General features: G+C 37.7%; 3 protein-coding genes across 3 annotated transcripts; 2 read left to right on the plus strand and 1 right to left on the minus strand.

Moving 5' to 3' along the window:
- The first annotated feature begins 10,337 nt into the window (after positions 1 to 10,337).
- Positions 10,338 to 47,048, plus strand: smyd2a (SET and MYND domain containing 2a). The gene is made up of 13 exons (XM_088909732.1): positions 10,338 to 10,655; positions 18,144 to 18,207; positions 24,142 to 24,252; positions 29,312 to 29,372; positions 36,974 to 37,098; positions 39,692 to 39,759; positions 40,575 to 40,677; positions 41,172 to 41,282; positions 41,936 to 42,056; positions 42,839 to 43,013; positions 44,717 to 44,825; positions 46,121 to 46,241; positions 46,873 to 47,048. Exons 1-12 carry the CDS (start codon positions 10,480 to 10,482, stop codon positions 46,202 to 46,204), a joined length of 1,308 nt encoding a protein of 435 aa, XP_088765858.1. The 5' UTR covers positions 10,338 to 10,479; the 3' UTR covers positions 46,205 to 46,241; positions 46,873 to 47,048.
- A 1,649-nt stretch (positions 47,049 to 48,697) lies between these two features.
- Positions 48,698 to 153,237, minus strand: LOC148839924 (tyrosine-protein phosphatase non-receptor type 14-like). The gene is made up of 19 exons (XM_088909289.1): positions 152,911 to 153,237; positions 109,254 to 109,578; positions 96,443 to 96,612; positions 85,066 to 85,163; positions 80,847 to 80,914; positions 78,983 to 79,053; positions 77,954 to 78,041; positions 77,073 to 77,161; positions 76,652 to 76,739; positions 70,553 to 70,635; positions 69,796 to 69,853; positions 66,797 to 66,875; positions 63,875 to 65,340; positions 61,363 to 61,503; positions 60,306 to 60,524; positions 54,918 to 55,046; positions 54,422 to 54,656; positions 53,706 to 53,869; positions 48,698 to 52,354 (listed from the first exon to the last, which is right to left on the minus strand). The coding sequence occupies exons 2-19, from the start codon at positions 109,425 to 109,427 to the stop codon at positions 52,226 to 52,228; spliced, it is 3,549 nt and encodes a 1,182-aa protein (XP_088765415.1). The 5' UTR covers positions 109,428 to 109,578; positions 152,911 to 153,237; the 3' UTR covers positions 48,698 to 52,225.
- A 4,640-nt stretch (positions 153,238 to 157,877) lies between these two features.
- cenpf (centromere protein F) lies at positions 157,878 to 179,389 on the plus strand. Its single transcript, XM_088909511.1, has 20 exons — positions 157,878 to 157,917; positions 158,890 to 159,100; positions 159,736 to 159,932; positions 160,730 to 160,845; positions 160,967 to 161,058; positions 161,627 to 161,885; positions 162,554 to 162,756; positions 163,869 to 163,994; positions 164,442 to 164,570; positions 164,989 to 165,111; positions 165,429 to 165,564; positions 166,104 to 169,423; positions 170,844 to 173,081; positions 173,254 to 173,406; positions 173,517 to 173,660; positions 175,459 to 175,620; positions 175,762 to 175,933; positions 176,595 to 177,062; positions 177,528 to 177,706; positions 178,844 to 179,389. Exons 2-20 carry the CDS (start codon positions 158,939 to 158,941, stop codon positions 179,072 to 179,074), a joined length of 8,610 nt encoding a protein of 2,869 aa, XP_088765637.1. The 5' UTR covers positions 157,878 to 157,917; positions 158,890 to 158,938; the 3' UTR covers positions 179,075 to 179,389.
- Positions 179,390 to 288,358: the final 108,969 nt, after the last annotated feature.

Consider the following 288,358-nt stretch of genomic DNA (forward strand, 5'->3'; position numbering starts at 1 on the left):
CATGGTTTGCTGCCTCAGAACCCAGATGGCTTGCCGTCATTGAAGAAACCCAGAATCAATGTCATGCTATGCAAAATGAAGTGTCAGCAGTCACCGTATCTAATGTTTTTTTATACATATACACACAAGGATGTTTACTGTTAGATAATTTTCATTACTATTATCTTATATCTTTGATATGTTTAATCAGGTAAGCTCCATCTTTTAGATTCATTCATAAAGGAGAATTAATGAAGATTTAATTACATTTTAGGCCTAAAAAATGAGAATATGGATCAACCTAGGGGTCACAAACTTTTTCTGTACTGTACCTCTATACGCCTACATATAAAGGTAGTTGGTAAAGGATCTTTAATATGTACAATGCTCTTAGAAGAAATAATTCTTTAGTGCAGCAAGTACAGCAGTACATAAATTGGAAGGGGTTGTGAGAGTCTGCCACAACTGATCTGGTGCAATAGTCAACAAAGTCTGGGTTTTGTACGTACTGCAGAGCTCCTCAGACTGAAATATTACAGCCAATGTCTGGAATTTTATCCAAGAAGAAATAGGCTATAATCTTGCAGGCTGTATCAGTATTACATTTAGACTGAACTGGATTTAATTCTACTCATTAACACTAGTTCAGAGTTGTTGAATCCGTTGCTCATTAGTCCAGTGCGCTAGTTATACAAAAATGTGAGTTTTAACATTAAGTATAGTTCATTTTGTTGCAATCCATCCTTTCAAATTGAAAGCAAAGCAATGAACTGATGCTTTTCCAGTGTAATAAGTAGAACCGAAGTAGAAATGGAAGAAATAAAGTAGTTTTCTGACATAGACTATAAATGGGTATTCATCCTGTTATTTTACAAATCACCAGTATTCCCTAAAGTCTGCTTAAAAAATGTAATGAATCCAGATCTCAGATTTGAATAACATACAGTAAAGTCTAAACATTTGTATATTTAACATTATCAGAATCCATTTTTCACAAGACAAGGTCACTGGGATAGACCAGTCTCCATCATCTCTCTCATGAAGTGATAAAAATTCTATAACTTTTTCCATGAAAATGGCCCCCAAGGGGAAGATCTTAGTGGCGAGAAAAAGAAAAAGCAGGGGGATAAGAAAGTGAGAACTTTCTTCAAATTGAAAAGCTTGATCTTTTCAATCAAGGGATGGATTGTCAAACAGTGAAGTAGCAGGAAGGTACCACATGAACAAGTCAATGACGCACTATATCAAAAAGAAGGAGAAAGCGATTCATTAAGTTGTAGCAGTGAGTACTCCAGCCACAGCAAAAACGATACTTCAAGTGTTCGAGTGTCAAGCAATGCATCCATAGTGATAATGGAAAAGGCATTGAACTTGTGGCAGGAGTATATAAATAGATAAAAAGTGCCTATTGATGAATTGATCATGTGCAAGAAAGCCAAGAGCTCATACAAGTATATTTGGATAGCAATGGGTGGACTAGTGTGGCTGCTGAATTTAATTAGCAAAAGCTGGCTCGCTAAATTCAAGCTATTCTTTCTATAACAACAAGCTGACGGGGTAGGCAGCATCTTCTGATCATGTAGCTGCAGAAGCTGATTAGCTCATCAATGAGTTAGAATATATAAACCAAAACAAGTCTTCAAAGTGGCTGTGGTGGGCTTGTTCTAGATGTAAATGCCCACACAGACATTTAGTAGAGGTCAACACCAGGATTTAAGGAGGGTAAGGATCAAGTGACATTGATTCTGTGTGGTAATGTGGTTGGTGACATGATAACGCCAGGCTTGCAGTACCGGTCTGTGAACCCCAGGTCACTGCACAGCAAGAATAAGAACCTCTTACCCACTTATTGGCAGTCAAATAAGAGAGCTTGGTTGACTACACAATTTTCTGGACATAAGTGCTTTGAACCGGAGGTTAAGAAATATTTTTCTTCCCAGAAAAAGTTCAAGGACCTTCTCATCATTGACAATTCACTGGGCCATGGGTGAACTGCAAATTCACTGGATGAGAATGTAAAGGTCCTTCCTCCCTCCCGACACCACCTCACTCTTATAGCACCTCGACCAGGGTGTAATACACACAGTTCCTTCAAGGCATATTACACTCGGCATAATGTATGTTTCACAAATTTGTAATGCCAAGGATATGGATAACGACCTTGATGTTGAAAGGGCTTTATCATTGCAGACTGCATCATTAACATCAAGAAGGTGTTTGATAAGCTGTAGGCTGAGGTTGTAAATGTTTGTTGGCAACATCTGCGGAGGGACCTTGTTTTGTTTGGTTTCTGTCACCAACAATGATATTAAACATATTGTTAGTGTTGCTCAGCAAGGCAGTGGCAAAGGTTCTGCTGACATGAACAAAACTGCTTGATAGACATGGGATTGAACTACTGTAACACAAGAGGATCTTGAAGATCTTGAGAAAAGTGCTGAAGGATATTAACCTAAGGATGAAGAGGAAATAGACCAGCTGGTTGGGATTTGAGTGTCCCAATATGGAAAACTACTGACAGGTGTGTTCATGGCGTGTGATGCTTCAATAGGGCAGGGTCTTAAGGCTGTTTGGCAAATCAGCCAGGCATTGTTCCCATATCTAGAAATGTCAAAGAAACCACAATGGAAACCAAAACAGCTGCCAATCATGATGTTCTTTAAGAGAGAACCTGCCTGCTTTGTCCCTGTGAACTCCTGCAGATACACCTCAGCCTGTGTCCTCTCCCACAGATACGCTGCAGCCCTTATCATCAGATACGCTGCAGGTGTGACCGTTGCAGTTCCGCGCGGATTCATGCCCTTGCCGCTCCACCCCGCCGGTTCATCCCGCAACACCTGGGGCGTGAACCCGCAACAGGGAACCAGCCAAATGAGCTAAAGGAGACCTCCTTCAACCCAGGCGGCTGAGGTCCCTGCTACGCGCAGGGAGGGCGATGATGTCACCGTGCCCAAACTAGCTCTGCTACACTGGCTGTGCTCTCTATGGCAGCTTCGTAAACAGCCTTGCAGTCACCGCTAACCTCATTTCCTCTGTGGTCTGTTTGCTTTGATTTTGATCCTGATTACCCACCACTAGGTCCCGAAGAAAAGAACCTTCCAGAAGTGCTAGGACACCAATTTATTATGCTGTACAGTACACTTCAACATACTTTTTATTTAAACAGGCTTTTCAATATCCACCTATCCATCCTTTTTTTCTAGCAGCTTTATCCAATATAGGGTTGTGGCGTAGCCGAAGCCTATCCCAATATGCAGCGAGCGCAAGGTGGGATACACCCTGGACCAGACACAAATGCATCACACAAATACCAACAAAGACAACAACACACTCTACACCAGGGCCAGGTTTCCCAGAAGCCAATTAACCAGTAGATCTTTAAACTGTGGGGGGGAAATCTGGAGCACCTGGTGAAAACCCACATGAACACATGAACATTCAAACTCCATTTCAATAGCACCCCAGAAAAGAACGTTCCAGAAACGAACCTAGGGACCCAGCGCTGTGAGGAAGCAATGCTAACCACTGCGCAATCATGTCTCCCTAATGCACAAAGTCTATGCTTTTTCCTAAAAGGGGATTTTTTCCTTACATAATATACTTTTAAAATTAATCACTTCTACATTACCTAATACTTTTTTATTTTTGTACAGAGCATATATAATATTTCCAATTAGGAAGATTTTTAGTCTCCTGTGTGTAGACTTCACCTTTAATTCAGTCTGGCACGTGTGTTCTTTTTTTCCAGACGACAATGGATGTTTTTTTTTTTTCACTTACGGGAAGGTTATTTCACTGTACAGTAAATTACTGTCATTGTCAACTAGTTTCACAAACATGTTAATGTTTATGAATTTATAGGATACACTAAAAATGAACGTAAAACTCAGCTGGGAACAGGAGATCTCTGGAAATAAAGGAAGAAAACAGACTAGAGTTTCACACTCAAACATACCATATAAATAATCATGAATTAAGCATGATCTCATCTTGATTTGGATATGAATAACCAGCTTCAGCAGTGATGACCAAAACAAAATATTGCATACTGTATAAATGAACTTTCCTGTTACAGTATATGGAATTAAGAATATTAGCTAATGTTTTTTTTATTATTAGTATTAATTAATTTAATAATATTATTAAATCAGCACTGCTAACAACTGTGCCACCATGCCTCTCCCAAACATTATCTGTTTCACAAATGGAATAGTATGCATTGTTTGTTTTTATTAAGCCTAGAAAAATTGTTATATGATATGTTTCAATATTCATGTTTTGTTAGCAATAATGCAAACTACAATTGATGACCGCTCAAAATAAGGTGAATGAAGGCAGACTGAAGAATTTAACAAAGCTATAGAAGTGTTTCAGTAGAGTCTTGGGCTGGAAATACATAGGTTTCATGGCGGAGAGATGCAATAGAATCACCTGTACCTCTTTCAGGATGGGTTTATGAGGAGGGTGGATGTAATGGCCAGGGTTGTATTGCCAGCCAGGGCCAGGGTTTTGGCCAGAATTTTTCACATTGCAACTTTGTGTTTGGGCATTAAATATATTTCTTTAGTTTATCATACAACAGGGTAGATTTGCTCAAGATACACTGTTTAAAATCTGTTTAAGCACTTGTGAATACTGGCATGTATACCTTTTACTGAATTCAATGAAAAGCAGAAAAAAAGGCAGTAGAAGTTTTATGACCAAGATTTTATCTATTCTTCTTGGTCTATTTCTGCCAGAATGCAAGTCCCACTGTAATATATTAAGCAGTAATGCATGACACCTTTAAACCAGGGCAGTGCAGATTTGCTGAGTATGTGGAATGAGTGTGGTGTGAACACTCCTTTTAAAGAATCAGCTGCAGAGCAGTTGAACCTTATCTGTCACATTGTAACATTTAGTATATCTACTATTCAAAATATACTTTTCTTCCATTTTTGGTGCTTTTTTTCCTGAATATTTTGACACAATGATACCTGTATGTCTCAACGATTGAAAAGCATCTTCTTGATTACCAAACCTACTGTGCCAGGGCCATTACTGTCAACTTTGATTTTTAAAAATAAAGACCTTTAGTCTTTATCTATCACCCTATAGCCTGTTGCCTGTAGCTCAGCCCTCACTTGGCTCCATCAGTACAGGTTATGCTCTGAGCATAATTTGGTTCCTATAATTCAGAGATTGCTGGTTTGTGTTTTGCGCATGCCATTAGTTGACTGTGACAGGGAACTCATATGGGCACACCGCTGAGTACTGCTGCTTCAAGTTTGGTCAGGGTTTTTCACTTTGCAACTTTGTGTTTGTGCATTGGAGTTTTTGGTATATCAGTGTTAGCTGCATCATGTCCTCTGTCTGTTTCCTTAACTCAGCTGTTTGTTCTGTGGGTTGAGCCATGAAAACAAGCAGATGGCCTATCAGAGTACATTCCAGACGATATTTATGTTGCCACCTCTTTTCTACCGCTAAGAGAATTGATTATAATTAGGGTTTAAAGCAAAAAAGAACATTAGGTCCAAATTATCTAAAAAAAAAGCCATATTGCCACCTACAAATAAATACGATGTTTCTCTTGTGTTTCTGGCAATTGTAAGAATCATTCTAAAAGCAATTTATGCAATAAATTCTTAAAATATGATGTGAGAATTCATTTTTCCATAATTTGCTATATTTGCGAGACAACAACTTTGTCTTGACATTATGTGTAAATAAGAATTTACATTACATTTGAAAGTATAAATTATCCTACATTAATTGCTCCAAAATATTTTTTTTAGTTTCACTATGTTACACCAATATGGAGGAACTGTAGCCAACTAAACCACCTACATGTACAGTAGCAATTTTAAAGATGCTGGAAACCTTCTCCCCTCAACAGGTTCATTGCAGGTTCAAGCAATACACACAATAAAATGACCTCCCAATAACCAAAACACAAAAATCCCCCCCGCATTATTCTGGCACACTGGGTTAAACAAATATTTATTAACAATGATAATATACACTGAACAATGCACAATATAAACGTATAACATACAAGTTTTGCTAGCAAAGCATTGCAGAGGCCTAATGTCCTAACCACTCAGAAAAACTCCAGACTGTTATTAAGTATTCAAACTTTTATATTGCGTCTACAAAGGACAAAATAAGAGAAAGTTGTCTTTCTAAAGAGACAGAATAAAACTTGTGGTTAAATCTCTATTTTTGAAAACTTGGACGTTACAAAATGAATGTGAACCTATCTCCCTATTCTAAAAATGCACCAACTAACCCAGAAAGGCTGCTTTTAACCAAAGGAATCTTTACACAGGAAATTATGAGTTCCCTAAAAACCACAGAATAGCTCTGTTGACAAAGTTCAAATACTGGTGTTTCTGGGTGATCTGGACAAGAACCTCTTGCCTCTAATCTTTTTTTTCTTCCTTCTTTCCTCTGTCCTTGTCTTTTTCTGTACCTGCGTCTTTCATGCGCCTTCCTGGGCTGCTGATTGACACTTAGTCATTTCCCCAAAACTTCATTAACTAAGGTAAACCATGCATTGAAGCTGGAAATGTTGACACTGTCAGTTGTTTTATTTAGGTTCTTTAAGACACTTCATTACAATATTATTATAATATATAATAAGATAATAATATTTACTACGAACAATTATTTGAATGGCTAAACTCGTCAATAAAACATATTTTACAGAGATATTAATGCAGAGAGCATTGATAAGAGTGAATGCTCAAATTGGAGTGATGTACTGTAATTAGTGTAGTACCACAAGAATCTAGGATCTCTGCTCTTTTTAATTAATATCAATGATCTGGATTCAAGAATAATTAGTGAATCAAATCTGCACCAAATTAGAAAGATTGTTAAACCCTGTAAAATCAGCAAATGAATTTCAAACAGATTTAAAAGTGCCTCGTAGATGACATATAATGCAGATTTTGTAAGTACAGAGTATTGCATGCAAGTAGTAATGACAAAATGGGAGCTAGAAGAGGCTGCTTATGAAAAAGACTTAGGTGTTTATGATGACATGACATTTACACCTTCTACACAACGTGGGAGATCAACTAAAAAGACAAACTAAATGCTTGGATATGTGGTTAAAAGTATAGAATTAAATCAAAATATGGTATGGCAGAATTGTATAATACACTTGTAAGGCCACATTTTTTAGTAAAGTATACCTCTATGCCTTATTGTTCATCATGTTTTAGAAAATATACTGTATTGCTACGAAGTTAACCCAGCAGCTCTCTTTAGAATGAAGAGTTAAACACAAACCAGAGGGCACAAATGGGAACTACTGTGTGTAGAAGTGCATTTAAAAAGAAGAAAAGGAGGCACATCTGTAAGCAACAGATTGTGGGAGTCTGAAACAAGCTACAGCATGGTGTTGAAGAGATGCTCTCGTTTCTTTTTCAATAAACACCTGGATGAAAGTGAGCATGTGAACCCCTTACCTGCCAATAATCAGTCCAAAGGTTTACCCAGTACTCCACACCACCTCCATATATATGGGTAGAAATAAAAAAAATGCAAACATAATTTTATATAGCTAAAAGTGTTCAATTCATATCAAAGTATGTTATGTTAAAATAAATATTAGAATGCAAAGGATCAAGTAATAGGTTTATTCCATGCTGAAAAAAAGAAGAAAGAAAACACAACGTTTCGGCCGTGGAGCCTTCTTCAGGTGTGAAGGCTCCACGGCCGAAACGTTGTGTTTTCTTTCTTCTTTTTTTGTTCCTTTGCAGCCTACGCATGCTGACGCAGCTACCCACCTGAACTAAATATTAGAATGTTGTGCCTTATTTTGGTCACCACATTACAAAAAAAAATTATCTGGTATTGGTCTGACATTCCAATTGGTTTCTCCTTGTCTTTGTTGGAAAAGTTGGAGTCTCTAATAAAAACAATTCTTTCTTTTGTACATAAATTCTTTACTTCATTGCTAAATGAATTCTGAATTAATTCATTGCTGAATTATAATCAACATGTGCATCGGGGGGTCTATAGCGCACACCTAACATTATACCTTTAGAATGACTTTTGAACAGTCTGACTTAATTTCAGAAACTCAAGATCCTTCTTGCTTACATTAAATTCCTAAACCTGAATACTCGTTTTAATATAAATTATAGCACTGGACTTCTGTCTTTCCTGCACTCTGGAACAGTGTGTATCCACTAATGTTACTTTCGGCATCATCGGTTTCAGTTAACCATGTTTCTGTGATCTCAATTGTCATATTTACCTGCACAATTGCTTGTCTCAGAATGGAACATGCATAAAGGGACATACCGTGGAGCGTGTGAAAGTGCATTTAAAAATGAGAATAGGAGGCACTTCTTTATGTAATGGGGTGTGGGAGACCGTAACAAGCTATGCAGCCAAGCTCTTAAAGAGATTCTGTATTCTAGCTTCTTTCAATAAACAACTGGATTAAATTTTTGGATCATTTAGTGCTAACTACCTAATAGATTACATGGTTTGAATGCCCTCCTTTCATTTTAAACCTTTTTTTATGTTACTGTACTTTAATTTGTTTAATACCTTTAAAGCCTTTTTGGGTTTTGTTTGATTTGTTACTGCAGTAGAATAGTTATTTGAGAAATGCTATTAAAATATTTAAATTTATACAGTATCCATTTCTAAAAATACAGTATTTGTATAGCAAAGGTCTTCATAGAGTAAAGTAATTTAGTTTATCCCAGGGATGTCTAGTGGTTGTGCTGAAGGGCCATTAACAGTCATTTATAGTAATATTCACAGAAGTTCAAGTGCTACAATTGAACTCGTATTCACAACCATAATAGTTTCATTTACTCATTCAATGAAGTTTTACATGAGCACACAAGAATTATTCACACCCTCTTTCATGTCCACAGTTAGAACAATAAATAGAAAATGATTATGAATGATTAGGTATACCAGCTAAAAAAGGTAATTAAACTTAAATATTCTGAAGGAGGCAATTAATACATGTTCTAATAGGCAGCTTGTTGCATCTGTGGTATTCAAATAAGGTGACTCACTTTTCAATCTTTAATTGCTACATGCAATAATGGGACACCTGCATGGCTGTCTTAGACTTGCACATTGAGACAAATATACTGTGGGAGATCCTACCATGAAGCACAAATAAGAAATCTCAATCTTTGTTAAGGGTTTTGAAACTGTTTCGTGTTTTCTTGAATTAAAGGCGTATTCTACTTCCATTCAGTGGACACATGAGACACTAGGTTACGGCGGACCCTGGGGCTGAATGAAACAAGTCAATTTTATTCAGCAAAATAAGGCATTCCTAAAACTGCAATCCAGTCATTTATAACTTTAAACACCATGAGGGATACATGGAAACAACATACATAATTTCCTTCCTTTCCCTTTCCAAAAGTATTTAGTAAAGTTCTCCTGGAAAGAAAAAAAATCTAATGATATATAAATATCTCCAAATCCCTTCTATTGATATTTGTCCTGCTCAGTAGCAGTAGGGTACACCTAACTATAGAGCACTGAAGTCTTCTCTTCAGAAGAGGTTTACGAATGCCTGCTCTTATCCTTCTTATCTCACAAGGTTGAGCAAAACTGGAGTCTTTAACAACCTGGTTTATGCTGCAATACAGAAATAAAGTTTTTAATAAAGTATTCTACTTCTTTACATGCTGCTTCTATGGCAAGAAGTATGGGGGGCAGGATGCTGCAGTTTATAAAACAGTGTTACAGACAGTAGTGGAATAGCTTTGCAAGTGCTGTGCTGCAGTTATAGCGTTATTGAGCTACTGTAAGCTAGCTGCTGTATGTCACTGCTGCAATATAAGATTTTATTTTTTCAAGTAGTGTGTAGCTGCAGGTCCTATCCTTACCGTTGCTCTTTTTTTTTTGCTGAGTAACAGAATAAAAAACAGAGAACTGTAAAAAAAAACATTTTAGTTCTTGTCAGTTGAAATTGATGATGTCCGTTCACATGTTCATATGGTGTACGAACAGAAGCACACAGATACTGTATAAACATTCCCTGAACAAAGGGTAATGGTGGTAATAACTTTGAACAAATACAGACACACTTAAACAGCAGGTGTTACTGTATACTATAGTTAATTTATTGTCTAGCAAATATACCAAACACATAAACGTAAGAATTATCGCTCAGAATGTTATCCTGTTGTACCGTATATGTCTGACTAACACACAGCAGCGTGGCTTCTTAACCCTGAGGTCTGAAGATCACGTAATACGTCAGTGTATTACCCTGAATCTTAGGTCCTTAAGACCCCACGGAATCCTGCAGCAATGCTGTAGCTGTGTAAGCCATCTGCTGCTACCATTTATGTAGTTCTGGGTGAGAGTGACGCTGCTCCATTAATAGCAAAGGTTTTAATTCACCCAGGCAAAACCTGATCTTTCTTGTAGTAAGGGATCGAATAGAACATTCACTGGGAGTGCTTCCAAAATTATCAGAAAAAGCACGGCAAGACACGATTAGGAAATAACCACGTCAAGAAAATGAAGACAGAGGGCACGCCAGAAGGAATCGAAAGGTTTATTAGTCCTGGCAAAGGCAGGGGACTGAGGGCTTCGAAACAGTTTAAAGTTGGAGATCTTCTTTTTACGTGCCCGGCGTATACTTACGTATTGACAGTCAACGAGAGAGGCAACCACTGTGAATTCTGCTTCGCAAGGTACGTCACTGTCATAACTTTCAGTTAGCAATTAATTTAACATTACTGCGGCGGAGTGCTGAGAAAGACTGCTTGCTGGAAGGAAGTCATCGCAGTAGTTCGTGAGAAAGGCTTCCTGTTGGTCGTAATAGACTTTCAGTAGCTGATTACGAGTATGAATGGGGACCGTAGCAACAGAACGTCATGAAATTCAGTGCACTTAATACAAATAATTCAAAAATAAAACTATATAATTAAAACTACTTTGCTGAGGTCGTTATTTTACTACTCAAGTTCCAGTTTGAACTGTTTTTAGTATTCGTGTGTTGACTTCACAACTTTCAGAAAATCAGCATATTAGAATTAAAGAAGTATTAAGGATAACGTGTTAGGGGTCTGTAGGTATCAGATGACTTTTACAATAACAACGAAGGAAAATGTGCAGTACCCTTAGTCCTGGGGAATGCGCGGACCATGTGGATAATGCACGTACGGTAGTACCTTATAGTTAAGATACTACAAATTATTAATTTGCAGTCTTGTCCTTTTCCAGTAAAAATCTTCTTTCATTTAGATGTGCAACAGCCATATTAATTATCTAAAAAAACAGCTTAATTTTTTTCAGTTTCTGGAATATATCAGTTCACTTCAGCAATTATTATTTTCTAATTCGTTTCTAACTCGCGTGAAGTTTTTGCATTTCTTGCGGTAGAGCAGTAACATCTGTTGCTAACTCAAAAGTTAGTCAAGCAGATTTATGTCCAGCAAACCACTGGACAACGCTGGCACTTGCTTTCCTATGGCACGTTGGGGGAGCCTTAAAATCTGTCAAACAGAATTTGGCGGATATTAAATGGTGACGCATCACACATTTTATTGCCAGGTTTTACACAGGCTTTAACGGGAGGCTTATGGGGTGTTTTATTTGATGTTGCATCTTAATAGCTTATCCTTTTCGGGAGGTATTCTGGAAAGCATAAATAGATTCTTCTTTTGTCTTTAATATAGCATTGACTGTGGAGTCCCTTCTTAAAAGGCACATTTTCGAGTGCTCTGTAGAAAAAAATTCTATATATAGATATAATAAAAGACTGAAATGGGTGTGTTTTAGTACCTTATACTCCACAATTTTTTATCTTTCATGAAAGGCAGCTGTTGTATAGAAATTTGGATATGTGTGGGCTTCTGGGCATGGCTATGGGTTACATCAGTCTGTCCTTCCACTGTCTGTTGGGCGGTTGTCCATGTGAATGATCTGTAAAGGGACTGACAAAAGCACGACATATGAATTTAAGAAAACTACTTTTCTTTGAGACTGAAAGTGTATTGTTGCAAATGAGGGGTTACAATAATTGTGAATTTCAGGAATTGACTGAGCTCTTCAGTCAATAAGTAAAATAATTATTCATAACCCTCAACTTGTAAGTGATTTCTCCAGAATATACCTGAGCGGTTGGTGTAATTAAAGGCATGTGAATTCTCTGGTACAGCTTCAGTGAAAAGACTAATGATCCAGGTACTCTTGGTTAAACAAATGTTTATTAACAAATGACAAGGCAAACACTACGCTGCAGACAACACACAAGGTGCTATATTTACAGTATGCACAAATGAGGTGTTTCAGAGGCCTAACATCCCAATCACCCAGAAAACCTGACAGCTACTAAGCATTGAACTCTTAAATAATGCCCACAGAAGCCACAATAAGAAGTACAGTAAACTCCCTTTTAATAAATATAATGCAACCTCTAGTTAAATGTCTCACTTTGCAAACCCTGATGCCACAAAATAAATGGGAGCCTATTTCCCTATTCTAAAAATGCCCCCACAAGCAGGAAAGATGTTTAGCTTATTCCCAGGAAACCCAAGTTCCCTAAAAACACAGAATCCCAAGCTCACTCTAGCAAGCTTCAAATACTTAGCTACAATCAGGTTTAGTTTGGATGATCATGAAGTAGGGGCTCTCGCCCAGTGCAAGCTTCAAGTTCCATCTCCTCCTGCCTCCTCTCTTGAGGTCTGACCTTGTCCCTCTTCCTTTTCCTCTCTTCTGTGTTTTAATGTGATCTCATATGGTGTGTTTTTGGACTGCTCATTGTCAATAATTTACCCACAGCTTAATTAACTAGGTAACCCAAGGTAAACTTTCCATTTGGTTTTGATCAGGGAACCCCTTACATCTCAGTTTTGAAGCTGGAGATATTTACACTGCTAGATGTTAATAACTTTATCTAAACTCTTAGAGACTCTTCCTAGTCACCTACAGTATAGCTGCAACAGTATTCATGCACATTAAACAGTATTTTAATCTATGATTACTACAAAGAGTGGGCCAGTTGAGTTCCTATCTAGAACAAGGTACTAAGATACTTAAAATGGTTTTCACCAGAAAGTCTTTGTTACTTTTCAGTAAAGTCCCCCTTGAAGTTTCCTAACTTCTTCACTCTATGCTGTCAAAACATAGTCTCTAAGAGGCATTCTCTCTTCCTGATGCAATGAGAGATGTAAAACTGAGGTTCATTCATGATCATTAAAAATCCCAGGGCATTTCTTTAAAAGAATGTACCAGTGTCCTGGTAAATTTCCCCCTTGAAAATTTACCAATCGTGATCTCCTACTAATCTCTATGTATGAATTGGCTTAATTTCTTCATAGCTGATGTGTGGCAAAGGTACTGGTGCAATTTGATTGCCGTTGTATCATCCAGATGGGTGCTACACATTGGTGGTTGTGGAGGGGAGTCCCCACTGCATGTAAAACGCTTTGGATGGAGTGTCCAGAAAAGCGCTATATAGGTGTAAGTAAATATTATTATTAACATACAAAAGTCACCATAAGTGATCATATTAGTAGGGCAGCAGGGCATCCAGACGCAGTTTGAGTTGTTTTCATTGGGTTCATGTCTGTGTTTTACGGTTAGTTATTTGGGGGTTTCAGCATCATACCAAACAGATGTCTTCCAGCTATGAAGAGAAACTACGAAAGACGAAACAGTCTTTCATAGTGTAATAAGCTTATAAATAACCCATGAAGTGAACAGTTGTAATTAATTTACATAATTTTCTATAAATTTGTTTAGTCATGCTTGTAGACTGTGAGATAACTAAATGACTAAATAAACTGCTGAAATCAGGAGGGACTGGCCTATTAATGCTGTCTCTATTCTGTTGCTGGAAGAGGAAGTAGATGCAGTTTTATGTAAGGAGTTAAACCTGACTGCATTGCAGTGGTACCCTGCTCCTTTTCTCCATTGACAGCTATTAGGACTGTAGCCTATTGATACTGCACAGAGCAGCTGTATACCTGTACATGTTTTGCTGAAGGAACTAATACATTTATGCAAAGGAAGTCTCAAAAAATCTTACAAGTACAATTTAGATATGCCTAATTTATGCTTCTTCTAAGTTATTTGAATCTATACACTATGTAGGCTTACGTGAGGGGAATATTTAAAGACCCTTTAACTCTTGTGTTCAAACACAGACAGTTCATGGAGCTCAGCATCATTACAAATGTACTTATACTTCATCACAAATCTTCTACTCTATCTGAGAGTGCACCAAAAATATAGATACGAAAGTGTTAGCTTGTAGTTGCAGGAAAGGTCATATCCCAGCAGTATCTTTGGTAGTACAGTCATGCACAATAAACCAACACATCCCAAATTGTTTTGTCTCCAGTTTTGCCTTTGGATATAATGATCTGAGACATTTGAAGTAGAACATTTCTTTTTTTAATGTTTTGTTGTATCGTTTCACAATTTTTCATGATTCTGCTTTCAGACAATTTTAATTTGCTCATTGCAAACATCATGGCTGGTCGTTCACTGGGTTCTAGATTCCAGAGTAAATGCGTGTCCTCGTTGGTCAGAGTAAAAAGCCATTCTTTTAATTGGTGGCAAGCATTTGGCAATTTCAAACAATTGGCAATTTCAAACTGGTTTAAAATGAGAATATTAATATAATATAATAATTCTAAGTTGAAAATAACAAATAAAATAGCCAACCTGATGTTATATACAGTATCGGTGCACTAGGAAGGTATATCAAAACCTTCTTATTTATGTGAAATCCAAAAGGTTGCTAAACTTGAACCTTGAATTTGCCTTAAAACCCGTGTGAATGGGTATTACACACCAAGTATTACATAAAATTAAATACAAGTATTGAATGTGTAAAATCCGATCTACTAAAAAAACATACGAAGTTTACATTTTATTTGGGGGGGGGAGTGGTGCTGTGGTTTATTTGAGCAGCGCACTTGGCTTACCAGCCCTCTTAACTTTTGTAAGAGGATGGTAAGTTTGAAAAAAATGGCAGTGCCTAGATTCTGGTTAGAATTTCTTGTTTAAGGCTTACTCAGAAATTTGAAGGAGACAAAAAAGCTGCAAGCTGGTCCTTAATATGCATTACGTTTCGGTGGAGAAATGTTATATATGCCTTTAATTAGTGTAAATATCTGTGTTTTGCACACATTTTTTTAGGGAAAGGGAGTGTGTTTGTAAGAAAGCATATCAAACAAATGTGTAAATGCCAACGTAATGTACACAAGAATCCATATTGAAATGCTGTTTCATAGTTATACACCGTAAGATCATCTGCCGGCCTGCAGCCATGATGGTACATAATCTATCATATTCTTTTCACACATTTACATCAAGTCTAGGTTGATAAAAACAATTAAATAATTACATAAACTTTTGAAATTGTTATAAAGACATGGGAATCTGTTTATTAACTAAAGTGTTTTTTAAGTGAATAAAAGAAACCATCAATACAAATTGTATACAATTGAAGTTTTTGACTGAAAGTCTCATGCATTAGGGTGATGGAACCTACAGTGGAGCTACAGTATGTTAGTAATTGAAGAAAACACAGGGTTTCCTTTCAGCTGAATCATTGTGTCACAGACTACTGCTGTGCCCCTTCATCACCTAATTTAAAGTGAAAAAAGCCTTTGACTTTTTGCCTTGATGAATACAAATAATAAATAGCGCCTCAAAAGCAAAGAGAACATAATGATGGCTCGATGCATATCGAGCAGTAGCAATAGCAAAGAGCAATGCGTTTCAAGCACAAAGCTCAGTCATGGGTAGCCTACATGATGAATCCTGTATAATCAGACTAGTTGTTGTGGTGGAATAACATCTGGTAATATTGTTTAGTTAAAACAATAAAATAGTTTGCAAGCTAGTACAATAATCTGTGCACTAGATAGGTGGGAGTGGATGTTACCACCTGGCCTAAGCTTTTTCCAACCCTTTGTTGTATTACAAGGTCCAGAGGACTGAAACAGATGGTCTCACACTGTTGTATATTTTCCTCATTGTCTAGGAAATTGAATGTTTCAAAAATTGCCTTGGAGAGATTTGTTACAATGTTCCTGGGAAATAGCAGTACTTTTGAAACAGCAGTTTAGATGTTTGCTAAAACTAAATCCCTTTGGCCAATTTATACTTTAATTCACTGTTTTCTTTTTCTGAAAGGAATGCAGTCTCATACAATACCAATACCCATAAACTTGCCGTATTTTGTCATTGACATGGCAGCTTTATAGTGTGAACTTCTCACATTGCTCAAGACACATACCTAGGGATTTCCTGGAGCTGTGCTTTAAGAGATCTTGTCCATGCAGCTCACCTTTTTCTTCCTAAAGTTTTTCTTGCCTTTTCTAATCTTGATTTACCCCCTTCCCCATTAAGGGATATTTTAAACAGTGCAGACTGATAGAAACACTTTTGAGTGGGAGGGAAAGTGATGACATGCCAACACACTCTCTCTCTCCACTCACCACGAGGATCTCTCTGTTTATATTTCATGTACTTCACTAATATATTTTCAGCAGTAAAATGTAAAAATTGTCATGGGCTGAAAAACTGTAACTCGACTCGATCTTCAAATTATCTAAATGCTTTCCAATAAGAATCATCTATGTGAGACTATGAAAGAGACTGCTGATATTTAGACCTACTGTACATAACTTGCATGCAACCTACATTAAATTAAAAAATGTGACAGTGAGACGCTCTGATATTTTTAAGGTGGAGTGCTGAAAATGTGTTCAGTCCAGCTTTACTGACACAATGTCTATGCCACTGACTGCAAGCCATCTGAAAATTTTAGAAGTTTACTGTGGAAAATCTATCCAGGTATTTTTCATTTTTAGTTTTTCTGTGCATTCTTATAGTTTTATCATGCCTAGTATGTGCTTTACTGCAATGTGCTATGGAAATACCTTGGTATGCTCTAGAAAATTCAGCAAATATTCCTTAGCTGTATATTCAGAAAACAAATAATGGGGAAATTATTGTTTTACTTTTTATTTGTTTTATATTTAATATTAATGAATGTGAGAGTTGAGGCTCAAAATATGATTTTTCTTGACAATAGATGATTTTTAAATGGTTCATCTGCCCTCAGAGTTCTGATTCGAGATGCACTGAGGAAGACTAGCAGCCCATCTGAAACACAAATGTGAACACAAAGAGGAAGCACAAATATATTAAGGTTTTATGAATAATACCACTAACTGTGGTCAACCCTAAATTGACTTATAAAATGAGCAACCAAAAGAAATGTGTTACCTGACAAACATATCACTAGAAAAATAAATGTCGGAGGTTAAACTTGCCAGCAACAGAGCCAAATCCTCTTTAGTGACGAATCAAGGTTTTTCATGGATTACCGCAGTGGATGTCCTTGAGTGTGGTGCAGATGCCTTGAATTATAATTCTAAATGTTGTGTGCAAGAGACTTAAGAGATTTTCAGGTGTGATGGATCAAGCTGGGGTGTCTAATCTCTACAGAATTGCATTCATAGTGGTTGGTGGCCTCTTGACTGTATGGTGCTACAGTATGTTGATCAGGCCCTGGAACTTCACCTGCTTCCCTTTTAAACCACTTTTGACATTACAGATTCATTTAAATTCTAGTGTCACTGCTTACCTCCTGTATCCCGCACGACCTGCACCACAAGTTGAATTTGGGGTTGTAAGCAGTTGTTCTTCATTTCTGTCATACTGTATGAGTTTGTATCCCTCCAGGATCCTCGATCTCATACTGTACATTATTCCGCCTTTCTGGGGAAGGCTGACCAGACTTCTTCCCTCTGTGTATCTTCCCTGGGTTTTCATCCAACACTCACAATTATCGATTATTTTGAGACTGCACACTCTTGCAACGGACATGAAATCTGGACACAATTTATACTACATTGCAGACCATTCACTACCTCTTTTTCCTTAGCTCTCGAGACACCTCTCATATCGGAGTATGGTTTACAGTATTTATTCCAACATCCTACCTTTCTCATCCTATCCTACGCAAAGAAGTACCCTAGATACTGAAATATTCATTCTGATGCACTTCTTCTATATGTCTTATTCGGCTACTTTTGGCTTTTATCTGAGTTATCTGTTGGAGTACTTGTTACAACTAGAAATTTCATTTTAAATGTCTATAGCATAGTGTTCTTTTGATTTTAAGATATTTTGTTTATTTTTATGCTCTGCAGGAAAGAAGGCTTGTCCAAGTGTGGGAAGTGTAAACAAGCGTTCTACTGTAATGTTGACTGTCAGGTAAGGAGAACAACATTCAGCTCACAATATGATAAATGTTGTTAAGATTAATTTAACCACCTAGGTTAACTATTGAAAGGTATTGAGTCCAAGCCATTTAATTGCTGATGTAGCACTGCAGTAGTTATGGTGCTTTACTCTGACTTGTCCTAGTTCTATATATTTCTTTCTTGCTGTAAATAAAGATTCAGCTCAGTCTGGAGAACAATTTAGTCTTGTCAAAATGGTGGTCTATAAAAGGCATTTGTTCATCTTGAGGAATTGATGAATATTGTCAAATACGTTTTGAATGGACTGTTCAGTGAAATATACTGCATTTCCTTTGATGTGTGCATAACCAATTTTATTTTGCCAAGACAGCTCAATCTTATGAATAAGTCTTGTTGAAAACACACATAGAAAAAGTAAGCCCAAAATACCTCTTCATGATCAATAGTGAAATTCGTGGACACTAATGGAAGATAATTGGAAATGCATTTACAATAGACTGTTTAAATCTTTTATACAAAGAACAAGTTACCTACAGGTAGTGGACTCTTAAAGATAATGCCAATGTAAGTCAGTTTTCTCCCACAGTCCAAATACATACAGATAATTGGCTTCTGTAAAATTGGCCCTGGCGTGAGTGTGTGTGTGTTTATGTCTGTGCCCTGCAAAGGACTGGCGACCTATCCAGGGTGTATCATTCCTTGCTATCTGTTGCTTGCCAGGTAAGTCTCCAGCTTCCCCTGTGACCCTGTACTGGATAAATGACGTAGAAAATAGACAGATGTGGCAGTGCTCTTTGATGAGAAAGTCAGTAATCTCAAACCTGGAAATTAAGCATTCTCTCACACTCTGTCTTAAGCATTATTTCAGAATATCCCATAAGTGTTTGACTGGGTTCAGATCAGAGACAGCTGTGGCACATGGATAACATCAGTGTCACGTTCATCAAACTGTTGAGCTCTGCAGATGGGTGCATTGTCATCCTAGACCTTTCCAGCAGGAAAGAAATGCTGCAAAATGGAGTGAAGATAATTACTATGTACAATTAAATAGTAATTAGAATTGACCAAGCTTTCTGAGGGAATGAATGCCTCCAAACCATGCCAGGAAAATGCACCCAGCAGCGTTACGGAACTAGCAGAACTCTTAATCGTTGGAACTAAAAACCCTGAACTGTAGAGTTCTTTAGACATGTACCCACACATGTCCCATTTGTCAAGAACATGTTTAAAGGTCATTCATTTGGCTGTATCACATTTCCCCACTGCTCAATATTCCATTGCCCCCGCTCCTTGCATGACGGGACTCAGAAGTGTGCATAGCCAGGAGTGATGAGCTGCTTGTGCAGTTCAGTCTGACCGCGGTATCCCACTCTGTGGAATTCTCTGTAGACCCTTTTAATTAAACTGATGCAGGTACTTTTAAATCAAACAGCAATTACTCACCTGTTTCACTTTGCACTTTGAATTCATGCACAGATGTTTTGGCTGCTCTTGCCCTTTTTGCTAATGATTCAATATCCTTCGCTGGGAGTTCCATGCTGACATGTCCTCAGAAACCTTTTCTTGTGAAACATCAGCAAGTTGAGCTGTCTTGGTCACAGAGTCACTGGTTCTCCTCTTGATGTACTTAGATAATTATACACATTCTAATCTATTCATAATTTGTATACATAATTTTAGACTTAGCATGATGGAATGTTATTTGCTAAATAAATATATGTGCCACACTTCTATGGAAGCCTCACTTTCAATCTGATTGGTGTGCCTCATTTACCCAAATGAGGTTTCCCTTTTTTTGTTGAAGGCGATACCAGTATTTCAATTGAGAAATGTCTGGATGGCATCCTCCTCAGATCAATTAACTACTGATAACCAACTAAGCCAAATGGACCGAATGGCCTCCTCTTATTTGCCATCTTTCTTATTTTTGTGATACTCTTTCAACTGGGTGGATGTTATTTAGGGTTACCAGATGAAATTTACATTATAGAGCAATGTTATTTAGACAGAAACTGCATTCTCAAGCTGATAAAATTTGCTAGCAATCCAGTGCTACTGCAACATCTTCACTAGTGATAAGACATGTATTCATAATTCAAATACCTTGGGTAGATTATAAATGCTTGTGTAGTGGTTTAAGACAAGGATTTCAGTACAGTACAATCCTACAGGACAGTTCAGTACAGTACAAGAATATAAGAGAGATCTGATAAAGTTGTCAGTGATGTTATTTATTTAGACACGTTAATTTTATTAAAGTTATTCCATTCACGCACTTTGTGTTATGAATCTCTACTGAAGGTCTGAAGTAGTGGTCCGTGGGTCAAAAGAAGAGTCCTAGAGCTGGAATGGGAAAGTAACAGGAACAAACATAGTTAGTTCAAAGCTGAAGAGACACCGCGAAGGCACGAGGGAAAAACTTAAAGCTGAGGTCCAGTAAATCAATCCAGGCGCATAGCTGAGTGAAACGTGAGGGAGAACATCGGTGATTGTGTGAAATTAATTACACAAAAAACTAGACTGCAGTCTTCTGGTTTGTCATGGAATAATAGGGTTATTAAATTACACAAAAAACAGGGATTTTTTCTTATAAGTTTGATTTCGTTGTTGAATTTTGGGTGCTCTTGGAAAACTTTGACTTAATCGTTGTCCTACCTGTTTTGCAAATACCGTGCCACCTCATCAGTCTCACTGTGTTTGACACTACACTTAACACAGTAACCAAATAAGTAATGAAATTAACCAAAACCCAATAAGTGTTCCTTTCATTTCTAATCAGATTGGATCAGGCCTATATGGTCAGTTTATCCAATTTTATAACAAACTGATAGGTTTAATGATAATAGCATATTGATAAATAGACACAAAGTTAGCATTACAAAGATTTTTAGCAGTACATTCTGGCCTGAATACTTTAAATATTATGTGCTTATATTAATGCTATATATGTATTTATAAATTGAAAAAAATGAACGTACTAAAAATGAGCCTTTATATAGACTGAGTAAAGATTTAGAGTGACAATATATTGTCTTTGCTCTAGTACATTAATATATGGGTTTACTTTCATAAGGAATTTTATGGCTCTTTTATAAGGTCTTTTATATTCTATAAAGAAATATATTTCTTTCTAACTGATGAGAGCTTGTGTGCTTCAATTTGTCAGTATGCCAATACCTAAAGTAATAAATGTGGCAGCCAAGACAGCGCATGTAACCCAGACTCATGAAAGGCTTATCAGTGTCTCTGTTTTTAAATTGAGCTATAGCCAGCTTGCTCTCGCAGTTGCTATGACAATCCATAGTCCTCCATGTGATGGGCGAACTACTGTTTACTCGCCAAGATGAAGGATTTATAATTTAAAAATAATTATTCTATTTTCAGTTCTTAGAGCGATGCTGTCAATTAAGTAAGCATCCTTTACTTTTGGTCTCTTAAACTGAAACTGAACATACTGAAAGTCTAAAGAAACATAGTACTTAACAACTGTAACAGATTCACAAGATTATCAGGAAAATGACTGCAAATCTTTCTGTAGCCAAGTGCACTGACATTTTATTGAACAGACACAACGCGCAAGTTCATTCTGCTGATTAACGTTTGTTATCAACAGGGTTGATCAACAGGAGGTCTGCTGTGAAAATCACAGGTTGGCAGCTTGTGTGGCTTTCATTTTAAGCCACACAAACAGTATTTCAGTGACATGCTTGGTTGTAGGTGCTGTCTGTGGGATTCTGTCCCATCCCTCTCATAGAGCTTGAACAAGCTGTACTGGTTTGTTGGGCAAGGGCTGACTGAGCCCTAGCTAATCCAAAAACATGTTCCTTGCAAAGAAGAGGATGTGATTATGCTGTATCCAGTGCATGCCTGACTCACCAGACTTTAGCTCCATTGAACATTTTTGTGATCACGTGAGACAACGTGTCATAGGGTATAGAGACCAGCGAACAGGCACAGGAATATTAAGGATGAATGAGAGGAATGGTGCAGAACCCCACAAGACAGAGTTTGCAACCTGGTGCAACATGTGCAAAGTGTTGATCAGCCCTTTTGATGAAATCATTAGCATAATGCATTTACCAACTTTGTGTGATGTTCAATGAGTTATCAGTACATTGTGAATTTGTTGTAGTTATAAGCGATCTGTTTCTTCTGCTCAGTATATCTGCATAAATAATATGGTTAATATATCTCTGTTTCCCCTATTTAAAAATGCACAGGGAAAGTTTAAACAGTAATTAGTGAAGTTCTGTAGTCTGTGCTTATTGTTGTATAATTCAGCCAAGCCTTGATGAATTTTCATTTTCCTCTCTTGGATTTGCTAGATAATGTGCTGCTTTTTAAAATTTAATTTTAATGTTTATTAATGTTGTGTTGGGCCAAAAGCTCTGTAGTACTACAGACTAGAAGAATCAAATTACAGAGGAACAAGTAATAGGTTTATTCCATGCTGGAAAGAGAACACAACATTTCGGCCTTGGAGCCTTCTTCAGGTGTGAGAAAGACAGGGCAGTAAGCAAAGGTAATGTAGCGGGAGAACAAAAGCTGGGAGAGAGGAGGAGCGAGGGGCGGGAGCAGGGGACAGAAAGAGAGGCCAATCAGGAAGTGTGAAGTCAGGATAAGTGAAGTGAGGTGTGAAATGAAACCTTCAATGAATAGAGAGAATATAGAAGAAAAGTAGTCTGTCGTTAAGAGAAGGGGGAAGGTGTGATCCTAGCTGCAGGATAATTTTAGTTTCTGTAGTCTTTCTGATGTATGAGTTCGGAAAACTGTCTTTGAGAACACAGACGATTAGAGTGGTCATGGCCGTCAGAGGTGAAATGAGAAACAATGGGCTTGGAGAGATCTTTAATCTTCACAGTCCTAACATGTTCTCTGAAGTGGTCTCCGAGTCTCCTTCCTGTTTCTCCAATGTACTGTAGATGACTGGGCATTTACTGCAAGAGATACAGTAAATAAGGTTGTTGGAAGTACAAGATGCCATCTGGGTGATCCGGAATTGTCCTCAGGGGCCTTGAATGAGTGTGGTGTTAGATGTGTACCTGCAGGTGATACAGCAAGCTCTGTTGCAAGGGAAAGTGCCTGGTGTGGATGATTGCTGTGGGCTGTCAAGGGAACTGTGTACAAGAAGGTTACGCAGATTAGGTGGTCGGCGATATGAGATGATGGGGCAGTCAGAAAAGAGGGCCCCAATGGAGGGATCATCCTGTAGGATGGAAAAGTTGTCATTAATAGTCCTGGGGATGGAATAAACCTATCACTTGTTCCTTTGCAGCCTACGCATGTTGACGCAGCTAACCACCTCACCCACTCAAATTACAGAGGGTGACAATGTAATTTAATTTAATTTGATGTTATATTGAGGAGAACATTTAATATAATTTTACCTTTGAGAACGTTTAACCTTGATAAACATGGTAAATAATAATAATAAAAGAATGATATATGGTATAGTACTGCAACTCAGTTCTGTAAGAACAAGTTACCTGTTTGGTTAATTTAAAAAACAAATTCGCTTTACCTTGTGGGCTTCATCGAGAATCTTATCATTGATGCACAACTTTTTTCATTTAAGATTGAGTTGTTTTCACAGTGACTGTACTATTAATGTGTGTTATTGCCACATCCTACTGACCTGTGAAGACTAAAATTCCACATTTATCTATGAAATAAATAATACAGAAAATGCCATTATATATAAGAAAACAGTGAGCATTACCTGGTCCATTGGCCATATTAAATAAATGGTAACACTGATTGTAAAGCAATAGCATCAATAGAAAAAACAAATTGGAGTACTTTAAAAAAAAATAAAACCCAATTGGAAAGCAGAAGGCTCAAGCAGGTACAAAATGCTTTGTGACTGGTTCTTGCGAGTGTTACATCAGTGGTAAACCTGAAATCAAGTCTTAATTTCTGGACTGTTCTTTCCTTTGTTTTCCAGAAAGGGGACTGGCCAATGCACAAGCTGGAGTGCTCGTCCATGTGTGCTTTCGGAGAGAACTGGAATCCATCAGAGACTGTCAGGCTTACTGCCAGGATCATTGCCAAGCAGGTGAGCAGGAGAGATAGAGGCAAGCTGGGGGAGGGTGGGCTGGAGATTGAAGAAGGCATAGAGGAGGCTGTCAGCCCCAAGGCTGTCCTGTCATCATTACCAGACAATGCAAGTGAGGGCAAGTCATGCCAGTCTGAGAAAATTACACTGCTCTGTGTAATTTCAGCCTTTCAAAGACGCCTTTTGAACATTGCATCTTTTTACTGGAGGCAGGATGTTCGTGAAGCAGGCATCAGAGTGCTAATCAACATGAGCAACAAATTGTCATAATTTAAATGTTAATTACAAAAGAATGTGTTTGGATCAGTCTAACAAAACAGCAAAACAGAACCAAGATGTCAGCAATCCCCTGTGAAACATGATTGAGCCATATTCTTTCAGTTGAGTACCATACTGTATTTCGCAGATCCCAAAATATATTTTCATCAGACTTTTTATAGATTAACTTAAGTCAATCAAAATCCATGTTTTCCCAAACATTGAGTCAGAACAGTAATAGTAGATTTCATTTTTGAAGAAAGGGTTGTTTTAGTACAATCCAATAAGCATTATAAGGCACCACAGGGATTATGTAATGAAAAGAACAACAGGTTACTAGAATAGAGGTCACTTGAGGGTTGAAACATCTTACACAATTCTTTTTAAAAACCTTTTTGTCTCCCATTTCTGTTTTTTGCTTATTTTAACTTGACCATTGTGCCGCATTTAACTCAGTTTCTTTTGAAAGTGTTTCTAGTGTAAGGAGATCTCAACAAGATGATCCAGTGTAGGACTTGAATACAGCTATGCCAGCCTTATTCAATTACTCAATTACAGAGCTGTTTGTAGCAAAGCCCTGGAGCAGAATCTCTTGGAAAGTTTCTATGTTGAGATCTTGAATATAACTGGATTGATGATAGTCTTAATTGACATGTGTTTGTTTCTACATTATAGACTCCACTATAAAAAATCTTTTTACACTGTAGTAAGTTATTAAAATATCCTCCATGATACATATTCTATTTATATGTTTTCAAGTATATACAAAGTTTCAGATTAATGAATGAACTTTAATAAATGTCTGAGATTTGAAGGGTATCTTAAAACAGGAACATCATAATAAATTGGTAATGTTTGTTCAGTTAAATAAATGATCATGGAGTAATTTTTCTAGGCTATTTTATGTGTTATATTGTTTGCAGTTTGTTTGGATTTATGATTATTGCACTTTAAGCAGTGTGCGTTAATTTATCTCTATTAACTATGCTGTAGCAAAAATAGCAGGGCATTGCTTAATGTAGATACACAGAGACCTGCAACACTTGCTCAGATCAGTAAGTTTGTGACACATTAGTTACTGGGAAATTAAAAAAAGTATGAAAGGCTGGACATTGCATGGACATAAGGGGTTACACATGAATTTGCGATCAGAACCACTTTACCTTTATCTCTGGTAGAAAAAAAACACTGAAATGGTTGCATTCTTTCTCTGTTTCAGAGCTTCATACAGTTTTTTTAGATTAGTTTCTCTAAGTACATTTTGTCAAAAGTAATTTGCATACTTTTATTTCATTATGCTGAATATTCATAATGTTTCCTTTCCTGAGTATGCATACTACCTAAAGTAATATTGCTCAATAAATGCTGCCAAGGCATTTATTCTTTTGCTCTCTTAAGTGGTTGCACACAGAACTTGAACTTTTTCCATGCATCATGGTGAGAGATGAGTTTTCCACAGAGAGTCTTGTAAATCCTTGTACGTATGTGGGTGGGAGTGGTGGTTGGGGGATAGAAATGTTTTACATTATATGTAAATCTATGAAGTTTCATGAAAGGCTTATGTTTTCACCCGTGCAGTTAAAAGCAAGCCCTTGTCAATATGGAACAGTTTGAAAAACAAATCAAAGTCAGTAACATTTTAGCAATGCAGCTAAACCAAGAACAAACATCATTAAAAATTGTTGTGATTGTGACGTTCAGATCAGTTTCATCTCAAAACATGAGACTGCTTTGGAGTTAGACTGCTGTAACTAGGGGAGCAACCAGGCATTACAAGCGCAACAGGAGCTCCTCATCCATGATAAACAACTTTCATCCACGATGGTGACGGGCAGTTAAATTGTAACAGTTCTGTTGCAGTTGGAGTTGAAATGGGAGAAAATGACAAAAAAAATGACAACAGAGAAACACTGTTTAAACCCAAAAAGATGGATATGATCTTCTCATATCTGAAAAAATCTATATCTCTGGATGTAAAACCAAATTCTGCATTTGGTAATGTTGTTGCCTGCCCTCCCTCTGCATTTAGAGTAATGATGTTCACTTATTAGCTGCTGGTAATGTTGGAACCAATAATTCTAGCATAATTTTTACAATACCTGGGATGGATGCCTTTATTATTGATGAGAAGGGACATAGTTTTCTAGATAATGTGTTTGTCACAGGTATATTCAGTTTTATAGAGCTACAGGTTATCTCATCTTTTAGCAGTTTGTTAGTCTCTAAACAGTAGTGTTAGTAAATTCAAAATTGAGAAATCAGAGAAGTCCAATACCCTTCTTTTCTCTTTTTTTAAGACTTTTAGATTCAGACTTTCTCAAGAGTCATTGAAAGTGTAGCAATCTGAGTGAGAGCTTTTTGGCAACACAAAAATGGGTGCCAGGTATATGTCCGTTAGGTGGCATTAAAATCTTCTCTTTAGTCAGCAAATGAGCTGCTGAATGAGCTGCTAGTTTAAAATTGTTTTAAGGTACATGATGAAGATGATGTTCATTGTTATAACCTTTAAGCTTTTTTATGTGTTTATGACCTTATTCCAAAACAACACTAGATGTAAGTGATATAAGATTGCTTGCCCTATAAACTTTCCTGCTGAGGTCTGTTTCTTAAGAAAACTAATTTACTATCTTTGTTTTGTGGTACTGAAATAAATAGCATGTGTGTTGAAACACCTGGAAAACTGCATTATGAAGCCGAGGGAGTATTGCTAGTTCTCTTGTTTAATCATCTGTGAACCTCTGTCTGATAAAGATGAGGCAGTTGTGACAAACTGTGTCTAACCACAGTTCCGTTTTGTTATGTAGACGACAGCGCATGTGGAGGCTGACTTGACATATCGAAACTCAATTTGAATTCAGTCCCAGCCAGAAATGAACCTGAGGTGAAATAATAAAGCCCTGTGGAGAAGCTGTTTCAAATTAACAGCTGCAAACGCGTTAATGAGAGCTACATGGCCAGGAAAAAAGAAGAAAGTTGATTGTAAGGATTTGTTTGAGCATTTACAGTTTAGAATTTAGGTTTTATAGAGCATTGATTTGAGGAGAAATCAATCCAGCGTGAGTTAACAATAGGACTAAAATTACTGTAATCATCCGTCATGTACGTTACATGTTCTCCTGCTAAAGGTGTCAAATTAAAGAGTGTTAAAGAGTTAGCTGCATTCAAGGATACGGTTTGATTCCTTACGTTCTTTTATGTGTCAAAGTCATCTCATGTGTTTTCTAGTTAGGTTGGAGTAACCAGGTTGCATTTCTTGAGATACAGTGCCCTACAACGTTTGGGACAATGAAGTCTAAACTATAATTTTCAGTCTGACCTATAATAATAATAATAATAATAATAATAATAATAATAATAATAATAATGAAAACATTTCTAGAAATACAATTTTATACCACAACTATTTAATTTTTGACAAAATCGGTTAATTTCTGCAGTTCTTCCTTTACCAGAATATGGAAAGTTAAAATTGTGGAGAATGACTACCAACACATCAGTAAAGCATTGTGGGAGTAATGTGGCCTGGGCCTGCAGGAACTGGCTCACTCAGTGATGTAACTAATTGTAGCATCAGCAGAATGAATTCTGAAGTTCACAGAAACATTTTTTCTGCTTACGTAGAAGAAAATGCTTCCTTTCTTGTTGTGCAGCACTTCACCATTGTCACCATGACAATGACTCAACACATGCGGCCAGTGCAACCAAAGAGTTAAAAAATGAAAAATCATATTGAGCATTCAGTTTACTCAGGAAAAATTTGAAGTTGAAATTGGAATTTATGGGCACCCATAAATGTGCAAAAACTCAAATTGTTGAAGTAAACTCTGGAAATTTATTTGAAGTGATTGTGTCCCAATCCTTATGATGACTTGATATCACTGTGTTGAACACAACATATGTATTTGTTCTCATGTAATCAAATGTGCATAGAATTGCCCAAAAACTGATTATCACATGATTCAAATATATATACATAAAATAAGAGGATATCAAATCAATATCTAAATCCTAAATCATGACACTAGCAAATGCTTTCTTTGTTTTTTGAACCACATTCTTCTCAAGAAAAACAAATTGCTTGACCATAAAGTTAAAGTAAGAGTTTTGAATTTGCTGTCTCTGTGTGTTTGGGCACTGTATAATTAATCAATTTAGATTTTTTTTGCAATCTGTACCTCATTAATACATTAGCTTTGAACTACATTTAAAGAACTTATAACTTTGTAAGAAAACTAGCTGGTTAATAGATAGATATCCACACTGCTACGCCTGGGAAGAGCTGGAACCATGCAGTGTCCAGTGAAGCATTTCACGCCGCATAAAGTACAAGAAACACACTGGGTATTATCAGTGGATACAGGCAGACAGAGACAAGATGTGTATTTGTTTTGACTGGGAATGCATGCAAAGGCCCAGGTTTGTTTTGCTTGTTCCCCAGGTGTGGCTGAATGCAGGTAGAAATGAAAAGCCACTGAATATGAATAGAGGTGAAGAAACTGGCTCTTTAAAAAAAGAACTTAACATAAAGAATATTGAAAATGTTTTGAGTGCCATATTCCAAACGCACACAAAGAGTAGATGAAACACTCAAACCAGTAATGTTGGAACTGTAGAGCTCAATCTGCACTGCAACAAAGAACACTGTTGTTGGTTGAGCTACTTGGTACTGCAAAACCTGTAAGAAAGAGGATATTAAATACATTTTTTATCTTTATCACATTGTGTCTTTTCCAAGGAGATGTCCTGTTTTGAATGTGTCACTTCATGGTGAGACAGTCAGGTTTTTGTTTGTTTTTGACAGAAAATACAGACAGAAAAAACTGCATCGGAGAAGTTGTTATCCGTTAAGGAGTTCGAATCACGTAAGTATGACATTAGAGTTACAGTACTTGATTGGACAGAAAACAACGCAAACAAGTTCGAAGAATGTTTTTTCCCCAAAAGCTGTAGTTGAGAAACTTTGGCATAATGGATTACAAACACTGAATTACAGTAAGTAATGTAATTAACTAATTACTATATGCTGGTAAGATCACCACTCTCTTCTATATATCCTTGTAAGGAATTTTAAAATGAAATAATGAAATGAATGTGAAAAAAACTCATGCTTAATCATATGACTAGCTTCAACTTACAAGTTTGAAATCAATCGCCTATTGTAAGGTGACACTAACAGAAATTCTGACATCCACATTCCCCGTGCAAAAGATGAGGAAGAGATTTCTTGAATATAGTAGGCTAGGACCAGCTGTCGAGACAGCTGTTGCATAGAACATATTGGCCTTTTGCATGGTGTGTTCTGTGCCCTTTATCAGGTGTTGTGGAGTGAAATGGTAAGAAAAGCATTGCACTTAAACAGTAGGAAATATGGAACTCGTATTAATCAGTTGGCTTGGTTTCAGAACCAAACCCTGACCTTTTCAGGTCAAAATTTAGATAGATAAAATTGAACTTTTTTATGTGCACAAAAGAGGTGGCACAGTGGTGAAATTGTTAGCATTGCTGCCTCTCAGCACTGGATCTTTGGGTTCAATTCCTGGTGTGGTTCTGCGTGTTCTCCCAGTTTTCATTCTTTTCTCTTGTTCCCTCCCACAGTCTAAAGACATACTCAGGTCAGTTGGCTTCTGTTAAAACTGGCCCTGGTGTGAGTATGTGTGTTTCACCCAGGGTGTATCCTGCTGCTGAGATAACTCCGGCTTGTATAAACGTTTTATCAGTTTTGGAGACATAAAATTAACTAAAAGAATTTTGCCTTTCATAGCCTTACACCATACAGAATAATGTTACATGAACTGTAAAACATAATAAATTACTTTGACTACAAGAAATATTATATATTGTCAAACAGCACTATAGCATTGCAGTTTTATGTACAGTTTAGCAGTATACATTTTAAGGGTATCTGTAGGTCAAATATATCAAATTGAAAACTAAGAATTATAGCAGTACAGAGCACTTTATTTTAGACTGGTGTAGAATATAGTAGTTCAATTAATAGGTAATAATGCTTTGCCTGTAGAAGAAAGGTGAAGCAGAATATACATCACATAATTCACAAGCTTAATTATTAAGATCTATCCCTTTAATAGCCCCTTATTCTTCTTAAAGGTCACGTCAACCTGAAATAACCAAAGCTGAGTCTTCACTGTACATGACTCAGTGCATTAGAGGGATAACAGTTATTATGTTAGGCACAAATATACAGTACAAGCATACAAGAAATTTAGCTGTGTGTTTACAAGACATGTAATTAGGTTAGGAGGTAATATTATTTATGTGGCACAATCATAGGTGTTCAACAGGGTTTTTAAGTGGTGAGATTCTGCAGCTTAAATGCATTAAATGTCAGTGATAAAAAGCTAAAGATGCATTTAATCTATAAAGCATAAAAGGTTATGCGATAATCATTTAGAAAATCTGGTCACACTTATGATTCATGGGCCTTTAATTGTGTCCTGACAGTCTGTACTATAGTGTAGCCTACTGTTATATTTACAGAAAAAGTTTAAACGTTTTTGTGTAAATTGCACACAGGCATAAACCCTTGATCTTCTTTGTTAATACAACCTTATTGAGATGCTAAACTAATGACTTGAATATACACAATTGTTGCATAGCTTCATAGCAAGGGTGGAAAGACAGTCCAGATGGAGAAGCAGCCTAACCAAGTTACCATTTGTTTGGGTGTAAATGTTTATTTTTTAGTCCTTTAAAGCAAATAATATTTCTTTTGTAATGCTATTACATTAATTAAGCATAATTAATTTTCTCATGAAAGAGCCTGTGCTTCACATTATGAGCCACTATTCTGATGTCAGTGTCTTTATATAAGGTTTTGTCTGCATCGTAGATGGAATGACAGAAATTTAATTTTGTCATGGAAGATAAACTGATGTGGAGGCTCTTCATCATTCCAGTGTTCCATTTGTTTGCCCAGGTTGTAAACGTGTGGAAAGTTCATGTCTATTACTTCTTAACAGGCTAGTTCACTTCCTTTCATATGCAAGATTGCAGGAATTGTCAAGTTGTACATGATTCTGCTTTATGGCTTTACACAGGTGAGAATTAAATGTAGATAGCAGCTTCACAACACACACTTTCAGAGCTGTGTATATTTCGAAGCATTAGAATTTTCACAGGACCTTACAGGAATGCCTTGGATCAATTGAATGAGTGATACGTCTCTCTATGACATCACTGTGAATTTGCTGGCTCCTGTCAATTTACAGAAGTCACTTTTCACCTGGCTGACTAATCCTAGCCCTACATTGGTGGTGTTACACATGCAGAAGCCCGGAAAATTCCAGTCACAGTTGACTGAATCCCTGAATTTTTAAGGCCCTGTACGATTTACTGAAGAATTCAAAACAACACTTCTCAATGTGCAATTTCAAGATGTCAAACCTCCAGTCAAACTGCCATGAAAAAGAACAAAGTTAGCAAAACATCAATAATCAGTGCTTAAAAGTAAAGTATAACTCTGCAATACACCAATGGGAATGCTGTGCTGTTTTGCTAATGAGAAATAAATGACAAAGCCCAAAACGCAGAAGGTTTTGATCTGACAGAATATTAGACTGTTAATGTCTCTCGCCTTAAGAACGAGTTACATCAGCAGTTTAAAACGTGACAGCCAACAGCATCTAGTAATATTCTTGGTAAAAATGACACACTTTTGTTTTTCAACCCCAAACGTTTGTGCCTTTGACATTAGATTGACAACTGAATGTTGCATCATGTTTGTTATTTTGGTGATGTTTATTGTATGTCTTCTAATTTAGGTGGCATCTTTATTTCTTTGATTTCAGTAATTGTCAGTAGTTTAGAGAACTCCGGTAGGAATTTATGCTGACAAGATCAAATATATAACAGACTTCTTATCATGTACAGGCCCACAGATTATCTATTCACTCTCTGGAAATGATGCCAAGTCCACACTTGGATGGCTCTGAAAGCAGTTTTCTCTCCACTTCCCCATAGGGCAACACAAATGAAGCTCTTCAAAGCCGATTCGCTAATCGCACCTTTTTGTGATGTGTGCTCTTGGCAGGAGTGAGTAGTGTTCTTTCTGGGTTTCTCGCCATGCCACCTGGTGCTTTTAAGTTGTTACTTTGGTTTTTGAAAATGATCCATTTGGCATCACAGGAACTCTTTATATTTTAAATGGAGAAAAAAAGGGAAAAAGGCTTTAGAAATGTATTTGTATTCAGCACTTTCCTTATCTGTAAGATGGCTGGGCACGTGCTGTTTTGTCATTGGCAAAGGTGGTAGTCTCTGGCTAGGCTGCACTTTTTTGTGTAAAAGATGTACACAATAAAAGGTTATTTTCAGTTGCTATACCAGCTAACTTTGTTTTTCCCTTGATATAGATTCCAGAAGCGCTAATGTGTTTTTTTAATATAACGTTTTTTTGACTGAAAAGGCCTCTCACCAGAGACTTTCTCTGCCTTCAGTGCAAAAGCGTGAAAATTGATCTGATGCATTTTAAAAGTGCAGGTTAGTAAATGTAAGAAAGTTTAGTAGTACCAAATTTGTTTTTTGTTTCAAATGGTAAATTATCAAGTATATCAAAGGCCATGAGCAATAATGAATGAGGGGTGGAGCAGTGGCACTGTGGCTAAGGATCTGCGCTTGTGGCTGGAAGGTTGCTGGTTCAAATCCCGTGGCTGGATTGTTTCACACCCAGTTGTAGCACTGGGTCAGATTTGGAATTTTATGTGGAATACCTTGTGGACAGAGAATAGGAAAAAATTTACTAAAATAGTAAATAGTCTTCCCTGCCAAGTGGTTCAACACTTTTATTGAAATGGCTGGTCGAAATTTTAGATTCACTTAAATACTTAACAACCAAATGAGCAAGATGGGGTCAATGACACCCTGTCGTTCGCAGACCTTTCTGATGCTCTAACGTTCTTCTGTTTTTTCTCACTACTGTGTAACGGAGCAAATTGAGCAAATGTTTGAAAGCTTCTTACAAAACCTGTAAGGTCAGCATCATAGGAGAAGTCCATGTGCTGGACTTTGTGGGAGCAACTGGTAACTGGTTCTGCCTAAACTCATAGTAGAACACCAAAGGTAACTGCATTTATCTGACAAGAGAAAAGTTTAAGGCTTTGACAGCTTGGCTACATACTGTTATAGCAGGTTGTTCCAGGGCGTTTTCAACTTGTACCCTCATCTACTTTTTCTACTGTTGACTCAGATTAAGGTGGTTTCAGTTATTGATGTTTGTAAAATATAGTAAACCCGATTAGTAAGAAAGCTATAATTTCGTCCATTCTTTTTCTAACTGCTTCTTCCAATTCAACGTCAAGGGAGAGCCGAAGCCTATCCTGCCAAGCAAGATTAAGATTACTTTATTAGCCATATACAATTTCTTGCATTGGGAATTTGTCTTTCGCATACCCCAGCTTGCTCTGCATGAGACACAGACACACAGACAGATGAGAAAAGCTTGGGGTCCTCTGCTGGCCACGGTATTTGAACCGGCAACCTTCCAGCCACAGGCGCAGATCCTTAGCCTCAGAGCCACCGCTCCGCCCCAATGGGCACAAGGCAGGGTAGATGCTGAACGGGGAGCCAGTCCATCGCAGGGCATACATAGACAAACACTAGCACACACTCTCGCCAGGTCCAATTTTACAGAAGCCGGTTAACCTACCAGTATTTTTTGTACAGTGCGAGAAAACTGGAGCACCTGGAGGAAACCCATGCAAACATGGGGTGAATATGCACTTAGATAGTACCCCAGGTCCAGAATTAAACCCAGGGCCTTGACGTTGCAAGGCAGCAATGCTAATCACTGTGTCATTGTGCCTCCCAAAAGCTATAGTTATTGAAAATTAGTGATTTTTGATTTTTATGTATAACACTAACAGTTTTGCAGCAAAGCCTAATAAAGACTATCCATGACTGTCATGTGGAGTAAATTAAACTTAAATGTGCAGCTATTCTAGAAATAGACATTCTTTAGAGGATGATGACACATCAGTGAAAACATTACCGCAATATGAGCCAAATGGCCTTCTCTCATTCTTAATCTTTCACAAGAACAAAAAAAAAACATTTATAAATGAGAAACTGTCTATCTCACTCATTTTGTTTCCTTAGTTCTGAATGATCTGAGAGTCTCATCCAGACATTTTCTGAAAGGATCCAGGGTCTTAGCTTCAAGAACATAGCTGGGTAGCTTTTTCCAGACTGCAGTTACCCCTTGTATAAAATTATCAATTGGATTTACTTTTGTTGCAGTATTCTTTTTCAGTACTAAAAAGTTCAGTTATTTTATTGTATCACTGTACGACATTCTAGAACGCCCAGAAATATATTTTGATTTTAGAGCAGCAATATATCTTTGTGCCATGATGACAAAGATTGTGCACAATATTCTTAATAATGTCTTACAAATGCATTATAGAATTTTAATATAAAATTATTGCTCAAATTAAATTCTAACTTTTAACTATATATCATAATATTTTTTCCTGTTTATTACTTCCCCACATTGCTTGCAAGATGAAAATGATGCCTACATAAATACCTTTTTCTCTTATGTAGCCTCTTAAAGCTCAGCGTTTCCTGTTTTAGATCTGTAGTGTAGTTTTTTTTGCCTGCATGTAGACGAGTATGGGGAGGTACATTAAATATTATCTGTCAGATGTTTGCACAGTCCTGAATTGGTCCAAGTCTTCCGCAGTGTTTAGTAATCCTTCTATTTTGGTATCATCTTGTAACACTATATAAAACCAATAAGGCATAATGGGAAAGACTGGAACGATGGGAAATACTGTATATATAGGTTCAGTATTCTTGAAAAGTCAAATTTAGATATAAAATGAATAGAGGCATGCCTTGAATACAGGCACTTATTCACTTATTATATATTATATTAGTATATAAACATTGAACATTTTCGCCAGGTCATATACTGTAAATACGTAGTCTATCAGTAGTTCAGTCAGTTGGTCCCCCTCCCCACTTCCCCCAAAATAAAAACAAGAGAAACATAGTCCAGGTAGGGACAGTTTTAAAATTATCCTACAGTATATTTATTCTACTTCTTCCAATTATTTAGTCCCACAAAACCATTGAGTTTCTTTTAGTTCTAGCCTCTTCCCTCTTCCTGCATTATTTTAGCAAAGCATTCTCATAAATGAGCCGAGTCATGAATAACAAAACTTATTTAGAAGGCATATGTTCTAGTGAGACTTAATAAATTAATATTAAAAATTTTAGCAGTTACCAAGTACTCACTCATTTTCTTTAGGACAATACTCTGCCAACTGTGCTGAGCCTTATGCACAGTAGATGCTTTCTTTTCTGTGTTCTGCTCATTTCTCATTCTGGTGATCTCACTATTAATAAAGAGCATGCTGTACCAGCTTATAACAAAGCCAGTGATTGTACACCAACTCACCGTATACTGACTTGTCAGCCAAGGTGACATATAGAGTAGAATACTGAGAATTCAAGTAGAAGCTGGGAAAATAATTTGGATTGTATATATGTGGCAATTGCTACTACCTATGAACATGAATATCGTCCTAATTATACAAGATTCTAGACCATTGACATCAATTAGGAAGAGTAGTGGTCCTAATATAGATCCTTGGGTACTCCACTAATTACAGTAAATCCCCAAATTTGAACATAACCCATTTTACCCAGTACCATCTGTTTCCTATCCATCAACCAATTCCTAATCATTTTAAGTACACGCTTTACATGGTTTGCCTACCACCTGCAATTTTAGAATGAGATTTTAATGAATAATGTTTTTAAAAGCTATAAAATAAAAAAATTAAAATACCATATCATATGCTCTGTTTATATCATTTGTTGCCATTGCTTGCTTAGGTAAATCTGTTTCATCAGTAAAGTAAGATGTATTTTTTTTTTAAATCCATGGTCACAATCCCTTAGGAATTTACTAACTTCTAGTTTATTTTGGATTGTTTTTTCCAGAACCTTTAATGTAATATGAATAAGACCTGTTGTCTATAATTACGTGGTTTGGCTTTGTCACCCCTTTTATGGATGCCAAATTTGCAATTTCCTGGTCAGTGGGTATTACCCCTGTCTCGAGAGATGGCTGCGAGAGTTCTGTTAATGGCATATAAATAACATCTCTTGTTTCCTTAATTACAGCTGGCTGATTACCATCAGGTTCTGGCAATTTATCTTAAGTGCTTTAAGTAACAGTAGCACCTACAGTATGCTTCTTGTGTGCTAATTATATTCATTATATACTTTTTATTTATTTAGCCTTAGGCATGTTCTCTATTTCTTCCTTTGTAAACACCTGAATACAATAGTAATGTAATACATTAACCATGTCCCATTATAAATAAAATACATAAAGACTTTATCTTTATTTTACTAGTGTATATACAGTAATGTCAAAGTCCAAAGAATGTTTATTCCTTGCATGTATTTTTGCTACACAAGTCTCTGTGCTCTGCAGATCTGGACAAGTTGGACAATGAGAAGATGGAGATGATTCAGACTGACATTGCTGCTCTCCATCATTTCTATTCCAAACACTTGGAATACTCTGACAATGCCTCTCTTACGGTGCTTTTTGCACAGGTAAGAAAAAGTATCCATGTCTTCATCCAGCAAAGTATCTGTTGTGTTTTAATTCTAGAGACTGTAAATACAGTGTATGTGAATTTGTTTCAGTTCCGCTGAATAATACCATTTTCTGCTTCTTTAGCCCATACTTTAAAACTTTCAACTGTCAATACTGTCAATTGATTGCTTTTTGTCAAAATTAATTCATGTGACGTGTCTTAATAATGAGGTATAAGGTTCTCTGTGAAAACTTTTCCCCTGATATTGCCCTTCCAACTGCCTGTAAAGTGATGTGTCCTGTTTTCTTTGACACATCACATGCTTTATGACCTAGTTACAGACTACAATTTAGGAGTAACAATTTTAAGAGTACCATTCTTGATCACATGTAAGTTGTTAGCAACAGTGGAAAATATTTGCGTCGAGTTCTTGCTTAATCTAAAACACATTTTACAGTATATCCAGCAAGTTCTTTTTAAATGAATTCGGGCTATTATGAATCTTAGGTTTGCCACCTGAGTCCTAACAAAGCTTTTCTGCACTGTGGAAAATTAAAGATGTAGAGATCTTTAGACAGACCTTGTGCTTATCACAAAGAAGATAATGCATGCACTCTTGAATTTAGAGAAAGTCACATACTGTACTTACCCAGAGAAAAGGGTCAGTCTTCAAGACATTCAGCACATACTTTCCGCTGTTTTTGGCCAACAGGAAAAGCTGGCTTGTATCATCTACAAAAAAAAGACTGGATTTCTAGGAAATTGTAATGAAGAATAGAGGATATTGCTTTTGAAATAGAGATAAGACAGAATGAAAACATTCTACTAATGCTTTCAATAGTTCAGCCTAAAGAATTCTGCCTGAGAGGAAGAATAGTCAAACAATCAAGAGGGCAGGAACATCTTAGTGCAAAATGTGAGCCACTTTTTTTGGACTTTCATTATTTATGACAAATTACTTAGTTACTTTCTGCGCAATGCTATTAAGATTACAGAATGATATTTTTTCAACAGGCCAATCTAGTCTGTAAAGTTTTATGTTATTGTGTTTTTTGGGTCTTTTTTAATTTGGGATGTGAATAAATCTAGAGACCCTGTATGTTCTGTATGTAGGACAATAACTATGAGTCATGTTTGATGTATTCAGGCATGTCAGTCTTTTTTTTGTTATAAAATTAAGTAATTAAAAAATGTCTCTCTGCTGTCACAGCACGGTGGTGTACCTTCAGACGGGTGTGCAGCAGGTTGCATACCAGAAATAAATAAAAAAATGATTAAATAATTAAAGTGTCATGTTACACATTCTGTGTACATATACGAGACAGGGCCAAAGCTCTGAGACTGTTCACATGGGAATCATGTGGGATGCAGGTTAAGATTTTCAATGTTGACATTCATTAAAACGGTGAAAATCTAAGTTTCAAGTTGTCGAGCAAGAGATATGTGCTACACTGTTATTGCTTCCTGCCATAATAAGGTAACTAAGGTCTATGAAGTAGAATTGGTTAATGGTTGAAATGTTTAGAATATACTGTAAATAATGATGTGTCTAATAGGCAAGTAATGTGTGTGTGGGAGGTGGGCACTGTGCCACAAAACGTTTATATTTATGTAAGTGTAAGGATGGAAAAGGTTGAAAGACACTGCCCTGAGTATTTACAAAGACCACTTACAATGCTGACTTGTTTTTTCCACACTATCAGCTGCTATGCTGTCTTCTCAACACTTAAGATCCGCATGTGCAGATAAAGGATATTAACATTGCCCATCCCTTTCGCCAGTTGTGAAACATTACCAGTCTGCTCTGTTCTGTGCATTCTGCTTGTTTGTGCAGTCATTTGACTGGTTGGTTAGGGAGATTCTATTCACAACCACCTGCAGTTGGAGGTTTTTCCATTTGCCTTCAATTGCTCACAAAGCAATCGCAGAGCAAAGGCGCTGTGGAAACGTGAAAGTCATTAGTCTTCATCACTCCTCTTATAAAGGCACTTGGGCTTTGTGCTGTCCCTCCTGGTTGGAACATTCCTATCCTTAGCCGTCTCTCCCTCACAGGGGGTTCGATTTATCTCTGGGAATCAGCTGTGCTGGCTTGGAAGTGCTGCCAGTTGGTGTTACAGAAATGTTTTCTGCCATAAAAGGTCTTACATTCTGTACTTGTAGTAACCAGTTGGTGTTCAAACTCTCCGTGACTTTTTCATAGTCCCTCACCATTCAAAAGAAACATTTCTGGTGTTTTTTTTTTATAATTTGCAGTAATCATATCAATGCTAATACATGCTAAGACAATGGTAAAAAAAATGAATGTGCAGAAAATTACTGTTTTATTACATTACCAGTTGAAGCAGGCAAGTTAATACATTTTCTAAACACTTAAAAGCCTTAAGGCACAAACTAAATCTTGTCCATTAAAAGCAATTGTTTTACATTTACAGTATAAGGCGATACATTTATAGGGATATGACTGCTTGCTTAATTTGTTTAATATTTTCCATTTAAATGGTAGAAGATCAATTAAAACAGTCAATTGTAACTGTCACTTAAAGTGAAAAATGAAACATTTGCTATATACATAAAATTATTCTGCTCATTACATCTAATTTTACTTGTAGGTCAACTGCAATGGATTCACAATAGAAGATGAAGAACTTTCCCATTTGGGCTCTGCTGTCTTCCCAGAGTAAGTAAGAGTAATCGGCAAACCTCCATCTCAAACTCCTGTCTGTGTCTGGATAAAATCTTGCGGTGGTGCAAATGTATTAAGTAGAATTTAATAAATAAAAAATTGAAGTGACCATCACATTATGTATGAGATGTACTAGACAAGCACTTAACTTGAATTGTGAAGACTCTTTATTTTAACATTTTATCAAACTAATGGTTTTGCATATATTTTTTCTAAAACCATTGAATCCCTGAACAATATTAAAAAAAGGATTCCATTCCTTGTGGCTTTATGTTTTTCTTCCTAACACTAATATTCATAATGGCAGTATTTCAATATTTTCTGTTTATACTGGACCTGTGCGTGTTGGGATTCCTTACTCGCCTTTATAGTTGTGTGTTTCTTAGATAAAATACAGGCTTATCAGACATGAAAACATGTTAAAACCTATGCTTTAGTTAAAACTTTATATTAGTTTTAAAGTATATTAATGACTTAAATTACATACAAAAATAAAATATTTGGGTATAGCAATTAAAATGGATTTTTGTGTTTTTTCATTGTACAGTGCGTCAACACATGAAATGAAGAGCCATTATGTAACTTAATGTGATTATTGTTATACTTTACTGTTATTTGTAGAACAAATCATGCAAAGAAAGAAGCAGCTTGGTGAACGTGAAAGGAGGACTTTCAAGCGACTTCACTGCTTCATAGTTATTACTACATTAGAAAATGCTGAAAGGGCTACTTCAGTCGTTCTGTTGTTGTTTCAGCTGTCTGAAAGTGATTCCATGAAATATATTGACTTGAAAATTTTCTTTCTCCAGTGTTGCTCTTATGAACCACACCTGCTGCCCAAATGTCATTGTCACTTACAGAGGGACGGTGGCTGAGGTTCGTGCCGTCCAGGAAATCAACCCAGGCGATGAGGTGAGAATCACAAGACTACTAATTAGTCGAAAAAGTAATTCTTTTTTGCTGGTGCTTTTTAAACTTTAAAACCAATTAGTTAACCAAAATCAGGTGCCTTTAAATAGTTTCTGCAAGATGCCACCCTTGAAATGTGCCTACAACTAGTAGTTTCCGCGAGTGTAATATGATCAGTGCGGATTCGTCCATTGACTGTCTTCCAGGACGAAGGTGATGCCATCTCATATAATCTCCAGTTGCACATGGTAAAACATTGTAATGGTAGGAAAATGACAGCTAACATCAACTGTGATAGTAGTTGCAGAACATTGAAATGTATGATACTGATGATCCTGACAATAACAGAATCAGATGCCTAGAAATATATTGAGGGAGAATTCAATGGGTGTAGAAGTTTTTCATCAGAAGCTTGTTTGTATATGGATGGAAATGGACTATTAAAGGTGACTGTAGCTGTCGTCTTGTAAGCTCAGTTGTTTTCTTTTGTCTTTTAGGTGTTTACCAGCTATATTGACCTACTGTATCCGACAGAAGACAGGAATGACAGGTTGAGGGATTCCTACTTCTTTACCTGTGACTGCAAAGAATGCACCACCAAGTCTAAAGTAAGCCTTTCCTGAAGATTTCCTTTTGGCCAGTTTTAGATTTATCAGCAAAATGTACTTGTCAGAATAACACTGCAGTGGTCTGTAAAAGTAGGTTATCTACAGTGTTCCTTTTGTTGCTTAGTATCTAACATTAATCCAGAATGCTAAGGGCACAAAATGTGAAAGTGGGAGAGGAGGTACAGAAAGTTTAGCAGGAGGGGGAATTGACCAACTGTTTACAAGTTTTTTAAAAAGTAGAAAATTGCTTTGTCTAGTTCCTTTGTACAATATTGTCTACATTTTATTAAATCCTAGGAATCTTAATTCTCCAGTTCTCCTGTGATGATATCTTTGAGAAAAGGTTTTACAAAATAACAATACATTTGGTAGGGCCTTTGAATAGGGTAGCAATGAATGAGAGGTTGAGGGAGGTTCTCTGCTACATAAATATTTTATCTCTACCTAATGAGATTGATAAACCTCCTTGGAAAATAAAACTCAAGCAGCTGGAGGTAGATTCAAAAAGATGGTGGTGTATCATTTGCTTTTAGAACATTTTATTTAATAATTGAATACTCTAAGAGTCATCCAGACTATTCTAGTTTGGAATAAAAATCTAAACTGGGACAGATATGTTAACAAACTCCTCCTTCTGATCAATTTATGAACAGGATAAGGCAAAAATGGAAATCCGAAAGCTGAGTGACCCCCCAAAACCAGAGACAGTCAGAGACATGGTGAAGTATGCCAGAAACGTCATTGAAGAGTTCAGAAGAGCCAAACACTATAAAAATATCCTTTCCTTTATGTGCACTTCACCTAGCATCTGTGCATTCTAGGCTTCAAATTTCTTTTCAGGTCAATGAATTGTCCACAATTACTGACTTTTTTGGGGGGGGCATGGGTCGTAGTTATGGCAGTCATTAGCATTCCCCTAGAAGTGTTTCCACAGATTCGGTACCCCAGTTCCCACAGCAGCAGAAGAATTGGAAACTCGAAGGCAAGATGAATTCCCTGTCACAGCTGATTAAATTAAACCAGCCCAGCTGAAATTAGGCAATGAGATGAGGCACCTGACTTAGTTTCTGCTTCAACAGAAAAAGAAATAAAGAGCAGCAGTGTGTATATAACAAGTTCCATTTAAAACTGTAAATTGGGCTTATGCTAAAGATTTCTTTTCTGCAGAAAAATCTTTCACCTTAATAAGCTCATAAAATGTATTTCTCTGGGAAATACTGTAGTTCACGTGATTTATGATTCAAAGCACAAGGATCTCATACAATTTGAGAAATTCAGTAGGATTTCTAACGAGATAAGTAATTTCTAAAAGTGTTACAAACTAAAAGCAAAACAAAAGAGCCTCCGTTTCTCAAAGGTGGATTCTGTTAGACCTGTAAAATGTGCTTGTAGCTGCACTTCTTTAGTTGGATAAGCAAGACTTGTTGAAAAATTGCAGGTGTTTGGTTTCTTTTCTGAAATGATCCTCTGCAGAATATCTTCCTTCATATGTAATGGAACTTCTACAGTAACCAGTGTTTTTCTAGAGATGGGATGGTTCCTTAACCAAATAGCACCCCCTAGTGAGCTTCTGGAGATCTGCGAGCTGAGTCTGGATAAGATGGGGGCAGTGTTTGAGGACACCAATGTGTACATGCTGCACATGATGTATCAGGCCATGGGGGTCTGTCTCTACATGCAGGACTGGGATGGGGCATTGCGTTATGGAGAGAAAATAATCAAGCCCTACAGGTGATTTCCATTTGCATAATCTGGCATCAGAGTTGTGTCATTTCATTATTTCATTATTATTTTAGTTTTTTAAAATGATGTCATGAAAAACAACATTACTCATCCAAACTCGCCATGAAAAGGTAAAGGAATCCTGATGCAGTCTTTATTTCTAGCTACACTTTTTACTTCTATTTAGTTTTGTTCTTAATGTTCTTAATGCTGAACCAGTTGTCATCTGTCATACAGTGTCTTTCAAAAGCATTGGGACAGCAAAGTCAAATTGTTTTTTTGCTTTGCTGTCAAGCCATTTGTATTTGTGATCCTGAGATTATGAATGATAAGTACAATATAACATACATTATAAGAAATGCGCAGCTTGCGTACATATTGGTACCAATTCATTTAAGAATATTTCGGAGAATGAAATTCTGTTTTTGGTTAAATATGCCGAACACGTCAATAGTCGCATGAATTGTGTGACCCACTGAGTTTACAAAACACTGAGTAATTATTTAAGAATTTCTTCAGTGTGTAAGGTGCATCCTCGGTTAGATTAAGATCACTTTAAGACCTCAACAAATACGTATGGAAGCATTTTCTTCTCCATATGCAGACAAATGTTTCTATAAACATCAGAATTCATACTGCTGCAGCCATCATTAGTTAAATCATTAGAAAGAGGAGTGAGCCAGTTCCAGAGGTGACAAAGCTTGCCCAACTTGACATTTCCTCCACCATAACTCGTGGATGAGGTGGTATTCTTTAGAGAATCTGTATTTCCTTTTTTTCGTCACACTTTTCTCTTGGAATTAATTTATTCTTCCAGATCTCTCCTGGCTCCGCTTTGTACTTCTGTGCAAATTCGAATCTATTATTTCTGTTCTTGGTGCTGATGAGAGGTTTATATCTTGCAGTAGAGATAGTTCTTGTAAATCTGCGGCCTCATTCTTATGCAAACTGTGGATTGTGATATCTTCACCCCTGTACTCTAGAAATCATCGACAATTTTGCTCACAGTGATTTCTGGATTTTCTGTGAAAGCTCTGCAGTTTTACAGAAAAAGTATCAGATGTTTTTTTTTTCTTGGCCAACTTGGTCTTGACTGATTGTTAATTATAGCTGCCTTTAGTATTTTCCAAGTAGTTGATTTGGGTAAGCCCAGTTTCTGTGCTATGGGTCCAATACAGTTTTTCTTTTCTTTGAGGTCTTTTCTTAACCAAAATGGTTTTACATTTTGATTTTCTATTATGGCCTCTGAAGGCCGAACTAAAGCAAGAGAAATTGATAGCACTTCACTACACAGGAAACACTTGTCAGCCAATCGTTCCAGTACTTTTGCTCCTCCAAAATGAAATGGCTTAACTCTTTTAAATTATTTTAATTGACTTTAGTAAAAATTAATACTTCAGAGGTGTGCTTATCATTGTTTGTTGCACGAGAAATGATGGTAAGAGGTTAAATCGCAGACTTAACTGTGCCAGTGCTTTTGCAGGACATTGTAATTATAATACAGTACTGTAAATAATATATACTGATACATGCATGTTCTCTAATAACAAGAATAAATGTACAAAGACAGCAAAATGACTGGTACATACTCTTTAGTACTGTGACTGCTTTCTTGAGCCCACTGGAACACTGCAGCCACCATGTGTGTCAGCTAGCGTGGAGTGAACTTGAACCTGCAGTGATGATTCCTAATTCTGTGTGGTTTGTTCCAGCTTGCACTACCCGGCTTACTCTCTCAATGTGGCCTCTATGTGGCTGAAGCTGGGCCGATTGTATATAGGACTGGAGAAAAAGTCTCTTGGAGTGAAAGCCCTGAAGAAGGTGACTTTTGTCTGTTCTTGTCTGTCCTTCTAAAAGTTTGTTTCAACGGGTCATTTGTGTTAATGATTTTAATTAACTTAATTCTATACGCTTTTTGTTGAAATGTAAAGATTTAGATTACATTTAGAGAAGTAACTCTACATAATTTGTCTAGCTTCAAATGTGAAACATACAAAATAAAAAAAAGACTTGTAATTGGTAGCGTTGCTGGTTTAATTGGTACTTTCATGGAGTTACTGTATTTATTTAGTTTTAGCAGTTACTGTTATTTTTTTACTTACTGATACCATTTTATCTCAGTTGGATAACACAGCAGTTTTATTAAATACAGCTTAAAATTAATACTAAATTTATCATTGTTTTTATGTTGTTGTGAAAAGCCTTTGTAGCATTTAATAATTTTATTATTTTAACATTTCTTTTAAAGTTAAAAAAGGTCAATTTCTGGTTACCAGGAAAGAGCAACTTTCCTTTCTAGTAACCATTGAAAGATATAAAAATAATAAAATTAGTCAGACAAGTAATATAGAAGAAGCAAAGTTTGTTTTGGTTTTTGTAGACTTAAATGAAACATTAAAAAGTTACTTAAAAGCTTATTCATGGGTGATTTTACATGACTATTTTGTACATTCTTCTGTTTACAATGTTTTATGTCACAAGACTATCAAATTCATATAGTATAATCGGTATTTGTGAAAAAGTATATATTTTTTATAAGTATAGTCCAGTCATGCTTATTTTAAAAATGACCACATGAAGTGTTTTCTGTATAATCGCCAGCGAAGAAGTTCTGTTGTTTGAGATCACTTTAAATTTCAGTCCAGTTAATATGCAAGTAATGTTCTGAAGTCAAAATGTAGGCCAGCCTCAGAACTTATTTCATTATTTATGTCTTGTACCTCAAGATAAATTACCTGCCCAACAGAGTGGAATAAAAATCTTATTCCATTTTTAAGGCAGACCCATCTAAAAATAAATGTAGTCACATTGCTTTTTGTTGGGAAAAATAGACAAGTACACACTACTGAACTATTATTACAATTGTTAAAGCCGAATATGATACAACTTTTTGTTACTTGTGGTCCCTGTGGACTTTCCTCTTTCATGTTAGTCCCCTAATTTTTAGTTATTGGTTTCATTCAACCAGAATATTGGGAATATACCTGAAGTTAGTTGGAACTTAACCAAATAATCATTTCAGCAGATATTTCCTCATACCCAATCAAAAAATAAAGCTGTTTAAAATATTTAATATGTTTTAATCTGCGATTGTGTCATCTGGTTTGATTTTCCAGGCAATAGCAATAATGGATGTGGCCCATGGAAAAGACCATCATTACATTGCAGAGATCAAGAAGGAGATTGCAGATCAAGCTTAAATTCCCAAACTATAGGAATATTTGTAATTATGGCCTGGTAAAGTAACTTCTTTCCTCTTGGTGGTGACTTTTAATGGAAAAACGAATTCTGTTGATTCTCTCTTGTTCTGTTCTGCCATTCTTCTACTGGCTTGGTTCTGACTTGAATAAGTGCGTCAGCAACTGTTTTAAATTAAAGTAAATGTTCAAATAATAAAGTCCATAATTTAAGAACAGGCTATGCTTCAATATTTTCCAGTCAATCATATTGATAATATCCTTTAAGTCATCAACCTTTAAGTTGATGAAATTGGATGACTGTCGACTTGGAAAGCAAGACAGATTGCAGGTCACAGCTTTGTACAGTCCTTTCTTATGGGACACTTATGGTCCCTTATGGGACACTGCAAATTTTATTGTCTGTGTATTTTAAATTATTATAAATAAAGCAATATCATTAGTCTTTTGTTAAGCTAGAAAAAAATGAATTTCAAACCCTAGGTCAAGTCTATTTTATCAATTACTTTGTGGAAGGAAAACTGAGTAACTTTTTGCATCCAACTCTTTAATTTATTTTTTGGTCCTTCTAAAAAGACACTACACACTGATGCCAATGTTTTCTGAGTGTGCACCGTTGGACATGATATGCTGTTTAACATTACTCAGTTCTTCCTCCTTATCTTTCACAGATGGAAAATGGTTAACAATGACAGGCAAGAACCTTTTCAAGACTGCTGTCAATATATTTATTCAGCCTGATACTTGGCATGAAGGTTATACAAATGCATTTTTCTCTTTTTCTGTTTGTTGTTTTGCATCTGTCATGCATCTCCACTACAGTAATAAAAACTGAGAATGACAGAAATGGGGTTGGGTTTTTTTTTCCACGTGATAAACTGGTTGTAGTTCCAAAGTTAAAGTAAATTTGCCTTGTATCTCTAGATAATGCATACAGCAAATGACTAGCTTTAGCATTACAGATAAAAAGCATCTTTAACAGTTGGGGGCGGGCAAGTGGTGAAAATTAAACCTCTTTGAATTTATCTTGGTTTGTGAAATAACCCAGGGACCAAGAATATTCTGACAAAGGACTAAACCATTCCCAGACCTGCAATAAGAGAGCACGGAAAGTTCATGTGTACAAAGGTATTTCTTGTCTGGATGCATTTCCTTCATTCAGACGCGTGAGAATGATGAAAAAGACTTTTGGAAGAAAACATCCCTAAAGGCACCAAGGTGCACTGATTCAGAAGAGCAGTGCTGATGAGTGGGGCCTGACATTTGAAACATGATCACATGCTAGATCCTGCGCGCAGGAGCCCCATATCATTTTACTTGTATACAGTACATCCTACATATTAACACAATGTCTGGAAGCTACACAGGAACTTAATTTTGGTTAATTACAATGTCAATTAAAAAAAATAAAATAAATTCAGTTCTCCCTTCACCGAGGATTTGGATCTTTGTAGTTTTGTCCCAGATATTCTAGTTTGTGGGAACAGATTGAAATGTATCATTATTGGGTACAGTTTTATAAAATGAATAGGAAATTGTGATTAACAAAAATGTCTTGATCCCACTGTTATTATGAAGATCCCCATTTTTGCGGGGTTTTTTTTTTGCCAGCATCACTCACTTTACTGTGTGAAAATTTTATTGTCTGTGTATTTTAAATTATTATAACTAAAGCAATAGCATTAGTCTTTTGATAAGCTAGAAAAACATTTAATTTCGAACCTTAGGTCTTCAAGTCTTTATAATGAATTACTTTGTGAAGGGAAAACGAAGTAACTTTTTTGCATCAAACCCTTTCATTTATTTTTGGTCCTTCTAAAGAAATGCTGCAAACTTTGACCAGTGTCAGTATTTCTTCCTTGTATTAAATTGACTGTATCGGTGGTACATGAAAGCAATCCATAAAATAAGACAACAGTGGTGTCTAGAATTTCCCATAGTTTTCATAGTGCTTTGATTTTACATGCAATGTGATGTTATTCAGTAGTTTAGGAATGGGAAGGAAACAGGAAAACATTTTGGAGTGGTGGTGTCAGGATTCTGGAGCACCTGTCCTGAGGATTGTGGGATGAATTCCCAGGTCAGGAAACTGCTTCCATACTGGTTGAGCAAGGTAGTCTACCCAGTTTGGTCCAGCAAACCTAACTGTGAATGGATACCAAGGTGTTAAAAGGTAATTGTAAGCCTGCAAGTTACTTTGCATAAAATCAAATAAATTAATAAGGAGCACAAAATGTTTTGCAATAATAATGATGGCACTTAATGCATCTCATCAACTGTAGAAATTACATGTGAATTCCAATACACTTTGAAAGTAGATTGCAGCCACATTACCAACAATTACAAACACCAGAACTGACAAATATAACAAAAGTTTAATATCATAAAACATTTAAGTATTGCAAGAGAGTATAACAGTTAAATTGTGCTCCTTATTTTCTGATTTGAATTTATATTCAAACAAATTAATACCCCAGTCAAAAAATGTTCAAATAGTTTTTCAAGTGATTTTTAATCTTATACTGCATATAGAGACAGACAATATGTAAATTGATATACTATAAATGTAAATTTAGTATATACATTTACATATATTGTATATGTAAAAATGTATTGAAAATAATGCTTTATTGCATAAAAAGGAGGAATGACAGCATTTTTACATTGAGGAAAATTTACTGCCGCTATGAAGCATATATTAAACAACTGTACAAAATTAGGAAAGGTTGTAAGAAATGTGATGTATTACATTAAAAAAATTAAAACTGGAATGCATTTCAGAAAATACTGTCACAAAGTGCACAAATACTGTCATAAATAACTGGAAAGCACAAGCTTATATACTGATTTGAGTACATATACATTAAGAATATAAAAGGCATGCATAGTTTAAAAGGTTTTTTTACAGTATTAAGAAGTACCATGTCAAAAACTTTAATGAAAATTCCATTATGTCCAAAATGTAATTAATACAAGGGTGTTTCTCACTCCTCTTGCATCACACTTCCCTGGAAAAATGTTGTATATTATACATTTTCTAAATTCTTTTTCAGATTACAACTATTAGGTTGTAACAGATATTAGGCACTTTTTTTCTGATGTAAGACAAGTCGTCATTGTCATTTTAGAGACACTAACAATAGTAATTGCTTTCTAAACATAATAACCTGTCTGCTTTTTAAATCTACCAAAAGATCAGTTAATGGAATACAAAAGTAGATGATTTCAGGCAACGGTGACAATGAATTCAAATACCCTCTGCATCCAGTAAAAATGTATTAACACTAAGTTGGATCTTGCATTACTGTTGCTAAGAGTGAATGTTGCTCAAAATGACAGTTTTGAAAAATGTAAAAAAAATATTTCAAATCATTAATACATTTTATGGTAAAATAATTTACAACAGATTTCAATGTAAGCACCTGTTTTAAAATATGCAGATCTGCACACGTGTGAGAAACGTCTTTTTCACATTGCTTATATGTGAAAAGCATGCAAGCCTTGAATGCTTTCCTTGTAAATTAAACAGGGTGTGACAAAACGAATTATACAGGATTAGAACAGTGTTTTTATAGTATTTCAGTTTGTGAATTATAAGCCTGTGACAGGGACTATCAAGTTCAAGGTGTCAGTTTTGCCAAATAATAGGCAAAATCCAATTTTTTTTTTAATTAGATTCCCCAAAGTACTAAATAATGTTTGTAAATCAGTCCACCGAACAGAAAATGGAATGACCTGCACAGAAAACCAACTAAAATGATTAACTGAATCAAATGAATGGGACTGAAATAAACCTGCAAAAAGGAAATCTACAATGTATCTGACATCTAGGAAATTCTTTTAAGATTCCACCTGTTTGAAATGATCTACTTTTAAAAGTGCTTGCAATTCAACAAACATGTGAATGGCAACCCAGTTTTTCTTCTCAGTCTTTTGTGGAAGGATCATCAGTGTCCAGTCCCTTTTGTATTCAATTGCCTACTAGTATATTTTGAACTAATACATAACTTTCAAATAATACTACTAAATTTAACACTTTAATTAAGAATTATGTCTCTGGGTCTGATTTCTGTGGGTGAAAATATTTTTAATCCAGTAATGATGGGGTAAACATTTGGTCAACAGTGAGAAACAAGGACCCATGATGTTTCCTAGGAATAAAACCAATACTGCTGTACAATTCTGACTGCTTTGCTTCAAAAATACAAAAGTGCTGAACCACGGGGAAGAAACTTAGACTTGCACAGGTCTTGACTGCATTTTCCCACTTTTAATAAATTGAAATGTACACTCAAATTTTAGAAAATGAAATTGCTGAGTATTGAGACAATGCATAGGCATGGCTTCAAAGGGAGTTATGGCTGTGGGCAGTCATGTGACAGCATAATTACAACTACAATTTCCTCTGTACTTATCTCTCAAATACGAACATTTTCTAAACTCAAGCTATCTACTAATATGTGTGGATTTTAAAATAGATTGTAAAACTTAGAAAAAAATACTAATTCTAAACTAAAAAAAGAAACACTGTATTTTTGTAGCTTTTTTCCCCATTATGTATAAAACACATCCCAAATTCTTTAAGATAAAAATGTTTACAAAGTTGTGAAAAACAAACGGCCATAACAGCTATATATACACTCGTATCTCTTACATTTGCACACAAAGCTATGCTGGAGGTGAAAAGTTTGTCTCTTTACTCTTACAGTAAGGTCAGTAATTCAAAAAATATCTTTAATGTTACTTTTCACTGTCTCTTATAAAATAAATTATAAAAATACACTAGAAAAAATTAAATGTCTTTGACAGTTACTATGTTAATATTTTGTAACTACCTGCTTTATTTCCCAAAGAAAAACGCAAGAGAATTTAGACAAAAAATCAGCTAGCATTTCTGATGCTGCACAGTTAACTGTAATTGCACATTGCTTAACTCAGGAAAATGCCAAAAAATGACTAGAATGATGGTGTCTACTGACCTCTGCTGTCCAGAAGTAATATTTGAGTTTCATTATATTTTAGTATTGTCTTCAGTATTATTCACTCAACATCTCCTTTTCTTTTTTTCTGTCCCAGTAAACAGTTTGTTTGATCTTACAGCATGTGATCAACCAGTATATTTAGAATATAAATATACAGTCGATAGTTTTACTTTTTAAGATGGTCCTGGTACAAAGAGCAACTAATCAAGAGAACCATGCCATCATGATACAAGGGATAGCATATTTTTCATTTATTGCAGTCTACATTAGCAACGTTTAAGAATATATTAGCTAAAGGAAAATTTCTTTACAAAGTCCCAATGCATCAAAATATACTGTGTTGTGATAAAAATGGAGCAGATATAGAGTAGATTATAAGAATAAGTGTTCTAGAACATATGATCTTCACTAATTAGTGTTTCAAATAGGTAAACCATCCTGAATAGCAGACAAATGAGTGCATCACAAAGAGCACTAGTAGGTTTGCAATCATTGAACAATTTCTCATGTGAAACAGTACGACACCTAGGCCATCTCATGCATTTTGAAGTTAACAATCATGAAACATTTTGCCAAAAAAACAAAACTTTTACATTTATGCAGTGAATTAAAAGGGAGTGCCATGATGTCAGTATGCCTTCTTCAAAAATGATACTTCTCTAAAACTAAGAACATATGTTCAGAAGCATATCCATGATGTCCATGTAATTAATGCAACACATAATGGAAGAGTGAGGGTGGGGATGTTCACTGTAGGCATTTTATTCTTTTCCTTATGTCAATGGTAACTGACGTCACAAAAGCAAAATGTTTTTTTTATATCAGGCTGAATAGAACCTACAAGAATGTGTTGTATTTAAAAATAAAACAAAAAAAATACAATGATTTTTCAAATGCAGACTTTATCCTGACTGAATTTGTTTGTTCAAAGCTGCTTTTCAGATAAGGTTTATAAACAATTATACTTTTGTCTCTCTCAAGGGCGCAAGTAGCTGAGATATTCCAACAGTAGCGCAGCAAACTCCACCTAGTTTTAATCCGGTTATATAAGCCTGGAGTTTCTGAGGAACTGAATGAGAACCTGGTAAACAAACTGGTACTGTGAAATTGTCTGGACCATCAGCATTCGCTGCTGCCTGAGCTTCCCAAGCATCATGGGAACATCCACTTTCTGCAGGAAAGAGAGAAAATCTCATTTTAATGAGGGAACCCACCTGTTACAAAAACACAATTCCAATGTACTTTTTAAACCATTTTCACAATTATGTTTTTTTCAGTCACAGAGCCCCTGCCACATGAAAATGAGTGATAAAAAATACAGGTGGAGTCTAAGGTTTTCACACAACACTCATACCCATGATATTGATACTGTGTAAGTATGTTACGTAGGTGCTGCATGTTGCACAAGACTGAGCTTAAGATACAGCAGGGTGCTCTATTGTGGGTTTGGTATTGTACTACATGAACATTACCTGTTTCTGCACTGCTCATTTTATTAAGGACTCTGTATTTTTCAAATTCTTGGTACCAGTCACTGAGTAAAGTTATATAGAGCAACATTGTTAAAGTATACTGAGCATCAAAAGAAACATTATGTGTGTATATTTTAGTCATGTATAAGGACTTTGGATAGGGATTGAATGTTTATGGTATTAATTGATCATTCAATTGACTAGCCATGGAACAGTTGAGTGACTATTACATTTCATTAGTGAGTGTGTAGATTGAGCACAGCTTACGAGGTGAATTAAAATGTTGAATTTTGAGCCTGGAGAAAACCCAGAACAAAGAACAGGTTGTAACTGTTGCACAAAGAACAGAGTTTGTACCTGTTCTTATGTTTTAAATCAAGGAAAACAGAAAGAAACCAACATGCCCTGTATATCAAGAGAATCATGCCTTCATGCCATTGGTATGTTGGAGTTACTAAGTTACTTTAGGAAGATTCGGCTACAGGGGAGCCAAGTCCCTATTTGTGGTGAGTCAAGATTTTAAGCGGACTACCCTGATGGATATTTGCCAAGTGTGTCGCACAAATGTACAAAATGATAAACCAGTCAATTGGGAGACCCAAGTATGATGCTCTAGGCAGGAGCATCAACTTGCTTCAAAACTCCACTTGTAGTGATTGATCCACCTGAATGCAAAGTGTGTCAATACATCAACTGGAGTGAGAACAATGATCATCATGCTGGTCTTGTAAGGATGGCTTTTTTGCAAGATCAGAAAGTGACAGCCATGCTGTGCACTTTTCGCCAGACTTCTGCCATTTACGGTGTGAGATGAGATGACATGTGGCATCTCGGGCTCAGAGACCAGTAAATGTTCTATTTAATCACAATTTCAGGCAATGATTCCTGCTTTAAGTCTGTGCTTTTAAATGTTTGTGCAACTCAACTAAGGGATGGCAGAACCACAGTCGTGGATAACTTTTTCCATGTAAAGGAGAACACGTTTAACATCATCAGAAGTCCAAATCAACCACCTGAATGCTACGTGAAACAACATCCAGAAGCACTCACCTGATTATGTTCCAAGCAGCTGATCATGAGCTCTGTCAGGATGACCACTCCGGTTCTGCCCACTCCTGCACTGCAATGCACCACGATGGGAGGGTTGAGACTCTTTGAGGTATCCAGCATACTGTTGGTATGACGACGGACAGACTGGATCTCCTCCAGGTAGGCTTTGAATAACAAATGAGAAATAACATTTTTGTCTTGGTCATGGTATATAATTTACTACAATTTTTTTTTAAAACCTTAAAGTAGAAATGTATACATATAAGGACACTGGTTTCTTTGATACCTTACTTGACATTGGGTTTTTGTCCCAACAAAGCTGTGAAAAAAGTCACCTTTGTAGCTGTACCAGATTTGTATACATTTTGCCTTAAGCCAGTCTGAGTGATTTACTTGCATTTACTTGTTCAGTTACCCAGCTACCATTAATAGTGTGGGGTAGACAGCTAAAACATTAAAAGATAAAAATAAGAAAAAATATCACAGAGACAGCTGTTACATTGGCCTTTGCAATATCCATTAATTTTATTTTTCTTTGCATTCCATACAAGCCATGCATTATTTGGTTTTTGAAATCAGTGGTTTGAACTTTTAAAGGAATGGTGAGTATGATAGCGTTAAACCAAGCATTTTTCATATCAAGCACATGTGTACTAAAAAAATAAAATACAACTGTTCTGGAAAAGAGAGAAGAAAAACAAAAAGATAAATCTTACATAGGAATCCTTGCACATCTTCAGGAGACCCATGGTCTGGCCAGTCAGTGTACTGCAGCTGCCACACGGTCCTCTCTTGCCCAGACAAAAGATGCTTGACCTTTAAACCTGTAGTTGCATAGCAACCAGAATCTGTGCGGAACTTAGTCGTCACTTTAAACTTGCCATATGTGGCAGAGTTGTGTTTAGATCCCAGTTTAGGCCAGTACCGGTGGCTCTTTGGTCTTCCACCCTCCTGAAATTCCAAACACAAGCAAACGATTAAATCTTTTGCCATAACTTCTTGAAGTTATAGAGTTACAGTTATAGTTCAACAGAAAACAGTAAGTTCTTTCACATAACAACTGTTTTTTTTTCAATTGTAAGATTAAAACAGATTTTGTAGTTTAAAACAGGAAACATTACATTTTAGGGATGTTCCACGAGTCTTTTGGGATGTTCCCAAAGGCTCAATTCTTTCCTTCCCGTAATTTAAATATTCTCTGAACTCACGTACCTCTTCTGCAGTTACCATGGCAATGACATTTACTCCCTGCTCCCAGACCATCTGCCAGAAATCTTGGCATGTGCCGGGCAATGGCCCCTGTGTGGCAATGTAATGCCACTCCTCTCCACTGATGGTCACCTGGGAAAATAAAAACATTATGTCAGCAATTCCATAGCCAATAACGCCCAGATTCTCCCTACCTCTACTGGCTTCACTTGCCATCTTGGTTGCTCCAGGCAGCTCAACATATTTAGGCAATGTTTTTATAACTTCTTAAAAACCCAAGGAATAATCCAACTAATAGATTTACTTTGCTGTATTTTCACTGTTATATGTAAGACACTGATTACAGAATCTCTAACAATCTTAGTATCACATTAAAGCTTGAATTGCACCACTGCATTCCACTTAAGATATATCTTAGTTCATAGTATAGCTGTCAATTACTCCAAAAGATGCATGTATTTAGTTTTTCAAATGCAACGCAACCTTCTCCCATTTGCTGCACGAAGTAAAGAAGACTAGCAGCTTTACAGCACAAGTGTGGCGAGTTGACTTGTTCCATGGAGTACACTGTGCCATGGCAAAGCAGTGTCTTGACAAGGCCACCCATGAATCTCCGCGCTGTGGCTGAATGAAGACAGCTACAAGCGCCTGCCGTTAACCATACATCACGCTGTGTGAGTGGGTGGATCTTGCCAGTCAACACCAGGCGGCATCCTGGCACCTCCATAAAGAGATTACAAACCTCTTTACAAAGACAGCCAGAGGCAATGTGCTGTGCTGTTTGCCATCTGAGAATCAGGCATCAGCTACTGATCTGTTATCTGAACTGCAGGATTAGAAAAACAAAAATAGGAGAAAAAAGCGACCTCCCACTGTACAATCTTGGCTTCACTTCAAAGTAACCATCTGTTTATTTTTACTTTTCCATTTTATTCCAGATATTACAAAAATGTCCCTCAACAGGGCTCCTCATTTGAAGTGTAAATAGTTTATGGTGCCTTTTTATTTTTAAATCATCAACAACTGCATTATTATTAAGCTTGATTAGCCAAAGGGACTTATATTCTGTATCCATTACCGCTGTGTCTTTTACCAAAGCAATCTGAGTGAAGTGCCTTGCTCGGGAACAGCAACAGCAGCCCACCTAGTCTTGGGAGCCAGAGTTGTACACTTCAGTTCAGTAAGTCCACTCCACTTAAGAGTCCTAACCCCTACTTCACAAATACCTAACCAGTCACAGCTTCTAACATAGTTCTAAAACACTATTTTGGCTCAAATAAAAGGTCTTTAAATTACAATTATCACAATATTCCTCTTGCTAGCTTCTAAATTACAGCTTTAAAAAGACTAATGAATCCTCAGAAATAAAAAGGCACGGTAATACACAGTCACTACTAAGAGTAAGGAAGGGAAAGTTCCCAAATGGATCAATCAAGAAATGTGCTTATTAAATGTATACACAGGTTGCCAATATTTCTTAATTCTAGCTATCTTTTGATCTTGTAAATATAAAAATTGTAATATTATAAGATGTAAATAAACTTAAAAAATGACTTACATGTTAAAAACAGTATAATTCGATACAATGGTTTTCATTACTGCTCTATCGGCAACACTCCAGCACCTAGATTTATATTGCAAAACGCAAAGCAAGGAAGATGCTATTCCAGGGGAATACTGCTTAAGTTGCTTACACAAAGATGAGTTCATGCAGAGAGGTGGCTGTGTAACAGAAGAGGGATATATTTGTTTTCTGCATTAGAAATTAGAGGTTTATTCAAGATCCTGATTAGCGAGCCCTAATTCTGCAAATTTAGAAAACAGGAAGGCTTATTACCCCAGAAATATAAAATCGAATTTATGAAACAATTTACGAAATCTTTACCTTGTTTTACCATTTTAGTAAAGGATGCTGCAAGAACACTTGATTCATAATAGTACACAGCTGGCAAACAGACTTCATCATGAGGAAAGGAGCATACAGATGCAGCCACTCAGAACACGTTAATTCTTATTACTGCATTGGCAGTACTGCGGAGTGGCATGGTGTGAGAGTCACTGGCCAAAGATGACTGATAGGTGACACTTGAGGTGCGTTAGATGTTCGTGAAATGATCACTTCATTTAATGTTTCACTACCATGCATCTTTAAATCCACTTAATATGGAATATTAATATGGAATTAATTAACTAAAGGGAAATTTTGGTAATTTAAAATAAAAGCAGCAGAAGTATGATGTCTCTGAATGTCATAAACGATCATTTCTGAATATAAATATATTATACTTAATTTACATACAGTAGCTGGCAGCTAAAAATAAGGTATTTCACCATCATAAATATTTTATGCATCAAAGTCTTTAATTCGGTCACTTACTGTGTTTATTTTGGAAAAGTTTTGCCATGCTCGTTCTAACTACATAGAGTTTATATACTTTAGAAAATGTTAAAACATTATAGCTTTTTATATCAATACTTGCTGTTGTTATTGTAAAAAAAGTTTTATTACTTTTTTAAAATCCACTCAATAGGGAATATTAATATGTAATAATGTAACTAAAAATAAATATTGGTAGCTAAAAATAAACATAACCTAAGTATAATGTCTCTGAACATCATTAACAATATTAATGTACAAATAATAATAAAAAGTAATACACATGTATAGCAGGTAGTGGTAGCAAAGAATAAATAATAAGGTAAACAAAAGTATTCCACCGCATCAATGTCTTCAGGACAGTTACTTGCTGTGGAAATTTTGGGATGGTGATAATGTGCTCCTTTGACTACATCCGTTCATCAAACACCAGTCAGAATGATGCAGTGGTGGCTTGGTGGTAGAAGTCTGTGCTATCATGTGATGAGTCTTGGTTTGATTCCAGCCAAAACTCAAGTTTAAAAACCCTTTTTAACAAATTGACCCTTGGACATAGACTTTTTCCCAAACAATAAATCAATATATAAACTATATTCACATTTCTGATAACTGTATACATCACAGTATGTCATAGTATGTCAAATATTACAAGAATGAACCTCCAGGGTGCTCAGAAAGAGCAAGGGAATTTAAAGATGTCCTTAAACATAAATCACAATTGTGTTTTTTACATGTATACAGCATTTATTTTAAATCTAAATTTTATTGACTCTATGTATACTTTTAAATGATAAAATTTAAAACCTTTTTTTCTAAATATTAACTTAGAAGTTGATATAATTATATCAGTTATATATTATATTTGTGGATTTTATAATTATTTGGCTCATCAGAGTTGTTAGAAAAAGCTGTTGAAAAATACGCGAGAAAAACAAATTTGCACTTGGGGTGCCACATACGATATGTCATCTTAACTTTTCTGATGTAGCGCTGGAGGATTGTAGACTGGCATATAGCATTGTCTCCTTGCAGTAGGGTGTTGGCTTCCATTTTCACTCTTCATCTTAAATATATTTTCCCAATAGTCACAGATACATCTTTAACTTAGGAACTCTAATTCCTGTTAACAGCTTCCTGGCATCATCTGTGTCTCCTTGTTACTAATGCACCTCACCTAAGCTATAGAATGCAACAAATTCAAAGTTCAAACGACTACTCAAAAGTCTTGTTAAAATCTGGCCTTTTAAATACAAAGATTTTAAAGTCACTATGTCTAATATTTGTCTACTTAAAATCTTAAATAAACTCTTATGTAGAAGTCTAATTCATATTTATACTACATTGATATTTTTATTAATTTTATGTCACAGTATGTTAAATATTCACTTTACATTCACAATCTCTGAAGCCCATAGTGGTGCTGGGGATGTATCAGATGTTAATAATAATAACAATAACAATAATAATAAGCCTAAGGAACTGTGCATCTGGCTTTCAATAATGTTGAATGTTTTATGTACAGTATGTAAATGTCCAATAATACTGTAAGTATATATTATGTAAAATATACTGAATACAGTATAAACTGTACAGTACATAGACTGTAGGTATGTACTGGAAATGTCTGGAAATATTGTGATATTTGTGTATGCTTTTGGCAACACATTCATTTTTCCTTCAAAAAATGAAGAAAAAACAGTCTTTTTTCATAATAGTAGTTTGAAAGATCTACGTGCTCTCCACAGCATAACAGGTACCGGCTGCAAAAATGCTACATTATACAGCACATTGTTTGTGCAATTAAAGGTATTCTAACAACATTTTTTTATTGTGAGATGGTATGGTCTCTTTCCTTTAAAGTGTATGTACTGAAGGTTTAAATTGTCGTTAATGTGAATTGAAGACGAAAACAAAGACTACAATTCCAGACATGCCACACACATTAATCACATGAAGTCGTATTCACAAATATTCCACAACAAAAGCGTACATTGAACTGAAGGCATACTGTATACAGTAAACACTGTTTGATACTTATGGTTTTAAAACCACTACAGTAAAATTTGTGTGAAATATTGTTATGTCCCAGTGTGATTCGTGTGTGTTTGTTTTGTTTCTATGTTCAACACTTCCTGACTGTGGTTGTTCTCCCTCCCCATAGGTTCAATATTTCATCCACTTTGCCATAATACGTCATTCGTAATCAGCTTCTCAATCAATCAGAACTCAACTTCTTCGGTATTTAACTTGGAGGTTTTCAGAACGTATGGGGCCTTTCGCTCAATTTCGGTTCTGCTCGGTTCAGCTTTGGCTTCGGTCTCGTCTCGCTTACGTTTTGCTTCGGCTTCGTCTTACTTCGTTTTCACTCATTTCGCTTCTTGTGTGTTTCCATATAGCTTTGGCTTTGTTGGTTTGTGTTCATCTCCTCCTTGTGCTTTTGTTTGTGTGTATTATCCTTTATTCACCATTAACTTGCCAAACGTGTTATATCAACCTCTGTGCTCTTTTGTACCCTATTCCTTGTGTCTACACTCATTTCCCCTTATTTGTATTCGTAGCTCACTTGTTTATCTATTTGTGTGAACTTTTGTGTAAGGGTTAGTTAAGGTTGCCGGATACATTGTGCACATGTAGTTTGTCTTTGTATTAGAAACACTAGTTTAGTATGGGTGAGTGCCTTTTTTCTTTGTATGGTTTTGGGTAGTCAGTTTGGGTATTTGAAGATGCCTAAGACCAGGTGTTTTCAGGTTTTGTTTTGTAGTTAGGTCAGCTTGAGCAACAACTCATATTTCCTTTTCCCGAATTTGTGTTTTCCTTTACCCCCATACCAGTCACCTATCTTTCTTGTTCTAAATGTTTATGTTCTTAAGTCAGTTTTATAAAACTGTATTTTTTCTTTACAGTTGCCTATCAATTGTATCCAAATGTCCATTCTTTTCTGAGGATGTAATGTATTTTTTACATAATGTATTTCTAACTTTTACTGTACATTCTAAGACTTCAACTAAACACACCTTAATGTGAGAGGCATTGATGTAGCCAGTGTTGTTTTCTTTGGTTGGCACCAGCTCAACCCGGTTCTCTTCATATGGCACCACATCCCTGAAGCGATTACGCTCTACATTTTCTGGTAAGATTGCTGTGGTGATGACGCAGTCCGCTTTCTTCTTTGGGATCTGCTCATATTCTGTGAAAACTCTGTCCTCTTCCAACTTCCTTTCCAGGATCTTACACTACAGGGGAGAGCAAAAGAAAGCATGTCAGAGAGAGAACAATCTTGGTTCTCAATGTCAGCTCTTTCGAATGCAGTTAAAACCTTTAAACAACATATCACCTTGGAGCCCAAAGCAAAGGTAGCAAAATATTTACAACACAGGAGGCCCATCACTTCTGAGACAAAGTGCATTTTCCTTCAAAAACACTTCTGAAACACATCATGGGTGTTTGACCAAAACCTGCCTCTAAAGAGACACAAATCATCAGGATTTTGTTTCACCCAATCCCCTAATATTATTAGTAATAATTCAATTGACTGGGTTATTGGGTTTAATTGGTCATATGATGTCATGAGTTAGTAACCATGGATCCAAAGCACTGAGCAGGGTTGTGGATCTCCAAAAAGAGGCTATTCTTCTTACAACTTTATGCTCAGTGTTGCAAGAACAGCATTTTAAAACCTTAAAAGGGAGATGTAAGATGTTAGCCTACAAGATTGATGTGTTAGTATATCAAAACTTATAATGTCTGTAATTTTAAGCTTAACCTGCAGTTGCAAGCAAGACTTCTTTGTTTAACATTCCATGTTGCTTAGAGCACTTTTGAAACATTGCTGAGTTTTCATTCCACTTCTACAGAAAAGGATCAAGAAGCCAAAACCTAATGCCAGGGCAAATATATAAATATTAGCTCATGGTTCCAAAACCTCAGCAGAAATTCCTCTTAGACACAGGAGGGGCAAGGATTATTAATTTTTCAAACTAAATGTAGTTATTTGAAAAACAAAGTTTATACAGACATAAAATACAGTCACTAACCCTTTAACTTGCCAAAATTGATAACACAAGACCTTACCCTTTCATCTGTTGTTACTTTGGAAGAATCGTCTTGCTGGTTCTCAGGCACTGGCATCCTTGAAACATACAGACCATTCAGTGCTGCCATCATTAAAGGTCTCTTCAGAGAATCCATTGCCATCTTCTGCTTTTCCAAAGTCTTTTGGAAAGACAACACACTTCAGCAATAATTAATTATGTCCAATGAGCAATAAAATACATTTTTTTATTCTCTTAAAATGTGACTGCTACAACAACATAGCGCAGACAGTCTTAGCTTACTAAGCAAACACAAATGATAGACCTTCTTTTCCAACAACCTCATATGAGGAGGTAAGAGCATAAAACACAGGTTTTACTTCTGCAAAAACTGCTATGACCTACTTATTCACAGCAGATGGGATTACAGAAAGTAATCTCTGCTAATTTTAAGCACCTTTCTAAAAGCTGCCAAAATGAGATTGTTCAATACTGATGCTGACACCATTAGTTAGTGGATAAAAACTAACAAACATCCTGATCTGCTGCAAATAAAAGGAAGTTAAAGCTCAAATTATTTTGCTTCTTATGTCTCCAAAAAATAAACTTTAGAGTTTAGCTTTTAGATGAATTCTTCATTAGCAGAAAATTTCACTTTGAATGTTTGAAAATTCTCAAAAAACATGTTGTAGGTTACTTTATTGAGGATGTTTGTCTTCAGAAATGGCTCTAGCCTAAAGTAACTGTGAAGATACCATTTATTCGTGAAGGTCAACTGGCATGGGAAATTATTGTTTAGCTAACTGGAAAGAGAAGTGGAACAAATTTGTATTAAAGGAAAATGTTGTAAGATGTGTGATGTGTGATTTAAGAATAAAGAAGTCTTTACATCTTTACAATGCTGATTTATACAGTATCTCACATAAATTGTAAATATATCATAAAAAAACAAAATGGTTTGTATAAGGACTTTATTTGCCTTCCTTCACTACTATTGAAGAATCTTATATATTGTATGTGGATGCAAGTTATACAAATTTGTTATAAGGGGATTGAAGATCAAACATTTACTGACAGATACACAGGGTGTAGGCCACTGTTCTCTGAATTTATGACAAAATAACATTTTTATATTTAATTAGTTTTATGTGTTTTGTAACTGAAGTTGCATGTCATGCCACCATAAATTCAGTAGACTATTATACACATAATGTTTTCCATGTGTACCTTTTATATTGCTGAAAATTCCATTAAAGCAGATCTAAAAGGAAATTTTTATGTTACATATCAGTGCTGCTATTTAGATAAAAACTCTTTTTGTGCTTAACCCATTACTTTCTGTACTTACACGGTGAGCAAGCAAGAGACAATGCACTTTTAAAATGTATATATAACTTTGTATTTAATTTGTTTTCATGTATTACTTTATCATTTATGCATTTTTTATAGACACACGGCAGTCAGGGTGTCAGGGCAGTCACATGGTGACTCTTGATAAAACTAAAATAAACACACACTGTTTCCTCTTTTCCTGGGTGCATTTGAATAAATGAGATTATGAATTTATTCAGGTGTACCCACAATTTTAATAGCTAGGATATATATACAAATTACATAACAAAAGAGCTAAAGGCTAAGACTAATGTGACTGGTGGTCAGTATGACTGTGCTGACTGCCACAAGCCTCAATTTAAGGAATGCTAAATTCCCCAAACATCCTACCTAATCTATAGGTTTAGCAGAGATTAGCATTAATCCAGGACAACCTAATGTTACCCTAGGCGTTGTAGTCCAAGATTACTGATACTCAGAATCTGTGAAACCATGGGGAAATTAAAAGGGCTAGCTTTTCTCTTTTTAATTGAATTCGGAAAATATCAATATGCAATTAAATAGTGCAAGACTTTTTAAAAAATGGGAAAAAAATATAACTTTATATTTAATGGTCTGGCTCTGTATATTAAAATGTTTTTTTAAATGGGGGGGGCAACTAATTTTTATTTAGTACTAAAATGTCACTCATAAAAACTTGCACAATAAATTCTATTAAAAAAACGATTATATTAACATTATTATAGACTCAGAAAAGGCTTAATTAGAATAGAGATGCTTACAAAACGTCTCATAAAAAGGGGCAGTTTACTTTGAAACACAATACAGATGCAAAATAGAACTGTTTCAAAATCTGTCTTAATATACATTGGACCTAGTTCACATTTTGACAGGAAACATCTCAATTTTGTTGACAGACCTGGCCCCTATAACACTGCAAGGGAGCATACACTGTTGCTGACAATGTTGTTTCTAAAATACCAGATCCTAGGACAAGAGAATGCCACTAAAGTTCATTTAGAAACTACACCATAATGTGTGATTTACTACATATTTATTTATATATACACATGTATTAACAGTTTGCAAAGTATTTAATATAGTACTTTTCTGGAGCCAGATGCTTTTCTCTTTCCCAGTTAAGTATAGCTGACCAGGTCTAAAATCAAAAATTTCAAAACAAGTGCCATTAGTGAAAAACAAATAAAAAGGTTACATACCCGCTGCATGATTTCTCTTTCCACAATGCTGTCTTCAATAGAGAACATTTCTGACACGGGCCTCTCCTTGACCGGCTCCTTCTTGACGCGCTCTTTCACACTTGTCAAGTCAGGCTCTGAAATCGATGGTCCAAGCAGGGAGCCACTGACAGCGATCTGCTCACTGCGAGAGTGGGGGCTGACCTGACTCTGACCAGCTTTCATCATTCGCATTCTTGCTGCCTCTTCTGTACCCTGGTTTCTCTCATGCCTCAGAGTTCCATTACTGACTGTCTTCCTAGGACCTGGGTATTCAGGGGGAGGCTTATTAGGAATTTTAGCCAAAGCTGCCTGCAGCTGGGCACTGATGTCTTCATTGAGCCCTGGGATCTGAACATCATAATCTGGGGTTTCCTCCTCTTCCTCTTCACTTTCACTGCTGTGTATCAACATGGTGGCGTTGGACAAGGTCTTCTTGTGCTGATACTGTGCAGTTGCTTCTTGGGCCTTCTGAATTGACTCTTTGGGCTGGACCTGTTCCCTCAATGTGTTCCTCCGGGGCAAAGGGGCATTGAGCGTCTTCAAGGCCATGGCCTCCATACCACGTACCATGCTGCTGATGACTTCTAGGCTGTGGCGCTTATTTACTGAGGGATGGTGCTTGACAGCTGTGAGGGGTTCACTCACCTCCTGCAGGGACTGGTGCACTACAGGGGAGCTGTCGGGCTGGAAGGTTTTGACAGATAGCTGCACCTTGCGGGTGACCAGTTCAGGGCTACTTCCACTGATGTACTTGTGGCGATGGCTGGCCAGGTCTGGGGTACTGGTGGCCGGGCGGAAGCGAGGATAAGGGGGTGGAGGTCTTGAAAAGTGGTTTCTCAGCATGTGGGCTGTGCTATAGCCCTGAGTGCCCTGCTGCTTCATGTTTGCAAGCTCAGGTGTACTCACAGTATGGGATATGGCACTAGCAGCTGCCTGACTAGCTGCTGAGTTGCTGGGGTTCACATGAGCTGAGGGAGCAACTGGTTTGCTGTAACTGACCTGTGGGCCATAAGGACTCGGGTACTGCCTCTCCCTCATCTCTGGTTGGCTGTATACCATGCCTTCGGGTTGCCTGTATGCAAAGGTGTTGCTGATGTTGAGGTTTCTGAGGGACTGGCTATGGTCCATGTGGACAATCCCTCTCTTCTGTCGCATCACGGCTTCATACTCGGGGGTTGGGCGGTAGGAGGGTGCAATAATGGCACTATGTCTGTGGCTGGGAATGTAGTCCTGTCTCATGATATCACTGCCAGGAATGCTGAGATTGGAAGACATTGGAGAAGCCTGAATGAAAGTCTGGGAATGGTTGAGAGAGTTCATGCTGGGGGTACTGTACACACTGCCATTGGGAACAGTCCCATTCATGAAGGCATAGTCAACTGGACACCTATCGAGACTCGTCTGGGATTTGTAGTAGGGGTTAATATCTTCATGGAATATGCTGTCTGTTACAAAGAAAGGACAGAACAAGTAAATTATTCACTTTGTAATCTGGTACCACTATATCTCTGGAATGTTTAATTATTTTAATTGTAGTAAATTTCCTACTGGCATTTTGAGGTTTCTGTGTTCATTGACATGTTCATATTTCATTAACAGTGTTAAAGAAACCCTCTATAAACTGTAATGTAAAGTATTCATGTTATCTGCCAGAATGTATTTAATAAATTAGTATAGTTGTCTAAAACAAGAACACTCCCTTTTGGTATTCAACATTTGCTTTAGGCCTGTAATTAAACAAATCATAAAACAATATTCAGCAGACATTTGAAGAATCACAGTATCCTCGCATTAACACTGGAAATTTTCAAATAGACCAAGGAATTTATAGTTTCTTCATGAAGAACAGTTTCAATGTATCCTTTCTAAAATAACAGATTAATTTACATTTCTATTATGCTGGATGAACCAGAAAAAAACGCTTAGTGCAATCTGTATCTTCCTTTCAAAACTCCAGAGATTTCACGTAAATCTATTAAGCAGAAGTAAAACAAAAATCTATTATCGTCTCTTTCAAAACAGTTGTATATCTAGCTGCCCTTCTCCTGAACTCTCTAAGGCCTTACTGCCTTCTTTATAGTACAGCAAAATGTTGCAAAATGTATTTGGAAGGGCATTTTATCCCTAGCAAATAATTATAATAAGTAGTATATACTTAAGCAACTTGTAAAATAAATTCAACCCTAAATAAGAATTATTCTCTTCCAATGATTTGCAAAACTTTGTTCAAAGCAGATTTCTGGTGCTCCTGACTTAGTGGAAAAGAAATTATGCTCTTTGTTTCCTATGTCATATCAAATATGGTATTGTAAACTACATTTAACTATCACTTTGTTTAAGGTAATTCAAAAAATAAATTATTGCTCTCTTTGAATCTGGATCACTGAATGATGTGATTTTTTGTGATTTCTGAACATCAGTGCACTGACCTCCTGCCCTTTATAAAAACCATACTCTGTTCTTTACTGATTACATAAACAAAATAGTAGAGAAATATTTTGAAATCATCACATTTCCATTTTAACACACTGTGGTGTGTTGTGTTACTCTTGCTGTATTTTTGCTAAAAATCGAATTTAGTAATGCTTTAATCCAATGATAACGATATACTATTTGTTGTTTTTTGTTGCTGTTTTGCTGGGGGAATTGTAGTTTAAAACTTGTATTAAATTAAATTGTATTAAATTCTTTATTCTTAAGGTCTGCTAGGTGGAAAAAGCAGATTCAAAGGCATTAAGGTTTGGGTGGCCAAGAGCTATTCCCTTTTTGATATATGGAATACTGATCATAAAATACAAAAAAAAAGTTTCTACCAAAAAAATCTTTACTAAACTGTTCAAATAAAATTGATTAATGAAGGCTGGCTGATGTGGATGCCTCAGACAAAGGGACAAAAGGTACCTTGTGAAGTTCGTGTTTCTTGATAGTGTTCTCCATATTGGGTATGCATTGGCTGCAGGATATATGACTGAGGTCTTTGCTGAAAGACAAAAGCAAAGTGCTGAATAAAAGAGAACTCTCTCATGGAGATTTTATTAACAGGGACTAGATTAAAATGGGAATGTAATATTGATTTTTATCTCCAGCTAGTGCTTGTAATTCAACAGTGGTAATTTCAGCCACCGAAGATTCCAGTTTACCTGGTTTTGTTTCACTTCACTTGCCATAATTACAATATATGCAAAGTTTTTAAAGTTTTCAGTCTTAAATTAGTTATCAACTTAATTAAAATTAAAATCTAAATTAACAAATAGTGCTGAACATGAAGGAATGTCTTACCCATCATTTTGAATAATATCAATATTCCTGAAAAGATATAATTTTTTATCCCATTTGACTACAATGTCTGTTAGCAGATTTTTACTAGATGCTACTGATACAAGATGATGAGAATTGTCTATTAGCACAGAGACAATTACAAATTAATTCTTTGTAACTTGAAAGAGTCAGGAACATATTCTATTTTGAAGCTACTGCATTCTGTCTTCTAATTATTTTTAATTAGAAAAAAAGTCAAGTAACTCAAAAGGTTATGATGTAGGTAATAATAAAATAAAGGCTTTAAAAGTAAATAAGTCAAATTAGATCACAGCCAGCAGCCATATCACCCTGCAACTCACAACTGGAACCCGCTGAAGTTAAGCAGGTGAGAGCCTGGTCAGTACCTGGAAGGGAGACCTGCAGGGAAAAACTAAGGTTGCTGCTGGAAGAGGTGTTAGTGGGGCCAGCAGGGGGCGCTCACCCTGCGGTCCATGTGGGTCCAGTATAGTGATGAGGATACTGTACAGTAAAAAGGCATTGTCTTTCGGATGAGACCTAAAACTGAGGTCCTGACTGTCTGTGGTCATTAAAATTCCCAGGGCGTTTCTGGAAAATAGTAGGGGTGTAACCCCAAATTTCCTGCCCAAATTTCGAAATGGCCCTTACTAATCATGGCCTCCTAATAATCCCTATCTCTGAATTGGCTTCATTACTCTGTTCTCCTCCCCACAAATAGCTGGTGTGTGGTGAGTGTACTGGCAACATCCAGGTGGAGCTGCATATTGGTGGTGGTGGAGGGGAGTCCCCATTACCTGTAAAGCGCTTTAAGTGGAGTGTCCAGAAAAGTGCTATATAATTGTTAGCAATTATTATTATTTAGTAAAATATAACAATAGTTAAAAGAGAACCTCCAGGTTTAGGAATCAACACAATTAAGAGTTTTGATTTCAACCTACAACGTGGTCTATTAAGGGTTCAAGTATTTAATGGAACGCTCAGGTAGAACAAAAATCAGCTGAACCAGGAACGGAAACCAAAGCCTAATCCCACACACTTATACAGCGGGGGCTGTGTTGTTGCAGTGCACCATTTTATCACTTTTTTAGCTCATGACACATGTCCTTTTCATAGTCCATATTTGCCAATTATTTGTTGAAAACATGAAGTATAGAAGTAAGGTAGAAGCATGCACATGGGTGCTTTGCTAATGGTATTAATGGTATTTTGCTACGGTATATAAACTACAGATAAATCTCCATGATACTTAGATTTTGCAACTGATATCTGTTGAAGAAATTATTTTATTAAATAATTAAAAATATGATATCTAAAGAATAAACAACATTAATGTATGGTGCATCTAAGACTGGTGTCTTAGGAAAAATAATTATCTGCATTCAGCTGACATTTTAGAAATATAATAGTTTTATCCAAAGATAATTAATTGCTACACTGCTTCCATTTTATTTTTATATTATGGTAGTTTGACACATTTCTCTAGAAACTGCAATATAAAGAACGCTGCTTGCATTGCATAAACAAGGTGTCATATACAGTAAACATGACACTATAAAACATACTAAACATGGTACAGTATTCTAGTCATTGTTTACAAGGTAAATACACAGTTTAAACAAGAGTAGCTGTAACAGTCCAAACATAATATTGTTGGAACAGTGAGTTCTGTCAAAAAATGTCTATTAATTTGGTTTGCTGGTACTGAATATCATTTCAGAATACAATACTCATAATCCACCATCTCCTGCCTATGAATCTCAATCCCCTTGTTTTAACAGGGTAGAACTACATGTTTTTAAGTACTTACTTTAACTATCCATTTCCCGAATCGGCCATGCTAACAGAATACTTCAGAGGATTGCAGAACAAAAAAAGCAAATAAAAGCTTTCTGTGCATGCCCAAGGCAAAGGAAACTGCAACAAATGTTGCCATTTTCATTTTTATTATTCACCAGGGACTGTATTGTATTTGGTAGAGCTGAAGGCTAACAAACTGTAAAAAAAGAATGCATCTCACAAAATACCTACACACCCATTTATTTTTACAGCCTTGTTTCCTACATTAGCATAGCCAATTATTTATTTCTTAATTTCTCTCATTTTATAAACATATCAGTGTCAAAGGCATAGCTTATCACTCTTTATACACACAGCATATAGAGCGCATCTTCTTAGTGTATTAAGAAATGCTTGGAAAACAAATAACTGCACTACAGGAATGACACCATAAAAACTGAAAGTCCAATCTATGTGAGAGATGTGTAGAAGAATGAAATGCTAGACAGGACAAAGTCTATCTAGCAAGTGGAGGACATTTTTTCAGAAATGTAAATAAAATTAACCTTTTGATATAGAAAATGACGCCTAATATTCGTGGGTTCCTGTATGAAATCCTTATATGCTCTTTCCCCCGTCCTCAACTCCTAAATGTACTTAGACCTGCCTACAACAAACTAGTGCCCCCCACCTACACTATGGATTGTAGTTTCTTCCCCACCTTACTATGTGGATTGAGACTTTTGCACACAAGCATGAACATTACAGAGATTTTTTGTAATGTTTTGTAATGTTTGTAATGTTGTAATGTTTTTGTAAAAATCAACTTTGGCTTAGTGACGTACCAGTGAGGAACGGCTCCACGTTGGTCTTCTCCTTATTGGTGCAGGTGAATTGGACTGTCTGTGGAAACAAAATGCAGGCCAGTTGATTAAGAATTTATTACAACCTTTTCAAAACTTTAAGCAACAAGTAAAAGAAGACAACTAATTTATTTCAATATGCTCAGGCGATTTGTGTGGAGGGACACAGAATCACTTCTTTGATTTGGTTAATTATAGCACTCAATGAATTTACAGAAGAATCTGTTTTGTTTGTATGGGTGGCACTTTCTTCAACACACACATCTCCATGCATTGAGATTTATCTTTCTGAATGAGGTTTTAAAAGCAAATCATGTTTTGTTGTAGAAAAGAAAATAAACAAGAAATAACGCGCAAAGACATTAGTCCATTATCTATTGAAAGCTAGTGTGTACTGTTGTGAAAGCACTGAGAAACTGTGAGGAAAGTTAAAAAGGGACAGCTGGTGCAAACATAAGTATCTTCTCATTATAGCCTATCAGAGAAATATAAAGTGCACAGCTGGTATCCACTAAGCTATCTTTTATCAAACATAGCAAAGAAGTAGTTTGTCTTATCCAGGAAATATAATTTTAGTTTATATAACAGATTGTACTTGAAGGACCCTTCAATTGGACATGAGTCCAATAAATGTTATGTAATTAATAACATGCTTTTGTTTGTTTTACAAAAAAAAGGACAACAGGTATTGTTACAGAAAAGCAAAGGTAAAATTTTGAACAGTTTTAAATTCACTTACTCTGTACAAATTTTGTTCTGTTTGTAGAATTTGTGTCTGGCAGCGAACAATCTTGAAATGTATTTGGCCATTTCCATATCATCCTGAAAAACATAAGGTGAAAATAAATCTTCATTTCTCAAGCATAAATACAGTATACCTGGAAAATCTTCCCTGTTCTTCTGTAGTTGCAGCAGTAAAAATCGTAATCTTTTTCAAGCCAGCCATTCATTTATCACAAAGTTGCTTCTGGGACAATTAAGAGACGTAGTATTTTACAGGATTAAACACTCTCACCACACTGTATCTTAATCTCATAAGATCTCAGAAGCAAAGCAAGTCTGGGACTAGTTTGCATTATGATAGGACAGGTTGTTGTGTCAAGTGGTGCTGGTCCACTCCTCTGAGCCAACATTTTAGTGTACCGGTGTAGAGACTAGAGACACCATGCTGTAGAAGGTGTTGTCCTTTGGATAAGTCATAGGAACATGGTACAATATTTTGACTACCAGTCATTAAACATCCCATGTTTGAAAGATTAGAGGGTGTTAACTTCAGTGTTCTAGCTAAACTCTGCTCTGGGATTCAAAATCCCTGCCCACCTGAAATACTAGAGTTTTGGGGATGAAAGCTCTCTATCAATGTAATTCAGAATAATTACATTAAGTGTATAAAATGAGGGAGACACAGTGGAACAGTGGTTAGCATTGTTGTCTCACAGCACTGGGGCCTTGGATTCAAAACCTGAGGTGCTATCGCAACAGATCTGCAACAGACTGCTGTCCTGTCCAGGGTGTATCCTGCCTTGCGCCCAGTGCTTCACGGGACAGGCTCTGGGCCACCATGATAACAAATTGGATAAGTGGTAACTGAAAGTGTGCTGAAGATATGATTGAAATGACCATGCTTGACACGGTACTTCACATATCCTTTACCTTTAACCCAACATCTGTTTTTTTTATTTCTGATGCTGTTTCTGTGCCTCAAACTTCAGCAAACATGTATTTCTACAGAGACAGCTCCAGGAAAATGTTTAAAAAAATGTGGCAGAGATAAACATGCACACTGTGCTTCACTAATAAATTGTAAATACTGTACAGTCCGTGACTCTTTTAGGAAATATTTGGCAGATGTCAGCACAGGTCTCAATTCAAAGCTTTATATGAAGACAAACTACAGTACTTCTTCAAAATGGAATGCAATGAGCAACAGGAAAATATTAGCCTGGAGGTGAAGATCTCAGGGTTTGTTTACACTTGCAAAACACAACAAGAGGTCTTGGGAGGAACAATGTAAAGTAAAATGAAGTGCTGCATAATTAGATCTGAGGGCAGACAGCTTCCTAAAGGACAGTGCTTTAAGTGATCCCATATTAATATTTTAATCTATTGTTAATGTAACTTTTAAAAGTGACCAGTAAACTAAAAACAAAATACATATTACACTGTGAATGTTTTTCAATAATCAATTTATTGCTGTACTAGCCTATATAATTAACAGACCAATAAGCAGGTAAAAAGCATTTATAAAATAGTAGCTACTTGACATGATATACAATCATGCAAAATGAACAGCATTGCAAATTACCAGCCTCAGCAACAATAAAAGATGCACAAAATTATAAAATAAGTTTATCATATAAAATATTTTTAAGGGATTTCATTGTTCATAATATCTTACTGAGACTGTTCATGGTCATTTCTCCAAACACTATCATCATTATATGTATATTTTTTACCTGTAAATTCTTACAAGTATAAGAATATTTTCGACCTATGAATATGAGAAGAGTTAAAAATGGGGAGGCCATTTGGCTTCAATAGTTAATTGATACAAGGATCTCATCCAGACATTTCTTGAAAGGAGCCAAGGTATTGGCTTCAACAACATTGCTATGTAAAGTAGTTCCATACTCACACAATCCTTTGGGGAAAAGAAGCAAATCCATGTATTTTTTTACTTGTGTCCTTTGGTTCATGTTTCACTGTTCATTTTAAAGGAATCTGCTGGGTACACTTGGAGGATTCTGAATTTGTATCTGGTACCCTTATAGTCTTTGTCCAAGACTAAAACAGTCCAAATCCTTTAGACGGTCAGTGAAGAAAATTCCCTTAAACCCTAGAATGTATCTGGACTGATTTCAGATGGGTAATATATTTTCTATAACATACTTCACATTGCTTTGTAGATGTAAGTGATGAGTCAACGTAAATAACTAGCACAAACATTCTGTAAGTAGCCTCTTATATGTCAGCATTTCCCATTATATAACATTTATAGTTTTGTATCAGCAAGCAATACCCTGCAATTGTCTACATTAAATATCATTTGCCAGGAGTGCGACCATTCAAATTGCAAAATCTTTTAAAATTTAATTTGCAGCTTCTATAGTGTTTGCTAATTCTCCTAATTTGGCATCATCTAAATCTTGACAAGTGTATTAACTATACTAGAACCCACAACATTAATATATAAGAAAGAGCAGTGGTCCTAGTACAGTTTTCCTGAATTCATACTATCTGCAGTCTGAGATTTACTCTTATGATGAACGTTATCAAAAGTCTTCTGAAAATCTAAATACTCTATATGCCCTGAACAAGTTGGTCAGTATCTAAATTCATGTTGAGTATTGACAAAGATATATCCATAAAAGTAATCCTCTAGTTCTAATAATTGCTACTTTAACTGTATATTTCAAGTCAGACTTATTGGTTTATAATTGCCTGAATCGGTTTTTGCATCCTTTTCACATTAGGGGTTATTGATCAAGAGAGACACGGTCATATGCCTTCTCCAAATCCACAAAACATATGGATTGACTTTATTAACATACTCCCACGCACCCTCAAGTAACTGCGCCAGGGAGAAGAGTTGGTCCACTGCTTTACGGCCAGGACGGAATCCACATTGTTCCTCCTGGATCTGAGACTCAACTACCAGGCGGAGTCTCCTTTCCAGTACCCTGGCATTGGCTTTCCCAGGAAGGCTGAGGAGTGTGATGCCCCTATAGTTGGAACACACCCTCAGCTCCCCCTTCTTAAATATAGGGACCACCACCCCAGTTTGCCAGTCCAAGGGTACTTTACCCGCCTTCCATGCAACATTGAAGAGGTGCGTTAGCCACACCACCCAAACAGTGTCCAGTGCTTCCAACATCTCTGGTCTGATCTCATCCACCCCAGCAGCTTTACCACTACGGAGTCCTCGGACCACCATAGCGAGTTCGGCCACAGTGATGGGCTCCCCCACATCAGGTATGTCTGTCACTGCCTCCTAATAGGAGGGCATGTCCACCGGGTTGAGGAGTTCCTGAAAGTGTTCCTTCCACCACTCAACAATGTCCCCAGAAGAGGTCAGTACTTCCCCATTCCTGCTTAGCACAGCCTGGGCAAGGAGGGCCTTCCTGAGACGCTGAACGGTTTGCCAGAACAACCCGGAGGCCATCCAATAGTCTTTCTCCATGGCCTCTCCAAACTTCTCCCAAACTCCAAACTTATATGACCATATGACCGTGTCTCTCGGTATGTGATGTGGGAGGTGCTGCAGGAATATGGGGTATCGGGACCGCGTTTGTGTGCTATTCGGTCCCTATATGAATGCAGTGAGTGCTGTGTCCGAATTCTTGGCATTAAGTCGAATTCATTCACTGTGGGCATTGGACTCCTGTTTGTGCTGTTCATGGACAGGATATCAAGGCACAGCCGAGGATGTGAGGGTGTCCGGTTGGGGGGACTAAGAATGGCATCATGCTATTTACAGATGATGATGTTCTTTCGGCATCATCTGACTGTGACCTTCGGCGTGCACTTGAGCGATTCGCTGCCGAGTGTGAAGCGCCTGGGATGAGACCAGCACCTCCAAGACTGAGGTCATGGTTCTCTCCCAGAAAAGAGTTGATTGCTCTCTCCAGGTGAGGGCGGAACAGCTGCCCTTAGTGGAGGAGTTTAGGTATCTCGAGATCTTGTTCACGCATGACGGAAGAGGGGAGCATTAGATCGACAAGCCAATCGGGGCAGCGTCAGCTGCTATGCAGGCACTGTACCAGTCTGTGGTGGTGAAGTGGGAGCTGAGTTTGGAGACAAAGCTCTCAGTTTACCGGTCGATCTACATTCCTGTCCTCACCTATGGTCATGAGCTGTGGGTACAGACTGAAAGAATGAGATTGCGGATACACGTGGCACAAGTGAGGTTTCTCAGCAAGGATGCTGGGCTGACTCCCCATGACAGAGTGAGGGGCTCGGCAATCTGAGAGAGCCTCAGAGTAGAGCCGCTGCTCCTCCAGATCGAGAGGAGCCAGTTGAGGTTGTTTGGGCATCTCATTAGGATGCCCCCCAGTCTGCTTCCACTGGAGCTGTTCAGGGCACGTCCCACTGGGCGGAGACCCCGTGGCAGACCCAGGACGTGCTGGAGGGATTATATCTCTCAGCTTTCTTGAGAGCATCTGGGATCCCCCAGGAGGAGCTGTAATCTGTTGCTGGGGACAGGGAAGTCTGGGCTGATCTACTCGGCTTGCTGCAACCGCGACCCTCACCAGGAAAAGAGGAGTGAAAATGGATGGATGGATGGTTGGTTATTGGTCACCGTCTTCTGAATAACACCTCATTTGCTTGAGAACAATTAGAAAGATACCTGAGGATATACAGTATTAACCTTGAGTGATTCTAGAAGCTGAAAAATGTACAGATAGTACTCAGAAATTTCCTTCTCATTGTCAAGACGTTTTTTTGCAAAGGATATATTTTACTTTATCCTTTCTAGGTTTTTGTTTTTTTTAAGATGGTAAAAAAGTGAGGTAAGGTTTCTGCTTTTACATACTTTCCATAAAATGCAGGGAAAATTTAATACAATTAAAAGAACACAATCTTCATTTACACAATACAGATTTCCTCTTTCCTTGATAATAAAATGTGAATGCAGTGTAGTTTAAAACCTGTCCATATTAAAGCTTGTAGGGTTTATATTCATTTTAGAGAGTAGATGTTCAGAAAATCTAGCAACATTACTTCCAGCATCTCCTCCCTTGGATGTTTGGCTGTGACATTTCTGTTTAATTGAACTAAATAATTGATTTAACAGGAACCTAAACAAGTCCTGAGGAAAACTGCAGATTCAAAGAGACATATTCATTTTGGCATCTCTCACAGTAGAAGATAGATGTCTTCCATGATCATCTTACTTTTGGGCCAGAGATGACTGATCTCTGACATAATTTGGGCAAGCATTTCTAAGCACTGTCGTGGATTATTGATCTAGTCCCTCACATGGTGTCAATTGTTCCTGCTTTTCCAACTCATGTTGTCTAATAAGAGAAGATACCTATGATACATGTTACACTGCAGTACCATGGTTGTTTTTCACCATTGGATCTTTGTGATCTAGGGCAGACTTGTGTCATAAAAGGGTGTTCTTTTTCTCCCATTTAGTGTTTTAAACCCTAACAGCATTCTTTTAATCTAAATAGTATTCTTTGAATCAGACAAATGTCCAGAGCATTCTTAGGAGCAGTTATGTTTAACTACTGTTTAAGTTCTGATTGTGCTGAATATGAGCAGCTGTATGCAAGTCTACAAACTTATAAGAGAAAGGGGAACAAGAAATTATCTTAACAGCTGCACCGGAAAAATGGTCAAAATGTGATTGAATAACTCTTTCCTATGTTTTGTACATTGGAAATACACATAATTATTTTTGCATTAGGTGTGATTTATTGATTACAAAAAAATTACAAGTTCTAATCATTTAGCACATTATGACAAAGGCAAATGTAACCACTCCTGTTCCGTAGGGATGGCATCCATCAAATTATGCAGGTAATAAAACATCTACAGAGATTTTAATGCTGGAAATATAGGAAAAATAAACTAAGTAAATGACTGATTCAAATAAAATTAAGAGTTTAGGGAGGATAGAAAACCCATAAGAGACTCACTCAGATTCTAAAGTCAATATTTTTTATGATTTAGCAGGTGGTAGAAAGTTTACCTGAATATTTCAAAAAGTGAAAGATATTTCATGGAACAAAGCAGCATATATACTCCTCACTTTTTACATTTTCCCATGATATAACCTTGGAGTAGCTAAGCATGGATTAAAATTGCTCTTTGTAGTCATAACACTTACTGTGTGAAAAAGGACAGTCTCCTCTTTGTTTGTTAGCTCTATGGTAATTGCTGACTTGTTGTGTGTCATATTGCCAATGTCATTCCATCTGCAAACAGAAGATAACACATTCTTTGCATTCCACCAGCACTTTACATTTCACCCATGGTAATACCTCTCATAGAACTGTTAATTAATAACTATGAATGACTTGATAAGGTCATCTGTGTAATCTATCAATGTTTACAGTTTGTATGCACCTTGGTGCAAAAGTAATAATAATTCAATAATTCAAAGGACATTACCAAATACAAACAGAAGAGAATGTACTCTTATCTTCATTTTTTTTTTAGAAATAAGTATGTAACATTCGGCAGCAAAGGTATAAATTAAAAAATATCCTTAAATAATTGAAAATGCTTTTGTGAATCTTTGATTTTACCTATATACAATGGTTGATCTTCCATTTCTGTGTTTGACAAACACCCCCATAAAAGAAACTCCAAGATAAATGTCACTGGCAAAGTTATCCTGGAAAAGAAAATATACAGTAGTCCATCATGTATTAAGACATTAAGCATTGACCAAAGTGTTTGTATTACACTAGCAACACCCACAATGGTAGGCTGATGAAAAAGGGTATGCCTTTAAATACTAGCAAGCATTAAAAAATAGTTTGTCTGGTTTAATTAACTCAACCAACATATCAGCAATTGCCTATTCCTTGTAAATGTTGGCACCTGTTAAGGATGATTCATTAGACTTCATTAGACTGGGGGAGAGGACCAATGGACTCCATTTACATGACAGAGAGCGGTCACAAGAAACTTAAACTCACCTGGGCTCAATTTGGAATATCCTACCAAAAGTGAGTACTTGTCTAGATTTGATATTTCAGTAATTACATTTTAATTACACATAAAAACATTTGTTCCACTTTGGCATAGAGTAACTTTGTGCAGCTCATTGACAAAACATCCCATAGAAAAGTATTTCTATTTGAGTTTGTAGCATAAATTGAGAAAAAATCCAAAGGTGGTGAATGCTATCTGAAAGCACTGTAAAAAGATCCCTTTGTCATTTCCAGTTCTGCTTCTGTACCTATAAATATCACAGATGTAAACTGGTATCGAAAATATTATCAATAACACAACAGCAAAAGAAGTGCAGCAAGGGTACATAGTAAAGACATGTGCCTATAAGGGTAGTCTACAAGCCTTTTTGAGGATCCTATTTTATTTCTGAGGCTGCATGTGGGAACTCAGACATCAGCTTAAGAACCACAGCTTTTTATCAACAGTATGTAAAAAATGAACAAAGTACCTTAGCAGTAAAGCTTTCTTGCCCAAAACCTTCAAGCCTCTCCACTTCTTTAATATACAGGAGCTCTGCTTCTGCAGGTGGCATTCGGCTAAAGCAGAAACAAAGAGGTAAAAAAGAGCAACTGCTGATCATTAAGACACAGCAGCGAAAGAAAAACCTATTTGTAATTGCTGTTGTTCTTTCTTGATGGAGAACCATTTTTCAGGAGTAGTATGATATTAATAAAAGTACAAAAGCCTTTGTTACTGTAAGATCATTTCTGTATCTTTCAGAACTGGAGCGATGTATGTAGCAAAGGAGGTATTTTTATTTGCGCCACCCTGCTTCCTAATTTATATCAATGATTCTGGCATAGCTTGTAAGCACATTTTCAGATGAAACCATCTAAAGGCTTTGTGGAACATGCTACCCAACCCATGGTGTTGAAGCCGATATACCCAGACTCCATTCAAGAAAGATATGGATGAGCTACAGTACTAGAATCAATCAGCTACTTACTACAGACTAGATGGGCCGAATGGCCAGCATTCTTTCATAACTGTTATGTTGCTCAACAGAGTATGCAAATATAGAAGAAAAAAAATAAATTTCAGGTTGTGTATGGAACATTTTTAGCATGTTATTAAAATTTTGCATTTAACAGTGCCCACCTGATTGTCCTACACTAAACATCAGAATCTGACATCTAAGATAATCCCTTTTTTAGCCTTATCTAAGATAAGCTCTAGTTAAGCTCCTCAAGGGTAATGAGAGAAGCTGTAAGATTATGCCACTTCTTCAGTCTAAGTCTCATTTCTAGATCAGAGGATCAAACATGCAAAATGGTATGTATGATTTTCTCTTGTTTGCACTCATGTAAAATATGCAAGTATTTATAGAAAGAAACAAGGCAGAGGCAATCCCTCATATTTTGTATCTCAAATATCCATCCATTTCACATCTGAAAATAAAAATATCATGTTTTTTATTAGAAGATTGCACAGAATATTCTGCCACAGAATGAAATTGAATTCCTTCACATGGGCCTACCAGTGACTCTTGTGTTCTTCAGCAACTTTCTGAGTCAGCTCTTCTAATACTTCTTCATCTTGGGTCCATTTCTGAAATTAACAAAATGTACTGTCGGAATGCATGGCACCCTTTAGAAGCCCAAAACAAACATAATACAAAACTCAAGATTGTAATACATAGAACTATAACCTCCGATTACAAATGTGCTGTACTACGGTACTCCAGAAAAATAATTTTAAACCTCAGATTAAAAGTTTTTGACAGTGCAGAAGGACTCATGTGCCTTGAGAAAACAGCCTTTTGGCAGAGGTTTTGCTTCTGTCCCCCTCCCTCATACTGCAGGGCCTCCTTGTTATATTTGTTTCTGTCAGACAAGTATGCAGCAGTTCTGGTGAGATAATAAGAGAAGGCAGAATACGTGCCTTCGGGCAGCCACACACCTGTGAGGGTCTGTCTCGACTCAGTCGAGCATTCAAGGTGAAGAACTGACATTCTTGCAAGTTACAGTGGGTGCAAATCAAACCTTTCCCTAACCTCTCTGTTTTTATACCTTCTTAGCATGACAAAAAGTCATAAAATGCTTGAGCCCTGTTGACACAGCCTAGAGGTGTTTCTCTTAAAAAAATGAAAGGTGTGACAAGGTTCAGCCACTCTCAGGAGAGACAGGTTTTCTTTAAATCGCTTAATTTGCCATTTGCTTGATTGCAGGTATGCTTCTTGGGGCTCTAATACCCTTCATAACAGAAGTGGAAAGATTGACTAGGAACGTTTCAACCAGTAGCACTGGAGGATAGACATATGTTCTTGCTAATGATTATTCAAGTACCTTGGGATCTTTGTTTTCTGTGTTTATTTTCAAATTACCTATGTTCCTCCTTACCTTTAAATGGTAATTAACAGTTATTCAGTCTTCACTAGATCTCAATCTATCAGGAAGCATCAATGTTCTTTCTCAATTTAGAATGATTGGCTAATTATTACATACAATGATTTTAAATGCTGTACTTGCACTTATTCTATATATGCATCTATATTCTGTTTGAACTTATTCAGGCAAAAATAAACTGGCACCAACAGAAAATCCACTCTGGGCTTAATTGTGAAACTGCAAAACTAATGTGCAAGTTAAATGGGCTCTATGTTATTAGCAATTAATGTTACCTGTAAACTCCTTGAGGGACTTATTAGGTAAAAAACTCAGCAGCTGTCTGTGGTTTTAATTGAAAATCACAATAACGCATTGTATTTGAAGGCTGTTTTTACTTTATTTTGTAAGTTACCCAGATAAGTACATCAGGTAAATGAATAATTAAGTAACAAAATAACCTCTGAAAGGCCAAGTGAACATGTTAACACCAGAAACACATTTTATGCAAGATTGATGTGAGTGTGAAGGGTCAAAACTGAAAATACAAACATATTACTAGAACGAAATAGAAGCAACAGTAAGGTCGCCATTTGCGAACTTATGATGCATGCATTTTACACTGCACATTTTCTCTATGTGCAACCACTCGTTTGAATCAAAGTATTCATAATTTCATTTGCAATTGTGATAATCGAATTATACAATAATATTTTGATTGACACCATAATCCAAAACATCTTATAGTTTTGCCAATTTTTATGCATCTTATTTAACCTCTTGTTTAGATTTGATAAAAAGATACAGTACTAATCTGTTTTTATGGTTTGAGGATAACTATACACTGGATCTCTATACTACAGTACATTATGCAATTATGGTTTAAACAGTGTTTATCTATACCTATCTATATCTATGTATTTATGAAGATAAACAGTTTTTCCTTAAGAAAGTATTTCCTTGTGAATTAAGTCAAACTTGACATTATGGACACAATAGCTAATTAATTATCCTTACCACTGGAAAGAGCACATACTCCCTGAGGAAATCCTGGGACTGGAAATGGTTGAAGTCTCCAAAATCAGCTGGAGAAAAATGAATGTTTCAAAAATGAGAGGTAAGGACTGTTGAAACAATAATTATCAATTATCATAATCATAATCACTTACAAATGATTCACATGTGTAGCTTCCACCATGGACTTGCAGGCATACTTTATTCTGACTTATATCATCAGTGAATAGGCAGGTGTGAACGCCACTTTGTAAATAATAAAAAATTAAATGTAAGCCTGTCTGCTTGTTAGTAGCTAAGTGATCCATGAAAAGCCAGAGTATTGACTTCAACAACATTTCTGGGCAGCCTATTCCAGACTCCCACAACCCTTTACTGTTGTGTAAAATCTAGTGTTGTAGTCAAGACCACCTAGTCTGAGTCTAGCCCGGGACCACAGGGGGTCGAGTCCGAGACAAGACCGAGTCTGGGAAGAGGTTAGTGGGGGTGAGTCCAAGACAAGACCTAAGTAATGTGTGTGTAACTCAAGACCCATTCGCAAATAGTTATATAATGCCATCATCATGAATGTGCCTAATGTAAAGTGTTAGCACAAACATTCTAAACAGTAACAAAACTGGCAATCAGCTCATATATCAAGTATAACTCATTAAATTATTGGCCTAGGCTCATGTTGGTTTAAACAATATGACCAGTTCAGTATAGTAGGTGAAATGAATGGAAAATCTTCCCCTTGGTCTCAGTTATTGAGGTTTTGAAAATTTTGCACTCTGCAGTATGTCTTTTTTTCAGTGTCTTTTTGCTGATGAAATCTTTGTGGTTCACATACAGAATGGAATTATTGACGATGTAGATGACATTTTTGGCATAGTGATGTGTAGTCTACTGTACAGACAACATCCCGTAAAAAAGTGGTGCCTTGGACAATGGACAATCATTGGTTATTACTGGATGCATATGACGCAATCATAATGTTAATCTAGTGGCAGAAATACATTTATAAGAGGGAGCAGCGAAATAGGCTACAACAGATGTACATGTGTTCTATTTTTTTAAACTGGTCTCGGGAAAAAATCAGATTCCACCCTTGTCCGAGACCGTGACAAGACGGAGTGCAAACGTACCCAAGTCCATGACAAAACCAAGACCATAAAAATATGGTCTCAAGAGTACTACAACACTAGTAAAACCAGTATCTCCTTTTTTCACTTTTAAAGCACTTACACAATTGCCACTTGTGTCCTCTGGTTCGCGTTTCACTGTTGACTCTAAAGAAGTCCATTGGGTTGCTTTTGCAGCTGCCATTGAGGTTTTTGCATACTTGACTCAGGGCCACTTGTGCTCTGCTCTGTTCAAGGCTAAGACGCATCAGTTCTTTTAGCCTGTTAGTGAAGGACATTCCTTTGAGCCAGGAAATGGTTCTGATCCCCCTCTTGTTGATTGATTCCCAGGGAATAATATATATATATATTTGTGAAGTGGTGACTGAACCTGTACATCTCCTAGAATCTCCAGATTATTATATTAACTGGTAAGGGTGGACCCATCTTCCGACTAGACCAGATTTTCAAAAACGCTATGCCCCAGTAATGAGACTTGGGAACCTGCATTGTACAATGTGCTATACTTTGTATAGACATTAAACCAAGGTCCAAACTAAAGAGCCCATAACTGCTATCCACCTTGGCATTGCAGAAGGCTTTATGTGGACAGTGCGCTACATAAGCTATTCATTACTGATAAGCATTAAGTGGGTTCATCTCAAAGTAAAGAGAAATCATACTGCAAAACACCTTATTCACTAAAAACATCTTAAAATACATTCTTAAACAAATAGGTTGTGGGAGTATGGGACAAGCTGCCCTATAAAGATGTTGAAGCGGATTGCCTAACTTCCCTCATGACAGTTGGATAAGACCCTTGTATCGATTACCTATTGAAAAAATACATTTTCAATGTAGTACCACATCACTGAACCAAGTAATTATAGACCAATGCATCTGACTTCTATTGCATGAACAGCAACACAAGGACCAAAGAACACAAATGGAAACTAAGGAACTTGTAACTTATGAGTCAAAGTATCAAAGATAAGAGATCTATTCTTTATTTTTACATTAAAAATTAAATTGAAGCTTGAAAGGTGAGATCATTCTTCTTTCTTTTATACAATCATAGGTCCCCTACAAAAAATGCTGTCACCTCTCTTAAAGGATACAGTTAACTTTAAAACAAAAGTCAGGAGAGAAAGTGATCACCAAAAACATTTACTGCTAAACTTTTACTTGAAAGATACCTTTACAGCAGATAGGGTATAATTTACATTAATGATTTCTTAAGCGTATATATTTTAATACTACTCAGTTTTGCTCAGCCTTAACAGAAACTCAAACTCTGTCACTGAGCAGAGATTCTTGTGGCTGGTATCAGTTTGTACAGTCTCTCTAAATCTTCTTTCCATGAAGCTCTCCTGGCAGTTGCTCCAATGTCAGCTGGGTCCCTTAAGAAATGGTGATGTCATTTTTTGCAGGGAACTGATTAACCCCTGAGCTCTTAACTATAAAGTCAGACTTGGCTTGAACTAAACTGCACAGAAGATGCGTTTCCATAGTTAATTCGCTGGATACAATTCAATCTTGCTTTGTGCAACCAAAAGGACAGACTTTTCTCCACATATTTACTGACGTTATACAGATAATTGCTTTGTGAAATACCTCTCTATTTGGTTAATATGATTTCACTACTTGTTTAGTGCTTTGTATATGCTGTTTAGATTTGTTCATATGATAACGAGCTATTTTGAGGCAAACTACCACTTGATATTTTCTGCTGGTGTCCTTTTTTAATGTATGGACAGGTTGTGATGTGTCATGGGGCAGTCATACACAAGTACAAAATTTAACATGGGGTCGTAGGGGAGTTATAGTTCCGATTTACAAATTTTACACCTTGTGAATGGTTTTCATTATCAGTTAAGTGTAAAGCCAGGAATGACAGTACAAATTTCAATCTCTTTTAAATTTTTTTTTTAATCCAAAAATATTTTTTTGTACTCATTATCCTCATAGATGGGAGGAACTTTCTTTTGTTGAATTCCAAGACTGTTTTTGGCTCTCTTCCCTTCAGTACATACATGATACCACTTGACCAGATCATCCAACACCATTGAACGTCTTATGTTACAATGATGACACTCTGATTTACAAGCAGACTGAGGCAGACAGAAATCTAGGTTTGACTGCTCTTACATGCTGCTTATCAGATATTAAAATGACAACCTCATGTTTGAAATATTATAATGGTGTCCTGCTTGGACCTGTGTAACTGTGCCTTTCCTTTTTCCAAGCTTGTCAAGATAGGACTCATGCAATGAACTGCTTGCTGGTGCTTCTAAGCAGGCCACCTACAGACCTCAGTATGGTTAAATCTTGGCTGATAGACTCTTACAGATCCATGCTTCACATGAATATCATTTCTGTTCAAGCCTCCTTGAACTGACTCACAGTGTCACATAAATTCAAAATCCTTCTCCTGAAGTACAAAGTGCTAATCAGTCAGTGTGCTTCTCACCTCAAAAGTTTGCTGAACTATACAGAGATACAGTATTCTGTTCTCTTTTTATAGCTCTGCACTTTAAATTCAGGCTTGCCACATTTCACAATGAGAAGACACCATGCACTAGGTGATGGTCGTTTTTATTGAAATGTGCTTAAATGTGCCGAGTTAAATACTCTACCTGAGGCCATACAAACATCCCCGTCTCTATCTTCAAAAAACGTTTGAAAATACATGTGAAACAGCACTTCAGGTAAGGTTTCCTAACTTGTAATACAGAAATGCTTTCTTTCCGTCTCAACATGTTCGTCCTAACCATATACTGTTGATTTGTTACCTCTACTGTGAAGCACTTTGAGATGTCTTCAAACGAAAGGGTCTACATAAAATATTTTATCAAGATAATTACTCCCCAATCGGTCTAAATGATAGACAATAAGAAAAACTTTAAAGTTTAACATAGATGCAGAATATAAAAAACCTTTGATGAGTCAGTATTTTTTCCAAATACAAAGCAGTTACATGCAAATTTTTAAATACATTATTGGTTTTCAATTTTCAATTTATTACAATCTATTCAAAGTACAGCAAAGCTCTGACCAACTAGACAACAATTAGAGTGGCTTATCTTGCAATTAATTTATGAAGATATATCCTTAAAACTTACCTTGTACTGCTAAACCAGCCAGTCTAATACCTTGCTCAACCGTACACTGAAGTCGTCCATCAAGAACTTCCTTTTTAACTTGGAGGTAATACTGATACCTAAAGATAAAAAGCAAAATGATTCCAAGTATTGCTTTGAAAACTTTGGCACATACATTTCAAATGGCTAGAGGTATAATTAAAGACTTTATCAATAATTATGTAGTTGTGAGTGATGAAAAAATATATTTATTATTTTTATGTTCAGACATGTATAGTATGCTTCTATCTTTAAGTGTTAATAATAAACACTAGTCTAGTTTAATATGAGTTAAACATTAATTTTCGGTATAACAAATTAAGCCTGCTTAAATGGTTATGGTTACTCATCATTTTGTGAGCACAGTGACATTTCTATTCAATGCACATGCAAACAGTTGCAAAAACCAGCAAACTTTACTGTTTAGATTAAGCCTGACCTGATTTTCTTTTTGCTGATATAAGAAGTTTCTGTTTAGATGAAAAGTGTTTAATATCCACATTAACTAGAGTTATTCTTTAATTATTTTATTCCATTATTTTCACTGTACTGTCATCCATCCATTTTCTAACTGCTATGGGCATAAGGCAGGATACACGTCCTGGCTGGAAAACCAGTCCATTGCAAGGCACCGGAAAGAACAGACACAGACAAAACGTGTTTCCAAATAACCTGCTAGTATGTTTTTGTACTGTGGGATGAAAACAGAGCACCCAGAGAAACCCCATGCGAACATGGGGAGAACAGACAAACTCCAGGCACATAGCATTAGTATTGTAGGCAGCAAACTTATTCTATTTATCAATTACGTACATCTTTCTAAATATACAGTCATTGGATTCCCACATCCACGTTTTGAAATATTTTCCTGAGCCAGCTCATATTCTTGCATATGTTTTTGGATTTCATGGAAATGTAGTGGTTTTCAGAGAAAATTCCAAATAACTCAATGGGAAAGAGCAGAATTTATACAAGAAGTCAACACATCTTTTTACAAGGGTCTATTTGTGCGAGATCTCCTTCAAGGAATACAATTACTGGCACTACTATTCATTAGTTGGGAGCCGAATTCTTTTGAAGGAGTGGCTGCATGGCCTTCACTGTCTTTAGAAGAATAGAGCTTCTAAAATTAAAACTGCTAAATAAACAATTCTGTGCAACTGCCTTTGTTTGGAGAGCTCATTCTGTAAACCCACTGTAAATAACGAATTAGATCTTTCAATTTAATGTTGCCAAATGGAAATAGAGTATAACTAGCCTGAAAAATTGAAAGTTAAAAACAAAATGCGCGCGTGGGGCAGGGGGATCATTGTTACTAAACAAGTGTTCTTAGTCAGAGCAGCCTTAATAGCATATTTTAAAAAAAGATCTGTCTTGTGGAGGAGGGAGGGGACTGCAGCTTGAAAATCATACAATGCTACTTACTAGCTTGAAACAAAATAACGACCTATGTTTTTTTTATCCTTCTATCCCCATCTCTTCACAGTATTTAAATTTAAACTTCTTAAGTGTACTTCCTATTCACTGTGAATTTTCATATGCTTAGAAAAATATACTATTTAAAAAATAATAAAACATTTCTATGATGCACAAAAGCTAGGTTTTAGTATAAAATAGTATTGCTGGTCTAGTGGTAATGACAAGCATCTAAATACAGAACTCTTAATATAAAACTATTTACAAATGCAAGAACTGAAGTAACAGGTACACTGTACTTAAAGTAGTGTTATCTCAGCATTTTAAGGCTGTATCTGAGGACTGGAGCAAATCTTCAGTGTGTGCCTGTTTAAAAACTCAACAGTAATACGTTTTAGCAAACCTATATCAAATGTTAGAATGAAAACACTTATACTTGCTCACTGATACTAATGCACTTAAGCAGGATCCGCGCACACACTATATTCACTTAAAATATCGTAGTTCCATATTTCTTGCAACCATACCCATACCCTACTTATTACATTAGTACCTATATTGGAACTTCTAAAAAGTTTAGAAAGTGTGGAATGTTTTTTTAATCATGTGATTAATCATTTAATCACAATTACACAGATGGCCCATAAATTGTGACCTATTTATCATTACCCTTTTTTATCAACTCAAAACATCTTGGCACAGGATTTTTACTACATTATCTGTATTAATTTTTTAAAAACTTGAAGCCAACTTAAAATATATACATTCCTTATTGAAAATAAAGTCTCAAAACAATGTCTTTAAGACCAGGTCGAAAATAACAAATACCTCAGTCTGAAGAGGTTGTGAAATTCCAAGCTGATAAAAAGCTGATAAGTAATGGAGATAAGACCCATGACAGTCCCAGTTGGAAAACATGGAAGAATTACAAACTCACTTAAGTATCTGTCTCTTTACATAGAACTTATTTGTACTCATCTGATTACTACATGAAGGTATGACTGCTTGCATACACATGAGAACAGCACCGCTCTTGCTAACATGTACCTGAAGCTCAAAAACACTCACCAATGTCAATGAAATACACTGATATTGCCTATCACTAAATTTGATTAAAAATCGATCTCTTAACATTCAAAGGAAAGAGGCTGAACAGTAAATGAGGGAAAATATGCAATGTTCAGTGACAAAGTTAAAAATCACAAGAACCCTGTCTTCCTTGATCACGTTGGATTTCCTTCCTGGTAGCACTTTTTCCCACAAAGGTCTAGAGATCAGGCTCTGATGATTGTAACACTACACATTGTAAGGTCAGGTGACAATTCTGAATGAATTTAGAATTATCTGTGAAAGTGTGGCTGGCAGACCTTGGGACTACCTCCAAGATAATCCTTAGTTACATAACTAGAGCAAAGACATAATGCCTATAACAGTCTAAACCATTTCATGTTTAAGTGACATAATAAAAGCAACAAGCAAAAAAATATATATTTTTCAGATGTTTTAAATTGGGCTCCTGTAATGTACAAATAAAAGTTAGTTTAAGTAGGTATACATATGCATCATTATTCAGCTACACAGACAACTAGAAACTGCTCCTTAGGGGCAGAAATACTGGTTACAATATACTGTATATATCTATACCTCTATAGCAGTGGTTCTTAACATAGGGTGCACACACTCCCTGGAGGCATGAGATGTCTTTTCTGGGGGTTTCAGACATGTCTTATAATTTTTTAGAAGATAAATCTTCAAAAACACAAATTAATCACAGGCACATCAATACGACTACTTTGTTTAATCAAACTCTCATATTTTAAGGTAATAATTAATAATAATAAGTCCTTATATATTACTTGTATAGCATTTTTCTGGACACTCCACTCAAAACAAGTTACAGGTAATGGGGACTCCCCTCCACCACCACCAATGTGCAGCCCCCACTTGGATGATGTGTTATGATGAGTGATGAAGCCAATTCATACATGGGGATTATTAGGAGGCCATGATTGGTATATGCCCATGGGGAATTTGGTCAGGATGGCGGCATTACACCCCTACTCTTCTTGAGAAATGCCCTGGGATTTTTAATGACCACAGAGACCTCAGTTTTACGTCTCATCCGAAAGACGGCGCCTTTTTATAGTACAATGTCCCCATCACTACACTGGGGCATTAGGACCCACACAGACCACAGGGTGAGCACCTCCTGGTGGCCCCACTAACACCTCTTCCAGCAGAAACCTTAGTTTTCCCAGGAGGTCTCCCATCCAGGTACTAGCCAGGTTCAAACCTGCTTAGCTTCAGTCGGTTGCCAGATGTGGGTTGCAGGGTGATATGGCTGCTGGTTAAGGTAAACTTAAAAGTGTGTCATTTTTCATGTATTCATAATTTTACTGCAAAATTCAAATAAATACAGTATATCATTCTAACTCTTTAATTCAATTGTTATGATATATTTTACATTTAAAGAACTGACTTACTTCAACATTTTTTTAATGAATTGATCATATTTTGAGTACCAAAGGGGTGCAGGCTGCAGTAAAGGTCAACAATCACAGCAATATGTCATAGCACATGTAAAAGAAGCAAAGTGAATATCCAGCACATCAAACAGTATCAATACACCCGCGCAGCTAATGCAGAAATTTCTTATTTTTGTGAGTCAGTGCTCCTCCTCTGCACGATTGTCAGACAGGGTATCACACAACTGAGACACTAGTGTTAGAATTAGAATTAATTACATACCAGGACAATCACCCAGTGGTGTCTATATTGGTTGCGCTTTGTGCATCGGACAAAGTTCACCACAGAGGTTTAAATGAACTGTACTGAAAACCACAACCCACAAAAATGCAGTGCTGATGAATCACTGGTTTTTAAATCTGAGTAAATGAAGAAAACAAATGAAATGACACAGGGCCAAAAAACCTCAAGGATTTGAAGACGCATTTTATCATGAAAATGTATACTTAGCATGAAAAGAAACTTGGTCGTCTATTTGTGGTTGTTTATAGAAAATAGATATGAGTTTTGGATATGGATTGAATGTTTTGTGGTGTCATTTTTATGATTCACCAATACACCCTGCTAATCCTTCATGCCATTGGTATGTTGGTGGCAGGACTAAATAAGCCCACCTTTGCTCACTGTCTGGGGTGTTCACAGTCAACAGGTTTCAAAAAAGACATTACAGACACAGTCAGACAAATATAAGCCATGTCCTGGGAGATCACAGGTCAGGATACTTTGTCAATATTAACACATCATCACATTTCCTCTCTGTGATCATTTTTAAAAGCCCAGTTCCACTGCAGCAGACAGTCTTGGCTACTAATGACAGCCTCATTGAATGCACTACATTAATCAAGTCTTGGGATCAGACTCACTGTGATTTCTTACCATAAGGTATAAGGAAAGGCTTATGTTTTTACCATTTTATTTTGAAATGAGGTAGTGTAAATCCATAATTTTGCTGTGGAAGGAAATTTCTATATAGGTAAATAATAAATACAATTGTTCACTCTAAAATCTCTCCTGTTGGGTTAGCAAACATCCCATCTGCTTTGAACTTCATATAGACGGACATCATAATTAAAACTGCAGTGCCACGAGGATTTTGGATCATAGCTTTTACTAGCGCTGCCAAGGACAATATTTTTTCCCCATAATTTCTCTGATAATTCTCTGACCTTCTCCGTTGTACTGCGTTTCTTCTGTGTTCACCCTCCTTTAATATTCAGTGGCAAAAAAGTTGATTTCTAGTAACTCTAATAATCTTTTCACAGATGTGTGCAACTACAAGATGAATAGAAACTACTAGATAATTAAATGTACAACATGTATTTTAAACACAGGATACCAGACAAAAATTGTAAGAACCAACGTAATATCAGAGGGCATTAGGCCACCACATTCAGCCAGTAAGGACCTGTATGTGCCGTAACAGAGAGTGTAGCAGTGCTGCTTAAAATACACATCTCTATACCCGTGTAGTTCATGAAGGAGAAGGCGCATAACCATCACATCATACAGTATCAATATACCCATGAAATGTGTCTGGAACTCAGCTGAAGGGTTGCAGAAAGTCAAATCAAATAACACCTGGCCAATGAAGGTGGAAATCACAGTCTCGGGCATCATTCCAGAATATCCCATAAAAGCTTGAGCCCGAATACGGTGACTAAGGCCAAGAAATAACATTGGTGTTACTACTCATACGATAACCAGCTTTTCAGCAACAGTTAGCAACAACATAGGATGTAGTTTGGCGATATTTATGAGGTGAAAGAATTATGTTTTGACAATATGTTGCACATGTGGATCAAACATCAAGCCTGAACCAAATATTACCCTCAGGTTTTTCAAGTTTGACTGAAGCTCAAGTACAGTACCATCCACAGACAGGGCTATTGCATTGATTTTATAAAAGTTGATGGGGTGCTAATAAGCATTACCAGTCTTGTCACAGTTTAGATGAAGGAGGTTTTGAGTCATCCGTGTTTTTTTCAGAGATGCAATTAGAGAGAACACAGAGAGCCACATCAGTGTCAAGTTTGGTTTGACCATAGATTTGAGTATCATTGGCACAGAAATGATTATTTCGGCCATGTTATTTTAAACGTTGACCAAATGGGAACATGTAAATGCTGAAAATACCAGTACCGAGCCCTGAGGAACACCAAACTTAGTAAGTCCAATTTTGGAGCTAAATCCGCCAAGGGGGAGACAGTGACAGCGATCAGTGAGGTACTGTAAGACTTGAACCATTTAAGAGCAGTGTCAGAAACTTCAAACAGTCTCAAGGTGAGTAAGTTTTGCCTTAGTTCCCTCAGAGATCCATTACCTTGGACACCACTGATCATAAAACATCATTAATAAACAGTGATCTTGCCAAATGACCCACAACAATTACCCTTATTTTAAAGATACCACCTTTTTCTCTTGTAGCCATGCTAAACATAATTATAAGCAACCTGGCCTGTCCAACATGACCCTAAGCATGATATTTGCTTAATGAATGCATGAGCCACACCTGTGTGGACCCCTTTGTTTTCAATGTACACTGTGCCTCTTATTCACTCAAATGTTTCTATTTTTTGGTGGACTGCCTATATTCTCAGCGCATTAATTAAACTGAAGATTGTATATTCAGAAATATTTTTGCGGTTATGCTGTTGACATATTTGGTACTTAACATAAGTGTGCATTTTCTTTTCTAAATCAGGTTTTTGATGCAGTTAATGGTAAGCATATATTGGTGAGACAGTATTTTATCTCCCACAATTCACACCTTTATATTTGAGATAAGAGTTAGCCATGTGTTGTTCAGAATTGTTTGGCTGCCTCAATCACATTAAGGGGGATCAAACTGTACAAATCCAGGATGTTTCTAAGCCAGTGTCTTAATTCTTGTGTTCTCACTTTGTTTTCACATATTCAGACAGCACACAGACCACAGCCTACATGTTCGCACATGCACCTTTGGTCTTGTTCGGGCCTGCAATGAGGCACATTGCTTACTTGAAATACTTTTAACAATAGTATCTCATACAGATTTTAAAGAGGAAAAAAACAGTAAAAGGAAATTCCAAAGGCCAGCAAACTGTGGTCTTAAACTGTCGTGAAAAAGGGAAGTATTATTCAATTAATATGATAAAGCTAATATAGTACATTTATCATGTAAAATTAGAAAGAGAAGAAACAACAATAACAAAAAAGAAAGGCTAATGAAAAACGTTGAAACCTGACACGTATATTTTCCCCTTCCTTTAGAAGATGAATTGATTAGTAAATGACAGAGATATACAGATATATAAATTACCAGGTAAACTGTATTTATAATAGCAGGACATACTATAATTTTACTTGTTTTATAAAGGGGAATTCAATTTTCTAACCCATAAAATGATACAGGTATGTGATCCAGGTTAATTCTAGTAAATACCCTATAGCCATAGGATTCATGATTAACTAAGTGAATGGCATTTCATTTTAAACACAGCTAACATTCACTAGAAATACAAAGACAAGTACACATTAATCTAATAAACATTATCTTTAAACGTGAAAACCAAAAACTGAACATATAACTTGCTTTTTACAATTTTTTAGTCAAAACTATACATCACTCTACATAGGTACAGAGCCTTGCAACAGTAGTCAGACCCTTTCAACAGTTTTCACATTTTGTTGAAAGGTTGCCATGACACGTGAAGTAGCAATACATATTTACTATATATAAACCTAATCTACCCATTCAAAACAAAACAAGAAATATATGAACTTGAGTCCTATCATTAAAGTTAAAAATGTATGTCGTAAAATGGGACATCATAAGAAAGACCTTATTACTTTTGAGAGAAATGATTTACTGTATGCAACTTAGAAATTTAATGCAGTTTTATTACGACAGAAGCTTAATTGGGGTAACGTGTTTTATTTTTTATGCATTTTTAATTGTGGGGCAAAAAAATCCTTTTGTACATTGTCATTTTTTAATACAAATTTGACTTAAGATTTGAATATTTTTAGGCAAGAATATTAAAATTTCATAAACTTAATTTTTTTGCAAACTATTTTCTTCTTATAGTCCAAAGGAATTTAACAAAATTACATTTAAAAATTAAATTGCAAAGCTCGTAAATTTAAAAATAGTATCTTGTTTAATTTTTTTTTCTACAATGTGGATGAACTAATCTGTATGAATGGTCTCAAAAAGGCTGTATTCATACTTGTGTTTTAACACATTCCAATTTACTATCTAGCCTCTTGCATCTGCATATGCACCATAAAACAGAATAGAAACAATATCTTTTCAACTGCAGGAAAATCATTTTGATAAAGAGAGCTATGGCATTATAATCAAAAGGTTTTTCTTTATTATTTAACAGTGTGTACATTTCATAAATGTTTTATAAATGATCATTTGTCAAATTGCTACTGTACATAGCCCTGTGGTTCATATTGCAATAAACATCACTGAACTATTAAAAAGATAATTGCCTTTGGCTATATAAACAAATTATTTAACAAGGAAGGAAGCATAGTTCAAAAGAATTTCAAAATATTCATTACTTTAGTTATCTGTCACTTTGTTTCCTAGGATACATGTGTAATAAAGCAATAAGCTCATCTTAAGACACTAAGAACTGTACATAAACAGCTCTACAATATGTTGAGGACATTTGTCCTTTTGGGATATTTGGAACAGTATTGTGTACTCATCTCCACTTGTGGAGTGTTTACAAGTGTGAAATCAACACTATAGCAAGGACAAAGATGTAAATGAATCACACACACTTGAATTAACTTCAAAGGAAATGTGTTTGACCTAGTTTCCCCCAGACTTGTGAACAAATCAACCCAACACTTTAAACTGCCTCTTTTTTGCAAGTTAACCAGGTGTCAAAATGCTTTTCTACTTCAAGATGGACCTCTGCTCTACATTTAAAAACTTACAAAAAATGAGAGGACAGGAAAGGCTGGTAAATTTATCTTTACGCCTGGAAATCAAAAGGTTTAACCTTATTTTAAGTATCAGTGTATAAAACAACAAGCACAAGGCAGTTCTCCCTAAGTTTTTACACTTCGTCATAACTAAACCACAGGGTGCAGAATTCATTTACATGTGTACTGTTTTCATGCAAGGTGAAGTTTTTTTAGTTTTTTTTTAAATTGAGAGTCTTTAGGCATCGATTGTTTTAATAATTTTTTGAAATAGGAAATCTAACAAAACACCAAAAACTTCCTTAAAATCAGAAATTGTATTTCTTCTCTTTACCAGTATCATAAAAATGAGTCTAAATCTACTGCTAATGGTTGTTCTCAACAGTAACAAGCTTTTCCTACCACAGGAACAAGTAATAGGTTTATTCCATGCTGAAAAAAAGAAGAAAGAAAACACAACGTTTCGGCCGTGGAGCCTTCTTCAGGTGTAAAGGCTCCACGGCAAAAACGTTGTGTTTTCTTTCTTCTTTTTTTCAGCATGGAATAAACCTATTACTTGTTCCTTTGCAGCCTACACATGCTGACGCAGCTACCCACCTGAACTACTTTTCCTACCACAGCTACTCTGATCTTTATCCTAGTTTTTTTTGGAGGATTTGAGTTTTTTTGGAGTGAAAAGGTATTGTCTCAGAGTAGCTGATGCCACAGACTGGCACTGGGGGGTGTCAAAGATAAGACAGAGAAACAGGCCTTTAACACTTCAGCACACAGGAATTGTGCATCTTCCTACGCTGCAACTGATGCCAAAATTCTTTTGAGATTTCCAACCGCACAAGGGCCTCAACACAAACGCTTCTTTTAAACTTCCACAGCGCTCATGATTGTCCTCCTACCCAAGCGCAACTTTTAACTTCATACACTCGGGCTGAGGAAGCAATTCCTGGAATTTTTGCCAGCCTGCACCTGAGAACCTGTGTGGGTTTAGATTTATGTGGAAGGTTTCATGTAATGCAAATGTTCACTGTCTGGTTTAAGATTTTTTTAAACTTTTTAACTTACATGTTTACTCAAAGCAAAAATGACAAATATTTCAACAAGCATGTACAAGCTCATCATATCATAAAGATATGTTTGACAGCAAAAGTAAAAGACTTATTTTATTCTTTCAACTTTCACTCCATATTTAAAAATGATAAAATGCTGTATGCACTCGTGTAGTGATAAAGTCTTTCAAGGTCTGTTCACAAAAGGAAAACTAGAACTAGTTCTAATACTTAAGTATTTTTATCTATTGTCTTTATACTTCTTATTATAGTCATACAACACATGAATTTGGATTTCCTTTCAAAAGAACCCACACTAATATTAACGTGACCTGCCAAAAGTAAATAAACAGATGCTCTTCTGTAAGAACAATCTCAGAGTACTACCACAAATGTTTTCAAAAAATATTTCTATAACGATAACAGAAGTCCCCCATATTACAAACTGTTGTAGTAAAAGCAGATTTTCCACTATGCAATTTTCTTGATGAAAACTAGCCAAGAATCTCAAAAAACACCATTGCACTTGATCTTTTGAGAAGCATTACTCTTTTAGCTTTGCTGTTAATGCTTTATTGTTGACCTACATATCTGTTTCAGCAAAGAGGTGACCCTCAATGAAGTGTGAAGGCCCTGGATCACCGGTCCTGCCGAAAAACAGTGGCAATGATGGCATACTCTAGAAACTCAACATGAGTCTTTTAAATACACTAGAGATCTCATTAAGCAACGTCAACTCCCAACCACATTAACTCACAGTCTTCAATATCCTGTTCCCATAGAATCTTAATATTTTTCACAATAAAGTAGAATCGCTAAATTTCCAGAGCAAGGTTAATCTCCATCTCCAGTCTCCTGTCTTTATTAATAAAGTACCGATAGCATTGATTATACACTGAACAAAAAGACACATGATTTTTAAAAAACAAATTGACAAACACAGGTACCAATGGCATACAAGAATATTAAGAAATGACAGTTCACTTGCTTGTAGAAAACAGTCTAAAAGGTAATGATTGTGAATATACATAAAAAACCTGATGATTTTAAACAATTCCCCTTCCCACCCCCACACAAAAACCATGTTAAAAGGACAGCAGCCTTTTTAAAAAAATCTATAAAACACAACTAAATTTCCCATTTCAAAAAAAGGATTTATAAAAGCCAAATCATATCCTGATTTGTTTTAATTATAATTTTAAGAAACATCAGAAAGCGAGAATCATATCTTGCTCAGGTGCAAAAAGCTTTGAACATTACCTTGCTGGTGGACACATACTCCACATTCTAGGAATTAACTAAAGCAGCATATTTCAAAATAGAAAGTTTTTTTCCATCTCACTTAAAAACAGCAGTGTTAAGAAACATAACTCCTCCTCTCTGAACTCATGTTGCTGTACATCTGCCATTGTTTATGCCTTGATGATAAAAGCAATTAATTGCCAACGCACCTTGTGACCTCCTGCTCGAGTCTGGAGACATTTGGCACGTAAAACATCACACCAAAGAAAAGAAGAGGCTCATTGCCAAATTTGTCCAGCTGCTTCTTGAGGGCTTTCTCCAGCTCCACCCATCTTTGGAGCTGTGATTTACTGTGGAACCACAAGCCAAAATAGTGTGTCTGAAAAAGCAAAGCAAAAAAAGGACAGATCAAAATCATTTGCTCAGCCCAAGGTGGGGGAGGGGTTTAAAAACAAAGACACTTGCTGTGTTTTCAACTAGAGCAGCAGAAACCACCCAAGTATGGTTTATTCTGTTTCTGTCAAAACAAAAAGGTAAATTATCACAGTTCAAATGCAACTTAGACATGAAAATGTCCTCTAGATAGTGCAATGCCTTATAAATAAATGTTTTGGATATAACAGAGGTTTCATTCCAACATTTTAGAGGGAAGGTAACCTCTGACCCATGACCTCATGCCACTGACAATTTTCTGTTTAGTGCCAGTGTTTGCACATCCTTCCACTCATGTCCTCAGTCAGGGTGTCTGGGGTTATGATTCTCTGAAACCCAAAAATGAGAATCCCCTCATACTGAATCATGCAAATGTATCAGGTTGATGGGCGTTGTCTACATCTCCTGAATGAATATGTTGGCCTTCTAGATATTTTCAAATATTTTATCTTGAACATTTATATAAATAGGCTGTATATATAAAATAAACAGGGTAACAAAAATAGATACGTGATACTTCCATGTGTCTTTTACCTTCTATAATGGCAAAATTAGCATCAGGAATTTCTGGGGAAGAAGGGAGAAATCCTGAGGCTACGCCTCCTTAAAATGTCCTGGAATGTCATCATCACACTAAACAGCTATTGGTAGCTGCTCTGGTAAGCAATACTTTGTGAACCGTATTTCACTGCATTACAGTGTGGCAAAAAATCCCATATAACATATCTCACTTCTGGTGCTCAACCGTCATTAAACATACATTTCATTATTGCATAACTGGCACTGCATTTTCGAATTCACGAGAACATGTACAAGCTTTTGATGAGGCTAAAATAAACAAAATCAATCTCTCAGATTTCGCTTCAAGGTCACTTTCAAACTCTGTACTCCAAGGAGTTGAACATTTCACTTGTGACTTTGGTGGAATAAGAGCCTTGAGTGAAATTAATATGGTAGGTCAGTACGTTTTAGCCAAGTGTCACATCCAATGGATTTCAAGTCATTCTCCGCAGCACATGTGGCAAGCTAAAACCAAATAAGCTGTTACAAAAAAAAATCAAAACACTGTTACGGTTTTTAACCGAGATTTAAAATAAACACATACTGTAGGTCGCTGATATTCTGCTGCAGGCAGCATGGCCACACACACCTCAGGAATCAGGTAACTCAGTCGGAGTTACTAGAAAATGGTCAATATTTGTTTATTTTAAATTGATTTAAATCAATTTCCTTATTGAAGTCAATTTAAAATAAACAAATATTGACCATTTTCTAGTTGCTTTGAGCTCGTCCGAAGAAACTATTGGCATTTTCTTTCTGTTAAGGGTCTCCCTTTGCTCTTAATCCTTTAATAAGAAGTAACATGGTTCATCATCCTCCTTCTCTACTTTTCCGGTATAGTGATCTGCTTTATAAGATACAATCCAAATTCTAACTTATTTATAGAGTAATAGAAAGTACTAAATGTATTCCAGTTTCTCCAACCTTAGATCATCTGATCTGATCAGTAAATGGTATTTACTGCATCTACTACCACCATCTTACAATTTGTGTTACCGGTAGGCACAACAGCAGAATAAATAAAAAGAATGTACAAGTCTTGTTTCCAATGCTTATATGTATATTAGCACCACTAAATAGCCACAGACAACAAGAGGATAGAGCAATGGCTGTTAACCTAGGAGGTAAGAACTTAGCTGAGCCCGTCACTTCTTCGCTTCACTTAAGAGGTACGCCTAGTAAAACACTTTGTAACCCAAAAATCTGGAACCAAAAAAAATTGGAACCCAAACAAACAACTTCCCAATTACATAAATTATGCTGAGCAAGTGTTGCCAGAATTCAAGTTAAGACTACAGTGGAATATATTTCACTTCCTCTTATACATTTAATTATCTTGTCAATGTGATGGGGTGAGACCTAAAACAATGTTGAACTTTAGTAAAGGATAATCTCATGTTCTCCCAGTGATTTATTTAAGATACATTTCTTTTAGTATTCTTGCTTTATGTATCAAACCTCACTATCCACTATCTAAAATCACTACTAAAAATACTTTTTGTTTCCTAAGGAGAAATGTTAATGCAAACCATTCATTGTTTAGCATTCATTTTTTTGCCTTTTCTGGTTTCTGAAAGTGTGGTAAAAGTATCTTTTCTCACCTTTAGATTACAAAACTGATTAAATTTTAAATTGAGAGGATGCTGCCTGACAATTCTTGTGGTCTTCTTAATCTGTTTAAGTCAGAAAGCAATCAAAGGATAGATTTTGTCATAATGCAAAGTTTCAACCCCACAGCAAATGCTAAACATTTAACATTTGCTCTCTGCATTCATTCCATTTGATTTTATGAGTATTTGCAATTAGATTTCAATGTTATCCGAGATTCACATTGGTCCTAATGATGTATAACAGAAGTCTGAGTGAACAAATAAAGTCTGGTGCTTGTTTCAGTTATTTCATAAACATCCAATGTCCCTGTTTCAAAAAGTTAACAGTTAGATTCAGCAACTGGTTGTTCCACCTTTAGCTGCAATAATTGCAATAAAACACTTCCTGTAATTGGCTATCAGTCTCTCGCATTGCTCTGTAGCATTTTTGGACCATTTTTCCATGAACAACTGCTTCAACCCAATAACATTTGAGGATTTTCTAGGATGAACTACTTATTTTAGGTCCAGCCACAACATTACTATGGGGTTAATGACGACAAGTCACCCTGAGGTCTTGAGCCAGCATAGCATCCCCAAACCATGACCCTACCACCACCATGTTCCACTGCTGATATGAGGTTCTTACTGTGGAATGCAGCATTTCATTTTCACAAGACATAACAGCACCCATTTAACACATCTGTCCATAGAGCATTCCTCCTGAAGTCTGGAGTATTATCCAGGTGCTTTTTGTCAAATTTGAGAGGAGCATCAATGTTCTTCTTAGTAAGCAATGATTTCCACTTTGCTGCTCTCACTCGAATCCCATTTTTTCTGTTTGCTTTTCTGGTGGTGGAGGTTTGAACAGTGACTTTAGCTACATTGAGAAAAAGACCAACAGATTACTGAATGGTGTTGTTGGGTTTCTTGAGACTTCTTGGTCTAATTTAACACTGCGTTCTGGAGAGTGATTTTGGCAGGACGGTCACCCTTAAGATTCACTGTTAATAATTTCTCTAACTGTAGGTCAGTGGAGCCCCCGAGCTTTACAAGTAGATTTATAGCCTTTTGCAGACTGCAACAATGCATCAATGGCTTTTTTTAAGGTCTTCTGAAATATCTTTTGAGAGTGGCATGAAGCGCCTCTAGTTTGTGTGTGGCGAGAACTTCTTGTGACAATGAAAGTCAAAGTTTGTGAGTTTTACATAGATCAGGGCTGGCCCTGATTGTTTTATAAAATATTCACACAGCTGGATCTAGTTATCCCATTAATTTAATTGATTAAACTGAGATGGTGTTAACTTTTTCACACAGGGAATTTGGATGTTGGATGACTTTATGTAATAAATTAAACAAGCACCAGACTTTGCTGTTATATGTCCACACAGGTTCCCTTTATACTGTACATCACTAGGATTCAAATGAATCTCTGATAATATTCAGTGGTGAAAATACACAAAAAAATCAGAAAATCTGAAAGGGGGGAAATATTTTTTTTCACAGAACTATACTCCCTAGCTTTGTTTCAGAGGGAAGCTGTAAGAGTAAGCTGTAATTGCCTGTGATGCTACAGTAAAATAACAGCAAAGGTGTCATTTAGCTTTTAAGAATGAAGCAGCTCACATATTCCATGAAATAAAAATCTGTATTAAACAGATGAGGCCTCAAGTTATCTAGCTCATTTCGTTATGAACTGTAAAGTTCTCAGTCAAAGCAAAAACTAAAAGCTTGTGTACTTATGTGTTCACCACACACCCTCAGAAGTGCCTCTCCATGGCAAGTAAAAAAAAACATAAGCTCTGAGGTCAAAAGCACACAAGTTAACTTTTGTTCATCACAATGTGAAACAAATCACAATTTTAAATAAGTGAAAAGGATCAGATCTATGTTAAAATATGTAATATCTGGAGTGAACATTTCACATTGGGTCAAATGTACAGCCCCTAACAAAATAATTAGACAGAAATACCAACTATGAAATGGAAACGCAACACTTCACACATGGTTGCTTTTGAATGAACACCCAGAAGTGTCCTGGAATGTTAACCGGCACAGACTAACTACTATTGTTTTAATTGTATTAATTATATTGGATGAATTTATGACACCATACAAGGATATGTAAAGAAGTAGACAGAATTAAGTAAATTAATAATAATAATCATCTAAAGCAGGGATGAGCTATAACGCACTCTGAATGATACACACTGCAAATAATGTCGAGAAGGGAGAATTATTAGTACATTCATGAATTTTGAAGGCAAGAATGTGTGCACATTAGGGCTGTGCTTACCTTTTAGATTTTCTCATAACTGTGAGGAATTTAAAAAGAACTTCAGTAGCTTGTCAAAACAGATTGTTACAGACTGTTGCCAATACATATATGCATTGATCACCTAATAATGTTCAAAATGTTGAAAACAGGTTCAGGGAAGATGACAAATATCTGAAACAGCAAAATAAGGTAGCAAATCTCCCCCAATCCTCACCATAATCATTATTTACTTCTGCAAACAGGTTAGGTAGTGATACAATAAATGGACTCATTGTAAAATGAAGTCCCAAAGTGAAAAGTGAAATATGTATATTCAGTCAACTAGACCAGTGGTTCTCAAACTGTGGTACACCAGATGACCTTGGTAATTTGTTGTGTGCAATGAAAAATTGGGAATTAAAAATTAAAAAAATAAAAATTATGTAAATTTTTCATCTGTAATTTACTTAATCAGTTTCAAAAAGCTTGAGACGGGTTTTCATATTTTCTATTTTAATAAAATTAGTTTATGTGTCAAATACGCAGCCTACATGCTTAGCTACATCGATACAGCAAGCTAATACTTGAGTGTTCATACTCCTCTCGAGCTTTCAGAGACACAGCTTAGCACCACATTCACCAACAGAACAAATGATCGAAAATTAACCCCTTGCAAAAATCAAGTATTATGTCAGGGCTGAAAGGAATAGACGCAAAGAGTACTGATAGATCATGCACACCTGTTGAGAACTAGGAAGATTATACATCGGCCACTGAAACTAGCTCTGCTACTAAACCTGACACAGACTGGCACTGGCACTGCTAGTGTTAGCAAGCGTCGGAAAACGGCTACAAGGTGGTACGATCCAAATTATCTAAGTGCTCAGTCCTGTTTTCATTATACGTGTCTGAGAGTGAGTGCGCACACTCATGTTGGTCACTAGCCAGCAGCCATATCACTCTGCAACTCATAACTGGCAACCCACTGAAGCTAAGCAGGTGTGAGCCTGGTCAGTACCTGGATGGGAGACCTCCTGGGAAAAACTAAGGTTGCTGCTGGAAGAGGTGTTAGTGGGGCCAGCAGGGAGGCGCTCACCCTGCGGTCCATGTGGGTCCTAATGCCCTACTATAGTGACGGGGACACTATACTGTAAACAGGTGCTATCCTTCAGATGAGATGTAAAACTGAGGTCCTGACTCTCTGTGGTCATTAAAAATCACAGGGTGCTTCTCGAAAAGAGTAGGGGTGTAACCCTGGTGTCCTGGCCAAATTTCCCATTAGCCCTTACCAATCCTAATAATCCCCATCTATGAATTGGCTTCATTACTCTGCTCTCCTCCCCACTGATAGCCAATGTGCAGTGGCTGCTGTCGCATCATTCAGATGGATGCTGCACATTGGTGGTGGTGGAGGGGAGTCCCCATTACCTGTAAAGCGCTTTGAGTGGAGTGTCCAGAAAAGCGCTATATAAATGTAAGCCATTATGAATTATTATTTTATTATTATTATTAAGATTTTTTCTGCTTCCTATGAGAAGATGACTTGAAGGTGGTACTTGGATGCTTTGGTTTGATCAGGGTGGTACTTGGTCCAAAAAGATTGAGAACCACTGAACTAGACTGTTACTCCCCTCTTTGGAATCACTAAATGTGGAGGTACCCCTTCATGACTTATTATGCAAAGCTAAGGATTGGATTTTACTGTTTCACTGCACAAAATATTAAAATCAGTAATCAGTAATTCCTGAAAAAAACAAACGGACGGGTGAAAAACTAATAAAATACTTTGAGAAATGCCTAATTGCGTTTAGAAAAGCCTACAGACACTATCCAAAAAAATGTGTTCCTCACCTACAGTATTCTTTTTAAAATACATATAGATGTGCATTCATCTTCCTTCCATCCATTTTATAACCGCTTTATTCAGTAGAGAGGTGCGAGGAAGCCTATCCCAGAAAACAGCAGTGCAAGAGAAGGTGGTTATCTATTAACAGTTCGAATAGTTACCAGTTACAGTCACAGTGACTCAACCAGGTAAAGGTGTTCACCCAACCACAGACTAAGTTCCATAATCCAGGCAATGCGGGTTTGAGCCTAGGTCATGTAACTAGCCAACTGTGACTGGGATTTCCCAATGCCTAATTAAGGTTAGCATCACTGTCCTAAAGTCAGATGCCGGCAAACACCAAGATTATGTAGTGCTTTCAGGTTTACAGTGCTGTTGATGAGGCACAAACATCTCCTCCAACCACCTGCATGGGGAGGAGTAATCTGTGAAATCTTAAAAGAGTGAGTGGCTCCATGTCGGGTGGGTCGGAGGATTATATTTTCGTTCCACCCCCACCTCTGTGCTCAGTAAGACGAGATGTAAAAAAGTACAAAATGCTATTCCAAATTGGGTCGGTTTGAAACTTAAAAACATGGTGTTTCTAACCTTTTTTCCAAAAAAAATAGGACTAGTTTAAAAGAAGGGAAACCAACATGAACATTGAAATGCAAGTCACATAGATTTCCGCATCAGCTCATGTGATTTAAAAATATCAGCTGCATATCCAGCCGAGGGTAAGGGCCTTCTCTTGTGTTGGCCTTGTGAGGTTTTCCTGATTCATTTCTCTAGCTGTTTCATGTGCTCTTCAGCTTGCCAAGTTTAACTTTTGGTCTTGCTTGACCTGGCAACAAAGGGTGCTTGTGCTTTGTAAAAATGCCAGGGAGCGACAGCCATGGAATAGGAATCTACAGCTCTGCTTAATGGAACTGATGATTGTGCTGAGTCTCCAGAGAAAGAGAGAACTGAAAAATAAAACTGAAGAACTAGAGCAGACTAGCAAAGTTTACTTAGGCATCTTAGCAATAAGAAAGTAAGAAAGCAAGTAAGAAAAATGCTAAAACGTGTGTGCCATCGCTTTTCTATAATAAATGATAAAAACCAACTGCAACAAATGTTTACTGTGGGCTTTAGAATGGAATTGTATTTACTGTGAATCCATTTTATCAAGAAAAGAAGTCAGTTTGATTTACAAAACAGAACAGATCTATGCTTGCACTCATGATCATGAACACTACTATTACTACTATTATCCAACTGATGTTCACAGAATACGCAGATTGAATATGCACTAGCTGTTTTGAAAGTCAAATACATGTACAGTATGTCACTAGGCACTAATCATTTGAATAAACTGATACAATTGAATAAAGAAATGAAAACTGAAAAAAATGTAACTATACTTCATATCCCTCTCTCAAATAAAAACATACTAAAGTAAAATAAAACCTTTTTGTTTCAAGTATTAAAGTATTAGTTCAGCATTTCATAGTATTCAGTGAAGGATACCTGGAGATCAATACATGTTTATATTCTGGTCACAGAGAAGGCAACTACAGATTACACCTGCTCTGTCTGAATCTTAAAGTCATAGACATGCAGGATTCAAAAACCTCAATGTCTAAAATTGATAGAAACACCAGAAATCAATGCTGTTTCAGCTGTTTGTAGTTCCTTTTGAGAACAATCAAACAGCCAAGTCATAGCAGAAGAATTACAAATGAGATTAGACCATGGTAGCTTGTTTTCTTTGAAGTAACTAAATGATCCAAGAATCCCATCCAAACTTTTCTTGAAGAAAGGTATCTGCTTGAACTTTTGACTCCCACAATTATTTATGCAATAAGTGTCCCCTGTTCTCTTTTTTAATTAACTTCTTTCTAGTTAAGACTAGTGTTCTCCAATTAACAATATTATGAATTTATTTTTTATGTTCCCTTTTTTGTAGGAGGAATATAATTTATGCTGTAAATTCAAATAATAAGAACCAAGCTGTCTATAAATAACAGAAGACTGAATAATAAGGAGATGACGACATGACTGCTGAATTTATTATTTTCAGTCTCTAATACTTATGGTCTACCAGTGAAAAATCAAATTATGTGTAAAAAAACATCTAGAACAATTTGACATGGTTCTTTTAACTAGGTTCTGAAATTTGTGAAACACACTCACACTGGCATGTATACATAAATTAATCTCTTCAGTATGGAACAAACGAGGCCTCAAACTGTGTGCACTGAGGTTTTCAGAAATCCTAAAACCAACTGGCAGTACTTTAAAAAATTACTGTAAACCTAAATGATCAGAGAACATAAATGTAAATTAAAGATGAACTTCAGTCTAGTTTTTAAAAGGGAAGATATGGGCATGTGGAAAAAATACCAAATTATGCTTTGGGTGTTCCAGGATGCTTTAAAATCTCAAAGACATTCAAGGATTATTAAACTACTAATAACTAGAAAAGCAAAGCAGGCTGAAGGACATTCTCTCATCTGTTACCTTCTTGTGTTTGGCTTTGATGATCTTAAGAGTTTTTCCCATAAGGTGTGGTATTTAAAGTTCAAGCAAAGAACAGAAAACAACCAAATATAAACAGAAATTAAAGTCAATTTATGAAAATAGGCTTTTTCCGTCAGACATTTGCAATTTAAACTACATATTATAGTGCTCCTAGTATTCATTAAAATCACTGCAAAAACCAATGTATTTCTTTACTATTATAACAAATGTGGTAGAACAAAAAAGGACACACGGCCAAAATACCACAAAAATGTGAATTCTTTGTTTCATGAGAAATAAATGCATATAACCACAGTATACAGCATGGTAATATTTTTGTTTTGGCTGCTATTGCCTATGGTCCTCTTACAAGGTCAGACAACGTGGTAAATGAATACACCAAGAGGCTGATCTAATGTCTGACCATCTCACACTACCAGGCAGATTAGGCAGGCCTCTGAGGTCAGTGGGAGCAAGGAGATGCCCTAGTGGGTAACAAACCACATTTATTTATTACATTGCTGATGAGTGGTAAATGTCACAACATGGTATCAGTAAACAGACCTCCTTCGAATATAGTCATCACAACCACACTTGAACTGCCTCCCATTTCAACAAGAGACAATATATCCTAAATAGCACATACAGAAATGGCTCCAAAACGAGGAGAATCTAGGGCACTGACAGAAGAACATGGTAATATCACCACAAGGCTGACTAATTAAGTGACAAAAAAATTCAACAATCTATTTGATCTCATTAGTAAAAATAGTTTGAGGAGCTCACATCCTGCAGTAAACAATTTTAACATATTATTGTTAATGTGGTCATGGGAATTTCATTACAATCTGCTCTGCAGCTCTGTGAAGTTTTATTTTTAAAAGTGAATGGCTGAAAATAGTTGTCCATTTTGAGAACATTCTGAGTACCCCTGGTATAAAGCACACTCAAAAGGGTTGGGCTCGGGGTTACGCGTGGTTTGAGAGATGTCCACTGGAAACCCCAGTTCTAACCAAGAGACCAACACCAATTCATTTCAGATGAACAGCGTTATTAGTTAAATATGCCGCTTCGAAACCTGACGAGGGATACTTTTAAAACCCCACGTATTACAATATGAAGTTCACTTTGATCTTTGTAATTTAGCGTAGCGCAACTACAGTAAACCTACAAAAAAAGCAACCAAAGGGCTTTTTTACTGTGGTTGTAAAATAAAAATAACCAAATAAAAAGCAGCAATAATGAGAATACCTCACATGCAGACCAGTTTGAGTCGGCTTTTTGAAGGCTGAATTTCAAAAGGGTGGGATTCTCTCACACCCTGACTTACCTCTTCAAAATAAAAGTATTTTGTTTTACTCATTATCCTTTGACAAAAAATACTACTGATAAAAGTTGGGAACAAATTTATAAACATGAGAATATTCAAATTCAGTTAAATTATAGCAATACAGTATTATATTATTTTAGGTGGTGTAGCACTTCAAATAGAAAATTCACATAATAAGAAAGCATTTTAAGCCCATTTCTTCTTTACTTCTCCTGTAATGAAATGTTACAACAATATTTTCAATACCTTAGTTGTGTAATATAACAAAAAGAATTATAAATCTGAAGAAAAAACTTCAAATAATAAGAAAAATACACTTATACTGTTCCATTTTCATTAATGACTAAGACGACTATGTTATGTTTGTGTTTTTTGTCATGTACAGTAGCAAGTGATGAACATTGCTGTAGCTTAAGGGTATTGACTATTTTTTTTCATTTGCAAGCATAATGCTAAACTACTAATAACAGATCTTGCAAATGTATTCATTCTAGAAAAGTCACAATGAAGATGTTCTTGTGCCAGTAAAGTTTTCTACAAATCTACAGACACCTTCTCTTGAAAAAGCAAAGCAGCTTTCCATTACTATGAAATACAGACATCTACAGTATAAATTTTAGAATGTATTTTATTACTGCTTTCCAATTTTAAGCTTGATTTAAGCTTGATTGTTTTTAAAATGTCTTTATCATAACTTTCTAATGTACTAATGTACTGTAAATAATGGAAAATCAGCAAACAATTTAATTTAGAATTTAATATGAATTACTATAACAGAAACTGTATATGTTAATGGGGTAACCGAGCACACAGATTAAATTCTGACTCTTGAAAGTAGGGCTGGGCGATATGGCCAAAAACATTATCGCGATAAAAAAATTAATATCAGTCGATATCGATAATTATCACGATAAATGTCAAATCATTATTTCTTTCAAGTTTGAAGGCAGATTTTTTCTCCTGAGTGAAAGTTGAAGAAACCAGACAGTTAATTGGTAAATTAAACAACTTTTTATTTTAAGAACACAACAATCACTTGCCAAACAGCAGAAACATTAAACAAATCTGTTAGCTGCCCGGTCTGCAACACGCACGCGCACTCGTGCAAAGCATAAACATATATATCGAACATTTATCGAACTTTTGTTAAAATTATATCGAGGAAAATTATATCGCGATAATTATAGTTATCGAATTATCGCCCAGCTCTACTTGAAAGCTATACTTTCATTTAAGAAACCAAAATACAATATTTTTTAGACAATCTGTTTTAAACACTAAGACTTCAGAATGGATGCTTTTCCTCATTAACAGTTTCTAAAAACTTAGCTGGTGCTTTACTGTCTTCTCTTGAATACGTGTATAGTAGTACATTCATCTTCTAGTTTTATTTCTGTCCCCATTCAACATTGCTGAAATCAAAGAAAGCAAGCCCCAGTGACTGTTTATCCCATATACAGCCAGCAGAAATACCACAAATGTGAAGCTAACCTTTTCCTTTGAAGCTGAATGAGCTGTTATGTGCCACTGCATCAAGAATCTGAAATTCCTGAGAACAGTTTGTAAAAGAACATTTGTCAACTACTAAATCAGCACACTAGACTACCATTTACATTGATTTCTTCTGGTATACCTCTGCAGCTTATCAAGGAAAATTAAAAGAGTAAACTATATATTGACAAATATAATCTCAAATTCAGAACAAGTAACAAATCATTTTCAAAGGGATGCTGGGGGATGCTTCCACAGACATAAATTTTTTTTTTCTGCACCATATATACTGACTGGTAATTATAGACTATATTAAGTTGAATTCGCAGAAACAGTTGTCAGCTAAATTAAAATCATGCTTGTGTCTTAATTACCTTTTCAATATAATATTGAAAGCAACTTGCAACACTAACAAATATACAATTATACAAAAAGCTACAGCAATTTATGATGAAATACACTTTGCACAGGTGTCCTGATTCTATTAAATTGCACATTACATGAAATTATGTTCCCTGTAATTCAAACACTTTTTAAAATATTAAAGTGAAAAGATTAAATTAATAATTTTATCTTTTCACTAAAGACTACGTTAAACGGCCTCACATCCAGGTGGTTGTGGCCCTAGCTCTGGTATCTTAATGAAAGAGCTGGATAAGATTTTAGACGTACAGATATGCTGAACAACCCTTTGTTTGAAACCTTCCTTATAAGTACTTAAAGTCCCAAGAATTCCGCTGAGACTTGCTGTCTTTTGCAATCCATTTTTGTTGCTAATTTAAAACAGAAAACTTTGTCTTACCTTGAGAGCTGGAGTCAGTGATAGTGTTTGGGGTACACAATGTTAGCTTGGCAGGTACCAGTTAATGATACCACTTAACCATAACACCTACAAAAAAATGAAGTCTGGCACATGTTGTGTCAGTACTGTAGCTCATTATTAAAAGAGTGCTCCTATTAAATGCATGTCTGTTTCAAAGCAATAGGCACTGTGGTGCATTTCGGTAGACTGTTATTAATTAATTCTCCCTACCTCTCGGAGTTCAAGCCTCTGAGCGACCGCCTCCAGGCACTCCTGCCCCGTGCTCTCCACAGAGAGGGTACACTCGATGACATTGTTGTCCAACAGGTGTATTCGGGTCACAAAGCAGTTCTTGCTCAGGACGTTGTAGCGCCGCGTGCGGCGCAGCTTGAGCCGGAAAGGCATGACTGGAGGGGTCAGGCGAGGGATATTGACCCACCCTCTCCTCTGCTTTAGGATGCCCTCTGCTGCTCTTGTGAGTTAGACCCCCAGCCAAAGAGCTCTGCAGCTGAAAATGACTGTCCCATTCCCCATGAATGTGAAAGATCCCAGATCCCTACAAAATAACAAAACAAAACAGAGCTTGGTCATACATTTTCAAGCACAAACCAATAAGATCTCCTCCACACTTAAAAACAGCCTCTAAAAGAAGAACAAACTCATTTTCAATTTATTCATAAAAGGTCTAACAGACATAGCATCTTGTAAATCTTGTTGCCGGCATTACGTCCATTTTATAGACTTTCAGGGGCATTCAATCGATTGTCTAACAAAAAAAAATCTGAAATGGCTTATTGAACCGAATGGGCAATAAATGTAGCCAGGAAGCACAAAATCAGATCACATATCTGAGTACATTACTGAACCATTATACTACAACAGCACTGCTTTCTATACATTCAAGACCATTACTTGTTTAATCATTTGAAAACTTTTTAGAAGGGATGTTGACAGGGGAATCAGACATACTGCCATTGGGCCATGTTCAGCCCCCAAGACTATTCGTTTGGTCCATTAGACAGTTGCGGTCAGAGCCACCAGCTGGGACTCAAGTCACATCTAGTCTGAACCAGCTTATTCCACCCACATACACACTCGCACATGGTGAAGTTACAGTGATGTGAGTGTATGTGCTGCATATGCAGCACTCCCTGTAGTTCTCTACCTTTATACAAAGGTGGTATCCCTGTTTAATGATGTCAGAGATATAGTTCAAAACAGGTGTCTCTTTACACAAAAATGGTGGTAAACAATTGATAAGAGCCCTGTGTCCCCTAATAAATCCCAGCAAGCTCATCAAATCAACCATAAAAATAACGGGCAGGTCATGTGAGGAAGATTATATTTCTTTGGAAATGGAAAGTTGATATGCTTGATTTGTACATCAGGTAGATACTTTCCAAAGAGCAAAAGGACATACTTGGTAGTTAGCAGTTAATTGAACCAAAGGTCACACCCTGCAATAGGAACAGTTGTAGAAGCGAACGAATTGCTGTTTTAGTGTTACTAATATCTAGCAGATAGTACTCTGCTTTTTCAGTGCTTACTGTCATGTGATGTTCTTTAATCTTGTTTTTGCCAATTATATGTCAGTTGAAAACAATAAAACTCAGCCAGTTACAAAACAAGGCAAACTGCTTCTCACTTATCAGTCCATCAAGCAGATTTTACAGATGACTAATCCCAGAGGCACTGTAATTTGCATTTCAGTCCCTCAGTTTACCAATGGATATGTTTACACACCCATCCCTCCCTGTTTGTAATGCAAAATCCTATAAAATAAAAATTTAATTTCCATTTACTTCATATCTGAAAGGTTTTTTCCCAGAGGCCAAAAAATCAAACAATATTATTATGTTAAGGACATAATTGACAAAATAAGAACACATAAACCCATAGAACCTAGCACAGTAGTTAAGATAAATAAAACCATTTTCAATTGCTTTCCTTCCCTTTAGGAGAAATGTTTTCCTTGTTTTCTTTACTATTGTAAATACTGAATCAATTGCAACATATTTTACTGAATTGAACACTAAAATAACACTATATACTGTCGTTGTTTTTCCTTTTATATGTATGGCCTATTTGGAGTACATTTAAAATCAAATGTAGCTGTCCACTGCAAATGAGTTTGACCCCCCCGACCTAGAACACATATAGAAGTGATTCCTAATGAGAAATGATGTTTGAATGAAAGACTCCTGCTTAATTGAAGCTCTGACTTAATCATTTTCTCTACAGAACTGTCCTGCAGTCTCCTGAGTACAAGTCCAAATTAATATTTTCTGTAAGTTCTAACTGCTGCAAAGGCATCGAAACGAATTGTGTGGTATTCATCAATACATTCACCAGCTCATTTCCCACTCAGTGTCCTCTGTGACACACAACCTAAGTGCAGTAAGACAAGGTTGAACAACAAATATACAAATAATGTCCAAAAAGAATAACAAATAAAAAGTTACTAACTACCAAAATGGCTAGAGGGACTCTTCTTGTTTCAAACTATTCTGAAGCTTTCAGAACTCAACATCTCCTTATATTCTAAGCAAAATATTATTAAACAAGCAGCTAATCAGGGAGGGATACTAGGCAAAACTGCACATACAGAAGACCATACATTACACAAGACACTATGTTAGTCTGATATGTTATTATTAAGCTCTAAACTCTAAAGGCATTAAGTGTAACTTCTATGGGTACAGTAAGTACTTTGGACGTAAACACAGGATTAGTCACCACTTTGGTGTTATTACATTAATAAAACCATATTCAGGAACAAAAGGTAAGGATGAATCACCAACCAATGGGACATTTCTTTTTTGAAGAGAGTAAATATCCAGTTACCCAATACAAGAATTACATTGCTGGAAACAACAAAAATACTATCTTGTTTTGTATTCTGAAAAAACAATCAAGATGACAGAGGAACAACAGTTTTTAGTTATCAACCCAAAAACTGCTCAGTAGACCTAACACAGAAACCTGGGAAAGCTCACAGTGGTAAGATGATAGGCCTTGTCTACATTCTATTTGTCTACAAATATATTAATGTTTGAGGAGAAACTGTCAATTAAGGTCTACAATTAGTCATTTAATAGAACATTCTATATTACAGTCCATATACACCACTTATCTAGGGGGGATGGTAATTTTGTTGATTTCTCAACATTTCTCCTGTTGTCAAAAAAAACAAAGTTAGTTTTCCTCATAAGGCTGTAGGAAAAAATCAATCACTAGTGTTTTTAAAGAAAACATCCAAGACATTCAAAGAAAGGGATTTGAAAAATTCAGGAATGTGTTTCTTCTTGTTGGAAAATGCCAATGGAGCCTTGGCTGTCACTTTGGAATGTATCCAAGATTCTTTTCAGGGCTTAACAAACAAAGTGCACCTGATAGAAATATGTACAGAAAGTAGGGTGTGAAGAGAAAAGCAACTGAGAATCATACAGTACTTTCTTTGCCTTGGTTTGCTTCCTTAATAACGTGAAACCATATCAATCATATGAACAAACCTTTTAATTATTTGCATGGTTTGCAAAGCTTTATAACAGTTTTGGAAAGACCAACAACTAATTGTGGCTCTGTTGTGTTTCTCAGGCTAAGAATCAGAGACAGTTCCACTGGTACACATTTATACAAGGAACTGAACTGAACTGAACTAGCAATATTTTCCCGAAGCCGTTTCTCCTTAAGTACAATATTGCTGAAATCATGTGTGAAGCTCTTCTCATAGCTGGAACATTACATCTGAGGAATAGCAATCAACTATTGTTAACAGAAAAAAAATAATTCATATTTTTGTAATATGATGATATAATAGTACACAATATCCTAAAATAAGATTCACTTCTGCATTATACCATCACCACAGTTTTCAAAAGTGTTGCATTCCTTGAAAGTTGGTCAATAAACAAAAGATAATTTCACATTTGAGAGGCAATAAGTTGAGACGCATGAGTATTTATTAAAATATAAACAAACATACATACTGTATGTATCAAGGAAACAAGGAAAAAATGAAAGAAAACAAGAAAATGGCCCTTTTGGATATTAATGTACATTTACTTACTCACTATTAGAAATTGATGGCTGAGGTTCTCAAGCAGATGCATGAATTTAAAAGTCTACCTAAAGCTGTAAGTAGGATACAGTAAGCAACAATCAACCACATCAACTTTGTATATAGTTTTATGCTTAACCTACCATGTTTTATGATTTCAATCACATTACAGGTACAACTTTTTTTAATTACAGTCAAATACACCACCTATTTCTTGAATTTTATGCATAGGACTCCTATTTATTATTTAGACATAAGCAAAAAACACCTCTGGATATTTTAGGATAGCTCAAGTTGTCTGGTTGCTCTTACTTGTCAAGTAAGCAGGCAGAGGAACAAGGAAGCCTGTTTTATGTTACAGTTACACATTTTCCTCATTAGATAATGCACTTACAGAAGAGGATCCAAAGAGTAGTGCCATTTCTAAGAGACGTTTAATTGTTTTAGTTCTTACAAAAAAATGCAAAGACAAACCTATGACTCACAGCGCATCCATCCATTTCAGGAAAGTGGAGACTATCCTGGCAAGCAACGGTCACGAGACATGATTATCCATCATAGAACATACACACGGACACAAACATGCACACACTCACACCAGGAGCCATTTGCTCAGCAGAGAATTAACCAGCTAGTACGTCACTGAACTCTGGGAGGAAACCTGAGTGCCCAGAGAAAACCCACACAAACGCGGGGAGAATATGCAAACTCCGCGCGGACAGCACCCCAGGAATTGAGCCCAAGACCCCAGGGCTGAGGCAGCAATGCAAACCACCGCACCAACTTGCCAGCTACGCTCACAACACAAATTGCAGTTCTGCATTTAGAAGTTCGATACAACATTTAAAATGAGACCTACAATGTGTAGATCCTATGTCTGTTACAAACTTAAGCTTCTTTGGTTCTCACTGGCATATTTCAAGCTGTTCAGCACACTACAGAAAATTTATATTTTAGCATACTATTTATTTTGTCACAGGCAGTGTCCTTTCCAGGCTGACCTTAAAATAAGAGATTTAAGAACTGTCTATAATGTTTGCTACAAACTGTATTTTTACTCAATTCAGTATAAATGACCGGATACCACAAGAGGACAATTATGTAAGATAAGGCTTTTATTTGTGTTACTTTTTGTGAGGAGAATTTCTCTCACAAGCCCATGAAAAACCACATTTCCAATACAACACTGCTTACAAAAATACTTTTGAGTATATACTTGTACATACTGTTTTCCAATATACCTAGGTAATAATAATGAAACTGAGAACCTGTAGTAAAACATATTTAACTACTGATACATCATTTATTTAGAACTGGGCAGAGAACATACGTAAAACAGGAACAGAAATGACTTCCTTCAAATTGTGAAGTTTGATGTTGCACAGTTTTGAACACCACATTTTTCAAAAAGATCCAGCTGATTCCTTCCCTTACAAACATTTTCAAAAGAAATTGGGACATTTCTTTATAAACCTTTTTATATGAATATAAAACTATTTTAATAACTAATTTAAATATTTTGAAATGTTTTTAATTGATACTAGATGGTATTAAATGTTTAGAATAAATAGAAGCAATTGATGAATAATATTAAGAAACTTTTAAATGGAAAATTAAACCACAACTGACTTTGGTCAGTAGTATTCTATGAATTGTAGGACCCACACTGTTGTAAACAAAGAAAATTGAAACATCCCTTTTGTTTTAATTTCTGTACAAGAGGTCTGAGTACTTCTTCTCATGTCATTGTTCCATTCAATATTTTCAGGATTTGGTCACATTTACATTCCAATAATCACTCAGGCTGGTTTTTTAAGTCAAAAGAAAGAACACACTCACATTCAAGATTTGTTCTGAAGTGTGAATTTGGGGTGGGGAAAAAAATAGACATAAATTTGAAGAGGCCAAAGGCTTCATCACAGCGTCCTGACCAGCTGAGTCCGGGGCTCGGAGCGCCTGGCCTCATTACCTTGGTTTTATGACCGAGGGCTGTTTTTTGGCCTGTCTGGATCTGTTTGCCCTTGCCACGCCCCCCGAGCACTGGATCACCGTCGCCACGCCCCCGTCTGTCTACCCATCCAATCCTGCTGTACCTTCCCCTGATGTCCTTTCCCACTCACTTCCGGATTATATCGTCTGTATAGGGTCGTGAACTACGCTTCGCGGGAGCCTGCACCGGCTCCCGTTACAAAAATTATAAGAAGAGCAGCAGTCACCACTGTAAAATCTACTACTATAAACACTTCCAGTTAGTAAATTTTGTGAAAGTACAATTTCACTTGAAATTCCATCCTACTTATTGAATTTAAATTTTATATAATGTATGTCAGTAGACTTTTCCCAACAACAATCACATGCAGCAGTTTTGCAAATAAAGTACTATAATCACTGGAACAGCAGCTGCTGCTCCCAGTATTTTAAGAGTAAGGAAGAGTACTCCAATACAGTGCCAAATGTTGACTCAATCTATAATTACAAAAGACATTACAAACAGGTAGGATCCAACATAGAGAACCATAAGCTAATATACAGCAGTGTTTGGCATTCCATTGGCCTGAAAGTGTACTTTCAAACACACAAAACACTCATTACCTACACGTTTTGAACTTGAAACCACCAACACTGCAAAAATGTATTAACTGTAAAAAAGCCCAAAACATACAGGCTTTACTTTTAGCTACACATTTTATCAGAGACAGGATACACAAAGGTGTTGGCAAGATCTGCACAGGACACCTGAAATTCTCAAAGTAGTAAACAGAGATGCAGATGACAGAGAGAACCTAATGAATCACTCTTAAAAACACAATCAAAATGTAAAACAAAATCATTAAACAATTTATATTAAGTGCATTCCTTTCACATAGCAAATATGGTAATTTGCAATTTTGCATTAAAGCTAATACTAACTTCACTGTATGGAAAAAAAAACTTCACTTTAAAAACTGCATATTTTTAGTAATCTATTAAGCTTTGTACTATTATAATGAAAAGATATAGCGTACGCAGCTCATAAAAGTCACTGACCAGACCCCTCAAAAAGGGTTTGTGTTTTAGAAAAAAACAATATTACCTTGTACCGTGATTTTGTTAGATCTCAAAAACTAAGCAATGCCAGTCAATGCAAGACCTTCAAGGAAAAACAGGTGAAAGTAGTGACGGACCAGTACATGATTTTATTCCTTCTAGACTGGAAAACCAATGTCCCACTATGGTGTCTGGGGAGTGAGATGTCCTGACAATTTTGTCGTTAATGATCCAATGCACTTTTCAAAAGATTAAGGGTGGCACAAAATGGCTGCATCACCAATATAGATGCTACACTTAAATGGTAGATGAAGTTGGTCTCCTCTTATATGTGAAGCGTTTTAGGATCATTTGATATGAAAAGAAGTATGTAAGTAAGCAAGGAATCATTGTCATTGTAGTTATGGCTGATTTTCTGACTTATTTCGTTTAGTTATTCGCTACTATTTGTTATTCCTAAAAAAAATATTTCATTCCAACAAATATAAAAAAGCAGTCAGTTTCCACTAGAGAGCAGGTATGGTAAACCATTTCCTTAATGTACACCACATTACATATTGAATAGTTTGTACCAAAAACAGTTCTGAGTCCATAACTCCAGGATCAGATTCCTTCATACTGTATATCTACATGCACAAAAGAACACTCAAGAAACAAAACGTACAGCTATGGTCCCGATCTTGTATGTAACCAAAGGGTTAACACATAACCAGTCACATACACTCAGTATCTGAAAAGCAATGCAGCTGAAATGTATTAACTATAAAAACCATTGTTAGGTTCTAGACCTAACAGTATCAAATTGTGAGTTTTCACATTGCAGCTGACTGCTACTAACCCTGTGACCAGGGAATAACAAGGAAATGCGGGTAGTCCTCTGATCCACCCAACTTTGGGCCACTTGCCTTCTACCACATCATAAGCAACACAAACCCATACTGAGGAGGTCTAGCACATCCCTCATTGACAGCACCGCATGCATGCATACATCCAGGAAGCCAGAAGGGGTGCTGTGCCACAAACAGCTCTCATCGACTACCACCACCCTACCTTTTATGGTGTCGAGTCAGTTCACCACTGCTGGGGGGAATCCTGGTCACAGCTGGCTAGTGACATGACAGGTTCAAACCGCAATCAGAGAACTGAACCTGCATTCGGCTGAATGTCTTTACACAGTGGGCAGCCCCCATCAATACAGCGTTCCCATACTACAGTAAACATATAATCAATTCAATAGATAACTTTTAAAGACTCAAGAGAGGTATACAATCTATCACATTCAGCATTTACCAGCATGTTCCCACTTGGTCAGCTACTAAGGTAACTACTCAAATCTATGTCCAGACCTGACACAGAAGTCACCATCTCTGCACTAACTGCATCTCTGACATAAAAACCAGAATGACTCAAAATGTCCTTCATTTAAACTGTAACAAGTCTGAAGTCACCTTCCGTCAACCAGTGCAGTAACCCTACAGTATCAGTGGATGACACTGTACTTGAATTACAATCAAAATTGAAGAACTTGGGGCTGATATTTGTTCCAGGCTTAAAATTTGATCCACATCTGTAAAATACTGTCAAAATAACATTCTTCTACCTGAGAAATGTTCCCAGACGTCATCTGAAGTTGCTGCCAACTGTTGCTGGTAAAAATGTTCGTCTTCTCACAAATTGATTACTGCAACATCCTACTCACTGGGGTATCTAAATCCACACTGAACAAACTTCCATATGTCCAGAATTTGGCAGCCAGAACCCTGACCAGGTCTTGTACAAGTGATCACATCACTCTTGTCCTGGAGTCCTTACACTCACGTTCTATCACATTTCCTGTCGACTTTAAAATCCTCTTGCACACTTGTAAGGCTTTACATGGCTTGGCACCTTGGACCCATTTGGCTTATCACCCTACTCCTTAGCTCGCAGGCCATCCTCCAAAACTCAGCACCTGTGCGAGAAGGGCACGTGTCAGGGAGACTACCGACAACTCTCAAAAAGTTGCACTCTTCCATGGCATAGATGGGAAAAACTGTCCATGGGATAACAAAAGCCAAGGCACTTTACAATGATGTGCTTTATGGGAAAGTGGCAAAAAGAAAACCATTGTTGCACAAAACCTAAATAATTCTCACCTAGAGTTTGTGAGAAGGCATGTGGGAGACCTCAAACAAAGCAGAGGAAGATTCAATGGTCTGATGAGACCAAGATTGAACTTTTTTGGCTTAATGCTAGGCACTTTGTTTGGTGCAGGACCAACACTGTGCATCATCCCAAGACAACTTTCCTTACTGTGAAACATGGTACCTGGAGCATAATGCTATGGAGATGCTTCTGTGGACTGGAAAATGGACTGGAAAATAAGACTGCAAAATTGATGGCGTAAGATATAAACAAAACCTGGAGGAAAACCTGCTGCAGTCTGCAAGAGACCTGGGACTTGGGAGGAGATTTATATTTCAGCAGGACAGTGACCCAAAGCATACAGCAAAAGCCACATTGGAGTGGCCCAGTCAAAGCCCAGACCTCAATCCCAGCAGCAAAATCTGTGGAATGATTTGAAAATTGCTGTTCACCAATTGCCTCCTGTCCAAACTGATGGAGCTCGAGCAATACTGCAAAGAAGAATGGGCAAAAATTGCAGTGTCCAGATTTACAAAGCTTGTAGAGACTTACCCAAATAGACTCAGCTGTAACTGCAAGAAAAGGTGCTTCTAACAAGTATTAAAACAAGGGTGGTGTAATCAATTATTTTCTGTTTATTTATCTGTAATTAAGAAAAAGCTTTAGAGTTATTTTTATTTGGCATTACTGATCATTTTGTTTTGATCAGTGGTAAGAATTCCTGAATAAATCCAATTTGATTCCATGATGTAAGAAAGTAATGTGAAAAATGCCAAAGGGGGTAAAAAAGGGCAAAAAAGGCTACATTTATTCTTTTAACAAAGAATAGTGTAATATAATGCAATGTTTTGAATACAACTCCCTTCAACGTAGCCTGATACAACCAGAGGTTGCAAGTCATAAAGTGAAGTGTTTTACTTGTTTACTTGTAAACTGGATTTTTCGGCATTTTAATCTGTAGGCAGTACTCATTAAACAAACTACACAAACTACTGTGTTATATAAACCTAGACACTTTGAATTGCTTCACATACTCGTATTTTCATTGCCAATGTTTACAGTAGCAATACAAACAGTAAGTTATGAGGATATGAATATTCCACAGTGCTCTTTTAGGAATAAAGGCATGCAGGATTTATCACTCCTTAAAAGAATACACAAGATGAAAATCTTTTTAGGATTTGTTTTGCATAAGAAGAGGAAAGTCTTGGTCTAAAGCTATGAAATGAAAACAAACCAGCACCTGGTTTGGTCTCATTACATTTGTATTACATATAAAAGCTCAGATGCCTTTAGATCATCTGTGAGACCTTTAAAAAATGTACAGCATATACAGTAAAGGACAGAGCAAATATGATGGTGGTACTTTCACAAAATGAGTTTGAAGTCCAGTCTCAAAAAAGGGTTTGCATGGCACATCCTAGCAGGAAGAACACAAGTAACATTACAGTACTCCTGGAAGTGAAGACGAGTAACAGATATTTGTGCTCTACTGGTCCCACTACAAATTAACATAAAGGCTGTTAGTTATTCCATCTTATTTTTTGTGTATTTTCTGAAATGTAATGGTGTTTATTTTATTCTCTCTGTTGAGGAGGTAGCCAAAATACCTTTTGGTTTAGAAATTTTAAAATCTGCTTAATATTGTAAGCAAAACCGCATGGAATTTTCTAGTAATTATTTCTAATATATTAAAGAATTTGTTGTTAACAAAGTCTCACATTGTAAAGCTTAGAAGGTTCAACTGTTGGTAACTGCTGGTGCAGACAAAACTCCTTCCAAAGTCAAAGGAAAAGCTAAAACTTTCATGCACCACCAAGACTATTTAAAGGCACCCATAATATTCCTGGTCAGATTTATTTCAAGCTCACATAAACACAGCGTATAAATTTGCACTTTGTAATTTTGTGGCATTGGAAAATACAAGGGGTAGCTGACGAAAAAAAGTTGTTTTTCATCTGTATTTCCCAATATGGTTAGTTTAAGAAACAATTCCAGCTAATTTTTTTTTTTTAATGGAAACCACCCAAACGATACAGTCTACAGATGTTTCTATTCAGAAACTTGGTTTAAAACCGGATCAGTGTTCAAAACAATCAAACAAAATGTTGAATGTGTAGATTTTATCATGTACTGCAACTTTGGTGGTATGATATCAAATAAACAGATGTCAAGAATTACAAAACGGACCATACTTTAAAATGAAAGGGCCAATAATTAATTCTTCCTCATAAACCATATTTTCAGATCCTGAAATGGTGGTTCAGTCATAATCCTCAGACCCTATTCCATGATCTAACCACTTACGTGCCTCAGCTTCCACTCTTCAATCTTCTATTATCCTTTGCATACTGTTAAGGGTCTTTTCTGCAAATCCACAAGGTCTCAAACTGCTGTGACTTTAACTGCTCGGCTGGTTTCAATAATTTACCTTCTTTGGGAAATATGTTTCTTGTCCCATTGTTCCCACTACAAATTAAAATTAAGCTTTATATAAATTTTTTCAATCACTTTCTTAAGATGCAATTTGTCACTATACCCACAATGAAAATAGCAGTTTTTGTATTTCCATTTACAGACTGAACACACAAGCAATGATCCACACATTAATTACACCAACAGACAAAAGTGTGTACAAGAATCAAAGTGTCAACTCCAGAAGATTTATTTTCTACAACAACAATCAACAAAACAGCTATCCAGCCTGCATAATAAAAGATGAGAAATATATTTGTGCAGCATGTTGAAGTTTCTAACTGCAATAAAATCAAATTTCTCTCTTTTCAGCATGATTTATAATCCTGTTTAATGTCCATGTGATGTTTTCTCCAAAGGGATTATTCCAAATCCTCTTCATAGGCATTATTCCGAGTTGTTGATAATTGTTAAACTCTGCATATTTAAAGTGTTTTCCTTGTACTGTTTCAGTACTATAGACCATACAGTATTCTAATAAACCCCCAATATTCCTCTAGTACTTCCTTTTTTGTAAGCCAGTGTGAATGAGGAACCATATGGGGTCTCCTCCAATTACTCTGCGAAGCAGAAAATACTTAACACTGATTGCACAATTCAAATAAAGCCACTTGATGTCAAATAAAGGCACTAAAAAAATGAATTACTGCAAAAAACAAAATTCAAAATGATAGATCCCACATTATGACAATGAGAAAAATGAAAGGTTTTAAGTTATAAACAGGAGGAGTATATAAAAACTACAGTGCTATCTAAATGCAAGCATTTGCTAGTTTGATTAATAATAATACAGTTACAATAATATTACATGTTAAACGAGGCCTCATCTTTGATATGGCTACATATACAATACTACGGTTTCAGTGCTACTGTACATTATATGTATCTTCAAAGTTTTTTTTTTTTTTAAAGGAACGGGCCAACTTCATTCACCCACTCACAGCCACAACATCTGGTCAAGATGGAATTATAAAAGGATGTGCAAAACTCACCAAAACTTATTTGAGCTTAATCTGCCATCAGGCACAAACACAAAGCAAAACAGCTTTAATATTTTGATGTGCAATTTTCAAAACTGACTACTTTCCAAAGGAAATGGTGTCTGGGTTAAACAAAACAATGTTAAGAATAATCTCAAGAGACTCTCTTCGGGAATAACTGAATCCATGCTACACAGCTGGTCTTGTTCCACAATTGGTTAATTGTAGTTAATTAAAACAGGCTTGTGTAGGTCTTGTTAATATGATTTTTCAAAACTGCATAGGAGTTTAGTTAAGAAAATGTTTGGCACCCAAAGAGCCACTTAAACAAATAACAAGACCCTCTAAGAAAGCAAAATCTCTTAGCTTTGAATAAATCTTGAAGATTTTAAAGGGAGAAACAGAATAATATTTCTGATGCAGCAACAATTTGTATTGTACATGAGCAGCTTTTAGTACCAAAAGCAGCTTTAGTGGAGTGAATATTGGCACAGATGTTTTTTTTACCCACTCATGAACGGATTTTATTTTAGAATCAGGTTTTCGTATGCAACACCTTAAAATGTATAATTTCAGTAACACCAGTTTTACATAGGCCTTACCATTTAACAGAGTGCTCAATTAGCAAATATCCAAAAATCAGATTTATGTTTCCTGAAAAAAGTTCAACTGAAAATATTTTTATGTAAGAAAAAACTAAGGTATCACTTACAAATAACTTATGTCTTCTTCTGTGTAGTACAGAATACAGTAGCATTCACACATGCTGTGAAACCTTGCTCTTTTAGGATCATTTACCTAAAACAACACTCCTGCTCTGGCCTATGTGGTAATGGACAAAAATAATGCAGATTTCTAGCAGCATTAGAAAAAAAGCACTGTAGAGATTTATAATCACACCATAAAATAGGTATACCTTAAAAATTAGAATCAATTAGGCTGGATGAAGAAAACTAAAACCTTACAGATCACTGAAAATATTTACCATAACGTGGTTATAAGGCCACTATTGTCAGTGAAAGTATCCCTACTTTTATGACAAAACATTCTTTGAATATTCTCACAGACTCCTAATTCTTTCTCACAAATCCAGTAAGCATAGTCTTTCATCAGTGTCTGATTTTAAAACTCAAAAACAGCTTCGCTCAGTTTGCTGTGCACGTCTGAGATAACTAAGATACGTCAGTACAAAAGATTCTGCAGCAGGAGCACCTGCATCTTATGAAAGGAGTGCTTCACAAGCAAAGGGATTTACGGTGAAGTCAAACTTCAGACAAAAAAATAGCAATGTGTCCTTCTTTTTAACTGACCACTTGGTGGGTTGAGAACAGAGGAACTGATTCATCATAAACACTCAGGGACAAGATTTACAACTTCAGCCGAAAAACACTCGCCTTCTTTGAAGTGACAAGGCACACATTCATTGCTGTCACCAAAACGCACAACTTCAAAAGCATCCTCTCCGTCATCTGCTTTTATTCTCCCTTTTTTGGGCTCAGCTGCCTCTGTTAGTCGGGAAACTGATAGGGAGGCTTTATCAACTCCTAGTGGACTGGGTGTACCAGTGTCACTAAAACACTTTCATCCAGATTTATCCAAAAAAAGTCATGTGAACATAGTATGAAGCTTTGGGTTTTCAGAAAATCTACTGTACTGGGTATTTAACCCTCTGCCTAATACTCCTTAACCTTACAGCCAGAGACTCGTTAACAGACCTGGATATTAAATGTTAAAAGTTCAAACCCTTTCAAACCGAAGCTTGGATTTTTTTCACGTCTCACTACAGTGCAACAGATTAGAGAAAAAAAATCTTAAGACTTATTTTAAGGGCTAAACTATTGCCAACTATGGTTTTTAGAAGAAAATTCACCGGGACATAAAAAGTAGCTATTTTTGTTTTGTTTTTGCTTTCTTTTTTTGAAGTGGAACTGAATCTCGTTAATGGAATCTTGTGAATCTAATTAATGGAAAAAGACTGAAAAGTGAAGTAATAAGTAATAAGCCTTAGAGGACTCAATCATCTCCTCTGTAGTTTTCTCTGTTGCATTCTAAAAAGGTTATCTTCTTTTAGCCAGTCCGCATAAGGCATTTGTAGGCCTAGATGTTCTTCTTTGGACTAGCTCCAGAGTGCTAAAAACTTTTTGAACTGCATGAAAGGTAAAATCACAAGCTTACCATATTAGAAAGAGTGCCCCAGGGACAAAGTACTATTTAACACTTGCTGCATGAACTACTACTTTCTCTTCATCACAATTCAATAAATAATTTGTATTATACAAAACCTCTGCTGAATCAGGATACTCTTATTAGGTTCAAACCTATTAAAAATATTAATGTATAATGAAATTGATGAGATTTCACAACTATAAAACCTGTTAAGTATCTTCGTTCACTGCTTTAACTGCCTCTTTCTGCTGCAAACTACACTCCCATAACTAAACGCCTAAGCAGATGAAACAGGTTGTTAAAAAATTGTCAGCTGATTTTGTCAGTAAGTGCATGAACCTTATGTGACATATATGACTTATCAGGTGCAGTAATTTAGGTAGCACTTACTAGACGAAAGGAAATAGATAGATAGATACTTTATTGATCCCGTGAGGGAAATTGCAGTGCAACAGCAGCTTAACACACACAACACAGCCACAGTGTAACGAATTATATAATATTAGTACAATACATACAATACAATACAAGAGTTACTCACAGTCCGGACGCACAAGAACAAACTAGAACAGAACAGTACACAGAAAATCGTATCACACTCATATCACACATATGAATATAAATATAGATGTAACTATAGATATAAATATAAATGTATTGCACAGGTCCCTGGCATATATTGCACAAAAAGTGGTTGTAAACGGGAAAAAGAAAAAGAAAAAGAAAGAGAACAGATGTAGCAGTAGATGTGTAGATGCGTTTAGTCCAGAAACAGGTCACTGTCGATGTTGCCTCTGCCAAGACGCAAGGTGGATGCATTGTACAGTCTTATGGCAGACGGCAAGAATGACCTCCTGTAGAGCTCCCTGTCGCACCGTGGATGAATCAGTCTATTGCTGAACGTGTTCTTCATTCCTGCAAACCTGTCATAGAGGGGATGGGAGAAGTTGTCCATGATGGCCTCTAGTTTGGACATCATTCTCCTCTCAGCCACTACCTCCAAGGAGTCCAGGTCAAACCCAATGACAGAGCTTGCTCTCCTGATGAGCTTGTTCAGCCTTTTGGAATCTGCTGCTCTAATCCCAGAGCCCCAGCACACCACTGCGTAGAAAATGGCACTCGCTACCACCGACTGATAGAACATGTGTAGCATCTTACTACACACATTGAAGGACCTGAGCCTCCTCAAGAAGTAGAGTCGGCTCTGTCCCTTCTTATAGATGGCCTCGATGTTCTTAGACCATTCCAGTCTATCGTCGATGTGCACTCCCAGGTACTTGTACGAGTCCACCATCTCCACGCCACTCCCATGGATGTAGACAGGAGTAGGTTTGACCTTTTTCCTCCTGAAATCTACCACCAGTTCCTTTGTCTTTGTAACATTCAGTTCCAAGTGGTTCACCCCACACCACTCCACAAAGCTGCTGACCAGTCCTCTGTACTCCTCCTCCTGTTCACCCTTGATACATCCCACAATTGCAGAGTCATCTGAGAACTTCTGCAGGTGGCATGACTTTGAGTTGTACTTAAAGTCCGAAGTATAGAGGGTGAAGAGGAATGGAGAAAGAACTGTCCCTTGAGGTGCCCCTGTGTTACTCACTACCTGTTCAGACACACAGTTCTGAAGTCTCACAGACTGTGGTCTGCCTGTCAGGTAGTCAGTGATCCACGAGGTCGTGGAGGCATCGACTTGCATCTCCTCCAGCTTCCTCCTTAGAAGTAAGGGCTGGATGGTATTGAAGGCACTGGAGAAGTCGAAAAACATGATCCTTACAGTGTTGCCAGCCCTGTCCAGGTGTGAGTAGGCCTTTTGCAGCATGTAGATGATCGCATCCTCCACACCAACACTGGGCTGGTAGGCAAACTGTAGGGTGTCCAGTGATGAGCTGACCAGGGGTCTCAGGTGGGATAAGACCAGCCTCTCCAGTGTCTTTTTGATGTGAGAAGTCAGTGCAACTGGTCTGTAGTCGTTGAGGACAGAGGGGCGCCCTCTTTGGTACCGGGACCAGGCATGATGTCTTCCAGAGCACCGGGACTCTTTCCAAGCGCAGGCTCAGGTTGAACAGTCGCTGGAGCACTCCGCTCAGCTGATCAGCACAGGCCCTCAGAACTCTGGGGCAGATGTTATCTGGTCCTGTGGCCTTACCCTCGTGCAGCCTCTTCAGCTCCTTCTTCACCTGGTCAGCTGTGATGGTCAGCCTGGCCTGGGGGATGGTGCTCATAGTGCTTTCAGTGCTGCAGGTGTTAATGGCGGAGGTGTTGGAGAGTGGCAGCTGTGGGGGATGGGTGGGTGAGTAGCCGTCGGGGGTTGTGGCTGTAGGCGGCCATGTTTGTGGGGTTGGGCAGTCGCAGCTGTGAAGGGTTAGGGAGCGTGTGGCTGTGGGGGGATGGGTGTTGCGCCACAGAGGACCCAGAATCAAACCTGTTAAAGAACTGGTTCAACTCGTTGGCCATCTCCAGGTTCCCTTCTGTTGCACCCCCAGCCTGTTTGAAGCCAGTGATCTCTCTCATGCTGCTCCATACATCTCTCACCCTATTCCTTTGCAGCTTGTCCTCTATCTTCTTTCTGTATGCGTCCTTGCTCTCTCTTAACTTCTCCTTTAGCTCCCTCTGTACACGCTTGACCTCTTCCTTATCTCCCCTCCTAAAGGCTCTCTTCTTGTCATTCAGAAGAGCCTTCAGGTCGCTGGTGATCCAGGGTTTGTTATTGGAAAAGCAGTGTACGTCTTTGGTGGGGATGGTGTTATCTACGCAGAAGTTAATATAGTCAGTGACACAGTCCACCATGCTGTCTATGTCGTCCCCATGTGGTTCGCACAGCACATCCCAGTCGGTGGCCTCCAAAGCACCACGTAGATCCTCCATAGCCTCCTGAGACCATCTCCTCACAGTCCTCATGGTCACAGGTTGGCGCTGGACAATAGGCGTGTACAGTGGTGTAAGCAAGACAAGGTTGTGATCTGATCTGCCAAGGGGGGGAAGGGCTGTGGAACTATATGCATCCTTAGCATTGGCATATAATAAGTCCAGTGTTTTGTTTTCTCTGGTCGGGCACTTAACAAACTGGTGGAAAGTAGGCAGAGTGGTGGAAATAGATACGTGGTTAAATCATTTTACAGTACATAATAAACATTAATAAAATCTATACATGACAAAAATCTGACTCAATTTATTAACCATGTATTTAATTACTAGTGTTGGTCAATTACTACATGAGTTGCATCCCCTACACAAATCTACACAAGTCTAACATCTATATAAAACAGGACACAGGGATAACCTGACACATTCTTTTTAAATGAATTCCTCTTACTGCCAAAATGCTGCCATTATAAAGACAACACTGCCATTATATAATATATGCAAATACAACATCTAAAAATGTTAGAAACTCTTTGATTTAAGAGATCAATTTTCACATACCACTCATATGGAAGTCAAATCATAAAATAAGACCCAGAACTAAGGCTACTACTATTACTCCTCTTTTCACAAGGAAAAGGAGAACAAAATTCCCTTTTCCATTGACTTGCATATAACAAATTTCACCTGGTGAAATACAACATGATTGGCAGCCACCCATTATTTGTTGCATTTCTAAATATAATGCTTTATAAGCTACTGATTGGATACTAGTGATGTTCCATATTTTAACTGCACAGCTATTCAGTGAAAGGATAGCAATTTCAAAGCAGCAAGTTGACTTTTAAGGCACTATTTAGGTACAGACTCTTCCTCCCACAAACAACTTGGAGGAACGTGTAGTGTCTCACAATGCACACAGTTTCACGCCCTGTACTAAACACACCACAGATTCTTTGTTCCTGAAAGTTTACTTCACTTAATTACTACATAACAGAAGTCTTGGCAATAATCATGCAAAGAAAGGAATTCTTATCCCCATACAATGTCGGTACCCACTCTGAACAAATTTCACAAATAAAATATGGAGGAGATTTCAAAATGCATATCTTTCTATCTGTGGATAGCAGTCATTTTGAACACATTTTTAAAGATGAAGTTTTTATATCTTATTTTCTTCTTTCACTACCTAAAATACATTCAAAAACTGGTTATGGATAATTGATTAATTACTAACTTGATTAAAACCTTTCAGTAGAGATAATTACACTGTATTGGTTACCACAGAGGTACAGGTTTCCATAAAAGATTTACTCACTAACTTATTTTTAAGAAGCCTTTTCAGGCTGATTTTGACTAAGAACTCTTATCTGTAAGATACAATACAATGCCAATACAAACTTGAATGCAAAACGGGAAGGTAACACTAAAATCATGCCAAAGGAACTATGCATCAAGAAACGTCAAATTATAAGAACCTACTTATTTCTTACTTCCTTTTATTTCCATTCTAATCTGTATATACTGTATATATAATAACAAAAGTCCTTGAAAGCTAGACGGCAGCCAGCTAGTGGCTGCAACATTTGTGTGCATCTACATGTTTTAAAAATTTAACTTCTGACAATGCAGATACCTAACCATACCTTTCATACCTTTGATATCCAAAATATATTACATTATCTTTTTAAAAATAATTTCAAGCAAAGCAAAATGCAGGACAGTAAACGGTGCTGGCATCAGTGAGGACGCTGCTGAAGAGTTACTCCTATTCTCATTGTAAACAAACTAAATTAACTTTTAATTTTTTTTTGGACTCGTGTTCAGGAAGGACCACCAGGAAGGGCCACCATTCCTGCTGCGGGCTCTACCACTTTGATATGGGTGATGTCACTCTGATGAAGCGACTGGCTTGCAGCCCAACACTTGCTTCTTGCTTTGAAAGGGCAGAGTCTTACGGGGTGTGTCTTGTTAAAATGTGTCATGTCGCTTCCTAGGATGAAGTGCCAGCACTGCTAGTTTCTGCCCAAAGGGTGTACAATGGTTTGGAGATAGCAGATTCTTTCCAACTGCACTTAAGATTTAAATCATTAGCTTTTGAATTTTGCTGTTGAATGTACTGTACCAGTTCACACTGCAATTCCCAGCCACAGGCTCTAAATTCATCTGTTATACAAACTACTATGATCTGATTACTCAGAAGAACAAGCACAATCAAAAAAGAAAAAATCTATCCTAATTCACCGTGACTTCATAACATCCTTTTGCTTATTCTGTAGGACTTTTATTAAAAATCACCAACTATAATTTTCACTTGCTTGAGGCTAGGATGTGGTCCCTCACACCAAGTGGATAAAGCTTCCAGAAAAACTTAAAACTGTTTTATAAAGCCTCATTTAAATAGATCACATATCTTAAGGCCCAAGGGGTCAAGAACTTTTACCATGTTTTAAATGGTTTGCGGAAGCCGATACATTGACTTCCAAGAAATAGTAAGCAATCAACTTCAACTGTCATGTAACTTATTTTACCAAAAGAGCTAGATAGGTTACAAACAAGAGGCAGTCATCTGGCATTTCTTATCCATCCATCCATTTTTGAAACCTCTTTATCAAGTACAGGGTCGCAGGGAGAGACAGAATCTTATCCCAGTAAGAAATGGGCGCAAAGAAGGATAGACTCTGGATGAGATGCCAGTCTATCACAGGACATTTCCTATGTTCTATCAAAACAGGCTTAAAGCTTTGGGATATACTCTAGAAACAGATCAGAGCATGTACCTAAATGGGTATGCGACATGGCATAGTTAAATCCTAAACAGATATTTTGAAAGTTACATAAACAAAACATACAGCAGGCATGATTTTTCATATTATTTACTGTTTTTTTAGTAAAACACAGGAAACCAGCCAAACCCATAAATCATACATTGGATTTCTAAATTTAGACTGATGCCTATTATGCCGTTATCTGGTTGTTGCAGTTGCTTGGGTTGAAAGAAGATTGAGATTTTTTTATGGGAGGAAAGGAAACCAGACAAACCTACTGCCTCTGTGTTAGAAACGCGATATCCCATCTAAGCTTTTTACAACTCTGCGCCCACCCTTTCAAACTCATTTTTTCCATGCTCTACACTGCTCCCAGCCATAAAAATAAACTTGCTTAAGCCAAGGTTCCAGTACAGGCCCAGTTACTGTATTATTACTCATTTCAGTACTACCCAGTTGTCACCTGAATAGGTCATTTGTTTCTTTCATTTTCCATGTGCACCTCTACAACCAAGTTCTGGAAATTGCTTATAGGGTTTAATATGCTAATAGAGCAGAGTAGAATAATACTGAGATCCAGTAAAACAGGAGAAATTATTTTTTTTCCACTGAGTGATTAGGTCTTGATATCTCATCATTTTAGTCAATGGCAAAATCCATCCAGGGTGTAGTGGCAGCAACAAGATAACAACCAGATGATGCTAACCAGCAAACACTGCCAAACCGAGAACAAGCTCAAGCCACAATGGTGGAGAACAGCCTCAATTACGTGTGCCCATATCAGGCCTGGTCTGCCCAAGTTGCCCCCAGTGCCGGGGGCTCTGGACTAGTCTACCTGGGCAATGGGTCTGGATAACTACTGCCTTCTTGTGCTGACAATGTCGGGTACTGACGGGCGCTCCTTTCACCAACTGACCTCGGCTTGTGAAAGCTGACAATCAGTTACGGACACCACTAGTTGAAGGCATTCGGCTTCCGGCACATTTCTATGCTTTACAACAGTACAGGAGGGATGTAGAAATTACAGAGATGAGGTTGTAATGCTGGAGTGCTAACAGTATCTATCGAGCGGTTTCATACACTCACACAACTGAATTCCACTCTTTCGGGTCCTGCCTTGCTGCTTCCAGAGTGTTGCAGTTTGAAGCCGATTAAATGAAGCTGATAAATTAAGTTTGAAGCATCCATTCAAAAATGACAATGAGACCATATGTCAGGCCAGAATAAGTTATTGGCATATTTAAAAAATAAAGTTTTAAAACAAGTATTTTTATTCCAGGCAAAATGTTTTTCCTGTTTTTGTGTGCATTATTTTTCTGTAATTATTAATTCACATAATCATTTGTTAGATGTATATATATTAAAATTGAAAGGAAAGTAAGCTTTATGTCTTTGTCTTATGAATATTCTGCTATTCAACAGAGCTTCTAAACTAATTTTCAATACATAACCATGTTGTCCAAACTGATTCTGTTTCTTCTTAAACCTATTGATTCTTTCAAGAAAGAGATGGATAAGATCTTCGGCCCAGAGCAGAGAGTCGTCCAGGACCAGGGTCTGTCCTGAAAAGGTTCAGTCTTCTGTGCTCAGTGCATTAAGGAAATCAGTGGTTCCCAAACACAGTCCTTGGGGCTCCATTTATCTCTTGTTTGAATTCCAGCATTGTTTTTAATTGCAGTCTAAGTGATTTTATTTTTATTTTTGAAGAAAAATTATTTGCCTTCAGATAATTTTTAAATTTGCCTTCAGCCCTTCAAAAGTTGAATGGGATAAGGAAGTAGTTAAAGCCATGTGTTAATTTCTGGGCATCGGAACTGGCCTCCTTCAGTTTTAGCAGCAATATAACCAACTGTAGAAAATGACATCTTCAAAAAAGATTCACGGTTGGAGCGTATAATATGTTGTCATTCCCACCTGTGTCTATTCATTATAAACTGATCACCCCTTAAGATCTGTTTAGTCAGAAATAAGGGAGTGTGAGGAGACTCCAAGAACCTCAACATGAAGTGGTCACAATAAAGTCTGATGTCTGACAGTTGGACAGTACTACATTTGGCACGCCTTATTGGATAAAGGTGTGTACTATCCCTCATATTAATGATTCTAAAAGGAAATATTTGTCAGCTTAAAAATTGTGTACTTTTTGAGGGTTCTTTTCTGTTGATTACTATTTGCGCTTTAACCAACTCTAGCTACTGAAAAGCTGCATCAAGCATGGAGCTAAGGAAGAGAAGTTGGGAAGTATTTCAGAACTACACACTTTTAGACCAACAAAATCTTCAGAACACAGTGATACAGGTTCAATTTCCCCCCCGCAAGACTTGCTTGGAGACAGCTTCTTCAGAAACAACTTTTACTTTAATAAACAAAAAGTAATTATTGGGATAATGCCAAGAAAATTATTTTCTCTTTAAAGATATTTCATTATTACATATCATTTCCATGACTCACAATGGAAAAACCCAAGGTGGTCAAAACAAGAGACAACACAGTTAAATGTAACTGAGTAACACATACATACACAATGAATTCCCAGCAGGAGCTGACTGTTATGTGTTTAATGCACTCAACACTGTCAACAAACAATATGTCATTTCTGGTTATTCTCTCCGTGTGGGGTTTTCTGGCTAATAGCCCAAAGCTAAGTGCCGCTATCCTAATTTACTTCTGTATTTTTTTTTACCTTAACCTGTGTGGTTATTTAATCTAGCTAAGCTTTATATTTAGAAGTCCAGACATTTCTTAATTAAGGTTGGAATGCTCTTTGAAATATTGTGGTGTGAAAAGTTACAGATACAGAAAGTGGTACATTTAATAATGCACATCAACAGGTTTCTAAGACAACCTCCAGAAATACCAAAACAAGTATCAGATATTTTAGGAACAAGTAACAGGTTTATTTCATGCTGAAAAAATAAAGAGAGAAAACACAACGTTTCGGCTGTGAAGCCTTTTTCAGGTGTTACTATACCCTCTGACCTTGCCTTTTCACAGGATGAGCGTTCTCTTCATAGCAAAGGCCTCGGTTTTGTTCCAGTCCCCAAGAAGCCGGAAATCCAAGTTGACCTCAAATGTTTTTTACCGCTGGATTCGGCTCAAAGCTCATTTTGCCGATGACTCCTCCTCGCCGGTAGCGGACAACAACCCGGTCACTGATGCCATTAACAATATCAATCTTAGACTCCCCCTTCCGGCCGTTTTCCACCAGTTGACTACTTTATTAACCAATGCAACATTCAAGTTCCTAATACCCTTTCCACACCCACAAACTACAGGTCTAACTTCACCCAAGGAGAAATTCAGGCACTCCAATCTCTCCACAACAGGGGTGATATTGTCATCAAACCAGTGGACAAAGGAGGAGCTGTTGTGGTGTGGCAAAAAGACCTGTACATTAAGGAAGCCTCCAGACAATTAACCGATACTTCTGCCTACCGTCCTCTCCAACGGGATCATACCACTGACTACCAGAAGGATGTGGTATCCACTATCTCTCTTCTTATCAGCAACAAGGAGCTCCCCCAGGAGGCGAACCGTCTCATCGTCGAACATCCCCAGGTATCCCAATTCTACCTCCTTCCCAAAATCCACAAACCCGACACCCCAGGACGCCCCACTGTCTCAGCATGCAATTGTCTGACCACATTCATCTTTTCTTTTCTCGACAGTCTTATGAGACCTCTGATTGAAATGCTTCCCTCATATATCAAGGATACTAACTATGCCCTCCAACTTTTCAATGATTTCCAATTTCAGGGCCCAGAATGCTACATTTTTATCATGGATATCACATCTCTCTACACCGTCATTCCCCACAATGACGGTCTTACAGCTCTCAAGCACATGCTAGACAAATGCAGAGTGCTTGATCCACCTACCCACACTCTAGTGCTACTTGAGGAATTGGTTCTCACACTGCTCACACCTGAAGAAGGCTTCACAGCCAAAACATTGTGTTTTCTCTCTTCTCTTTTCAGCCTGGAATAAACCTATTACTTGTTCCTTTGCAGACTATGCATGCTGACACAGCTACCCACCTAAACTACATCAAATATTTTATACAAGACTCTTTAGTGGTGAGAGTCATTATGAACCAATTATATTGATTCAAGATACACAAGGTGCAAAAGCATAACAGAAGAATCAGAAGTTATGATGAAATTAAAAATCTACAGAATTAAAAAAATGATATATGGTACTAATAAAAAATGAGGGCACACATACACATCTAAGAGGGCTACAGCTGTATCACAATTAGAATGCGGCAGCTTCAGCATAGGAACACAGAAACAAAATCAGAACGAGCATTACAGACAAGGTCAAAAGACTGACAACTTGAAGTACACATGCAGTGTATTATATTATGATTTGTATTAAGAATGTAATGCAGTTAAATTAAAATCTGAAAAAACATGGAGCTGACATTTAAGTATTTTGATCCATTTCTTAGCAAAATATTATATTTGAGCTACTTTTTCCTGGGTTGCAGCTTGTGCTTAGGTTCATTTATGCTACAGTTAGTCACAAAATCTGTTGTGGTTAATCTGAAAAGTGGTAGTAGAACCAAAGATGACAAGACAGGCCTATAACTTAAACGGATTCAAAAAGCACTTCCACAACACAGAACCATAATTGAAGTCTTTGCATACTACTTTCCACATTCAGCTGGAGACACTTTTTGTAGAAAGTACTGAAACCAACAATTCACAGCAAAATGATCTTCAGGCAAGTGCTTTTGGAAGATTAAAAAAAAAGAATGAATAACATCTGATATCCAGTGTTGATAGGCTAATCAAATTGAGCAAGAGGACTACAACAAGTTAACGATGATCTTTTTGTTGCATATGACTAACAGAAGTTCCTCAATCTCAGCATGGGCAGAAGACAAAAAAAAACCTGCCCAATAATGGAAAATGGGTTCCTGACTAGAGAGGGTGATCTTTTGTGATGAGGCAGGGGAAAGGTCTGCAATCTCCTGGTGCACCCTTGCACAATGAAACCCCGGTCAAAAACTTATATAACTATATGATACATGACCTCTGCATATCCTTAACAGGATCCTGATTAAGACTTTACTGAGGAAGTGGAGAACAGAGCACCAGAATTAAAATGGGTGAGGTATAATCTTACATAGGGATCGTGTCCACATTTATTTAAATTAAAATATTATTCATTTGGATCACTAGTGCCTGTTGAAGGTGTAGTCTCCCTGCAAGGTTTACTTCTCTTGTGTTTGATGAATATCCCTTCAACAAATGTCTAACATCAAGTTATTCATTTTAGCTATAATTGCCATTCAGCAAAATCATTCTGAAAAATAGTGGAACGTGTTTACCAATTTATGTACTGAATTCTTAAAGAGTGGAATGCCCAGAACACAAACATACTGTCCTATAGATAAGCTTTATAACTGTTAGAAAAAAAACATCTGGAATTTTAGGTATCGCAACCAAGAGCTTACAGAGGCTGATCTAGTTCAGGTAAAATATTTTTTTAGCACAGGTCTTGATGCTCAGGAAGGTATTGGTCTGCAAATGAACAAATTCAAACATCCCTTCAAATGTTAAGACCAGTACCTACTGCAGTCTGCTTGCAGTTGCACCATATAATTTTACCAACATGCCATTGACATTACAAAGCCAACCAGATGTGAGGATGTTACTCCACACCTCCAAAAGCTATGCAATATTTGCTTTTACCTTTTTTTTACACCCTTGCTAATTAGAGGCAGCATGCCCTAACAAATCCCTTAAAACAACAACCTGAACAAACTGAGAGCAGCTAACTGCTGTTTACTAACCCAGTCTGCTAATGTCATTATGCCTCAGATGGATTTATGCGTCTATGTTATGTGTAGGCATTTGCTTCAAATTTCATCAAGTGAAGGGAGTTGCAACTTAAGGGGTATCCTGGAAAAAGGTGATTCAACATATCGGTTTTGAACCGGGTTCTTTCAGGACATCCCTCAATTGTGTTTTTTTGCAGACAGAAAAGCTCTATTCTCCAAGGAATTGTTTTTATCAGCAAACCTTAGAAGGAAAAAAAATCACAGCTTGGGGGTAATGATTGTAATGGGTTTTACTGATGCAAAACCTTAAAGCCACTTTGTAACTGCCATGTAATCAGAAATCAGTCACACTGATATATTTTTAAACTAGAAAAAATAGTTTCCTTCCAGGACTTAGTGAAGCTACTTTGATCTTCAGTCTTCTTCCGTGGCAGGTGAAGTGTTGAGTTTCAAAACTTTGCTGCCTGTAATTGTGAGCATCCAATCGAGTTTTACCAAAATAAAAGGTACAACACTCGCATGTATTTAAAGATGTGAATTTTTACATATAGTATGTGTCATAAAGGCAGGAACTCAAAGATGATCAGTTAACTGCTTTACTAGTTCCTTCTAGTATTCAAGATTCAAGATTTTTTATTTGCCATATACAACAAGTGCATTGGAATGCTTACTCGTTCAGCTGTATCCAGTAACAGCAGAGAAAAATAAATCAATCAATATTGTACACCTTTGCACTAAAACACTACAATTGAATGTTAAATCTTGGTGGCCTTGTTATAAATGTATTTCTTTAACTCAATCAGACTGCATTTATACATCTGGGTATTTAACTGAAGCAATGAAGGAGTGAAATACCTTGCTCAAGGGTACAACAGCAGCAATCCACACAGGATCTGAAAATACAACCATCAGGTTACAAGTCCAAACTCTTAACCATCACTCCATACTGCCGAGGCTTTATCTTACTGCAGTTTTTCATGCTATGAGGCACAATACTAAAATGTTTAGAAGTTAGTTCATTGTCACAGATTGGACATGATGCTTATGAAACCAAAAGCTTTATACAGCTTTTTATGTTTACGGAACGTTTCATTTTATCAGTCTATAAGACTGGGTACAAACTAAAGAGAGCCATTCGTCTCATCTAGCCTGACTGGTAGTTAATGTCCAATTGAACCAAGCATCTCAACCAGCCATTTCTTCAACAAGCATGGATGTGTAGCCTGTTACACAGTCTCAATCACAAAGTGCAAGAGAACATGTAAACTCCACATAGACAGAACATCTCCATGCCACCATGTTGTGTTTTACTATTAAGTCGTATAAAAAAAACTTGTGTTATATTATACTGTGTGCAGTTTGTGTGCATTCTCTTCATTCTTGCTGTGGTCGTATGGATATTCTCTAGGACAGTGGTTCTCAAACTGTGGTACACGTACCTGCAGTGGTACGCGGCGTGCCGCCAGGTGGTACGCCAAATGACCCTGGAACTGTGTTGTGTGTGCTGAAAAATCGGGACGGGTTTTCATATTTTGTATTTTTATACGTGTCGAATACGCAGCCTACGTACTACGATACAGTGCGCGCTAATACTTCAGTGGACACAAGAGATAGTCTGTATTTCTATACCACTCGATAGGAATGTGTGCTACGGACGCAAGTGACCAATTGTATTTAAAAAAAGCTACTGTATCTCCAGCAAATAGGGAGGTAGGAGAATGTGCGTTTTGTTTTGGAACAATGCCAACGTTGTAAACACAGGAATGCATAGAAATGTGTTCTACCAACGCTGGTAATCTTGTGAGCACAGGTAAGCATGAAAAATAACAGAAAAATATTTAAGAACTGTTCTAAGTTAATTTGAGAAAAATACACCGAGCGTCTCTGTGTTTCTCTCCCATGCGCATGAAATAAAAACTTAAAATAAACACTGAAATAAAAACGGAAACGTGGAAAAATGCAAGCTTGCGGATTGCTAAAGCAGGTAAGCCCCACACTATTATGTGTGGAGAAAAAGCTGCTGAACAGCTCGACCTGCTGCCCCCCCGAAAGACACAGTCATTCATAGAATTATTGAAATGAAGGATTATATCAAAAGTACACTGACAGAGCGTGTTAAGATGAGCAGATGTTTTTCACTGCAATTAGATGAGTCTGTAGTCGATTTGGCCAATTTGCTCGTTTATGTTAGATACGAGTTTGAGGGTACGTCCCGTGAGGACTTTCTGTTCTGTAAGCCGCTACCCACAGGAACTACAGGAGAGCACGCTCTCAGCTTCTGAATGAATTTATCGAAGAGAATGGCATCGACTGGATAAAATGTGTCGGAGTTTGTACAGACGGTGCTAGAGCAATGACAAGCCGACACAGCGGTGTAGTTGCACGAATTAGAAAAGTTGCTCCAGAAATTAATGGATGCATTGCAACATCCACCGCGAGACCTTTGCCATCAAGAAAATGCCTGACGATTTAAAATCTGTTAGACTGTTGTGAATTGTATCAAGGCTCGAAAAATTAATTCACATCTGCTTTGCTCGACTAAACAGGCTCACCCCTCTCACTGAAATGGTGCTTTTTTATTTTTATTTGTTGTTGTTTTTTTCTGTAAAACACTTTGAGAAGCCACATTTTTTTTTATATCAAACAAAGTTTATTATTATAATATTTATTATATGTATGTTGGTCATTGAGAATTTCTGGGGTTCCTATGAGATGATGACTTGTAGGTGGTACTTGGATGCTTTGGTTGGATTAGGGGTGGTACTTGGTCCAAAAAGTTTGAGAACCACTGCTCTAGGAGCTCTGCTTTCTAGGTGCTCAGGTACTCTTTAGGATAACTGGTTTACATATAACTGTAATGCATTCACCTCAGCCCCTGTCCAGATTCGATAATAGGTCTTCAGAATGCATCATCCCTCAGTATCACAGCAGAAAACTCCTCCATGCCAAAAGATCAAGTCTCCTGCCATGGGGGAAATCAGAGATAACCAGTGTTTCTAGGTTCCTAGAAGATTGCATCACTGTAACAGGCCCAGGTGAGCCCTGTTACATAATGAATTGACAGATTGGATAAATAGTGAAACATCCAACAGGAATCAAAAAGGACAGGAAAATGGGGCTGAAGTCAAACTAAATATTGCAAACAGACAACAGGAAAACACATGTTTTCCCTTCTTCAGCTGTCTCACTACTTTAACCGTTCATATGATTTCTTAATTAAACTTCTGCCAGTGGCCAGAAAGAGTAACATCAATAATATGCTTTTGAAGTCAGTCGGTTTAACTGGAAAAACCCCAGTCAAAACATATCTGAACACCTTTCACTTTCCAGGGAAGCATGACAAATTTAGCTAACTCACCAATTTCCATTAGAAACTAGAGAAATATATCCCAACATACATTAACATTTTTGTTCCCCCTTTCACATACAACAAAATACTTTAAACTGCAGTATAGGTGCTTTACTTACATCTAAATTTAAATACACTGGCAGTATAATAGATGACAAACATATGACTATACATGTAAATATTACAGAAAAGCAACTGAAAATGAAACAATCAATAACTTTTTTGAAAACACATCAATTAAAGACATTTAGCTGCAATTTAATACACTTTTTCCATAAGGATACCCAACCTTGCTAGTAGTCATAGCTAACTGAAGCTGCAAATACCGTAGGTACGTTTTAACAGATCTTTAGCCACAACAAACTACTTATTTTGCCCATTTAGTCTAAAACAACTAGAAGATCATATGTATTCTGGTTACGGTTTTTGATGTTGTATAATGTGCATCCTATGATATATCATTGTGGTTAAGGTCAGGTGACTGAAGGCTAGGGCATTAAATGACTAAATCTAGTACAGTAGTATTGTGTTGCCTTACTGTGAATATCACAGTGAACACAAGGCTACAAAATGTTAAATTTCAAGACATGCAATTTTAACCATGGATTTTGTCCAGCTAAGATCAGTCAATATCATGTCCAGCAGCAAGTATCCAAAGTCTGACTTAAGACAAGTTTTATTTCAGTGTGTAAGAGGGCAAATAGAGTTCAGCACACAATTTACTCCCCAAGCAACATTTCCTTTTCTTTGGCTATTTTAACTATGGACCTCTCAGCACAAAAGTACATTTTTGCCTACAACTGCCAGCACTAGTGTTTGTACAATAACCTAATAAATTGTTACACGACTTATTAACAGTGCATGTATGTTTGCTAGTTGAGCTTAATAAATGAGAAAAAAGTGCAAGTAATTTTAACAACAGTGCAAACAGTTGCAGACTTTCAGTTTTCACCATTTACTTTTTATAAACTCCAATTTCACAACAAATGAAACGATTAATGTCAAAATATATGTATTTTCCCTCATTATGCATTGTTAGTGTGCTTTTAATTTGCATTTACTTCCAGAATACGTTGTGATGCTGCAGAGATCTGCTTTGGCACAAAAGGCTTTGAAAATCAACCTTCAATGGAACGTCTTCTGCTCAAATTCAATCTGAAACACGAAACAAATGCATCACATTTCCATCACCAATTGCTTCTTGCTCCCCACACCCCTTTACAATAATGAAGAGTTATGTTAATGACAATCATATTCCACTCAGGTCACTCCATGGTTAAGTCCAACTAAACTCCTGTCCTTTGTTCACAGGTATGATAAGTACTCTAGGCAGTTTGGTGGCATGAACTCTTAGGAGCGATTTTTTTTAAATTGTGTAAGTTAATGGCACAGCTTTATATAAATATCTCTCTTTTACATTAAATATTAAGATTTCAAATGACATGAGCCCATTTGTCCCATCTAGCCTGTTTGGTAAAATGCCTTTGAGGATTTTGAATGTTCAGATCAGTTCCCCTTGTATTTGTCACTATTCAACACTGAAGATTCAGGTTGGGTTCCTTTGGCTCATTAGTGTAGGACATTCACTTAAAACCTAACCCTTCTTGTTCTTATCTGCTCTGATTCCAGAGCAGCAATATCTTTCCTATATCACAGTGAACAAAATCATATTTGATACTCTAACTGAGAACTTATTAAAGTATCGTACAATTTTAACTCAACCTCTCTTTATTTTAATTATACACTTTTTTTACAATATCCTAACATTTTGTTTTTATTGCTTCCCCACATTGTTTACAACAGGGGTCAGCAACCTACAGCACGTGTGTCATTATTGGCGCACAAGGGGACTTATAATAGCATGTGCAATAAGTCTAATAAGCCACAAAGAAGTTACAAAAATGATAAAAACTATGCTTGACTGTTCTGTAACTCTCTATAACCTACTACCAAATGAAAGCTTTTGGTGTAGAATGATGAGGCGGACAAAGCTGAGTCTATCGAAAGGGCCGAGGTAGTGAGGTATGGAAAACAAAGCAGCATCTTTACTAATGTTTGTGTAAGTAAAAATCAAGCCGCAGAAGCAAGTTAAAAATCACACAATGTGTTACAAAACATGTAATACATTTATATATGGGGAATGTAAGAGGCCTTTCTTAGTTGTTCGGAAGTTTTGTTTAATGGTTTGTCCAACAAAGACATGATCACCTCTAGAATTAAGGACATACCCGTGTCTGCTAGATCAGTGGAGAGACATATGAGTGAAACTGCCAAAAATGTTAACACACAATAGACACTGGCATTAAAAGATGCAAAACTAGTTAGTGCTGCACTTGAGGAGCAATGGATATAAATGATATACCATGAAAAATCTTACAAGATACTGTGTCTCAGATGAAATGTCTCATTGTCTCATGGAGAGCAAGCTGGGGTATGCAAAAAGACAAATTCCTAGTACAAGAAATTGTATATGGCTAATAAAGTGATCTGATCTTATCCCTCTTATAGCTGATTATTAACTGAACACTTAGAGGTGTGTGTGCCACTTAAAGTGTCAAGCTATGAGCCTGAGACTGGAGAACTCAACAAGGGCAAGGATCACACTAAATGCATATTAATTTATTAATTTTAGATATAATGATTGTATTAATTTTAGACACCACACTATAATATTACATTTATGTTAACCAAAATATAAGTAGGGCAATTATTGACATTAAAAAAGTATCAATGGCACGCAAATCCCTACAAACACGTGCATAAGCTATCTCTTGGCACACCCCATCGGAAAGGTTGCCAAGGCCTGGTCTAGAAGATGTGAATGATGTGTCAGCCAAAACAGCTAAATGTGTCTCATAAGTAGACTGTTCAGGGTCAGCATTTCCCATATTTTTAAGTACAGTTTGTGTTTTTGCTACCTACATGCAATTATCTTGAATTGATCTGGAATAAATGTCAGCCTTTGAATTTCGTCTGTCTATGGTATAGTGTAGCCTGTACCCTCATCTACATTTCCTGAAAGCTCCCTTTTGCACCTGCTAATGGTTATACACAGTACAGAACTGAATACAGTGTCAGGTGAATTTTCTTCCCACCCATCCATGTTCTAGCTGGTACTTCCAATTCAGGGGCGTGGTGGTGCTGGAGTCTATCCCTGCAAGCAAGGGAGCAAGGCAGAGTGCACCCCAGATGGTACACCAGGGAATCACAGAGCTGACAGTAAAACAGAAGCTAATTTACATAGCAGTATGATTTTGAATTGTGGGGGGAAACCAGAGCACCTGGCGGACACCCACATTAACACAGGGAGAACATACAAACTCCACACAGATAGTACCCAAAGTCCAGAACTGAACCAGGAACCCAGCACTGTGCATCAGAAATACCACTGCACAACCATGACACCGGTGAATTTTCTAACTGAAGCAATTATGCACATAACACATCCATCCATTTACAGTCTACTAGTCCTAGTGAGAGTTACAGCCACACCAGTTAAAATATTCACTTGAAATCAAACTTACTCTCCTATTAAAATCCAAGCTATGGTGGACTCCAGAATCTGAAAGAACTGTTAATATATTAAAGAATTAACCACAGTAGCAAAACAAGCAGGTCAATTAAATATTAAGCAATAAAAAGACTGCCTTTCGAATAAATGGCTACAGTGTAAATATGAGACCGAAATTATATCCTGATAACATCTCACTATCAGCCTGGGAAAGTATCTGATCACTTTTCTGATTTAAGAGCAATGTATTTTTTTAAATATGGTAACTAAAACTGCAAAATATAAATTAAGATCTCATTTACAATACTTTGACAATTTTACCATAACATAGCTTGATTTAACATTTTACACTTTTAATTAAATATTCTAACATTGCGTTTACCTTCTCAACTGTGTCCCCACATTATCCAGAAGATGAAAATGATGTGTCAATACAATCAACTAAGTGTTTTCAAAAGCAGTGACTTCGGGGTTCAGTATTACCCCATCATGTATTTTAAGTTCATGTTCCTGGTACCTACTATAACACTCTAAAAGGGCACGGAAAAGTGAACAAGACTTCTCTAGTCACACCACTAAACCCAGTTTGGTAACAGAAACACAATAAGGCAAACCATTAAAACAAAACTAAAGAACTAAAAAAAAGGCCACAAAACCACACACAGAAACTATCTTTTTTTTCGGAGAAATACATTCAGCCAATAATCTTTTAAAAAAAGCTGTTTTAGCCAGGCAGCAAGAATGGAATATGGAGACACAGGAGGCAGCTTCCAAAAATAGAAATGTAGACGCAGAAAAACGATTACCAGTTTGCAAGAGGAAAGGCAGGGTGGAGCAAAGAATGATGGCTGTAACTCCAGATCACAGGAAAGAGAGAATAAAATAACTGTGTTCAGATACAAACTGTGCTCCATCTTATAGAGTACAGTAGAATGAGTATTTTTGTACCTCTTAATCCTCAAATTTATAATTTTAATAAGCTGTGAATATAATGAGATGGCATGTATTACAATATTTATGACGATAAAACTAGTTTTTGTCTAAGCATTCTTTTCTGATTGAGGACGGATCAGAAATGAGGGCAAATTTAAGGCATACAAGGTTTTTTATATCTAATCATTTCCACTAAATGTTGTTTAAAGAACTATGGCCTAAGAAAATGGCTTCTTTTGCAGACTTGTTTTCAGCATTCAGTTAATTCTATTATTAATATAAGTATTATATTAATAAAATGGACAGGAACTATCAAAGGATATCAAATAACTTACCTTATTTTATCTTACCATATCTACAAGAGTCTTAAAAACAACTTAAAGGCCAACATTTCACAGAATGAAATGTATTACAAACAGCTTTATGAAACAAATCAAACAAAAACATTATTTTCAGACTGTCAGACTGCAATGATTCAGTAAATTATTAAACAGGTATATTACCATAATTTAAAATGTTAACGATGTATTGATCCTATAACTTCCACCTCCCCAAAATAGAAATATCAGTTTCATACATTATGACATTTGCTTGATATACTTCAACTGTTAACTGACTTATGCAAGCTACAGTATAATTCAGAACAAATGCCATCTTGTGAAATCCAAATTCCACTAATAATCATGCCATGTTATGTACATTGAATAATACCTTTATATCTATTGATAGTCCATGTGTTAATTTTAGTCACTAAGGCTACATTGTCCTAGTTATTGACTAAAGTGAATGAGTGCATTGTTTATGATTCTCTGCATTATGCTGTGGCATATTTATCATATTTATTTTTTTACACTCTATTGTTGTATTGTCTTGAATGCTGATCATCTAAAAATGTAAATGCATTATGAATAAAAATGTTAACAATAATAATGCAAACTATTTTTGGTACTAGTAGGACTGAAGATTAAGACATCCCTAGGGCCCAATGTTATCTTACTTAATTGTACTCAAGGAAATGAGGGATGCTATTCAGTAACCACAGATGGAACTCTTTTAACAGGCTCTTAAAACAGAGGCTGTACCCAAGGACTGAAGAATTGCTCAATTCGTGTCCATCCAAGAAAATTGAACACACAAACTATATACGAGTAAGTCTGACTTCTACTACATACATGTACAAAGCAATATCATAAAAAGTGAACCGGAGAATTAGCTATATAGAAATAATATTCAAGGAAATTGTCAACATGGATATAGAAAAGGTATGTCTTGCCAAATTGTCAGAGCTCTTTAAAGACACAGAAACAGTCATGGATACATGTATGTGATGTATTTAAATTTTAAGAAGATTTTTTTCATAAAGTTCCTCAAAAGAATAATTTTTAAACTGCAGGCAGTAGGCAATCAGGAAACATGAGTGTTTGGATTGAGAATTGGTTGTTAAATAGAAAACGGAAGATACAGATAAAGGGTGAATACTCAGATTTGACTGATGTAATTAGCCGAGTACTGCGGAGATCTTTATTAAAACCACTATTCTACTTAATTTCTATCAATGATACAGATTCTGGTATAGTTAATTCAATTAGTCATATTTACAAATAATGCCAATTAATAATTAGAAGGATTAGCAAAGACTGTAGAAGCAGTAAATGAAGTACAGAAGATTCCACAACTGTGTAAAAACCTGTCAAAGGATGTTTAAAGTAGAAAAGTGTGAGGTAATGCATGCAAATGGTGAAAAATAATAATTATAAATCCAAATTATGAAATGGTGAGCTAGAAGAGGCTACTTGTGAAAAAGACTTAAGTGTTTATGTTAACACATCATTGACATCTTCTAGATAATGTGATGAACTATAAAAAAATGTAAATAAAAAGTTAAGTTATATAGTTAAAAGCATACAGTTTACATAAAAGAATGCTATGTCAACATTGTATAATGGACTGCTTATTTGGGTCAGTTATAGAAATATTCAGATCAAGTAATAGAAAAGATATTTCTGCTCTGGAATCCATACAAAGAGGAGCAACCAGATGCATTCTGGGGCTTAATAGAAGACTAAAGGATCGTTTTAGTCCTGAATAGAGAAGAATTTGAGGGGACCTGATACAAGTATTCACAATCCACAAAGTCAAGCCATCGGAATTCTTCATACTGAAATGTGAAACTAACCGGAGGGCACAAGTGGAAACCATGTGGAAGTGCATTTATAACCAGGTGGAGGAGGCAATTCTCTACCCTAAGGGTTGTGGGAGTATGGAAGAAGCTAAACATTGTAGGAGGAGATACCTGGTTTCTTTCAAGAAATGGCTGAATGAGATCTTTGGATCAATTAGTTACTAACTACCAAACAGATCAGGTCTGAAAGGCCTCTTCTCATTTATGACTGCAGTTGTGTCTATTGCAAAAAACTGAGAGAGCCTGAGCGAAAGCATTTTTTTCCTTTTCCAAAATCTATTTAGTAGATGTCTAAAAACTAGTAACTGCATTTTAATGTTGTGGTTTAGCCTATGGTAATTTTATAGTAGGCATTATCTGTTTCTTTGCTCTTGTTCTGAAACTGACATGGTAGAAATGGCTAAGGACTGCTTTCTTTCACAGTTTGTAAAAACACTTAAGACAGCATAGGGCATGCTTGTTTGGTTTAGTCATTTCAAGAGAGGGTGAGGAAAACAGAGGTAAGAGAACCTTTTAGGGAACTGTGATCATAATGTTCCTTGTTATTAATATAAGGATGAGATCCTCAGATGACTTAGCTGCTAGCAACTAAAGCTAAATGGGCCAAATGGCCTGCTTCCATCTGAAACCTTTCTTATATTACTAATGACCCCATTGCTTTGCTGCTTAATTACTGGAAAGTCCACAAAGGTAAGAGAGGACCTGAACAAAACAACTAAAAGTCAGAGGGAGGTCAGAAAAACCAAAGGTGTTGATTATTTATGAAGACGAAGATAATTGTGTGGAAACTTTATATTTGTATTTCTCGGGATTCAACTTTGAACAGACTTTTATGAAGCACTGGTTCTCGGGAACACATTGCTAACCTTGCAGATAACAGAAGCAGAACCAACAACACAGAGATAATATGGAGCACACATGCTAGTGATTCCATCGCTTGAGAATTTGAGACTGCCAGCAACTAAAACTTTCAAACTTTGCAAATCCTTGCAAAAGGATTCAGACATTTCCTGTGGTGCGCCATTTTGTGAAAGTATAAAATGATGCACCCTTTTTTTCCCAATTGAATTGTATTCAAAACCTGAATCCTCAAACTGAAGACTTCTAAAGGGAAAATGAGTTACACTAAAAATAAATGGATATATTGATTGATTTAGTATTAAAACCATGAACTTGATAATTGGTAGAAGTAGTTATAAAGACTTGTGGCTGTAAATGCTACGTTTCTACCATGTATGGCACCAACTTGGTAAAACTGTGCTTAGAGATCACTAATGGACAGCAGTTTTCAGGTCTTTTCACAGATTCTCAATAAAATTCAAGTCAGGCCTCTGACTGGGCCACTCAAGGACATTCATTTGATATTCTTAAGCTACTCCATTGTAGCTTTGGATCACTGCACTGATGAAAGATGATTTTCCCCCCCAAGTTTTAGGTTTGAAGCAAGTCCTTTTAAGATTCATCAGTACTTTGCTCTATGTCCCTATCAACCTTGAAAAGCTTCTCAGTCCTTGGTGATGAGAAGCAGAGGTATAACCAAATGCTGTTACCATCATGCTTGACACTAGGGGTGGTGTTGTCTGAGTGATGTATTGTTAGGTTTGAGTCAGATGTAAAATAAAATGTATACCAGAAAATTCTACTCCAATCAAATTTGTCTGACCACACAACCTTTTGCCACATTTGCAGTATCACTTAGGTGTTTTACTGAAAACCACGTGCAGGATCCGAGATGTTATTTTCAGTTTCATATAAGCCCCTTTTGTGGATTAACTGGGATATCGTTGTTAAAGGGGAACTGCAGTCCCAATTTCTCAGACCTGTTATTAAATCTCAGTAACAGAATTAAGCACAAAATTCTGAACCTTAATGAAAGTACTGTAAGTCGCCATGTTGTCGCAAACTCACATTCGAGTTCCCACATGCATTGTGGTGTGATGCGGCCCTTCGTGCTCACTAGTCACTGTAATAACAAATGTAATGCCACGTACAAGCAATTTAAGTAAAGTTTGTGCAGCAGATATTTCACCACAGAGAGTTTCCAACATGATCTGCATGCAGAGTTAAAAAGCAAGTTCCATTTATCAGCAAAACCATCTTGAAGTTGAGAGCAATATTTCTATTGGATTAAAAGAGATGTATTCACAAGCCTGCTTGATAACAATGTAATCTGTAAAAGGGCCGCTTCACCTCATCAGAAGTTTTGGTGCCTCGTTCTGAATTGCAGAATACGGCATTGCACACACCTGTAAATGTAGTCTATTTTGTGATGTAAATTGGAGGTTTTACAAATTACTGTTTACATTTTACTTTTTTGTTGTCTGAAATGCACTCATCAATGCTGATTCTTTCTAACCCCTAAATATAAAAATAGCATTGCAGTTCCTCTTTAATGGACGTTTCTTCCCATCTCATCCACTGAACTCTGTAACTTTTTCAAAGTCACCACTGGCCTCAAGCGGCACCCCTACCCACTTTCCTCCTTGCCTAGCTGTTCAGTTTGAAGAGTCAATCTGATCTATGTCTGGGTACCTTCCTGTCCTTTATGATTGACTTTACCATGCTCAAATAGATATTAGGGGCATTTGAAATGTTTTTTTTTTTACTTTTCCCCTGATCTGTGTATTTACACAGCTCCTTCATCTTGGTTGCATATTTGCTTGAAATATACATATCCATGTGAGGTCCCTCAGTCAGGTTTTGTATTTATTCTGATATCATAGGAACTACTAATACTGCACACAGACCAAAGGCCAATTAATTGTATGGCTCATTAATGTAATTTTGTACACCTGAACTGATTTAGGTTTGCCACAGAAAAGGGTTTGACTACTTACTGTATGCAATCATAGCTTTTAAATTTTTCCTTTATATCAGTTATCTATTTTACTTCTTTCTCTTATTTTTTTTTTGATAGTGTGGAATGGATTGTGTATATAATAAATATGAATTACTACTTGAAACTGGCATGACTGCAAGGTTTAAAGTAACAATGTGAAAACTGTACAAGAGTGAATATGTTTTCAAAGCACTACACCTTCTTAGATATCAATACACACACAAAGATACATTATGCCACTCTAACAATATAAACTCTTAGAGACACACTGAACTCTGTAAGCACTTGCTCAAACAAAATTGCAAACTCCTAAATCATTACATATTACAAGGTGTGCTACTTATTGCATACTATGCCTTTATTACATAACAAATCGCTCTTAAAACCGTCAGGTTTTCTAAGGTGGTAATAATAATTACTGGAGTAGAGAATTGGCTCTTAAAGCATAATCAGCTATCAAAACCATTGGCGAACCACCTCTATTTCTGAAGTCTTTTTGTTTTTAATAAAACACTATCAACAGAGAAAGACAGGATGTAACAGGTTCTGCTGATTTTGCCATCAAAAATAATTATTTGGCTAAGGATATGGGGAACTGTAACTTTTGGCAGTATGTTCAAGGTATGAAACAGATGCCTTCGAATTTGAAGGAAATCTTATTTAACCAGAGAAGTCATTTAAGAACAGAGTCTCAATTACAATGCAGACCTGACCAAAAGTCTTATGCCACTACCACACATAAAATGCAGTAAGCAAGAAAAGGACAAATAATAAAAACCAACAACACAACAGGACATGGCAGTGTGAACACGTACATGCTACAGGGAGAGAATCCATCTGTTTATGGGACATAGGGTGGAATGATTATATTTCAGGCGATAATAACTTTCTTATTATTCAATTAGAATCATTTGTTCATTTTCTTTTCATTCTGAAGGATCCTCTTGACACCTATATACAGTATATATATATGACCTAGGTGTCTTGTGTCAGTGATTATGTGCCAGCAACCCCACTACATGGTCAATCAGTTGGAGAACTGAGGAACTGCTTCACCAGTTAGGTCAGCCAGGTTTCTCAAGGCCAGAGTGGGATGTAGCCAGGACACAAGAATTAATGCTCTTACTACCACATACAGTGCTATAGGATCTTTAAAACAAGGTCCTGATTGCATGTTAGTTAAGGTCAAATCTAAAGGACAGCATCTTCTACAGAATAGTGTTCACTGTCACTGTACTTATAAATATAAAACGGAAACACCAACAAACACTTTTGCAGGAAACTAAGCAACAAAAATTAAATAACCTCATTATCCCCATCAAATATGTGCATGGATTACGAAATTGTAGATTACTAATCAACTAAAAACTTTATATATTAAAATATTCTTACATGGCCATTGATCACATCATAGTTATCCATCCTTCTACCAATAGTTTTGGAGCATTTCTTTCATTCATAATCAAATTGTAGTAACAATATACATTTATTAAAGCACATGAAATACTGTTCAACAATAGCTATACGTAACTATTGTAATAAATTTAAATAATTGCAATCCGAATTATGGAATTATTAATTATTAGGAATTATGGCTTTATTTTCCGTTTTAGATCAAAGTCATGAATATCTGATGTGACAGGGTGTACTTCCAGTAACTAAAGCATTATGAACTTGCATGTCAAACGTATTTTACTACGATAACACATTTTAATCTATATTTTCTATGCATTATTTAATATTTTTATTATATACCAGTTATTAGCCTAGTTTTAAAAACACATGTATGCAAGGTTTTGGTTATTTTAATTGTGTAATTTGAAGAAAGAAATCTAGGTTACACATGCAAGTTCATAAACCCCTATAAAGATCAAAAGAAAGTGCCACAGGCCATCAGCTTATATACTTATTGAAAAGAATATGCAAAAATAATGGAAAATATAATTAAAATATCGGTTTAGTTTGGTCTACAGTATGTGGTACTTTAACCTCATCAAATGTGTACCAAAAGCAATGTTAAAATGCATGACACATGAAACTTCAAGAATCCACCAGAACTCTATTTTATGGATGCCACAGTGTTTTGCTCGATTCTTGTAGATATTATCAACATCTATGCAAAGTATCTTTGGGCTTTCCTTAAGTCCCATATGCGAGTTATTCTGGCCTTATCATGGACATAAACAGCACAAAATACTCCCCAGGAGAGGGACATCTCCTTAACAACCAGAAAGGGGAAAGGAGAGGAGATCGGATACAAAAAGCGTCTCAATTTAGGAGAAAGTTCATCACTTATCCTGCATCTGGCAACTTATCAACTGTAAATCAGGGACTCCCTGACATACCATATATGCCCTAGTTGTCATAAGTCAAAGGAGGTATTACACATAATGACTAAACTGACCTCAGTAATTTTTCTTGTCAATTCTGGTCACCTTTTCTCTTTAAGATGACATTTACCAGGTTAAAGCTTGCACTGATTTATTTTAAATAATAAATGACAATGCAAATATTTAATCCAAATGGGAAATAGTTTGGCATGTCTTTCAGTCCATAATAAAATATCCCATCAAAACACACCCATTGTAGAATTTAAAACTGTCCAAAAAAACATAGTGCAACAAAAAAAAGGAAAAAGAAACAGGAGACTAAGGAAAAAATACTTAAGACTCAAGGCCAACACCTGAAGTTCATACAACAGGATGTACAAAAGAAGGAGAAGCAGCATGTTAAACTCATTCATCAAACTGTAATTCTGCAGACTGATGCAAGGTATGCTACATGGCAAAGCTCTATAAAGGAACAATAACTTGAGGCCTTAAACAGAGTAAATGACTTAAAATGATCAACACAAAATTCACACTGATTTACCTTACTTATCTCACTTGCCTAATAAAATCTAAGTGAGATAAATCTTTTGATCACATAAGCCTAAATTAAAGATTTTCAGTATTACAGAACACAATAAGAAGGAAGAGAGATGACAAGGTAAATCTTTTATGTCTGGCTGAACAATGAAAATAAACTGAAACACACAGTCTGGCAGACTACAATTCAGATCGTAAGGAACAAATAGATTTTAAAATGTATGATATCGACGTCACCCAACCTAGATCACAATCCAAGCAGTCAAGAACTACACAGGCTGAGAGATGGACATGGGCAAGTGAAATGTTGGAAACAGAGGGGCCCCTTTGAATGTTCTTCAGTTAATGCTGCCATTTCAAACATCAAAAGCATTTGAGAAGCAGAGCGCTGACGGTTGAAAAAACGAAAGGATGGACATGTAAATAAAACAACCCATTATAATTAAATTGTCAGAGTATTTTATAATCAGGGATTGGTTCTCTGTCCAGGAATACCAGATTGGTTAGCAAATCTCTTTTTGTCTCTGCAGGAAAAGTCCAGACCTTTGGCATAATAGTGAAAACAGGTAAGTTTGGGAAGCATAAATATTTTTTTACTACTGTAAGTAGTTATACAAACATTTTAACCGTTTTCCAACTAGGCAAACTTGGTTTCTGCTATTCACTAAAGATAAATCAGAAACATTTAAATAACTAGTAGAAGTGAAGATTCAGCCGTAGCCTGAAACTACATCTCAAAGTTTCTTTGGGGTTTGGTTTTGTTTCTGCTGTGATATTTTGCCTTCTCCTAAATTTTCCTAACTTATTCTGCATAACTCTATAATGTTATTAACCCAATGAACTTCAGGTACGTTTATGACATATGCAACTGCTGCAAGCAGTACAGAGAATCAAAAAACAAGCTATCCTCTTCATAACCTTTGACGTCACACTACCTTGTGACTAACAGAACCAGACAACAGTACAGGTACCCTCTATTTGAAATTAAATTTAATTAACTGATTTAGGTTCAACTGACTATTGTCTCTTAAACGTAAGTATTATTTGGTTGACGCTTTGGGGAATATTATTGGAGCAATCTGAGCGAAATGCTTTGCTCAAGGGTACAACAGCAGTGTCCCACCTGGTATCTGAACCCACAAACATCAAGTATAGAACCCTAAACGCTATTTCACACCGCTCATTAAACTTATTTTGCCTAGATTTAAAATTTTAATTTCCTTTGATTATGGTATGGAGCCTTAAAGGAAACGATTCAAACATCTAAACCAAGAAAAACTTGTGATGAAAGATGTTATTAGGTGCTTTAAAATGCCGATTTATAGAATGGTTTGACGTTAAATCTTATCTCATCTTTGAAGTATAGTTAACTTACACAAAGTAACAGCCGTTAGCAACTGCTAACAGTAGACTACAAACTGCAGTCTAGGTATTCTGCAAGGAGAGGGAATATAACTAACAATTACCATTTTTCCGTCTAACGCCAATGAAGGGTTTGGGACGGTGTTTTTTTTTTAATACAACACGTGTAATGAGGCTAAGCTTTGAATTTATAAAAATGTTCCGCCTTAGGTATTAAGGAAAATGGTTTATTACACGTTACTCCTTGTGTAAGGAAGCACAGGTCGTATTTTCCTTGGTATTTTGTTAAAAAAAAGGCCCTATAATGTCGACGCTATAAAAATAGAAATAGAGAAAACTGTTCGTACGATGTAACGTTTTCAATATTTTCTATTCAACGTTGTTACTTTTTCTTGCGATATGCTACGGAAAACGCGATAAACTGCGAAACCTCGTTTTAACACGTTGGGCTTTCCCTTGAAAATTAAGCAGTAGCAAAAACATGAAAACCTTAATTGAATGTACTCGTTCTTCGCCGAGAAAAAAGTGTTTGCAGTTAAATGTTTATTAGAAAGTAACAAAAGACCACAAAATAAAAACAATAACAAATACCCACCGGGACTCGTTACATGCCTTCTTTGTATGTTTCCCTTAAGCAGCAATCCCACTATATCCTGTATATCCAAATCTTGAAGTTTGAAATTGGTTCCACAATCCCAAGAAAGATTCCTTTACTGTGCATAGATCCTTCTTTCCGAAAAATAAAGAAAAGTCGTTTTAAAACTTTTAAACGTGGATTATTTTCCACACCAAGACTCAATACGTTCTCTCTAGCCTTCAAATCTACTTTTACTCCAAGGTTAAAAACCCAAAGTTTTCTTTCCGTACCAAAAATAATAATAATAATAAAACGCGCGTATGCCTAAAACTCGCCCAGTAATCCGCAGTTTGCGATCTCCTTCCCCGTGATTCTGAAAATTAGAATATGATAATTTTAAACCACGAAATCACCCAAGAGACGCGAGAAGCGTATAGGTTTAGATAGAAGTGTGAGCCGTCCCTTCTGACATCAGAATTGTGGAATCCCAGGAATGTGGTGCAAACGAAAAAGTGGGAGCTTTCTTAATGGTTTACGAGGGAGACAATACAATGCAAAGAAGAATCTACAGGGCCAGATCCGAGATTCTTCAAAAGCGATTTTTCTACGCGAGCGCCAAGAGCACAAAGTCATCTCTTTTCAAGTTGTTAAGAGTGTTACATAGGTATCAAACTTTTTTCTCAAGATTTGTTCCCACTTTATTAGGCTACATATAGCAGTAGCACTCACACTCCAACAAAAACCGGAGCTTTTATGCACCACTGCGTCGGGCTAAACGAAATTTAGACTAGGAGACTAATGTGGCGTTTCAATTATGTTGTTAAATTTGAACTTTTCAGTATTCGGAAATATTATTCCTATCACATTTTTTATATTATTTTCTTATAACCAGTTTATCATCACTGCCAAATTCACAAGCTCCTCTCTTGGCTTCTTAGGTTTTTACTAGCTTTTCGTTGTGTATGTGAATCAATTTCTTCTTGAAACTTTAAAGGATTATTACTGCATAGCCAGCCCATATTGCTCAAGTAATGTTGAATTTGTCAGCATGAATGATTGAGTATTGCTGATTACCCTCAAACCTGTACAAGTGCCAAACCTAAGTCAAATTTCAAATGTTTCAAAATGAATTTTACTGAGGCTCCGTTCCAGTACCTGTTTGCGACAATCAACAGTATCTTGTACCTCTGATGTACTCTGTACAGCTTTAACAGTATGTGTCTTGGCTTGTCCAGCCATTAAGTACTACGACAGCTTGCTCCTACAACTGATGACTGGGGCCTTTTGTTGTTGTTTTTTGCAAAGCCAAAGATTGAATGAAGAGACAGTTCTGAACCTGTAACACTGCATAAAAAATAAGGCAGTTTTTACACTATAATTTTGTTAGGCCTTCGAGTGGAGCACAAGAAAGCACAAGCTTTTCATACTATGTAAAAAATCCAGGCATGAGAAAAACAACAGAGATGAATGGCTGCGTATAGCCCAAAGAAATCTGACTTTGGACTGGGACTGGGACTTTTTCAGGTAACAGAGCTCCCCCACAGCTGAAATGTTGTACAGTATATCTTCATTCATTTTCTTTACTTTTCAGCCTTGAATTTACCTCTATTTTTTTCCATAACAATATTAATACAATGTTATTAAATGAGTGTTTTTTGAAGAGCTCAAAGAAACAACTGAATATATATATATATGCTGTTAGGCACATAGATGGATTTCAGTATGGAGTGTCTTCTAAAATATTACTTGTGTTTTTGTTTTTTTCATAGCAGCTTAGGATTCATAACAACATAACAGGCCCACAGTAGCTCAGCCCTGTTCAACTCCATCTGATGAGTTTTGTAATTATTTTGACCCATGTGTCTGTTTTAAGGCCTTCACCAGTTTACCAACAACCCAGTTGGACATAAAAAAACTGATTTGATGTGACTCCTGTAGCATATTGCCAGGTTTTGCCAGGTCCCCTGTTATTCCAAATATTGCCTAGCCATTATTGCAAGTGATATATGATTGTCATTGTTTTGTAAAGAATCCCAGTGTATTTCTGAATTTGGAATTGCCAGTCACAGCAGAACACATTTTTCAAAATGTATTTTGTGCAGTACTCAAGTTGCACTTTCTACACTGGTTTTATTGTCCTTGCTTTTATAAAAAATGAATTGAACTTGGTCTTGTTTGTAACTTGTATCTATTCCTTTTGTACATGCACATAGGTTGAAAAAACAAGTCACCCTGGGTATAATAATAATAATACTTATACTTATAATAATAATAATAATAATAATAATAATAATAATAATACTAAACACAGTCCAGAAGCCTCTTTAACAATTTAAACTGGCAGTATAAAGTCAGTCTTGCATACCAGAAGCTGAAATCCTAGCTTAGTCTTCCTATTAATTAGGAGGAAGGATAGTTTCAGCATACATGAAGTCTTCAGTAATTTTTTAGCTGTCAGGAATGTATTGAATACTAACTAATCAAATCTTGATTGCAGTGGTATAGCAAAGGCACAAACAGGCACATACAGTATTATCTGCAACCAGGACCTGCAGAGCGCAGTCAAACAATTCAAGCAGCAAAAGGTTATGAATGTTATACCTTATTCATACAATAAACATACAATTTGCAAGAGGTTCAATAATTGTTGAATTTAACTATTAGTGATTATAAGATTATGTTTTTAAAGTTACAGGCCCTTATACAGTACATGAACTAACACTAAAGGCTCCATTCATTTTTCCATTTAAATGGAACACCTTAGAGATGTGAAGCTAAGATGATGAAATGTACATATGTTTTTTTCTTTGTGCAATTTCTACAAGAGTCTGCTACTTTTAAAACTCAAAAATAAAACTATTTCTAGCCAATGGCATTATTCACATCCATTGTACATTACTAGCAATTGTTTAATTTAAAACCGTAAGATGTGTGGGGTCAAAGGAACGCATAGGGGTTAAGAAGCATAAAATAATTCTAGAGGAAATCAACTTTGGATCATAGACATCTCTCACTGTCATAGCTACCACAGAAGACCACCTGGAGGTCCGGTGATTGAATTTACTACTATAGGACAGGATAGGTTGGCATTATGTGTTGGACTTGAGTTTTTTTTTCAATTGACAAAACAGAATCCTTAGGTGTTCAGAGTCACTAAAATCAGCTTATGTACAGGCCTGATAAAATATATATTTATGTTGTCAGTTTTGTTGTTTGTTTATTGTTTTGTGGTCAGATAAAAAGACATTTATTTATATGTTATAAATAATCTTGGATAAACATACAGGATTTCAAAACGTCTCAACTCTGAGGGATAACTGGCCTTAATCTTTGATGGTTGTTAATTGTTCTAGTCTTTAGACACAAATTTATGCTTTTATGTAGATAGGCCTTTGAGGTATTTGATGTTTATTTTTCAACGGAGTCCCTTCACGTTTAAATGCAGCATTTCCCTTATAATTTGCTTTCAACATTTTCTGAGATTTGTTTAGGCAAAAGAAAACGTTGTAAAATGTCGCGAAGATAGCTGAACCCCGCCATCTTGTGGTCTTCTTAAGATAAATCTATGAGCAAGTTATGTAATGGCCCGGTTTCTTTTTATTTCAATGATTCTCCTAACATGGACGAACAATATTAGAGCTTTAGACGGTAGTGTCATAAAATTTGAAAAATGCAAATAGTGTTTAATATGAAGAAACATACAACATAATTCAGTTGTTTTTTGTAATCCATGGTTTCGTTGTATTCGTCTTCAGTAAAAATATCCATTATGTGGTGCAAGAAGCTTTAACACTACCGTATGTTTTCATTTATAACTTCGCTCACAAAGGAAACGTTATTTCCAAGTACAATACAAAAGCCGTGTACCCACAATACTTTTATTTTATTCTATTTTTTTTCTTTATCTCCCTATTAGAGAATGTGAATTATTTTCGAATACAGCGTTAGAAATAGCGTTCAGGAGCTGTCGAGAGACAATTCTTCTCATAGAATCTATACTCCAGCAACCAAGACAGTATAAACAGAGATGAGAACCTTTGGGGGCCAGTGATCACAAACGTTATCAGCAGATCTTTATTTAATATCCAGAGTGAACTTCTAAAGTATTCACTTTAAAGTAGTTTCAGGGAAGTTGACTGAAAGAATAAGGGTGTTTGAGACCTGTATTAGCTGCATTTATAAGAGCCTTCGAGCAGCCATCTCTGGCAAAATCTATTTAGTGCAGTGGGTAATGTTTAGGTAATGAACAAAGGTATAAGGAAAATGGGAGTTGGGGCCCTAGGAGGAGTAGGGAACATCACCGGGTTGGGAATAGTGTAAACACAGGTATATATGCATGTCTGTGTGCGTGTGTAGGTCCTTTACTTAATTTCATATGGCGCTTTTTGTGACATTGCATCTAAATGATTTTTACAATTACACAAACCAAAATAAAAGTATTTTGGTGCTTTTTCAATAAGTCTCCAAACATACATAAAATTGTATTTTCACCACAAACTAAAATTCATAATACGAACCAGCTATTCATAGTAGCGAGTACCCATAGAAATAGACATACAATTTTAACCCGTAGTCCTAAACCATGAATGATATATCTTCGTAACCAAAAAGAAACAGAGCCTTTTTCCAGTTATTTTCTACATCAATGAAAACTAAACAACATTTTTTATATATACAAACAGTACACAAAAGCCATTTGTTAGTAAAATTAAAATTTAACCGCCACCTCGCTACAGAAATGACATAAGATGTGGCAATACGACTAAACCAATCAACGAGCATTTCCTTTGCAAATAGCCTATAGGGATGAGCAGAAGGCGGTTTCCTATTTAAATCGTTGGTCTCGACCCAATCATAGACCAGTATGCCGGTTTGTCACACGCACTGACCAATCGAAGAGCGTATTCCACATTGTAGCCAATGAGAGAGCTAGTAAGGAATGACATAGTTTAGTGATCAAATTTGAATTTGTTGTTGTGTAGAGCTGAATTGTGGGAAAGGATTATCCGCTTTTATTGATGTGAGGTAAGTCAGTTTCTGTTAAAAATGTTTTGTGGTGAAGCTTTTAAGTTAACTTTAGTAGTGAAGTATATTTTCGGGATTAAGTTGCATTTTAAGTATTTTTTTTAGACGTAGATGATGCGTCTTATTTGTAGCAAAGGGCAAAGAAAGGCGGGTGAAATTGAGTGTGCATGCATTGCAAACTTTAGTAAGATGAGCCCACAGCTGGATCCTAAATCAGAAGACACGCGTCGTTCATCTCGGACCAGGGTTGAGAGCTACAAATCCTGACGTTCAGTCTGATCACGAATTGTTACTTCGAAAACCAGGCTGTTACGGTGCTAAGCCTGTTTGGCTTAGTTACCACTGAGTGGGCAGGACTGATGTATTTTTTATATTAGTACGTGGAATGTGCAAGCATTAATAAAGTATCTCTGTAAAGAGACTGGTCTGATGTTCTGATTTGCGTGCACTTGGATAGCCCAGGCAATTTCTTTTCGATTGCTTTTTGAATGTTTATTGAATGATGAATTTAGTCTCTTTCGTTGAACCGTTAAACGTGTGCACGGTTATTAGTTTTGTTTATAACATACGGTTGTAAAAGCTGGCTCACCAGCCATGTAGTTAAATAGATACATTTAGCAATTGTTCAAATATCAGAATGTCTTTAATGATCTGCCGTTGTTGAATTCCATTTAATCACTTTATTTTTCCATTTTTCGTACCCTTTATCTTGTTTCAATAATCTAATTAATAGTTATTTCAATATGAAATACAGTAAGTAGTGAATAAATGCTTGTTTAAGTGACCATCTAATAAATGTATTTCATGAATGCTATCATCCGGTTCCACGAATTAAGCTAACAGTGTCTGCAGTGCATAACTGATGACACATCGTAGCCTAATCTTTCATGGCTGGTGCTGGTTAGAGCAGATTAGAAATGAAATGTTAATGCCACCTTTCAACGTTTGATAACATGCTGTACTTGTTTTCAGGTCAGGCAGATTCATTTCTGATTAAGCAACAAGCCCTGGAGTGCTCAGCATGAGCTGGGCAGTGGAAGAGTGGAAGGATGGGCTGCCTGGCAAAGCCCTCCAGAAAATCCAGGAAATCGAGAGCCAGCTAGACAAACTGAAAAAGGAGAGGCAGCAGAAGCAGTTCCAGCTGGAAACATTGGAGGCTGCCTTGCAGAAGCAAAAACAAAAGGTGCTCCCCCCCCCCCTTCACGTTAGGTGGGGGGGTTATTGAGTGTAAGAAACTGGAAGCATCGCAGTTTGCTTTAGGGTTCAGGAGCTGTTTTGTCCACCGTGTCCCTTCTGCCGAACTGCTGCTCGTTTTGCAGCTTTTATGGTTTCACCTGTCCAGCCTGGTGTGTGTCACGTTGACAAGACATGCACAAAGCACATTTTTCAGGGGTTCAACAGGAAGAAACGACTAGTACAGCTACTTAAAAAAGACTGGTTAGGGACTCTAAATGTTATTTATAAATATCTTGTGAATCACATATTATTCTTAATAGATGTGTATAAGGTGCTTTGAGATCCTTTTGAATGCAAGTGCTGTGTGCGTGTAATTATTAATTATAATTTCTATAATTGTTTATTACGTGTCAATAGTTTGGAGAGAGTTAAGAGACCCAGACTAAAGTGAAACCATAGTCTTTGTGATTTCGTTATTTTAACATATTTAAAATGCATGTAACATTAAATTGGAGTTTCTTTGGTTATTTACTTCACTTGTGTTGTTTAGTTTTCCCCCAAGTAAGAATTCAAGAGATTATACAGTTCTTTCAGCGTTTTCTTCTCAGTGTTTTAAAAACATTTTCTGACATATCCCAAAAGATGGAAGTAGAGAAGAATGAAGTAACAGCACTCAAAAGAGAGAACCAGTCTTTGGTGGAGTCCTGTGACAACCTGGAAAAGACGAGGCAAAAGGTGACCCATGAGCTGCAGGTAAAGGAACAGCAACTCAACTACTTGGAGGGGCAGCTTGCTGCCAGCAAGAAGCAAATCGAAAAGCTGGAGCAAGAGATTAAGAGGTACATCATTCTGCATTACTCAGAAGAAATACTGTGTTCCAATATCACCTCCTGTTAATGCACCAAAAATCCTTCTGGTAAACATATTAAAAATAGAAGTTACAGTGCACTTTTTTTTTCAACCTGGATTCCGAAGGTAAATATTAATTGGTTGCCAAGTGACAGGTCTGAGTTTGTGGCTTAGATACAGATGCATGAATTCAGGCTGTCACAGATCAGCAGGTGACAGAAGTCCATAGGGATAGCACCGAGCTGTTCCTGTCAGAAGAGAGATTCTGGAGATTCGCAGTTACATGTTGCCAGATTTGCATTTGGAAAGAATCTGTTGACCTGATGTGATGGTATGTGATATTGGGAGAGCATCAGCCTTTAGCTAATTGAGGTTATGACAGATGTGTCGTATCGTGACATTGAATAACAATTTAGGCAAAAGTGAATTCTGATTATGACTATTCTGACTATCGCTTGTTCACACAATTGAATATAAATATTTTTATTTTCAGTTTTATGAATATACATATTTCACTGAATAAAGAATATTTCACTTGAACACATCAAGTTTAAGCTATTCCAGCTTTCTGGTAAAGTTGAGTTAAATATTGCAGTCCTTTAGTCGTAATAGTTAACTGTTCCTTGGCTAGAACAATACTCCTAAAAGATGAACACCAACACTAGGTTTTAATTGTGAGCTTAATTTATAGTTCCTACTTTAAATACTTGTTTCATTTATTCAAGAATACATCTAAAATGTTTATGAATGGTACCTAAGTGATATTGTCCTTTTTTTTTCCCTATAGGAACAAGGTTGAACTAGACAGAAGCCAGCAGTCGTTTGCTGCAGGAGATCAACAATCATATGGAACACCACAGAAAAGCTTTGCTACTCCTGTCACACCAAGCCAAAAGCTACATGGTACATTTGACAATTTGACATTGTTGCCATCCTTTAGATATGAAATTAAAATATAGATCTCTACTACAGGGTTTTTGGAAATGAGCTTTTGGAAATAAAACTGAAGCTTTTTTTTTTCCAGATTCAAAACTGGAAGAAATTCAAGAGAAATATTATAAAGAAGTAGAAGAAAGACAAAAACTGGAAGCAGAGCTGAAAGTTATGCAAATCAAAGTAAGTTTTTTTTAAATACTAAAATGCTTTCAGTATATAGAATGACAAAATTGTGTTACATTGTATTAGTGACTTTAATTGCTTATAATTAAGCTCATTTGAAAAGTAATAGCACAGCTAATGGCATAGATTGAATTCTTACATTAGTGCTGCTTGGAATATCTGGGATTTACTGTACTGATCTCTGGTACTAATTTGGCTCAGATGGTTGAGCTGGGACAGTGAAGAGTCCTGCAGAGCTTTGTAGTAGTAAGTATGTGGGTCATCTTGCAGCATAATGTCCTAGAACCACATTGCTTGTTTCTCTAGGGAGTGGATAAAGGAGAATCAGTACTGTTATACTCTGCAGGTGTTGTTGGTTTAATTTGTGAATTTACAGAAGATTATTGTAAAATTCCAAGTGTGGAATTATTGTAAGACTTTTGTGTCATTAATAAATTCATATTTGTACACTATATTTTAGGAATTATTCAAAAATGGAAATTACAGTATATATTGATTTCTAGCATTGTGGGCTCTTGTATTAATGCTCAATACATCTTGCCACCATTATTTTTTTCCGGACAAGTTATTAAACCAGTCGTCAGTAAGTCATAAGGACATTGCAAGACAGCAGACACAATCCTCGATATTTCCTTGGCAACAAGACCAAACGCCGAGCCGACAGTCACACAGCTTCCTGGAAACCCCTTTGAAAAGGGGGATTGGAGCTTCCAGCTTCCTCTGGGACCATGAAGAAACTCCATACAAGCGAAATTCCAGAAGCACAATGCATGACAATGCAGGCAGCTCTCAGCAAAGTGAGCAGCTGAAAGCAATGAATCAAGGTTTGTCCTTTGGCTTTGAGATATTTTACAAGTGATGAATATCATTTCCATTATGCTGGGGTTTTAAAACTGATGTTGAATTGGCTGAACAAAATTCTGTTCAGTCAAACTGTCCTGTCTATGTAGGTTTTTCATTGCAAACCAGGTTTTCAAAGCCTTTAATACTAATGACTGGACTGTTTTCATCCAGCTGTAAAACGTAGAGCATTATAGCTAGTGTGCTATATTCACAAACAGATACTGTATGTGAATATATGTAATATACCATTATATATAATATATGAAGTATATTTAAAAACAAATGCTGGAATTAATCAAAATGAGGATGATTTAGATGTGCTAGCTTTTCCTAAAAAGAGTCTGGTTCTACTAAAATCATGGAAGTACATTACTTTTTTGAGTCAAAGGGCAAGGTATTGCTTTTATCTTGTGTCTCTTTTAACTTCCATTCAAGTACTTGATAGGTCCAGTTTTTACTTTTTTCAGAACATTGCAAGGTAGAATTGCTGTTGTCATTTTGATTATAACATCTTGTCAACTATCTCCTTTAAAAGATAGTCGCCGTACCTAAACACAGGAACTATAGTGGTAATTCTTATCAAGTAACGAAGTACACTGTTGAAAGTAAATCCATTTTTTGTTGTCTGTATTAATTTTAAAATTTTCAGATCTGAAAGCCAAAGTGTCAGAGATGGAACTTTGTCTTCAGGCCCAAGACAAAGATATGAAAAACCACGTGAACAAGCTGCATGAAATTCAAAGCAACTTTGAAAAAGCAAAGATGGAACTTGCAGAGAAAGACAAAAACTTAAATAAATGCAGGGATGAATTGACCAGGGTGACAGGACAGTATGAACAAACCACTTCCAAGGTATGTGGAAAGGTGTATTTTTTACATCTTGGTTTTATATTTTATGAAGGTTATACTTCATACTAATTAAATTATACCTTAAAGGTACCTACATCCGTCTTGTGTATTTTGGAGAATAAGATTATTTAAAAATAACACTGTATAATTGTAACATTTTTATATGGGTTATAGAAAAACATGTCAATGAGTTTCACAGTTTTAGTTATTTTTGCTTCAAAGAGGTTAGTTACTTACTGTTTTAGATTTAAATGTTTGGTGTTGTGATCATTTACTTTTGCGTAAACATTGATACGTTTTAATAAAACTGTTGATGTTAAAAACTATTAGTGGAGGATAGAGTAGGGTAATATAGTGTATCATGATGTTTTTCTTGATGGTATTGCTATTATCAATCTGGTTTTCATGCAATCGATTTGTTTTAAATAGGATAATTTTTATACATTTTCTACAATGTATTCCGAAATGTGTCTGGTAGTGTAGAATTTTCCTTTACTTTGGATAATCATTTTCTTATGTGAACATATTTTCATCCTACAAAAATGCTTTGTCTCATTGCCAGAATTTAAAATATTGTGCTTTGAATTAACTTTGATCTTTTGTCTTTAGTGTTCAACATGATCAATTTCAGCATTCTCCCTTTCAAGCAAATGCATTTTTTCAACTTTTGTAATGCTGTCCTTATGTAATGCCCCTCTTTCATTTGAAACGGTTTTAATCCGATGTGTACTGCTCTCTTTATAATACCACCCCCTCTTACAGCCATTGTAAATGCATGTACTAGGCTTTGTGGATTACTGAAAGGGCCATATTATCATTTTCTCATGAATATGTGGCGATATATTGCCTACACCTATGAAAAGTGCTCAGAAAAGTCACGTCACAAGCCCTGGCCATCCTTTACACCAGATGCCAAGTTCCAAAAACATTACAAATGCAAGTAAGCCTTAAAACAAAATAGTCCAATACCGTGTTATGTCTCATTTTCTTGTTTGTAAAAGCTAAAATAGTCATTTTGTTTGTAGCACTCACTTCTAGTAGAGGTTATAAATATTTATGTCAAGAAACCAAAGATCTATTCTTTGTATCCTGATCATGTTTTCGGTCTCTCTCAGTGTGCAGCCCTTGAACAGAAACTGAAGCAGTTGTCTGAGGAGTTGAACTGTCAGAGACACAACGCTGATAGCTCGCGGCTTGCCCTGGAGCAGAAGATGAAGGACCATGAGAAGGAGCACCAGAAGGTCTGATCAAAGTGCTTGCTGCAGTACAGCCTGTTATCCTGACCTGGGATTCAGATGTTTTTCCTGTCATGAGCCCATTAAACATGAATGCCCTTTTAAAGAAAATACTGTAGCTGTAATGTCATCTGTGAATGGCTCCGAGTTCAGTAATAAAACTTTAGGTATTGATAGAATATGTCATTTGTCAAGATGGGTATAATCTTGACTTTTTTGGATAGCTCACATGAGCATCATGGCATTCATTTAATAAACAACTCTTAACATCTTTGTAACTCATAAAAGCACATTTCAAAATGTTAACCCCAACATTTGACAGTTCCTACAAATGTGATATTTTCACATGTGATATGTACATTTTCATATTTAATCCTGCTGGTTACAATCTATATTAAATTTTTCTAATTTGTTTGGTACCATTTGATTCACTTAAGATTTTTGTTTTTCCAGGAGCTGGTACATCAACAGAATTCCCTTCGCAGTCTAGATCAAGAGTTTCATCAGATGAAATCAAAGATGAGCCAAGAGCTCCAGCTGGCCAAAAGTGATTACAATGCCCTTCAGGCTGAAATGGATAAGGTGTGAAAGAGCAAACATTTCATATGTAGAATATCATCATTCCTCAGCTTTTTTTTTCATGGTGGCAAACTATTTTCTTCTTCTTTGGGTTAAACTTTTTTAACCTCTCTAAATTTTGAGCCTCTCTAGTAGTGAAAACTTCACATTATAGTTAGGAATTGTAGTTAGTAATATTTTTGCCACACAATTATTCAGAAGAGAATTAGTGGGCTTGTCAAAAACAGGTTTTAATACTCCACGAAAGCAAATAAACTATTTAAATGCTGCTTATGATGAAACGGGTGGCACTGAATCTTTCTGTGGGACCTTTCCAAGAAGCGTTCACACAAAAAATGGGTTGGATGTTAACTGATTACCAGCAGGTGGCATTACATTTCGGAAGAGTTCGTATTTTATTCTCACGTTTTTTAATTCATAGATAGTGCAGCAGAAGCATCACCTGGAAAAATGTATTGAAGATCTTAAGCAGAAGTTATGCAGGACGGAGCAGATACTACAAGCTAGTCAGACGAAAGAGAATGAAATGAGAAAGACCTTTGAGGTAGGACTTGTAATCTTTTCTGGTTGTAACCAAAATTAGTGTGGGGTTACTTAGAGGGGCTAGGATTGCATGATATATTTTTAGTTTAAAGGAATTTAGTTAAGTGTCTAATAAGTATAATTAAAGTATAGGCTTTTATAATGTTAACATGAATGTAAATAAAATTTAGTTTTACTCATGTAAATTTGGATGATATGACTCTCTACCTCTGCCTGTGCACATGCATTTGTATTAACTACATTATTCATTATACACTTGTAGGAAATGTACTTATTTGTGAATGTGTATTTGTTTTAAATTCAATTTCACCTTTGTAGGGAATCCAAAAAGAAAAAAACAGTCTTAGCTGTCAGTTCGAGCAAAGTTCAAGGAGACTGACTCAAGTAGAAGAAGAACTGAAATCTGCAAAACAAAATCTCAAACAAAGCCATAGCTTGATGGAAGACTTTAAAGGTGAGGTTTCTTCTAGAACATGGAAACACATCTTGAATGGTGTTTTTTGATCTTTGGAAATATTGATGGTTTTCAATTAAATTGCTGAGAGAAAGATGGAATAATTAAGTGACTAATTTTCTACACCAAAATCAACAAATAAGTGACTTTTACAAATCTATTACTTCAAAGGTAGTGTGAATAGAAGTAGTTACACTTTTGGTTTTACCTCAGAATTTCAGAGTGTAAAAAAATCAAAAATGAATTTTGACATTATATACTGTACAGTAAATATATTGTGTATTATAATATTAAAAGGTTACCAATATGCTAATGTATTGGTAATTCCAATTTTCTTATGCATGCATGCGATACATGATTTACCCTTAAAAATAAATTAATTTTATTTTAAAGTGGGATGTGTATAGCAATAATTTCACGTTAAATATGACTAATGTTTAGTATAGCATTCTATTAAGAATTTCTTTCAGGTTTAGACATGTTTTAAAAATCTTAGACTCCCTTTGTCTTTTTTTGAAAGAGATTACTTTTATTTACAGCTAAAACTCTTGCTCAAAGTGAAGAACTGAAATGTCTTCAAGTTAAAATGGAAAACCAAGATCAGTCTTCAGCGTTGGAGTTGGAAAACATGAAAAAAGTAGTGTCTGATGTTGAAAAGATTAAAGAAATGGCTCAGAACCAAATAAAGAAACAAGAACAGGACCTGGAACAAATGAAAAGTAAGCAGACTGTTATGGAGAAAGAACAGCAGGCACTGCAAATTGCTCTGGATTCTAAGCAGAATGAATGCACTGAATTAAAGAAGGAGAATGATTTCCTTTCCAAATGGAAGACTGAAAAGGAAGATCTTGTAAACAGCGTAGAGACAGAGAGAGAACACATGTTAAATAAAATTGGTGATTTGGAAAAAAATATTGAGATGATTCAGAATGTGAGCTGTGGCCTAACTGAAAAGGTGAATAGTCTTAAAAGTGAGAAGGAAGATTTGACAGAGCAGACTGACTCTTTAAAAGGTGAACTTCTTAAAAAGTGTATGGAATTGGAAGAAAAGAGCAAACTGTATGAAGAACTTCAGAAAAGCTCTGAGCGGGATAATCTAAAGTATACAAAAGACTTAGAGAATGCCAAGCTGCAGATTGCTGAACTCCAAGCAAAGGCATCAAATTTGGAAATGAAACTGCAATTGGAGACCTGTAGAGCTGACAAAATGGAACAGTCTTACAATGAATTTATACTACAGTATGAAAGTGCTTGCAATCTTGCAAAATCAAAAGAGTCTGTAATTGATCTGAAGGAAGAAGAAATCTTACACTTAAAGAACACCATTTCTCAGGCGTTGTCCCAGCATGAGGAACAGCTAGAAAAGCTCAGCACTGAAAGGTGTAGTTTGCTTAAAGCACACGAAGAGAGTCTCTCTGAAAAAGAACAAGCATTTCAGCAGGCCAGTCTGAACTTTGAAAAGAGTCAACAGGAAGCAGCATTCTTAAAGGATCAAGTGTCTTCATTGGAATCTTCTTTAAAACTTCAAAAAAACCTTAATGTTGAATTACAGAGCAAATGTGAAGAGCTTTCAAAAGTTAAAGGTGAACTGCAGATGAAATTTTCACAGGCTGAGGAAAGCCAAAAAGAACTTCTTCAAGAATTATCTCTGCTGTCTGAACAAGCCAGTTCTTCAGTGTCTCTACAAGAGCAGTGTAATCTTTTCTCCGAAGCAGCTAAGGAAAAGGAAGCTTCTTTGCAAAATTTGACAAAGGAGCTTGAAAGCAAAGTAACTGAATTGCAGGTCTTCAAAGCAAGTGTTGAGGAGCTTAAAAATTCAGTTGAGGAAACAGGGTTGAAGTCTTCCAGATTAGAAGATGAAAATGCACAGCTCAAAGCTGGACTACAGACTCTGGAAGAAGAAATTGAACAGGTTACTGTGAGGAGTCGAAGTCTAGAGGACTCTCACAACATCTTGTGCCAAGAGAAAGACAGTCTTTTGAAAGAAATATCTAGACTAAATGGTTTAGTAGGAGAGAAAGAAGATGCTTCTGCGGAGATGATAAAATCTTACAAAAATGAGCTTGGGGTTGCTAATGAGTTGTGTGCTCAACTTAAAAGCTCTTTAGAAGACCTACAGGGCAAATATACGTCTGTTATGGAGCTGAATTCAACCTTAGAAATTAGTCTGAGGGAAGAATCATATAAAAAGATGTCCCAGGATAAGGAATTAGTGGAACTTCAGAAAAAATATAGGGACGAATCAGAAGAACGTGCTTCTAAACTCAAGGGTTATGAAGATAAGCAAATGCAACTATTCCAGGAGAAAGAGGCATTACAGTCTCAGCTGCAAAATAAAAGCAATGAAGTTGAAAATACCATGGAGAAACTAGAAATGGCAGAAAATGAAATAAGCCAGCTAAGAAAGAATAATATGATCTGTAATGAAGAGCTCAATAAAATGCAAGATTGCTTTAGAATGATCACCCAAGAAAAAGAGACTTTGAAACAGCAGGTATCTACACATCAAAGTGAACTGGAGTCTTTGAAAAGTGTGTTATTAATTTCTGAAAACTGTATAGTGGAAAGAAACCTGAAGATTGAAATGCTTGAGGCTAAGCTGAGTGCCACTGAATTGAAACAGATAGAAATTTCTGACAGATTAAAGGAAAAGGAAGTACATTTGAACAAAATTAATGTTCAGCTTGAAATGCTCCAGATGGATCTTGAGGATAATCAGAAAAATTGTGTTTGTGAAGGAAGTGAGTTTGAACAACTTAAAAATTCCTTGGGTATCCTTGAGGCAAAACTTAAGGAAAATGAGTTGCAAAAGTCTTCTCTGCAGAAGAAGTTGCACTCTGCCAGGGAAGAACTTGCAGAGAAAGAACGTGAGGCCTTACTCACCAAAGCAGTTTTGGAGGATGCCCATAAATCTAGCAATAGCATGAATGAAAGTTATATTGCTCTTGCTGCTAAAGTTGAAATGTTGCAGGCTACAAATGAGAAAGCTCAATTTTCCCTGGATGAGGAAGTTAAAAGATACACAGTTCTTGAAAATTCCTATAGTAATTTGGTAGCAGAAATGACGGAATTGAAAACTAAGCTTGCAGAATCACAACATCAGTGCTTGAATGCTCTTGAAGAGAATAAAACCTTAATAAAGAACAGAAGTTTTGGCTTTGAGGAAACTCTGTTAAGACTACAAGAAGAAAATCAGACATTGAAATCCATGCTTGACGAGCAAAATGATAAAAGCAAATGCTCTGAAGAGCTCAAAATGCAGACTAAAGAACTTGAAAGCTGTCAAATAAGTTCTGAATGCCAATACGATAGCTTATCAAACCTATCTAAGCAACAATGCTTTATTGATCAACTTCAGGCAGAGAAAGCTCTGCTCACTCAAGAGACAATCCACAAGAACCTGAAAGCTGACACGTCAGAACTCCAGACCTGTGGTCCTGATGATGGTCCATTATACAGGACACAAAATGATTTGTGCCCATTGGAGAGTGAGCTCCTAAAAAAGTCTGATGAACTAAAAATGCTCTCTCAAACCTATGAAGAATCTTTGAAGACTTTGAAAGAACAAATGGATAGACAGAAAGAAGTTTCAAAAGAAGAGATTGAGGAGCTGAAAGCTGCCTTGTCCAGAGTACAACATGAGCTTGATCAACTCCAACAGCATCATCTAGATGAAGTAAAGGTGTGGCAGCAGAAGCTGGTCGATTTGAATGCAGAAATGGAGACCAGACTTGCAGAGGAGAAACAGAATTGTGAGTTTTTGTCTTCTGAGTTGGAGACTGCAAGACTACAGATGCAATGTCTAGACCTGAGCTCCCGTTCTCTCCTGTGTTCTGAGAATGATGAAGAGTTTCACCAGGTAAGGCATTTCATTGTTCATCATTAGTCTTCTGTAAGTGATTTCAGCGAAGTTTAATTGAAGACAAATCTAATGTTATGCAATCCAGCTTCCTTAATTTTCCCACCAGCACAATTTATCTCATTAGGGCAGGGGTTTGCTATAAACAAACTGTTTGGCATTATACATCAGCATTTGTTGTCAACTGGTTAAAGGATTAAACTTAAAATGCTTATTTGTGATCAAGTGAAAGCTTGCATGCAAATTGAAAAGCTAATGCTATTTCTTAAATTTCCCATAGTAATTGTTATACAACTTGTTAAATTCTTCAAAAAGCATAACTGAACTTGTTACATTTTTTATACTTATCAGTACTAATAATAACGGAAAAATGCCAATGGAAAAAAATACTGTTTTTAAGTCTGTTGTGGTAAAATCTCTATATTTGCATATTTAAACAGAAGACTTCAAGCTTGTTAATCCATATACAGTATATCAGAGAGTGAAAGGTTTATGTATTTATGCTTATATATTTCTAATCAATCACTTATTACTCTTTTCTTTGATTTGCAAATAAAAGGGGGGAACTTATTGGTAGTTTCGTAACTAGTGAATCTCAAATTTTGTCCAGCCATTTTTTTAAGGTGCCTAGAGTGTTTGGGCCTCAGATACCTGACTGGAGAGTCTGTTCCAGACACCCATAACTCTGGGTGAAGAAGTGTTTCTTATTCCCTGTCCTTCCCCTTGATTTTCCAAATGTGACTCTGTCTTCTTGTTTCACTATTGAGTGTGAAACAGTACCCTAATTTGAATTTATCAATACCTGTTAGAATTCTGAAGCATTTAGAGTACTAGGATAAAATCTCTTTTTTTTTGTTCTAAAGAGTAAAGATTTATCTCCCTCAACAATTCCATATATTAAAGTATATGGTAACCTGAGACCAAGAATAATATTTGTTGCTCTTTCAACTCTTTCTAAGGCTCTAATATATTTTCTGTGATATGGTTACTAAAACTAAACACAACTTCCCTAGATTTAATTTCTCACACTTTTTACTATGTACATAAGAATTACACTTCCAAATGTGACTTTACTCTGTTTAAATGCCAAAATTCTATGTTAATGCATTTTAGTGCTTTTATTTAGTATTTGAGAGTTGTTATGTATGTTGGGTACAGTACTATCTGTTAGGTCTAGCTTAGCTGAAAAGCTCAGAACTCCTGACTTTGAAAGTAGAACCAATCATTCAAGACTCTTAAAGTTTTGGCTGTCAGACCATTTTTAGACCGTTTTGCATTGCTATAAAGTATAAAGTGGTGTTGGGGTTACAAGTAAACAGAACTTGCTTTATCTTAATAATATTATTTGAGATTTATAATAAATGTTTGTTTTAGATTATTGACAATATATAACACAAATACTATTTGTTTTCTGCTGTAGGCCAACACTGAAAAGGGAGGTATAAAATGCCTCTCTCCAGAGAAAGACCCTGAAGGACTGAAGACTGAAATATTAGAGTCGACTGCACAACAGTACAACCCCAATGTGAATGAAGAGGTTGAGCATTCGGAAACAGGAAGCAACACAGCCATTAATGATACATTTGATGGACTTTTAAGTGGAGTGGGAATTCTTACTCTAGAAAATGATGCTTCTGTAGTAGAGGATGACTTGCATACCACCAAAACGAGCACAGAAAATTTACAAGTCAGTGTGTTGCAAGAGTGTCTTAAAGATTTGGAAGAAAACAATGAAAAGGGCAATTTGGAGAATGATGTTCAGACTTTATGCTCACAGTCAGATCTTAATAAAGCTGAAATGATTTCAAAAACAGATTTGTTTGCTGAAATGGAAGAAAAGTTCCAAAAATTGGAAAAAGAAAATTCAAATTTGATACAAAAGCTAAGTGTCTCTGTCATGGAGAACCAGAAACTTGATAAACATGTAAGGGAACTGGATGAAGAGCTTAATAGCCTAAATTTGCAGTTAAAGACATCAAAATTGCAATTGTCTGATGTAACCAATTTGTTGGAAAGTCTGGAAATGGCTAAAGGAGGCTGGGATGAAAAGTTCCTTCAGATTGAAAGTGATCTGAAAAGGACTCAATCTGAGAAGGCTAATCTGGAAAAACATATCTTGTCTTTGGAGGCAGAGTTTGAAGAGATCCAGCAGAAGAATGAGAAGCTTCAGAAAGAGCTTGACTTAAGTAAGAAAGCAATTGTGAGTTTAGAACAACAGCTGAATGGGGATGTAGATGAAAGAAATCAGCTGCATCAAGAGTTGTCCTTGTGCACTGAGGAAAAGGAAGAAGTTGAACGTGATTTCCAGAGGTGGAAAGGAAAAGCTGAACAACTAGAAAAGGATAACGTTGATGCCAAGGAGTTTATAAAGATCCTTGAGAAAGATATAAGGAATCAAAAATGTCAAAGAGAATTGGCCAACAGTAGCCTTGAAAACCTGCAAAGTGAAAAAGAGAAACTTTTGCAGCAGCTTCAGAACATGGAACAGACTGTTGTGTTACTGAAAGAGGAGAATCAAGAGTTGCTTAGAGTATTGAATGAAGTTAAGGAAGAAAAAACTTCAGTCTCAACAGAGTGTGAAGTTCTTGAGAGCAAAGTACAAGAGCTAGAAAATGAAAACTCAAAGCTGTCCCAGTTGCTGGAGTCATCCCTATGTGAAAAGGGTGAAATTGCATCAAAGTTGAATTCTACTCAGGAAGAGGTAACCCAAATGCGTGCAGGCATTGAGAAACTAAGGGTGAGAATTGAAGCAGACGAGAAAAAGAAACGGCACGTGGCTGAACAGCTGAAAGCAAGCCAGAGGAAAGCTGATGTTCTCGTGGACAAAATTGAAAAGCTTGAAAGGGAAAGAGAGATGACCGAAGCAAGTCTGGAAGATGCAATTCTTCAGGCAGAGTCTGCTAAAGCAGAGCTTGAAATTTTAGCCCCTGAAAAGAAGGAACTGACAAAATCGATAGAATGTAAAGTACAAGAAATTAATGATCTGAAGGCAGTAAAGGAGAAATTGGAAAAAGAGTTGCTCTGTAAGAATGAACAGGTTGTGCAGCTGCAGATCTCATCTAGTGCAGCTTCTGAGAGACTGGAAGTGCTTGAAAAAGAAGTCAAAGTAGCTAAAACTAATCAAGAAAATGCGGCACAAACATGTGAATCAAAAGTCAAAGAAATAAGTAATGAGCTGCAGCTAAGCAAAGATGAGGTAATGTCAATGCAGTCAAAAGAAAATGATTTAAATTCTCAGTTATCTTGTTTTAAAAATGAAAATATCATGTTATCCCAGAAACTCCAGGATGCTGAAAAGACCCTTGCAGACGTGAAATCCCTAAATCAGGTTCTTTCTCAAGATTGTGAGGCAAAGCAACTGAAATTGATTGAGAGCACTGAGGTAAATGGCCAGTTGCAACAAGAAGTGGTTGATCTGCAAGTGCTGAAGCAGACTGCAGAAGAGAAGCTGACAAGTTTAGAAGTTGAAAAGGAGGAGTTGGAAAAGGAAAAGGTCTGTCTACAGACAATTGTAACGGAGTGGGAACAAAGGTCGCAGATAATGTCGACAAAGGCAGAAGTGATGCAAAACACAATAAATTCTCTGGAAGACGATTTAAAACAGCACAAGCATAATTTGGAGTCGGTGAAAGTCATTAATTTGGAACTCGCTGAAAAGGTAATCTGATATATTAAGTATAAAGTGCTTTACAAATGTAACCATATTAAAGAAAGTTTTGCTAACAAGTAATATTTCTGTGTTAATTTTTGAAAGATCCAATATTTCTCAATTGTCAAAAGATCTGACACTTAAAATCCTTTGATCTTAATTGAGATTGTTTTCCTAACAGGTAAGCATGTTACAAGAAAATTGCGTCAAGCTACAAAATGAAATCAATGATCGTTTGAAGAAAGCAGAGAGGATGCAGAAGGATTTTGAGCTTGAAAGAAACTCCCTTTCTGTTGAGCTTCAGTCCTCTCGGCAAGAAGTGGAAAGCTACAAGGTATTGTTTTTTTAGTTTTTGTGGATCATTGAACTGTTGCCTTTGTTCTGCATCTTTGTAACCTGATTTATATCCTGATCAAGTTTCATTCAATAAGTTTTTTTCTTCAGCTGTCTTTAGAGATCTCTGCTTCAGAAAAAGAAGAGCTTAAGAAGAATCTGGCCTTATCTCAGGATAACATTGCTTTATATGAGCAGAAAATTAAGGAAATGGAAGGTGCCTATCAAGAGAAGCTTGCACTAGCACAGGAAAGGGTAAGGTTTAAGACTGTTAAAGGAGAGGGTGCTTGTCATAACCAAAGAGAGCATTGTTTCCAAAACTGGTAAAATATTGTCATGTCATACAAATGACAAAGTTCAGGTGTCTGTGAAGCACAAGTCTCTTTATTTCATATGCATATGGAAGTTTGGTTTTTAATCACCAGAGTTAAAAATAAGTAACTAAAGATGTTTTTTTATACTGAGCAACCAAGTTACTATGACACATTCTAAAAAAATGATAAGACAGCAACATTAATTATATCTTAGTTGCAGACTAGACAACAGTTAGTCCTTTTCATGTGTTCTAGGCATACAGCCTGCTTACCAAATACATGCCCTTTATCTTACTCACCAAGGCCAGGCAGCATCTTTATATATTGGGGCGCAAAGCCAACTTTAAGCCACTAGACTGCATACAGTAGTTTGCAAAAATACAAAAACAAAAAATGATATTATCTCACTTCCCAGGTGTCTCCCTAATCTCTTCAATATTAATCAAAATTGAGTATATTTGCCATTATTTTGTGCTTGGGCATCATTTTTAATGCATTAAGAGTAATTCTAAGTTTCTTTGAAATATTAGTTTTAACTTTTCATGTAGCTTAAGTATTTCATTCAGGCAACGGAGACAAAGCATGTGAGTTGCAACCAGAAATGCAGCTTAACTGCAAAAAGGGAAAAGTTGGCAAAACATAATGGTAATCAATGAAATTCAGTAAAAGCTACAACCCGAAATGCCACTAATTAACTAATACAGAATGTCTATTCCTTTTTTCTCCTGTTGTCTTGTGCCTTCTTTTGGGATGTGTCTGTGACTTCTCTACCACTGAGTAAACTACAAATTTACAAGGGATGTTTTTACAGATAAAAATTGAAAGCATGGAACACTCATTTAAGTGTGTTACGTAATCGTGCCCTGGGCATAAAAAAGAGAATGCAAAGACAACAGTCTAGCCATAGCTGCAGTGCAGCTGCAGTAACAGAAAAGGCTTTGTATGTGTCCTCCACCTTTTCCAGGAATGCAAAATAATACAGGAGATTAAATTATTTAGCATCTCCAAATAACACGTTCCCCTTTTTTTTTTACAACTAGTGTACCTTTCATTATATGACATGCTTATTTTGTGATTAGTTCAGATAAAAATCTCAGTTTCAAAGCAGATAGGGTTCTACATCTATTTCCATGGCTGTAAGATTATGTTAAGAATGCATAAACTGTTTAATTTTGTTTCCCCCTTGTTTGAGTTCTGTGAGGATTGTGCGTTGTTCTTGAATACTGTTGCCAGGCTAATACCTCTTCATTGTGTTCTTTAGTCAACACATGTTGTGCCACTACCCTCTGAGATTTAAATGTCATACTTTGGTTTTCTTGGTTTGTTTTAATATCCTGGTGCTGTTTAACATTACACTCTGGAGAAAGCTATGATAAAATATTATACAACACTTCACATCCAGGTCTGCACTGACACTTACTAAGACAGCACAGGCCTAAAAAAAATCAGATCACAACACCTTTTTTCTCTATTTGGTAGCTATGCTCCTTATTGTAGGGCTATTTCTTGAAGAACAAAAGCAAGTTGTAAAATTATTCAGAACTTCACCTTGGAGGAGGAAATATTTTATCAGTGGGATTGATTACGAAGAAGGGGACCGAGACCTAAGGAGTTATTATGTGTAATTATTTGGAAGAATAGAAAGTCCTTGTCTACATGGAAAATTTGCCTTTTATGCATTTAAGGAAATATTGATTTCAGCTAAAATGCAACATCTAATGACCTTTCATGTTCTTCAGTATGAAGGGGAAAAACAGGCACTGAAACGAGAACTGACTGCAGCAGAGGAAAAGAACATCGATTGCTTAACTGAAATAAATGACCTGAAGTCCAGTAAAGAAGAGCTGAACTTAGCATTAAAGGAATCGGAAATAAAATTGGAACAGTGTACCAAAATTAAGGTAATTAATATGTTCTAAAAATTTTTTTTAATATGTCAGGTATACGTACAGTAGGTGTGAGATTTGTCTCAAAAAAGTGTAAGCCTGCCACAAGGCATTGATTTTGTTTTCTGCTTCTAAAAACCTGCTAAACATCTACAGGGTGACCTGAATTCCACCATTATGCGGCTCACTAAGGAGAAGGATTCTGCCCTCAACAAGCTACAGCTCTGGATGAAGTCCTGCAAACAGCTAGAGCAAGAGAAAGAAGCACTCCTTAAAGAAAACCAGCAGCAAGAACTGCTTGCCAAACGTAATGCCAGCCAAGAAGAAGGTATGACACAACCTTGGAGATTTCGTTTCTGTGAGCACTATATATCTAACACTGCTATAAACAATTGTTCAGAAATCTTGAGTATTAATCACTATAGCATTAACAATATTCTGCTGTGGTGTTTGTTCTTTGGTCGCTATACATAATGAATGCCAGTTTTTAGGAATATTGTTCCTCCCACTGGATCTGTAGCTTGATGAAGTTTGATTTACTCCTGCATAGATGAGGAATTAATGAAGCTGGGAATTATGGACATATTGGCTGTTTTTTTAATTTTTTCTGCTAAATTAATCATCATGTATGTGTTCTTGCAATGGCAAAAACTGAAAGTAAGGTTGACTTGATAATGAATTGGTATATATAATAACGGCTTTAGTGACTTGGCCTTTTTGTTGTTTGCATTTAATATTGTTTATGTATTCGTGATTACATTGCAGCACAATAAAAGTAAGACATTAATTTCTGTCTTGTATAAGTAGAAGGCAGCTTTTTTTCCCACTGCAATACTGTGTAGATCATTCAAAGTAAACATGTACTTTAAATATAAATAAATACATGTGTTTTATAGATTATTTTAGAAGGAAAGATGAGCAAATAAAGGAGCAATTTCCTATTTTTACTGTTGTTTGAAATGGTTTCTTCTTCACTCTTCATTCTACAGTAGGAGCACTACAGTCTGAGATACAAGAACTCAAAGAGGCCTTGGATGAGAAGAGTAAAGAAGCTGATGAGAGCATGGAGAAGTACTGCAATATCATGATTAGTCTTCACAAACTGGAAGAAGCCAATGAGATCCTTGAAAACAAACTTGCTTTAATGAGCAGCCAGGTATTGCCTTTGAAAGGTAGCGAAACAGCAGGGAGCACTCCAAAAACATCAGATTCCCCAATAAAAAAGAACCCTAAGTCTGCAGTAAGGAAGAGAGCTTCACCCAGAGGACAGTCACGGCTTTCAGCAAAGAGGCAGAGAGCTTCAGGTGCTGAGGAGGAAACTGACCCAGCAAAGGCACAGGAGCACCTGAGCTCCAGCAAGAGAGTCTGCGGACAAGTGAACCCCCAAACAGCGCAGCGTACAGAGGAGGAGGACGACGAATTCAGACTAGAGGGGTTACCAGAAGTGGTGAGAAAAGGTAAATGTTTTTCACTACATGTGATGTACTGAAGAGTTAAGAATTTAAGCTGAAGAAGTAGTTAAAAAAAAAACATGCCAGAGTCTTCTCAAGGGGCATTGCTGGAGATGTAGCAAGAAAGCAAACAAGAAAGAATATCTAGAGAAGACCATTTATGGGTAAAAAAAAAAGGTCCAGTTTTGACAGGAGGTGTCAGGCTTTCAGGTAATCGATAGTTCAGTTACAATTAGTCAGGTATTTTGAATTTCAATTATTTAATTGTGAAGCTTCACTGCTATACTAATTACACAAGTTGACATTTGCATAACATTCAAAAGCATTCTCATACTATCCTAAGATGGAAACATTGCCTTAACTATACTGAGTTCTTCAGTGGTGGGCTGCAGCTGCAGCAGTTACCTGTATGCCCCATAAAGACTTTAAAAGTTCATAGCATTAACATGATCTCTCTGGGGGGGTTTCTAGGGTTTGCAGATATCCCATCTGGAGAAATGAGCCCCTACATTATTCGTAGGACAACTGTTCAGAGGTGCAGCCCGCGCCTTGCTGCAAAGAGATCTCCCACATTACAGACTGCTCAGAAAGGACTGGAAAATGCTGTTCCTGGACAGAAACCCACAGCAGAGGGCAGCAAAAATCAAAAAGTAAGAGTTAACATGCTACATATGCCTTTGTATAAACAGGGCAATTGAACACTATTACTATTTCTGACATTACAAATGGCTGTAATAAGCAGCCTTGAGACCAAAAAATATGAACACCGCTGTTGATGTGTTTTTTGAGTTCTTAAAAGTTTAGACATTTCAAACACAGGAAACAATCCACTTCAAATGAGTTTAGTTTTAAAGGTTTTCAAATTTATTTTGGAAGTGCTACATGTTTTAACACATCATTAATATATCGCAATTTAGAACTTAGACTTTTATTTTGTCTAAGTTTTGTCTTGTTATGAAACTATATTGAATATTTCTTTATGCATTATGCACAATTACTATAACATTATGCATCCTGAACAGTCATCTATGCCTCTAAAAGGTGGTCTTTTAAACATTTCCACAGACACTTCCTTCCACGAGTAATACAAAGACAAGCAATGACTGCCAGCAAGCTCTTTCTGAAAATGACTAACCACCTTCAATTCTTAGAAGCTAAATGTACACTGCGAGCACCTTTTGAGCTACTTCAAATGACATAGTATAGATAGACTAAAGAATATAAGGTTGTGTCAGCTGGGTCATACTATTGTTCTTTCTGTTCTGGGTTGACTTTTGTATTCCAGTCTCTGAAACTAAAGTATTAAGAAACAAAAATACACTTTTTTTTACTTCCTTCAGTGTGTGTTCCATTATCTCAAAATCTATTCTTTTCTAAGGATAAGACAATTGTTATAGAGGTGTCACAGCTGACACTTAAAAATGTTCTCCTCTCATTTAAGGTGGTGTCATTTTAACCTGTCACAAAGTAAAAAAAAAAAGTATATTTCTCTTTTGCTTGAAGTAAGTTTACACAGTGGGACCTTACTTGCAAAGACTGCAGTGTTAACATGAACCTGCCTGTACTTAAGAGTTAATTTAGTCATTCACAAATTAGCCTTGTATTAACTGCGTTCATCGTAATTTAAAGCTTACCATACAGGTTACATTGTTTGGATGAAGCTGTGTGAAGTGTTCAGTTGTACACATCTTGAAATTCTTGAAATACATCTTGTTTTACTGCAATCAGTATTCAAAAAAGATGATCGTTGTTAAAATTGATGTTGTTAAAATATGCTTCTTTTGTAGCAGATGCACAAAATGGAATCACTACCTGCACCAGTGGCCCTCAGTGCAGGGAAACTGCTGTCAACCATAACTAACAGTCCCACTAAGCAGGGCTTCGAGAGTCCTGTCAGCAACATGGAAGTAAGGAGAAGCAAGAGATCCCTAAGCTCAAAGAAATCACCTGAGCAAAAGGAGAAACGGAGACAAATAATGGCTTCTGAAAACTCAAGTGAAAACTGTCAAGTACAGTGATAGCAGTTTTCTAAACTGAAAAGTGTAAATAGCAGTATTTCGTGTAAGAATAAAAAAAAATGTATATTAGTTTTTTTCTACTTATTTGTATTATTTTTTAAACTTGCATTTTTAAAGCTTGTTTTAGTTGAAAAAGAAAATATCACAAAACGTCTTTAGAATAGAATTGTACAAAACCAGGTTAAGCAAGTTTACTTATTGAGCTTAAAAAATAGCAGAATACTTCTCTGATCCTACTACTTTTAAGATCAAGGTTTTCTGAAAATGTATACAAGTTCAAAATGCACAGTTCATTAAATGACATTAAGTGACAAATTGCTTGTTTGATTTTTTTAAAATACATTTAATAACCTCTAGCTTTACTCAGAGTGGGTCAGTGTCGTGACATTTAGAGCTTGTGTATTTTTTTGTTGTTGTTTTGTAAAGCGCTTTGAGAAGCCACCTTAAAAGGTGCTATATAAAATAAAGTTTATTTATTATTATCTACAGGATAATGGGTAGTGGAGAACTATTCTCTTATAAACTATAAAACCTTCCATCTTAATAGTCCACTTATTTAAAGTGGGTCACTTTTACAGGTAGAAGCAAGACAGCCTTTATGATTGTCATGTGGTAGCTGTTTTGAAACAGCCAAGATATGATGTAAACATTAAAAAGTCAAGAATTATTTAGCCATTTGATACTAGACTGTAAATTTAAGGGTAAAGTTGGGGATTGTAATTATTACTGTTAATTATTAATGCCTTTTTACTGTTCAGTGGCTAATTAGTACGTCAGTTTAGCTTTTACAGGCAAAAAAGAGCACTAGCTATAGTTCTGTGTCACCCATCTATGTGTAACAGTTTGTGCACAACCCAGTTACAGAAGTGACATCGCTCCCGCTGAAGTTATCCGCTGTCTAGGAAGTGGCATGGGGAGCGACGGGAATCGAATCGAGGGCAGGGGGAGCTGCATGCATAATGCTGGTGCCGTGACTCATGTCTGTCGTTCACTGAGGATGTTGCAGAGAAGAGCTGGAGGACTTCAGAATGTAAGGAGGCTCATGAGGCAGCTACAGAAATCTAGACAGTGTAAAACTGCCACAGCTGAGGACCCGGTTCTTTGGCATGGCGGTGTTATCTGGTGCCTAGGGAGTGGCGCTGTGTGTGCACGAAGCCTCGAATTGACCAGGATCACACCCCTGGAGGGGCAGGGAGAGCTGTACTCGTCGTGAAGATTGGTGTGCAAAGTGTGACCCACGGAAACAATTGTTTTCTTCCAATACTATTTTCAGCTGTAGCTACTGAAGGAGCAGATTCAGGTACTAACTTCCAATATATATTTATATTTCCAATATTTGAGGTTTTAAAGTGCTAAAAATGTTGAATACAGTATGTAGCCCCACATTTATATTATGAAAACACATTGTGATTGAATTATACTATACGATGAATCATTAGTGATTCTGCACAGGAAATAGCTGTTTTTATACAGATGGAAAAAATCTGGTAAAGTATGATTTTATATATAGTACATTTTAGGGTAAAGAGATTCACATAGCATTGACTTAAACTTTTTTTATGGCAAATAATTCCTTACACTTATATAGCACTTTTCTGAACATTCCATTAAGTTCATTCACAGACAAACACACTGTAAGTTTTTCACTTTTTGATGCAAATATAAATAAAGCATACGTAGATTTTATGGTGATATCTCTGATAATAGAAAAGTATTTCACTCTGGGTCATAAAATACAAATATTAGCGGTTTATCCTGCCTCAGGTGACTTTGAAATATGAAACATGTTAACAATGTACAGGATGTGGTCACCTAAAGCAGACCCAAAAATGTTTATGAAGGTAGGACTGAGAAACAAGTTTTTAACCAAGTAAAGTCTGGTATCCCAGATAGCAGAAGTCTGGTACAATCTGAATGGTTTGAATTGTGAACAAGAAAAGGAAACTTCCTGTTAGTAGCCAAAGTTATCTGGACTTTACAGCTGCCAACATGTTCTTATCGGCATATGTAATGGGAAAATTAATGGGTGCCTTTCAAACCTGTAAAAAATGTGAATGCTGGAAGTTGAGCACAATTTGTGCCTAATGAAGCTATTTACCATGAGGAAAAGGAAAAGTAAGGGAAAATTAACCTTATTTCTGAAATAGAACTGGAAATGTGTATTGATACAGAATGCATTCAGAAGATTAACTCTTAAGATTAATATTTACATTGAACAAGAATTTGAGGTTTTACTGACACAGCAAATTCAGAATGCAGCAGCTAGAATTGTTACTAGGAGCAGAAAGTACGACCATACAGTATAACACCTATACTTAGCTCTCTTTGTTGGCTTCCTGTCGGGTACAGGGCGGACTTCAAAATCCTTCTACGTATAAGGCTCTCAGAGGTCAGGCACCTGTCTATCTAATGGAACTTTATGCAGAATGCACAGAATGTAGGTCTTAGTAGTTCAGGTGGGTAGCTGCGTCAGCATGCGTAGGCTGCAAAGGAACAAGTAATAGGTTTATTCCATGCTGAAAAAAAGAAGAAAGAGAACACAAGGTTTCGGCCGTGGAGCCTTCTTCAGGTGTGAGAGAGACAGGGCAGTAGGCAAAGGTAAAGTAGCGGGAGAACAAAGATTGGGAGGGAGGAGGAGTGAGAGGCGGGAGCAGGGGAGAGAAAGAGAGGCCAATCAAGAGGTGTGAAGTCAGAATGGGTGCAAAGAGGTGTGAAATGAATGTAGAATGTAGGTCTTCTTCATATTCCACACATTAATAAAAAAAAAACAGTTGACGGTAAAGCCTTTAGTTACAGGGCCCCTAGCTTATGGAACAGTCTCCCAGCCCATATTTGGGATGCCAACTCAATCTCAGTATTCAAATCCAGACTGAAAACCTATTACTTCAGCCTAGCTTACTCACACCTTACATCATAGGCTGCTTCAACCATGGCTGCTGGTGTTACTGTACATGTCATTGTGTGTCTCTGTGTTGGCCCACCAGGTAGATACATCTGTTCTGACCAAACTATCCTATTCTCCTCCCCACATGTCCGGATGGCACCCGGGCTGGGCACCATCTGAGTTGGATGCTGCATCACTGCCATGGATCCAAGAGGGACATCGTGGATATAGCTATCATTTAGGAGGATTTTGCTGGTCTACAGAGATCTGCATGGAGTACTGACATACAGAAGACATGATAGATACCCTTATTAATTTATTCCTTTTTTAAATTGTATAATGTTAGCATGCCCAAAGGGGTTGGGCAGCCAGTTGACCTTGGACCCCTAGAGGTTTTTTTTTTCTCCTTACTAAGGAGTTTTTGGTTCCTCTTCTCCATTGTCTTCTGGTTGTTTCTGTTCTGTATTCACAACATGTATGGTCACTTGCTTTGTTAAGCGTCTGGGGCAACCTTGTTGTGAAAGGCGCTATATAAAAATGAATTTAATTGAACTTTCCAGACAAAATAAAGTAGAAATGAAGGATGAAATTTATTATGGATTTATTTTATACATTGGTTTTGCCAGTTTGATATCTTTCAGAACAAAATACACCATATTTCTATAAAATCCTTTGAGAATATGGGCATGAAAACTGACCATTTATCATACAATACAGTATATAAAAAAACCTGCTAGATATTTGACTAAATTGTAATGCAGCTGTATAAAATGCATAATAAATTGAATTAACTTTCCAACAGTTCATGAGATAGTTAAATGACAGCTGATTGAAGAATGTTAAACAAATAATAAATAATAGAAATGATTCAAAGTTCAGTGGAAAGCTAGATATGGCAAATTCATTAAGGCTGTACATTTTAGATTAAAGTGTGCCATAGGCTTTCCACTTTAAACACTGCATCATTTCCTTAATTCTCAGTTCAGCAAATCATCAGGGTAGTGTGCACATCACCTTCTATTAAAGTCAGAAAAGTAGTTTTGGAAGTGAAATAAGAAATAAGGGTAGTAGTCAATTCTAAGAAGAAAAAAACACATACAACCATACATTTGTGCTGCTTTTCTTGATATTGTCAGGTCACTGCTGCTAGTGGTCAGATTCATTAACCTCACGATGTTAATCATTGCTGTTGTCAGCGAGCTGATTCAGGTCTGATTAAAATACTTTGTATCTGAGAATGGGCTGATTACGTCACAACAGTTTGGGGCAGTCATTTGAAACAATAATATAACAGTGATATGAAATCCTGGTACTGGAAGGTGCGGCAGGCTTTCTCCTGGTGCCTTTTCAATCAGCAATTTCTGAACACTTAAAGCAATTTCATTTTGAGCAGGCAATTTGTTCAGTTCAGTAATTTAAAGAGCATTTGAAATTAAAATAAAATAATTTACTATCAAAGATCACAGCTGGCTGTTCCCAACTTAATTCAATTTATCTACTACATTGATCAAAACTGAGTCTCCACAAATTTATGATTTGTTGACTTATATAGAACCTGCTGGGTTATGTCTGTTTTACAGTATTTTCTAACAATGTGGAATGTTTTGTTTTCCCTTACTTAAAATTAAATGATATCTAAATATCTACTCACAATGCCAATTTCTAAGAAAAAATACACTTTGGAAGTCTTCCTGAACCAAGCATGTAGTTTCATCTACAATGTCATAGAATCTCAAATCAGATACATTTTTATTAATCAAATTATGTTTGAATTATGTATGTATTAACACACACCATTCTAAGTATGACTACAAGTAATTTAAATTGTTTTTCTCATAATATCACATTTTCTTACATCAGCATGCAAACTAAAAAAAAGTTTTGCCAAGATGTATAACTGTCTTTCTGTTATTTTATCCCATACTCAATCAAATTACTCAATCAATAAATGAGTTCACAATGTAGTAATGATTTATGGGTGAGTTCAATCAGTCGATTCTGTGTGAAAGTGAAGGACTAATGTGGAATTACAGTGCCTTGCGAAAGTATTCGGCCCCCTTGAACTTTTCAACCTTTTGCCACATTTCAGGCTTCAAACATAAAGATATAAATTTTTTATTTTATGTGAAGAATCACCAACAAGTGGGACACAATTGTGAAGTGGAACGAAATCTATTGGATTTTTGAAACTTTTTTAACTAATAAAAAAATGAAAAGTGGGGCGTGCAAAATTATTCGGCCCCTTTACTTTCAGTGCAGCAAACTCACTCCAGAAGTTCAGCGAGGATCTCTGAATGATCCAATGTTGTCCTAAATGACTGATGGTGATAAATAGAATCCACCTGTGTGTAATCAAGTCTCTGTATAAATGCACCTGCTCTGTGATAGTCTCAAGGTTCTGTTGAAAGCGCAGAGAGCATCATGAAGACCAAGGAACACACCAGGCAGGTCCGTAATACTGTTGTGGAGAAGTTTAAAGCCAGATTTGGATACAAAAAGATTTCCCAAGCTTCAAACATCCCAAGGAGCACTGTGCAAGCGATCATCTTGAAATGGAAGGAGTATCAGACCACTGCAAATCTACCAAGACCTGGCCGTCCCTCTAAACTTTCAGCTCAGACAAGGAGAAGACTGATCAGAGATGCAGCCAAGAGGCCCATGATCACTCTGGATGAACTGCAGAGAACTACAGCTGAGGTGGGAGAGTCTGTCCATAGGACAACAATCAGTCTTACACTGGACAAATCTGGCCTTTATGGAAGAGTGGCAAGAAGAAAGCCATTTCTCAAAGATATCCATAAAAAGTCTCGTCTAAAGTTTGCCACAAGCCACCTGGGAGACACCCCAAACATGTGGAAGAAGGTGCTCTGGTCAGATGAAACCAAAATCGAACTTTTTGGCCACAATGCAAAACGATATGTTTGGCGTAAAAGCAACACAGCTCATCACCCTCAACACACCATCCCCACTGTCAAACATGGTGGTGGCAGCATCATGGTTTGGGCCTGCTTTTCTTCAGCAGGGACAGGGAAGATGGTTAAAATTGAGGGGAAGATGGATGCAGCCAAATACAGGACCATTCTGGATGAAAACCTGTTGGAGTCTGCAAAAGACCGGAAACTGGGATGGAGATTTATCTTCCAACAAGACAATGATCCCAAACATACAGCAAAATCTACAAAGGAATGGTTCACAAATAAACGTATCCAGGTGTTTGAATGGCCAAGTCAAAGTCCAGACCTGAATCCAATCGAGAATCTGTGGAAAGAGCTGAAAACTGCTGTTCACAAACGCTCTCCATCCAACCTCACTGAGCTCGAGCTGTTTTGCAAGGAAGAATGGGCAAGAATTTCAGTCTCTCGATGTGCAAAACTGATAGAGACATACCCCAAGCGACTTGCAGCTGTAATCGCAGCAAAAGGTGGCTCTACAAAGTATTAACGCAAGGGGGCCGAATAATTTTGCACGCCCCACTTTTCATTTTTTTATTAGTTAAAAAAGTTTCAAAAATCCAATAGATTTCGTTCCACTTCACAATTGTGTCCCACTTGTTGGTGATTCTTCACATAAAATAAAAAATTTATATCTTTATGTTTGAAGCCTGAAATGTGGCAAAAGGTTGAAAAGTTCAAGGGGGCCGAATACTTTCGCAAGGCACTGTATATGGGCTTAGTGTAGTTCTGGGGAGAAGACATTTACAGGGTACTAGTGTAGTTGTGTGGATCCCTGTAAGAGTGGTGTGAAATGATTATGTATGGGCTGATGTCCGTTACAGTATGTTATGTTACATTTACAGTATTTGTAATGTAAAATGTTCTAATTTCTCAGAAATGTGCCTTGCATACAGTACAAACTTGTATTGTTTGTATGTTTTGTAAGTTTCTGTGTGTGTAAGTCAAAGATGCTTTGATGCAAGACAAATTTCTGAGAAATCAGACAATAAAGTATTATTGTATCATATAGTTCATGGTACGACACCTGAAGAAGGCTCCACGGCCGAAACGTGTTTTCTTTCTTCTCTTTTCAGCATGGAATAAACCTATTACTTGTTCCTTATTGTATCATGTCTGGTTGCCTTTTATACCCCTTGTCAGGTACAGCCACTACAGGGGAGCAGATATAGGTCATCCAGGTGTTAAAAACTAGAGGTTTCACTGCTTGAGAGAGAAGCCCGTGTGGTGTTCATCAGTGTAACTAATGGAGAACTCTAGTTGACTGCTTCCACCATCCAAGTGATTCTTCAGGCCTTGGAATATATTTTTCATCTTAACCTGTAAGAAAAATCAGATAATGTTACAGACCTGGTATTTCAAACTCTAGTCCCGGACAGCCCCAGTCCAGCAGGTTTTGTAGGCAACCATTAAATCACCAATTTCTACAGCATTCACAAAAATGTACTTGAGATCAATTGGAACTGATTTTCTAAATTAAGTAATTTACAGATCATTAAGGACAAGAATTAACTACCCTCAAGGACAAGGGCTCCCTTGATTGAACAAATTACTTACTGGTAATTGATTAAAACCTTATAAGGGTTCCTTATCTGTAGGAATAAGTGAGTTAAGGTAAACTATAAAACTTATAGGATTTCCAGGTCTGAGGTTGGAAACACTTAAATAATAATAAATGGTGAAAATACAACATTTTTAATAACCTTCAGACAGTTTAGATCTTAAAGATATTTAATAACTTTGCCTTGTTATTTTTGTGCATTAACTGTAATTTGTTAAAATAAAATTACTGGTTTGTTAGACTTTAATCTTCATATTTTGTTAAATTGTGTCTATTGGCAAAGGAGGTGAAGTGTCAAATAAATATATGTCAAATAAATTTTGCTTTCCCCATGATATGAACCGACAGTACAGGACAGGAAATAAGACTACCTGTTCACCAAATGTCCTTTTTTCTCTGTGATACATTTCTCCTTAAAAGCTCTCATGGTAAACTAAGAATGTTTTTTCTCTTATCCACTCGTTTTTAAAACTCCTAAGAAGTAAAAAGCATAGGCAGATGATTTAATGGAATGAAAATATATTATCTTATTTAGATTATTATCTAACCAGAATGAGATACAAAATTACTATATTGACATGATACTTTCCTAAAAGAAGAAAGATACAAATTCTGTTAAAAGCACAAAATGCTACCAGCAGATGGTGCTAAATACTAAACAGTAATTTTAGTGTTGAAACCAAGTAAAAAATAACTTTATAATAATAAATTTAAATATAGCTATTAAAAAATAGCTTGTTCCACATACTCACAACTCTTTGTACAGTATAAAGAATTCATCCAGAAAGTCTATGGTACAGTTCAACAGTAACTTGTGATATTACAATGGGCTTTGATAACATCTTGGAGAGTAAATTACCACCATGTTTTAATCAACATTCTTTTGCCTTCTGGGGCTTTATACTAACATGCAACTCTTGTCTGATTTTTGTAAAAAATAATGACAAAATAGAATTTGTGTGCATTGTCAAAGGACGTTAGTTTGATCTACTATTGGACTTGGTGAGAACTAGATGAAGGTCAAATATACCTAAATATGTTAAACAATAAACTCTTAAGAGGGTGAACTTAATCTTTCACCTAACTGTAGTTGGTTTAATTAACGATTCAATAATTTATCTAATTAAGACTTGATTTGGAACTACCAACTACATGGTCCAATGGTACACCTTGTTACAACTAGGACTCTTTAAATCAGGGGGGGCAACCACACTTTGAATCAATGTGAGCACTTGGATTACAATAAGCCAATAACATTGCTCCACTATTGGCAGACTTCTATGTATCAACATCAGCTACATAATGTGTTTTAAAAAATCTCTCATTTAGCAAAACCTTACTATATATCCAAAGCACATTAGAGAGATTAGGTGACAAGCTACACATTAATTTAAAGGAATGGGCATAAGCATGTTAATTACAAACCTAATTAACAAACCACCTACTGTATAAATAACATGTGCAGCCCCTAATCTAAACTATTAACATTAATTCTTCCCTTCAGAGGGACAAACCCAGAACTGAGCTGCATGCCTGTGCTGTTTACCTCAGATTTCCCCATCTATAAATTAAATATACAGTATGAGAGATTAATGCACACACAAGGTCAGCTGGAGTTCTCAGTGTTCTGAATGACATAAAGAAAGACCCCTTCTTGTGTTGAGATGAGAATTCCTTGAGGTAAAGATGCATTAAAAGGGCTCTCCACGAAGATGATAAATGAAGGCACTGCTCATTGCTCAAGTATGAAGGAGAAAGGTACATTTAGCAAGAGGCATTTAGGCACATCCTGGCAAAAAGATCTTTTAAAAGAGGAAGACCATTTAAAAAAAAAAAGGAACACTGTGTTAGGTTTCTTAATAGGGAGGTTTCCCTAAGGCCAGCTCTATGTACCTTAGTGAGGTTTCCAGATATGATCCCAAGGGACTATTCACAGTATCATATTATTTGTTATAATACTTTACAAACCTTTTCTGTCAGTTTTCATATGGCCCTTTTGAAATTAAGAATATAATGTGAAAGTATAGTATGTGATCTGTCTCAATTAACTGATTTTCAATGCAAATAAGACTGATAATCTCACTGCATATGACACAAGGTATCATTGTGATGTTTTTCCCCAGGATTTCAAATTACAAGTATCATTATGTTTGTTGCCTCATAAATATTGTGATAAATTCTAATAATATGGGCTACTCATTGTGTAAGGAAACTGCAGATAGTGTTTTTTTTCCTGCAACTAGATATACTGTATATAACGACATACAGTACACAATTTCAGTTTCACAATTTCAATGTTTATGTTCCCTCCGCTGTTTTGTTTTATAAGTGGTTCAGTTTATGGTTTTAAATAGAATAGACAGAAGCCAATTTAATTAAATCAGTTTGAATTTATGAGATAAAATGTTGTGGTTTGGCATATTTTGATGAATTAAAGAAGGACTGAGAATAAGGATTTGAAAAATAAATCTATAGCCCGTTTACACAGTTTAAATATTTTGGAATATTACTTCAGAAGCTGAAGAACTAAATACAGGCAAACAGCAGTCTGTCCAAAAGTAACATAATATAATCCAATATATTCTTGCACTCACGTACTCATTTTCAGAAATTAACTGTTAACCTGAAGGATATATATTGATGTCTTAGTTCCTACACTGATTTGTTTAATAATAGTTTTGTTGATGTAATAAAAAACTATAACTTAACATCCAAATTATAAACAATATGAATATCTAATTCAGATATTGCTCAGATATGGCTTTTCTGGAATGAGACCAGAGAAGAGCAACCAGATACATTCCTGGGCTTAAGGTAATGTCCTACACTGACCGAGTGCAAAAACAAATCCTTTTAGTCTTGAACAGTTAAGACTACAAGAAGACGTGATACAAGCTTTTGAAATTCTCTAAGGCAACAGTGAAACACAATTGAAAACTACATGGAAATCCATTTAAAACTGAGAACAGGAAGCACTTCTTTACCCATATGCTTGTTGGACGAGATGCTTTGACCAATTAACGTCTAACTACCAAACGGTAGGCCAACAAATTGCTAGATGACCTCCTATCATTTGTAACCATCCTGGTTCTTATCTACAGCTAGTTTTTACATTGATTACAGTACCTGAAGGTCAATGCTTTTTAGCTGGAGGTTTTAATAACATACTGGTGAGTGGTTGCCCTTAGTTACGAGTCTACAACATAATTCTGTTAAACTAAAAAAGAAGGCACATGGTAATGCCTATTTCTATACTGCATAAAATGTAAGGATCCACGTGAATGAGGTCTCCTCTTGAACGGCCGATTCAAGACTAAATGAAATAAAAATTGAATAAGAGGTATCAAAATACATTTTCTATTGCAGAAATATGGTCCTATGTTTTATAAAGAATTATAAGAGAGAGTTTCCCCCAACTTCTCAGTGGTGTTTTGTAGGGATACTTGACCATATTCCCTGTGCATGCCTTCACATCCCAAAAGTTCTCAAATAGGTTCAGAAAATATACTCTTGTTAACACTTAAGGGCTAGTGTACTTTTCTTCTCACGATGCAGAATTAAATCAGACGGCACTGCAAACTTGTAAGGGACTGTGAATTATGGTTATGAATGGAAATCTTCTTGTGCCCCCTCTCTCCAGGTTGCAGTCACCTACAGAGTGGGTAAGATAGCTGCCTTTCTCTCTCCCTTAGGCTGGTTAGGAAATGGAAAACAAATGATCACAAATGGTATAAAATCTGAGCCTTTCTGATAAAAAAAACACAGGAGCATGAGTTTAAAATAAAATTGTGCAATTGGGTGTACTATCATGTCAGGAGTAATAAATAGCCGAGCAGAGGATTTATTTAAAAACAGACTTAGAACAATGGCATCCCATCATCTACAGTAGTTTTAAGGTATTATTTGTTCTCTGTTTTATATTATCTCAATGTCTTATTGTTACTTTTCATAGAATTTCTACAGAAACATGGCTCTATAGCACTCTACTTCTGCTTTATTCTTTTAACCTAAATATAAATTCAGTATAAATATAAATACTTTTAATGTCAATAAAATTGATTAAACAATTAAACTGTAAACAACTAGTAAAAATAAATGCATTTAAATGTGTCTTCCTTATAAGTGTCTACACAAAATTAAGTTATTTAAGGTAAATTACACTGGGTTTCATCTTATCCCCTTCAGCATGATGTCTGTCTGGTGCATATTGACTACACTGAAAGGTATGAAATGTACAGCAGTTTTGCATCTTTTGTGAATCTACGCAATGAACGGAAATCCAACCAAAATGTAAACAGAACACTTCTAGCTCACACCTTTCTTGGGGTGAGATTTTTTTTATCAGAAAATTATTGAAAATCAATACCTTGATTAGCATAAGTTTGACTTACTGCTTTAGTGCTGTATGAACTTCAGAATTCCAACATTTTTGCTAATCTGCACTCATTTGCCTCTTCTTGCCAGTGTTACTTTATTTTAATCACATTGATATGAACTATTTTCAAAATGTTTTGAGTGTTTATTATGCTCACAGCATCACAAGTCCTGCTGAACTATCTCAACCCCCCTTGTTTCAGAGTATTTTGCAAAATGCAAGGTCCAGCCTGTTTGAAAAGGCCTTTCACATGTTCCAGAAGAACCTTTTATAGTTGCATTATCAAATCTCAATTCTCTAGACTTTGTTTGTCTGACTATTTTCCAACTACAACAAAAAGCTGAAAACAAATTCATTTCTAAATGATCAAGTAAAGGTTTATTGGTGAAAAGAGAATAAAAAATATTTTTTTTGGTGTGAAGCCTTCTTCAGGTGTGAAGAGGTCTCCACAACTGAAACATTGCTTTTTTTCTTCTTTTCAGCATGGAATAAACCTTTACTTATTCCTTTGCAGCCTATGCATGCTGCCTTAGCTACAGTACCTAGTTGAACTTCTTAATGTTTTCGCTTCCACACTACCTAATCTGCAAATCACTGGACTGAAAGCTGTTATGTAGTCTGCGATTTACATTTTTATAGGTATATATATTATTTTCTAAATTCTGACCTGCCACTCAGGTGCTACTATCCCACATACACTTCATTTTTAGTTTTCAGGACTAAAGAACATCACAGTTAGTCAGACTTTGAATTCTTTCCAGTGCCATTTAGTAAATGTGTGTAATCTAAAATGTTCTTCTCCCATGTGATTAAGGCAGATGTGTGATATTTGCCTTATTTTACCTCCACAAGAAAAAAATAAAGCTGTGCAGTCTTTTAGATGTGTTACTTAATATCTAATCCATGCTAAGGACATTGCTGTTTTTTTCTTAGCACTTTTTTCTCTGCCAATCCATTCACACCTTTTCGCAATTTCCCATTTTAACGAAACATCAGAGAGCTGCTTCTCCTGTTGCAGGTTGTGCCAGGCTGAAACCTTGTTGGAAACTATAAGCACAGGATGCAATTTACCTGACTGCTCTTCCCTCGGATGGGACACCGGTTATTCGCAGGCCCAAAGAGAAAGGAACAATTAAGAACAGCCAGCGTGTCTGTGAGGTGGAAGGAAACCAAAGCACCCACACAAGACCCATACAACCACAAAGAGAACATATAGCCTTTCACAGATGGACTAGTTACAAGACTACAAGCTTTAATGAACTTCAAAAATAAGCAACAATCAAATTTGTGTACATAAAAAATGTTTTCACTCTTCACACTGATTTTCTTCCTATTGTAACATCCGCACCAGAATAAGCTTTATTCTAAACTTCTAGCAATAAACTGAATGAAATATTTTTAAGGGTTGAATAACTAAATATTCCCAACTGATATTTAAAAAAAACAAAACAAAAATAAAGGTTTCCAGGTCTGCCTGAGCCATTTTCACTAGGGATTTTAGCCATTTTATTTGACCTCCAGGCTCCTGCACTATTTGACATACCACTTTTGCTAAAAGCATTTCAGCAAATCACACCACCCACGCTCACATGCAGCTTTATGCACATACCTGCACAAGAAGGGAAAGGATAGCTCTGTGTACTGGCTCTAAAGGTAGAGAAAGAAGTTAAAAGTATTATTCTGCACTATTGTAGGTACAAAAGTGTGCTGGAGATCTTTAGCTGATTGAAATCAAACACACACAAAGGACAAAACCATCAACGTAATTACAGGGATTAATAGGGTAACATTTAAAGCTTTTTGTTTAGTGTAAATTTTACATGGTTTCTTGGGAAACAGAAATAAATCCAGGTAATGTCTGAAAATCAGGATTAAAAATATAGATATTTTCTTCTTTCTATTATTATGTTAATTCTTAGTAGACGTGCATCTTTACATTACATTTAAAAACTACGAGCAGTGGCTTGAAAGACATATGGAGACAATAAGACTTAACTGCTCTCAAAGCAGGTCTTAATCTCATATGAAATACATTTATTCAAGGCACTCTCTTCACAGTATTCAAAATAAATTATAAAAGGGATATTAGATAAGGAACCAATCTTTTCCAGTTACAGAAAGAGCATAATTTAAATGCAACAATGGTTTTAAAGGTAGAAACACATGCAAAATAACATGGTAATTTCCCATTTAACAGAAAAACAATGTCAGGATACTTCAGTCATTTAACAAATGAAATATCTGACAAACAAGAGGTTTGCCGAGTGTCAACAGCTTATCAATTTCTGTTAAAGAAATAAAGACTCATAGAAATGCCTCCCTAAACAGACAGAAAAACAATCTGAGAGAAGAAAAACAGTGTAGATCTTCTACTGTTTTTGCCTGAATTACCTTCTTTTGTTCTGTGCAATGCTAAGGCAGAGTGGTAAGTTTTATTTAATGCACTTTCTTGTCAAATTAGTAGACAGTAAGAATAAAAAAAAGATAACACACCTATCTACTGATGGAACATTCTGTGACAGTAGTAAGGGTAATATCCCTGTCAGAACTAAACTGAGCTGCATCATAAACCCAAATACTTTCTCAGATTGCTCTTAAACAGAATATTAGCACCGAGAACCTTGCATAGTATTCAGTCTTCAATAAGCTGTCCCAATATTATAATTCAATAACCCTAAAATATCACAGACACATGCTTTAAATAATATGACCTTGCTCTAGTGGAGGTGTATAGAAATAGTGTGCTGTTTGAGCCTAGTCTCCCTCAATGATTTTGAATCTCAATCTTTAACCAATTCCCCAACAATCTAATGTTCTGCTAAAATCAACACTGAACACAACATTGTTCCACACTACTAAACAGAGTTCTGTAGTCAGCTATGTTGCAATGTTCTACCTGAGCGACATGAAAAGTCTTTCTCAGAAAGTTTCTCAGGGGTTTACAATGGCATAGGGATTCTATCTATTATATGTGCTTAATGTGCTATATATAATGTTACCAAAAAATGATACTGGTGACATAGAAAAAGATATATGAAAAATACACATGTACCTTCTCTGCAGATTGTTATAAGACACGCCAAAACAAACTTTTTAAAACGTGGTTTCAATCTGTCACACAAAAATAATCAGAACTTTTGCTGTTTAGATCTCTTCAGGTAACTCTCCTCAAATTTGAAAGACTGCAGCTAGACAGAAGTGGGTACATCACGTATGTTATAGTTACTAGCAAAATACGGCAAAGTGTATACACCTGAAAAAATTATATACAGAAAGAATTCTGAGAAACCTGAACACTGTAGCCTGGAGGCAATTTCTATATAAAGTATTAATATTCCCAAGATGATGTCTGAACCAGCAGAAAAAATCAGCAGTGTTCATTAGCAAGCTATGCACCAGTATGAGTGTATTACCATCTCCTTTTTGAAGGATGAGTACGACATGTAAGAAGTGGGTTTCTCTCACTTCATTAACAACCTATTACAGACATACTTCAGCGCTGACATCATTTTGAGAGACCAAATGTAACAGAAAACCTTTTTTAATTACTTAAAGCAAGCCCATAAGCAAACAAATTCTTTATCCTGCTCCCTTGTGTTTTGCTGGTAAAAATACAAATGTGTTTTTTTTCTGGTTTGCAGTTTAGATGCACCAGCTTCAAGACTGAAGAAACATCCATGCAAAGTATTGCACTTGGAAAATGAAATCAACAACAAATAATAGCAAAGGATGTACGAAGACATTTTTTTTTGTATTTTAAATACACTTGAGAACTGAAGCAGACAGGGAAGAAAAGAAACTGAATTACTTAACTGCATGAATATTTTAACAGAATAAATGACAGCACTGGAGAAAAAAGCATGTACTGAAAATTATAATCAGCCTTAGGTAAAGAGAGAACACAGAGTCACATCAGAATTTTGCATTAAAAAAAACGATGCTGAAAGAATTAAGGGCCATACTTCAACATGAAACTTCCATTTTAACAATACGTAAAACCAAACATTTTATTACCAACAAAAGAATGAGTGTAAGGCTTCCTTTAACTTTTATGTATCTATACATTCTTAAAGACTTACATGGGAGGCTTATATGAAGGCAGAAGTAACTGAATATTGTATTCATTGTATGCTCTAAGTTTCTGTGGAAAGACTCATTGTGTAATACTGTATGTCATTCAAATGAGTTTTGCAGTGATGAATAAATAAGAATCCTAGTTATGCTAAGGGTCTGACTTTTTACTACTTTATTTCAGTTTTTCAGTTTTATTCTCATATCTACAATACATGTGTAAGGTAAAGCACTTAATCTATAAAAAGTGAAAACAGAAATGTTCAGACTGAAGAGTGTGGATGTACTAATACTATGCTTCCTCATCACAGATACAAGATTATTAGCTACGTGTTCATGCACTAAACTGGTACTGTTCAATCAACTGTGGCAAGACTAATTAATTCTTCTCAGAAGAGTCTTCAGCTAATTGTATAGCCATTGGTAAAAAAAGCCAACTTTCTCAAACCAGAAAGAAGCTGATGGGTGGAAAAATAACTGTCTCTATCTTCTAGACAGAAGGACTGGATAGAATGGTGGGTACCCCAAAATTTGCTTCATCAATTAGATTTTTATTTGGAAAAAAAAACAACTGTGGCAGCTGGGAAATGATAAACAGTATGGGTAAGTGTTTATATGGAATGCACAGAAAGACATAATCTTATTAGTTAGAACATTAGTTTTCTTTCTGCTCTTTATACTGACAGGGACTGAAACATGACCTACTGTACTGAGAAACTGAAAAATAAATCTGAAAAAAAACAAACAAAATGGGACTCCAGCAAAGCAAGTCACTAGTGTCTAAGATTCAAATATATATTCCAGACAATTCTGGTTTAGGTCCGAATGGAAATCACCAAGCACAAAACAAAATTGTCCTGAAGGGCTGGCTGAGCTGTGCAATCAGTGAGAGCCTCACCATGACTTCAATCAATTCTAATATTCATGTAGGGACTTAATGGTTTGCACTGTGAAAAGATGTCTTTGACAGTGCATATTGCGGCGGAAAGTGTCCACAGTCCTAATCATAGTAATTCTACAATTTTACACTCAGTGCTATACAGTTGTAAGTACAATACACAATGGAAACAAAAAGGTGAAAATGTACATTAAATTGACTTGTTGAAGTGAAAAGTAAGATTAAACTACACATTAAAAGTTTCAGTAAAAAGATGAATGGACATTAAAGGTTTTAGTAACAAGATCCATCTTCAATAAAGTTTTGAAAATGTAGATAATCATAGTGTCACTAGACTGCAGCAATTAGAGCTCCACAAGTGTATTGCTACACAAGACAAGACTCTATTGCCTCGTCTTCAGCAGATTAAGAGGTCCCAAGCCAGATCTCAGATTAAGAACTGGACTATACAAGGTGCACCTGTTAGTTGCAGACATCCCAGCAACTACTGCTATGGCAGTCTCAATGTTGTATAAATATTTCAGCATCAGATAGGCAGATCTTAAGACAAAGATACCATTGTGATGTTCCTACCATGCACATAAAATGATAACACAAGGTGAAAATTAACTACAAAATTTCCAACTTCTATTCTAAGGTTTGCATCCATTTATTAATGTGAAAAAGATACCTGTAAAGTCCATGGTTTGGTCTCTATATGAATCTGATTGTCATTAGCATTACAAACCTAAGTCTATGATAGTGTAATGTAAATATTGAAAAATAAAACTAAACCCAGAGTATGTGACCGTCGTGGTTCTGCGCGGGCTCTTGCCCTCCACCACCCGTTCCGTCCCGCAGCACCTGGGGCGCAAACCTGGGTCTCCGGCGTAACACAACAGGAAACCAGCCGCATGAGCTAAAGGAGACCTCCCTCAGCCCAGGCAGCTGAGGTCCCTGCTACGCGCAATGAGGGCGCTGACGTCACAGTATCTGAACTAGCTCCGCTACAAGTACATGGGACAATATATCTTCTAAAATAGTCACAATGTATGCATTGTCACCAGGGAGGCAAACAGGAGCAAAAACGATGAAGTAATCAGTAAAAACTCCATAAGTCTCAGTAGAATGCTTTGATTGACAGGATCAAAAACTGCACACAATTTCAGAAGGAGAACAATATTGAGAGATTACAGAGGTCATGAGCATCTACCGTACTAAGGGCTGTTTAAGTTCTGTGTCCTTGTAACTTTTTAACTTTGTAACCTAACTAAAAAGGCTTGAAGAACTCTGTAGATACAGTATAAAGTAAGACTGTAAGGGAGCTGCCACCACTCATTCCACCCATTAAATTGAAAACACGACAATAGTTCTTAAGAAGTTGGTGATCCCAGTCAGGCTTTGCTAAAACAGGAGTGAGAGCAGCAGACATTAGGCCTAGATAAATAAAAATTGGAGAAACTCAAACCTGCAAAAGTTGCAACAGGTGGAACTCTCAACAATGAGGGAGATGAGATCAGCAATTGGATAATAATATTAAACAGTATGTTCTATTGTGGATGAATTGTTCAGCTGTGGAGAAGAAAGCAAGTTCAATTATTTTAATTATAGACAATTAAAATATAAAAGTATACTATAATATTAATTATAGTAAAGAGGAGGACTTAAGAATTACTTAAGGACTCCTCTCAATAAGACAACACTGAAAGGAAGATATCGTGACTTTGGATGGGAGTTCTTAAATTGAAGGTTGTCAGGGTACAACTATTTGTTTTAGTTTCCAGTACATGCAGGAAACAGAGCATGCAATGGAAAATATATTTTACTGGCATTTAAAAAATTACTTCACACATCACTCATTTACAATTTTGAGTATTTACTTAAAAAGTAATGTGAACATACAATTGAGCGATAGCTGCTCCTAAATAAAATACATATTTGCATGAGTTAGCACCACTTTAAGTAACTTGAACTCTGGGGATTGCAATATCATACATATAACAAAACTACAAAGTTGGGAAATTGAACAGTCTAATGGCCTCATTAACCAAATATTATCATCATCATTATTATTATAAGTATCATTATTATTTGGAGTCTTATGTTTATGTTACAAACCCTTATATGTTTGTAGTCCTAACTGTCCTTGAAATAAAAAGACTCATCAATTTGTGAGAAGGGGCATTAAACACACATCATGCTGTGCTGAAAATGACTTCAGCTTTCTTGGTCCCTGAAAACATTCTGTGGCAAAGGCAATCTGTAGAGTCATGAAGGATTACGGGCAGTTGTCATCCTGAGGCAAGGATCTACAGAGAAATTGAAAAGCCTGTCAACTAGAATGAAAGTTGTGTGTAGGGGAGTCCAAAGAAACTCTTATAAGAAAATCAAAAACAAAAACATAGCATCAAAGGACGAGATTAGAGTTTTCACCTAAATGTCAGCAGTATTTGGATGCGATTACAAAAATAGGTACTGCTGCATTAGCATTGAATTATGATGTAACTGGATTCCCAAGAGCATGATTAACAGAAAGTGATTGTGAAGGATAAAGAATCAGTGCATACAGAATGTTCCAAAGAGAGAGAACTGTAGCATTATACTCAAAAAGATTGTGCAGGCACAAGACGATAACCTACAGTTGATGAATCAGGGGTGTTAGAATGTACAGAACATGCTTATTAATAAACATTTAAAATGCATAGTGTTATGAATATTCCACAGACCACCAAATTTAGCTGCCAGTTCTAATGTATATATACTAATTAAATCAGGAATGTAGAATTATATAATGAAATCAGGACTGTATATGTACAGTAAAAAGGGATTATGTTGGTAGATTTTAATCTGCCTTGCACACACTGGAAAACCCCATCAGAAATATCATCACCTGAGACTGAAAAGCATAAGATTAATGACTGCTTGCTTACTCAGTTTTTCGGGCACCTATGAGAAATACTGCTTGTGTTGAACTATTTTTTTCTGAACAAGGAAGATGGAGTAAGGAAAACAATGTGATAAAATGTACTGTAACTATGGTTATAATGTGGCATTCAAGTCAAACAAATGTTTACATGTGCAGAGTACGAAGGAAAGAGACAATACTTAAAAGAAGCAGAAGGGGGTAAAATCAAGTTTGAACCAGCAGATAATGTATGGCAACAGTTTAAAGATATTCTGCATCAATGACAGAGCAGAGTAATCCCAAGAGTAATTAAATATACTGTAAGTCTGAAGGCAGTGATCCAAATAATTTAACAATCAAATTTAATAAACTTTTAAAGAAAAAATATATGGATTAAAACTGAAGTTTAGAAAATAATTATAAAGATCAAATCGGTTTAATACATTGGAATAGAATACATTGCAAACCCAGGTAAAGAATATTCAATATTAAGATATAAGGTGAAGAGAGAGAATGAATAGTGCAAAGGAAGCTAAAACAACTAATAAACATTTATTTTAGTATAATACTTCAACAACAAGAGAATAATAAAGGATGGAGTAAAGTGACTCAGAGATAATGGGGGAAGTGGATGAGTATATCCAACCGTGCTGAACACAAGGAAAGAAATGTGTGAAGCTCTTTGAAGCCTTTCTTGTGAGCACTACGAGTTCTTCTTGGTTCTTAAGGGATGAAAAACATTATAATTCCCAGGAGTAAAAAGTGTTTCTAAGTACTTCTCCTCTGAGCTACGTCAGAAGTACTGAAATGGTCTAATAGAAGTAACCCTGTCTCTTGCAGGTCACTTTCCCTTAGTAATAACAAAATAACATTATTTGTCTAGTTTATACATTCACCAATGCAGGTTTCTGTGGGCAGAACCTAATCACACTTAATCACAGTGTAGGTCAGCAGGGCAGACCTACGGCACTTTATGTAGAGAGTGATCAATGAGGGCCCTGTGGGAGTTCTTGGTGTGTTTCATTTAAGCTGAGATAAGGGCACTGCAGTTATCTGGACATCTTATCTGGTACTCTGTTAGACAGTAGACTATGTTCTCATTTGAGTCCTTTCTGATCAACAAGGATAATGCTTCAATATGATCAATTCTGTTTCTTCACAATGCAGTACATTTAGAGATATTATTGAGAAAGATTGAATGATTTATCATGTTGACGATAACCTAGCTGACCCCACTACAAAATAATGAAGACTTTCTGACAACTATGATCTTCACATTTGTGCATAATAATATTCACAGGCCACAATTCCAATGCCATATTGCTTTATTTTCTGTCCATACCTCCTAAAGCTCTGAGGCCATGAGGGAACTCTGTGCAACACAATAAGAAAAATCAGCAGTGGCACACAATTTCATTTGACTTCCATTACATCCGCTGAGTGACAACCTCTGCAATGGACAAGCACATACTGTACATGTATAAAGAAGGTGCCAACTCCTGAACAGGTAATAAGCTCAGTGGGCTAATGTGCTGCTAGTGTAAAGACGTGTAAAATCACACCTCACACCTAACTTTCTAGCAGCTCAGTATTGCTCTACTTTTTGTGTGGGAGTATGGGAACAAGCTATCCAGCCATATTGTGGAAGCTGATACCTTGGTTTCTTTCAAGAAATAGCTGGATAAGACACTTGGATCAATTCACTTCTACAAGATGCGCTAGATGGGCTCTTCTTGCTTGAAACAATTCTTGTTTTCTTAGTGAGAAAATTAATTTTTGATGGGGGTAGATTTACCTACTGTAAGTGTTTAAATACAGATAAAATGCATTTATAAAAATAATACAACGATGGATAATCAGAACCGATCTTTAGTGTTTCTGTGAAGAACATACTGTACTACAAGAAAACTGAAGGAAGTGCCTTAAAATCTAATTGCCATGACACAGCAAGACAAAAACCCTCATTTTCTTAAAAAGATCAATAAAAATTAAAAGACTTATAATAATACAAGGAGAACTTAAAAACATTTTTTAAACAGTAAGATCACAGATTTCCTCTAAATGCTTTTTATAAGACTAAACAAACTATTCATCACTTTAAATCAGATTTGTTTCTGAAAGTTGAGGATATGAAAGAATATGGTTGTTCTAGCTGTAACTTCCAAATCATGAATTTCAATCCCCAGTTCTACATTTCAATACTTTCAATAACAAAATCACTTCACCAATTAAACCTCTCATCCATTTTTGGTTAAAAAGGCATTTTCCTTTCCTGGCAGCATTGCAACCCACTTTTCTTATAGAAACAGTATTGTATAACATACACCTTGAAAATGGTATACTGTATGTTATATAATTAATATGAGAATGACAATGTTCCAAACACATAATGTAAGGTTTCAACATCTCACTAATGAATTAGCTACTATGTAGAATAACTACACTGCCATATGTATATATTTGCATGTACACTATGTACAGTAAACATGTACTGTATACAGTATATGCACATTTTAAATTGTCTTTGTAAAGGATTGCAATACTTTTTAACAGGGTTGGCTGATATGAATATAAAATGATGTAATACTCATATATAGTAGGTGATTATTACATACATTTCTGCTGTACAATACATGTTGAATATTTATTGTATACAGTATCTTACTGTTTGTCTTTGGCATTAATAAATCAAACTTTTACAATCACATCTGCTAACTGTATGCACAAGTATGCACAAGTATCCACAAACAAAATGAGAACCAATATTCATTTTGACTTTTATTCATTTATATCTGACCGTCTTACAGCAAAAATGTATAAAAAAACTATATATAAAAAAACTTAAAACTATATATTGGTAAGCCGGCTCGCACAACCTCTAATGTCGGCCGTATGCATTACAATATAAATATTATAGTTAAAACTATATATCAATAGAATATTTGCTGTTGAACACAGAGGTGAAAACTCTAGTCTGAAAGGGAATATTTAAAAGGTTTCCTATGTCCTATAATTTTTCAGATTAATACCATTGAAGGGAGTAAGACTGAATAAGACTTTAATTAACTAAATTAAATTACCAACAAAGTAATTAGTTTAATCAGGTTATTAATAGATCATAGTGGAAAGGAAAACCAGATGACCCCTGTCTAATGTAATATGCAACAATATTCATTGTTCCTCACCTATCCAAATGTTTCTTAATGCTTCCAGAAATGTGCAAGGTTAACCTTTTTTCCTGTATATTTCTGAAGAATTTCAAGTTTTTATCATCTAGCTTAATTATTGCAAAATAAAAAATTATATTTAATAAATAAAGAATCCGGGTCTAGAGAAGAGGTTCAGATATTATTTATATACCTAGTACGTTTTGATTATGCAACTAAAAATGAAGAAAATGACCAGGAAGAGAGGCCCTGTCTTAAACATTTTAATATAATCAATGTGATAAAGGTGCTGGATGAGGAAACTGATTTTATGGAGTCTGTAGCAAGGTTTCTATGCTTCTTTTCAAAGTTATGCATATTTGAAATAAACTTGAATACCAAGAATATTTGTCTTTCTCAATATATGAGTGTTATTTAACCTTGTACCAAATGATAAATATTGTTCTCTGCAGCTGACACAGACACATTCTCTGGTTTGTGCACATTATTTTGTTGAGGCAATATTCCCTAGAACAAACAGTTAAGATAAGTATCTGGGAAGAGAGAACCCAGGCTATGAAATACTTTTAGTGATTTTCAGGACCTTATGCTCTGTTTTAGCTCACTGTGAAAATAACTGTGAAAGCATGAAAATACAAGGTTTAAAGGTGAAATGCAGTCCCAATTTCTAGACAATTCAATCTCAGTAACAAAATAAATTAATTGACATTATAGACAAATTTTACAAACTTCGAATTAAGCACAAAATCGTGAACTTTACTGTAAGACTATAAGTTGCCTTCTTGTCACAAACTCGCATTCGAGTTTCTGCGAATTGCGACATGATGCGGCCCTTTCTTGCTCACTTATCACCATAATTACTGGTGTAATGGGATATACGAACGAATAAGTACAGGTTGTGCTGCAGACATTTCACTGCAGAAATGTTCTGACATGATCTGCATGAGGAGTTAACAAGTAGGAAGTATTTGTTGGCAAAACCTTCTCGAAACAGAGGATTATTTCTATTGGATGAAAAGAAATGTATTCGCATACAGTACCTGCTTCTTTACAACGTGATAAGGCCACAACACATCACAGGAAATCTTGTTGTCTTGTTATGAATCGAAAAGTATGGCGCTACACTTACCTGGAAAATTTGTCTATTTTATGATGTAAATTGGAGATTTTACAACTTACTGTGTACATTTTACGTTTATTGTGGTTTGAAATGCAGTTATCAATGCTGATTCTTTCTAACCACAAAATATAAAAATGCAGTGTTCCCCTTTAAAAAAGACAGTTTTAGAAAATTACCTTTCAACCTTCTATGAGGTTGCAGCTCTGTTCTCATAATAGATCACACATGTCAAGAAAATAATATTCCTATTTTATAACGAAAGAGAAATTATATAATAGTTACCTTTCTTCAACCCTGTCCCACTGGTTTCTAGAAAACCCTGGGCCATATTTACCCTGATCTATAGATGCAAAGAATCTATAACCAATGTAAACCACTCCATAAATGAAAAGTTGGATATAAGTTGGATATAAATGGCACCAATCAATGTGAAGGCTTTAAAGTTACATAGTATGGAAATGCAGTAACAGTAATATTAAAAATGTGGCAAAAGAAGTAATGGAAAATGGTACAATGAAAGAAACACCATTTAGAACACAAGTCTGGATTCCATTTTAAATAATATAAAAACTGCATGTTTATTACATTAACTCATAGTGACTTTTTATTGTATTCACTTGTTTATTTAAAGAGTGAATACTTAATGCAAAGTATACAATGACTTGAAAAACTATTCATAACTTTCTTACGGTGTCCTTTTTGTGACATTACCAAATGAAGCATATATATTTTTTAAGTTTAATATTTTATGTAAAACCTGAATCCTCACTCTGAAGACCTCTAAAGATAATATAACTTCCATTATGTTACAGCAAAAAAATAAAGAGAAAAAAATGAAATATGTTGGTTGCAGAAGTATTCAGATCTGTGAGCTCAATATTTGGAGGAAACACCTTCAGTAACAACTACAGCTGCAAGTCCGTTGGGTGCCCAGTGACTTGTGTGCAACTTTGCACACTGACTTGATGCAATTTTGCAGTTTGTCCAATCTTTGCAGATGCCTTTATTCTGAAATCCTTGAGGCACTATTATTCCACACAGAGAGGTCACTCAGCTATATTTGTGGCTTAAGTTAATTTTGTGTACCCAAATTGATTTAGATTTGCCACAGAAAAGGGTTTGAATATGTATGGAATTACTAATTATTAATAATTACTTTTTCATTATTATCATACAAAGTGTCATGACTGCAAGCTTCAATGCTTCAAAGCAACAAAATATGAAAGCTCTGCATGTGTCTGAATATTTTTGCAAAGTACTGTACTTAATAACACCTCTAAATTAAGATAAAGTGTAAAAATACTGTGTACAGTATGTTGGACACATTGTTCTCCAATGGAATTAAGCTTTTTTAGCATTCTTCATTTTAACATAGAATGGTAACTGAAGTGATAATTCATAATCTGTAAAGGAATCTCATCTTTGAAAAAATAGTAAGATAGGTAAAAGCAAATCTGAAATGTCACATTTACCAAATGTGGGTAAAATATTACTTATTAGTGCCATTAGTAAAGAAGACTATTTCAATAATTTAAATTAGGTTTGCTGTGCATTTAAACCTTGAACAACTATTGTAACTATTGTAACAGTTTACACATTTTCAATGTCTACTATTTTTAATGCTTTTAGTTAAGACGATTAAGACCATCCAGAGTCTGATTTATTTCTTTCAGCCAAGGCTAAATGAAATGCAGGCTCCTTCAATTTATATCTAATTTTCATTAAGTGGATGAAATAATTTTTTAATTCATTTTGAGAAGAATATTCTTTATGATAAAACAAGATTTTTTAAAATACTATGAAGTTGGAACTCAACCCATAAAGGCACTCCCTCAGAGCACTGGTTGAGCTCCATGGTCCAAGCATTGAGTACACTGACTGTGACCTGGATTCTCCTAGTGCTATTGGTAGCCAGCCAGGGCTCACTTGGCTCTCAAAAGAAAAACCCCTCCTGCAACCTCCTTGGCAATTACAAGCTTGTGTAACAGCACTGTTGCCGAAATGTATGTATTGCTGAACCCTATGCGATAGCTGGTTAATCTCATGTGTCGGGTTCGAGAGAGAAAGAGAGGGAGAGACGGGCACACATAGCCAAGTCGAAGGATCAGGAATTGTAGTCAGGGTTGAATCACAGGTCAGGAAGCCTGAGGTTCAGAAGTTTAACAACCATCAGGATGATTTCAAGAGCGAGAACTGGGAGCTCCACTGGTAAAACCAATACTGAGCGTTGTGATGATGGTAGTGAGCCCTTAAGTACTCTGGGAAGCAAAAGGTGCGATGATGAGTGAGGGGCGCAACTGGATGATTAGTTTATGTGTCGGCATTTGTGGGAATTGGAAAGGGCTAGTGTCTGATTATGTGTGGTCGTGACAGCTTGTAGTGACAGCTGTGTCTCCTCCAGTCAGTGCTGACTCTCCTGTAAGGCACTGAGGAGCTTGCCGTGTGTTCAGCCACGAATGGCCCTGATGGGTATGCAGGGCAGAGGAGCATGCAGGCCCATTCTCATTGTTTCCATGCAGCACAGGAGTGGTGCTGTGAGCCAAAGCAAAATGAAACAATTTGCAATTCCATATGTGCTAGGGAGACAGTGAACATTAGAAAAAAATTGTCAAATATACTCAAGATCACTTACTAGCTGCCCAGAACTCCAAATGTGCCTTGAGGTGTTGAGGTGACAATGTTAAAGGTAGCTGGCAAAAACATTTCATGTACAGTAACTCTCAAGTAATACACTGGTTTAATTTATTTTAAGTGTAAGAGAGACAAAATATGAATTTTTAAATTAAATAATGTGTTCCTGATCAAATTGTGCTACTATTAAAAAAATAGAATAACCTTAATTCTTTTAATTTTGCTCTTAAAAAGTTCGTTTTTTTCATCTATGGCAAGCCAAAAGAAAAAAATAAGGAAAATTGCAAGGAGGATGAAATGAAAAGGGCACTGAAGAACATGCATTATTAAGAAGACATTGCATTCTTGTTAGAGGTACAGTACATTTATACTAGCCTTGATCTTCTGAAGGTGGGAAATAATTTTCCAGATGACCACAGAGATACAGGATAAAATTCAACTTCAAGTTACCAAGCACTGTCACTGCTTAACATTAAATATATGGCATCATTACACTAAAGTCAAAAGGAATGAACCCATAACCGATAGTTTGTAGACCTTAATGTTCTGGTAGGGGCAGATATTATGTTTCATTTTCTCTATTTGATAGGGCCATGTATTTCCTAAGAAAATGCTTTCTGCATAGTACAGCCTTAATTTGTTGGGATTTTATTCTTGCATTTCAAATTGAAAAAGGGAGAAAGCATTTTACACAAAGCATTCTTTGAAGGTTGAAAGAGTAAGTTGGATGAGATTTTCTACTGACAATCAACAAGCTGAATGACCTCTTTTCATTTGTAGTATTTCTTATTTCTTTGTCTTCTTAGGTTTAATATGAAAATACAGTATCTTGCATTAAATATGGTTACAAAATAGCGGAGGCCATCTTTCAACAGCCTTAAGAGACAAGAAAAGACTGAAAACCTTCAAAGCTGTTTTACAGTATGTGTTTACAGTAAGTGTCATCCTTAAACATCAGAACATCCAAAATACTAACTGCTTAGAGGATGTCTAAGCATGTTTATGTGGCAGTGGATCTGTTGTTTTCAATTTTATTTTTTGTGTGTTCTCAGACTAGTTTATCTTTTTGGTGAGAGAAATAAAAGTGTCCAGAATGTGCTTACTTCTGATCTCTGTATGCACATTATTTTGAGCATTTAAATTATTTGCATTTATTCTTAGCATTAAAATTCTGAACAATGAAACATCAAACCTAAACATAAACATGTAGAATCATAAAGAGAAAGTACAATTATTCAACAGCTTAGGAAAATTGAAACTGAAAATTGCTGAAGCCTTAATAATAAAAATCTATAAACAATAAAATATTAAACGAATCTGTTCTTAAACATACAAGCATACAGCATTTGCTGTAATTAAATCGACCATTTTAAAGGGAGGTTTAAAACACCATTTTGGACTAAAATTAATTTATTGCACTTAAATACTTCACCTGGCCAAATACGCTACAGTAATTCCATAAAAACCTTCATTATACAGTGTACAACACATGAGAACACAGGTGGTATTGTGGGCATTTTGGAAAGCAAACAAATCCGATGCATTTTTGTTACATTTATTTGATTCTAAAAAATTAACATAGGTTAACAAAATAGAAAGCGAAATATGTCTCAAGATTTTTACTATGAAAAGAGCTGATAGATTTGAGTGTCAGTGTTATGAGCTTTGTTACAAAGTCAGGAAGTTGACATGGGGATGTTCCATCTCCAGCTGATAGACAGATATGCTACAGTAATTAATGTTACAAATGTGAACACATATGCTGTGATAATATGTTAATCACATGCTTGGGAGATCATCACAAGCTAAGCTGATTTATTTGTGATTAGGAGCCTGTTGTCATGTCAATCTAAACAGTCGTGTGCAAACAAGGAGAATAAATTATATCAAATCACACTTGTTAAACAATAAGGAGATAGAACTGAATATAATAAGTGATTGAAGCACTTAATTAGCTACCAGAGTTTGATGTATCTGGATAACAAGTCTCTTTTAAAATGGTCACTGTAAAAACTTTCAGATTTTTAACAAAGTGTATACCAGAGCTAAACCACCATCATGGACACTCTGAGCCCATAACTTAGAGGGTCATCACATCCACCTTGACAAACCACTGGTCCAAATGGCACAGAGGATTTGAAATGTTTGAACAGGCCTAGGGGGTGGGGATAACTATGGTAGTGTATGTTGTCTGGGTCATAAATGCCTTAAAACATATACCTAAAAAATGTGGACGTACAGTAGGGTCTCGATATCTGCAAATGTAACATTTAGCAAATTTGCTTATTCACGATTTTGTGTGGTCGATGGGATCTTGGATGAAGGAAGAGCAGAGAGGGATCTGATCTGAAGATTAGCGGCAACTTTCAAATTCGTGGCGCAACAGACTAGGATTGTGAGATGAATCTACAGTAGCTAGTGAGTGAGCCTCTCCCTGCCACCTGCCAAGAACCCACATCTCAGCGTGGTCTTGTTCTTGTATTGTAACGAACACTCCCAGTTCTGTGCTGGAAGCGTGGGGAATGACTTTACAGGATGGCTGGCAGTTCATTGCCTGTTTTATTACAGGTGTGCAGACTAATCCCGGGGGCAGAGAGAGAAGGTACAGACTGGACACAAAGGAAGGATTCATGTCAATTTGTGATTACTACTGTTTCTTTTATTTGATCAATGTAATTTAAATTAACTTAAACCCAATGGATTAGTACTTTAATTCTAATATAAGGCAGCATTACTTATGTTGTTTAACCATACAGTACATGTTATACCCTGTAGTACATTATGTGACAGGTGGACCTGGTTTATGCGCTTTTGCCTATTCGTGGTGGTTCTCTGCACTGAACCCTTGCGAATGTTGAGACACTATTGTACTTATTAAGTTATAAAGGTCACATGTCATCTTATTAGCCAATCAGGTCTCAGAGAAACATATCATTATCATAACATGATGTACTATATGTAAACAGGGAGTAACACTGACTCGCCTGGATGTTTGCAATGAATCTTTTTGTGATGGAGGGCTTTACCATTGTTAGTCTGACCTTTAATATGGATTTTGAAACCTGAATTTATCCTTTAGGATATTTGAATCATGTTGGTCAAACAGATTTCTATTTTGAATAATGACTCTCCTAGTTGGCTGTGCAGAGCCACATCGTTTATCCAGAAAATATCAAGACCTTTCAATTAGATAAAGTATTTGTTGTTTTCATAAAATGAATGTAGTCAAAGGACAAAGAAATTAAATCTCCCTTTAATTGCATAAAAACTCTTCTATAGTCTACAATGATAACACTTTAGCATTGAAGACACGAGATTACATGATATAGAGGATACACCCTGAGCTGTCGACAATATTTTCTTCTCTTTGTAGCATATTGTCAGAATATTTGTTTAAGTGTGAAATTAATTGATTTATTAATTAATAAGGTTTTTCAAATGTCTTCTGATGCTTTTGAAGGTGCTTTCCATCGCCACACATTCTGCTACTGCAGCAGATCCTAGGATAGGAGGCTCACAAGATGTATGTACAGTATACTCCTGATTCTTTGTAATGCCTTAGTGCAAATTACATTTTAGTAAGTTTGGTGGTTTTAATTTCTTACTTAAATGTGACCAGAAAATATTCTTGACAAACTATTAAAAGTTTCACCAACATTCTCTAATTGTGTTGAGGCTATGCTTTGTCCACATTGACAAAGCGTTTATCTGGAATGATGAACATAACACTAAAGAATAAACATTGTATCTGAAGAGGCACAAAAGGAATATATATTATTTGGTTCACTTATTTGATAAATAATCAAATCAATGAAAGATTTATTTATGCTGATCTACAATTTTACAATTCCTAATTAAGTATTAGTTCATTTGTGTTATCCAAATAGTTTTAATTCAATGAATGAGAAGTCAAAACAGAGAAAATTGACAGTACCTTTCTTATAGAGGACACAGACCTAATAATAAAGGATGTAACAACAAAATCTGATATATTTAAGAATAAAAATATGGCTATCACACTTTTTTGACAAATTGGAATTAAGCCTTGTTAATCTCTTATACATTTTGCATCCCATGCAAATTGAGAGAAATGTGAAATGGCCTTATTACATTGCAAACAAGCAGGCTTGTAAATACTGTGCAACTTTTTGAATATAACCCTAACCATATTTAATGCACATCTTAACTTAGGTCTTAAACATATTTAAGATAAAGAGGATTACTTAAATGATGAAGAATTTTTATTTCTATTTTTCTATCAAGCAATGATATTGCCCTCTTAATGCGTTCTCTTGTCATCGGTTGGTTTTTATGAGCAAAAATAGTAGGAATGGCACCTGGTTTGAGGACGGGTTTTGGTTCAATATCTGAAATAAAAATATATTTCATATTACGAACTATTGCGTAAACTCCAAACCAAGAAAATGTCAATACACATGCCCTATCCCAAATTGACAATAGTTGAAAACCAATCTATTTATGTTGCAGTAAACCACATGCTTTACACCAAGTGAATTTTGCTGCTGCATTAATTTATATTCAGTATAATGTCCTAAAATGGATACATAAGGCAGCATGTTTTTTTAGACACTTTATCTAGACTGCGGATTTGAATGTGTAGGATTTTCTCTACAGGATTTTTCTGTGCAAGATTTTCTTGTGTGAAGGACATGTTGTACAGACAGCTGTTATTGTCACAAAATATAGGCTGAACAAGCATATTGTTGTCTCATATATATATGGAAGTCTGTAGGAAGGATCAAAGATAAATTCTACATATATTGATCCTTAAATATGTGCTTCTCCGATACCATGCTGTGTACATGGAGGGGATGTTTTAAAGTATAAAAGGATGTTTATGAAGAATGGTAAGCAGATCAGATAAGGAGAGAATCACTTTGTCAGTCTGATCTCCAAATGTAACAATTGTATTTATGTATTGTCTTTATTTATTTAATATGGATCGATTGCTCTTCCCACTCCCATCGGTGTTTTGGAATGGAACTGGTATTTTTTCCTTGATTAGCCTGCACAGCTTCCGATTTCCACTATTTTTTCTCTCTCTGTCTGTTTGGGCCTGAGCATGTATCCTTTTTTTCCCTTCCACTGCTATAACAATCCTTGATTTTTGCCAAAGGCAGAATAATTATGCATGCAAGTGTGGAGGTCTTTAGGCACTGATGCAAATACATGAAATCCTTAATATTAAGACATTTGTTTTTCATTTTACAAAAAAGTGCTTTAAATGTACAGTATGTATACTTTTAGTATACTGATTCATTTTATATATAATATTTTATTTTACCATTACACCTGGCTTCTTCTAACATGCTGTGTCGTGTTTTATTAAGTATGAAAACAGGATCATAAGCATTCTGATAAAAATCACCAGAAGGAAGACATTGTTAAGAATCGAACACAGCAAGCCCATCAACAACGCAAAAAACTAACAGCATGGAAAGTATAGTGCCGTTTTCTGTTTATAAGATTAATGTATTTTGACAAGAGGTGATTTGTTTCTTGAGTTACAAAGGCACGAGCTGTCAGAAAGACAGAGTGAATTTTATCTGATGATTAAAGAAACAAAAACAGTCTCTAATTCATGTCATAAAACTGTTTTGTGACAATGTGATTGAACTGAACATTTGGAAAATGGAGTGCCTTAGAAATCAGGGAGCTGCCTGCCCGACTTCTTTCCATTTGCAATCATGGATAATTTTCATCCATCTGTTTCAGTTTTCAGAACTTTCTAGATTAATATTTCAGTTAGTCTAGTTTAGAAGGAACATTCTCCTTATAATTTAAAAAGTTAAAGATTTTTCCTTAATCCTTTTGTCCCCATGATCCCAAACAGTGTAGTCTCAAAGATTGATAGTATTTTTAATTACCAAGGCTTATGATATTAAGATTTCAACACAAGGTAAAAGCATGAAGAACTCTGACTGTCAGTTTTGATTCTATCATTCCTCCCATCCATTATCATTACTTCTGGAAAGGACTGCAGCAACCTAGAACCTTTCCCTAGAGAACAAGGCAGGACAACACACTAGATGGAATGTGAGTTCATCCCAAGGAAAACAAGCACATTCTATTTTTTACTTTAGAATCACCAAATATTTTACTACACCCACACAACATGGAATAGACAGTCATGTATTTTTCCCATCTTGCCTTGCAATTATGAACCTCATTACTGCACAGAGGGAACAATGAGGAAGTGAAGTTTTGGCTGAATCTTTCACCCTGCTTCTTTAATCCATTTATGTATTGCTGAGAGCCAAGAGAACCCCGACAATGAATCTCACAGCAGCCTCAGCAATACCAATTATGCTCCACTTGCTGAGAAAATCCTAGGCTAGGGACATGACCCAGGCTCAAACTAGTGGTCATTAGAACTCCGCTTGTGACTGCATGAGAGCCTTTACCACTGGAGCCATGGAATGGTGTAGAGATACCATTCAGCCCATCTTTGGAAAGTGGGAGGAAACCGGAGCAAATGGCATAGTCCCGCGGAAACAAGGGGAGAACAGGCAAACTCCACAGAGAAAGTCTCCCAGTCCAGAATAGCTTGTAGGACTTTGAGGCAGCAGCATTAACTCCCACAGCTACCATGTAAACTTTGTATGTTTCATGAAGTTAAAAAGAAATTCTGAGCTCGCTGGCAAATTGAAAAGGACATGTGGACTGGAGTATAAAAATCAAAGATATGTTTTTTCACCTTCAACTCTTCTTTGATTTTTTTTCTGCTTGCACTGTTTTTATACATTTTATTTTGACAAATATAAAATAAACACAAAAATCAATATAACCATTCCCCATGAACCACACAACTCCACCCACCCTCCTGAGTTTGACTCAGGTTTCTACCAGATTTCTAGTTTCTACATATTTTCTTGTCAAGTGTTGCATCTAGCTGTATCATCACTATTTGAACTTACACTACTTTTAATATTAAAATTAATTAAATGATTTATAGATGTATGGGGTGCGAATTAACATTGTGACTCCCAATAATATGTGTGTAAAATATTAAAAATAACGTTCAGGTGATAGAGTGTGAATCATGTATTTTCTTGTACTCACTTTACTCAGATCATGTCTCGTCTGTCAATGTGCCTTTGAAAAATGGTTCCCAGCATCCTTAAGCAAAGGAAAACATAAAATTAACTGGAGTACAGTACCTTTGCTTGCAGGGCTTTAAAGTTTTTTTTTCAGTGCAAAGTGTTTCCTTTCTTTTCTAATGCTGATAATAAAAAATATTGCTGACCTAAAGAGGAACAATCAAGGGACCTGTCTGCACCGAAGGTCTTATTTTAAATCGTGAGTTTGTAGTAATCATTTAAAGTAATTGAGAAAAATACACTTGATAAAATAGTGTCAAAATTGATAACAATGTTAAATTTGTTGAATAAACACAATTGTTTCTAAAAAATTAACCAACTAATCAGTTGTTTCATTTAGGTTTTGCTTACTTGACACCTGACAGAGCCATACATGCACTTTTCATCTATGACTAAAGATTGGGATCTTTTTGATCACAGATCACAGATTTTCTGAATACTATTAAATATTGCTAAAACATATTTATGTCTTTGTTAGCTGAAACTATGTTTAGAACACTTGGACTTCACCTTAATGTTCATGAAAATGATAACAGTATTCCTTGTTATTAAAGGGTGTTATTAAAGCTGTAATTACTGTATTTCTGCTGAAAATCTTAAAATCAGAATTTTTCCTTAAATGAAGTCAAGAATGTTCTTATATTACTTTTATATTCATACTTATTTAACTAGTATTCTTGCAGTAAAATAGAATTTGTTACATCCTGCAGAAACTGACGGTACTGAAGCTCTTCTTCCCTGTAAAAAAATGCAAATTTTTGTATTTATTCACAAGTAAGACAATGCCAACTGTTTATAAAAGTTACTGTAGCAGTATATTTATGATAAGGTTAAGTGTGAATATTTTTAAACATTTTTTTCTTATTAGAAATAGTATTTTCACAATAGATAGATGAGACTAATAGTAATAAACCATTCCAACAATCTATGAATCTGTGGTACATTGGTTGCCATGGAAATGTGAGCCTAGTTCAGGATCTGACACTTGCAAGTGAAAAACATTAAACTAAAGGGGTCTAATTTACTACTATGTGAAGGGCATATCTTCCTCCTTGACTTGGCATTTCAAGAGTAAATCCCACAGTAGAGGATACAGAAACATTTTTACAATTACAATAGATGAATAAGTGAAGTGGGGACAGAATCACATTATTATGAAAGATTGAAGTAGTCTCAATAACATCACAGTTGTGAAGAAAATGTAGAGGGTGGGGGGGTCATGGAAGCATGCCTAATATTTTACATTCCATTCTAAAGGCAGAACAATGCTTTACAAAAAACATCATAAAAGTAACAATCTGCAGGTACTGTTGCCAGCTATGTCACAAAGCAATTTTAAAGGTGCTGGGACCCTTCTCTCCACACACGTTGCTTGATCCCCAGAGCTATCAGCACACTGATAGACCAATGCAAGGTAGGTGGATTACATAACAAGTTTTTATTCTGACACTAGCAATTACTACTTCCCCTATTTCAAAAAAGGAGGAAAAAAACATAGAATGCTCCTCGCAGTGAGGAGGCCATACAATCCCATCTCTCTGTGATGTCCCAAAGAAAACCTTCCAACGACACCACTCTCCCAAATCATCTGTGTAGTCTCCTTGTGTTCCTCCTTCTGCCACACCAAAGAAAGGAAACTCCACTTAGTTCTATCTCCTTCACCCCCGATTCCCCTAACAATTTGCTCCATTAAACCCCCCTTACCCTAACCATTCACAACAAAAAACAGGAAAAAGCAGGGAGAGCACCCCAGGCTCCATGTCTCCACTGGCTGCAGTTTTTAGATCTCCTTTTCTTCCCAGAGCTCCAGGACTTATTCACAGGAGGCAGACCGAGATGAACTAGCTACTTGATGAACATGATGAGTCTGTGTGTAGATTGCCAGGTGTCACTGTGCACTGTCCCTCCTTCCTTCCTCTATATCCCTCTGTTTCAGGTCCCTGTCTATATTATATAATACTATTTATATCTCATGTGTGAGAGTATCCAGTGTGTAATTAAATGGCAGTCAATATTTATGTTGTACTGTACATTGTGCCCAGCTACCAGCTTAGAACTGCAGAATTGTCATAATATCATGAAAAACAAGTACATGCTTAGGACAGATTTTGGCGTAATTATTTATGCCTTTTATTTGTAATAAAAGGTGTAAATAACTACTTATATGACATTACCTGACTTCTCCTGTCGGGTGGTGTGTCACGCCAAATGATTACATGGATGTGCAGGTGTGTGTATTGGAATTACTTGTCCTCCTGACTCATTCTCCCCATCCAGGAACTGTTGCTGGAACGTTACAAGTGGGTGATTCCATATTGGATAGGTATACGATGAACATTAATTGGTACTGTAACCACAGGTTTTTTTTTAAAAAAAAAAAAGAGGGCTGAGGCTTATGAATGGAAAATTTATTATGGTGCCACAGTGGTTAGCATTGCTGCCACGCAGCGTTGAGGCCCTAGATTCAATTCTGGACCTAGGGTGCTATCTGCGAGAAGTCTGTATGTTCACATGGATTTCCTCCAGGTCCTCTAGTTTCCTTGCACAGCAAAAACACATTTGTAGGTTAATTGGCTTCTGGGGAAATTAGCCTAGTGCGAGTTTGTGTTTGTCTCTGTCTGCTCTGTGATGGACTATTTAGGGACTTGTGCTCATTACTTTCTGAAACAGGCTCTGGATTCCCAGTGACACTGAATGGAAAGAAGAGGCTAGAAAATGGATGGATGAACATAGTTATAGAGCAATGCAAATAACTAAGCAATATACTAGGCTCCATGATTGGACTTCAGGTGGATGCTGCACATCGGTGGTGGTGGAGGGGAGTCCCCGTTATCTGTAAAGTGCTTTGAGTGGAGTGTCCAGAAAAAGCGCTATAAACAGTACTGTAAGTGTAAGCAATTCATTATTAATTAATTCTTCAGAAAAGAAGGGGATGAGACAAATAATATCAAATGTTAATCTTTTCTAAAACAACACTGCGAAGCTCTCACTGTAGGCTGATAAAGCACACAATCTGCAGTTTCATACACTTCCCTACACCTTTGTTTAATTTTGCTGAACAAAATGTGCACTGTGCTTTGCTTCCAACTCAACGACACAGTATGGTGTATTTTAATATATATATACTGTATTGGTTTTGAAGTTGTTATAATCTACATAAAACCGAGTGATATCCGAACAGTTGCCTTTTACTTGTTTAGACACTAAGCACCTCAGACTAAATATTTCCCCAAAACATTTTTAGTTTTTAGCAGAATTATGAATGTTGCTATCCCTCAAGTAAGGGCATTTCATCTTCAGAATATCTCTTATTGCAAAACATTATTATTGAACTGAAAACAAGTACCTTGTTTTATGTTCTCCATTTACCACAAAATTCCCAGTACAGGTTTCATTATTCTGGAAAAGAGAAACGTTTTTTAAAAGACATACTGTATATTACTATTGTTATTTATTTACAAATGTACATTCACATAAGCAGCAGAGAAGGAAAAGAGTATGGGATTTATCAATTAAATCTCTATAATCCAATACAGCCCTACTTTTTATTGAGGACAATTATCTGCTCTTTTTTTACAATAGTCTTGGAGTCTCATTAGAGGGGGAACAGCAGTTCAGCCCTGTCATTAGCTTATCAAACATACTGCACAGCATCTAGCCTGGTATTTAAAACTGATAAAATAGTGGTAATTTAGTAGTCCTCACAACAAAACAAAGGTGAATAATTAAAGATCAATTCTTTATTTAAAAGAGGCTGACTTCTCCCGTCAGGTGGTGTGTCACGCCAAATGATTACATGGATGTGCAGGTGTGTGTGCTTAATTAGTAATACTTGCAGTACAAACTATTTTGACAGTTGGATCAGGTTTAATGAAGTACTAAAAGACAGATACCTGTACATTTTGAAGGACAGTCTAACTTGCACTAACCACTGAAGTTAGCATATGAAAACAACAGCCTCAAAATCCTTTCCAAACCATGGAGATGGTTCATTTACATTTAGTACCGTGTTAATTCCCCTGACTGTAGAGTGATCAAACAGTTTAAGTCCCAGTACCCTGTTTAAAGATTACTAGAAGAAATAAGTCAAACACAAACTTTCAACACAGTGTTACAATATTGTTTCAGATTTCCACTTTGGGAAGTTATCTTGGGGAAAATAAGATCTTTATTTTGACAAATGACATGCTAAAAATGGCTGACATTTCCTGTTTGGATTTTCTTCTTAAGATGATCAGTCTGCTGTTAACTTTCAGTTTTCATCGGAAATCCTGAAAAATATTTGAAATATTTATAAAAAATAAAATGTACCTGTTTATAATGATTCACATTGAGAATATGAAAAAAGTTTTATTTTTACAGTTGGTAAAAATCCATAGTGAAAACATCCATGCTTTTTATACTGTCTCGCTTAAACTAAAATTTAATATGTCTGCATGTAATTGCAAGGACTTAAACATCACATTTTAAAGCTTTGAAGTTATGAGGCAGTTATGAAACAGGATGAAAGAACAAAACTGCTGCTTTAATTTAGGTTTCAAATTCATAGTGAAAGTCTGCTTTGTTAGGAAGAACTGCACGATGCTATGGAAAACATTTAAAAAATAGAAATTACCCAAAACCTGAAAATATTTGTTTTTTTTTTCAATAATCCATTGAAATATCCATAATACGTCTGTAACGAACAGTTCTTTCCAAACCCTATGCGGATGACACAATTCGGAATAGTGAAGAAACGGGGATCAAAACAGGGGGGTGTGTCCTTGGTGCGCTAGTGTTCAGGGGGGTGAGTCCGGGGCAAACAATCCAGTAGAAATCCAGAGGGGGAATCCAAAATGAAAGCAAAAGTCCAAAACCGGGAGGTCCATCCAAAAACAGACAAGATAAAAACTAGAACCGGGTCGGAACAAGAACAGGAACAGGAACAGAGATTAAAACCTTAACAGGACCAGACGCTTCCAGGTCCCGGACTCACACGATACGGAGATCAGATGCAGAGCCGGGATTAACGTCAGCGCCTGGTTTTTAAGGTGGGAACAGGAGACAGGTGCACAAAATCAAGTCCGAAGTGAAAGGGCCAGAGCGCTTTTTAGGGGGGGAGGGACTACAGTCGTGACAACGTCCTTTTTTTTTATATTAACTCCCAAAATAGTAAGAAACAAAACTTCCCATGCTGTTGATATTTTCTACTTCCTTGTTTCCAATCTGGAATGTCTGAAGCTCTAATATGGAAAAAAGCAGCACAGAAAGAATTATTTTTAAAAACTTTCTTATTAATCTAAATATACATAACTCATGGTTATGTCAACAGTACTAATACTAATAAAACAAACTGAATGACTTGAATTGAGAAATTATTAATTTAAAAGATTTAATTCCACCTACTGTTGCTTGATTTTCCAGAAAGAATAAGTAAACAGTATATTCATAATGCACCTGAAGTTTACATTGCAGTTCTGCCTTTATCCTCACATATGCACCTCAATTAATGTTAAAAACTTGGGTTCTTATTTTCCTTTGTGGATAGAATGGAAAAGCTTTTTACTCCTCACATAAGAAATTAATCTAAACTAAATTTAACCATTTGTTCCCATGAAACACTAGTACCTCACGCCAATTGCAGTGACTGGAAATAATAATTTCCAAAAGTGTCCATTGTACTAAAATAGGGATAACAAAAGTACTTCATTTCTATTCTGCACTACAAATATACACAAATTTTTACAAATCACTGATAAATTTTGTTATGGCTATTAATTGAGTATTTTAGAATTTTGGGTCCACTATGGGACCTCTATGCAAAGTTTTACATATTTGTTATGCAAAGACCACTAGCCTTAGAACGGTATATCAGAAACAGTCCTAATATTACCAATTGGACACCCTCTTGACAAAACTATAATTAAGGTGAATCAAGTTGGAAATACACTTTAAGCTGTCAGTAAAAAATGCTAGTTTTACTCTTAAATTGGGAATTTTAAATTACAGCACTAGGGACTGAGATATATTTCAGGTAAAAGCAGAAATATTTTATATTTCAGTCATCCCTAATGACCTCTCAACTTGATAAGGTCACTTGATGAAAGAAATTACAGGGGACAATAGTTTTTTTTTAAGGGAGGGGATACAACTGTTATATCAATTGTAAGTGACTATTGCAGTGTCTTTAAGAATATAGATACAATGGTTAACTCTTATTCTGTAGGGTAAACGTTTGACATTATTGCTACATCACAGCAAGCAAAGAACTATGGTGTTTACCTAGTTGTGTTGAGTGTGAGATACACTGATCAAAGTAATCCTCTGGTTTTCCTTGGTTAATTAAAGTCTGGGTAAAAGATTAAGTGTCAATCGACTGTCTAGGAACACAGCATAAAACAGGGAGAGAGACAGACTGCAGGGGAAGACAAGGGGAAAAAGGGAAGAGATGAGAGAGAGACAGAAGAAGAAGACAGAAATTGAGAAGTCCTTTTCCAGATCATTCATAAGTCCCATATTTGAGTTAACTATCTGAACTTTGTAAGAGAGCTTGCCATTGTGTTGTTTTCAGGAAACTCTGATTTCCTGTATAATGAATCTTTTGGTTAAAAATGGCCTCTTCTTGTTAGTGGATGCATGTTTAAGAATAGGGAGATTCCCATTCACTTTTTAGCATCCAGATTTATATATATAGAGATATTTAAATGTAAATTTTATTTTGTTGGTTTTGAAGGCAGCTTTATCTCTTCTGTTGGCCTTTGTAAGAGTTACAAAAGATTTGAATACCCAGTTGCAGTTTGGGGTTTTTCAGGGTGGTTAGCACATAGGCCCCTGGAACGCCTTGTTTGTAAGTTTTTATATAGAATAACTTATTGTATAATTTGTTGTGTGTTGTTTCGTGTGTCATTGCCATTATTAATAAATATTTGTTTAACCTACTGTGCCTGAACTATTACTCTTTTCACCAAAGCTGTCAGGGAACAAAGAACTCAGGTGCCTCCAATTATACCAACTGCTCTAGGCAAATTGTTTACAAGTCGGGGGTTATAATTATTTAATTTATTATTGATTAATCCGCTTGTTCTATTCCTGATATTCACTATTTACATAACCCTTATTTATAACAATATTATAACACAATTCAAACATTTTTCCCAATTAACTACTATGTTCAGCAACTAGTTACATAATGATCCAAGAAATTTGTGTTGAGGTCTGTTGAGTTTAATTCTATCCTGATAAATTGAAAAACAAAAAATATTTTTGTTGGACCTTCTTTAGATGTCACAGATGTTTCAAACTGAAATGCATTTTATTTGTTATTTAGATAATAATACTATAAATGCTGACAACTTTAAATACAAATATATTCTACGTCATTCACAGCTCACAGTGTGGATTTTGTTTTGAGAGTGTGGCTCTTGTAGCCTTTTTTTCGGTGATTCAGACTCTTCTCAGACCACTTCACCATGCAAAACCTCTGCAGCTTGTTCAGGATCAGAACTAGTAATGATTTTTCTTCATGCCATAACTCCTCCTTTAGAGTTAATCACTTTGTTTTTGTAGCCATCATCAAGGTTGTGGAAGTCAGTAGCATTTTACCTCCAATCATTTGGGTAATATTATGCCTTTCCCTATGAATGGTACTGATTAGACTTTTCCTATCAGTGCCAATCAAAGTAATGCCCATTTACTAACTTCTGGAGGCTTTGTGAAACTCACATTACAAAAAAAAAGTTGTATACTTTTTACAGTTTGACAGGATATGAATATATATGAGTTTATAAAGAATTATATTTACCGGTTGTACTGTTGATATATATGCTGGTCACACCTGAAAAAAAACACACAGCTTACACACAGTTACAGTTTCTTCTTTGCAGTGTAGAATTAATCTTTACTTTGTTCTATTCTCATAGTCATATGTTTTTACAGTCCAATTAATAAATGTTGCATTCTCAGCTTAATCAGTTTTAACACAAGTACAAACACATTTGGAAGCAACTATTTACAGTGTGTATGTTGTATTAAACAATGCATCATCTTCAGAGTACAACTGTAGTCATCAATACATTTATACAAATCTTTCTTTACAATTTAACTTTAACTTTTGTTTTTTATTGTGAGCTTTTTAATGCAATGTTTCCATTGGAAAACTCTCCCTTAATATTGAAGATAAAATACACTGCTTAATAAAAACCAAATATGTAAATGCTGTATGTGCTATTATGTAAAAATTTGTTATTTTAAAAAGTACTATTATGTTGTTCTTTTATTGCACTCAAACATGCCATGTTTCAAAAATAAAAGTCAACACAATTTATTCTTATATAATGTATTTCATTCCAGGGTATAACAGAATGTCTTTTTTAAATAAAATATATTGTATGCAATATACAGTACATATGCATATACAAATCCAGGTATCAAGAATTTTACAAACGGTTTAAATATAAATTTAAAAAAATGTAGCATTTCTGAAATTATTGGAAGGGAATTAGAAAAATGTGGAGTATTGTTTCTGAAAATCCTGAAACTAGCTAATTAAAGACAAAAAAAACAGTGAAAAAAAATCCATGAACAATTGGATTGACAAGTTTATGAATGTAGGAAGAACTTGAACCATGGACGACTTTATATGTAGTTTTGCTGCTACCTCAAAATCAAGTTGAAAACATTTTGATTAAAAAGATTTAAGCACTGCTATAATATGACTACCAGTCAATAAACTGTTAGTGGCATTCTGAGCAAGTTGTAGACTATTGAGTTAACTGTCAGATAAAGCAGAAAAAGAGAAACTACACAATCAAGACTTACAAAAACATAGGTCAAGATCTGTACATCCTTCTTATTCAGACAGGTCTTAGCAAACCAAAGCTGTTCTATTCAAAAATAAATAAAATTCACAAATAAAATGTAAAACTGAGTCAAGAACGTCACCCAAATGTTTAACACTTGATGACAGTGGAATATACTTTCACCAAAAGTTACCCTAAAAAATTAAACAAAATGATCATCAAATCCCTTACTCTAGGTTTCAAAATGATTAATCTTTATAATCTACTTGCACTGCCAATTCAGCATAATTTACCTTTCAGCAAGTGTGGTCTTCATTTTCTGAGGAGGTGCATAGTAGCGGTATGTTGACAAAAATGAGCATTTGTCTTTCTGAAAACTTAATAGGAGTGAAAGGCTTGTAAGTTGTCTTGAAAGCTTTGGGGTGCTTATTAAGGACATCTCCACTGTAGGTATTCTAAGTAGGAACCATGAAAGATTTCTTTGGCTTCTGTTCTTGAGTGGGGGAACTTTCAAAGTGACGGAGCTTGCATTAAAGAGATGCACACATAGATATACAGTATCTTGAAAGGAGTGTCTTGCTACAGTATGGAGGGTGGAGATATATTTTCTGTGTACCTCTGAGAAATTAGAGGCTGAGAATTGTGTCTGACTGGACACATAGTTATATTTTTGACGAAAGGAGGGCAACTGTGGGATCTATTGGAGCTAGAATGAAATGCTTTCCCAGTTAAAATACCCTTTGTGTCTGGGTCCTGAAACATAGCAAAAGACTTTGGGAAATATACAGTATGCACTCAAAAATGGTTCAATGGTGATTCTAATCTGTTACATTATAACAATTCAAGAATAAGGTTTAAAAATCCAATTACAAATATTAAATAAATTATTCAGATTTAAGAAGTTTTCTAAAACAACCTCATATACTGTAGGTTAAAACTTAAGATCCAACTGACTCAGTTTTCATATACAATTGCAGTGCGGTGCACCGTGAGATCAAGGCCCCTGGGAGTTTCTGAAAAAAAAAATTCAGATAGGAGGTAAAAACCACTTGTTCTAAACGTGACATGGGACCCAAAATCCAGGTCTAAGCTTAAAATGAGACTAAGTAGTGTGTGTATGCTAACCCTAACCCTAACTGGTGCGTCAAATAAGCATTTCCGCATTCCATATCTGAACTTCTCAGTGCATAGGATTTTGACATGTACCCCAAACCAAAAAGAATGAGTGGGAAAAAAAAAGACCACAGATATCACCACTTGAATTTGAATGAGTTTCAATCATACTTGGTTGCTCGTATGATCCGAATGACTCGGTTTTGGAATACAGCTGCCGCACGGTGCACTGCGACATCCAGGCCCCCCGGAGCTTTGAAAAAAAAAAATTCAGCTAGGATAACAAAACCTCTTCTATTAAACCTGACTTGGGCCTCAATTCCAACCCTGAGATTAAAAATCTCAGTGTGTAAATGGGGATCCTTACCGTAACTATGGTGTCCACTAAGCATTTCAGTGAACTCTGTCTGAAGTTCTCTAGGCATAGACATTTGACATGTTCCCCAAAATAAAAGGAATAAGTGGGAAACAATCAAGACCATGGAGAGAAGCACTTGCATTTGAATGAGTTTCAATCATGCTTGGGAACTCGTGTGATCCGACTGACTCAGTTTTAGAATACAACTGCCACATGGTGCATCGCGACATCCACGCACCCCGGAGTTTCTGAAAAAAAATTTTCAGCTAGGATCAAGAAACCACTTTTCCTCAACTTGACTTGGGCTAAAAATCCAACCCTGAAAATAAAATATTTCTAAGTAGTGTGTAAATGCTGATCGTTACCCTACCTGGTGTGTCCACTGAGCATTTCCCCGAACTCTATCTGAAATTCTCTGGACACAGGATTTTGACATGTTCCCCAAAGCAACAGGAATGTTCGGGAAACAATCAAGACCACGGATAGCAGCACTTGCATTAGAATGAGTTTCAATCATGCTTGGGTACTCGTGTGATCCGACTGACTCAGTTTTGGAAATCAACTACCGCGTGTTGCACCCCGACATCCAAGTACCCCGGAGTTTCTGAGAAAAAAATTTCAGCTAGGATCACAAAACCACTTTTCTTCAACTTGAAATGGGCAAAAAATCCAACACTGAAAATAAAAATTCTCTTAGTAGTGTGTAAATGCAGATCCTTACCCTACCTGGGGTGTCCACTGAGCATTTCCGCAAAGTCTGTCTGATGATCTCTGGGCAAAGGATTTTGACATGTTTCCCAAACCAAAAGGAATGAGTGGGAAACAATCAAGACCACGGATAGAAGGACTTTCATTAGAATGAATTTCAATCATGCTTGAGCACTCGTATGATCTGACTGACTCAGTTTTGGAATACAACTGCTGCGTGGTGCATCGCGACATCCAGGCACTCCGGAGTTTCTGAAAAAAAAATTTCAGCTAGCATCAAGAAACCACTTTTCTTCAACTTGACTTGGGCTAAAAATCCATCCCTGAAAAAAAAAATCTCTAAGTAATTTGTAAATGCTGATCCTTACCCTACCTCGGGCGTCCACTGAGCATTTCCGCGAACTCTATCTGAAGTTCTCTGGGCATAGGATTTTGACATGTTCCCCAAACCAAAAGGAATGAGTGGGAAACAATCAAGACCATGGATAGAAGCACTTGCATTAGAATGAGTTTCAATCATGCTTGGGTACTCATGTGATCTGACTGACTCAGTTTTGGAATACAACTGCCACGTGGTGCATCGCGACATCCAGGCACTCCGGAATTTCTGAAAAAAAAATTTCAGCTAGGATCACAAAAGCACTTTTCTTCAACTTGACATGAGCCAAAAATCCATCCCTGAAAATAAAAATTCTCTAAGTAGTGCGTAAATGCTGATCCTTACCCTACCTGGGGTGTCCACTGAGCATTTCCCCGAGCTCTATCTGAAGTTCTCTAGGCATCGGATTTTGACATGTTACCTAAACCAAAAAGGAATGAGTGGGAAACATTGAAGACCACGAATAGAAGCACTTGCAGTAGAATGAGTTTCAATCATGCTTGGGTACTTGTGTGATCCGAATGACTCGGTTTTGGAATACAACTACCGCGTGGTGAATCGCGACATCCAGGCTCCCCGGAGTTTCTGAAAAAAAATTTTCAGCTAGGATCACGAAACCATTATTGTTCAACTTGACTTGGGCCAAAAATCCATCCCTGAAAGTAAAAATTCTCTAAGTAGTGCGAAAATGCTGATCCTTACCCTACCTGGGGTGTTAACTTAACATTTCCCCGAACTCTATCTGAAGTTCTCTGGGCATAGGATTTTGACATGTTCCCCAAACCAACAGGAATGAGAGGGAAAAAATCAAGACCACGGATAGAAGCACCTGCATTAGAATGAGTTTCAATCATGCTTTGGTACTTGTGTGATCCGACTGACTCAGCTTTGGAATACAACTGTCGCGTGGAGCACCGCGAAATCCAGGCACCCCGGACTTTCTGAAAAAAAATTTTCAGCTAGCATCACGAAACCACTTTTCTTCAACTTGACTTAAGGCAAAAATCCATCCCTGAAAATAAAAATTCTCTCAGTAGTGCGTAAATGCTCATCCTAACCCTACCTGGGCTGTCAACTGATCATTTCCCGGAACTCTATCTGAAGTTCTCTGGGCATAGGATTTTGACATGTTCCCCAAACCAAAAGGAATGAGAGGGAAACAATCAAGACAACGGAGAGAAGCACTTTCATTAGAATGCGTTTCAATCATGCTTGGGTACTCGTGTGATCCGAGTGACTCAGTATTGGAATACAACTGCCACGTGGTGCACCGCGACATCCAGGTACCCCGGAGTTTCTGAAAAAAAAATTTCAGCTAGGATCACGAAACCACTTTTCTTCAACTTGAATTGGGCTAAAAATCCATCCCAGAAAATAAAAATTCTCTGAGTAGTGCGTAAATGCTGATCCTTACCCTACATGGGGTGTCCACTGAGTATTATCGCGAACTCTAGTTGAAGTTCTCTGGGCATGGGATTTTGACATATTACCCAAATCAAAAGGAATGAGTGGGAAATAATCAAGACAACGGTTAGAAGCACTTGCATTTGAATGAGTTTAAAGCATGCTTGGGTACTCGAGTGATCTGAGTGACTCAGCTTTGGAATACAACTGTCGCGTGGAGCACCGCGAAATCCAGGCAACCCGGAGTTTCTGAAAAAAAAATTTCAGCTAGCATCACGAAACCACTTTTCTTCAACTTGACTTAAGGCAAAAATCCATCCCTGAAAATAAAAATTCTCTCAGTAGTGCGTAAATGCTCATCCTAACCCTACCTGGGCTGTCAACTGATCATTTCCCCAAACTTTATCTGAAGTTCTCTGGGCATGGGATTTTGACATGTTCCCCAAATCAAATGGAATGAGTGGGATATAATCAAGACAACGGATAGAAGCACTTGCATTTGAATGAGTTTCAAGCATGCTTGGGTGCTCGTGTGATCTGAGTGACTCAGCTTTGGAATATAACTGTCGCGTGGTGCACCGCGACATCCAGGCACCCCGGAGTTTCTGAAAAAAAATTTTCAGCGATTTTCACGAAACCACTTTTCTTCAACTTGAATTGGGCTAAAAATCCATCCCTGAAAATAAAACTTCTCTGAGTGGTGTGTAAATGCTGATCCTTACCCTACCTGGGGTGTCCACTGAGCATTTCCGCGAACTCTAGTTGAAGTTCTCTGGGCATGGGATTTTGACATGTTACCCAAACCAAAAGGAATGAGTGGGAAACAATCAAGACAACGGATAGAAGCACTTGCATTTGAATGAGTTTCAAGCATGCTTGGGTACTAGTGTGATCTGAGTGACTCAGCTTTGGAATACAACTGTCGCGTGGAGCACCGCGATACCCAGGCACCCCGGAGTTTCTGAAAAAAAATTTTCAGCGATCTTCACGAAACCACTTTTCTTCAACTTGAATTGGGCTAAAAATCCATCCCTGAAAATAAAAATTCTCTGAGTGGTGTGTAAATGCTGATCCTTACCCTACCTAGGGTGTCGACTGAGTATTACCGCGAACTCTAGTTGAAGTTTTCGGGGCATGGGATTTTGACATATTACCCAAACCAAAATGAATGAGTGGGAAACAATCAAGACAACGGATAGAACAACTTGCTTTTGAATGAGTTTCAAGCATGCTTGGGTATTCGTGTGATCTGAGTGTCTCAGCTTTGGAATGCAACTGTCGCGTGGTGCACCGCGATATCCAGGCACCCCGGAGTTTCTGAAAAAAAAATTTTCAGCGATTTTCACGAAACCACTTTTCTTCAACTTGAATTGGCTAAAAATCCATTCCTGAAAAGAAAAATTCTCTGAGTGGTGTGTAAATGCTGATCCTTACCCTACCTGAGGTGTCCACTGAGTATTTCCGCGATCTCTAGTTGAAGTTCACTGGGCATAGGATTTTGAAATAATTCCCCAAACCAAATGGAATGAGTGGGAAATAATCAAGACAATGGATAGAAGCACTTGTATTTGAATGAGTTTCAAGCATGCTTGGGTACTCGTGTGATCTGAGTGACTCAGCTTTGGAATACAGGTGTCGCGTGGAGCACCGCGATACCCAGGCACCCCGGAGTTTCTGAAAAAAAATTTTCAGCGATTTTCACGAAACCACTTTTCTTCAACTTGAATTGGGCTAAAAATCCAGCCCTGAAAATAAAAATTCTCTGAGTGGTGTGTAAATGCTGATCCTTTCCCTACCTGGGGTGTCCACTGAGTATTTCCGCTTACTCTATCTGAAGTTTTCTGGGCATGGGATTTTGACATATTACCCAAACCAAATGGAATGATTGGGAAACAGTCAAGACAACGGATAGAGGCAGTTGCATTTGAATGAGATTCAAGCATGCTTGGGTACTCGTGTGGTCTGAATGACTCTGCTTTGGACTACAACTGTCGCGTGGTGTAACGCGACATCGAGGCATTCCGGAGTTTCTGAAAAAAAATTTTCAGCGATTTTCACGAAAACACTTTTCTTCAACTTGAATTGAGCTAAAAATCCATCCCTGAAAATAAAAATTCTCTGAGTGCTGTGTAAATGCTGATCCTTACCCTACCTGGGGTGTCGACTGAGTATTACCGCGAACTCTAGTTGAAGTTCTTTGGGCATGGGATTTTGACATGTTACCCAAACCAAAAGGAATGAGTGGGAAACAATCAAGACAACGGATAGAACAACTTGCTTTTGAATGAGTTTCAAGCATGCTTGGGTACTCGTGTGATGTGAGTGACTAAGCTTTGGAATACAACTGTCGCGTGGAGCACCGCGACATCCAGGCACCCCGGAGTTTCTGAAAAAAAATTTTCAGCGATTTTCAGGAAACCACTTTTCTTCAACTTGAATTGGGCTAAAAATCCATCCCTGAAAATAAAAATTCTCTGAGTGGTGTGTAAATGCTGATCCTTACCCTACCTGGTGTGTCCACTGAGCATTTCCGCGAACTCTAGTTGAAGTTCGCTGGGCATAGGATTTTGACATAATTCCCCAAACCAATTGGAATGAGTGGGAAATAATCAAGACAACGGATAGAAGCACTTGTATTTGAATGAGTTTCAAGCATGCTTGGGTACTCGTGTGATCTGAGTGACTCAGCTTTGGAATACAGCTGTCGCGTGGAGTACCGCGATATCCAGGCAGCCCGTAGTTTCTGATAAAAAAATTTCAACGATTTTCAGGAAACCACTTTTCTTCAACTTGAATTGGGCTAAATATCCATCCCTGAAAATAAAACTTCTCTGAGTGGTGTGTAAATGCTGATCCTTACCCTACCTGGGGTGTCCACTGAATATTACCGCGAACTCCAGTTGAAGTTCTCTGGGAATGGGATTTTGACATGTTACCCAAACCAAAAGGAATGAGTGGGAAACAATCAAGACAACGGATAGAAGCACTTGCATTTGAATGAGTTTCAAGCAAGCTTGGGTACTCGTGTGTTCTGAGTGACAAAGCTTTGGAATACAACTGTCGCGTGGAGCAGCGCGATATCCAGGCACCCCGGAGTTTCTGAAAAAAAATTTTCAGCGATTTTCACGAAACCACTTTTCTTCAACTTGAATTGGGCTAAAAATCCATCCCTGAAAATAAAAATTATCTGAGTGGTGTGTAAATGCTCATCCTTACCCTACCTGGGGTGTCCACTGTGTATTACCGCGAACTCTAGTTGAAGTTCTCTGGGAATGGGATTTTGACATATTACCCAAACCGAAAGGAATGAGTGGAAAACAATCAAGACAATGGATAGAAGCACTTGCATTTCAATGAGTTTCAAGCATGCTTGGGTATTCGTGTGATCTGAGTGACTCAGCTTTGGAATACAACTGTCGCGTGGTGCACCGCGATATCCAGGCATCCCGGAGTTTCTGAAAAAAAATTTTCAGCGATTTACACGAAACCACTTTTCTTCAACTTGAATTGGGCTAAAAAGCCATCCCTAAAAATAAAAATTCTCTGAGTGGTGTGTAAATGCTGATCCTTTCCCTACCTGGGGTGTCCACTGAGTATTTCCGCTTACTCTATCTGAAGTTTTCTGGGCATGGGATTTTGACATATTACCCAAACCAAATGGAATGATTGGGAAACAGTCAAGACAACGGATAGAAGCAGTTGCATTTGAATGAGATTCAAGCATGCTTGGGTACTCGTGTGGTCTGAATGACTCTGCTTTGGACTACAACTGTCGCGTGGTGTAACGCGACATCGAGGCATTCCGGAGTTTCTGAAAAAAAATTTTCAGCGATTTTCACGAAAACACTTTTCTTCAACTTGAATTGAGCTAAAAATCCATCCCTGAAAATAAAAATTCTCTGAGTGCTGTGTAAATGCTGATCCTTACCCTACCTGGGGTGTCGACTGAGTATTACCGCGAACTCTAGTTGAAGTTCTCTGGGCATGGGATTTTGACATGTTACCCAAACCAAAAGGAATGAGTGGGAAACAATCAAGACAACGGATAGAACAACTTGCTTTTGAATGAGTTTCAAGCATGCTTGGGTACTCGTGTGATCTGAGTGACTAAGCTTTGGAATACAACTGTCGCGTGGAACACCACGACATCCAGGCATCCCGGAATTTCTGAAAAAAAATTTTCAGTGATTTTCACGAAACCACTTTTCTTCAACTTGAATTGGGCTAAAAATCCATCCCAGAAAATAAAAATTCTCAGAGTAGTGTTTAAATGCTGATCCTTACCCTACCTGGGGTGTCGACTGAGTATTACCGCGAACTCTAGTTGAAGTTCTCTGTGCATGGGATTTTGACATATTACCCAAACCAAAAGGAATCAGTGGGAAACAATCAAGACAACGGATAGAAGCACTTGCATTTGAATGAGTTTCAAGCATGCTTGGGTACTCTTGTGATCTGAGTGACTCAGCTTTGGAATACAAATGTCGCGTGGTGCACCGCGATAACCAGGCAGCCCGGAGTTTCTGAAAAAAAATTTTCAGCGATTTTCAGGAAACCACTTTACTTCAACTTGAATTGGGCTAAAAATCCATCCCTGAAAATAAAAATTCTCTGAGTGGTGTGTAAATGTTGATCCTGACCCTACCTGTTGTGTCCACTGAGCATTTCCGCAAACTCTATCTGAAGTTCTCTGTACATGGGATTTTGACATAATTCCCCAAACCAAATGGAATGAGTGAGAAATAATCAAGACAACGGATAGAAGCACTTGTATTTGAATGAGCTTCAAGCATGCTTGGGTACTCTTGTGATCTGAGTGACTCAGCTTTGGAATTCAACTGTCGCGTGGAGCACCACGACATCCAGGCACCCCGGAGTTTCTGAAAAAAAATTTTCAGCGATTTTCACGAAACCACTTCTCCTCAACTTGAATTGGGCTAAAAATCCATACCTGAAAATAAAAATTCTCTGAGTGGTGTGTAAATGCTGATCCTTACCCTACCTGGGGTGTCCACTGAGCATTTCCGGGAACTCTAGTTGAAGTTCACTGGGCATAGGATTTTGACATATTACCCAAACCAAAAGGAATCAGTGGGAAACAATCAAGACAACTGATAGAAGCACTTGCATTTGAATGAGTTTCAAGCATGCTTGGGTACTCTTGTGATCTGAGTGACTCAGCTTTGGAATACAACTGTCGCGTGGAGCACCGCGACATCCAGGCACCCCGGAGTTTCTGAAAAAAAATTTTCAGCGATTTTCTTGAAACCACTTCTCCTCAACTTGAATTGGGCTAAAAAACCATCCCTGAAAATAAAAATTCTCTGAGTGGTGTGTAAATGCTCATTCTTACCCTACCTGGGGTGTCCACTGTGTATTACCGCGAACTCTATCTGAAGTTCTCTGGGCATGGGATTTCGACATGTTCTCCAAACCAAAAGGAATGAGTGGGACACAATCAAGACAACGTATAGAAGCACTTGCATTTGAATGAGTTTCAAGCATGCTTGGGTACTCGTGTGATCTGAGTGACTAAGCTGTGGAATACAACTGTCGCGAGGAACACCACGACATCCAGGCACCCCGGAGTTTCTGAAAAAAAATTTTCAGCGATTTTCACGAAACCACTTTTCTTCAACTTGGATTGGGCCAAAAAAACCATCCCTGAAAATAAAAATTTTCTCAGTAGTGTGTAAATGCTGATCCTTACCCTACCTGGGGTGTCGACTGAGTATTACCGCGAACTCTAGTTGAAGTTCTCTGGGAATGGGATTTTGACATATTACCCAAACCGAAAGGAATGAGTGGAAAACAATCAAGACAATGGATAGAAGCACTTGCATTTGAATGAGTTTCAAGCATGCTTGGGTATTCGTGTGATCTGAGTGACTCAGCTTTGGAATACAACTGTCGCATGGTGCACCGCGATATCCAGGCATCCCGGAGTTTCTGAAAAAAAATTTTCAGCGATTTACACGAAACCACTTTTCTTCAACTTGAATTGGGCTAAAAAGCCATCCCTAAAAATAAAAATTCTCTGAGTGGTGTGTAAATGCTGATCCTTACCCTACCTGGTGTGTCCACTGAGCAGTGCCGCGCCCTCTATCTGAAGTTCTCTGGGCATGGGATGTTGACATGTTCCCCAAACCAAACGGAATGAGTGGGAAATAATCAAGACAACGGATAGAAGCACTTGCATTTGAAAGCGTTTCAAGCATGATTGGGTATTCGTGTGATCTGGATGACTCAGCTTTGGAATACAACTGTCGCGTGGAGCACCGCGACATCCAGGCACCCCGGAGTTTCTGAAAAAAAATTTTCAGCGATTTTCACGAAACCACTTCTTCTCAACTTGAATTGGGCTAAAAATCCATCCCTGAAAATAAAAATTCTCTGAGTGGTGTGTAAATGCTGATCCTTACCCTACCTGGGGTGTCCACTGAGCATTTTCGCGAACTCTAGTTGAAGTTCACTGGGCATAGGATTTTGACATATTACCCAAACCAAAAGGAATGAGTGGGAAACAATTAAGACAACGGATAGAAGCACAGGCATTTGAATGAGTTTCAAGCATGCTTGGGTACTCGAGTGATCTGAGTGACTCAGCTTTGGAATACAACTGTCGCGTGGTTCACCGCGATATCCAGGCACCCCGGAGTTTCTGAAAAAAAATTTTCAGCGATTTTCAGGAAACCACTTTACTTTAACTTGAATTGGGCTAAAAATCCATCCCTGAAAATAAAAATTCTCTGAGTGGTGTGTAAATGCTGATCCTTACCCTACCTGTTGTGTCCACTGAGCATTTCCGCGAACTCTATCTGAAGTTCTCTGGGAATGGGATTTTGACATATTACCCAAACCAAAAGGAATGAGTGGAAAACAATCAAGACAATGGATAGAAGCACTTACATTTCAATGAGTTTCAAGCATGCTTGGGTACTGGTGTGATCTGAGTGACTCAGCTTTGGAATACAACTGTCGCGTGGTGCACCGCGATAACCAGGCAGCCCGGAGTTTCTGAAAAAAAATTTTCAGCGATTTTCAGGAAACCACTTTACTTCAACTTGAATTGGGCTAAAAAACCATCCCTGAAAATAAAAATTCTCTGAGTGGTGTGTAAATGCTCATTCTTACCCTACCTGGGGTGTCCACTGTGTATTACCGCGAACTCTATCTGAAGTTCTCTGGGCATGGGATTTCGACATGTTCTCCAAACCAAAAGGAATGAGTGGGACACAATCAAGACAACGTATAGAAGCACTTGCATTTGAATGAGTTTCAAGCATGCTTGGGTACTCGTGTGATCTGAGTGACTAAGCTGTGGAATACAACTGTCGCGAGGAACACCACGACATCCAGGCAGCCCGGAGTTTCTGAAAAAAAATTTTCAGCGATTTTCACGAAACCACTTCTCCTCAACTTGAATTGGGCTAAAAATCCATACCTGAAAATAAAAATTCTCTGAGTGGTGTGTAAATGCTGATCCTTACCCTACCTGGGGTGTCCACTGAGCATTTCCACGAACTCTAGTTGAAGTTCACTGGGCATAGGATTTTGACATATTACCCAAACCAAAACGAATGAGTGGGAAACAATCAAGACAACGGATAGACGCACTTGCATTTGAATGAGTTTCAAGCATGCTTGGGTACTCGTGTGATCTGAGTGACTAAGCTTTGGAATACAACTGTCGCGTGGAACACCACGACATCCAGGCACCCCGGAGTTTCTGAAAAAAAATTTTCAGCGATTTTCACGAAACCACTTTACTTCAACTTGAATTGGGCTAAAAATCCATCCCTGAAAATAAAAATTCTCTGAGTGGTGTGTAAATGCTGATCCTTACCCTACCTTGTGTGTCCACTGAGCATTTCCACGAACTCTAGTTGATGTTCATTGGGCAAAGGATTTTGACATATTACCCGAACCAAAAGGAATGAGTGGGAAACAATCAAGAAAACGGATAGAAGCACATGCATTTGAATGAGTTTCAAGCATGCTTGGGTACTCGAGTGATCTGAGTGACTCAGCTTTGGAATACATCTGTCGCGTGGAGCACCGCGACATCCAGGAACCCCGGAGTTTCTGAAAAAAAATTTTCAGCGATTTTCACGAACCCACTTCTCCTCAACTTGAATTGGGCTAAAAATCCATCTCTGAAAATATAAATTCTCTGAGTGGTGTGTAAATGCTGATCCTTACCCTACCTGGGGTGTCCACTGTGTATTACCGCGAACTCTATCTGAAGTTCTCTGGGCATGGGATTTCGACATGTTCTCCAAACCAAAAGGAATGAGTGGGACACAATCAAGACAACGTATAGAAGCACTTGCATTTGAATGAGTTTCAAGCATGCTTGGGTACTCGTGTGATCTGAGTGACTAAGCTGTGGAATACAACTGTCGCGAGGAACACCACGACATCCAGGCACCCCGGAGTTTCTGAAAAAAAATTTTCAGTGATTTTCACGAAACCACTTTTCTTCAACTTGAATTGGGCTAAAAATCCATCCCTGAAAATAAAAATTCTCTGAGTGGTGTGTAAATGCTCATTCTTACCCTACCTGGGGTGTCCACTGTGTATTACCGCGAACTCTATCTGAAGTTCTCTGGGCATGGGATTTCGACATGTTCTCCAAACCAAAAGGAATGAGTGGGACACAATCAAGACAACGGATAGAAGCACTTGCATTTGAATGCGTTTCAAGCATGATTGGGTATTCGTGTGATCTGGATGACTCAGCTTTGGAATACAACTGTCGCGTGGAGCACCGCGACATCCAGGCACCCCGGAGTTTCTGAAAAAAAATTTTCAGCGATTTTCACGAAACCACTTCTTCTCAACTTGAATTGGGCTAAAAATCCATCCCTGAAAATAAAAATTCTCTGAGTGGTGTGTAAATACTGATCCTTACCCTACCTGGGGTGTCCACTGAGCATTTTCGCGAACTCTAGTTGAAGTTCACTGGGCATAGGATTTTGACATATTACCCAAACCAAAAGGAATGAGTGGAAAACAATCAAGACAATGGATAGAAGCACTTGCATTTCAATGAGTTTCAACCATGCTTGGGTATTCGTGTGATCTGAGTGACTCAGCTTTGGAATACAACTGTCGCGTGGTGCACCGCGATATCCAGGCATCCCGGAGTTTCTGAAAAAAAATTTTCAGCGATTTACACGAAACCACTTTACTTCAACTTGAATTGGGCTAAAAATCCATCCCTGAAAATAAAAATTCTCTGAGTGGTGTGTAAATGTTGATCCTGACCCTACCTGTTGTGTCCACTGAGCATTTCCACTGAGCATGTCATGGGATTTTGACATGTTCTCCAAACCAAACGGAATGAGTGGGAAATAATCAAGACAACGGATAGAAGGACTTGCATTTGAATGAGTTTCAAGCATGCTTGGGTACTCTTGTGATCTGAGTGACTCAGCTTTGGAATACAACTGTCGCGTGGAACACCGCGTCATCCAGGCACCCCGGAGTTTCTGAAAAAAAACTTTCAGTGATTTTCACAAAACCGCTTTCCTTCAACTTGAATTGGGCTAAAAATCCATCCCTGAAAATAAAAGTTCTCTCAGTACTGTGTTAATGCTGATCCTTACCCTACCTGGGGTGTCGACTGAGTATTACCGCGAACTCTAGTTGAAGATCTCTGAGCACGGGATTTTGACATATTACCCAAACCAAAAGGAATCAGTGGGAAACAATCAAGACAACAGATAGAAGCACTTGCATTTGAATGAGTTTCAAGCATGCTTGGGTACTCTTGTGATCTGAGTGACTCAGCTTTGGAATACAACTGTCGCGTGGAGCACCGCGATACCCAGGCACCCCGGAGTTTCTGAAAAAAAATTTTCAACAATTTTCACGAAACCACTTCTCCTCAACTTGAATTGGGCTAAAAATCCATCCCTGAAAATAAAAATTCTCTGAGTGGTGTGTAAATGCTGATCCTTACCCTACCTGTTGTGTCCACTGAGCATTTCCGCGAACTCTATCTGAAGTTCTCTGGGAATGGGATTTTGACATATTACCCAAACCAAAAGGAATGAGTGGAAAACAATCAAGACAATGGATAGAAGCACTTACATTTCAATGAGTTTCAAGCATGCTTGGGTACTGGTGTGATCTGAGTGACTCAGCTTTGCAATACAACTGTCGCGTGGTGCACCGCGATAACCAGGCAGCCCGGAGTTTCTGAAAAAAAATTTTCAGCGATTTTCAGGAAACCACTTTACTTCAACTTGAATTGGGCTAAAAAACCATCCCTGAAAATAAAAATTCTCTGAGTGGTGTGTAAATGCTCATTCTTACCCTACCTGGGGTGTCCACTGTGTATTACCGCGAACTCTATCTGAAGTTCTCTGGGCATGGGATTTCGACATGTTCTCCAAACCAAAAGGAATGAGTGGGACACAATCAAGACAACGTATAGAAGCACTTGCATTTGAATGAGTTTCAAGAATGCTTGGGTACTCGTGTGATCTGAGTGACTAAGCTGTGGAATACAACTGTCGCGAGGAACACCACGACATCCAGGCAGCCCGGAGTTTCTGAAAAAAAATTTTCAGCGATTTTCACGAAACCACTTCTCCTCAACTTGAATTGGGCTAAAAATCCATACCTGAAAATAAAAATTCTCTGAGTGGTGTGTAAATGCTGATCCTTACCCTACCTGGGGTGTCCACTGAGCATTTCCACGAACTCTAGTTGAAGTTCACTGGGCATAGGATTTTGACATATTACCCAAACCAAAACGAATGAGTGGGAAACAATCAAGACAACGGATAGACGCACTTGCATTTGAATGAGTTTCAAGCATGCTTGGGTACTCGTGTGATCTGAGTGACTAAGCTTTGGAATACAACTGTCGCGTGGAACACCACGACATCCAGGCACCCCGGAGTTTCTGAAAAAAAATTTTCAGCGATTTTCAGGAAACCACTTTACTTCAACTTGAATTGGGCTAAAAATCCATCCCTGAAAATAAAAATTCTCTGAGTGGTGTGTAAATGCTGATCCTTACCCTACCTGTTGTGTCCACTGAGCATTTCCGCGAACTCTATCTGAAGTTCTCTGGGAATGGGATTTTGACATATTACCCAAACCAAAAGGAATGAGTGGAAAACAATCAAGACAATGGAAAGAAGCACTTACATTTCAATGAGTTTCATGCATGCTTGGGTACTGGTGTGATCTGAGTGACTCAGCTTTGGAATACAACTGTCGCGTGGTGCACCGCGATAACCAGGCAGCCCGGAGTTTCTGAAAAAAAATTTTCAGCGATTTTCAGGAAACCACTTTACTTCAACTTGAATTGGGCTAAAAATCCATCCCTGAAAATAAAAATTCTCTGAGTGGTGTGTAAATGTTGATCCTGACCCTACCTGTTGTGTCCACTGAGCATTTCCGCAAACTCTATCTGAAGTTCTCTGTGCATGGGATTTTGACATAATTCCCCAAACCAAATGGAATGAGTGAGAAATAATCAAGACAACGGATAGAAGCACTTGTATTTGAATGAGCTTCAAGCATGCTTGGGTACTCTTGTGATCTGAGTGACTCAGCTTTGGAATTCAACTGTCGCGTGGAGCACCACGACATCCAGGCACCCCGGAGTTTCTGAAAAAAAATTTTCAGCGATTTTCACAAAACCACTTCTCCTCAACTTGAATAGGGCTAAAAATCCATCCCTGAAAATAAAAATTCTCTGAGTGGTGTGTAAATGCTGATCCTTACCCTACCTGTTGTGTCCACTGAGCATTTCCACGAACTCTAGTTGATGTTCATTGGGCAAAGGATTTTGACATATTACCCGAACCAAATGGAATGAGTGGGAAACAATCAAGACAACGGATAGAAGCACATGCATTTGAATGAGTTTCAAGCATGCTTGGGTACTCGAGTGATCTTAGTGACTCAGCTTTGGAATACAACTGTCGCGTGGAGCACCGCGACATCCAGGCACCCCGGAGTTTCTGAAAAAAAATTTTCAGCGATTTTCACGAACCCACTTCTCCTCAACTTGAATTGGGCTAAAAATCCATCCCTGAAAATATAAATTCTCTGAGTGGTGTGTAAATACTGATCCTTACCCTACCTGGGGTGTCGACTGAGTATTACCGCGAACTCTAGTTGAAGTTCTCTGGGCATGGGATTTTGACATATTACCCAAACCGAAAGGAATCAGTGGGAAACAATCAAGACAACGGTAAGAAGCACTTGCATTTGAATGAGTTTCAAGCATGCTTGGGTACTCGTGTGATCTGAGTGACTCAGCTTTGGAATACAACTGTCGCGTGGTGCACCGCGATATCCAGGCACCCCGGAGTTTCTGAAAAAAAATTTTCAGCGATTTTCACGAAACCACTTTCTTCAACTTGAATTGGGCTAAAAATCCATCCCTGAAAATAAAAATTATCTGAGTGGTGTGTAAAAGCTCATCCTTACCCTACCTGGGGTGTCCACTGTGTATTATCGCGAACTCTAGTTGAAGTTCTCTGGGAATGGGATTTTGACATATTACCCAAACCGAAAGGAATGAGTGGAAAACAATCAAGACAATGGATAGAAGCACTTGCATTTCAATGAGTTTCAAGCATGCTTGGGTACTCGTGTGATCTGAGTGACTCAGCTTTGGAATACAACTGTCGCGTGGAACACCGCGACATCCAGGCACCCCGGAGTTTCTGAAAAAAAATTTTCAGCGATTTTCACGAAACCACTTCTCCTCAACTTGAATTGGGCTAAAAATCCATCCCTGAAAATATAAATTCTCTGAGTGGTGTGTAAATGCTGATCCTTACCCTACCTGGGGTGTCCACTGAGCATTTCCGCGAACTCTAGTAGAAGTTCACTGAGCATAGGATTTTGACATATTACCCAAACCACAAGGAATGAATGGGAAACAATCAAGACAACGGATAGAAGCACTTGCATTTCAATGAGATTCAAGCATGCTTGGGTATTCGTGTGATCTGAGTGACTCAGCTTTGGAATACAACTGTCGCGTGGAGCACCGCGACATCCAGGCACCCCGGAGTTTCTGAAAAAAAATTTTCAGCGATTTTCACGAAACCACTTTTCTTCAACTTCAATTGGGCTAAAAATACATCCCTGAAAATAAAAATTCTCTGAGTGGTGTGTAAATGCTGATCCTTACCCTACCTGGGGTGTCGACTGAGTATTACCGCGAACTCTAGTTGAAGTTCTCTGGGAATGGGATTTTGACATATTACCCAAACCGAAAGGAATGAGTGGAAAACAATCAAGACAATGGATAGAAGCACTTACATTTCAATGAGTTTCAAGCATGCTTAGGTACTCTTGTGATCTGAGTGACTCAGCTTTGGAATACAACTGTCGCGTGGAGCACCGCGACATCCAGGCACCCCGGAGTTTCTGAAAAAAAATTTTCAGCAATTTTCACGAAACCACTTCTCCTCAACTTGAATTGGGGTAAAAATCCATCCCTGAAAATAAAAATTCTCTGAGTGGTGTGTGAATGCTGATCCTTACCCTACCTGTTGTGTCCACTGAGCATTTCCGCGAACTCTAGTTGAAGTTCATGGGGCATAGGATTTTGACATATTACCCGAACCAAAAGGAATGAGTGGGAAACAATTAAGACAACGGATAGAAGCACAGGCATTTGAATGAGTTTCAAGCATGCTTGGGTACTCGAGTGATCTGAGTGACTCAGCTTTAGAATACAACTGTCGCGTGGTGCACCGCGATATCCAGGCACCCCGGAGTTTCTGAAAAAAAATTTTCAGCGATTTTCAGGAAACCACTTTACTTCAACTTGAATTGGGCTAAAAATCCATCCCTGAAAATAAAAATTCTCTGAGTGGTGTGTAAATGCTGATCCTTACCCTACCTGTTGTGTCCACTGAGTATTTCCGCGAACTCTAGTTGAAGTTCTCTGGGAATGGGATTTTGACATAATTCCCCAAACCAAAAGGAATGAGTGGGACACAATCAAGACAACGTATAGAAGCACTTGCATTTGAATGAGTTTCAAGCATGCTTGGGTACTCGTGTGATCTGAGTGACTAAGCTGTGGAATACAACTGTCGCGAGGAACACCACGACATCCAGGCACCCCGGAGTTTCTGAAAAAAAATTTTCAGTGATTTTCACGAAACCACTTTTCTTCAACTTGAATTGGGCTAAAAATCCATCCCTGAAAATAAAAATTCTCTGAGTGGTGTGTAAATGCTCATTCTTACCCTACCTGGGGTGTCCACTGTGTATTACCGCGAACTCTATCTGAAGTTCTCTGGGCATGGGATTTCGACATGTTCTCCAAACCAAAAGGAATGAGTGGGACACAATCAAGACAACGGATAGAAGCACTTGCATTTGAATGCGTTTCAAGCATGATTGGGTATTCGTGTGATCTGGATGACTCAGCTTTGGAATACAACTGTCGCGTGGAGCACCGCGACATCCAGGCACCCCGGAGTTTCTGAAAAAAAATTTTCAGCGATTTTCACGAAACCACTTCTTCTCAACTTGAATTGGGCTAAAAATCCATCCCTGAAAATAAAAATTCTCTGAGTGGTGTGTAAATACTGATCCTTACCCTACCTGGGGTGTCCACTGAGCATTTTCGCGAACTCTAGTTGAAGTTCACTGGGCATAGGATTTTGACATATTACCCAAACCAAAAGGAATGAGTGGAAAACAATCAAGACAATGGATAGAAGCACTTGCATTTCAATGAGTTTCAAGCATGCTTGGGTATTCGTGTGATCTGAGTGACTCAGCTTTGGAATACAACTGTCGCGTGGTGCACCGCGATATCCAGGCATCCCGGAGTTTCTGAAAAAAAATTTTCAGCGATTTTCACGAAACCACTTTACTTCAACTTGAATTGGGTTAAAAATCCATCCCTGAAAATAAAAATTCTCTGAGTGGTGTGTAAATGTTGATCCTGACCCTACCTGTTGTGTCCACTGAGCATTTCCGCGAACTCTATCTGAAGTTCTCTGGGCATGTGATTTTGACATGTTCTCCAAACCAAACGGAATGAGTGGGAAATAATCAAGACAACGGATAGAAGCACTTGCTTTTGAATGAGTTTCAAGCATGCTTGGGTACTCTTGTGATCTGAGTGACTCAGCTTTGGAATACAACTGTCGCGTGGAACACCGCGTCATCCAGGCACCCCGGAGTTTCTGAAAAAAAAATTTCAGTGATTTTCACAAAACCGCTTTCCTTCAACTTGAATTGGGCTAAAAATCCATCCCTGAAAATAAAAATTCTCTCAGTATTGTGTAAATGCTGATCCTTACCCTACCTGGGGTGTCGACTGAGTATTACCGCGAACTCTAGTTGAAGTTCTCTGAGCATGGGATTTTGACATATTACCCAAACCAAAAGGAATCAGTGGGAAACAATCAAGACAACAGATAGAAGCACTTGCATTTGAATGAGTTTCAAACATGCTTGGGTACTCTTGTGATCTGAGTGACTCAGCTTTGGAATACAACTGTCGCGTGGAGCACCGCGACATCCAGGCACCCCGGAGTTTCTGAAAAAAAATTTTCAGCGATTTTCACGAAACCACTTCTCCTCAACTTGAATTGGGCTAAAAATCCATCCCTGAAAATATAAATTCTCTGAGTGGTGTGTAAATGCTGATCCTTACCCTACCTGTTGTGTCCACTGAGCATTTCCGCGAACTCTAGTTGAAGTTCATTGGGCATAGGATTTTGACATATTACCCGAACCAAAATGAATGAGTGGGAAACAATCAAGACAACGGATAGAACAACTTGAATTTGAATGAGTTTCAAGCATGCTTGGGTATTTGTGTGATCTGAGTGACTCAGCTTTGGAATACAACTGTCGCTTGGAGCACCGCGACATCCAGGCACCCCGGAGTTTCTGAAAAGAAATTTTCAGCGATTTTCACGAAACCACTTTTCTTCAACTTGAATTGGGCTAAAAATCCATCTCTGAAAATAAAAATTCTCTGAGTGATGTGTAAATGCTTTCCTTTACCCTACCTGGTGTGTCCACTGAGCATTTCCGCGAACTCTATCTGAAGTTCTCTGGGCATGGGATTTTGATATGTTCCCCAAACCAAAAGGAATGAGTGGGAAACAATCAAGACAACGGATAGAAACACTTGCATTTGATTGAGTTTCAAGCATGTTTGGGTATTCGTCCGATCTGAGTGACTCAGCTTTGGAATACAACTGTCGCGTGGTGCACCGCGATATCCAGGCAGCCCGGAGTTTCTGAAAAAAAATTTTCAGCGATTTTCAGGAAACCACTTTACTTCAACTTGAATTGGGCTAAAAATCCATACCTGAAAATAAAAATTCTATGAGTGGTGTGTAAATGTTGGTCCTGACCCTACCTGTTGTGTCCACTGAGCATTTCCACTGAGCATGTCATGGGATTTTGACATGTTCTCCAAACCAAACGGAATGAGTGGGAAATAATCAAGACAACGGATAGAAGGACTTGCATTTGAATGAGTTTCAAGCATGCTTGGGTACTCTTGTGATCTGAGTGACTCAGCTTTGGAATACAACTGTCGCGTGGAACACCGCGTCATCCAGGCACCCCGGAGTATATGAAAAAAAACTTTCAGTGATTTTCACAAAACCGCTTTCCTTCAACTTGAATTGGGCTAAAAATCTATCCCTGAAAATAAAAATTCTCTCAGTATTGTGTAAATGCTGATCCTTACCCTACCTAGGGTGTCGACTGAGTATTACCGCGAACTGTAGTTGAAGTTCTCTGAGCATGGCATTTTGACATATTACCCAAACCAAAAGGAATCAGTGGGAAACAATCAAGACAACAGATAGAAGCACTTGCATTTGAATGAGTTTCAAGCATGCTTGGGTACTCTTGTGATTTGAGTGACTCAGCTTTGGAATACAACTGTCGCGTGGAGCACCGCGACATCCAGGCACCCTGGAGTTTCTGAAAAAAAATTTTCAGCAATTTTCACGAAACCACTTCTCCTCAACTTGAATTGGGCTAAAAATCCATCCCTGAAAATAAAAATTCTCTGAGTGGTGTGTAAATGCTGATCCTTACCTTACCTGTTGTGTCCACTGAGCATTTCCGCGAACTCTAGTTGAAGTTCATTGGGCATAGGATTTTGACATATTACCCGAACCAAAAGGAATGAGTGGGAAACAATCCAGACAACGGATAGAAGCACAGGCATTTGAATGAGTTTCAAGCATGCCTGGGTACTCGAGTGATCTGAGTGACTCAGCTTTGGAATACAACTGTCGCGTGGTGCACCGCGATATCCAGGCACCCCGGAGTTTCTGAAAAAAAATTTTCAGTGATTTTCACGAAACCACTTTTCTTCAACTTGGATTGGGCTAAAAATCCATTCCTGAAAATAAAAATTCTCTGAGTGGTGTGTAAATGCTCATTCTTACCCTACCTGGGGTGTCCACTGTGTATTACCGCGAACTCTATCTGAAGTTCTCTGGGCATGGGATTTCGACATATTACCCAAACCAAAAGGAATCAGTGGGAAACAATCAAGACAACGGATAGAAGCAATTGCATTTGAATGAGTTTCAAGCATGCTTGGGTACTCTTGTGATCTGAGTGTCTCAGCTTTGGAATACAACTGTCGCGTGGAGCACCGCGACATCCAGGCACCCCGGAGTTTCTGAAAAAAAATTTTCAGCGATTTTCACGAAACCACTTCTCCTCAACTTGAATTGGGCTAAAAATCCATCCCTGAAAATAAAAATTCTCTGAGTGGTGTGTAAATGCTGATCCTTACCCTACCTGGGGTGTCCACTGAGCATTTCCACGAACTCTAGTTGAAGTTCACTGGGCATAGGATTTTGACATATTACCCAAACCACAAGGAATGAATGGGAAACAATCAAGACAACGGATAGAAACACTTGCATTTCAATGAGTTTCAAGCATGCTTGGGTATTCGTGTGATCTGAGTGACTCAGCTTTGGAATACAACTGTCGCGTGGAGCACCGCGACATCCAGGCACCCCGGAGTTTCTGAAAAAAAATTTTCAGCGATTTTCACGAAACCACTTTTCTTCAACTTCAATTGGGCTAAAAATACATCCCTGAAAATAAAAATTCTCTGAGTGGTGTGTAAATGCTGATCCTTACCCTACCTGGGGTGTCGACTGAGTATTACCGCGAACTCTAGTTGAAGTTCTCTGGGAATGGGATTTTGACATAATTCCCCAAACCAAATGGAATGAGTGAGAAATAATCAAGACAACGGATAGAAGCACTTGTAATTGAATGAGTTTCAAGAATGCTTGGGTACTCGTGTGATCTGAGTGACTCAGCTTTGGAATACAACTGTCGCGTGGAACACCGCGACATCCAGGCACCCCGGAGTTTCTGAAAAAAAATTTTCAGCGATTTTCACGAAACCACTTCTCCTCAACTTGAATTGGGCAAAAAATCCATCCCTGAAAATATAAATTCTCTGAGTGGTGTGTAAATGCTGATCCTTACCCTACCTTGTGTGTCCACTGAGCATTTCCACGAACTCTAGTTGATGTTCATTGGGCAAAGGATTTTGACATATTACCCGAACCAAAAGGAATGAATGGGAAACAATCAAGACAACGGATAGAAGCACATGCATTTGAATGAGTTTCAAGCATGCTTGGGTACTCGAGTGATCTGAGTGACTCAGCTTTGGAATACATCTGTCGCGTGGAGCACCGCGACATCCAGGCACCCCGGAGTTTCTGAAAAAAAATTTTCAGCGATTTTCACGAACCCACTTCTCCTCAACTTGAATTGGGCTAAAAATCCATCTCTGAAAATATAAATTCTCTGAGTGGTGTGTAAATGCTGATCCTTACCCTACCTGGGGTGTCCACTGTGTATTACCGCGAACTCTATCTGAAGTTCTCTGGGCATGGGATTTCGACATGTTCTCCAAACCAAAAGGAATGAGTGGGACACAATCAAGACAACGTATAGAAGCACTTGCATTTGAATGAGTTTCAAGCATGCTTGGGTACTCGTGTGATCTGAGTGACTAAGCTGTGGAATACAACTGTCGCGAGGAACACCACGACATCCAGGCACCCCGGAGTTTCTGAAAAAAAATTTTCAGTGATTTTCACGAAACCACTTTTCTTCAACTTGGATTGGGCTAAAAAACCATCCCTAAAAATAAAAATTCTCTCAGTAGTGTGTAAATGCTGATCCTTACCCTACCTGGGGTGTCGACTGAGTATTACCGCGAACTCTAGTTGAAGTTATCTGTGCATGGGATTTTGACATATTACCCAAAACAAAAGGAATCAGTGGGAAACAATCAAGACAACGGATAGAAGCAATTGCATTTGAATGAGTTTCAAGCATGCTTGGGTACTCTTGTGATCTGAGTGTCTCAGCCTTGGAATACAACTGTCGCGTGGAGCACCGCGACATCCAGGCACCCCGGAGTTTCTGAAAAAAAATTTTCAGCGATTTTCACGAAACCACTTCTCCTCAACTTGAATTGGGCTAAAAATCCATACCTGAAAATAAAAATTCTCTGAGTGGTGTGTAAATGCTGATCCTTACCCTACCTGGGGTGTCCACTGAGCATTTCCACGAACTCTAGTTGAAGTTCACTGGGCATAGGATTTTGACATATTACCCAAACGAAAAGGAATGAGTGGGAAACAATCAAGACAACGGATAGACGCACTTGCAGTTGAATGAGTTTCAAGCATGCTTGGGTACTCGTGTGATCTGAGTGACTAAGCTTTGGAATACAACTGTCGCGTGGAACACCACGACATCCAGGCACCCCGGAGTTTCTGAAAAAAAATTTTCAGCGATTTTCAGGAAACCACTTTACTTCAACTTGAATTGGGCTAAAAATCCATCCCTGAAAATAAAAATTCTCTGAGTGGTGTGTAAATGCTGATCCTTACCCTACCTGTTGTGTCCACTGAGCATTTCCGCGAACTCTATCTGAAGTTCTCTGGGAATGGGATTTTGACATATTACCCAAACCAAAAGGAATGAGTGGAAAACAATCAAGACAATGGATAGAAGCACTTACATTTCAATGAGTTTCAAGCATGCTTGGGTACTGGTGTGATCTGAGTGACTCAGCTTTGAAATACAACTGTCGCGTGGTGCACCGCGATAACCAGGCAGCCCGGAGTTTCTGAAAAAAAATTTTCAGCGATTTTCAGGAAACCACTTTACTTCAACTTGAATTGGGCTAAAAATCCATCCCTGAAAATAAAAATTCTCTGAGTGGTGTGTTAATGTTGATCCTGACCCTACCTGTTGTGTCCACTGAGCATTTCCGCAAACTCTATCTGAAGTTCTCTGTGCATGGGATTTTGACATAATTCCCCAAACCAAATGGAATGAGTGAGAAATAATCAAGACAACGGATAGAAGCACTTGTATTTGAATGAGCTTCAAGCATGCTTGGGTACTCTTGTGATCTGAGTGACTCAGCTTTGGAATTCAACTGTCGCGTGGAGCACCACGACATCCAGGCACCCCGGAGTTTCTGAAAAAAAATTTTCAGCGATTTTCACGAAACCACTTCTCCTCAACTTGAATAGGGCTAAAAATCCATCCCTGAAAATAAAAATTCTCTGAGTGGTGTGTAAATGCTGATCCTTACCCTACCTGTTGTGTCCACTGAGCATTTCCACGAACTGTAGTTGATGTTCATTGGGCAAAGGATTTTGACATATTACCCGAACCAAAAGGAATGAGTGGGAAACAATCAAGACAACGGATAGAAGCACATGCATTTGAATGAGTTTCAAGCATGCTTGGGTACTCGAGTGATCTGAGTGACTCAGCTTTGGAATACAACTGTCGCGTGGAGCACCGCGACATCCAGGCACCCCGGAGTTTCTGAAAAAAAATTTTCAGCGATTTTCACGAACCCACTTCTCCTCAACTTGAATTGGGCTAAAAATCCATCCCTGAAAATATAAATTCTCTGAGTGGTGTGTAAATGCTGATCCTTACCCTACCTGGGGTGTTGACTGAGTATTACCGCGAACTCTAGTTGAAGTTCTCTGGGAATGGGATTTTGACATATTACCCAAACCGAAAGGAATGAGTGGAAAACAATCAAGACAATGGATAGAAGCACTTACATTTCAATGAGTTTCAAGCATGCTTGGGTACTCTTGTGATCTGAGTGACTCAGCTTTGGAATACAACTGTCGCGTGGAGCACCGCGACATCCAGGCACCCCGGAGTTTCTGAAAAAAAATTTTCAGCGATTTTCACGAAACCACTTCTCCTCAACTTGAATAGGGCTAAAAATCCATCCCTGAAAATAAAAATTCTCTGAGTGGTGTTTGAATGCTGATCCTTACCCTACCTGTTGTGTCCACTGAGCATTTCCGCGAACTCTAGTTGAAGTTCATGGGGCATAGGATTTTGACATATTACCCGAACCAAAAGGAATGAGTGGGAAACAATTAAGACAACGGATAGAAGCACAGGCATTTGAATGAGTTTCAAGCATGCTTGGGTACTCGAGTGATCTGAGTGACTCAGCTTTGGAATACAACTGTCACGTGGTGCACCACGACATCCAGGCACTCCGGAGTTTCTGAAAAAAACATTTTCAGCGATTTTCACGAAACCACTTTTCTTCAACTTGAATTGGGCTAAAAATCCATCCCTGAAAATAAAAATTCTCTGAGTGGTGTGTAAATGCTCATTCTTACCCTACCTGGGGTGTCCACTGTGTATTACCGCGAACTCTATCTGAAGTTCTCTGGGCATGGGATTTCGACATATTACCCAAACCAAAAGGAATCAGTGGGAAACAATCAAGACAACGGATAGAAGCAATTGCATTTGAATGAGTTTCAAGCATGCTTGGGTACTCTTGTGATCTGAGTGTCTCAGCTTTGGAATACAACTGTCGCGTGGAGCACCGCGACATCCAGGCACCCCGGAGTTTCTGAAAAAAAATTTTCAGCGATTTTCACGAAACCACTTCTTCTCAACTTGAATTGGGCTAAAAATCCATCCCTGAAAATAAAAATTCTCTGAGTGGTGTGTAAATGCTGATCCTTACCCTACCTGGGGTGTCCACTGAGCATTTTCGCGAACTCTAGTTGAAGTTCACTGGGCATAGGATTTTGACATATTACCCAAACCAAAAGGAATGAGTGGAAAACAATCAAGACAATGGATAGAAGCACTTGCATTTCAATGAGTTTCAAGCATGCTTGGGTATTCGTGTGATCTGAGTGACTCAGCTTTGGAATACAACTGTCGCGTGGTGCACCGCGATATCCAGGCATCCCGGAGATTCTGAAAAAAAATTTTCAGCGATTTACACGAAACCACTTTACTTCAACTTGAATTGGGCTAAAAATCCATCCCTGAAAATAAAAATTCTCTGAGTGGTGTGTAAATGCTGATCCTTACCCTACCTGTTGTGTCCACTGAGTATTTCCGCGAACTCTAGTTGAAGTTCTTTGGGAATGGGATTTTGACATAATTCCCCAAACCAAATGGAATGAGTGAGAAATAATCAAGACAACGGATAGAAGCACTTGTATTTGAATGAGTTTCAAGAATGCTTGGGTACTCGTGTGATCTGAGTGACTCAGCTTTGGAATACAACTGTCGCGTGGAACACCGCGACATCCAGGCACCCCGGAGTTTCTGAAAAAAATTTTCAGCGATTTTCACGAAACCACTTCTCCTCAACTTGAATTGGGCTAAAAATCCATCCCTGAAAATATAAATTCTCTGAGTGGTGTGTAAATGCTGATCCTTACCCTACCTGTTGTGTCCACTGAGCATTTCCGCGAACTCTAGTTGAAGTTCATGGGGCATAGGATTTTGACATATTACCCGAACCAAAAGGAATGAGTGGGAAACAGTTAAGACAACGGATAGAAGCACAGGCATTTGAATGAGTTTCAAGCATGCTTGGGTACTCGAGTGATCTGAGTGACTCAGCTTTGGAATACAACTGTCGCGTGGTGCACCGCGATATCCAGGCACCCCGGAGTTTCTGAAAAAAAATTTTCAGGGATTTTCAGGAAACCACTTTACTTCAACTTGAATTGGGCTAAAAATCCATCCCTGAAAATAAAAATTCTCTGAGTGGTGTGTAAATGCTGATCCTTACCCTACCTGTTGTGTCCACTGAGTATTTCCGCGAACTCTAGTTGAAGTTCTCTGGGAATGGGATTTTGACATAATTCCCCAAACCAAATGGAATGAGTGAGAAATAATCAAGACAACGGATAGAAGCACTTGTATTTGAATGAGTTTCAAGAATGCTTGGGTACTCGTGTGATATGAGTGACTCAGCTTTGGAATACAACTGTCGCGTGGAACACCGCGACATCCAGGCACCCCGGAGTTTCTGAAAAAAAATTTTCAGCGATTTTCACGAAACCACTTCTCCTCAACTTGAATTGGGCTAAAAATCCATCCCTGAAAATATAAATTCTCTGAGTGGTGTGTAAATGCTGATCCTTACCCTACCTTGTGTGTCCACTGAGCATTTCCGCGAACTCTATCTGAAGTTCTCTGGGCATGGGATTTTGACATGTTCTCTAAACCAAACGGAATGAGTGGGAAATAATCAAGACAACAGATAGAAGCACTTGCATTTGAATGAGTTTCAAGCATGCTTGGGTATTCGTGTGATCTGAGTGACTCAGCTTTGGAATACAACTGTCGCGTGGAGCACCGCGACATCCAAGCACCCCGGAGTTTCTGAAAAAAAATTTTCAGCGATTTTCAGGAAACCACTTTTCTTCAAATTGAATTGGGCTAAAAATCCATCCCTGAAAATAAAAATTCTCTGAGTGGTGTGTAAATGCTGATCCTTACCCTACCTGGGGTGTCGACTGAGTATTACCGCGAACTCTAGTTGAAGTTCTCTGGGAATGGGATTTTGACATATTACCCAAACCGAAAGGAATGAGTGGAAAACAATCAAGACAATGGATAGAAGCACATGCATTTGAATGAGTTTCAAGCATGCTTGGGTATTCATGTGATCTGAGTGACTCAGCTTCGGAATACAACTGTCGCGTGGAACACCGCGACATCCAGGCACCCCGGAGTTTCTGAAAAAAAATTTTCAGCGATTTTCACGAAACCACTTCTCCTCAACTTGAATTGGGCTAAAAATCCATCCCTGAAAATATAAATTCTCTGAGTGGTGTGTAAATGCTGATCCTTCCCCTACCTGGTGTGTCCACTGAGCATTTCCGCGAACTCTATCTGAAGTTCTCTGGGCATGGGATTTTGACATGTTCTCCAAACCAAACGGAATGAGTGGAAAATAATCAAGACAACGGATAGAAGCACTTGCATTTGAATGAGTTTCAGGCATGCTTGGGTACTCTTGTGATCTGAGTGACTCAGCTTTGGAATACAACTGTCGCGTGGTGCACCGCGATATCCAGGCATCCCGGAGTTTCTGAAAAAAAATTTTCAGCGATTTACACGAAACCACTTTACTTCAACTTGAATTGGGCTAAAAATCCATCCCTGAAAATAAAAATTCTCTGAGTGGTGTGTAAATGCTGATCCTTACCCTACCTGTTGTGTCCACTGAGTATTTCCGCGAACTCTAGTTGAAGTTCTTTGGGAATGGGATTTTGACATAATTCCCCAAACCAAATGGAATGAGTGAGAAATAATCAAGACAACGGATAGAAGCACTTGTATTTGAATGAGTTTCAAGAATGCTTGGGTACTCGTGTGATCTGAGTGACTCAGCTTTGGAATACAACTGTCGCGTGGAACACCGCGACATCCAGGCACCCCGGAGTTTCTGAAAAAAAATTTTCAGCGATTTTCACGAAACCACTTCTCCTCAACTTGAATTGGGCTAAAAATCCATCCCTGAAAATATAAATTCTCTGAGTGGTGTGTAAATGCTGATCCTTACCCTACCTGTTGTGTCCACTGAGCATTTCCGCGAACTCTAGTTGAAGTTCATGGGGCATAGGATTTTGACATATTACCCGAACCAAAAGGAATGAGTGGGAAACAATTAAGACAACGGATAGAAGCACAGGCATTTGAATGAGTTTCAAGCATGCTTGGGTACTCGAGTGATCTGAGTGACTCAGCTTTGGAATACAACTGTCGCGTGGTGCACCGCGATATCCAGGCACCCCGGAGTTTCTGAAAAAAAATTTTCAGGGATTTTCAGGAAACCACTTTACTTCAACTTGAATTGGGCTAAAAATCCATCCCTGAAAATAAAAATTCTCTGAGTGGTGTGTAAATGCTGATCCTTACCCTACCTGTTGTGTCCACTGAGTATTTCCGCGAACTCTAGTTGAAGTTCTCTGGGAATGGGATTTTGACATAATTCCCCAAACCAAATGGAATGAGTGAGAAATAATCAAGACAACGGATAGAAGCACTTGTATTTGAATGAGTTTCAAGAATGCTTGGGTACTCGTGTGATATGAGTGACTCAGCTTTGGAATACAACTGTCGCGTGGAACACCGCGACATCCAGGCACCCCGGAGTTTCTGAAAAAAAATTTTCAGCGATTTTCACGAAACCACTTCTCCTCAACTTGAATTGGGCTAAAAATCCATCCCTGAAAATATAAATTCTCTGAGTGGTGTGTAAATGCTGATCCTTACCCTACCTTGTGTGTCCACTGAGCATTTCCGCGAACTCTATCTGAAGTTCTCTGGGCATGGGATTTTGACATGTTCTCTAAACCAAACGGAATGAGTGGGAAATAATCAAGACAACAGATAGAAGCACTTGCATTTGAATGAGTTTCAAGCATGCTTGGGTATTCGTGTGATCTGAGTGACTCAGCTTTGGAATACAACTGTCGCGTGGAGCACCGCGACATCCAAGCACCCCGGAGTTTCTGAAAAAAAATTTTCAGCGATTTTCAGGAAACCACTTTTCTTCAAATTGAATTGGGCTAAAAATCCATCCCTGAAAATAAAAATTCTCTGAGTGGTGTGTAAATGCTGATCCTTACCCTACCTGGGGTGTCGACTGAGTATTACCGCGAACTCTAGTTGAAGTTCTCTGGGAATGGGATTTTGACATATTACCCAAACCGAAAGGAATGAGTGGAAAACAATCAAGACAATGGATAGAAGCACATGCATTTGAATGAGTTTCAAGCATGCTTGGGTATTCATGTGATCTGAGTGACTCAGCTTCGGAATACAACTGTCGCGTGGAACACCGCGACATCCAGGCACCCCGGAGTTTCTGAAAAAAAATTTTCAGCGATTTTCACGAAACCACTTCTCCTCAACTTGAATTGGGCTAAAAATCCATCCCTGAAAATATAAATTCTCTGAGTGGTGTGTAAATGCTGATCCTTCCCCTACCTGGTGTGTCCACTGAGCATTTCCGCGAACTCTATCTGAAGTTCTCTGGGCATGGGATTTTGACATGTTCTCCAAACCAAACGGAATGAGTGGAAAATAATCAAGACAACGGATAGAAGCACTTGCATTTGAATGAGTTTCAAGCATGCTTGGGTACTCTTGTGATCTGAGTGACTCAGCTTTGGAATACAACTGTCGCGTGGTGCACCGCGATATCCAGGCAGCCCGGAGTTTCTGAAAAAAAATTTTCAGCGATTTTCAGGAAACCACTTTACTTCAACTTGAATTGGGATAAAAATCCATACCTGAAAATAAAAATTCTATGAGTGGTGTGTAAATGTTGATCCTGACCCTACCTGTTGTGTCCACTGAGCATTTCCACTGAGCATGTCATGGGATTTTTACATGTTCTCCAAACCAAACGGAATGAGTGGGAAATAATCAAGACAACAGATAGAAGGACTTGCATTTGAATGAGTTTCAAGCATGCTTGGGTACTCTTGTGATCTGAGTGACTCAGCTTTGGAATACAACTGTCGCGTGGAGCACCGCGACATCCAGGCACCCCGGAGTTTCTGAAAAAAAATTTTCAGCGCTTTTCACGAAACCACTTCTCCTCAACTTGAATTGGGCTAAAAATCCATCCCTGAAAATATAAATTCTCTGAGTGGTGTGTAAATGCTGATCCTTACCCTACCTGGTGTGTCCACTGAGCATTTCCGCGAACTCTATCTGAAGTTCTCTGGGCATGGGATTTTGACATGTTCCCCAAACCAAACGGAATGAGTGGGAAATAATCAAGACAACGGATAGAAGCACTTGCATTTGAATGAGTTTCAAGCATGCTAGGGTACTGGTGTGATCTGAGTGACTCAGCTTTGGAATACAACTGTCGCGTGGAGCACCGCGACATCCAAGCACCCCGAAGTTTCTGAAAAAAAATTTTCAGCGATTTTCAGGAAACCACTTTTCTTCAACTTGAATTGGGCTAAAAATCCATCCCTGAAAATATAAATTATCTGAGTGGTGTGTAAATGCTGATCCTTACCCTACCTGGGGTGTCCACTGAGCATTTTCGCGAACTCTAGTTGAAGTTCACTGGGCATAGGATTTTGACATATTACCCAAACCAAAAGGAATGAGTGGAAAACAATCAAGACAATGGATAGAAGCACTTGCATTTCAATGAGTTTCAAGCATGCTTGGGTATTCGTGTGATCTGAGTGACTCAGCTTTGGAATACAACTGTCGCGTGGTGCACCGCGATATCCAGGCATCCCGGAGTTTCTGAAAAAAAATTTTCAGCGATTTACACGAAACCACTTTACTTCAACTTGAATTGGGCTAAAAATCCATCCCTGAAAATAAAAATTCTCTGAGTGGTGTGTAAATGCTGATCCTTACCCTACCTGTTGTGTCCACTGAGTATTTCCGCGAATTCTAGTTGAAGTTCTTTGGGAATGGGATTTTGACATAATTCCCCAAACCAAATGGAATGAGTGAGAAATAATCAAGACAACGGATAGAAGCACTTGTACTTGAATGAGTTTCAAGAATGCTTGGGTACTCGTGTGATCTGAGTGACTCAGCTTTGGAATACAACTGTCGCGTGGAACACCGCGACATCCAGGCACCCCGGAGTTTCTGAAAAAAAATTTTCAGCGATTTTCACGAAACCACTTCTCCTCAACTTGAATTGGGCTAAAAATCCATCCCTGAAAATAAAAATTCTCTGAGTGGTGTGTAAATGCTGATCCTTACCCTACCTGTTGTGTCCACTGAGCATTTCCGCGAACTATAGTTGAAGTTCATGGGGCATAGGATTTTGACATATTACCCGAACCAAAAGGAATGAGTGGGAAACAATTAAGACAACGGATAGAAGCACAGGCATTTGAATGAGTTTCAAGCATGCTTGGGTACTCGAGTGATCTGAGTGACTCAGCTTTGGAATACAACTGTCGCGTGGTGCACCGCGATATCCAGGCACCCCGGAGTTTCTGAAAAAAAATTTTCAGGGATTTTCAGGAAACCACTTTACTTCAACTTGAATTGGGCTAAAAATCCATCCCTGAAAATAAAAATTCTCTGAGTGGTGTGTAAATGCTGATCCTTACCCTACCTGTTGTGTCCACTGAGCATTTCCGCGAACTCTATCTGAAGTTCTCTGGGCATGGGATTTTGACATGTTCTCTAAACCAAACGGAATGAGTGGGAAATAATCAAGACAACAGATAGAAGCAATTGCATTTGAATGAGTTTCAAGCATGCTTGGGTATTCGTGTGATCTGAGTGACTCAGCTTTGGAATACAACTGTCGCGTGGAGCAACGCGACATCCAAGCACCCCGGAGTTTCTGAAAAAAAATTTTCAGCGATTTTCAGGAAACCACTTTTCTTCAAATTGAATTGGGCTAAAAATCCATCCCTGAAAATAAAAATTCTCTGAGTGGTGTGTAAATGCTGATCCTTACCCTACCTGGGGTGTCGACTGAGTATTACCGCGAACTCTAGTTGAAGTTCTCTGGGAATGGGATTTTGACATATTACCCAAACCGAAAGGAATGAGTGGAAAACAATCAAGACAATGGATAGAAGCACATGCATTTGAATGAGTTTCAAGCATGCTTGGGTATTCGTGTGATCTGAGTGACTCAGCTTTGGAATACAACTGTCGCGTGGAACACCGCGACATCCAGGCACCCCGGAGTTTCTGAAAAAAAATTTTCAGCGATTTTCACGAAACCACTTCTCCTCAACTTGAATTGGGCTAAAAATCCATCCCTGAAAATATAAATTCTCTGAGTGGTGTGTAAATGCTGATCCTTCCCCTACCTGGTGTGTCCACTGAGCATTTCCGCGAACTCTATCTGAAGTTCTCTGGGCATGGGATTTTGACATGTTCTCCAAACCAAACGGAATGAGTGGAAAATAATCAAGACAACGGATAGAAGCACTTGCATTTGAATGAGTTTCAAGCATGCTTGGGTACTCTTGTGATCTGAGTGACTCAGCTTTGGAATACAACTGTCGCGTGGTGCACCGCGATATCCAGGCAGCCCGGAGTTTCTGAAAAAAAATTTTCAGCGATTTTCAGGAAACCACTTTACTTCAACTTGAATTGGGATAAAAATCCATACCTGAAAATAAAAATTCTATGAGTGGTGTGTAAATGTTGATCCTGACCCTACCTGTTGTGTCCACTGAGCATTTCCACTGAGCATGTCATGGGATTTTGACATGTTTTCCAAACCAAACGGAATGAGAGGGAAATAATCAAGACAACGGATAGAAGGACTTGCATTTGAATGAGTTTCAAGCATGCTTGGGTACTCTTGTGATCTGAGTGACTCAGCTTTGGAATACAACTGTCGCGTGGAACACCGCGTCATCCAGGCACCCCGGAGTTTCTGAAAAAAAACTTTCAGTGATTTTCACAAAACCGCTTTCCTTCAACTTGAATTGGGCTAAAAATCCATCCCTGAAAATAAAAGTTCTCTCAGTACTGTGTTAATGCTGATCCTTACCCTACCTGGGGTGTCGACTGAGTATTACCGCGAACTCTAGTTGAAGATCTCTGAGCATGGGATTTTGACATATTACCCAAACCAAAAGGAATCAGTGGGAAACAATCAAGACAACAGATAGAAGCACTTGCATTTGAATGAGTTTCAAGCATGCTTGGGTACTCTTGTGATCTGAGTGACTCAGCTTTGGAATACAACTGTCGCGTGGAGCACCGCGACATCCAGGCACCCCGGAGTTTTTGAAAAAAAATTTTCAGCGATTTTCACGAAACCACTTCTCCTCAACTTGAATTGGGCTAAAAATCCATCCCTGAAAATTTAAATTCTCTGAGTGGTGTGTAAATGCTGATCCTTACCCTACCTTGTTTGTCCACTGAGCATTTCCGCGAACTCTATCTGAAGTTCTCTGGGCATGGGATTTTGACATGTTCTCTAAACCAAACGGAATGAGTGGGAAATAATCAAGACAACAGATAGAAGCACTTGCATTTGAATGAGTTTCAAGCATGCTTGGGTATTCGTGTGATCTGAGTGACTCAGCTTTGGAATACAACTGTCGCGTGGAGCACCGCGACATCCAAGCACCCCGAAGTTTCTGAAAAAAAATTTTCAGCGATTTTCAGGAAACCACTTTTCTTCAACTTGAATTGGGCTAAAAATCCATCCCTGAAAATATAAATTATCTGAGTGGTGTGTAAATGCTGATCCTTACCCTACCTGGGGTGTTGACTGAGTATTACCGCGAACTCTAGTTGAAGTTCTCTGGGAATGGGATTTTGACATATTACCCAAACCGAAAAGAATGAGTGGAAAACAATCAAGACAATGGATAGAAGCACTTACATTTCAATGAGTTTCAAGCATGCTTGGGTACTCTTGTGATCTGAGTGACTCAGCTTTGGAATACAACTGTCGCGTGGAGCACCGCGACATCCAGGCACCCCGGAGTTTCTGAAAAAAAATTTTCAGCGATTTTCACGAAACCACTTCTCCTCAACTTGAATAGGGCTAAAAATCCATCCCTGAAAATAAAAATTCTCTGAGTGGTGTTTGAATGCTGATCCTTACCCTACCTGTTGTGTCCACTGAGCATTTCCGCGAACTCTAGTTGAAGTTCATGGGGCATAGGATTTTGACATATTACCCGAACCAAAAGGAATGAGTGGGAAACAATTAAGACAACGGATAGAAGCACAGGCATTTGAATGAGTTTCAAGCATGCTTGGGTACTCGAGTGATCTGAGTGACTCAGCTTTGGAATACAACTGTCACGTGGTGCACCGCGACATCCAGGCACTCCGGAGTTTCTGAAAAAAACATTTTCAGCGATTTTCACGAAACCACTTTTCTTCAACTTGAATTGGGCTAAAAATCCATCCCTGAAAATAAAAATTCTCTGAGTGGTGTGTAAATGCTCATTCTTACCCTACCTGGGGTGTCCACTGTGTATTACCGCGAACTCTATCTGAAGTTCTCTGGGCATGGGATTTCGACATGTTCTCCAAACCAAAAGGAATGAGTGGGACACAATCAAGACAACGGATAGAAGCACTTGCATTTGAATGCGTTTCAAGCATGATTGGGTATTCGTGTGATCTGGATGACTCAGCTTTGGAATACAACTGTCGCGTGGAGCACCGCGACATCCAGGCACCCCGGAGTTTCTGAAAAAAAATTTTCAGCGATTTTCACGAAACCACTTCTTCTCAACTTGAATTGGGCTAAAAATCCATCCCTGAAAATAAAAATTCTCTGAGTGGTGTGTAAATGCTGATCCTTACCCTACCTTGTGTGTCCACTGAGCATTTCCGCGAACTCTATCTGAAGTTCTCTGGGCATGGGATTTTGACATGTTCTCTAAACCAAACGGAATGAGTGGGAAATAATCAAGACAACAGATAGAAGCACTTGCATTTGAATGAGTTTCAAGCATGCTTGGGTATTCGTGTGATCTGAGTGACTCAGCTTTGGAATACAACTGTCGCGTGGAGCAACGCGACATCCAAGCACCCCGGAGTTTCTGAAAAAAAATTTTCAGCGATTTTCAGGAAACCACTTTTCTTCAAATTGAATTGGGCTAAAAATCCATCCCTGAAAATAAAAATTCTCTGAGTGGTGTGTAAATGCTGATCCTTACCCTACCTGGGGTGTCGACTGAGTATTCCCGCGAACTCTAGTTGAAGTTCTCTGGGAATGGGATTTTGACATATTACCCAAACCGAAAGGAATGAGTGGAAAACAATCAAGACAATGGATAGAAGCACATGCATTTGAATGAGTTTCAAGCATGCTTGGGTATTCGTGTGATCTGAGTGACTCAGCTTTGGAATACAACTGTCGCGTGGAACACCGCGACATCCAGGCACCCCGGAGTTTCTGAAAAAAAATTTTCAGCGATTTTCACGAAACCACTTCTCCTCAACTTGAATTGGGCTAAAAATCCATCCCTGAAAATATAAATTTTCTGAGTGGTGTGTAAATGCTGATCCTTCCCCTACCTGGTGTGTCCACTGAGGATTTCCGCGAACTCTATCTGAAGTTCTCTGGGCATGGGATTTTGACATGTTCTCCAAACCAAACGGAATGAGTGGAAAATAATCAAGACAACGGATAGAAGCACTTGCATTTGAATGAGTTTCAAGCATGCTTGGGTACTCTTGTGATCTGAGTGACTCAGCTTTGGAATACAACTGTCGCGTGGTGCACCGCGATATCCAGGCAGCCCGGAGTTTCTGAAAAAAAATTTTCAGCGATTTTCAGGAAACCACTTTACTTCAACTTGAATTGGGATAAAAATCCATACCTGAAAATAAAAATTCTATGAGTGCTGTGTAAATGTTGATCCTGACCCTACCTGTTGTGTCCACTGAGCATTTCCACTGAGCATGTCATGGGATTTTGACATGTTCTCCAAACCAAACGGAATGAGTGGGAAATAATCAAGACAACGGATAGAAGGACTTGCATTTGAATGAGTTTCAAGCATGCTTGGGTACTCTTGTGATCTGAGTGACTCAGCTTTGGAATACAACTGTCGCGTGGAACACCGCGTCATCCAGGCACCCCGGAGTTTCTGAAAAAAAACTTTCAGTGATTTTCACAAAACCGCTTTCCTTCAACTTGAATTGGGCTAAAAATCCATCAATGAAAATAAAAGTTCTCTCAGTACTGTGTTAATGCTGATCCTTACCCTACCTGGGGTGTCGACTGAGTATTACCGCGAACTCTAGTTGAAGATCTCTGAGCATGGGATTTTGACATATTACCCAAACCAAAAGGAATCAGTGGGAAACAATCAAGACAACAGATAGAAGCACTTGCATTTGAATGAGTTTCAAGCATGCTTGGGTACTCTTGTGATCTGAGTGACTCAGCTTTGGAATACAACTGTCGCGTGGAGCACCGCGACATCCAGGCACCCCGGAGTTTCTGAAAAAAAATTTTCAACAATTTTCACGAAACCACTTCTCCTCAACTTGAATTGGGCTAAAAATCCATCCCTGAAAATAAAAATTCTCTGAGTGGTGTGTAAATGCTGATCCATACCCTACCTGTTGTGTCCACTGAGCATTTCCGCGAACTCTAGTTGAAGTTCATTGGGCATAGGATTTTGACATATTACCCGAACCAAAAGGAATGAGTGGGAAACAATCCAGACAACGGATAGAAGCACAGGCATTTGAATGAGTTTCAAGCATGCCTGGGTACTCGAGTGATCTGAGTGACTCAGCTTTGGAATACAACTGTCGCGTGGTGCACCGCGATATCCAGGCACCCCGGAGTTTCTGAAAAAAAATTTTCAGCGATTTTCAGGAAACCACTTTACTTCAACTTGAATTGGGCTAAAAATCCATCCCTGAAAATAAAAATTCTACGAGTGGTGTGTAAATGTTGATCCTGACCCTACCTGTTGTGTCCACTGAGCATTTCCGCAAACTCTATCTGAAGTTCTCTGGGAATGGGATTTTGACATAATTCCCCAAACCAAATGGAATGAGTGAGAAATAATCAAGACAACGGATAGAAGCACTTGTATTTGAATGAGTTTCAAGAATGCTTGGGTACTCGTGTGATCTGAGTGATTCAGGTTTGGAATTCAAATGTCGCGTGGAACACCGCGACATCCAGGCACCCCGGAGTTTCTGAAAAAAAATTTTCAGCGATTTTCACGAAACCACTTCTCCTCAACTTGAATTGGGCTAAAAATCCATCCCTGAAAATTTAAATTCTCTGAGTGGTGTGTAAATGCTGATCCTTCCCCTACCTGGTGTGTCCACTGAGGATTTCCGCGAACTCTATCTGAAGTTCTCTGGGCATGGGATTTTGACATGTTCTCCAAACCAAACGGAATGAGTGGAAAATAATCAAGACAACGGATAGAAGCACTTGCATTTGAATGAGTTTCAAGCATGCTTGGGTACTCTTGTGATCTGAGTGACTCAGCTTTGGAATACAACTGTCGCGTGGTGCACCGCGAAATCCAGGCAGCCCGGAGTTTCTGAAAAAAAATTTTCAGCGATTTTCAGGAAACCACTTTACTTCAACTTGAATTGGGATAAAAATCCATACCTGAAAATAAAAATTCTATGAGTGGTGTGTAAATGTTGATCCTGACCCTACCTGTTGTGTCCACTGAGCATTTCCACTGAGCATGTCATGGGATTTTGACATGTTCTCCAAACCAAACGGAATGAGTGGGAAATAATCAAGACAACGGATAGAAGGACTTGCATTTGAATGAGTTTCAAGCATGCTTGGGTACTCTTGTGATCTGAGTGACTCAGCTTTGGAATACAACTGTCGCGTGGAACACCGCGTCATCCAGGCACCCCGGAGTTTCTGAAAAAAAACTTTCAGTGATTTTCACAAAACCGCTTTCCTTCAACTTGAATTGGGCTAAAAATCCATCCCTGAAAATAAAAGTTCTCTCAGTACTGTGTTAATGCTGATCCTTACCCTACCTGGGGTGTCGACTGAGTATTACCGCGAACTCTAGTTGAAGATCTCTGAGCATGGGATTTTGACATATTACCCAAACCAAAAGGAATCAGTGGGAAACAATCAAGACAACAGATAGAAGCACTTGCATTTGAATGAGTTTCAAGCATGCTTGGGTACTCTTGTGAACTGAGTGACTCAGCTTTGGAATACAACTGTCGCGTGGAGCACCGCGACATCCAAGCACCCCGAAGTTTCTGAAAAAAAATTTTCAGCGATTTTCAGGAAACCACTTTTCTTCAACTTGAATTGGGCTAAAAATCCATCCCTGAAAATATAAATTATCTGAGTGGTGTGTAAATGCTGATCCTTACCCTACCTGGGGTGTCGACTGAGTATTACCGCGAACTCTAGTTGAAGTTCTCTGGGAATGGGATTTTGACATATTACCCAAACCGAAAGGTATGAGTGGAAAACAATCAAGACAATGGATAGAAGCACATGCATTTGAATGAGTTTCAAGCATGCTTGGGTATTCGTGTGATCTGAGTGACTCAGCTTTGGAATACAACTGTCGCGTGGAGCACCGCGACATCCAGGCACCCCGGAGTTTCTGAAAAAAAATTTTCAGCGATTTTCACGAAACCACTTCTCCTCAACTTGAATTGGGCTAAAAATCCATCCCTGAAAATATAAATTCTCTGAGTGGTGTGTAAATGCTGATTCTTATACCTACCTGGTGTGTCCACTGAGCATTTCCGCGAACTCTATCTGAAGTTCTCTGGGTATGGGATTTTGACATGTTCCCCAAACCAAACGGAATGAGTGGGAAATAATCAAGACAACGGATAGAAGCACTTGCATTTGAATGAGTTTCAAGCATGCTTGGGTATTCGTGTGATCTGACTGACTCAGCTTTGGAATACAACTGTCGTGTGGAGCACCGCGACATCCAGGCACCCCGCAGTTTCTGAAAAAAAATTTTCAGCGATTTTCACGAAACCACTTTTCTTCAACTTGAATTGGGCTAAAAATCCATCCCTGAAAATAAAAATTCTCTGAGAGGTGTGTAAATGCTGATCCTTACCCTACCTGGTGTGTCCACTGAGCATTTCCGCTAACTCTATCTGAAGTTCTCTGGGCATGGGATTTTGACATATTACCCAAACCAAATGGAATGATTGGGAAACAATCAAGACAACGGATAGAGGCAGTTGCAGTTGAATGAGTTTCAAGCATGCTTGGGTACTCGTGTGGTCTGAGTGACTCAGCTTTGGAATACAACTGTCACGTGGTGCACCGCGACATCCAGGCACTCCGGAGTTTCTGAAAAAAAATTTTCAGCGATTTTCACGAAACCACATTTCTTCAACTTGAATTGGGATAAAAATCCATCCCTGAAAATTAAAATTCTCTGAGTGGTGTGTAAATGCTGATCCTTACCCTACCTGGGGTGTCGACTGAGTATTACCGTGAACTCTAGTTGAAGTTCTCTGGGCATGGGATTTTGACATATTACCCAAACTAAAAGGAATGAGTGTAAAACAATCAAGACAACGGATAGAAGCACTTGCACTTGAATGAGTTTCAAGCATGCTTGGGTACTGGTGTGATCTGAGTGACTCAGCTTTGGAATACAACTGTCGCGTGGTGCACCGCGATAATCAGGCACCCTGGAGTTTCTGAAAAAAAATATTCAGCGATTTTCACGAAACCACTTCTCCTCAACTTGAATTGGGCTAAAAATCCATCCCTGAAAATAAAAATTCTCTGAGTGGTGTGTAAATGCTGATCCTTACCCTACCTGGGGTGTCCACTGAGCATTTCCGCGAACTCTAGTAGAAGTTCACTTAGCATAGGATTTTGACATATTACCCAAACCACAAGGAATGAATGGGAAACAATCAAGACAACGGATAGAAACACTTGCATTTCAATGAGTTTCAAGCATGCTTGGGTATTCGTGTGATCTGAGTGACTCAGCTTTGGAATACAACTGTCGCGTGGATCACCGCGACATCCAGGCACCCCGGAGTTTCTGAAAAAAAATTTTCAGCGATTTTCACGAAACCACATTTCTTCAACTTGAATTGGGCTAAAAATCCATCGCTGAAAATTAAAATTCTCTGAGTGGTGTGTAAATGCTGATCCTTACCCTACCTGGGGTGTCGACTGAGTATTACCGTGAACTCTAGTTGAAGTTCTCTGGGCATGGGATTTTGACATATTACCCAAACTAAAAGGAATGAGTGTAAAACAATCAAGACAACGGATAGAAGCACTTGCATTTCAATGAGTTTCAAGCATGCTTGGGTAATGGTGTGATCTGAGTGACTCAGCTTTGGAATACAACTGTCGCGTGGTGCACCGCGATATCCAGGCACCCTGGAGTTTCTGAAAAAAAATATTCAGCGATTTTCACGAAACCACTTCTCCTCAACTTGAATTGGGCTAAAAATCCATCCCTGAAAATAAGAATTCTCTGAGTGGTGTGTAAATGCTGATCCTTACCATACCTGGGGTGTCCACTGAGCACTTCCGCGAACTCTAGTAGAAGTTCAGTTAGCATAGGATTTTGACATATTACCCAAACCACAAGGAATGAATGGGAAACAATCAAGACAACGGATAGAAACACTTGCATTTCAATGAGTTTCAAGCATGCTTGGGTATTCGTGTGATCTGAGTGACTTAGCTTTGGAATACAACTGTCGCGTGGAGCACCGCGACATCCAGGCACCCCGGAGTTTCTGAAAAAAAATTTTCAGCGATTTTCACGAAACCACTTCTCCTCAACTTGAATTGGGCTAAAAATCCTTCCCTGAAAATATAAATTCTCTGAGTGGTGTGTAAATGCTGATCCTTACCCTACCTGGTGTGTCCACTGAGCATTTCCGCAAACTCTATCTGAAGTACTCTGGGCATGGGATTTTGACATGTTCCCCAAACCAAACGGAATGAGTGGGAAATAATCGAGACAACGGATAGAAGCACTTGCATTTGAATGAGTTTCAAGCATGATTGGGTATTCGTGTGACCTGAGTGACTCAGCTTTGGAATACAACTGTCGCGTGGAGCACCGCGACATCCAGGCACCCCGGAATTTCTGAAAAAAAAATTTCAGCGATTTTCACGAAACCACTTTTCTTCAACTTGAATTGGGCTAAAAATCCATCCCTGAAAATAAAAATTCTCTGAGTGGTGTATAAATGCTGATCCTTACCATACCTGGGGTGTCCACTGAGCATTTCCGCGAACTCTAGTAGAAGTTCACTGGGCATAGGTTTTTGACATATTACCCAAACAATAAGGAATGAGTGGGAAACAATCAAGACAACGGATAGAAGCACTTGCATTTGAATGAGTTTCAAGCATGCTTGGGTACTCGTGTGATCTGAGTGACTAAGCTTTGGAATACAACTGTCGCGTGGAATACCGCGACATCCAGGCACCCCGGAGTTTCTGAAAAAAAATTTTCATTGATTTTCACAAAACCATTTTTCTTCAACTTAAATTGGGCTAAAAATCCATCCCTGAAAATAAAAATTCTCTGAGTGGTGTGTAAATGCTGATCCTTACCCAACCTGGTGTGTCCACTGAGCATTTCCGCTAACTCTATCTGAAGTTCTCTGGGAATGGGATTTTGACATATTACCCAAACCCAATGGAATGATTGGGAAACAATCAAGACAACGTATAGAGGCAGTTGCATTTGAATGAGTTTCAAGCATGCTTGGGTACTCGTGTGGTCTGAGTGACTCAGCTTTGGAATACAACTGTCACGTGGTGCACCGCGACATCCAGGCACTCCGGAGTTTCTGAAAAAAAATTTTCAGCGATTTTCACGAAACCACTTTTCTTCAACTTGAATTGGGCTAAAAATCCATCCCTGAAAATTAAAATTCTCTGAGTGGTGTGTAAATGCTGATCCTTACCCTACCTGGGGTGTCGACTGAGTATTACCGTGAACTCTAGTTGAAGTTCTCTGGGCATGGGATTTTGACATATTACCCAAACCAAACGGAATGAGTGGGAAATAATCAAGACAATGAATAGAAGCACTTGCATTTGAATGAGTTTCAAGCATGCTTGGGTATTCGTGTGATCTGAGTGACTCAGCTTTGGAATACAACTGTCGCGTGAAGCACCGCGACATCCAGGCACCCCGGAGTTTATGAAAAAAATATTTTCAGCGATTTTCACGAAACCACTTCTCCTCAACTTAAATTGGGCTAAAAATCCATCCCTGAAAATATAAATTCTCTGAGTGGTGTGTAAATGCTGATCCTTACCCAATCTGGTGTGTCCACTGAGCATTTCCGCTAACTCTATCTAAAGTTCTCTGGGCATGGTATTTTGACATATTACCCAAACCAAATGGAATGATTGGGAAACAATCAAGACAACGGATAGAAGCAGTTGCATTTGAATGAGTTTCAAGCATGCTTGGGTACTCGTGTGGTCTGAGTGACTCAGCTTTGGAATACAACTGTCGCGTGGTGCACCGCGATATCCAGGCACCAGGGAGTTTCTGAAAAAAAATTTTCAGCGATTTTTACGAAACCACTTTTCTTCAACTTGAATTGGGCTAAAAATCCATCCCTGAAAATAAAAATTCTCTGAGTGGTGTGTAAATGCTGATCCTTACCCTACCTGGGGTGTCGACTGAGTATTACCGTGAACTCTAGTTGAAGTTCTCTGGGCATGGGATTTTGACATATTACCCAAACAAAAAGGAATGAGTGTGAAACAATCAAGACAACGGATAGAAGCACTTGCATTTGAATGAGTTTCAAGCATGCTTGGGTACTGGTGTGATCTGAATGACTCAGGTTTGGAATACAACTGTCGCGTGGTGCACCGCGATATCCAGGCACCCTGGAGTTTTTGAAAAAAAATTTTCAGCGATTTTCACGAAACCACTTCTCCTCAACTTGAATTACGCTAAAAATCCATCCCTGAAAATAAAAATTCTCTGAGTGGTGTGTAAATGCTGATCCTTACCCTACCTGGTGTGTCCACTGAGCATTTCCGCTAACTCTATCTGAAGTTCTCTAGGCATGGGATTTTGACATATTACCCAAACCATATGGAATGATTGGGAAACAATCAAGACAACGGATAGAGGCAGTTGCATTTGAATGAGTTTCAAGCATGCTTGGGTACTCGTGTGGTCTGAGTGACTCAGCTTTGGAATACAACTGTCACGTGGTGCACCGCGACATCCAGGCACTCCGGAGTTTCTGAAAAAAAATTTTCAGCGATTTTCACGAAACCACATTTCTTCAACTTGAATTGGGCTAAAAATCCATCGCTGAAAATTAAAATTCTCTGAGTGGTGTGTAAATGCTGATCCTTACCCTACCTGGGGTGTCGACTGAGTATTACCGTGAACTCTAGTTGAAGTTCTCTGGGCATGGGATTTTGACATATTACCCAAACTAAAAGGAATGAGTGTAAAACAATCAAGACAACGGATAGAAGCACTTGCATTTCAATGAGTTTCAAGCATGCTTGGGTAATGGTGTGATCTGAGTGACTCAGCTTTGGAATACAACTGTCGCGTGGTGCACCGCGATATCCAGGCACCCTGGAGTTTCTGAAAAAAAATATTCAGCGATTTTCACGAAACCACTTCTCCTCAACTTGAATTGGGCTAAAAATCCATCCCTGAAAATAAGAATTCTCTGAGTGGTGTGTAAATGCTGATCCTTACCCTACCTGGGGTGTCCACTGAGCACTTCCGCGAACTCTAGTAGAAGTTCAGTTAGCATAGGATTTTGACATATTACCCAAACCACAAGGAATGAATGGGAAACAATCAAGACAACGGATTGAAACACTTGCAGTTCAATGAGTTTCAAGCATGCTTGGGTATTCGTGTGATCTGAGTGACTCAGCTTTGGAATACAACTGTCGCGTGGAGCACCGCGACATCCAGGCACCCCGGAGTTTCTGAAAAAAAATTTTCAGCGATTTTCACGAAACCACTTCTCCTCAACTTGAATTGGGCTAAAAATCCATCCCTGAAAATATAAATTCTCTGAGTGGTGTGTAAATGCTGATTCTTACCCTACCTGGTGTGTCCACTGAGCATTTCCGCGAACTCTATCTGAAGTTCTCTGGGCATGGGATTTTGACATGTTCCCCAAACCAAACGGAATGAGTGGGAAATAATCAAGACAACGGATAGAAGCACTTGCATTTGAATGAGTTTCAAGAATGCTTGGGTATTCGTGTGATCTGAGTGACTCAGCTTTGGATTACAACTGTCGCGTGAAGCACCGCGACATCCAGGCACCACGGAGTTTATGAAAAAAAATTTTCAGCGATATTCACGAAACCACTTCTCCTCAACTTGAACTGGGCTAAAAATCCATCCCTGAAAATATAAATTCTCTGAGTGGTGTGTAAATGCTGATCCTTACCTACCTGGTGTGTCCACTGAGCATTTCCGCAAACTCTATCTGAAGTACTCTGGGCATGGGATTTTGACATGTTCCCCAAACCAAACGGAATGAGTGGGAAATAATCAAGACAACGGATAGAAGCACTTGCATTTGAATGAGTTTCAAGTATGCTTGGGTATTTGTGTGATCTGAGTGACACAGCTTTGGAATACAACTGTCGCGTGGAGCACCGCGATATCCAGGCACCCTGGAGTTTCTGAAAAAAAATTTTCAGCAATTTTCACGAAACCACTTTTCTTCAACTTGAATTGGGGTAAAAATCCATCCCTGAAAATAAAAATTCTCTGAGTCGTGTGTAAATGCTGATCCTTACCCTACCTGGTGTGTCCACTGAGCATTTCCGCTAACTCTATCTGAAGTTATGTGGGCATGGGATTTTGACATGTTACCCAAACCAAATGGAATGATTGGGAAACAATCAAGACAACGGATAGAGGCAGTTCCATTTGAATGAGTTTCAAGCATGCTTGGGTACTCGTGTGGTCTGAGTGACTCAGCTTTGGAATACAACTGTCGCGTGCAGCACCGCGACATCCAGGCACCCCGGAGTTTCTGAAAAAAAATTTTCAGCGATTTTCACGAGACCACTTTTCTTCAACTTGAATTGGGCTAAAAATCCATCCCTGAAAATAAAAATTCTCTGAGTGGTGTGTAAATGCTGATCCTTACCCTATCTGGTGTGTCCACTGAGCATTTCCGCGAACTCTAGCTGAAGTTCTCTGGGCATGGGATTTTTACAGGTTCCCCAAACCAAACGGAATGAGTGGGAAATAATCAAGACAACGGATAGAAGCACTTGCATTTGAATGAGTTTCAAGCATGCTTGGGTATTCGTGTGATCTGAGTGACTCAGCTTTGGAATACAACTGTCGCGTGGAGCACCGCGACATCCAGGCACCCCGGAGTTTCTGAAAAAAAATTTTCAGCGATTTTCATGAAACCACTTTTCTTCAACTTGAATTGGGCTAAAAATCCATCCCTGAAAATAAAAATTCTCTGAGTGGTGTTTAAATGCTGATCCTTACCCTACCTGGTGTGTCCACTGAGCATTTCCGCAAACTCTATCTGAAGTACTCTGGGCATGGGATTTTGACATGTTCCCCAAACCAAACGGAATGAGTGGGAAATAATCAAGACAACTGATAGAAGCACTTGCATTTGAATGAGTTTCAAGCATGCTTGGGTATTTGTGTGATCTGAGTGACTCAGCTTTGGAATACAACTGTCGCGTGGAGCACCGCGACATCCAGGCACCCCGGAGTTTCTGAAAAAAACTTTTCAGCGATTTTCACGAAACCACTTTTCTTCAACTTGAATTGGGCTAAAAATCCATCCCTGAAAATAAAAATTCTCTGAGTGGTGTGTAAATGCTGATCCTTACCCTACCTGGTGTGTCCACTGAGCATTTCCGCAAACTCTATCTGAACCACTCTGGGCATGGGATTTTGACATGTTACCCAAACCAAACGGAATGAGTGGGAAATAATCTAGACAACGGATAGAAGCACTTGCATTTGAATGAGTTTCAAGCATGCTTGAGTATTCGTGTGATCTGAGTGACTCAGCTTTGGAATACAACTGTCGCGTGGAGCACCGCGACATCCAGGCACCCCGGAGTTTCTGAAAAAAAATTTTCAACGATTTTCACGAAACCACTTTTCTTTAACTTGAATTGGGCTAAAAATCCATCCCTGAAAATAAAAATTCTCTGAGTGGTGTGTAAATGCTGATCCTTACCCTACCTGGTGTGTCCACTGAGCATTGCCGCGCACTCTATCTGAAGTTCTCTGGGCATGGGATTTTGACATGTTCCCCAAACCAAACGGAATGAGTGGGAAATAATCAAGACAACGGATAGAAGCACTTGCATTTGAATGAGTTTCAAGCATGCTTGGGTATTCGTGTGATCTGAGTGACTCAGCTTTGGAATACAACTGTCGCGTGGAGCACCGCGACATCCAGGCACCCCGGAGTTTCTGAAAAAAAATTTTCAGCGATTTTCAGGAAACCACTTTTCTTCAACTTGAATTGGGCTAAAAATCCATCCCTGAAAATAAAAATTCTCTGAGTGGTGTGTAAATGCTGATCCTTACCCTACCTGGTGTGTCCACTGAGCATTTCCGCTAACTCTATCTGAAGTTTTCTGGGCATGGGATTTTGACATGTTACCCAAACCAAATGGAATGATTGGGAAACAATCAAGACAACGGATAGAGGCAGTTGCATTTGAATGAGTTTCAAGCATGCTTGGGTACTCGTGTGGTCTGAGTGACTCAGCTTTGGAATACAACTGTCGCGTGGAGCACCACGACATCCAGGCACCCCGGAGTTTCTGAAAAAAAATTTTCAGCGATTTTCACGAAACCACTTTTCTTCAACTTGAATTGGGCTAAAAATCCATCCCTGAAAATAAAAATTCTCTGAGTGGTGTGTAAATGCTGATCCTTACCCTACCTGGTGTGTCCACTGAGCATTTCCGCTAACTCTATCTGAAGTTTTCTGGGCATGGGATTTTGACATGTTACCCAAACCAAATGGAATGATTGGGAAACAATCAAGACAACGGATAGAGGCAGTTGCATTTGAATGAGTTTCAAGCATGCTTGGGTACTCGTGTGGTCTGAGTGACTCAGCTTTGGAATACAACTGTCGCGTGGAGCACCGCGACATCCAGGCACCCCGGAGTTTCTGAAAAAAAATTTTCAGCGATATTCACGAAACCACTTCTCCTCAACTTGAATTGGGCTAAAAATCCATCCCTGAAAATAAAAATTCTCTGAGTGTTGTGTAAATGCTGATCCTTACCCTACCTGGTGTGTCCACTGAGCATTGCCGCGCACTCTATCTGAAGTTCTCTGGGCATGGGATTTTGACATGTTCCCAAAACCAAACGGAATGAGTGGGAAATAATCAAGACAACGGATAGAAGCACTTGCATTTGAATGAGTTTCAAGCATGCTTGGGTATTTGTGTGATCTGAGTGACTCAGCTTTGGAATACAACTGTCGCGTGGAGCACCGCGATATCCAGGCACCCTGGAGTTTCTGAAAAAAAATTTTCAGCAATTTTCACGAACCCACTTTTCTTCAACTTGAATTGGGGTAAAAATCCATCCCTGAAAATAAAAATTCTCTGAGTCGTGTGTAAATGCTGATCCTTACCCTACCTGGTGTGTCCACTGAGCATTTCCGCTAACTCTATCTGAAGTTTTGTGGGCATGGGATTTTGACATGTTACCCAAACCAAATGGAATGATTGGGAAACAATCAAGACAACGGATAGAAGCACTTGCATTTGAATGAGTTTCAAGCATGCTTGGGTATTCGTGTGATCTGAGTGACTCAGCTTTGGAATACAACTGTCGCGTGAAGCACCGTGACATCCAGGCACCCCGGAGTTTATGAAAAAAAATTTTCAGCGATTTTCACGAAACCACTTCTCCTCAACTTAAATTGGGCTAAAAATCCATCCCTGAAAATAAAAATTCTCTGAGTGGTGTGTAAATGCTGATCCTTACCCTACCTGGGGTGTCGACTGAGTATTACCGTGAACTCTAGTTGAAGTTCTCTGGGCATGGGATTTTGACATATTACCCAAACTAAAAGGAATGAGTGTGAAACAATCAAGACAACGGATAGAAGCACTTGCATTTGAATGAGTTTCAAGCATGCTTGGGTACTGGTGTGATCTGAGTGACTCAGCTTTGGAATACAACTGTCGCGTGGTGCACCGCGATATCCAGGCACCCTGGAGTTTCTGAAAAAAAATTTTCAGCGATTTTCACGAAACCACTTCTCCTCAACTTGAATTGGGCTAAAAATCCATCCCTGAAAATATAAATTCTCTGAGTGGTGTGTAAATGCTGATCCTTACCCTACGTGGTGTGTCAACTGAGCATTTCCGCGAACTCTATCTGAAGTTCTCTGGGCATGGGATTTTGACATGTTCCCCAAACCAAACAGAATGAGTGGGAAATAATCAAGACAACGGATAGAAGCACTTGCATTTGAATGAGTTTCAAGCATGCTTGGGTATTCGTGTGATCTGAGTGACTCAGCTTTGGAATACAACTGTCGCGTGAAGCACCGCGACATCCAGGCACCCCGGAGTTTATGAAAAAAAATTTTCAGCGATATTCACGAAACCACTTCTCCTCAACTTGAACTGGGCTAAAAATCCATCCCTGAAAATATAAATTCTCTGAGTGGTGTGTAAATGCTGATCCTTACCCTACCTGGTGTGTCCACTGAGCATTTCCGCAAACTCTATCTGAAGTACTCTGGGCATGGGATTTTGACATGTTCCCCAAACCAAACGGAATGAGTGGGAAATAATCTAGACAACGGATAGAAGCACTTGCATTTGAATGAGTTTCAAGCATGATTGGGTATTCGTGTGATCTGAGTGACTCAGCTTTGGAATACAACTGTCGCGTGGAGCACCGCGACATCCAGGCACCCCGGAATTTATGAAAAAAAAATTTCAGCGATATTCACGAAACCACTTCTCCTCAACTTGAATTGGGCTAAAAATCCATCCCTGAAAATATAAATTCTCTGAGTGGTGTGTAAATGCTGATCCTTACCCTACGTGGTGTGTCCACTGAGCATTTCCGCGAACTCTATCTGAAGTTCTCTGGGCATGGGATTTTGACATTTTCCCCAAACCAAACGGAATGAGTGGGAAATAATCAAGACAACTGATAGAAGCACTTGCATTTGAATGAGTTTCAAGCATGCTTGGGTATTCGTGTGATCTGAGTGACTCAGCTTTGGAATACAACTGTCGCGTGAAGCACCGCGACATCCAGCCACCCCGGAGTTTATGAAAAAAAATTTTCAGCGATATTCACGAAACCACTTCTCCTCAACTTGAACTGGGCTAAAAATCCATCCCTGAAAATATAAATTCTCTGAGTGGTGTGTAAATGCTGATCCTTACCCTACCTGGTGTGTCCACTGAGCATTTCCGCAAACTCTATCTGAAGTACTCTGGGCATGGGATTTTGACATGTTCCCCAAACCAAACGGAATGAGTGGGAAATAATCTAGACAACGGATAGAAGCACTTGCATTTGAATGAGTTTCAAGCATGATTGGGTATTCGTGTGATCTGAGTGACTCAGCTTTGGAATACAACTGTCGCGTGGAGCACCGCGACATCCAGGCACCCCGGAATTTATGAAAACAAATTTTCAGCGATATTCACGAAACCACTTCTCCTCAACTTGAATTGGGCTAAAAATCCATCCCTGAAAATATAAATTCTCTGAGTGGTGTGTAAATGCTGATCCTTACCCTACCTGGTGTGTCCACTGAGCATTTCCGCAAACTCTATCTGAAGTACTCTGGGCATGGGATTTTGACATGTTCCCCAAACCAAACGGAATGAGTGGGAAATAATATAGACAACGGATAGAAGCATTTGCATTTGAATGAGTTTCAAGCATGCTTGGGTATTCGTGTGATCTGAGTGACTCAGCTTTGGAATACAACTGTCGCGTGGTGCACCGCGACATCCAGGCACCCCGGAGTTTCTGAAAAAAAAATTTCAGCGATTTTCACGAAACCACTTCTCCTCAACTTGAATTGGGCTAAAAATCCATCCCTGAAAATAAAAATTCTCTGAGTGGTGTGTAAATGCTGATCCTTACCCTACCTGGTGTGTCCACTGAGCATTTCCGCGAACTCTAGCTGAAGTTCTCTGGGCATGGGATTTTGACATGTTCCCCAAACCAAACGGAATGAGTGGGAAATAATCAAGACAACGGATAGAAGCACTTGCATTTGAATGAGTTTCAAGCATGCTTGGGTATTCGTGTGATCTGAGTGACTCAGCTTTGGAATACAACTGTCGCGTGAAGCACCGCGACATCCAGGCACCCCGGAGTTTATGAAAAAAAATTTTCAGCGATATTCACGAAACCACTTCTCCTCAACTTGAATTGGGCTAAAAATCCATCCCTGAAAATATAAATTCTCTGAGTGGTGTGTAAATGCTGATCCTTACCCTACCTGGTGTGTCCACTGAGCATTTCCGCAAACTCTATCTGAAGTACTCTGGGCATGGGATTTTGACATGTTACCTAAACCAAACGGAATGAGTGGGAAATAATCTAGACAACGGATAGAAGCACTTGCATTTGAATGAGTTTCAAGCATGCTTGAGTATTCGTGTGATCTGAGTGACTCAGCTTTGGAATACAACTGTCGCGTGGAGCACCGCGACATCCAGGCACCCCGGAGTTTCTGAAAAAAAATTTTCAACGATTTTCACGAAACCACTTTTCTTCAACTTGAATTGGGCTAAAAATCCATCCCTGAAAATAAAAATTCTCTGAGTGGTGTGTAAATGCTGATCCTTACCCTACCTGGTGTGTCCACTGAGCATTGCCGCGCACTCTATCTGAAGTTCTCTGGGCATGGGATTTTGACATGTTCCCCAAACCAAACGGAATGAGTGGGAAATAATCAAGACAACGGATAGAGGCAGTTGCATTTGAATGAGATTCAAGCATGCTTGGGTACTCGTGTGGTCTGAGTGACTCAGCTTTGGAATACAACTGTCGCGTGGAGCACCGCGATATCCAGGCACCCTGGAGTTCTTGAAAAAAAATTTTCAGCGATTTTCACGAAACCACTTCTCCTCAACTTGTATTGGGCTAAAAATCCATCCCTGAAAATAAAAATTCTCTGAGTGGTGTGTAAATGCTGATCCTTACCCTACCTGGTGTGTCCACTGAGCATTTCCGCGAACTCTATCTGAAGTTCTCTGGGCATGGGATTTTGACATGTTCCCCAAACCAAACGGAATGAGTGGGAAATAATAAAGACAACGGATAGAAGCATGTGTATTTGAATGAGTTTCAAGCATGCTTGGGTACTCGTGTGGTCTGAGTGACTCAGCTTTGGAATACAACTGTCGCGTGGTGCACCGCGATATCCAGGCAGCCCGGAGTTTCTGAAAAAAAAATTTCAGCGATTTTCACGAAACCACTTTACTTCAACTTGAATTGGGCTAAAAATCCATCCCTGAAAATAAGAATTCTATGAGTGGTGTGTAAATGTTGATCCTGACCCTACCTGTTGTGTCCACTGAGCATTTCCGCGAACTCTATCTGAAGTTCTCTGGGAATGGGATTTTGACATAATTCCCCAAACCAAATGGAATGAGTGAGAAATAATCAAGACAACGGATAGAAGCACTTGCATTTGAATGAGTTTCAAGCATGCTTGGGTACTCATGTGATCTGAGTGACTCAGCTTTGGAATACAACTGTCGCGTGGAGCACCGCGACATCCAGGCACCCCGGAGTTTCTGAAAAAAAATTTTCAGCGATTTTTACGAAACCACTTTTCTTCAACTTGAATTGGGCTAAAAATCCATCCCTGAAAATTAAAATTCTCTGAGTGGTGTGTAAATGCTGATCCTTACCCTACCTGGGGTGTCGACTGAGCATTTCCGCGAACTCTAGTAGAAGTTCACTGGGCATAGGATTTTGACATATTACCCAAACAATAAGGAATGAGTGGGAAACAATCAAGACAACGGATAAAAGCACTTGCATTTGAAGGAGTTTCAAGCATGCTTGGGTACTCGTGTGATCTGAGTGACTAAGCTTTGGAATACAACTGTCGCGTGGAATACCGCGACATCCAGGAACCCCGGAGTTTCTGAAAAAAATTTTCAGCGATTTTTACGAAACCACTTCTCCTCAACTTGAATTGGGCTAAAAATCCATCCCTGAAAATAAAAATTCTCTGAGTGGTGTGTAAATGCTGATCCTTAGCCTACCTGGTGTGTCTACTGAGCATTTCCGCGAACTCTATCTGAAGTTCTCTGGGCATGGGATTTTGACATGTTCCCCAAACCAAACGGAATGAGTGGGAAATAATCAAGACAACGGATAGAAGCACTTGCATTTGAATGAGTTTCAAGCATGCTTGGGTATTCGTGTGATCTGAGTGACTCAGCTTTGGAATACAACTGTCGCGTGGAGCACCGCGACATCCAGGCACCCCGGAGTTTCTGAAAAAAAATTTTCAGCGATTTTCACGAAACCACTTTTCTTCAACTTGAATTGGGCTAAAAATCCATCCCTGAAAATCAAAATTCTCTGAGTGGTGTGGAAATGCTGATCCTTACCCTACCCGGCGTGTCGACTGAGCATTTCCGCGAACTCTAGTAGAAGTTCACTGGGCATAGGATTTTGACATATTACCCAAACAATAAGGAATGAGTGGGAAACAATCAAGACAACGGATAAAAGCACTTGCATTTGAATGAGTTTCAAGCATGCTTAGGTACTCGTGTGATCTGAGTGACTAAGCTTTGGAATACAACTGTCGCGTGGAATACCGCGACATCCAGGAACCCCGGAGTTTCTGAAAAAAATTTTCAGCGATTTTTACGAAACCACTTCTCCTCAACTTGAATTGGGCTAAAAATCCATCCCTGAAAATAAAAATTCTCTGAGTGGTGTGTAAATGCTGATCCTTAGCCTACCTGGTGTGTCCACTGAGCATTTCCGCGAACTCTATCTGAAGTTCTCTGGGCATGGGATTTTGACATGTTCCCCAAACCAAACGGAATGAGTGGGAAATAATCAAGACAACGGATAGAAGCACTTGCATTTGAATGAGTTTCAAGCATGCTTGGGTATTCGTGTGATCTGAGTGACTCAGCTTTGGAATACAACTGTCGCGTGGAGCACTGCGACATCCAGGCACCCCGGAGTTTCTGAAAAAAAATTTTCAGCGATTTTCACGAAACCACTTTTCTTCAACTTGAATTGGGCTAAAAATCCATCCCTGAAAATAAAAATTCTCTGAGTGGTGTGTAAATGCTGATCCTTACCCTACCCGGGGTGTCGACTGAGTATTACCGTGAACTCTAGTTGAAGTTCTCTGGGCATGGGATTTTGACATATTACCCAAACTAAAAGGAATGAGTGTGAAACAATCAAGACAACGGATAGAAGCACTTGCATTTGAATGAGTTTCAAGCATGCTTGGGTACTGGTGTGATCTGAGTGACTCAGCTTTGGAATACAACTGTCGCGTGGTGCACCGCGATATCCAGGAACCCTGGAGTTTCTGAAAAAAATTTTTAGCGATTTTCACGAAACCACTTCTCCTCAACTTGTATTGGGCTAAAAATCCATCCCTGAAAATATAAATTCTCTGAGTGGTGTGTAAATGCTGATCCTTACCCTACCTAGTGTGTCCACTGAGCATTTCCGCGAACTCTATCTGAAGTTCTCTGGGCATGGGATTTTGACAAGTTCCTCAAACCAAACGGAATGAGTGGGAAATAATCAAGACAACGGATAGAAGCACATGCATTAGAATGAGTTTCAAGCATGCTTGGGTATTCGTGTGATCTGAGTGACTCAGCTTTGGAATATAACTGTCACGTGGAGCACCGCGACATCCAGGCACTCCGGAGTTTCTGAAAAAAAATTTTCAACGATTTTCACGAAACCACTTCTCCTCAACTTGAATTGGGCTAAAAATACATCCCTGAAAATATAAATTCTCTGAGTGGTGTGTAAATGCTGATCCTTACCCTACCTAGTGTGTCCACTGAGCATTTCCGCTAACTCAATCTGAAGTTCTCTGGGCATGGGATATTGACATATTACCCAAACCAAATGGAATGATGGGGAAACAATCAAGACAACGGATAGAAGCACTTGCATTTGAATGAGTTTCAAGCATGATTGGGTATTCGTGTGATCTGAGTGACTCAGTTTTGGAATACAACTGTCGTGTGGAGCACCGCGACATCCAGGCACTCCGGAGTTTCTGAAAAAAAATTTTCAGCGATTTTCACGAAACCACTTCTCCTCAACTTGAATTGGGCTAAAAATACATCCCTGAAAATAAAAATTCTCTGAGTGGTGTGTAAATGCTGATCCTTACCCTACCTGGTGTGTCCACTGAGCATTTCCGCGAACTCTATATGAAGTTCTCTGGGCATGGGACTTTGACTTGTTCCCCAAACCAAACGGAATGAGTGGGAAATAATCAAGACAACGGATAGAAGCACTTGCATTTGAATGAGTTTCAAGCATGCTTGGGTATTCGTGTGATCTGAGTGACTCAGCTTTGGAATACAACTGTCGCATGGAGCACCGCGATATCCAGGCACCCCGGAGTTTCTGAAAAATAAAATTCAGCGATTTTCACGAAACCACTTTTCTTCAACTTGAATTGGGCTAAGAATCCATCACTGAAAATAAAAATTCTCTGAGTGGTGTGTAAATGCTGATCCTTACCCTAAATGGTGTGTCCACTGTGTATTGCCGCGCAAACTAGTTGAAGTTTTCTGGGCATGGGATTTTGATATGTTTCCCAAACCAAACGGAATGATTGGGAAACAATCAAGACAACAGATAGAGGCAGTTGCATTTGAATGAGTTTCAAGCATGCTTGGGTACTGTTGTTATCTGAGTGACTCAGCTTTGGAATACAACTGTCGCGTGGTGCACTGCGATATCCAGGCACCCTGGAGTTTCTGAAAAAAAATTTTCAGCGATTTTCACGAAACCACTTCTCCTCAACTTATATTGGGCTAAAAATCCATCCCTGAAAATATAAATTCTCTGAGTGGTGTGTAAATGCTGATCCTTACCCTACCTGGTGTGTCCACTGAGCATTTCCGCGAACTCTATCTGAAGTTCTCTGGGCATGGGATTTTGACATGTTCCCCAAACCAAACGGAATGAGTGGGAAATAATCAAGACAACAGATAGAAGCACTTGCATTTGAATGAGTTTCAAGCATGCTTGGGTACTCGTGTGGTCTGAGTGACTCAGCTTTGGAATACAACTGTCGCGTGGTGCACCGCGATATCCAGGCAGCCCGGAGTTTCTGAAAAAAAAATTTCAGCGATTTTCACGAAACCACTTTACTTCAACTTGAATTGGGCTAAAAATCCATCCCTGAAAATAAGAATTCTCTGAGTGGTGTGTAAATGTTGATCCTGACCCTACCTGTTGTGTCCACTGAGCATTTCAGCGAACTCTATCTGAAGTTCTCTGGGAATGGGATTTTGACATAATTCCCCAAACCAAATGGAATGAGTGAGAAATAATCAAGACAACGGATAGAAGCACTTGTATTTGAATGAGTTTCAAGCATGCTTGGGTACTCGTGTGATCTGAGTGACTCAGCTTTGGAAAACAACTGTCTCGTGGAGCACCGCGACATCCAGGCACCCCGGAGTTTCTGAAAAAAAATTTTCAGCGATTTTTACGAAACAACTTTTCTTCAACTTGAATTGGGCTAAAAATCCATCCCTGAAAATAAAAATTCTCTGAGTGGTGTGTAAATGCTGATCCTTTCCCTACCTGGTGTGTCCACTGAGCATTTCTTCTAACTCTATCTGAAGTTCTCTGGGCATGGGATTTTGACATATTACCCAAACCAAATGGAATGATTGGGAAACAATCAAGACAACGGATAGAGGCAGTTGCATTTGAATGAGTTTCAAGCATGCTTGGGTACTCGTGTGGTCTGAGTGACTCAGCTTTGGAATACAACTGTCACGTGGTGCACCGCGACATCCAGGCACTCCGGAGTTTCTGAAAAAAAATTTTCAGCCATTTTCACGAAACCACTTTTCTTCAACTTGAATTGGGCTAAAAATCCATCCCTGAAAATTAAAATTCTCTGAGTGGTGTGTAAATGCTGATCCTTACCCTACCTGGGGTGTCGACTGAGCATTTCCGCGAACTCTAGTAGAAGTTCTCTGGGCATGGGATTTTGACATGTTCCCCAAACCAAACGGAATGAGTGGGAAATAATCAAGACAACGGATAGAAGCACTTGCATTTGAATGAGTTTCAAGCATGCTTGGGTATTCGTGTGATCTGAGTGACTCAGCTTTGGAATACAACTGTCGCATGGAGCACCGCGACATCCAGGCACCCCGGAGTTTCTGAAAAAAAATTTTCAGCGATTTTCACGAAACCACTTTTCTTCAACTTGAATTGGACTAAAAATCCATCCTTGAAAATAAAAATTCTCTGAGTGGTGTGTAAATGCTGATCCTTACCCTACCTGGTGTGTCCACTGAGCATTTCCGATAACTCTAATTGAAGTTCTCTGGGCATGGGATTTTGACATGTTCCCCAAACCAAAAGGAATGAGTGGAAAACAATCAAGACAACGGATAGAAGCACTTGCATTTGAATGAGTTTCAAGCATGCTAGGGTACTGGTGTGATCTGAGTGACTCAGCTTTGGAATACAACTGTCGCGTGGTGCACCGCGATATCCAGGCACCCCGGAGTTTCTGAAAAAAAAAAATTCAGCGATTTTCACGAAACCACTTTTCTTCAACTTGAATTGGGCTAAGAATCCATCACTGAAAATAAAAATTCTCTGAGTGGTGTGTAAATGCTGATCCTTACCCTACCTGGTGTGTCCACTGAGCATTTCCGCTAACTCTATCTGAAGTTTTCTAGGCATGGGATTTTGACATATTACCCAAACCAAATGGAATGATTGGGAAACAACTAAGACAACGGATAGAGGCAGTTGCATTTGAATGAGTTTCAAGCATGCTTGGGTATTCGTGTGATCTGAGTGACTCAGCTTTGGAATACAACTGTCGCGTGGAACACCGCGACATCCAGGCACCCCGGAGTTTCTGAAAAAAAATTTTCAGCGATTTTCACGAAACCACTTTTCTTCAACTTGAATTGGGCAAAAAATCCATCCCTGAAAATAAACATTCTCTGAGTGGTGTGTAAATGCTGATCCTTACCCTACCTGGGGTGTCGACTGAGTATTACCGTGAACTCTAGTTGAAGTTCTCTGGGCATGGGATTTTGACATATTACCCAAACTAAAAGGAATGAGTGTGAAACAATCAAGACAACGGATAGAAGCACTTGCATTTGAATGAGTTTCAAGCATGCTTGGGTACTGGTGTGATCTGAGTGACTCAGCTTTGGAATACAACTGTCGCGTGGTGCACCGCGATATCCAGGCACCCTGGAGTTTCTGAAAAAAAATTTTCAGCGATTTTCACGAAACCACTTCTCCTCAACTTGAATTGGGCTAAAAATCCATCCCTGAAAATATAAATTCTCTGAGTGGTGTGTAAATGCTGATCCTTACCCTACGTGGTGTGTCAACTGAGCATTTCCGCGAACTCTATCTGAAGTTCTCTGGGCATGGGATTTTGACATGTTCCCCAAACCAAACAGAATGAGTGGGAAATAATCAAGACAACGGATAGAAGCACTTGCATTTGAATGAGTTTCAAGCATGCTTGGGTATTCGTGTGATCTGAGTGACTCAGCTTTGGAATACAACTGTCGCGTGAAGCACCGCGACATCCAGGCACCCCGGAGTTTATGAAAAAAAATTTTCAGCGATATTCACGAAACCACTTCTCCTCAACTTGAACTGGGCTAAAAATCCATCCCTGAAAATATAAATTCTCTGAGTGGTGTGTAAATGCTGATCCTTACCCTACCTGGTGTGTCCACTGAGCATTTCCGCAAACTCTATCTGAAGTACTCTGGGCATGGGATTTTGACATGTTCCCCAAACCAAACGGAATGAGTGGGAAATAATCTAGACAACGGATAGAAGCACTTGCATTTGAATGAGTTTCAAGCATGATTGGGTATTCGTGTGATCTGAGTGACTCAGCTTTGGAATACAACTGTCGCGTGGAGCACCGCGACATCCAGGCACCCCGGAATTTATGAAAAAAAAATTTCAGCGATATTCACGAAACCACTTCTCCTCAACTTGAATTGGGCTAAAAATCCATCCCTGAAAATATAAATTCTCTGAGTGGTGTGTAAATGCTGATCCTTACCCTACGTGGTGTGTCCACTGAGCATTTCCGCGAACTCTATCTGAAGTTCTCTGGGCATGGGATTTTGACATTTTCCCCAAACCAAACGGAATGAGTGGGAAATAATCAAGACAACTGATAGAAGCACTTGCATTTGAATGAGTTTCAAGCATGCTTGGGTATTCGTGTGATCTGAGTGACTCAGCTTTGGAATACAACTGTCGCGTGAAGCACCGCGACATCCAGCCACCCCGGAGTTTATGAAAAAAAATTTTCAGCGATATTCACGAAACCACTTCTCCTCAACTTGAACTGGGCTAAAAATCCATCCCTGAAAATATAAATTCTCTGAGTGGTGTGTAAATGCTGATCCTTACCCTACCTGGTGTGTCCACTGAGCATTTCCGCAAACTCTATCTGAAGTACTCTGGGCATGGGATTTTGACATGTTCCCCAAACCAAACGGAATGAGTGGGAAATAATCTAGACAACGGATAGAAGCACTTGCATTTGAATGAGTTTCAAGCATGATTGGGTATTCGTGTGATCTGAGTGACTCAGCTTTGGAATACAACTGTCGCGTGGAGCACCGCGACATCCAGGCACCCCGGAATTTATGAAAACAAATTTTCAGCGATATTCACGAAACCACTTCTCCTCAACTTGAATTGGGCTAAAAATCCATCCCTGAAAATATAAATTCTCTGAGTGGTGTGTAAATGCTGATCCTTACCCTACCTGGTGTGTCCACTGAGCATTTCCGCAAACTCTATCTGAAGTACTCTGGGCATGGGATTTTGACATGTTCCCCAAACCAAACGGAATGAGTGGGAAATAATATAGACAACGGATAGAAGCATTTGCATTTGAATGAGTTTCAAGCATGCTTGGGTATTCGTGTGATCTGAGTGACTCAGCTTTGGAATACAACTGTCGCGTGGTGCACCGCGACATCCAGGCACCCCGGAGTTTCTGAAAAAAAAATTTCAGCGATTTTCACGAAACCACTTCTCCTCAACTTGAATTGGGCTAAAAATCCATCCCTGAAAATAAAAATTCTCTGAGTGGTGTGTAAATGCTGATCCTTACCCTACCTGGTGTGTCCACTGAGCATTTCCGCGAACTCTAGCTGAAGTTCTCTGGGCATGGGATTTTGACATGTTCCCCAAACCAAACGGAATGAGTGGGAAATAATCAAGACAACGGATAGAAGCACTTGCATTTGAATGAGTTTCAAGCATGCTTGGGTATTCGTGTGATCTGAGTGACTCAGCTTTGGAATACAACTGTCGCGTGAAGCACCGCGACATCCAGGCACCCCGGAGTTTATGAAAAAAAATTTTCAGCGATATTCACGAAACCACTTCTCCTCAACTTGAATTGGGCTAAAAATCCATCCCTGAAAATATAAATTCTCTGAGTGGTGTGTAAATGCTGATCCTTACCCTACCTGGTGTGTCCACTGAGCATTTCCGCAAACTCTATCTGAAGTACTCTGGGCATGGGATTTTGACATGTTACCTAAACCAAACGGAATGAGTGGGAAATAATCTAGACAACGGATAGAAGCACTTGCATTTGAATGAGTTTCAAGCATGCTTGAGTATTCGTGTGATCTGAGTGACTCAGCTTTGGAATACAACTGTCGCGTGGAGCACCGCGACATCCAGGCACCCCGGAGTTTCTGAAAAAAAATTTTCAACGATTTTCACGAAACCACTTTTCTTCAACTTGAATTGGGCTAAAAATCCATCCCTGAAAATAAAAATTCTCTGAGTGGTGTGTAAATGCTGATCCTTACCCTACCTGGTGTGTCCACTGAGCATTGCCGCGCACTCTATCTGAAGTTCTCTGGGCATGGGATTTTGACATGTTCCCCAAACCAAACGGAATGAGTGGGAAATAATCAAGACAACGGATAGAGGCAGTTGCATTTGAATGAGATTCAAGCATGCTTGGGTACTCGTGTGGTCTGAGTGACTCAGCTTTGGAATACAACTGTCGCGTGGAGCACCGCGATATCCAGGCACCCTGGAGTTCTTGAAAAAAAATTTTCAGCGATTTTCACGAAACCACTTCTCCTCAACTTGTATTGGGCTAAAAATCCATCCCTGAAAATAAAAATTCTCTGAGTGGTGTGTAAATGCTGATCCTTACCCTACCTGGTGTGTCCACTGAGCATTTCCGCGAACTCTATCTGAAGTTCTCTGGGCATGGGATTTTGACATGTTCCCCAAACCAAACGGAATGAGTGGGAAATAATAAAGACAACGGATAGAAGCATGTGTATTTGAATGAGTTTCAAGCATGCTTGGGTACTCGTGTGGTCTGAGTGACTCAGCTTTGGAATACAACTGTCGCGTGGTGCACCGCGATATCCAGGCAGCCCGGAGTTTCTGAAAAAAAAATTTCAGCGATTTTCACGAAACCACTTTACTTCAACTTGAATTGGGCTAAAAATCCATCCCTGAAAATAAGAATTCTATGAGTGGTGTGTAAATGTTGATCCTGACCCTACCTGTTGTGTCCACTGAGCATTTCCGCGAACTCTATCTGAAGTTCTCTGGGAATGGGATTTTGACATAATTCCCCAAACCAAATGGAATGAGTGAGAAATAATCAAGACAACGGATAGAAGCACTTGCATTTGAATGAGTTTCAAGCATGCTTGGGTACTCATGTGATCTGAGTGACTCAGCTTTGGAATACAACTGTCGCGTGGAGCACCGCGACATCCAGGCACCCCGGAGTTTCTGAAAAAAAATTTTCAGCGATTTTTACGAAACCACTTTTCTTCAACTTGAATTGGGCTAAAAATCCATCCCTGAAAATTAAAATTCTCTGAGTGGTGTGTAAATGCTGATCCTTACCCTACCTGGGGTGTCGACTGAGCATTTCCGCGAACTCTAGTAGAAGTTCACTGGGCATAGGATTTTGACATATTACCCAAACAATAAGGAATGAGTGGGAAACAATCAAGACAACGGATAAAAGCACTTGCATTTGAAGGAGTTTCAAGCATGCTTGGGTACTCGTGTGATCTGAGTGACTAAGCTTTGGAATACAACTGTCGCGTGGAATACCGCGACATCCAGGAACCCCGGAGTTTCTGAAAAAAATTTTCAGCGATTTTTACGAAACCACTTCTCCTCAACTTGAATTGGGCTAAAAATCCATCCCTGAAAATAAAAATTCTCTGAGTGGTGTGTAAATGCTGATCCTTAGCCTACCTGGTGTGTCTACTGAGCATTTCCGCGAACTCTATCTGAAGTTCTCTGGGCATGGGATTTTGACATGTTCCCCAAACCAAACGGAATGAGTGGGAAATAATCAAGACAACGGATAGAAGCACTTGCATTTGAATGAGTTTCAAGCATGCTTGGGTATTCGTGTGATCTGAGTGACTCAGCTTTGGAATACAACTGTCGCGTGGAGCACCGCGACATCCAGGCACCCCGGAGTTTCTGAAAAAAAATTTTCAGCGATTTTCACGAAACCACTTTTCTTCAACTTGAATTGGGCTAAAAATCCATCCCTGAAAATCAAAATTCTCTGAGTGGTGTGGAAATGCTGATCCTTACCCTACCCGGCGTGTCGACTGAGCATTTCCGCGAACTCTAGTAGAAGTTCACTGGGCATAGGATTTTGACATATTACCCAAACAATAAGGAATGAGTGGGAAACAATCAAGACAACGGATAAAAGCACTTGCATTTGAATGAGTTTCAAGCATGCTTGGGTACTCGTGTGATCTGAGTGACTAAGCTTTGGAATACAACTGTCGCGTGGAATACCGCGACATCCAGGAACCCCGGAGTTTCTGAAAAAAATTTTCAGCGATTTTTACGAAACCACTTCTCCTCAACTTGAATTGGGCTAAAAATCCATCCCTGAAAATAAAAATTCTCTGAGTGGTGTGTAAATGCTGATCCTTAGCCTACCTGGTGTGTCCACTGAGCATTTCCGCGAACTCTATCTGAAGTTCTCTGGGCATGGGATTTTGACATGTTCCCCAAACCAAACGGAATGAGTGGGAAATAATCAAGACAACGGATAGAAGCACTTGCATTTGAATGAGTTTCAAGCATGCTTGGGTATTCGTGTGATCTGAGTGACTCAGCTTTGGAATACAACTGTCGCGTGGAGCACTGCGACATCCAGGCACCCCGGAGTTTCTGAAAAAAAATTTTCAGCGATTTTCACGAAACCACTTTTCTTCAACTTGAATTGGGCTAAAAATCCATCCCTGAAAATAAAAATTCTCTGAGTGGTGTGTAAATGCTGATCCTTACCCTACCCGGGGTGTCGACTGAGTATTACCGTGAACTCTAGTTGAAGTTCTCTGGGCATGGGATTTTGACATATTACCCAAACTAAAAGGAATGAGTGTGAAACAATCAAGACAACGGATAGAAGCACTTGCATTTGAATGAGTTTCAAGCATGCTTGGGTACTGGTGTGATCTGAGTGACTCAGCTTTGGAATACAACTGTCGCGTGGTGCACCGCGATATCCAGGAACCCTGGAGTTTCTGAAAAAAATTTTTAGCGATTTTCACGAAACCACTTCTCCTCAACTTGTATTGGGCTAAAAATCCATCCCTGAAAATATAAATTCTCTGAGTGGTGTGTAAATGCTGATCCTTACCCTACCTAGTGTGTCCACTGAGCATTTCCGCGAACTCTATCTGAAGTTCTCTGGGCATGGGATTTTGACAAGTTCCTCAAACCAAACGGAATGAGTGGGAAATAATCAAGACAACGGATAGAAGCACATGCATTAGAATGAGTTTCAAGCATGCTTGGGTATTCGTGTGATCTGAGTGACTCAGCTTTGGAATATAACTGTCACGTGGAGCACCGCGACATCCAGGCACTCCGGAGTTTCTGAAAAAAAATTTTCAACGATTTTCACGAAACCACTTCTCCTCAACTTGAATTGGGCTAAAAATACATCCCTGAAAATATAAATTCTCTGAGTGGTGTGTAAATGCTGATCCTTACCCTACCTAGTGTGTCCACTGAGCATTTCCGCTAACTCAATCTGAAGTTCTCTGGGCATGGGATATTGACATATTACCCAAACCAAATGGAATGATGGGGAAACAATCAAGACAACGGATAGAAGCACTTGCATTTGAATGAGTTTCAAGCATGATTGGGTATTCGTGTGATCTGAGTGACTCAGTTTTGGAATACAACTGTCGTGTGGAGCACCGCGACATCCAGGCACTCCGGAGTTTCTGAAAAAAAATTTTCAGCGATTTTCACGAAACCACTTCTCCTCAACTTGAATTGGGCTAAAAATACATCCCTGAAAATAAAAATTCTCTGAGTGGTGTGTAAATGCTGATCCTTACCCTACCTGGTGTGTCCACTGAGCATTTCCGCGAACTCTATATGAAGTTCTCTGGGCATGGGACTTTGACTTGTTCCCCAAACCAAACGGAATGAGTGGGAAATAATCAAGACAACGGATAGAAGCACTTGCATTTGAATGAGTTTCAAGCATGCTTGGGTATTCGTGTGATCTGAGTGACTCAGCTTTGGAATACAACTGTCGCATGGAGTACCGCGATATCCAGGCACCCCGGAGTTTCTGAAAAATAAAATTCAGCGATTTTCACGAAACCACTTTTCTTCAACTTGAATTGGGCTAAGAATCCATCACTGAAAATAAAAATTCTCTGAGTGGTGTGTAAATGCTGATCCTTACCCTAAATGGTGTGTCCACTGTGTATTGCCGCGCAAACTAGTTGAAGTTTTCTGGGCATGGGATTTTGATATGTTTCCCAAACCAAACGGAATGATTGGGAAACAATCAAGACAACAGATAGAGGCAGTTGCATTTGAATGAGTTTCAAGCATGCTTGGGTACTGTTGTTATCTGAGTGACTCAGCTTTGGAATACAACTGTCGCGTGGTGCACTGCGATATCCAGGCACCCTGGAGTTTCTGAAAAAAAATTTTCAGCGATTTTCACGAAACCACTTCTCCTCAACTTATATTGGGCTAAAAATCCATCCCTGAAAATATAAATTCTCTGAGTGGTGTGTAAATGCTGATCCTTACCCTACCTGGTGTGTCCACTGAGCATTTCCGCGAACTCTATCTGAAGTTCTCTGGGCATGGGATTTTGACATGTTCCCCAAACCAAACGGAATGAGTGGGAAATAATCAAGACAACAGATAGAAGCACTTGCATTTGAATGAGTTTCAAGCATGCTTGGGTACTCGTGTGGTCTGAGTGACTCAGCTTTGGAATACAACTGTCGCGTGGTGCACCGCGATATCCAGGCAGCCCGGAGTTTCTGAAAAAAAAATTTCAGCGATTTTCACGAAACCACTTTACTTCAACTTGAATTGGGCTAAAAATCCATCCCTGAAAATAAGAATTCTCTGAGTGGTGTGTAAATGTTGATCCTGACCCTACCTGTTGTGTCCACTGAGCATTTCAGCGAACTCTATCTGAAGTTCTCTGGGAATGGGATTTTGACATAATTCCCCAAACCAAATGGAATGAGTGAGAAATAATCAAGACAACGGATAGAAGCACTTGTATTTGAATGAGTTTCAAGCATGCTTGGGTACTCGTGTGATCTGAGTGACTCAGCTTTGGAAAACAACTGTCTCGTGGAGCACCGCGACATCCAGGCACCCCGGAGTTTCTGAAAAAAAATTTTCAGCGATTTTTACGAAACAACTTTTCTTCAACTTGAATTGGGCTAAAAATCCATCCCTGAAAATAAAAATTCTCTGAGTGGTGTGTAAATGCTGATCCTTTCCCTACCTGGTGTGTCCACTGAGCATTTCTTCTAACTCTATCTGAAGTTCTCTGGGCATGGGATTTTGACATATTACCCAAACCAAATGGAATGATTGGGAAACAATCAAGACAACGGATAGAGGCAGTTGCATTTGAATGAGTTTCAAGCATGCTTGGGTACTCGTGTGGTCTGAGTGACTCAGCTTTGGAATACAACTGTCACGTGGTGCACCGCGACATCCAGGCACTCCGGAGTTTCTGAAAAAAAATTTTCAGCCATTTTCACGAAACCACTTTTCTTCAACTTGAATTGGGCTAAAAATCCATCCCTGAAAATTAAAATTCTCTGAGTGGTGTGTAAATGCTGATCCTTACCCTACCTGGGGTGTCGACTGAGCATTTCCGCGAACTCTAGTAGAAGTTCTCTGGGCATGGGATTTTGACATGTTCCCCAAACCAAACGGAATGAGTGGGAAATAATCAAGACAACGGATAGAAGCACTTGCATTTGAATGAGTTTCAAGCATGCTTGGGTATTCGTGTGATCTGAGTGACTCAGCTTTGGAATACAACTGTCGCATGGAGCACCGCGACATCCAGGCACCCCGGAGTTTCTGAAAAAAAATTTTCAGCGATTTTCACGAAACCACTTTTCTTCAACTTGAATTGGACTAAAAATCCATCCTTGAAAATAAAAATTCTCTGAGTGGTGTGTAAATGCTGATCCTTACCCTACCTGGTGTGTCCACTGAGCATTTCCGATAACTCTAATTGAAGTTCTCTGGGCATGGGATTTTGACATGTTCCCCAAACCAAAAGGAATGAGTGGAAAACAATCAAGACAACGGATAGAAGCACTTGCATTTGAATGAGTTTCAAGCATGCTAGGGTACTGGTGTGATCTGAGTGACTCAGCTTTGGAATACAACTGTCGCGTGGTGCACCGCGATATCCAGGCACCCCGGAGTTTCTGAAAAAAAAAAATTCAGCGATTTTCACGAAACCACTTTTCTTCAACTTGAA

Source organism: Atractosteus spatula, chromosome 2 (assembly GCF_055471065.1).
Source record: "Atractosteus spatula isolate fAtrSpa1 chromosome 2, fAtrSpa1.hap1, whole genome shotgun sequence".
Taxonomy (NCBI): domain Eukaryota; kingdom Metazoa; phylum Chordata; class Actinopteri; order Semionotiformes; family Lepisosteidae; genus Atractosteus; species Atractosteus spatula.

Bases quoted from the DNA above. Each gene is read 5' to 3' on its own strand.
- cenpf (XM_088909511.1), top strand. From the start codon at position 158,939: ATGAGCTGGGCAGTGGAAGAGTGGAAGGATGGGCTGCCTGGCAAAGCC. The intron at 159,101-159,735 runs GTGCTCCCCCCC...ATATCCCAAAAG, and splicing joins TGCAGAAGCAAAAACAAAAG to ATGGAAGTAGAGAAGAATGA. The intron at 163,995-164,441 runs GTCTGATCAAAG...TTGTTTTTCCAG, and splicing joins ATGAGAAGGAGCACCAGAAG to GAGCTGGTACATCAACAGAA.
- smyd2a (XM_088909732.1), top strand. From the start codon at position 10,480: ATGAAGACAGAGGGCACGCCAGAAGGAATCGAAAGGTTTATTAGTCCT. The intron at 10,656-18,143 runs GTACGTCACTGT...TATGCTCTGCAG, and splicing joins TGTGAATTCTGCTTCGCAAG to GAAAGAAGGCTTGTCCAAGT. The intron at 29,373-36,973 runs GTAAGTATGACA...TGTGCTCTGCAG, and splicing joins CGTTAAGGAGTTCGAATCAC to ATCTGGACAAGTTGGACAAT.
- LOC148839924 (XM_088909289.1), bottom strand. From the start codon at position 109,427: ATGCCTTTCCGGCTCAAGCTGCGCCGCACGCGGCGCTACAACGTCCTG. The intron at 78,042-78,982 runs GTAGGCCCATGT...TTTCTGCTTTAG, and splicing joins GAAGAACACAAGAGTCACTG to CCGAATGCCACCTGCAGAAG. The intron at 65,341-66,796 runs GTACCTTTTGTC...TCTTTGTAACAG, and splicing joins AGAAACACGAACTTCACAAG to ACAGCATATTCCATGAAGAT.